Genomic DNA, 228,276 nt, shown 5'->3' with positions numbered 1-228,276 from the left:
GCCGGTCCCGTGGTGTGGGTAACTTAGGGTTACCTGTGGCGACTTCGTCCACCCCTGTGAGAAACGTTCTCCATGACACTAGTCCTAGGTTTGTCAGCTCCCCGGCGCGCATTAAACCCGCTCTCACTGAGCTTTGACCCTTGATGGAGATGGGAGGGAGCAGCCGAAAGTGGCTCATTGATGTAGGAGCGCCACGTCGGAGGCTTCTGGCTCGCCAGAAAGGGATGGAGAGGCAAGGGAAAGTTTAAGTGACGCCTCTCAGCCTCGCCCTTTCTTAACTCCCTGGATTCTGAAACTGTCCTAGTAAGTAGCCATTTCAGGAGTAGAGATGGTCTTTGCGCTAACCTGAAACGTGTTTTTAAAACGTACTCAGATGCATCAGGTAATTCTTAACCTTGGAAATATCAAGCTAGTTCTCAGTCGGAGGCTTTTCTCATGTATTCATCAAACTGCGTTTCTGAGCGGTACAGCTAAAGTAGGCGACGCCTCCCACCCCACATCCACTTCATTGTCTCGATGCTATCTTCTCTGAAACTGTCGTGCTAATCGGCCAGCTGTGCCTACTAAAATAATTAAATGGTGCATAGACCTTTTGTCTTCACTGTATTCCCTAGTTTGGGTTAGTTCTTGGCACTCAGAACTTAGTGTGGTGTATTTGAAACATTACAAAGTACCACTGTCTGGATGAAGGAGTCACTAAAGAGGAAAATGCAGATATCGAAGCAAGTTATGAAGGAATTCACATGCCCCACCAAAGCCTGGATATTCTACTCCAAGCAGAGATTTGAACATGTTAGTGATGATCAGTCTGTTCTGGCTGCAGCTATGGCTTCATGAATGGATAAGATAAAGACTACCAAGTTTGGAGATAGTGGGGTGCTGTCTTACATGCTGGAAGGTGCCAGATTGGAAGGAATCTTTAGACTAAAATACAAGGGTGCACTGCTGACAGGAGCCCTGTGTTATGTGACTGTTCTTGGGGAAATCCCAAAGAGACAAATGATAAAATCCTAGGAAACAGTCCAGCCTCATCCAGCTTTAGGGACACAGTGAGTCAGTTTACAGGGGTTACTTAGAGGAGGGAGCATGGGTGCAAAGACAGCTGTTCATCAAAAAGCCCATTCCGTCATGGATGACACCCTCCAAAAGCCACATCCTGGGAGCTCCCTGTACAACTAGCTGGCATCACCGCCGCCTGAGTTTCCCTAGCAATTATTTAATGCATATATATATATATATAATAAATGTAATATATTCCTGAGGACTGGATCTTGTGAGTCCTGTAAGTTTCTGAGCCTTTTAAGTCTTGTTTTCTCCCAGAGTCTTATGAGCCTCTTTCCAGGAGAGAATGCTTCAATTCAGAAGAAATAACTACACACCACCCATTAACATAGGTTTTCTTTTTTTTTTTTTTTTTTTTTTGGTTTTGGTTTTTCGAGACAGGGTTTCTCTGTGGTTTTGGAGCCTGTCCTGGAACTAGCTCTTGTAGACCAGGCTGGTCTCGAACTCACAGAGATCCACCTGCCTCTGCCTCCCAAGTGCTGGGATTAAAGGCATGCACCACCACCGCCCGGCTAACATAGGTTTTCATCTAGGCCAGGGTGTTAAAAGATTTTGACTAGGATGGACCTTCAAGCAAAAAGACAAGCAAGGCTGGCTATAGTATAGTTTCATGGTGGGTTCTTGTAGGAAGTGGATGAAATTACCTGGCGCGAGTGAGAAGGAAAACACAGAACACGCAACAAACCCGCTTAGGAGTTTACTAGAGGGGCTTGTACAGGCCTGGAGAAGTCAGTGTGCAGAGAGGAGAGAGGAGAGAGAGAGAGAGAGAGAGAGAGAGAGAGAGAGAAGAGAAGAGAAGAGGAGAGAGGGGAGAGAGGAGAGAGAAAGTTGGCCCGTCCAGTAAAAGCTGCCTAGTGCATGCGCACAGGGGTTGACTTGGCTATGTCATACGCAAGCACGCAAGGGCTTATAGCTGGGTCATACATGGATGATGCAACCACGCATGCACACAAGGACTTAGCTGAGTCAAATGTGGATGATGTAATCCACCCAGCATGTGGGTCACACGCAGCCCTTTAACATCCCCGAAGCCTTTAGGCACTTCTGCCTGAGGGCTCGTCTGCACATGCATGGCCACTAGAACCCAGAAGTATCATTACAGTGGAGGCCTCACAATTTCATTTAAACTCTAAAGCAGGTTATCATAATGGAAGTTGTGGACGGTGGCTATTTAAACTATTTGGAAAACAAAACAAAAAGCTTTTTCATTTAATACTTCAATAAAAAATGGATTGGTTGACCAGACCTTATAACCCTATGAAGTCTATTGCTGAAATGACAAATCTGGGCAGTCATATAATCCAAAAGCTCGTTAGAAGTCACCACGTAATATGAGGAAAAAGGCCTGAGAACTTGCTTGTAAATTTCTCTAGTTTTCAGGTGATTGTATTTAAAACTGCCTGCAGATTCCTCTCCCTTTTAGTGTTCTGCCCTAGACACATCAAGTTTTGTCCTAGAAATACCCACTACACCATTGGTGCTGAAATTGAACATTTTTTGTGTGTTGGTTGGTGAAAAAAAATGGCCTGTTAGTTGTTGTAGCAGCAGATGCGTGTATAATCTTTTTGAAGCTTGAGTGGTTTCATCTTGTTTAGAAGTAGAGAACAGAGTTGGCTGCACAAGTGTGGGCTTCTGAAGTGGGGTAGGGTGGCAAGACTACCGACTACTGACAGTTCGGGTCCTCGCCCCCGTAGATATGCAGTAAGCTGGGCCTATTTTATATATGTTCTTATTGTTTTATCACCTTTTTACTGTTGGTTCACAAAGGGACATCTATGGTGACTGGAATAAGAATCATAGATTTGAACGCACGACTTGAAATGATTAAAAGGATTAGGAGGTGTGGCCTTGTTGTAGTAGGCATGGCCTTGTTGAAGGAAGTGTCACTTGGGAGCAGGTTTGAGATTTCAAAAGCCCATGATAGGCCTAGGCATGGGCTCCCTCTCTCTCTGTCTCTCTGTCTCTCTCTCTCTCCCTCCCTCCCTCTCTCTAGCTACAGCTGAGGATGTAGCTCTCAGCTTCTAGTCCAGCACCTGCCAATATGATACCATGATGATAATGAACTAACCTCTGAAACTGTAAGCAAGTTCCTAAGTGCTTTCTTTCATAAGAGCTGCCTTGGTCATGGTTTCTCTACACAGCAAGAGAACAGTGACTAAAACATTTTTTCTGGATTTTTTGTTTTGTTTTTTGAGATAGGATTTCTCTGTGAAACAGACCTGGCTGTCCTGGAACTCACTCTGTAGTCCAGGCTGTCCTCGAACTCTCAGACATCCATCTGCCTCTGCTTCCCAAGTGCTGGAATTAAAGGCATACAACACCACTGCCCAGCTTTTCCTGAATTCTTAACTGTCCCTCTAATTTCTTTGTAAATCACTATCTCTGAGATTTTTTTCCTTTTCTATACTTGTGTTATCATTTCTGTTAAAACAAAAAAAGGGGGCAGTAATTCCCTCATAAACAATTTTAGAATAATTATATATACATATTTATATGTATTTTTATGGTGCTGACAACTAAACCCAGGGCCTTATGCATGTACTCTGCTACTAAGTTATATCACAGCCCCAGCGGGAATGATCTTAAATCAGTACTGTCTTCCTTGGACAGATGAGCATAGAAACCATGGCCAGCTCAGGACTACTTTGAGTCAGGGAAATCATCCCATGTTCTGGAGTTCACTATTCTTTAGAAATCGTAGAATCTGCCCCTTTCCTTTTGATTTGCAAATCTGAAGACTTGTTTTGCTTTCTTTTGGTTTGGTTTTTGGTTTTTCTTAGGATTTCTCTGGAAACCCTGGTTCATCCTAGAACTACCTCTGTAGCCCAGGCAGGCCTCGAACTCACAGAAATCTGCCTGCTTCTGCCTACTGAGTGCTGGGGATTAAAGGTGTGTGCCAAGACATTTTTGATCATCCCTCTCTTCTGTTTTGTCATTTTCCTATGCTCTTGAGGAAATTTTTTTGTGTGTGGTTGGGCGGGACAGAAACTTTCATCTATAGATTTGGGAAACACACACACACACAAAGAGGGCTGGAGAGATGGCTCAGCGGTTAAGAGCATTGCCTGCTCTTTCAAAGGTCCTGAGTTCAATTCCCAGCAACCATATGGTGGCTCACAACCATCTGTAATGAGGTCTGGTGCCCTCTTCTGGCCTGCAGACATACACACAGACAGTATATAACATAATAAAATAAATAAATATTTTTAAAAATTTAAAAAAAGAAAAGAAAGAAAGACAAAGCATGAGAGATATGGACTCAGGTATAAAAGAAAGTCTCCATTCCCTGTCCTTACTCTAACTCTTACTTCCTTTTCTGTTCTGTTCAGTTTACACTCTGTAAACTTTCACGATTTGGGCTTCAGAGTCATATTCTGGGACTATAACTTCATTAAGCCTTGCATTTTTGATCATTTACACATAGTAGTAAGTGCCTCAGATCCATCCCCACGAAAGAGATGGAGAAGCACAGAGCCAAGTTGGGGTGGGGTGGGGTAGAAAGGACAGATAAACCTAGCTTATAATTTTACCTAGCATATTTTCTCTTGCTGGGCTGTTACCTGAGAGCTCTTTCCCATCCCCAGCCCTGTTTTTTATTGTATAATAGTCTTTTAAAATGAGAGAAAAAAAATTGTTTTGTAAAAGACTTAGTTGCTCATGTGTGCATGCAGACACACACACACACACACACACACACACACACACACTCCCAGAGGCCAGAAGAGGGCATTGGATCCCCAGGAGCTGGAGTTACAGGTAGTTGTGAGCTGACCAACAGGGGTACAGAAAGCCAAGCTAACTGTGGAGCCCTATCTCCAGCCCTTATTTGTTTTTGAGGCAGGGTCTAATATAGCCCAGGCTGATCTTGAATGGAGTAAGCCATAATGCCCACAAGAAGCTCTTATGAAATAGGTGTCCCAGTGAAGGGCAGGAAAGCAAAGCAGTTACTAAAAAAGTGAGAATCAAAAATAATAAAGGCGGGGAGGGGAAAAAAATAATAAAGGCATGAGTGTATCAGTAATAGAAAATGAACAATATATTTTAATATGTAATATTAAAATAACATTGTACTGTTTTCAATTTTTTTCAACCTATGACAAAATTAAAGCCTAGACCCTTTGTTTCATACATTTTTTTAGAAAAATCAATAAAAACTACTAACCTGTTTCTAAGGATAGCTTTATATAAAAATAATGAAGCTATCTGGATTTAATAGACTTATTAGTATTATCACTATTAGGCACTTATACAAGTTCTCAGGTTCTGAGGTAGTTCAGTAAGCAGTAGTCCCATGTCTCTCAGTATGTACTTCAATGAATTTTAACTAACAAATATAAATAAAATAAGCGTTTTTATGCTTGAGACCACCTGTTGGTGGCACTAGTCAAAAAATAAAATCTACCTGGAGGGAAAAGAACTACAGTACAAAATATGAGAAAGAAAGGGGTCATTCAGTCCTGTTCTGGCACTAGAGGTCTAAATTACATCCTCAGCTTAGCCTCTGTAATCACAGTCCCCTTGCTTTTTTGGATTTGAAAAGGGCACTACGCACAAACGTGGTGCACAGGCATACATGTAGACAAAATACCCATAGAAACAAAATAAAAATAATAATATTTTTTAAATTTATTTATTAATTATTATAAATATTATAAATATATAATTATTTATATTATATTATATATTTATATATAATTATATATTATAAATATATAATTATATAAATATTATAAATATAAATATTAATTTATTATTTATTTATTAAGAATTTCTGCCTCCTCCCAATAATATTTTTTTTAAAAAAAAAAAGAAAAGGGAATTCATTTACTTGTTCTGTAACAGAGTCTTGCTCTGCCTGGCCTGGAATTCATTATATAGATCAGGATAACCTTGAACTTGTGACAGTTCTCTCACCTCTGCCTCACAAGTGCTGGGATAGAGGCAGAAAATGCGAAGCCTGGCTTGTTCTCTCACTTTTTCAATGAAAATTTAGAAATGAGTATCTTTCCATCCCTACAGGTCTCTTTCCACCCTGAGAATGGAAGAGTGCATGAACTCAAACCAAGCACTGAAAAAAAGTTTCAAGAAAACCACCAGTTTTTATAGAACTCCATTATCTTTACAATACAGGATGGATGGATGTTCTCTGTGATCAAAATGTACAGCATGCTATCTTTAGGAAATAAGAGGTCAGTCCTGGAATTTGATTAAGCACTGGAGGCTCAGTGTCACTACAAACATACTTGGTTGCATGAGGGTTTTTTGGAGCACAAATTCAGCAACTGAGATGAACTATAGAGCAGATTTGTGTTTATTCCCATCTGTAAGAAAGAGCAGATGTCGACGAATACAGCAGACTAACCCAGGATGTGGGTGTAGGAGTCAGAATACTTGGATTATCCTGGCTTTGCCCTTTACTAGTTGTGTGACCCAGAGCAACTTAATTTCATGTTTGTTTCCTCAGTTTCTCCACCTGCAAAACAAAGATAATAAAGTGAATGAAGAATTGAAAAGGAGCTGGGCAGTGGTGGTGCACGCCTTTAATCCCAGCACTAGGAAGGCAGGGGCAGGCGGATCTCTGTGAGTTCAAGGCCAGCCTGGTCTACAAGAGCTAGTTCTAGGACAGCCAAGGCTACACTGAGAAATTGTCTCAAAAAAAACCCAAAAACAAACAAAGAAACAAAGAACAATTAGAATTCATACTACAGAAGTCAAGGAGAATATGAGGGGTGAATGTAATTTAAATGTATGTTTAGTTAGCATTCCTTATATGTAGTGATTTATATGTAATGATTTAGCGAGTCTTGACTCTGATTCAGAGTGAATGTCCAATGTGACACAGTGATGTAGGCGTAGGATACCTGTGGCCCACAGGCTATATATATGTTGAACATATCTGAATCCATCAGGCAACTAAGGTCTTCATTTTGAACCTCCTGGAGCTACACCTAGCAGATTGCCGCATCCCACTCAATATGAACCATAGAGGAATTTGTTCCTAAAGACATCTCAGCAGAGAGATAGCAGTGAAAGTTGGGAAAGAAGGTGAATACAGATTCAGTCACTCACTCGACAACACAAACAGTGCCGTTCACTGCTGGCTCTTCACCTGCCTTGTCACATTTCTTTTCTCTCCACATCACCCCAGGGAATTCAGCTCTGGCTTTCTGCTTAGGTTTCTCCACTAAACACAAGAGCCTGAAAGTTAATACCTCATTTCTAGTATGCCCTTAGGGATTTCCCACCCTTCTAGGTGAAGTTATTAAAGTATTTACTCAACATAAACTAATCTGTTTCTTTCTCTTTTTTTAACGTGCATTGGAGTTTTGCCTGTATGTATGTCTGTTTGAGGGTATCAGAGCTTGGAGTTACAGACAGTTGTGAGCTGCCATGTTGGTGCTGGGAATTGAACCCTGGTCCTTTGGATGAGCAGTCAGTGCTCTTAACTCCTGAGTCATCTCTCCAGCCTAACTAATATGTTTCTTAGAAAAACTCATCTTCTGAGAACATTTTCTTCATTTAAATTTAAAGTGGGCAGTAGGTAGTAAACAGATTCCACCTTAGAGCCACCAAGGGCCTGGCAGCAGTAGTTGGAGAAATTAGGAACATGGGGGGAAAGGAGTGGGGACTTTATATAGACTGGGATAGATTCAGCATTATAACCCTGTCAGAGTTTTGCTATTGTTCACAGGCATCAAAAGGAATTGGAAGAAGAAAGGCCTTATGTATGAAAATGTAAAAATAGACTGGTATTTCTTGTCCTTAATCAATTAGCCTAAACAATAAAGCCAACAATACTAACACCGCAACACTAATAGTTATTTGGAATTTTTTCTTTTGTCTTTTCTGTTGTTACTTAGGAATTTACTATATAGACCAGGCTGGCCTGGAAATCTCAGTGATGTGCCTATCTTTGCCTCCTGAGAGCTGGGATTAAAGGTGGCTGCATAAATCTTGTTGGTTTTTTTTTTTTTCAAAGATTTATTTATTTATACAGTTTCCTGCCTGTAGGCCTGAAGAGGGCACCAGATCTCATTATAGGTGGTTGTGAGCCACCACGTGGTTGCTGGGAATTGAACTCAGGACCTCTGGAAGAGCAATCAGTGCTCTTAACCACTAAGTTCTCTCCAGCCCCCAAGTCTCGTTTTTTTTGTTTTTGTTTTTTTTTTTTTTGATAGAATATAGCAGACTTGCATGAAGTAGAGACTAGTCTCAAACTCAAGAATGATCTTAAATACCTGATTCTCCTGCCTCAGCCTCCCAAGTGCTGGGGTTACACACATGACCTGTTTGTTTTTGTGCACCAAACCCAGGACCTCTCACCTGTTGAGCGTGCACACTCCTACTCTTCCATTGACTATCCCCTCAACAACCCCACCCCGCCCTCTGTCTCTTTAAAGCAGTGATCAGCACTTAAACTTGTGGATGTCTACATGACTCAAACTCACGACAGTTTTTACTATGTCTGCAAATTTAAACCAAGAATTTAACTCCCTGATATATTTTAACTACTACGATGCTTTTTAAGCGGGGATAATGTTGGAGGTAACTAAGTGCACAGTAGCTTCATGCTAGGGTTGCCTAAGTCTGAAAGAAAAACGGAATACAGGCTGGCAAGATCAACTTAATGGGTAAACATATTTGCTACAAAGCCTTACAGCCTATGTTTGATCCCATTGCGGAAAGAGAGAAGGAACTCCCACAAGTTGTCCTCTGACCTCCACACATTCATAGATACATTTGAAATATGGTAACATTTGAAAAAAGAAAGAAAATGGAGTATGTCACTTCTATGGTTTCTGGAAGGATTTGCTCTTACCTGCGGTCATGTGTTTTACATTTTAAGTATGAAGACAGCTGAAGAGCTTCCTCAACCTGCAGACTGTTTTCTGGGCTTCTTCTGGCTGACTCCCTACTCTCTGGATTCGGAACAGTGCCTGGGAGGCGATGATGCGCAAGGAGGGCTCAGGGTCTTGTAACAGTTCTCTCAGGTCTACATGGAAGAAAACAAGACTGGAGGGTTCTAGAAACGAATACGGTCTAGATATCAGGTAGCCAACAAACCACAGTAGCTGAGATAAAAAGGCAACTTTTCCTGAAGCTGTCTGAAAGTCTATCCATTGGTGAATTGATTCCAATTTTGACCTGTAAAACCCACTGTTTTCTGAATTGCTAAGTATTTCGTTCTTTTTGCAATAGCTATATTTTAAGTAGTCTGCCTAAAATAAAATTATCTGGGCTTGCCAAGTTCTATCTAATGTTAACCTCTTAACTTCCTGCCTTACTCTTAAAAGTTAACTCTTAAATCATTATTCCCTTGTAGTATTTTTCTTCTTTCTTTCCTTTCTTTATTTTTTTGAGACAGTTTCTCAGTAGCTTTGGAGCCTGTCCTGGAACTAGCTCTTGTAGACCAGGCTGGCCTCGAACTCACAGAGATTCACCTACCTCTGCCTCCCAAGTGCTGGGATTAAAGGCGTGCGCCACCACCGCCCGGCGATTTTTCAATTTTTAATGGCTTGTTTTGTTTTTGAGACAGGTTCTCCCTATATTGCCCAGGCTGAACTTGAATGGCCATTCTTCTTCCTAAGCCTACCATGTAGTTGAGATATCAGACACAACCTGCCATGCCCAGTTTAAAGTTTTAGCTTTTATATTTTCCTATGACAAAAGAAGTACAAGTTTGCTGGGCAATGGTGGTGCACACCTTTAATCCCAGCACTTGGAAGGCAGAGGCAGGCGGATCTCTGGGAGTTCAAGGCCAGCCTGGTTTATAGAGCTAGTTCCAGGACAGGCTCCAAAGCCACAGAGAAACCCTGTCTCGAAAAACCAAAAAAAAAAAAAAAAGTACAAGTTTGTTATATAGAACACTTAGATAAGACATGTAAGCACCAGAAGAACTCAAGTGGGTATGATTCTTTTTTGTTTGTTTGTTTGTTTGTCATTATTGTTGTTTTTTGAGACAGGGTTTCTCTGTAGCTTTGGAGCCTGTCCTGGAACTAGCTCTTATAGACCAGGCTGGTCTTGAACTCACAGAGATCCTCCTGCCTCTGCCTCCCGAGTGCTGGGATTAAAGGCGTATGCCACCACTGCTCAAGTGGGTATGATTCTACAACCTATGGATAATTGCTTTTATTTAGAAAGTATGTCTTTTAATCCCAGCACTCGGGAGACAGCTCTGAGTTCGATGCCTGGTTTACTGATCAAGTTCCAGGACAGCCAGAGCTACACAGAGAAACCTTGTCTAGAAACAAAGAGTGTGTCTTCATGATCTTTTTTTCTGTACACTGTTTTGCTTTAATACTGTTGTTCAAATGGAACATTGTGATCCAAAAACTTTTTTTGTTTTAAGACAGGGTCTTGGTATGACCTTGAACTCATGAGCCTCCTGCCTCTACCTCCTGAGTTTAGGGGTATTGCTTGTCTTATGAAATAATATCTCATTATTATCTGAGTTACTCTTTGTGGAAATATAACTTTTGTTCCCCAAGTGTTTTAGGTAAGAAATAAAAGTCAGTCATACAGTATCCCACTCCATACTATAATTTACATGGCTTTCTTTTCTTCTTCTTTTTCATTATGTAGCCCAGTCTGGCCTCAAACTCACACTCTTTCTCCCCAGTCTCCCAAGTACTGGGATTACAGGTCTACACCACCAAGGTTGGCTGATTTTTGTTGCTGCTGTTGCTGTTTTAGAATGGTAGAAGTTAGTGAGAAGTAGGTGATGGATCAGGGGATAGAGAAATGGCTCTGTGGTTAAGAGTACTTGCTGCTCCTGCAAAGGACTTGGATTCAGTTCCCAGCACCCACATGATTTATAACCTTGTACAACTCCAATTCCAGGGCATCTTTATGCCCTCTTCTGACAGCGGCAAGCACCAGGTATGCACATGACACACACACATATATTAAACACTCTTACACATAAACTAAATAGTAGGAAAATCAGCATTGTCTTCCTTATATAAGTTTTATTCCCTACCTGTTTCAATAATTACTGTGTTTTGAAAAGTAGCAAATTGGGTCCTGCAGGATGACTTAGTGGAAGCTGGGCGATGGTGGCACACGCTTTTAATTACACCAATCAGGCAGTGGCAAGCAGATCTCTGTGAGTTTGAGGCTAGCCTGGTCTACAGAGTAAGTTCCAGGGCAGCTAGGACTACACATAGAAACTCTATCTCAGAAAAAAAAAGAAGAAGGAGGAGGAGGAGGAGGAGAAAGGAAGGAAGGAAAGAAGGAAGGAAGGAAGGAAGGAAGGAAGAAAGGAAATGTAGTGTGTGGGTAAAGGCACTTGCCACCAAGCCTGACGAGCTGAGGTCTATCCCCATGACCTCATGGCTGAGGAAAAGAGTTACTCCTGCAATTTATCCTCTTACCTCCATACACGTACTATGTAAATAAAAATGTTTTAATTAAAAAAGCAAATTGTTTAGATTTTTAATTTGGTTATGAAAGTAGTGATTTTGGATTAAGGATGTGCATTTTCATTTCTTTACCTTTCCCAACTACCTTTCCCTCCAGTGCTAGGGATTGAACCCTAATGCCAAGCTACATCTGCACATATTACACAAACATCCTACCAGTAAGCTATGTCTCCTACACAACTATTCTTAAATGGGCGTGAGAGCTCTTTGAGCTCAGTCTGAAGAGCTCTACAGTTACAGAAAGTTTCACCCACTGACCGTTCTAAAAACAGTTCTGATGGTTGCCTTAGATGGCTATAAAGCATCCCCGTGCGAAGTCCTACACTTTATAGCACAGCTGCTTAGACAGTGGGGCAGTCTCCGAGGTTCATGTGAGACATCTCCATAATTTGTTAAGACAGATTTCTAGAAAGATAAGGTTTTACTTTCTGACAAAATTTAGGATTCCCCCTTAGACAGTCAATAAAGCTGTTTCCAGACAGATAGGATCATATCCTTCCTAAGGGGTCTTAGATTTAGATGAGACCAAAATTTAATTGAATTATAGTCACTTGTGCTTTTACTGCTGCATAAGCCAAGAGTTTTGGATGCCAGACTCAGCTGTGCTACAGAGGCTGCCCGTAGTCACAGAACCAGATACCTTCCAAAACAGTGAACTCAACATCCAAGTATGTCATTACTTACCATTCTCTATCCAGTCAGTACCCTTCATCTTGAGCTCGCTGGGATCCACATACTTTGATAAGATCCCTAAACACAAGATGGTAAATCTTATTTTTATTATTTAATAATCTAAGCAGATAGCAGAATTAGCTTTTTGTTAATAAGGCATATTCAAAACAATAAACTCCAGCCAGGCATTCTGGCTCACACCTGTAATCCCAGCACTTGGGAAGCTCAGGCATGAGAACTGCCATGAGTTCAGGGTCAGAGTGCAGAGAATAAGAGACTATTGGGTGTCAGCCCTGAGACATCTGTCTCCCAGCCCTGGGCTCAGGTAACACTGTAGAAGAGGGGGCTGAAGGGATGCATGAGTGGAAGGAACAGGTGTGTTGTAGAATATCTTCTAGGCATTACACTCACGAGCTCATAGCAGCTGTCATGGCCTGCACAGGACTGGGCCCAGTGACGTTCTGGCACCAAGGACTTAGGAGTCCCTACATACCCTGAGGATTTCTAGGCAGTTACAAAGATTCCTGGGGAAAGGGGTTTGTATACCTCCCTGAGGACCTACGGTCAGGTAATGGTTGCTGGGAGGGGCAATGTGAAGGAAGAAACATTTTCCTCAGGGGTAGTCACTTGTAAGTTACCCAGGCTCCTGTAAATAACCCTTTACCCATGCTCCTATGGTAACCCTAAATAAATTCATTGAGTCACGAAAATACAAGACATGAAAGTAGGAGAGAGACTATTTGGGAAGAAGGGGATCAATGGGAATGGGTGAGGGATAAGGGGGTTATGGGGTGAATATGATTGCAATACATTCTATTTAAAGAAAAGACAGGACACTGGACACAACATAGGAAGGGATAAGGTAGCTATACAAATGAAAGGGTTTTCTTTTACCTATAAACAAGACAGCTGTTCTTCTGATGGGAAGTTTTGGATCCCTGGAATACATTAGGGTTTGGTCTAGGATGTTTATTTTCCCCTTGCTTTTTTCTCCCTAAGTTGATGGGAAGAGTATATAACAAAGTAGCAGGTGAGTAGGCAGTTCCTGAATTGCTACAGTAACCGTCACAGTGACTGCTTTGCCATGATAGAAGCCCCAGTAGTTAACTCCTCAGAATACCCACTGCGCACACCTGCCCATGACACCTTTAAAGTCACCCTGGCTTCTCTGCACCTCTGGCTTCTCCCCTCTAAATGCCACCTTGAGCTTTAACTTCCCTACCGGCTCTTCCTGCTAATCAACCCAGCTCTAAGTACTTGCAGGCGTCTTTTCCTGGCACATATTAGTTTCCACTTGGAGTTTCTATTTTAGTTTCTTAAAAGTTCAGTATGGGATCCAGGTGGTTCTACTACAATCAGTTTCTAGAAAACTGTGCATGGCCCTTCTAAAGCTACCCTGAATCATACAGGCTCTGCTGGGTTTGTAAAAAGAAGATGGCATCTGGGTCTCAGGGCTAGTGACATGCTGCCCTCTTCTTATTTTATGTTTTTTTTTTAAACTATTTTTTTTCATTTTACATACCAATTCCAGTTCCCACTTCCTCCCCTCCTCCCATTCCCTCTAGCTTCCCCCTCCCATTCCCCATCCACCCCTCAGAGAGGGTGAGGCACATTGCTTTGGGGAAGGTCCAAGGCCCTCACTACTACATCTAGGCTGAGCAAGGTGCTGCCTCTTCTTATAAGGCCACATACTACAGCAGTCCATACTTAGGGACTAATGCTCTAATGCAAAATAAGACAATCCACTATATCAAGCAAAGGGCTAGAGAAGTGAAGACAATGCATAATTATTTCAATTCATCTCATGTGGACATTTGTTGTTGTTACTTTAACAAAGTCTCATTATATAGGTCTGGCTACCCTGGAACAGCTTGGCTTGAACTTACAGAAATCCATCTGCCTCCACATTCTGAGTGCCGGGATTAAGGTGTGCACCACCAAGCCTAGCCCAAGTAAAAGTTGTTTACTATATACTATCAGTCTGACCTTATAGCTTCTGATGCAATTAGTGGGGCTCTCTAGTTTATCTGTCACTTTGTTATTACTATTATGAAACAAGGTCTTCCTCTATAGCTCAGCGTGCCCTCAAACTCACTCAGACAGCCTCCTGAGTGCACTATTACAGGTGTGTGCCCCCACACCAACCTTTTGCACATGTGAAGCAATGTGTCAGTAGTGAATTTGTTGGCTGGTGAAATGGCCCAGTGGGTAAAGTGCTTGCTGTGCAAGCCTGAGGACTCAAATTTGATCCCTGGAACCCAAATAACAAAAGCCAGGTGTGTAATTGCAGCATCCCTCCAGTGAGATGGGAGACAGAGAGGGAGACTCACAGCAGCAGGAATGAAAGCCCCTCCCTCACAGGTGGAAGGCAAGGACTGACTCCTGGAAGTTGTCCACTGACCTCCACTTGCACACTGTGGCACACTCAATGTGTGTGCACATACACATAAAAACGTGTGTTTGTGACTAATCAGAACTATAGAAAAGAGATCTACCTCTTGAACATGGAGCGTAACTACTGCTGTGAAGGGACAGCGTGGGAAATGTTTCCCGCATGTCATGTGTCTCCACTAAAAGCTAGCAGAGGAAACAGGGTCACTACTTCTCACATACAAAGAATTTGCAGACCCTTCTAACTTCATTCGGTTTGATGTATAAGGGATCTTTGCAGTACACTTCCCGGGGCAGCTTCCATTTCAGGAACTGGGCACATAGAGTCAGGACTCGTCTACTCTCCTGTGGGGGCAAGAATATAACAGGTCAGCATTTTCAGACAGTTTTTATCTGAGGTAAACTTTCTTTAGGAAAACTGACACCAAAGTCTAATGTAAAAAGCCAGTAATTTCAGAATTACTCTGAGTGAGGTGAGGAAAGGGAACGAACTGGTGGTATTTTGCTTTCCTCCTGAAGACCCTAAAGGACTCATAAGCCTGCAGGGTGCCAACAAGGATGTGGAAACCACTGGTCTCTGTAGAGTGAGAACTAGCAGATGTGGTATGCAGGTAAGATACACATTACGTAGCCCAGGCTCTAGACAGGATTCGTTGCGCAAGTGGGATTCTTCTCTAGCTGTCGTGCTCGGTCCACTAGATATTTGGGCCATAAATATCCTCTTAAGATGGTGCGTGTCTTTAATCACAACACTTAGGAGATAGGGCAAGTGGGCAGATCTCTGAGTTAGAGGCCAGCCTGGTCTACACAGCCAGTTCCAGGCCATCTAGGGTTACACATGACACTTTGTCTCCAAACAAAAGCAACAACAAAAACCAAACCCTTTGAGGGTTGATAAGAATTAGTTCGGCTTCTTTGTGTAGCAATTTGTAGATAGGCAGTATCTAACCCAAATACCCACGCTAGGGTTTTACGCCCTTCAGAAATTCTCACATGCATACACTAAAGTGCTGGTTGCAGAATTATAACCATGAAAACCAAACACTGTCTAAGTGTCTGGAATAGGAGAATGGGGTAAATTTTACATTAAATGATGTAATTCCACATAACACTGAAAAGAAATCATCTACACGCTTATAATAAAATATCATAAATACAGTGCTAAGCAAATATGTTGAGAGGTTTATGGAAATACACAACATAAAGTTTAAAACATGAAAAATAAACTCAGTGTGGTGGTGCACAACTATAATCCCAGCACTTGGAAGGCAAAGGCCAAGAGGACAGCAAGTTCAAGGCCAGGCTGGCCTACATGGTGATACTGTCTTAAACACACACACACACACAATCACATTCACACAGATGAGCCAGACATTGATGGCACACACCTATAGTCCCAGCACTTAGGAAACAGGCAGAACAATCAGATCCATCCAGGATCAAGCCTTGACTACAAAGTGAGTTTAAGATCAGCTTGAGCTACTACAGACCGTATCCCAAAACAAAAAAAAAACACAAAAGAGAGGTAAGGGAAAGGAAGGGAAGAAATTCCTTCCTTCAGAAATAACTAAAGTTTGGATGACAGGTCTTGGGGGCTTCAGCTGGGAACAGGTGCATGATTTACTTGTTACATTTCTTTGGTTCTGTCCTAACCCAGTCTAACACTCACCTCTTTGCTCAGACTCTTCTCTGAAGAACTTGACTTAGCTAGAAGTTATTCAAGTTTGCAGGAAAGTAAACTCAGAGCCTTGGTGGCTCTAGGCCTTTTCTGATTACCAAAAGATGGCAGATTGGGGGGAGGTATCAATGTACCACCTGCATGTGAGCCCCAAAGATATGCTTCCCCATCAGCTGGTTGACAACGTCTGAGCTATACGTACAGACATCTGAAGTGTTTCTAATCTAAGGCTACAGAGCTATAGACCTTTTCACACAAGGTATGAGGGCCCACATAGATATTATTTCCTGTTTCTAAGCTTTTCTTCTCTCCCCTCCCCCAAGACAGGGTCTCAGTATGTAGCCCTGGCTGTCCTGGAACTTGGTCAATAGACCAGGCTGGCCTCAAACTCACAGAGATCTGCCTGCCTCGGCTCCCAAGTACTGGAACTAAAGGTGTCCACCACCACCTCTGACTTTCATTTCTGTATGGGAAAACACAAAGACAGAGCTCCAGAATGCTTTCCGAATCCTTGTGGTCTAAATTTTCCTCTCTGGAATGACAGAACCGGTGATCATAGTTAGCATGATGGACTGAGTAAGCTTATACTGTGTGTGTGTGTTACTGTACTGAGGGTTGAATCCAGGATCTCACATGGGATAGGCAAGCACTCTACCACTTAGCTACATTTCCAGCCCTTTCACTCCATTTTTATTTAAAAATTTTAATTACATCTATCATCTATCTATCTATCTATCTGTCTGTCTGTCTGTCTGTCTGTCTGTCTCCCTGTCTCCCTGTCTCCCTGTCTCCATGTGTGTTTGTAGGAATCAGTTCCTCTCTTTCCAGTCGGCCTTGGCAGCAAGTACCTTTACCTACTGAGCCATCTTGTCAGTCTTACTCTTTTAGGTTATCCATACTGGCCTTGAACTTGAAAGCCTCCAGCCTCGGGCCTCCCAAGTAGCTGCGATTACAAATATATGCCATTATTCCCAGTCTGAACAGACACAGTTAATGCTAGGTGGCTTAAATGAAAAACCACAATTCTTACAGCAAAACCCTTGGAAGGCTTAGGAGAAATAAAGTCTCCAGTTGGTCCAGAAAGGTTACTCTCTAACTTAACTCCAACACATTCCATGTCTCCAGATCATGGGGTAGTCATTGAAAGAAAAGAACACGTTTGTCGTTAACACAGAGTTTGTTGAGTTGAGCATTATATTTCGTGCTCTGTGCTAGGCTACAAGGTGATAATACACAGTTTCTCCCCCACAAATACCTTATTTTGCTACACAGAAATTAAGAGTTTGATTTCCCATAATTTGCTCAGGAAAATGACTGAAATGTAGTTTTGTGCCAGAGGACGTAAGGAATAAGAATGTGACTGCAGTTCTGTGTCCTCGAGGAGATAAACACTATTTGCAGAGTTAGATCTGAACTCAGTTATTCGCGGCTGAAAAGAGACCGGCATTACCTTAGCTATTTCATCATTGTCATCCTGAGAAAACAGCAGTAGTGGGACCAAGCTTTCCAGGACGTGGTTCTCCACACACTTCTTATCTGTGCATTTCACAGCCTTTACGGAGGCTCCAAAGAGAGTCATGGAGAAGCGATGGATGCCATGCCTCACCTAAGAATGGAGGATTCCAAGGAAACAGCTCACTGAACATGCTCATACTAGTTTATAGGAACTGTGGGGAGTCTGGCACATCAGTCTCAACATGGAGCTATCTAGCTGCATGGAAATATATACAGGGAGATAGCAAGACCTGTGGTTGATACTCTTGTTTCTGAACTGTACAAGCAACAAATAGGTAGTTCCACCTGCTGCTGAAAATGCTTGTATTCAATCCTGGTATTAATCACTCACACACTTTTTTGCTAAAATTCAAAACCCTAACGAGCATATACTAAGGATGCAGGTCAATGTGCTTTATGTGTTTCTTTTAGAAAAATCTTTGTGATTTGGGACAAGGATATAAGTACAGTCCATCATTTTGACCCATTTCTTTCTCTTTTTCTCTTGTGACCCATTTCTTACTATTCCTCAGCCTACACAACTTTTCCCCCACCCACAGAGCAAGGTAAAGCCTTGGTAAATCTGTATGTCTCAAATTTTAGGCTGTTTTGTTTTGTTTTGAAACAGGGTTTCTCTGTGTAGCCCTGGTCATCCTGGACCAGGCTGGCCTTGAACTCTGAGATTTGCCTGCTTCTGCCTCCCGAGTACGGGTATTAAAGGCATGTGCCAACACCACCCTGCTGTATCTCAAGATTTTTTAAGTTTGAAAAACTAATAACATCAGTCCAAAAAGAGGGACATCACAGATTATCTGGAAGGGTCTTGAATAAGAAGATCTAAAGGGCCTCTATAAATGAGAAAAATTCCATTATGAGGGTAAAATAAAATGACCTTATTATAGTCTCAAAATCTACCAGCTGGTAGGTGCCCACCCACTAGGGAAGAATCTTTTCTCTCATTGTCTTACATCACCAAATAAGGAGAACAGGATCTTCATCATGGAAGCCAAGGTGATAGAGTCTAGAGTCTTGACAAGCTGCATGAGTATCTGGATGGCCAACAAAACGATCCTCTCATCGGACTCGTGTAAGCTATCTAAGATGCACGGTACCACACTTTTGATGTCTTCTCTCTGTGTGTCCAAAAGCAGCCATGACCTCTTCTCCCATAGCACATTATCTCATTCTAAATGGAAGGATCCCACACTGACTTAAGTAACCTGGTGCTTGTGGTGGTTTTCTGGTAACTCTGATGGTAGAGAGGGCATAAGAACTATCTCCTTACTATTGGCATGCCTGGTATATAGAGGGGAAGAAGCTGCTGTGAATTGCTTCATAAACAGAGGGGTCCAGGTGGGGAAGGGCCAGGGGTATACCCTCAGCTTTACTTTAAAGAAAAGCTTTTCCAACACAGGAAAAAGTGGAATGAACAGCTCAGGCCACAGTGAGCTTTCCAGCATGGAAGTTATTCAAACATAGGCTCGAAAAACTACTTGGTAGGATCAGCAGGGTTTGACTGGGGATCCTTAAAATCCCTCCCCATTCTAAACTCCTACAAGGAAGCAATCTCAGGATTTTAAAACATGTGTTTTAAAAAATATATATTCTTCCCAAGGGAGTCAACAAAGTCTAGCACATTGCTTTGAGGCAGGACCAGAGGAGTGGATGGGAGGTAGGATGGGGGTGAGATGAGGAAGGTGGAGGAAGCGGGAAGAGAGCAGGGAGTAGGAACAGGGATTGGTATGTAAAATGAGAAAAGATAATTTTTTAGATAAATAAATTATATATATGTATGTATATATATATATATATATATATATATATACACACACACATACAATGCAGTAAACAAATGATCATGCATCCAATTAGCCACAGTTAGCATATACTAGTATTTGTCATTTTTGTTCCATATATGTATGTATTTTTATATAAAATAAATACATCTCAGGTGGCAAAATTAAAGCCTCAGGGTTACTTCTGACTGAGGCATAGTTCTATTTCTTTCTTTTTTTGTTTTTTGTTTGTTTTTGTTTTTTTGAGACAGGGTTTCTTTGTGTAGACTTGGCTGTCCTAGAACTAGTTCTCTAGACCAGGCCTAGCCTCCAACTCACAGAGATCCTCTTGCCTCTACTTCCCGAGTGCTTTGATTAAAGTCATATGCCACCACAGCCCAGCAGAAGCATAGTTTTCTAATGAGACATGCAGAAGACTTTCATTAGGAATGACAGTGATCTTTGTCTTGATGAGAAATATCCTGGAGTATCCAAGTACTCCACAAGACAGTATGGTGTACGGCATCAAGCAGGCAGTTGAATATTTTCTACTGTGTTGTAACAATAAGTGCACCTCCCCCACAAAATGCAAATTTTGAAGTATTATATTTGTGACTTGGAATTTTAATGTTATTTAATTTTAATAGTTTCCACATAACTTCTAGGTATAAAATTAGAACGCTATAGATGGATGTACAGTGAGAAAGGTCTTCCCCCATTCATTCCTGCCCCAGCACTTCCAGTTCCTCCTTCCTGAGTTTCTTGGGTATCTTTGGGGTTGTTCTATTTCTGTTTCTATTTATTATTATGTATCTATTATCTATTTATCAATGGTCAAAGTCCTTTTACCATCTCTCGGTGTCTGACAAGGTTGCGTAGTCCCCTCAGCGCAATTATCTTGAAGAGCTTATTCTCATCATACAGCCAGCTTTTCAGGCGGACAGTGGAGTATAACCTGGGCAATCTCCTGGCCACTGGACTCTTTAGGAGCTGAAAGAAATGACCTTGGAGCTCTTTTTCCTTGACGGGAGCTACCTTCCCACCAACTTCAATGTATACATCATTTTCCTTTGAAATCACCAGCTACTGCACGCAGTACAGAGTTACGCTGGGAGCAGGAACACAGGAATGCTGACAAACGGTGAGAGAGAGGATTTCCAAAGGCTCGAATCTAAAGAAAGCATCTGTGGCATACACAGAATGGACCCCAGCCTGTCCCTGAGTTGAATACAGTTTAGGAAAGAGGTTCTACTGCTTTCTGGGCTTCCTGAATCTAGTACCTACAGGACTCTTACCTCCACAAAAAAGCCCGCAGATGTGAGCTTGTGTTTATCATTCCCTCGGTTAATCAAAGGGACCAACAAGTACATGGTCTTACACGCAAAGAGGTGGCTTCTTTCCAGCAGGGCACTGTAAAAGAGACCAACAGAGAACTCAGACATGCCCACCCAGACGGCATTTCCCAGGGTCAGCCCTCCAAAGCTTTTAGCCCTGCTTTAGGTATTCAGGAAGCTTGCCAGGGCCAAGACTTTTAAAATTTTGTCCTGGTTAATTTATAGATACTATAGCTAGGCCTGATGGTGCACACCTTTAATCTCAACACTTGGGAGGCAGAGGAAGGAGAACTGCTGTGAGTCTGAGGCCAGCCTGGTCTAGAGAGAGGAAGAGTTCCAGGCCAGGGACACAGTGAGACTCTGCTTCAAAAAAATTTACAGCTATTGTATATTAGGTTACGGTTTTAGTTACTGTGTTTTGTTTTTTTTTTTTTTAAAGAGAAAACACAACAATTCTGCTTTCTGGAGAGAATGAATACATTAGAATAGGGAAGTCTTACTTGGCAAGCAGGAATACTCCCTGAAGATGGCATTCTCCCCTCAGAAGGGTCCATCCATCATTCTTTTCCATGATGCTGAATTCCTGCCAGCACAATGTTCTGAGGAGGAGAGTCTTTGTAGCTTGTATGGCGAAGCTAAGTTGAGCAAAAACAAGCATGGATGGAGAGAATAGGCCTGCTAGTTACTGGGATGGGCCAGTGGCTGTACTGTAATCTATCCCTTTCTAGAGTTCTTAAAGATGCTTCATGCTCTAATATCCGGAAAGGCCTTCCATATACATTCTCAGCATAAAGAAATTTAACTTGATTTTCTTTCTCAAGGAGTTTGGCAGGAGATCTATGATTCAGAACTGATTTGGGAGGCTAAATGGATATCCATTGCATTAAAAAAAGATTAATTTTCTGAGTATGAGTTAGCCTGCATTTCTGTGCACCACGTGCAGTGCCCATGGAGGTCAGAAGAGAGGGTGTTTGATCCTCTAGAACTAGATCTAGAGGATCCTCTAGATCCTCTAGAGTTACAGACGGTTATAAGCTGTCATGTAGAAATGAACCTGGATCCTCTACAAGACCAGCAAGTGCCCTTAACCTCTAAACCATCTCTCCAGCCTAATCCATTGATTTAAAAAAAAAAATTGAGGTAAAATTTAAGGCTAGGTATTTGGCTCAGTTGGTAGAACATCTGACTAGCATGCTCTAAGCTCTGGTTTGATCACCATCACTTCAGAAACCAGACATGGTGGGACAAGCCTGAACCTCCAGCATTTAGGATCTAGGAATCAGTAGTTCGAGGTCAACCTAAACTACAAAGTGAGTTTGAGGCTGACTTGCAGGACACGAGACTGAGATTCAAAAAGAGAAAGGAAAAAGATGCAATTTACACTTCCCCGTAAAATTTACCAGCGCAACTTACAAAGTACTTCTTGAGAAGCTCTTCCAGACACAGCTTCAAGAGCATGGTAGAGCTGGAAAGGTTCCTGGAGATAACCCGCTCCAATCTCCTCAGTTACAGAAGAGGAAACCAAGGCACAGAACCGTGCATTGGTCCAGGGTGGCAGCTCATTAAACAGATTCATGAGAACTACACATGGGACAAACCGACACTTAGCCTGGCCCTAAAGTCCCATGGGATGGTATTTCCTCCCTAAAGATCTGTGTGTCAGCAGCGCTAGAAATGTCTACCAAGACCTTACTGAGGAACTGAAAAAACCTCTCCAAGCAATATCCCAGAAATAAGGAATTGTTTTACTGGATCAATCCAGTTTGGGAGGCTGGTTTACTGGTTTTGTCTCTACTTGCTCTGTCAAGGAAGGGACAGCACAATATCACATATTATCTGCCAGGCACCTAGATAGTGAAACACTGGTACCAAGAAAACTAAAAGCAGCAAATAAAAGCCAGAGGGATCCTCAGCATTTTACTGTAAGGATTGTGGACCAGTGTTCATGCACGGTTAGGACCACATCTATCCTTGTATCTACTCCAGTGCCCAGAACTCTAAGTGTTCAGATCAATGAAATCACAATGAGCAATACCACAAAGGTGTGACCTCCGTTGGTATTTCCTGTCCTGCGTACAGGCCACTTGGGATGCTGACATCAGACATGGTGAGGCCGACACTGTGGTGAATCTGGATGAGCAGAGTCATCAAAAGCTGAGGAAAGAGTCGAAATGCAGCTTCTCGCAGCTTGTTTCCCATAAGCACCTCATAAAGGGCATCTGTTGCCTGTGGTAGAAAAGGCATGGGGAAGAACTGAGAGCCTATTGGTTGTACCGCTCTGTGTCATGACTAGTCCACAGACAGAACGGCAATGGTAATTGTATAAAAGGGAGAACAGGAGTAAAGGGACCATTGGAAGTGAGCTGGGGCATGCTCAGAGTGGAGTACATACTCAGCAAGTGGTAGACTTGCTTCAATCCCTAGCACCACACACATATTATACATAGTCACGCATACACACACACACACACAGAGGGGGGAGTATGTGTGTGTGTGTGTCCAGTGAGCAGACCTGACATCCAAAAATAATAACTGGAAGCTATTTAGTACACTTTATTAGATACAACTAAAAACAATAAAACAAAACCACAATATAATCTGTCATATTAGATAACAAATAACAATTCAGAAAAATATCTATTTTTGTGTTAACGTGTAAATAAAATGCTCTCATCCTTCAGTAAGACAAATGTAAAGTCCTGCTGCTCGAGGTGCGCCCACTGCAATGCTGCATCATGGGGAGCTGGTTGAAAATGAGAGTGTGGAGTCCCTCCCATACCACCTATATCACAATCTGCTTTGTGTGTCTGAAATATACATGTATTTGCCCTAACCTCTAAAACTACACTAACATAACATTTTAGATTTTTTTTGAGACAGGGTTTCTCTGTGTAACAGTCCTGGCTGTCCTGGAACTCACTCTGTAGACCAGGCTGGCCTCGAATTTATAGAGATCCGCCTGCCTCTGCCTCCTGAGTGCTGGGATTAAAGGCATGTAACATCACAGCCCACTTACATTTTTTAATTTTTAAAAAGCACACATTTATAAGAAAAGATAATAAAAGACAATAGCAAATTAGAAATACTGAAAGAAATTTGGAAGCTTAAAATACTATGATAGTAGCTTGGACTAGACAAAGAGGAACCTAAAAGTAGGAGGGGTGGGGATGAGGAGAGAAGCAGAGCCTCTAGAAGACAAGGTGGGAAAGGAATCCCAGCACTTTGGGGAGCCAAAGTAGGCTCAAAGTCATCCTTCATTATATCACTAGTTCAAGGTCAGCCTGGACCTACCTGAGATACTGTCTCAAAAACTAAAAGCATATGTACCAATAGGAAGCAGTCTCTGCATGGCCAAGGCCAGAGGTCTGCAGCAGCCCTCTGTACTGTCTGGATAGTCTGGCAGTGAGCATAAGGCTGCTTTAAAAGTGCTGTTTTCAAAGGAAAACTGGGTGGGAAAACATCAAATACACATGCACAGGTATTTCTAGAAATTTCATTAGGGAGATGAAACAAATTATGAGCTAAGAATGGTTTTCTTTCTCTATTTCTTCCTTCCTTTCTTTTTTGTCTGTAAAAGCGTTAGGTTTTGTTCTTTTTCCTTTTGAAAAAATTGTTGCCTAGACTCTTGAGCTCAAATGATGGTCGTACCTCAGCCTTCTGAGTAGCTGGGATGACAGGCACACAACATTGTCTTGGGTTTAGTTTTTTTTTTTTAAATCCAAAGATTGTGTGGCAAAGACTTAAGTCCTAAAATATATATTGCTTACAAGACCCAAAATATTCTTTAGATAGAAAGCTTTCTAAACCTTAATTAAAGGGTTTTCTACCTTATATATTATTATATTTGTAAACTTTTTCATAAGTTTGGGTTACTTTAGGTAGTTTTTAAGGCCAGAAGTAGGAATGGTCACACTGTATCACACTGTCACACGCTCCAGCTCTCTCCAGGTCAGAGTCAATGAAAGATTTCATGGATTTATAGATGAGTACTAGAAACAAACTAAAAGAGAACAAAAAGATGGCCCTCTGGATGAGGGAGTCCTCCTCGGGGAGCATTCTGAGCTGACACAGGGGCAGAGCAATGGCTTACAGCAACAGCCACATAGGCCATCTTCTCGTGGGTGGTCACATCATGGCATTTCTGCAGCTTTCTCATGAGCCTCCAGAGGACCCAGGTAGTTTTAGACAGTTCTATGTTCAGAGTTCTCCACAATTCAGCCAGGTGCCTAGAAATCCCAGAATAGCAAGCATCATGAGAAGGGCTTATCCCAGGCCTCCCAGGATGGCAACTTTCTTAGAGTCATTTTGGAATTCAGTCTTCCTGTGAGAGGCGTTCCTCTGCTCGGTTCTTCAGGTATCAATACATACTGCCTGACAGTGTAGCAGTAGCTGAGCTTTCACTGCCTGCCTTGACCTACAGCCATTCCTAAACTAGTCTAAAGCATATCAGAACCTCTGCTTTTGTATCACACGATGTGGTGGTCTGAAAGAAAATGGCCCCCAAAGGGAGTGGCTCTATTAGGAGGTGTGGCCCTGTTGGAGGAAGTGTGTCACTGTGGGGTGGGCTTTGTGGCCTCTTTTCTCAAGTTTCACTTAATGTGCCATCAGTCAACTTCCTGTTGATTACAAGATGTAGGCAGCAGCACCATGTCTGCCTGCACTCTGCCATGCTCCCCTTCATGATCACATGATCACACGATGGACTGAACCTCTGAAACTGAAAATGAGCCACCATCAATTAAATGTTTTCTTTATAAGAGTTGCCGTGGTCATGGTGTCTCTTCACAGCAATAAAATCTTAATTAAGACACACAGTCATACAAATGCCAGGCGGTGGTGGCGTACATCTTTAATCCCAGCACTTGGGAGGCAGAGGCAGGCGGATCTCTTGTGAGTTCAAGGCCGGCCTAGGCTACAGATAGTTCCAGGACAGACTCCAAAGCTACACAGAGAAATCTTGTCTCAAAAAACCAAACCAAAACAAAAGACCCACAGTCACACGCTAGCTACTTCTTACCATTCACCTTTGCCAAATGAACCATAGACTGATTACCTTAGAAGTCCACACCATTTTCTGAAGTCAGAGGCCTTTTCCCCAGCTCTCTCTTGCCTATCACCTCCCCTCAAGAGAAGATCCAGCGGCATCTCTTTTGCTAAGTTTCCTGATGCTTCTCAGCAGAGTTCCTATAACATTTACATTTCTTCTTGAGACAGGTTTCCTCAGTATCCCACACTGGTCAGTGCTCTGTGCGTGCTCCTCTGAAGGAAGGGATCATATCTGGAGGTCTCAGAGCTTGGCACAATGCCAGGTCCACAGAACACATTCAAAGACATATTATCCCATGTAGTCTATGGTCCTCGTGTGTGAAGAGAAGGCAACACCTAAAAATTAACCTCTGATCCTACTTATATCTTAAAATAATATGTAGCAGTTTCTCAAAAATACTATAAATTTGACATTACAGCTAAGGCCAGCCTAAGAAAAATATTAAATCAAAACAAAACTCCCATCTTCCCAAATCACTCTGAACACTGAGACTCTCAGACACGATCCCAACAATCATTGTCTGCCTTAGTAATGCTGCCTTTTGTTATTCTTATTTCTAGACAGCTTTCACTCTGTAGCTAAGACTGTCCTGAAAGGAACTAGGTAGACTAGTCTGGCCTCCAACTTTTGGTAATCCTCCTGACTCAGCCTCCTGAGTGCTGGGACTACAGGTATGAGCCATCACACCAGCCTCTAATTTAGTAATTCAAATCTGAGAATAAAAAAAGCAAGAGGATCCCAAGCAAGCCTGAAGAGAAGGAGGCTTGAAAGGCACATGGTACTCTGTAAAAGGTTCACGGCAGAGAGCGGAATCAGGTGACGGGGTGAACAAGCGCCAGGAAGGATGTTAGCCATTCCTTGGTTTGCTGTGATTCTGAGGCAATGCCTGAGAGACTCTAACTGGAATGCTCAATTTGCTGCGTACTCTAAGTGTGCTTGGGATTGGAAAGCACACAGTCAGTGACTCTCAGATTTTGGTAGAAAGCAAATCATCTACAGAGTTTGTTTAAACGCTGTGTTGATGACATGGTGCAGCAGGCAAAAGCACCGCAGCCAAGCATGACCAACAAAGTTTGAACTCCAGGACCCACATAGCGGATGAAGACTAACTCCCACACACTATAGTCTAACCTCCACTTTAGCCATGACTAGTTTCCATCCACCTGAGCACACACACTCACACACACAATAATAAAACGTGTGTGTGTGTGTGTGTGTGTGTGTGAGAGAGAGAGAGAGAGAGAGAGAGAGAGAGAGAGAGAGAGAGAGCATGTGTGGTAGTACACACCTTTAATCCAGTGCTGAGGAGATAGAGGCAGGTGGATTTCTGAGAGTTAAAGGCTAGCCTGACCTACATAGTAAGATTTGGAACAACCAATGCTTTAAAATGAGACCCTGTCTTATAAAACTAAAATAAATAAATGAAATAAAAATATACAAGAAGTTCAGGAGATGTGAGGCAGAAAGCCCAAGAAATCAGGGCAGCTTTTCAGTGGTTCTCAACCTGTGGGTCACAACTCTTTGGGGATTTGACCCTTTCACAGGTGTTGCCTAAGACCATAGGAAAACACAGATATTTACATTATGAGTCATAGCAGTAGCAAAATTAAAGTTATGAAGTATCAATGAAAATAATTTTATGTTTGGGGGGTTACCACAACATGAGGAATTATATTCAAGAGCATTAGGAAGGTTAAGAATCACTACTTTTGGAGATGGGACCCAGCTGGCAGAAAGTAGGTCACAAGCCGGATGGTGATATTGTTTGCCTTTAATTCCGGCACTCAGGAGGCGGAGGCAGGCAGATCTCTGGGAGTTCAAGGCCAGCCTGGTCCACAAATAGAGTTCCAGGACAGTGAATGCTACACAGAGAAACCCTGTCTCAAAAAGAACAAAAAAAGAAAAGGAAAACAAAGAAAGTAGGTCACTAGTGGAAGGGCTCTGAAGTTATGTCCACCCTGATTCTGGCCTTGCTCTGTTTCCTGGTTCTCCACAGTGTGAACAACTGCTCCACTTACCTTTTTTGTTACCACACACTGAGCCACTCTGCCGTGTGTTTTAACAAAGCGATAAGAAATGCTATGAATAAAGCTACCAACTTTGCAATCAGTATGCCAGTCCACCAAAGGGAAGAGATGGAAGGAGCTCTAAGAAAACACAGGACGCACCTCGAGAGACTTTCAAGCACCTCAGGCCTATGATTCCTTATGCATGTTTGAGCACCATCTCTGCCACTTCCAACTAGAATCTTGACTAACCTATAGGTGGGGGCTTGGAAGAGACCTGGCTTCATGGGAGGATCTGATGCATTAGTTCTCACAATGCTTACTTACTGTTCTAGAAGACTGGAGGAGGCATCCCTTGAAACACATACTATCTTCCTTGTGAACAGAAAGAAACAGCTTGACTGCTCTTGTGACGTGCCGGGACAGAATTCCAGATAAGTCAGGACACTGTCACACATATGCTCTGAGATGTTTTTTCCTGGACCCTTGGTAATGAGTTGAGTTTCCCAAAGCATGTCACCTACCACACAGCCTGGCGGCAGTGCAAAGCAATTCCTCTCAGTAGATGATGCGATCAACCTGGCCTCTCAAGCCCCAATCCTAGCTTAGCCCACGTGCCTTCTGCCTTACTGCTCCTCTTCCCATTTGCGGGGCCTGTCCAGACATGCTTCTGCTTTTCAGTCCCTCTCTTCTCTGCCTCTGAGGACACGTGGGCCTTACCTTTTCTTGTGTGCCTGCCCTGCCTTCTATAGCACTGCACAACCTGTAACCCATCTGCACCAGAGACACAGGCAAAAGGTGCATCTCAAGTCATTCGCATCTTCAATGACATTTTTTTCTTTTCTTTTCTCTTTCTTTCTTTCTTTCTTTCTTTCTTTCTTTCTTTCTTGGATAGGGTCTTACTATGTAGCCCAGGCTGGCCTGGAACCTGCTATGTAGGTCAGCTGGTCTGGTCTTGAACTCACAGAGATCTGCCTGTGACGGTACCATGAAGTTCTTCAGTGGCTCCTGCTGAGGTATAAAGTCCACTATCTTACCCAATATATCGCTGTTTTCTGACTTTTGATCATTTAAAACCTGTTTTAGTGTGGTATACCTGTGCTGCTATCAAGACAACACAATATTAGAACTTTAGTTCATCTATACAGAAAGGGCCTTTAATCTGAGCACTTCCAACTGCTCACCTGTCCAGTCTTCCTGAGAGACATTTCATATAAAACTTTAGTACATTTAAGCCATGGGACGGATCAATGACTTAAGAGCAATTGATTAGAGAAATATACAAAAGAATCTTTAAAAGTCCATATTACCTTCCATGTTAATGTATTTATTTTCTCCAGATGGGCAAGAGTCCTACCATTTGACCTAGTGGTAGAAGGTCTGGTTCAGCGTGGAGAACCCAGTACTACATCAAGACATCTGACCTAGTGGTAGAGGGTCTGGTTCAGTGTGGAGAACCCAGTACTACACCAAGACATCTGACCTAGTGGTAGAGGGTCTGGTTCAGCATGAAGAACCCAGCACTACATTAAGACATTAGTGAGGGTCATTCATACAAAGGAGCAGTTTTCAAACAGGTTAGAGCAGAAAACGATTTTTTTTTAAAAATAAAGCAGTTGCTCTGAATCACAATATAGGAATCAGATTTTCAAAGGGAATGCTGCTCCAGATTAAGGGGTTGGGGGGTCTCTCCTCAAGTGTCACTGACTTCCACATATGTACCTCCTAGACTCTAAGACTTAGAGCTACCACTGTGAAAAAACTCAGCTAAAACAAACAAACAAACAAACAAACCAAAAAACCCATTTCTTCTCTGTAGGACCTTATTCTTTCCTATGTATATACTTAGATTTTCTCTTATATGGTACATGTATTTATTTGGGGCAAAGCCATTCTTAAATGCATTATGCACGTGAGATACTAACATTATGGATTTCACCCCTAAATAACTTTAGTACCTGTCTATCTGTATCTATTTATTTAGACAGGGTCTTACTATATAGGCCACACTGGCCTTGAACTCTCCATCCTCCTGTCTCAGCCTCCCAAGTTCTGGGATTACCAGCATGCTTTAATGTCTATCCACTCACCACTAGGTTGTCCTTCTGCATAAACAGTATCACTTTACACATAGGCAAATCATATTAACTCAAGAATCTAATAGAGCCAGGTGTGGTGGCACATGCCTATAAACCTAGCACTTATATGAGTTTTAGATCGGCCTTGTCTACATAATGAACTCCAGGCTAGCCAGGTCTACACAGTAAAACACTATCTCAACCCTCACCACCTTCTAAAAAATGCAATTTTCAATTACAGCTTTTGTTTTGATCCAAGATCCAGTTAAAGTCTTATACTGTCCTGGGTCGTACTGCTTCGTTGCTCTATCACCAATTGGTTTGTTTCTCTCTCTTTTTTTTTCGTTGTTTTAACTTTTTTAAAGAATCTAGTCCATTTGTCTTTTAGAACATATTTCTTAGGAACCAATCTGTATCTTACCTTCTCTACAGGAGTCTTATTAGGAACCACATTTCACTGTACTCAGAGATGGTTGTGGACCCAATTTAACACAGAAGCTGCACAAGGTTCTATTACCTGTCATATGGCACTGGATGACATAAGAGATGGCTGAGCACTGTATCTGTATACTTGGGTCTGGAGATAAACAAACTCACAGTATTTACGATATTTTGCCGGACACTAGGCAAGGTGATTACTGATAGCCGGGCACAGATAACACCTATTATTTCTGGTACCTGAAGAGGAAAAAGACATCACTAAGACCTTGATCCTGTAGGACAGTTGAGAGTCTTTATAGCCATTCTAAGAGGTCCTGGGGAGATAGAAGACAAAATATTTTTGATTTTGTAAAGCTTAGGATGCTAAGGGTTTGATTCACTGCTAAAGCACTGCCCTAGAATATATGAGGGAGGACTGGGATTTCCGCAGTCGGAAATAATAATACAACTTTCCAATCATCTTCTAGCAGTGGTAGCTCACGCCTTTAATTCTAGCTAGCACTTGGGAAGCATAGGCAGGTGAATCTCTGTGAGTTTGAGGCCAGCCTGGTCTACACAGTGAATACAGGGACAGCCAGGGCTATGTAGAGAGACCCTGTCTTTAAAAAAATGTATATATGAGGGGGCTGGAGAGATGGCTCAGAGGTTAAGAGCATTGCCTGCTCTTCCAAAGGTCCTGAGTTCAATTCCCAGCAACCACATGGTGGCTCACAACCATCTGTAATGGAGTCTGGTGCCCTCTTCTGGCCTACAGACATAATATTGTATACATAATAAATAAATAAATATTTAAAAAATAAAAATAAAAAATGTATATATGAATGTATGTATACAAAAATATTTGGAAGTTGCAGGGTGCTTGCCTAGCCTAGATGAGGACCTGGATTTGATATCTGATTCTCAACAGTGAGGTGTGAGGGTGGAAAGAATAAAAAGAAAGAAGTGCTGGAGTGCTGGGTGTGGCTTGGGGGTAGAATGCTTATTTGACACACACAAGATGCTTGCTTCAATCCAGCACCACAGAAAGAAAAAGGAAAAATGGGCAAGAAAAGAAAGAAGGAAGGAAATAAAAGATTTGTGAGCTGACACAGATGTCACCTGTATCCTTGAGAAATGGAGAAGTGGGTTTTGTTTCTCATGTGTTTTTTCTGATTTTTGATCAATGATTACATAGTGATTTTATAACAGAAATGTCAAGTTATAGCAAGGGAGCCAGCCCTTTCCCACTGTCCTCTCTGCTCTTTCAGAAAGCAGAAGCCAAGGCTTTGGTCCAGTTCTCCCGTTGCTTGACTACTGACCATGACATAAAATGGCTATTATTACCACCAGGTGCCAGAAGCTGGTTGAAGTGTGGGCAGAGGAGGCAATTCTAGCCATAGAAACAAGAGGAAGAGCAGGGTGGTGGTGGCATGCTCCTTTCATCTCTGCACTGTGGAGGCAGAGGCAGGCAGATCTCTGAATTCGAGGCCAGCATGGTCTAGTCTACATAATGAGTTCTAGAACAATGAGGGCTATACAGAGAGACACCCTGTCTTGGGGAAAAACAAACAAACAAACAAACAAAAATAAAGAAAGAGATATGAAGGAGAATCTACTGGGGGTTTGAGGAAAAGTTTTTCTGTCTTCAATAAAGGGACAAAAAGGAAGGCATCGTCTCTCTGGATTGTCTTTATCTGTCTTCTCATGAAGTCTCAGCTAAGCCGGCCACATCGACAGGAAAGGCAAAAGGATGGGACCCTTGATCTTGGCTGTCACTGCAAGTCAGTGAGCCCAGCATAGAAAATATATAGTGTCCAGATTTCCTATACATATTTAAGACTGTATATTTATTGTAATCATTTAATACAGTAAATCACTTCTTTATAGTAAAAATATGTCAGATAAACATTTAAACAAATATATCATCAAGACATAAGGTAATCAATTGTTTGGAAAAGCTTCTCACAGTTGGCCTTTCTGGCCACTAAAGGCTCCTGAACCGTCCAAGAGCCATCTGACTTCTCTGATGTGTTCCTTCTGTATCTTTGGAATTTTCTTTTTTATGATTCTTTTATTTTTATGTGCATTGGTGTTGTCTGTGTGAAGGTGTCAGATCCCTTGGAACTGGAGTTACAGACAGTTATGAGCTGTCATGTGGGGTACAGGGAATTGAACCCTGTACTCTTAATCACTGAGCCATCTCTCTAGACCCCACTATTTTTGCTATTTTTATAGGTTAAATAAAATGGGTTCTTATTCTTTTTTTTTTATGGATTTTCGAGACAGGATTTCTCTGTGGGTTCTTATTCTTTAAAAATGCCCCTTCTGCCGGGCGATGGTGGCGCACGCCTTTAATCCCAGCACTCGGGAGGCAGAGGCAGGCGGATCTCTGTGAGTTCGAGACCAGCCTGGTCTACAGAGCTAGTTCCAGGACAGGCTCCAAAGCCACAGAGAAAACCTGTCTCGAAAAAACGAAAAAAAAAAAATGCCCTTTCTTTCTGAGATTGTTGCGGTGTTGTAGGTTGAACGCGGGAACGCGGGACTCTGTGCATGGATGAGCACCCTTCACAGAGCACCTTCATTCCAGAAACACACAATGAGCACTTAAAATGCCAGTGGCTCCTACACTTAGCTATTTCTGTACTCTTTCTGTGTCTAATTAATATAGTCAATTAATTAAATATTTTTAGAGGAAAGAGTTTTGCCTCAAAGCCTAGCCTAGCTAGAAACTCACTATGTAGCACAAGCCAGCCTTAACCCTTTGATATTCTTGTCTCAGCCTTCCAGGTGCTGGGATTATTCGTATGCAAGACCACACCCAGTTTTATCCTTTTTATGAAAAGGAATTATTATTGTTTTGTACATGTAAAGTTAAGTGCACGCATGCCATGGTGTGTATATTGGAGGTCAGAGGACAACTCTGTCTCCTTTTCCCACCATGGATCTGGGGATTGAACTCAGGTCATCAGGCTTGTGCAGCCGTCACTGACTCATAGAGCCATTTTATTGGCCCCCAGTGCTGTCCTTTTGCATTTTAGATGATAAAAATAAATTATTTCTTTCCTTTGTCTTTTTTTTTTCCAGAGACAGGGTTTCTCTGTGTAACTTTGTTGCCTGTCCTGGAACTTGCCCTGTAGACCAGCCTGTCCTCAAATGCACAGAGATCACTTGCCTCTGCCTGGCTGGATTAAAGGCATGCACCACCCACTTCTCAGCTTCCGTGGGCTTTAAATATATTTAGGCGAGTTCTCTCTCTCTCTCTCTCTCTCTCTCTCTCTCTCTCTCTCTCTCTCTCAGGTTCTCTTGGTGCTGGGGAAATCTGGTCTCCTTTCAGAGTCACTTTTGGCTGTCTGCTGCTTTAACTTGTTACCTTTGGTTCATCTGGGCCAGAATCTGCGCTGAATTCCGAACTCATATTCATCAATTACATCTCCCAGAGAAATCCTGTTCTTTGGGGGAACACACCAGAGAGCGAGAGAGAGATGTTCGGGTGTGTGTCAGCACACATCCATATGTGCGCCTCTGGGGGCCAGAGTTTGATGTCAAAGGTGTCTTTCTTACTCCCCACCTTTTTTTTTTTTTGAGACACAATCTCTTCAATCAACTGGAGCTCACCATTTCAACTGGACTTGCTGGGCACTGAGCTCTGGGAATTTGCCTAGCTCTGTTCCCTGTGCTAGAGTTACAGACGCTCAGGACCATGCCAGGCTTTCACATGGGTCCAAGGGATCTGAACACAGATCCTCATGCTTGTGAAACAACACTTCACATGGAGCTAGCTCCCCAGCCCTTCACCTGAAGTTTGGTATGGGGACTGGTGAGTCCATGCTTACGTACTTGTGAACAGCAGAGCAAGGCTTTGGTCCTGTCCCCACTAGTGCCTAGTTCAGGTTAGCACAAATGGCCAGACCTTTTCAGCCACAGGAGGGACAGGGCCTGCTTCTATTTCAAACCCAGGGGGAACAGGGCTTGCTTCTATTTCAAACCTAGGAAATGGCTCTGTGCTTTTTACCTTCTCAAATCGGTCCTCTGCATGCTTCATCAAAGTTATCAGCAACTCTCCTGCTGTCTGCTGGGTACAGGGACGGGACAGGCTTTTCAGGCTGTCCAACGTAGTAATTACGAACTGTCTGAGTTCTTGTGAATCAAGGAAAACTTCAAAGACCTGCAACAATTTAGGAAAAATGAGTTCTCAAGATACCTGGTACGGGCTGGGAATACAACTCAGTGTTTGCCTGTGATGTGTGAGGCCCAGCACTCCGGCACTGTGGGAGAGAGAGCTGTGCTATCTAGTGCTGGCTTATTTACTGGGTAGCTATGCCCTGCTGTCAACTTGACTGCATTCGGGATTAACGAAAACCCAAGCAGTTTAGTACACCTGTGAGGGATTTTTTTCTTAAATCATTTGAGATGGGAAGACCCACCTTTAATCTGGGCCACACCTGCTGGCAGTCTATATAAAGGACAAGGAAGGAGGGAACTGGCTCTCACCCTCTTAGCAAGTCCATCCCTTCACTGGCATTAGAGACTACTTCTCTGGGATTCCAGCATCTACAGAAGATCAGCTGAGATATCCATCCTCAAAAACTGAACACTTTACTGGATTCTTGGACTTTCTGTTGGCAGACAGCCATTGTTGGACTAGCTGGACCACTGCCTGTAAGCCATTCTAATAACTCATATACATATATACTTTCTATAAGTTCTACCCCTCTAGAGAACCCTAATATATTTACCAAAATGGAAAACTGGAAGCACAAAAAGTCCAAAGCTAAAGTCTATTCACAGCCTTTTACTGCTCTGGCTCCACATGACTGAACAGATACACTCCACTGGGTGCTTACTGTGCAACAGGCAGTATGCCAAGCGTTTGCATTGTTCAGCTCTTAGGGCAATGGAGTCGTCCCAGCATGTACAGACTCCCACCGGATAGATGAAGAAACTGATACCTGCACTGGATTACCTGGTACTTTAGACCCTACATGAGTAAAATTTTTAAGTATCCCTTTATGTGTGTTTGTATTCATGTATATATGCATACACGTATGTGTATGTATGGATGCATGGGAGCAGTGTCATGTGTAAGCCAGAGGTCTGTCTCAGTGTTTCCCTCTGTCAATCTGTCAATTATTTTCTGAGGCAGGGTCTCTTACTAAATCTGGTAGCCACTGATTCTGCTAGACTTGCTGCCCATCAGATCCTAGGGATCCTCCTGGCTCTCTCTCCTCAGGCTAGGACTATAGGAATATACTGCTACACTCAGCTTTTTTCTTTTTCTTTTCTTTTTTTTTTGGGGGGGGGGGTTGAGACAGGGTTTCTCTGTAGCTTTGGGGCCTGTCCTGGAACTAGCTCTTGTAGATGAGGCTGGCCTCGAACTCACAGAGATCCACCTGCCTCTGCCTCCTGAGTGCTGGGATTAAATGTGTGTGCCACCACTGCCCAGCCAGGCTTTTCCCTTTTTAAATATGGCTATTGGGGCTAGTGCTCATGTCTTCATGCTTGCACTGAAAGCCCTTTTCTGAGCCATCCATCTCCCCAGCCTATAGGTTTCCTTTGTCTCTAACATACCTAGCAGAAGCATGTGTCTTTGCTGAGTAATGAACAGTTACACTTAAAAGCACATAGCTTGTTGGTTCAACCGGCCTCTCTTGAAGTTCCTGTACATGAAAGGTTTAACACAAGCAAGTAGCTGGCGTTCAGTGAGAGTTCCCTAGACTGAGGTGAAATCACTGACCTCTTCAGCAAGTTGAAATAAACCACTAAACTGAGACAGACAACCAGGCAATAAGACTTGGTAGTATAAGCCTTTATCTCAGCATGTGGGTGGCAGACAAAAGCAAACTGCTGTGAGTTCTAGGACAGTGTGGTCTATGCAGTGAGTACCAGTTCAGTCAGTGATACACAGTGAGACCCTGTCTTAAAAAAGAGAACGAGGGATCTGTTGTGTGAGTTCATGAACATGGTACCTTTTCTGAAAATCCTGGATGCTTACAGAGCACATTCCCGGGAAATCTCCTCTGGTTGGTTTTATAAGAAAACAAAAACAAAAACCCAGAACTTTCCAGTGTCATTTTTACCATCTCACATTTCCACGAACAAACAAGATGTCTGGCTTCTCCCCACCCTGCAGCACTTCGGGCTGCCTTCCTGGATGCTTCTGAGCTCTCTAATTACCTGGATAATTTTGAAGGGACAAGAGTAGAACTGTTTGACACTGTAGTGCCCCAGCAGCTCCCTGCACCTTTTCAAAATTTCTCTCAAGCTCTTGCCATTGTTTTTGTCCTGCGTGGCATCTAGGAAGAGAATGCGTCGTTATTATGCTCACTCTGCTTCTTTTTTGCTCATTCCTAAGTCTTTCTGATGGCCAATGTGAAGTCAATCCCTGGTTTTCCCTTGAGTGATCAATCTAATCCGCAGACAGGTCCTGTCCTCTTCCTTATAAAGCAATATATACAAACAGCCAAAGGGAAATGAAAAGGTGTTTTGTCAGAACAGAGATTTGGGCTGGATGATGGTGGTGCATGCCTTTAATCCCAGAACTTGGGAGGCAGAGGCAGGCAGGTCTCCGTGGGTTCGGGACCAGCCTGGTCTACAGAGCTAGTTCCAGGACAGCCAGGACTGTTACACAGAGGAACCCTGTCTCAAAAAACAAAAACAAACAAACAAACAGAGCAAAGATTTGGAGTGGTTTTCTGAGTAGAAAAAAGGGAAGGCTCCGGCACTACCCCACTGGAGAGGAGTGGGATGGCATCTTCCTGGGACTTGCTGACCAGTGAGTTGCCTACTCCCCTTGTACTGCCTTGCCTCTTCAATGTGCTTTATTTTTGTTGTGGTTTGGTCCTTTTGAGACAAGGTCTCTTTACATGGCCCTAGCTGTCCTGGAATTCACTATGTGTAGGCAGAGGCTGCTTATTCATTTTCTGGCCGCCCAGACCCAAAATAATCACACAGAAACTATATTAATTACAATACTATTTGATCAATAGCTTAAGCATATTTATAGCTAGCTCTTACATCTTAAATTAACCCATTTCTATTATTCTATGTATTACCATGAGGCTCATGGTTTACCTGCAAAGTTCCAGAGCATCTGTGCCCTTCGGCAGCTACATGGAGTTTCCCTAACTCCACCTTCTCTCTCTCTCTCTCTCTCTCTCTCTCTCTATATATATATATATATATATATATATATATATATATATATATTCCTTCCATTCCAACCTGGCTATATTCTGCCCTGCTATAGGCCAAAGCAGCTTCTTTTATTAATCAATGGTAATAAAACATATTCAAAGCATACAGAGAGGATTGCACATCAACTACATAGATTAGGCTGCTCTTAAAGCCAAAGAGATCCACCTTCCTCTGCCTCCTGAGTTCTTGAATGCTGGAATTAAAGGTCTGTGTCAGCACATTTGGCTTGTTTCTCATGCTTTAATGTGATTTCATATTGCTGGACAGGGCATTGTCAATATTTGTTGAGTCAATAATTCAATTATTAAGTCTCAGGCTGTCCAGATATCCAGAAATAAATTCAAACTGGACTACAGGAGGACTTACATCCATTAGAGAAAAGCCACTATTCCTAGCAGGGCCTAATAGTACACACCTTTGATCCCAGCACTCAGGAGGAAGAGGCAGGTGGATCTCTGAGTGTGAAGCCAGTTTGGTCTACATAGTGAGTTCCAGGACAGTCAGACAGCCAGAGCTACATAGTGATGAGACTCTGCATCAAACAAATAAACAAACAAAAAGAAACAATTTTTTAAAAGTCAGTGTTACTTAGGAATTTGTGAAGCCAGTTTCCAGCTGCTAAAAGAAATAATTTCCTATACCTCTGGCAGAAAAGGCATATGGCTACCCATTGACATGGACCTGTGGCAGCATATCAAAGTCCATACTGGCTCTCCAGGTTTCCTCAATCCATGTTCACAAGTACTTTTTACATATTTCAAAGTCCCTCCTCTCGGATACCAGTTTGCTCTTCTGATAAGGACAAGGCTTTCTTCCCCAGACCCCTCTGTCTCTTGCTATCTCTTCTCACTTGCTATCCTCTTGTCCCATGCTATTGCCAATATTTTCATATCTATCTATCTATCTATCTATCTATCTATCTATCTATCTATCTCTTGCTATCCTCTTGTTCTCTTGCTGTTCTCCCTCTCTTGCAGATAACCCTTGTCATATCCAGTCTGTTTCTCTTTCTCTCTCTCTCTCTCTCTCTCTCTCTCTCTCTCTCTCTCTCTGCTTCGGACTCCTCTAGATGCCTCTGGACATTCCCCCTCCCTAATAATGGGGAAGTCACATCGGCAGTTTCTTTGCTATGCCCGCTTGCATACATCTGGTGCCAAAACCCTTACATACAATGATCAATTGCACTTCCTTACTTATGTCTTTGTAAACAGTGCTCACACTCAGAGCTGCCTTACATGGGTGGCTGCTTTGGAAGCAGAGCTTCCTCAGTCGCTAAGGCGGTTCCCTCTGGTGCCTTTTCTACCTGTTCACCTGCTTGGTTGCTGTCTTCACATAGCTTCAGAAAGCCTTCTCTGAACTCATCAACACATTTGACTCTTACTCATGTTTCTGTACATTTCCTTTATATTACACCTAATGGTGTTTCTTTGTTGACTCCTTGGGATACCCCTAGACTGATATAAAGATTAGGGACCTTTATACTCTAGTTACTATTTGTCTTAGTGTTTCTATTGCTGTACTAACACCATGACCAAAGCAACTTCAGAAGGAAAGGGTTTATTTGCCTTACACATCCACATCACAGTCCATCACTGAAGGAACTCAAGCAAGGCAGGAACCTGGAGACAGGAGGGGATGCAGAGGCCGTGGAGGATGCTGCTTACAAGGCTTGCTCCTCACAGCTTGCTCAGTCAGCTTACAGAATCTAGGGCCAACAGCTTGGGGATGGGACCACCCACCATGGGCTGGGTGCTCCCACATCAATCACTAATTAAAGAAACACCCTACAGGTTTGCCTACAGTCCAGTATTGTGGAGGCAATTTCTCAATTGATGTTCCCTCCTTTCTGATAACCCTAGCTTGTGTCAAGTTGACATAACCAGTGAGCACACTACTGAATCCCAATTCAATTCTAAATGAACAGTTATGGGAGGAAGACCAGATGATGACAAGTAGTTCCCACTTCTGACCAAACCAATCACTCCAATTTGTTTCTATGACCAAGGTCTAGTTACTCCACAGCCATGCAGATGGTGGACATGTGAGTGGGGTCCAAGACAGAGTTATGGCTCCAGTGTTGAAGTCAGTGTCTTAGTCACTGTCGTGTTGCTGTGAAGAGACTTCATGACCAAGGCGACACTTATAAAGAAAAGCATTTAATTGTGGACTTGTCCAGAGTTTCAGGAGTTTAGTCCATTATCATTGTGTCAGGAAGCATGGAGGCAGGCAGGCATGGTGCTGGAGAAGTAGCTAAGATCGATATGCTGAGAGAGACTGGATGTGGAATGGGTATGAAATTTCAAAGCCCAACCCCAGTGACACACTTCCTCCAACAAGGTCACACCTACTCCAACAAGGCCACACTTCCTAATCCTTCTCAAACAGTGCCACTGCCTGTTGACTAAGTATGACTGTTTGAAAGAAAATGGCCCAAAAAGGGATTGGCACTATTAGGAGTTGTGGTCTTAATGAAGAAAGTGTGTCACTGTAGAGGTGGGCTTTGAAATCTCATAAATGCTCAAGCCATGCCCAGTAAGACAGTTCACTTTCTGCTGCCTTTGGATCAAGATATAAGGATTCTCAGCTCCAGCACTATGCCTGCATGTTAATAGACTAAACCTCTGAACTGTAAGAGAACCATCCCAATTAAATATTTTCCTTTACAAGAGTTGCCATGGTCATGGTGTCGCTTCACAGCAATAGAAACCCTAAAACACTAAGTATTCAAATATACGAGCCTATAGGGGCCATTCCTATTCACACCAGCACAATCAGCATTGCCTCATCTCTGCCTATGCACTATGGACCTTTCTCTCTATGAATTGCTAAAGAAAATATTTCTAGAACATGGGAGGGAGGGTAGGAGGAGAGCTGGCGCCTATGGCTGTGCTAAACGTTAGATTACACCTTCATTCCACAGTGTCTTACATTTCAGTTTCATAATGATATGGAGCAGGTAATGTGTTCCCTCTGCAGCCTCCTCAGCCACCTCTTTCACTGGGTCCCCACACAGCAGTGCCATCAGAGCCACCAGATGTCCGAGCTTTTGGAACTGCAGGGGAAACTAAGTGAGAAGGAAAGAAAATGTCATCAGAATATGGGGGCATTTCACCTTCAATTGGAGTTGTTGAGGAGTCCGCAACTCCAAAGAGGCTAAAGGGTCCCAGGCCCTTGGATCTCTGGGGGTTACTGTTTTACATATTTGCTATGATTCCTCCAGCCAAAGGGCAACCTAATCTATGAACATGTTCTAAAATGAGGAGGTTTTGGCAATAATGATGTTCATTCCAACACTAATTTTTTAAATAATTAATTAGATAATTAATCTTTCAAGAAAAGGTTTCTCTGTGTAGCCCTGACAATTCTAAAACTCATCCAGCATTGTTTTTAAGGATTGCATTTTGAAAATATTTGCCTAGTAATGGAAAAGGAAATTATGGCATAATCATTCTTATGAACATAACCACTAGAAATCAAGTGTCTGGCCTGGAGGCTTGGGTTAGTAGTATAACTCATGCCTATCCTTTCTAGGGACCCAATAACATACAAGAACAAACCCCATCATGAAAACCTGTTAAACAAGAAATTTATGACACACTAAGCAAAGAAAAATCTATCAAAGTGAGTACATCACTAATTCTTAAATATATTGATTAAAGTCAAATGCTGGTGGTACATGCTTTTAATCCCAGCACGTGAGAGGTAGATCTCTGTGAGTTTGATGCCAGCCTAGCCTACAGAGCCAGTGAGTTCCAGGACAGTCAGAGCTACACACAGAGAAATATTGTTGCGAGATATTTGACTACACTGTGTAAATGCTGGCACAGCATCTATATACATTTTTTAAAAATAAAAAATATTAAGCCAGTGCTGTAGAATACTCCTGTACACTGTGTGAATATATGTTGCTATGATTGGTTTAATAAAAAGCTGACTGGCTGATAGCCAGACAGGAAATATAGGTGGGACAATCAAATTGAGGATAATGGGATAAAGAAGGGCAGAGTCAGAGCTGACACAGAGGGAGTCAGCCCAGACACAGAGGGAGCAGATGAGTATGTCATGCTAATAAAGGTATTGCCACATGACAGAGCATAAATAAGGAATATGGGTTAACTTAAAAGAACTAGTTAGTAATAAGCCTGAGCTATTGACCAAGCATTTATAATTTATATTAAGTCTCAGAGTCATTTATTTGGGAAGCAGCTGCTGATTATTTGGGAGCAGGCAGTCAGGACAGAAAACTCTGCCTACAAGCCAGGTATGGTGGTGCAAGTCTTTAACACCAGCAGTAGGGAAGCAAAGGCAGGTGGATCTCTGTGAGTTTGAGGCCAGCTTGGTCTATAAAGTGAGTTCCAGGATAGCTAGGGCTACATAGTGAGAATCTGTCTCAATACATAAATAAACAAACAAATAAAACAAACCAAAACTAAAAACTACTTTTAAAAATTATTTGTTTTCATTTTAGTGTGAGAGAGAGGGGAAGAGAGAAGGAGAGGCAGAGAGAGAGAGAGGGAAAGAGATGCATCTTTGGGCTCATCTGCCTCAACATAAGTGTGGAGGTCAGAGGATAACTCTGTGGAGTTAGTTCTTCCTTTCCACCTTTATGTAAGTCATAGGGCTTGAATTCAAGTTACCAGGCTTTCTAGTTCTAAAAAACTTTTTTTTCTTTCTTTGGTTTTTTGAGGCAGAATTTCTCTATGTAACAGCTCTAGCAGTCCTGGAATTTACTTTGTAGACCAGGCTGGCTTCAAACTCACACATCTGCCTGCCTCTGCAGCTGAGGATGCTACTGGACTTCTGCGATCTTCCTGCCTTTCCCTCCCAAGTGCTGGATGGCATTGTTTGACTGGCAAGGGTTTTTTGTTTTTTTAATGTGGAGGCATCTGAACTGAACACTGCAGTGAGTGTACATGGAGAATTGAGGCTGAGCATTCCAAGTAGCTGAAGCAGCAAGATGGGCTTTAGGTAGTTAGAGATCTAGAAGAGACTAGTGAGGTTGTAGGGGCTGCAGAGACAGGTAGGAGCCAGTACATCAAGATCCTGAATTTTAACAGCAAAGAGAGTCACTGGGTTAATGAGGAGAAGGAGGACAAAGACGAAAAGAAGGGAAAGAGGAGAAGGAAAAGTAAAAGAGGAGGAGAGGGACAAAGAGAAGGATGAGAGCAAAGAGGAGGAGGATGGGGGCAAAGAGGAGGAGGATGGGGGCAAGGAAGATGACCTGCTCAGAGCAAGAGACACTGATTTGCAGAAGGAAAAAGGAATAGACACAGGAGAGGTGATCACAGTTTGGGGGGATTCTTTTTAGAAGCTACAGCAGAGGATTGACAACAACTAAGAAGTACAGGACTGAAAGAGAGAAATACGAGGACTTAAACATGGGATCCTTGGGAAAATAAACAGGCACAGGGGAAAAGAAAGTAAACTGTATCATTCCAAAGGAAACTCCAATTCACCAGACTTCAAAAGGCAGTCCAAAAATCCAGAAATAGGCTCCGCTTGACTACAGGAGTAGTCTGTACTGGAGTTAGGAAAAGCTAGCAGTCCTCAGGAACCTTGTGAAGCTGGTTCCCCCTCCGGCTGAAATGAGGACATGACAGTTCTAAGGTAGGGCTGAGAATTTTATTGTCCATATGAGGGAGAGAACAGCCAGAGGCATCAGGAAGAGTCCAGAGGGAATCAGGCCATGGTGTGGGGGGGGAGGGGGGGAAAGGAGTGGGTAATAAGAGGGAAAGAAGCGCGAGGGGACCAAGAGAAGAGCCAAGAGGAACCAGCAGAATGAATGGCCAAAATGACAGGGTTATTCTATAGGAAGGAGAAACTTGGGTAAAGGAAGTGAAGCCCCTGGGGTGGAAAGAGTTAGGGTGGGGGCAGGGTGAGAAGCGCTGAGAGGAGCCAGGGTACTGAGTGAGCCTAGAGGCCAAGCAGACACTTGGGTATCCTAATAGGCACCACAGTAGCCATTTGCTTCTTTGGAACCTGACACCCTCTACCAAAAGGAGTCATTTCCCTTACCTCTGGTAGAAGGGACCTATGGCTATCTGTGTGTTGTGACTATCAGCACATCAAAGCTCATGCTGGCCTTCTTCAGTATCGCAAATACCTGTTTGACACATTTCAAAGTTCTAGCCTGTACTGGTTAGTTTAGTCACCTTGACACAAGCTAAAATTAGCTGAAAGGAGAGAATAGCAATTGATAAAATGCCTCCAAAATGCAATGATTTCAGCCACATAAGGCTGATACTTCCGGGTTCTAGGGGTCATGCATGTGCAGACAAGCCCTCAGGTAGAAGTGCCTAATGGCCCCAGGGATGTTAAAGGGCCCCTTGTGATCCACTTATGACTCAGCTAAGCCCTTGCCTGTATGTGTGAGCCCTGTCATCTGCGTATGATGTACCACAATAACCCCCTGTGCGCATGCGCTAGACAGCTTTTAAAAGCTGGACGGGCCATCTTCCTGTCTCTGTCTCTCTCTCTCTCTCTCTCTCTCTCTCTGCGCACTGACTTCCCCAGGCCTGTACATGCCCCTCCTAAACGGGTTTGTTGCATGTTCCATGTTTCCTTCTCACTCACACCAGGTAATTTCACATAGGATCTAGCTGTAGGGACAGGAGAGGTGGCTCAGTGATTAAGAGCAATGATTGCTTTTCAAGAGGACCCCGGTTTAATTCTCAGCACCCACATAGCAGCTCACAACTGTCTCTAATTCTAGGATCCAACACCTCAGACAGACATAGATGCAGGCAAAACACCAATGCACACACACAAAAGAAATATTTTTAAAAAGACTCAGCTGTAGGGCAATTTTGTAGTGATTAATGGGGGATGACTCAGTCCACTGTGGGTGGGGCCACCCCAAGGTGGTGGTCCTGGGTTCTATAAGAAAGCAGGCCGAACAAGCCACAGGCAGCAAGCCCTCCTACCAGCTACTCATTTTTCTTATAATCCTGCTAGTCTTGCTATGTTTTTTTCTATGCTCCACTCTTGATTCTCTGTTTTCTCTATTCCCCTATTCCCTGCTAATATTTCCTGTCTTGCAAATGGTTAGTGTTTGGTTAAAAGCATCACCTCAGCACCCTAACACCCCTTTATACAAAGAGTCTGGAATGTTTAGTTGGGGGTTTCACCCCAGCCCCTTGGCATCCATATATACATGGAGTCTGTCTGAAATGTTGGGTGGAAAGTTCCATGTCCAAGCTCCCAGGCCCTGGGAGCGGCTGCAGTACAGACTCCACCTTCAAGAAAGCCCTCCAAGCCGGGTGATGGTGGCGCATGCCTTTAATCCCAGCACTCGGAAGGCAGAGGCAGGCAGATCTGTGAGTTCGAGACCAGCCTGGTCTACAGAGCTAGTTCCAGGACAGGCTCCAAAGCCACAGAGAAACCCTGTCTCGGAAAAAAAAAAAAAGCCATCCAAACGGTGACCCCTTCCCAGGGAGGGGCAAGACCACTCACTCCCACAGGCTAATTAAAATGCCTCCCAGCGAATGAACATGTGGTCTTCCCATTTTCCATGGTTTCTCAGGTTCTCCTTCCTCCAACCCCATGTTTTCCCGGGGGGGGGGGGGGGGACACCCAGCAGCGTTGGTGTCCATTAAACCTGGGTTTCCTCTAATTCAGTCTGATTTGGTCTAATTTGGATTATTGCGTTGGCAGAGAGGCTTGTTGGTCGAAAAAAACTTAACAGTCAGGCCCAGTCTGCTGGAAATGTCCAGTCTACTTTTTTCTCTCTCCGCTCTGGACTCTTCCAGATGCCTCTGGCACTCTGTTGTTCATATCTACACTAAAACATTCTCCTTAACCATACCATGCTGGTGACAGCACAGTGGCTGGAGGCTGAGGCACCTACTAAGTAGGACGACAACAGGATATCATATGGCTCCAACAGTCAACACACAGCCATGCACAAGCAGCTGGGGACAGCATGGCCAGTCAAGACGGATGGGCTTTTACTTCATTATAATGGCTTCCATATTATTAGCGTTGCAGTTTGGGCCTTTCCTATCTCTGAGACACATCTGAAAACTCCAGGTAAGTACAGAAAAGAGGAGCAGACCCTATTTAGGAATTAATCTCTGACCTAGCCCATGTACAATCCTCTTAATCATTATGTTTCCCCAGGAAAAATGCAGTCCCAAACACTGGTGGGTATGACTGACTCTGGGGACACCCTTGAGTTCATACTTTCTCTTACTGATAAACCTCCTCCCAGTTCCTTACTTTGTCTCTGAATTGTGGAGGCCCAATGAGGCCAAAGGTAAGAGAGGTTGGGACTTGTTTTTAGTTCATTCAAAGTTATTGTGCTTCTAACAAAGGCCCAACACAGTTTTTAATCAGAATTCTGCTCTCTCAAGGCTATTGTCAAGGCTAGTTGCCTGACCTCAAGCTTCTGAAATAGGGAAGTAGTTGGTTCCTACCTAAAACAAAAGTCTAAGGATTCAATTAGATTCTAGTTCCCTTTATGGAAATAACTTGGGATTCTACCCAGGGAGTGATTTGCTATAGAGTGTTTGGTCTAGGGCATGAGTGATGAATATACCCTGTGACTTTCAATTTGTATGTTAATGCAGTCTTTCTTTTTACTCTTACCTTTTGGGGTAAGGGGTATATTAACCAGTTGGAAATTGGAAATAACTCAGTATCTTCTTATCTCTCCCTGTGAGTTAAGAGTGCCTAAAGGCCAGTTTGGATGCTCACCTTACTAGACCTGGAAGGAGGTGGGAGGTCCTTGGACTTCCCACAAGGCAGGGAACCCGGACTGCTCTTCTCTTTGGGCTGATAAGGGAGGGGGACTTGATTGGGGGAGGGGGAGGGTTATGGGAGGCGGTGGAGGGGAGGAGGCAGAAATCTTTAATAAATAAATGAAATAAAAATAAAAATTAAAAAAAAAAGAGTGCCTAAAGGCCTGCAGACTTGCGGGCTCCAGAAGTAATTAGCATTTCCCCCTGTAAACATTTACAGACCCTCTGCATTTCCTTATCTCTTCCTATCAGTTAGGGATGTCTCCAGACCTGACATTCCAGCATCCCACCCTCCCCGTTGCCTTTATGCTATATAATGCTCCTGAGAAAAAATGAAGTTGGCAGCTTGATCAGAACTCAGAGTTGCTGTCTGTTTCTCGTGTCTCTTGCCCCTTCATTTCTCCCCTCCAGGGTTCGTACTCCTGATTCATATCCGGCTGGTCGGGGCAGAAATTAAACGCGGGCGAATTTTCAGTATTCACTGAAAAATTCCCTCCCAATACTATCCTACATGTTTCTGCGTTTTATTATTTTCATTCATGTCTTTGTATTTACTATATTTCTAAATTCCCAATCCTCCACTCTGGAGGAAGGTGTTTTTGTCGAGGGTGGCCCCAACACAGAATTCTTCCTCTGATGGCGACAAGAAGGTGGAGATACTAGGCACAGTCTCTGTCCGGTCGCTCTGTCTCTTAGATTCCCTCCCCGGCCTCAGCACAGGCAACAACAGTACAACTCTCTTAGAAAACCTGAGATTTGCATTGGTTAGTCTGAACTGACCTGCTGGGCTTCATTGTTTTTCTTTCTTTCATTTGTTCTTTTTTTAACAAGATCTTTTTAGATGTATCCCTTGCTGTCCTAGAATTAGATATAGAGACCAGACTGACCTCAAACTTCCAGAGAGTCACCTGCCTCTGCCTCCCAAGTGCTGGGACTAGATGCAAGCACCACCATACTTGGCTTGACTTCATTTCTTCAAAGACAAACTGCACATAGCTCATGTTAGTGTGGGCCCTTTAGATATTTTCAGGTTGTATCTATTTCTTCATCTATTCAGGAACGTTTTCTGCATCGTGTTTCAGCTGGCGTGCTTAATAACAGGGGTGCAAAGATTAACAAACAGTATGTGGCCTCAAACTCAGCACACTTTAGGGTCGGGGCAGACATGTAAATAATACCGAGTACTGGGAAACTATACCTGCACCAGAGGAATACAGAGCCCAAGCTGAGCTACCGGAGGAGAAAACAATAAAGGGTGCCTGCCTGCTTCTTCCTCAGTCACTCAAGGTTACTCACCTTCAGGTTGAGATAAGAGGATAAGCATTTGAGGACTTGGGCCATGATGGCTGTAGCCCGGTCTCGCTCATGGTCTTCGTCTGACTGTAACCAGGGGTCCATGTGCTATAAAAAATAAGGAAGGTCAAATGGTCTGTCAGGAATACATGAAGTAAAACTTGTACTCTGTTAGAAAAAAACATGTGAGGGGCTGGAGAGATGACTCTGAGGTTAAGAGCGCTGACTGCTCTTCCAAAGGACCCAGATTCAATTCCCAGCACTCACATGGCAGCTCACAACTGTCTGTAACTCCAGTTCCAGGGTACCTGGCACCCTCATACAGACATACATGCAGGGAAACACTAATGTTTTTTAAAATAAAAATAAATAAATTTTTAAAAAGAAAGAACATGTGAAGTAAAAAACTCTACATTACTTCAATATCTAAAAAACACTCCTAGGGGCTGGAGAGACGGCTCAGAGGTTAAGAGCACTGCCTGCTCTTCCAAAGGTCCTGAGTTCAATTCCCAGCAACCACATGGTGGCTCACAACCATCTGTAATGAGGTCTGGTGCCCTCTTCTGGCCTGCAGGCATACACGCAAAACAGAATATTGTATACATAATAAATAAATAAATAAACATTTTAAAAAAATAAATAAAAAACACTCCTAATGTGTTGCAGAATAGAATATTTGTTTCACTATGTAAAGATGTGTTGCTGTTTTACTTTGCCCGCCTAAGGCACCTGATTGGTCAAAAAAAAAAAAAAAGCTGAACAGCCAATAACTAGGCAGAGGAAAGATAGGTGGGGCTGGCTTTTCTTAAAAGGGGGAGCCAGCCAGTTAGGCAGGGGCCAGCCAGCCAGGTTAGAAGGAAGCAGAAAAGCAGGAAGGACGATACGAAGATGAGATAAATGAGCCTTAGGGCAGCACACAGATAAATAGAAATTGGTTAATTTAAGTTTTTCTTTAAAGGTAGCTAGAAACAAGCTTAAGTTAAGACCAAATATTCATAATTAAAAAGTCTCTGTGCCATGATTTGGAGGCTGGCAGTTCAAGAAGCCTACTACACTAATGATAAAGCAGATTACATTGAAGTGATGGGTTGACAAGCAAGACATAAAACCTTGGCTCCTTCAAAGCTTGATTTCTAGATTTATCTCTGTTCATTTCAGTACTTTACTCTTTTGTCTGTTTTCAGCCCTTTCTGCATTGGAAAATTTTTTTTAATGATATGCTCTTAAAGAACTAAAGATGAGGGTGAGGGTGGGGCTGGAGAGATGGCCCAGTGGTTAAGAGCACTGGCTGATCTTCCAGAGGGCCCAGGTTCGCTATGGCGTGACACGGCAGTGTGCAGGCACACATGGTACTGGAGAAGGAGATGAGAGTCCTACATCTTGAGGCCACAGGAAGTGAACTGAGACCCTGGGTGTGGCTCGAGTATATTGGTACCTCAATGCCCAACTCCACAGTGACACACTTCCTCCAGCAAGGTCACAGTCACTCCAACTACTAGCGCCATTCTCTTTGGGGGCCATTTTCTTTCAAACCACAGCACCTGACATTTCATTTACCTTAAAAATGTTGTCAAAATTTTCCAGATGTGGGTCTTTTACCACCAGACTCTGCAGCATCACAGAGAAGGCCTGGAACGTCTGTCTGTAGAGACACTAACAAGGTGCAGAATCAGCAAGGCCCCTCCCAGCAAAGCTTCCCAAGCACCAAGCTCATCTGAGGCTGCTCATCACTTCAAGGCTTTAGTAAAAGCCCGATCCAGAGCAAAAGCACATGTAGGCAGTTTATGGTATGAGGGAAAGGGAAATAAAACATTTCAAATGAGCATCTTAAAATTCCTGGAATCGGGGTAATGGACTACATTTGGGGGAATGAGCAGAGGTCATCAAAATACCTTGAAAGCTGACTTGTGACTCTAATGCTGCGAAATAGGGGAGCTATCTGAACCAGTACCCTTCCATAACTCCTCCTCTCCTGCTTTGATTCTTTTCAGACCATTTGTACTCTTCACTGTTGGGACCTGCAACCATTTGACCCCAAGATATCTTGGGGTACAACTGGCCATGGTCTTCAGTCTCCAGTGGTTGCTATCTCTTGTTAATTTAGTTTTTATTGTTGGTGATGTTAATTTGTGCGTTTTTTCCTTCTTTGGGATTTGCTGCTATGAGATCATCAATTGTCTGTGTTTTTTTTGTTTGTTTGTTTGTTTTTATTGTTTTTTTTTAATTGTCTGTGTTTTTGTTGATGTAGCCAACTTCCCTTTGTTGAAGTTTTCCTTCTAGTATTTTGTGTAGGGCTGGGTTTGTGGCTAGATATTGGTTAAATCTGGTTTTGTCATGGAATATCTTTTGTCCTTCTATGGTGATTGAAAGTTTTGCTGGATATAGTAGTCTGGGCTGGCATCCATGTTCTCTTAATATCTGCATAACACTTGACCATGACCTTCTGACTTTCATTGTCTCCAATGAAAAGCCAGGTGTAATTCTGATAGGTCTGCCTTTATATGTTGATTGGCCTATTTCCTTTGCAGCTCTTAATATTCTTTCTTTACTTTGTATGTTTAGTGTTTTGATTATTATGTGGCAAGGGGACTTTTTTTTTTTTGATCCAGTCTATTTGGTGTTCTGTAAGCTTCTTTTATCTTCATAGGCATATCTTTTTTTAGATTGGGAAACTTTTCTTCTATGATTTTGTTAAATATATTTTCTGTGTTTTTGAGTTGAACTTCTCCTTCTTCTATACCTATTATTCTTAGGTTTGGCCTTTTCATGGTGACCCACATTTTGTACTAAGCTTTTGTTAGATTTAATGTTTTATTTGACTGACGAGTCTATTTCCTCTATTGTATCTTCAGCGCTTGAGATTCTCTCTTCCGTCTCTTGTATTCTGCTGTTCATGCTTGCATTTGTGGTTCCTGATCATTTTCTCATGATTTTTATTTTTAAAATTCCCTCGGCTTGTGTTTTCTTTATTGTCTCTATTTCAGTTTTCAAGACTTGAATAGTTTCTTTCATATGTTTGACTTCTTTTTCTTGGTTTTCTTTAAGGGATTTGCTGTTGTCTTCCAATTTTTTGTTTGTCTTTTCCTCCATTTCTTTGAGGGAATTTCTCATTTCCTCTTTAAGAGTTTCATTCTCCTGAAGTTATTTTTTAGGTCATTTTCTTCTGCTTCATCTATATTTGGTTGTTCAAGTCTTTTTTTTTTTTTTTTTTTCGAGACAGGGTTTCTCTGTAGCTTTGGTGCCTGTCCCGGAACTAGCCCTTGTAGACCCAGGCTGGCCTCGAACTCACAGAGATCTGCCTGCCTCTGCCTCCCGAGTGCTGGGATTAAAGGCGTGCGCCACTACTGCCTGGCTTGGTTGTTCAAGTCTTGCTATTGTAGCTTCTTTAGGTTTTACTGGTGTTGTGTTGCTCTTTGTGGTATTGTGTGTGTTCTTACCCTTTCTACTCATCTTTTCCTCTAATAGGTGTATTTGGGGCTGTCGGTGATTCTGTTGATTAATCTTCTAAGTGTCAGTGAATCCAAGGCTCAGATTGTTGTTCCTCGTGGTACAGTCTGTGCCACAGTTCTAGTTACCCCTTTGGTCACTCCATGTTTCTGGAGGTCTCTTAGTGCTCCCGGGATTTACTCCACTCCCTTGGAGTTTGCTGTCTCAGACCTGTTCTAGCCTAGGTTGTCAGTTTTGCCCTGTTTCTGTAAATCCTAGTCTGGATCTGCTCCTGCAGAGGTCCCTGGCTTGGAGTTGGTCCTGCAAAGGCTCCGGTCTACTCCCTCAGAGTTCCCAGGCTTGGGTGTGCCCAGGCCCACAGAGGATCTGGCTCAGGCTTACTCCCTCCGAGGTCCCAGATTCAGGCTTAGACCCAGAGAGGTTTCTAATTTCTGCCTATTGCCTTTGATGACAAACGCCAAGACCCATAGAGGTCCTGGCTCAAGCCTACTCCCTCTGAGGTCCCAGACTCACACCTGGACCATCAGAGATATCTGGTTCCTGCCTACTCCCTCAGTGGTCCCAGATTCATGCCCAGACCCCCAGGGGACCTGGCTCAGGCCTAGTTCCTCAGAAGTCCTAGGCTCAGGCCCAGACCCACAGGGGTCCTGGCTTAGGTCTACTCCCTTGAAGGTCCCAGATTCACGTCCCTACCCTCCAGGTGTCTCTGGCTCTGGCTCACTTGCTCAGGGGTTGCTCCCCTGTACCTGTTCTTGTGGAGTTCCCTGTCTCAGGTCTGCTCTGGCCCAGGTGGCTGGCTCAGTTCCAGTCTGCCAATGTCCCTGAAGGGGATCCGCTCCTACTCCCGCTCCCATGGAGCTTGCTTCTTCAGGTCCACTCTGGCTCAGGTCCTTCTGCTTTATTTTAAATCCAGGAGAAAGAAAGGAGCAAAGGCAAACGAAGGGGCACAATGTAGACAAAAGGGAGAGGAGGCTAGCGATCTGATTATGTTCACCAGTCTCGGCAGCACTGATTTAATTGTTTTCAAACCAGCAATTGCTCTCAAAAGGTAACGAGCAGCTGACCTGGGGAAGAGAGGGCATCTTAAGGAAAAAAGTGAGTTACCTCTGGGTGGCTGGTCTGGCTTGACACCGTGTGCGGCAGCTGGGTAAGGGTGCCTATGGCAGGCAGAGAGAATATACTTTTGATGGTAAGACCAAGCAAGTCTTCTCGGTCTTCAGAGCCAAACAACAGGTATATATCTTGGTAACTAGGGAGACAGTTTGGAAAGAATCTGATGTTAAACTGATACCTCGGCTCTAAAAGTAATCAAGAGGAAAGGCAAACTGGCTGGTGTAACATTCTGATGGATCTCACAAAAGCTTGGAGGAAGAGTGTATCACCCAGCCCTACCCTGGTCCCTGGTACACAATCCTTCCAGGCTCTTCTCCAGCTTAGCCATAAAGGGAACCCCACAGCACTCTAAGGCAGCAACTCACAATTTCCCCAAGTGTGCTCTGCTGAATGTAAAATGAGAGAGTTAAGGCTTTAACTACAGGCTGTCTCAGAGATGTTAACTAGCGTAGTTGCCAAGGTACAAGTCTCCAAGAGATGCAAACATCAGGACCTTAGACCTTACATAAAGCATATATAAGAATCACTTTCCATTGAAGATACTTGGGACGGAACTAAACACCCAAGGTCTCTGAGATGTGGGTGGCAGCATCTATGACGTTCTAGTTTGTTTTCAATTGTGATAAAACACTGACCAAAAGCAACTTGGGGAAGAAAAAATTATTTCATCTCACAGGTTACAGCCCATCATCTAGGGAAGCTAAGACAGGGATGTAAGCAGGAACCTGGAGTCAAAAACTGAGGCCGAGATCAGGGAGAAATGCTGTGTACTGGCTTGCAACCAGCACAGTCTGCTACTTCTCTCACCTACCCAAAAATGGCACCTCTCACAATGAGCTGGGCCTGCCTTTATCAATTATCAATTAAGAAAACACCTCATAGATAGGGTTACAGGGTTCCTTCTTCCCACGTGTGTCAAGCTGACAACTGCTTGTCAAGTTAAGATTTTTATTGCTGTGAAGAGACACCATGGCAACTCTTATAAAGAAAATATTTAATTGGGGTGGTTCCTCCACAGCTTCAGTGGTTCAGTCATTATCACCACGACAGGAGCAGGGTGACATACGGCAGATGGGAGCTGAGAGGGTTACACCTTGTGGGCAACAGGAAGTCAGCTGAAAGCCACACTGCGGGAAGCTTGAATAAAAGAGGTCTCAGAGCCCACCCTCACAGTGACACAATTCCTCCAACAGGCTATACCTCCTAATACTGCCCCTCCCTTTGGGGGGCATTTTCTTTCAAACCACCACAACAATCAGGATTATCCATCACACATGATACTAAAGTTTTCACAAAAGAATATGGAGTTAGATTTCCTGTATTGTGATAATTTGAATATAATTGGCCCCCATAAGCTCCTAGGGAATGGCACTTTTAGGAGGTGCAGCCTTGTTGGAGGAATTGTGTCACTGTGGGGGTGGGCTTTGAGGTCTCCTATGCTCAAGATACCCAGTGTGTCAGTTCCCTTCCTGTTGCCTGTGAGTCAACATGTAAGAACTCTCAGCTCCTTCTCCAGCACCATGTCTGCCTGCTGCCTTGCTCTCTGCCATGACAATAACGGACTGGACCTCTGAAATGTAAGTGAGCCATCACAGTTGAATGTTTTCCTGAAGAAGAGTTGCAGTGATCATGGTGTCTCTTCACAGCAATAAAATCCCTAAGATACCCATATAAATAGTTTTCAGAAGTTAGATATATGGGGCATTTAAAAATTTTCAGGTGTTTATTTAGTGCTGGAGCAGTCAGGGATAAGCAATGGCTACAGCTCCTGTGTGGAAGCCAGAGAACAACCTGTGGGAGCCGGATCTCTCCTGCTACTATGTGGGTTCCAAGGACCAACATCAGGTCATGATCCTTGGTGGCAAGTACCTGTACTCTCTGAGCCATCTTGCCAGCCCTAAATATGGAACACTTTAATAAGCTCTAGCAGTGTATGCCCCTGACTGAGAAACCAGGATGCATGTCTGAGGGGCATGTGGGCATCACCTGAAGTCAGTGATGGTGACAAAGAGCTCCTGGCGCACCATGCTGGATAGACAGTCCAGAGGCTCCTCTTGGAGCAGCACCTGCAGTGAGAAGGAAAGTACTTCATCCATCTGAGAACATAGCAGCTCACAAGGCCAGTCACCAGAGATGTGAATGGTACGTCCAAATAGCAGGAGGCTGGACAGGAGGACTGCCAGGACAGCAGCAGGATGGTGGAAGAGCTAATTTCTTCTCAGGAACCAGGCTCCGACTGTCCCTTGGCCTCTTACTACATGTTTGCGCTGACTCATGTTAGTGAGCCTCCCTGTGCCTCAGTTTCCTCACTTATAGAATGGTACAACACTACTACTTATGTCACGGGTTGTTAAGTGATAGCCCTGATAATTGTGTCAGTTGTTCATTGCCGTTATTACCAGTGATCATTTCTAGTTTAGGTATTCTAACTCCTCCACTAAACCAGGATCTCCAGGGTCAGGGTCATGCTGGCTGGTTTTACCTGTCAACTTGGCACAGCCTAGAACATCTGAGAGGGAATCTCCACAGAGGGATTGCTTTGATCAGCAAGGCTTTCGGGTGTGTCTGTGAGGGATCCTCTGGGCTGTTAATTAACCCTGTGGGGCAGTATCAGGTCTCAAGCTGTGAGTCCTGGGCTATGTAAGAGTGAAGAGGGTTGGTGAAAAGCAGACAAGCAGGCAACATGGTGCATCCACCCATTTTCTGTTCCTTCCTTCCTTCCTTCCTTCCTTCCTTCCTTCCTTCCTTCCCTGCTTCCTTCCTTCCTTCTTTCCGTTTTCTGTTTTTTAGTTTTTCAAGACAGGGTTTCTCTAGTCGCCCTGGCTGTCCTGGAACTTGCTCTGTAGACCAGGCTGGCCTCTAACCCATAAAGATCTCCTGCTTCTGCCTCTGCTGGGATTAAAATGTGCACCACCACCACCCAGTTCACTCTCTTTTCTTGACTGAGGATGTGATGTCTGACAGCTTGAGTTCCTGCCCTCACTTCCCTCCATCATGGACTGTAACCTAGGACCCCTTCCTCCCCAAGTTGCTTGAGATGAAGTTCTTTATCACAGTCACAGAAAGGAAACTAGAAACAGAGCTAATGCCCTGACGGTTTGTCCTAAAGAAGGAACAACTTTCCAGCTTACAAACTGGCAGGAGAGCTGTGCTGGAAGCCCTGCAGGCGATGGGCAGGAGACTCCTCCAGAACCATGTCCGCTTATAAAGCCCTTCTATTCTGTTCATCTGTGACAATTCCCGTACCCACAGTAACTTGTGTCTCCAGATTCTTGTCTTTCCAGCCCTGTGGACCCCCATTTATGGCCTCCAGGAAACATGCTTATCTATCCTTTACCTAATATTTCTTAACCAAGTACTCACTGGCTGCCCCAGCATCAACTGTGTACCTGCAACAGGAAGCTTCTCAATACCTTTCCCCACCGCCTTTCTACCCCACTACCACCCCAGCCTGGAAACACAAAGCAGGCTGACTTTGAGAGAGACCTCCTATGTGGTCTTACAGAAACAGGAGAAGTAGCAGAGTCAGAGGGCCCCCAGCTCTGCCATCAGCCGTCCAGAGGCCCCTGGTCTGGTATTCAGTTTCCCCATGCTTTGTTCCCTTGGCTATAGAGGATCTGGAGTGGCTCTAGGAAGCTCGCCCAAGGAACTACTGTGGGCGCAACCTGACTGTGAATGTGGAGAAACCTCGCGGGATTGTTCACCATTTCATAGGAACTGCCCTGGCCCATAGGAACGAGCATTTCAGGGCCACATTTCTGTTGTGTCTTTTGGTCCCACAGGCGGCAGTTCAATTATTCAGGAGAAACATCAAGGTCAATTATATTCCTTCAGGAACCTGGAATTGGGACATCTTAGACATTTTTTTCTGGAAAGTCATCAACTTACATATTTTATGTGGGATGTCCTTCTGTATATGTATTGTTTTTATTTGTTAATGAACAAATCTGCTTTGGCCTAAAGCAGAGCAGATTATAGCCAGGCTGGAAGAGATATATATAGAGAGTAGACAGAGTCAAAGAGATGCCATGTAGCTGCCAAAGGAGACAGATGCCAGAACCTTGCCCAGTAAGCCACAACCTTGGGTGAAACATAGATTAATAGAAATGGGTTAAATGAAAATGTAAGAGCTAGCTAGAAATATGCCTGAGTCACTGACCAAACAGTGTTGTAATTAATATAGCTTCTGTGTGATTATTCAGGAAACATAATCTGAACAATGAGGAAATGAACAAGCGTTGTGAGAAGGCTGCTAGTTCATTTCCCTATCGTCTGGCAGCTCAGACACAAAACAATCAGAAACCATATTATTTACAACACTGTTTGGCCAATAGCTTAAGTGTATTTCTAGCTAACTCATATCTTAAATTAACCCATCTCCATTAATCTGCGTATTGCCACAAGGCAGTGGCTTACCAGGTAAAGTTCCCAACATCTGTCTCTGGAGGGACTACACAGCTTCTCTCTTAAAGAAGCCATGGAGCCACTGCCAGAGACAGACATGCTGAAATCTTGCCGGTAGACCACAAGCCTCATGGTGAAATATAAAATACTGGAAATGGGTTAAATTAATATGTAAGAGTTAGCCAATAAGAATCTAGAGCTAATAGGCTAAGCAGTGATTTAATTAATACAATTTCTGTGTGGTTATTTTGGGTCTGAGCTGCAAAGCGGCCGAAACAAACAAGTGACCTCCTTTAACAACCAAGCAGTCTCCTACAGAATAGAGCCCAATGTGGGGCTAAACCCATTTCAAGTCTGGGTGATTGTATTAGAAGGAAGCTAACTGAGAGCATGTCTGCTGCTCAGCACCCCTGCCTGGGAAAGGGGCTGGATTGGGTCTGCTAGGTGTGCATAGGCAGGAATGCATGGTGGATTCCTGCCACAATACATGGAGACATTTCCAGGCAGTGCAGCATATTGTATGGCAGATTTAGCTTTTATTCAGACAAAAGGTTTATGTGCTGCATGGTGCTTTCCAAAGTTGAGGAGGAGAGCATGGCTCCCACCCAGCAGTCCCAGAGCTGGCGGCAAATGTACTTCCACCATGTTGGATAGGGTGGAACAATCAGGCAGGGCTGTGGAGTTGGTCCTAGCCATGCCCACTTAGCTTTTTTTTTTTAAGTGCTCCTGGTCAGAAAACGATTACAGATGCATAATAAAAAAATATTCAGATGAAAAAGACCTCTGAATTGGTAATACTATTGGATAAATGTATATAGGTTTGGGAGAGAGAAGAAAAAGAGTATAGACAGTTATAAAAAGAAATAGTTTTAAAAATAAACAAAGTCTTTAAAGAGACAGTAAAAGCAAAATAAAAGAGTACAGACAGTCATAGATTAAAGAAGGAAAGAAAAATAAGCCACAAAAAGATGGGAAATACACAGTCTGGATTATGTATATTATTGAAACCTCGGAGCCACATGAGAACTTGATCCTCTGGAACTTGTTAAGCCCTCCCTTAGACTCTACCTCAGCATCTTTTTGTTGCTTATTTTTTATTTCATGTGTCTGAGTATTTTGCCTACATGTGTCTGTAGACCATATACATGCAGTACCAGAAGAGGCCAGAGGAGGGCATCAGATCCCCTGGGACTGGAGTTACAGGTGGTTGTGAGCTGCCTGAGGTAGGTACTGAAAACTGAATGAACTCTGGTCTTCTGGAAGACAGCAAGTGCTCTTAACCACTGAGTCATCTCTTCAGACCCTCAACATTCCTTTTGTTTTGTTCTGTTTCTGTTGTTTTTATAAACTTCAGTGAGCCAGAGTTAATTTTGTTGCTCACCTCCAGAAAAAATATTAACCAGTCTTAATAAAAATAACAGTTTGGGGGAGGTAATGATCAAAATAAGTGTATAAAACGCTCAAAAACTATTTTTGGGGGATATTTCTTTTTTTATTTATTAAAGATTTCTGTCTCTTCCCCGCCACCGCCTCCCATTTCCCTCTCCCTCCCCCAATCAAGTCCCCCTCCCTCCTCAGCCCGAAGACCAATCAGGGTTCCCTGCCCTGTGGGAAGTTCAAGGAACCCCCACCTCCATCCAGATCTAGTAAGTTGAGCATCCAAACTGCCTAGGCTCCTACAAAGCCAGTACGTGCAGTAGGATCAGAAACCCATTGCCATTGTTCTTGAGTTCTCAGTAGTCCTCATTGTCCGCTATGTTCAGAGAGTCCGGTTTTATCCCAAGCTTTTTCAGACCCAGGCCAGCTTCAATGGAAGAATGGATGAAGAAAGTATGGAATATATACATATTAGAGTACTACTCAGCAGTAAAAAACAAGGGCTTCTTGAATTTTGCATGCAAATGGATGGAAATAGAAAACACTATCCTGAGTGAGGTAAGCCAGACCCAAAAAGAGGAGCATGGGATGTACTCACTCATATTTGGTTTCTAGCCATAAACAAAGGACATTGAGCCTATAATTAGTGATCCTAGAGAAGCTAAATAAGGAGAACCCAAAAAAAAAACATATAGGCATCCTCCTGAATATTAACCTTCATCAGGCGATGAAAGGAGACAGAGACAGAGACCCACATTGGAGCACCGGACATAATTCTCAAGGTCCAAATCAGGAGCAGAAGGAGAGAGAGCACGAGCAAGGAACTCAGGACCGCAAGGGGTGCACCCACACACTGAGACAATGGGGATCTTCTATTGGGAACTCACCAAGGTCAAAAACTATTTTTAAAATGAGGAGGATAAAAGGAATCACCCCTGGGTCTGCATGATGGGGTCAAAAGATTTGTTGAGCTCTGGTGAGAAACTAAACAAGAAATAGTACTGTGGTAACAAAGGAAGACATTCTCTGGGTCTGACATGAGGAAGGGAGGAACAGATGTGAAGAAATAAGTGCCTTGAATCTGCCAGATGTGGTGGGAAACCAAGGCAGTTGGATCTCTGTGAGTTCCAGATCAGCCTGGTCAACATAGGAACAAACGAACAAAGTTATGCTAGAACTGAGTCTTTGCCAGTTGATCCTCAGATTATACTTATCATGGAAATATTGCAAAAAAATGAAATAGTATCATTTAAAAAAGAAAAATTTAAAAAATGAGTTCATCTCAAAGATCTTAAAGTCAGGCAGAGATTTAGGCATCTAAGGGACTAACTGATTTGGCAAGTAGGCAGGGTTGTGAAGGACCTGGATACAGAAGGATGGAGACCTTTGGAGATAGCCAAAGAGAAAGAAGAGGCACCTGGAGTACCAGAATTCAGTTATGGCGGGTCTTTTATTTATTTATTTATTTACTTACTTACTTACTTATTTATTTATTTATTTTGGTTTTGAGAGACACAGTTCCTCTGTAGCTTTGGAGCTACAGAGAACTCACTTTGTAAACCAGGGTAGCTTCAAACTCACAGAGATTCACCTGCTGTCTCTTTCTTCCAGGTGTTGAGATTAAAGGCGTGTGCCACCACTGCCCAGCTTTTTTTTGTTTGTTTGTTTGTTTATACAACACGTCTCTTTGATTAATTTGTGGGCATGTATGAGAGTCAGCAAAGTATACATCCCCTCATGCTCCTGAGTAAGCCATTATTTAAACAACTTTTCATTTACCCACTTATCTGGGTCATTTCTGGGGTTTTGTTCTTCCATGAAATGTTGTGAAATAATCCTTCTGTACACTGTGAAGATGTGTTGCTCCCATTGTTAATAAAAGCTGATTAGCCAATGACTAGAAAGAATTGTTGGGGCAGGGAGAATACTGGGGAGAAGGGCGGAGTCAAAGGAGACACCATGAGATGTAGCAGAACCAGCAGGCTGGAAAATACGTATATAAAGTACTCGAGTCTTGGGGCAGCACATAGAGTAATAGAAATGGGTAAGTTGTATGAGCTAGTTAAAAACAAGCCTAAGCTAAAGGTCAAGCATTTATAATTAATATTAAGTCTCTGTGTGGTTATTTGGGGAGCTACTGGTGGAGCATTGCTGACCAGTGGTATAGGTGGAAGACTAAACCTACATTAAAGAGTGTCCATAACATTTGTGTGCACATCTTCACAGAAGTACTGATTATGTGGTAGGTATATTTGCCATTTTTAGGAAACTACCCAACTGTTCTCCACATTGGTTCACCATTTTACCTTCTTACCAACAGTGGGCTAAAACTTTGGTTCCTCTGTAACTTCACCAGTACCTGAAGGCATAAGTCACAAACAATGCCACACCAGTTTGGAATTATGATTAATAGGGTGGTATTTATTTAAAGGGGAAAAAACTTACAGATCACCGTCCCAGCCCTCTGCACAACCAGGAAGGGAGTCTAGTCGCTGGCGGAGCAGGAAGTGAAGAGAGAGAGGAGAGGGAAGTGGCCGTTTTTTTAAAGGGAGAGAGACCACGCCCCAATGGGCTGGTATCTCAGCAGCTATAGGTTGGAGGAGCGGGAGGACCTCCCGCAACAAGTACCTGGTATTGTCTTCTTTTATTCTGGCCAGTTTATTGGTATTCAGTTGACTCTTACTGTGTTTTCACCTTATTTTTCTCTAAACAGAGTGATGGAACACCCTTCATGGCTTATATAGAAACCTTCTTTGTAAAACTGTCATAGAGACTTGTTTGCCTTCCTTTGCACATTTTGCTTTGGTTTCATTGGCTTTTTGCTTAATGCAAGAACCATGCATTAGTGTGCATCAAGAAAGGTGAATTAATGCCTTTAGCTGTTGTATTTGGCATGTTAATTTTATGTCAACATGTCACAAAGTAGTTATTTTGAAAGAGAGAACCTCAACTGAGAAAAATTCCCCCACTAGATTGGCCCATGGGATATTTTCTTGATTAATAATTGATGTGGGAGGGCCTAATTTCCTATGGGTGGTGTCATTCCTAGGCTGGTTATCCTATCAAAGCAGGCTGAGCAAACCACAAAGAACAAGCCATAAGCAGCACTCTCCCATGATCTTGGCATGACTTTCCTCAGTAATGGACAGTTATCTGGAGGTATAAATGAAATAAGCCCTTTCCTCCCTAAGTTGCATTTTGTCATAGTGTTCTCTGACACCAATAGAAACCCTGAGTTATACAGCCATGCATTAATGTGGGTCAAGAAAAGTTATCAATGCCCTCAAGTTCTTTCTCTGCAACAACTCCAGCCTTTTCCTCCTCCTAAGTTGTCACAAAACTGCTTCTTCTGCTGTGCACCTGTCCTCTTGGTGTTGGAAGAATACTCTTTTAACCTTTGTACACACGGCTGCTGTAACTAAGGAAATTCAACTACCCATGTGATTTTCTCATAGATACTAGCTATCTTAAACGTTTGTAGACAAAGCCCCTTCTTAGCCCCTATTTTGATAGACACCAGATATGGGCCAGTTAGTATAGGCTGGATCTGCTTGCAGAGAATGGATTTGTGATGTGGGATTCCCTCTGTATGCTTTGAATATGTTTTATTAACACTGGTTAATTAAAGAAGCTGTTTCAGTCAATGGCTTAGTAGGAAATCTGAACAGAGATACAGAGAGAAAGTAGGCAGAGTTGAGGAGATGCCATGTAACTGCCAAAAGAGAAAGACACCATTCACCAGTCAGAACCTTACCGGTAGGCCATACCCTTGTGACACTACACAGATTAATAGAAATGGCTTAATTTAAGATGTAAGAGTTAGCTAGAAATATGCCTGAGCTATTGGCCAAACAGTATTGTAATTAATATAATTTCTGTATTATTATTCAGGTATGGGCAATCAGGAAATGAATGAGCAGCCACTGCCTACAAATAGCACACCAACATGGGACAACTACATTCACATAAAAACTGAGAGAGCTTAGGAATAAATTCTAGACATGAAAAAAACAGTTAAGTACAGCTTCTTGGTAGCCACATTTTTTTTTCAGATAGACTCTGCTTGCTAGCAGGAAGCAGAGGCACGGCTTCTTTAAGAGAAGTCTTCCTGACTAAGTGTTAGCAGCAAAAAATTGCATGGTTTCTTTAAGATCCAGCTTCCTAGTTCATGCTAGCAGAACAAACTCTGGCTCTTTGGGGAGTTCCTGCACTTAAATGGGGTCTGTGAGCAGCCTGTTACAAATTGCTTAATGGCAAACATAGACCTGCTGTGTCCCTGGAGCTGGGATGGTGTGCATGGCTCGCAGAGGTGGTGAACTTACCTCCGCCATGTTGTACAGGGTGGAACAAACAGGTAGGGCCACAGAATTGGTTATAGCCATGCCCGCTTAGCATTTAAAAAAAAAAAGCACTCCTGGTCAGAAATGCTTACAAATACACAATAAAGACAGATTCAGATGAATCTGAATTACCACAGAAATCTCTGCCAAACCCACAGTACTTACACTTAGGACATGCACTATTTCTGCCACGTGGCGGTGAACAAATGATTCTGTAGTTTCATCATAATTTAAAGTTTGGCTCAGAGCAGACAAAGATCTTAGAAACTTCAACTTTTCAGGTTCACCCTGAATTTGTGGGGAAATGATAAAAAATACAATTATACATTATCTTATTTGATAAATGTACAATGTTTTTACAAAGTTTTTTGGATGTTTTTAAGCACATGGCATTTTATTCAATCCAGGATCAGTCTCTTAACTATAAGGAATGCACAAAGTACAGGAGGACCCAATGCACTTCTTTATCCACAAAATTTGCTGGGGACCACAGCACACCCTCTGTTGCAGCACCAAATGCTCTAGGCTCTTCCCCACCTTCAGGCTTTACCACACTGTCCACCTACCCTCTATCATGTTACCAGATTAAGATTCCCAAAAATGACCCTGAATCTGATACCTCCAGTTCTTCTAATGCCATTAAAGAGTCACCATTTTGCTGTGGGATAATGCTTTTGCATACTGTAAAGATTTGTCACTTGTATTGGTTTAATAAAATGCAGATTGGCTGGTAGCCAGGCAGGAAGCATAAGCAGGGCAACCAGGCTAAGGGAATTCTGGGAAAAGGCTAGATGCAATCACCACCCAGATACAGAGAAAGCGAGATGAGAATGCTGCACTGAGAAATGGTACCAAGCCATGTGGCTAAACACAGACAAGAATTTGAGGTTAATTTAAGTTATAAGAGCTAGTTAATAATAAGCCTGCACTAATAGGCCAAACAGTTTATAACTAACAAAAGTCTCTGTGTGTTTCTTTGGGACTGAATGACTATGGAACCAGATGGGACAGAAACTTCTGTCTACACCATTTCAAGTTCTTAAGGCTTCCTTTAAAAATGCAAGTTCTGATTTGGATAATATCTTTTCATATTGACATTGTTTTTCTGATCAGAGAAGTAATAACTACTTATTATAGAAATTCTGAAATAAAGCACAAAGAGGAAAGTACAGACGAACATTTCTTCCAGTCTTTCCCCTAGGAACAGATGGTATAAACTCACACAATTCCCTAGAGAGCAAGGAGTCATTTTATGGCATCCACTTGCCCTGAGTGCTGGAATTACAAGAGTGCTCCATCCTGGATTTCTTGCTCTCATTTTTTTTGTTTTTTTCTTTTTTGACCCTATACATTTTTTTTCTCAAATGTTAATTGATCAGGTAACTCCTAATCTACAGTTGTTCAATAGCACCCAAGGAGATCAAGGCCCTTCCCAATCTGATCTAGTTGACCTCATCAAATCATGTCTTGCCTTGACCTGAGGCAGTCACAGCTATGGTCAATTAACTTCCTTGATGTGTTTTCTTGCTTCCGGGGTTGTATGCCTCCTGCCTTCTCTACATTTCTTGCTAGAACTGCATGGATTTGAAGAGTTGGACTGTCCTTTTAGTCATGAAGCAGAGTTGTCAGCCCTTCTTAGGTGCAGACACAGCTGTCACAGCATCTGAGGTAATCTCATACAATTACTGGAATGGGCTTTCTTTTGTCTTAATTCACTGAAGCAATCCAAATTCTTTATTAGACAAAGAAAATTTTTACAAAACCTTGTGATAGTAAACACAAAGAATAGCTCCAAATTTTAAAAATAAAAAATTTCACATCAAAAGTGAAGACCAACCAGCTGACTTCTGGTGCTTTGCTGTTATTGCATTAGCATTATACATAAAATGCTATACTAAGTCCCTTCCTACTGCTTCTGTGCATCTCTCTATCATCTTACAGTCACCCTATGACTCTCTACAATTTCTTTCTGTGCATCTCTCTATCATCTTACAGTCACCCTATGACTCTCTACAATTTCTTTCTGTGCATCTCTCTATCATCTTACAGTCACCCTATGACTCTCTACAATTTCTTTCTGTGCATCTCTCTATCATCTTACAGTCACCCTATGACTCTCTACAATTCCTTTCTGTGCATCTCTCTATCATCTTACAGTCACCCTATGACTCTCTACAATTCCTTTCTGTCAACTAGTTGCTAACTCGGTCTTTTGGCCCAGGGATGATTTTATTTAATTAGTGCAAACACAAACTTAGAGTTCACTGTGTGACCAAATATTCCACACACTAGGCCAAGCAAATTACTCCACATTAGGATGGGAGATATTAAGTTCAGTGGTAATGGAGAAAGTAAAGTGTCTGCCCCAGCATCCACATAAAAAGCTAGTAGTGTCTGCCAGACTAGCCTAATCAGAGAGCCTCCAATCCCAGGGAGAGACCCTATCCCAGTAAAAACACCTGAAGAAAAGCCTCTGGACTCTACATGCATGTGCACTCAACATGCATCCCCAGTACACACACCCGCACACAAAGACACAGAGGTAAAAAAAAGTGGGTAAAACTTTATTGTCAATTTGACTGGTAAAGATTAAAAGCAAACCAAATTATACTGATTTTGGACAGTTGTAAGTAACTAGCATCTGATACTCGTCTGTGCCCATATAAATGTACTTCACTTTTTGGTTGTGAACCTAGCCTTTAACAGCTGAGCAGTCTCTCTAGCCTACAAATAGGCCTTATATTAGTGGTTTTCAACCTTCCTAATGCTGTGACCCTTTAATGTAGTTCATATTGTGATGACCCCCAACCATAAGATTATTCTATTGTTAACTTTATATTTGTAGTGAATTGTAATGTAAATATCTGATATGCAGAATATTTAACATTCAATCTTCAGAGGGGTCGTGACCCACAGGGTGAGAACCACTGCTTTATATGCTGGGTAAACAAGTTAGCAGAATCTATTGAAAGCACTTACAAGCCAGGCATGATGGTGCACACCTTTAATCCCAGCACGCGGGAGACTTAGGTGATGTGGGATTCCCCTCTTTATGCTGTAAATTTTTATTGGTTAATAAAGAATCTGTCTTGGGCCTGGAAGTGCAGAATAGAGGTAGGCAGGGAAAACTAAACTGAATGCTGGGAGAAAGAAGGCAGAGTCAAGGAGAAGCCATGTAGCCCCGCTGGAGACAGATGCCAGAACTTTACCTAGTAAGCCACAGCCACGTAGTGATACACAGATTAATGGAGATGGGCCAGTTTAGGATTTAAGAGTTAGCCAGAAATATGCTTAGCTATTGGCCAAACAGTATTGCAAATAATATGGTTTCTGTGTGACTATTTTGGGACTGAGAAGACGGAAACTAACTAGTGGCCTCCTACAACACTGACATAGACAGATATCTGTGAGTTTGAGGCCAGTCTTGTCTACAAAGCTAGTTCCACAACAGCCAAGGCTGTTTTACAGAGAAACCCATCTCAAAAAAAACCAAATACACACACACACACACACACACACACACACACACACACACACACAGTTTGTTTTTAAGTTAAAGAGAAAAATTCTTGGGAAGCAGAAGCAAGCAGATCTGTAGTCTATCCAGCGAGTATCCAGTGAGTTCCAGGACAGCCAGAACTAGGCAGAGACCCTAGTAGTCTTACTCTAGTTTTCAAGGTCAAGCAATGTCTGCCCCTGCTGAGGTCTTTACCTGTCTTGTACCACTGTCCCTATTTATCACCACGGGTTAAATGTGTGAGGCTTGAGTTCCTCAAGCATGCTGTGTTCTTTTTGACTTCTACCATAACTCCATTTCCCCAATTCTAACTCTTCCTTTTTCCTTTTATCCTTCAGCTCTGAGCTCAAAGGAAACATTCTCGGAGCCTTCCCTCCCCTCACACCAGGTAAGTTTTCTTACACTCTCACAGGGTGCATGACTGGCTCTCCTCAAAGATGGAACACTGTATACCCAGGAAACTGGCCAGAGCAGATCTATAGCTACTCACCTAGAACATGTGTGACTGTTTTCCCTCTAATTATATTCATTTGTAGGGACAGAATATGGTAATAGTGGTTATCTCAAGGGAGTGGGGTTAGAAAAGATTAACCTTTAACTTTTAGCAAGCCTTAATCTTTATTTTATTTATTATAAATATAAATAATATATAAATTCAATAATTTGTAAATAAAAATTACATTTTATAATCAATAAAGTATTTATGTATATAATAATGAGTTATGTTCAGAATTTTTTTTTATTATAAAGAATACATTGGATTGCTCATCAAGACTGCCATGCGTACCTTTAGCTCACCACGTAAAACCTCCTGGATGGACTGGACCAGTATCTCAACACTGGCCTCATTGAAGGGTGCCTGGAAAGTCAGGGATCCAAGGCTATCTGGAGGGGGCGCCTGAGTGAGTTCAGAGATGTCAGAGATGTTCAGATCTAATACAAAAGAAAGATGCTGGTGAACCCTCTGGTGTAAAGTGGTGGTGCTTAGTGGTGCCATGCCCTGGCTGGGGCACACAGCTTCTCCTGCCTGCTTGGCCAAGACCCCCCCCCCAACTCTCACTTTTTTTTTTTTTTTTTGGTTTTTCGAGACAGGGTTTCTCTGTGGTTTTGGAGCCTGTCCTGGAACTAGCTCTTGTAGACCAGGATGGTCTCGAACTCACAGAGATCTGCCTGCCTCTGCCTCCCGAGTGCTGGGATTAAAGGCGTGCGCCACCACCGCCCGGTCTAACTCTCACTTTTTTTCTCAGCTGAAAAACCTGTGTTCTTAGAGCCTTGGAGTCATAAGGATCTTTAAGCCTGGGCAGTAACAAAACGGTGAATATGATAACCTTAAAATTAACTCTGAATGCCTTTGCCGACTGTTGACTGGTGCTCCTAGAATTTTCTCCAAAAGTCTGAATTTGAATAAATATTTGAAGTTTTTCAGACCAGTATGTTCTTAGGTCACAATGATCCCACATGTTTTATCAGGAAGATAACTTCTAAAAATCTTTGTATCTTAATTCAAAGCACCAAATGGGTAAAAACATTAAATGTTTACAATGAACTTTCAACTTGAAACTGGGTGGGGGTGGGGGGGTCTGCAGGGGAACATGCCTGCCTCTGACTTTTCCAACAACTGTACCAAAAAAGAGAAAAACAAACAACACAAATATCAAGAGAAGCTGCTGTCTCTCAAATATACTGATGAGGAGCTACAGAAGTGTGCAGGCTGTGAGAACAGCTCCCAGAACTACATCAGGTTGCAGCCAGAATGCCTTCAAAGCAGTGAGGTCTTAAAGGAATTTCCAATCTATCTAAAGAAAAATGACGTACACACTCCATTTGAGGCTTGAGTTTGTGCGTGGTGATAGATATTGATCTATTTGCATTCTGCTACATGTCAACATCCAGTTATACAAGAACCATTTGTTAAAGATTTTTTTTCCATTTTATATTTTTAACTTATTTGTCAAAAATTGGGTGTTCATAAGTGTATGGGTTAATATCAGTATCTTCGATTCAATTCCATTGGTCTCCAGTCTGTTGATATACCAAGTTGTTCTATAATAGAGTTTGAAGTCAGGAATGATGATGCCTCCAGATGTTCCTTTACTATATAGGGTTGTTTTGGCTATTCTGCGGTTTTTCTTTCCAGATGAAATTTAGTATTGTTCTTTCCAGGCCCGTGAAGAATTGTGCTAGGATTTTTTTTTTTTTTTTGATTTTTCGAGACAGGGTTTCTCCGTAGCTTTTTGGTTCCTGTCCTGGAACTAGCTCTTGTAGACCAGGCTGGCCTTGAACTTACAGAGATCCGCCAGCCTCTGCCTCCTGAGAGCTGGGATTAAAGGCGTGCGCCACCACCACCCGGCGTGCTAAGATTTTGATGGGTATTGCATTGAATCTGTGGATTGCTTTTGGCAACATTGCCATTTTTACTATGTGAATTCTACTTACCCAAGAGCAAGGGAGATCTTTCGATTTTCTTGTGTCTTCTTCAATTTCTTTCTTCAAAAATTTAAAGTTCTTATCATGCAGGTCTTTTACTTGTTTGGTTAGAGTTACCCCAAGATATTTTATGTTTCTTGTGGTTATTGTAAAGGGTGATGATTTTCTGATTTCTTTCTCAGCCCATTTATCATCTCTATATAGGAGGGCTACTGATTTTTTTTGAGTTAATCTTGTGTCCCGCCCCATTACTGAAGGTGTTTATCAGTTGTAGGAGTTCTCCCCATTAGATCTGTGGTTGGCTTGTTAGCTTGCTGTATATTGCCTTTATTATGTTTAGGAATGTTCCTTGTATCCCTGATCTCTCCAAGACCTTTATCATGAAGGGGTATTGGATTTTGTCAAAGACTTTTTGGCATCTAATGAAATGATCATGTGGGTTTTTTTTCTTTTTGTTTATAAGGTGGATTACATTGATGGACTTTCATATGCTGAACCATCCCTGCATCTCTGGGATGAAGCCTAATTGATCATGAAGACGGAAGCTGTTTGTTCGTTCCCGGCCACCCAAACCTGAAATAATACTCAGAATCTATATTATTTGCAATACTGTTTGGCCAATATCTTAAGCATATTGCTAGCTAGCTCTTACATCTAGAATTAACCCATTTCCATTATTTTATATTTTACCAAGAGGCTTGTGGCCTCCCAGCAAGGTTCCAGCTGGCAGCTCACATCTTTCCCCTCTGGTGGCTACATGGCATCTCCTTGACTCTGCCCTCTTTCTCCCAGCATTCAGCTTAGTCCCCCCACCAGCTCTACTCTGCCCTATCACAGGCCAAGACAGCTTCTTTATTCATTAACCAATCAAAGCAACACACATACAGAACTTCCCATACCAGATCATGGTAGATGATGTTTTTGAAATGTTCTTGGATTCATTTTGCCAGAATTTTACTGAGTATTTTTGCATCAATGTTCATGAGTGAGATTGGTCTGTAATTCTCTTTCCTAGTTATGTCTTTGTGTGGTTTGGGTATCAGGGTAACTGTAGCCTCATAAAAAAGTTTGGCAGTGTTCCTTTTGCTTCTATTGTGTGGAACAATTTGAGAAATATTGGTATTAGCTTTTTGAAATTCTAGTAGAATTCTGCACTCCAACCATCTGGCCCTGGGCTACTGGGTTTTTTTTTGTTTTGTTTTGTTTTGTTTTGTTTTGTTTTTTGTCAGGAGACTTTTGAAGACTGTTTCTATTTCCTTATGGGTTATAGGGTCGATTTAATTTAATTTATTTATCTGGTCTTGATTTAATTTTGGCATGTGATACTCATCCAGAAAATTGTGGATTTCCTTTAAATTTTTCAAAATTTTGTGGAGTACAGGCTTTTGAAGTATGACCTGATGATTCTCTGGATTTCTTCAGTGTCTGTTGTTATGTCCCCTTTTTCACTTCTGATTTTGTTAATTTGGATATTCTTTCTCTGTCTTTTGGTTAGTTTGGATAAACATTTTTCAATCTTGTTGATTTTCTCAAAGAACAACTCTGTGTCTCATTGATCCTTTGTGTTGTTCTCTTTGTTCCTATTTTATTGATTTTGGCCCTCAATTTGATTATTTCCTGCCATACACTGCTCCTGGGTGAGTATGCTACTTTTTGTTCTAGAGTTTTCAGGTGTTCTGTTAATTTGCTAGTATGGGATTTCTCCAGCTTCTTTATGTAAGCATTTAGTGCTATAAAGTTTCCTCTTTGCACGGCTTTCATTGTGCCCCACAAGTTTGGGTATGTTGTGCAGTCATTTTCATCGAATTTTAGGAAGTCTTTAGTTTATTTATTTCTTCCTTGACCCAGTTGTGCATTGCTCTATTCATGAGTTTGTGGGCTTTCTGCAATTAGTGTTGTTGTTGAATTCTAACTTTAAACCGTAGTGATCTGATACGATACATGGAATTATTCCAATTTTTTGTGTCTGTCGAGGTTTGCTTTGTTACCAAATGTGGTCAGCTTTTGAGAAGGTCCCATTAGGTGTAGATGAGCGTGATAGAGTCGTCCCACACTCGCTTAGAATTGAGTAGAATAAAAGGTTATTTAGGGGTGGATTTACAGATCAGTCTTCTGTGTATGAGCGGAGAACAGGAACCAAATCCAGCAGGAGAGAGAGAGACAGGCCTTCTGCATTTATAGTACAAGAGACCACCTGAGCTGGTATCTTAAAGGCTATTGACTGAAGAAGTTCCCACAGCAATGAGGTGCTGAGAAAAAGGTATATTCTTTTGTGTTTGGGTGAAATATTCTATAAATATCTGTCAAGTCCATTTGAATCATAACATATGTTAGTTCTTTTCTTTTTCTGTTAAGTTTCTGCCTGGCAGACCTGGTCTAGTGGTGAGAGTGGGGTGTTGAAGTCTCCCACTATTATTGTTTGGGGTTTAATGTGTGATTTAAGCCTTAGTAATGTTTCTTTTACAAATGTGAGTGTCCTTGTATTTGGGGCATGGATGTTCAGAATTGAGACTTCCTCTTAATGGATTTTTCCTGTTGCAAATATGAAATGACCTCCTTCACCTCTTTTGATTTTTAGTTTGAAGTCTATTTTGTTAGCTATTAGGATAGCTATACCAGTTTGTTTCTTAGGTCCATTTGCTTGGAAATTTTTTTCCCAACCCTTTACTCTCAGCTGATGTCCTAGCTTTGAGGTTGAGGTATGTTTCTTGTACACAGAAGAAGGATGGATCCTGTTTTTGTATACAATCTGTTGGTCTGTGTCTTTTTATAAGTGAAATGAGTCCATTTATATAAAGGGATCCTAATGACCAGGGGTTACTAGTTTCTATTATTTTTGTTTTTGTTGTTGTGGAGGTATTGTATGTGTGCTTCTCTACTTTGGGATTTGCTTCGGTGAGATCATCTATGGTCTGTGATTTTCTTGGGTTGGAGTTTTCCTCCTAGTACTTTCTGTAGGGCTGGATTTGTGGATAGTTATTGTTTAAATCTGATTTGTCACAGAAAATCTTGTTTTCTCCATCTATGGTGATCGAAAGCTTTGTTGGGTACAGTAGTTTGGGCTGGCATCTGTGGTCTCTTAGTGTCTGCATAACATCTGTCCAGGACCTTCTAGCTTTCATTGTTTTTATTAAGAAGTCGGGCATAATTCTGATAGGTCTACCTTTATATGTTACTTGGCCTTTTCCTTTGCAGTTCTTAATATTCTTTCTTTATTCTGTATGTTTAGTGTTTTGATTATTATGTGGTGAGGGGACTTTTTTTTTCTTGGTCCAGTCTATTTTGTGTCCTATACTTTCATAGGTTGGGAAAGTTTTCTATTATGATTTTGTTGAATATATTTTCTGTACCTTTGAGTTGGACTTCTCCTTCCTCTATCCCTATTATTCTTAGGTTTGGCCTTTCATGGTGTCCCAGATTTCTTAGATATTTTGTGTTAATAATTTGTTAGAAAGCTGGGCGGTGGTGGCACATGCCTTTAATCCCAGCACTCGGGAGGCAGAGGCAGGCGGATCTCTGTGAGTTCGAGACCAGCCTGGTCTACAAGAGCTAGTTCCAGGAGAAACCCTGTCTTGAAAATCAAAAAAAAGAAAGAAAAAAAAAGATTTTGTTGGATTCAACATTTTCTTTGACTGATGAATCTATTTCCTCTATCATATCTTCAATACCTGAGAGTCTCTCTTCCATTTCTTGTATTCTGTAGCTTATGCTTATGTTTGTGGTTCCTCATTATTTACCCAAATTTTCCATTTCCAGATTTATCTCGGTTTGTGTTTTCTTTATTATTGCCTCTATTTTAGTTTGCATGTCTTGAACGATTTCTTTTACCTGTTCGATTGCTTTTACTTGTGTGTGTTTTTGTTTTGTTTTGTGTTTTTGAGACAGGGTTTTGCAGTGTAGCACTGGAGTCTGTCCTGGAACTTGCCCTATAGACCAGGCTGGCCTTGTACTCAAAGGGATACACCTGCCTCTCAAGTGCTGGGATTAAAGGTACGTGCCACTGCTGAACAACCTTCTTGGTTTTCTTTAAGAGATTTGTTGATTTCTTCCAATTTTTTTGTTTGTCTTTTTCTCCACTTTTTTAAGGGAATTTTTCATTTCCTGTTTAGGGGCCTCAATCATCTGCAGAAAGTTATTTTTTTTTTTTTTTTTTTTTTGGTTTTTCGAGACAGGGTTTCTCTGTGGTTTTGGAGCCTGTCCTGGAACTAGCTCTTGTAGACCAGGCTGGTCTTGAACTCACAGAGATCCACCTGCCTCTGCCTCCCGAGTGCTGGGATTAAAGGCGTGTGCCACCACTGCCCGGCCATAAAGTTATTTTTAAGGTCCTTTTCTTCTGCTTCATCTGTGTTGGGATGTTCATTAGTTTCTGGTGGTGCCAGATTGTTCTTTATGTTGTTGAGTGGACTCCAATCAGTATAGGTGGAACCTGTGCTCTGGCGGGGGAGTGGGGGAGTAGAGGGGTGGGGAGTGTCGTCCCTTACCTCCAATAGGTGTAGTTGGGGGACCAGGTTATGCAGCTCCCCTTCTCTTTGTTCACATAGTGTGTATACACATTCAACAACAAATTTAAGGCAGTAAAAAAGGTTACCAAGGCAATTTCTCAGGGCCATGGTGCATTCCTTAAAGGACACCTGCGAAACAAACTCGTCAGCTACTGATTAGTAGGCAGCTGCAAAAGGGAGTCTAGGCTGTAGCGTTATCTTGAGAAGGTTGCTACGAGGCGTTATAGAAGACAAAGGCTAAACTACTGAGTGGTCTAAAGAAGAAATAAAGAAGTCGTGTACTATTCTACATTCCTTACGTGTATTAAGCTTTATAGACTAACACTAGGTGACTAACAAGACGTAAAGGTGTCCTGTCTCCCCACCCCTTGCAGCCCTAACAGGACAGCAGAGTGCCAAGGGGTCCTGAGTAACCATGGAAACCCACAGGGGGCAGATCGTAAAGCAATCAGCACTTTCCTCAAGGCTGGCATTGAAAGCGTCCCAAATCTAAAAATAGATATATCCTGCAAGCTGCCTCAGAGCACAAGGAGGGAATTTACAGGCTAGAAGCTAGTAACTTTTTATTCAAGGGCCAGGCCATTTTCGGCAGTCCTGGCCTTCTGTGAAGCCTTTCCAATGGTAATTGCCATAAAGCTGTTTCCCTCCAGACCTAGTTAACTGGTTAATTGCTTTTCCCTGTTACTCACATACATTTCAGGACTTAAACATAAACAGTTATCTGAGTCTAGGATTATGTACTACAAACTGAGGTTAGAAGGTTTTGCAGAGCATCAATGCTTAGGGAGTCTTGCCAGTTCCACAGGTTTGTGTGTTATCAATTGGTCCTGGCAAAAGAAGCTAGTGATTTAGGTTCATACATCTGCGCCTCTGTCCTTGAGTATTATCTGTGGAAAGTCTAACTTGCAATCCATGCACAGAGACACTCAGTCTGGCTAACTGTACTTGATGGCCTTGCCAGCTTGCTAATGATGGAAAATAGGCTTCTAAGTCTCTCACCTTTTCGTGGAACAAAGAAAGGCTAAGTTATAAAGGCGTATCTTATCCACCAGAAGCACGCAGCAGAGGGAAGGCGTCCTTCTGTTAATTTATAGGAACAACAGTGTCCAATAGATGAAGAGCACACTGTCAAGAGCCGTGGGAAGAATCCCATGGCCAAGAGAATTACAGGTGCAGACAGTATTGATAGGCAATGGACCCATAAACCTTACTTATGAGTTTATCGTCAATCAGATAAATTGTTCATCTGGCGGGTCGCCCTCATAAATATCTGCTGTCATCTACTGCATATCTTAGGGACCCCAGCACAGAAGTTTGTCCTAAGCTATCTGAACCTGACCTCTTGTCAGCAAACAAGTTTAATGATAAAATAAATCTCTTTATAGATGGCAGGACCATGGCAGTTGGTTCCAGGTACTGTTGTAGACTCAGCATCTCATACTGTACTCAAGTCCTGTTTGCTGAGTATATGAGGATAAGTATTTTGCAGGCCAATCTATGTCCCACCATTAACATAAAGATAGCCCCACCCCTGGCCCCTACCCCTGCTGTCGGCCACACTGGTCTTTCCTTTCTTGGAATCTCTCTAGCATTCACGGTGTGCTGCAGTGTGCAGCAGCTCTCAGGACCAAGTTTAGCTTCCTGTATGTCCAGACTAGTGCTAAGTAAGCCAATCTTTTTTGGGTTTTTTTTTTTTGTTGTTGTTTTGGTTTTGGTTTTTTGGTTTTTCGAGACAGGGAAGTAAGCCAGTCTTATTTCAAGATTTTAACATCATGAACCAAATTAATCATCAAAATCTAACCAAGGAGGGGCTGGAGAGATGACTCAGTGGTTAAGAGCATTGCCTGCTCTTCCAAAAGTCCTGAGTTCAATTCCCAGCAACCACATGGTGGCTCACAACCATCTGTAATGAGGTCTGGTGCCCTCTTCTGGCCTGCAGGCATACATACAGGCAGAACATTGTATACATAATAAATAAATATTAAAAAAAAATCTAACCAAGGATTGGTCACCCAGCAATTATTCAATCACTATCTTTTGGCTGGACTTTTTAAGATTTATTTATTTTTATTTTATGTGTGTGCATGCTTTGAATGCATGTATATCTGTGCACCATATGCATGCAATACCCACAAAGGTCAGAAGAGGGCTTGGATCTCCTGCAACTAGAGGAACAGATGGTGTTAGCTACCATGTGGTTTCTATGACTTGAACCCGGTGTTCTTCAAGAGCAACAAGTGCTGTTGGCTGCACTTTAAAAGAGAGGTCTAGGGTATAGCTTGGTGGTAGAGGTTTGCCTAGCAAGAATCAAGTCTTGGGTTCAGCTCCTTGTATGGAAAACAAGGCAAATCTTTCTCCCCACACACTTAAAAAAAACAAAACAAAACTATATCCTTCCCTTCACCTGCAAAATCATCATTAGCTGTGTCTTTCTGGCTGTCCTCTAAGTTGTTCAGCTGCAGGTCTACACTTCCTGAGTCACTGTCAGAAGCACAAGGGATCACCACTTCTTCTGTGCCACTGGCCCTAGGAATCAAAGAGGGATTCAAATATTAGTTTCTCAGAAGCGCTTCTGTCAGCATTCTGTTGAATTCCCGCCCATGGGCCCCCTTCTCAGAAAACCATCTACTGAGCAGCAGTCTAGACTGAGCAGCCTCTCCCCAGCCTAGCCAGCTACTTTTCTTTCACGGGATTTGCTCATATGCTGTATGTCTATTAGGCATCTTGTCCACAACGCATCCCAGCCCCCAGAATGATGACACAGACAGACGGATAAATAAAAACAGACTGCAGTAGGACAAGCCCTCCACAGCAGGCCCCAATCTCCCTTACCCTTGTTCCATTTGTCTTTTTTATTCTGTAGCCAATAATACATTCAGTACAGCATCCAGTTATTGATTTATTCTTGCTGGGGTAAGAACTTGGGCTTCATACATCCTAAGCTCTACCCCAGGGCTATACTGCACCCTAATTAATTGATTAGTTTGTTAATTTATATATTTTTACAATGCTAGCAATTGAGCCAGAGCCTAGTATATTCTAGGTAGGTACTCTACCAATGAGCTACACCCCATACTTCTAATTCAGTTATTTACAATATTCGATATTTAATTATTTCTCCTTCTAAAATAAGGCTCCCTGCAGACAGGCTGCTAGGGATATAGTCCATCCGACTAGAACAGTGGCTTGCATATGGGAAGTATAGTCTTAGTGAATGACTACACAGAATGACATCTGACGGGAAAATTCCCACAGAGCTGCAGGATTTGACCCCAAGGTATTTTAGTTTCTGATCTGCTTTTTTGAGAATGTTACCTCCTGTCTCCTGTCCCTTCTGCTTGAAGTCTTATCTGAGAGTTTTCCTAGGGGATCAAAGCCTATGAAAACTTAGCTTATGAAAAACACAGAAAACCATGGTATTCTTTGTTTTTTTTTAAATATTTATTTATTTATTATGTATACAATATTCTGTCTGTGTATATGCCTGCAGGCCAGAAGAGGGCACCAGACTTCATTATAGATGGTTGTGAGCCACCATGTGGTTGCTGGGAATTGAACTCAGGACCTTTGGAAGAGCAGGCAATGCTCTTAACCACTGAGCCATCTCTCCAGCCCAAACCATGGTATTCTTAACTGATAAGTTGCATTTGGCATTGTCCCTCTGGAGGGTTTAGATTAAAGACTTTGGAATACGAAGTTGATTTGCTAAAGTGTGTGAACTGCTAGCAATAAAAGGGCCTTTGCTCAGCAAAAGCGGTTCATTGGTGGAGAGGAATCCACCCTGGTGCTGGAAAAGGCTAAACTCATCCTTGAGATGCCTCTCCACTCCTTTCCATGGACCGGGGAACACCCACGCCCCACACACAACAAACATCTACCAAAAGATAAACAGTTAATTAATGAAAAAGAAAGTTGCCTGCAGGTGTGCTGGCTCATGCCTGTAATCCCAGTTCTCTGGAGAATGATACAGGAGGATTGCCATGAGTTCCAGGCTGGCTTGGGCTATGAAGTGAGACCCCTTCATCTCAAACAAAATAGAACAAAAAAAGACAATACAAGGAAGTTGCTAAACAGTGATATGTGATTCAGTTTTTATTAAAATAACGTTTTTGTAAAAGTGATGTGTATGTGCCCATATGCATGCCTATATACAATAAACATATGTACAAATATTGTAAAATGGAGACAAACATGGACTTAAATATCTATAGAGTGGCATTTTTGAGAAAAAGTTTTCATTTTTAAGCTATTTATATTGCTTAAAATTTTAATATTGGCATGAATCTTAATGTAGACCAAAGGATCCAGGCAGTGTTGGCACACGCATTTAATCGCAGCACTAAGGAGGCAGAGGTAGGTGGATCTCTGTGAGTTCAAGGCCAGTCTGGTCTACAGTGAGTTCCAGGACAACCAGGGATGTTACACAGAGAAACTTTGTCTCAAAAAACAAAAACAAGTTGCTGTTGACAAAGACATGGAGCAAATAAATAAATAAAATAAATAAATGAAAAGTAAAATAATAAAAAAAATCCCATAAATTGCACTTGGAAGTATAATTTGGTACAACTACTTTAGCAGCAAGTAAACATTATGCAGTAAAGTTGAAACTGTATACACACAGAGACACACACTCTATGACTCATTATTTTACATTTAGGGATGTATTCTGGTAAAACTTACACATGTGTTCAGGAAAATACATACGAATTTTCACAGAAGTGGTCATTATGGAAAACAAACAAAACAAAAACCCTTGAGACAGTTGATGGTTCATCACTAGAACAGAGAAACCGTGGCATGATCATCCAGGGAAGGACTTACTATATAAGCAATGAAATGACTGTGGCGTGATCATCCAGGGAAGGACTTACTATATAAGCAATGAAATGACTGTGGTGTGATCATCCAGGGAAGGACTTACTATATAAGCAATGAAATGACTGTGGCGTGATCATCCAGGGAAGGACTTACTATATAAGCAATGAAACGTGCTAGTCCAGCTGTCCACAGCAACGAGCACCAAGCTCAAAGGGCCAAACAAGGTGGCTGACATCTGTAATCTCAACACTTGAGAACCTAAGACAGGACCTTGAGGCCAGCCTGGGTTATATAGAAAAACTCCATCTCTAAAAAGGAAGGAGGAGGAGGAGGAGGAGGAGGAGGAGGAGGAGGAGGAGGAAGAGGAGGAGGAGGAAGAGGAGGAGGAAGAGGAGGAAGAAAAGGAGGAGGAGGAGGAGGAGGAGGAGGAAGAGGAAGAGGAGGAGGAAGAGGAGGAGGAGAAGAAAAGTCATTTGAAAAAAAATCATACAAAACTAATATGCTTTTTAAATTTATATTTCTTTATTTTGTATATGTGGTGTATGTGTGGGTGACTGTGTGCTATGGTGTGTTTGTGTGTGTGGGGGGGATCCTGAGACAAATTGGGGGAGTTACTTCTCTCTCTCCAACATGTGGGTTGCAGGGATCAAACTCAGGTGATCAGCACCGGTGGTCAGTGCCTTTAAGCACTGAGCCATTTTGCTGGACTTAAAATACTTCTTGACAGTAAAACTCTGCTGCAGAAATTTGTCTGTGCTGTGGTCTGACGTTCAGTGGGGTGAGGCATCGGTTAGAGAGGCTGGGCTCACATTCAGCCGGCTGGAGTGGATCATGGAGTTCCCTGGTGGACCGGGACAAGAAAAAGGCCCCAGAGGATGAGGCGGAAAGGAAGGGTGTCCGGTCTTTCTGAGCTGGGAAGCGAAGGGTGACAGTGTGCTTCCCAGGCGTTTGTGATTATCTCGGGTTTTTATCTTTAATATTTGTCCCCGAGGTTTTTTTTATAATAAACGGTAATAGAAATTGCTTTAGTTATAGTAAACCACGCAAAGGCGGAGTGATTCCACCACACTAACCATTGCAACTGCAGAGGCCCTTTCCCCAATCTCCCAGCTCCCTCTAGCCCGCTTTCCTGCGTACTTGGGTTTTCCGTTGCTGTCTTCCCGGGCACAAATCCGCTACCCTCTCAGGCCAATTCTGCTCAGAGGCACAAGGCACCAGGGCTAAGCTAGTCCGGCTGCCTTACACATTTGCTCGTAGCGTACTGAGCCTGTGCTGCTTTGGTGTCGCGCCTACTCCACCTGCTGGTTGAACATCGTCACTACATCTGACTACCTTTGCACAACTCAATCCTTGGTGTCAGAGCCAGTAAGACACTTGGGAATTTTTTTTTTTTTTTTTTTTGGTTTTTCGAGACAGGGTTTCTCTGTGGTTTTGGAGTCTGTCCTGGAACTAGCTCTTGTAGACCAGGCTGGTCTCGAACTCACAGAGATCCGCCTGTCTCTGCCTCCCAAGTGCTGGGATTAAAGGCGTGCGCCACCACCGCCCGGCGACACTTGGGAATTTTAAAACAGAGAACTAGGCTATTAAATGAATAAATAAATAATTTAATTAAATATAAGTAAGTATTTTTTTAAAAAGAGAGAGAAAAAGAAGGGAGGAAAGGACAATATTAAGATCTTTCCCAGGGCTGGAAGGATGGCTCAGAAGTTAAAAGCGTTGCCTGATCTTCCAAAGGTCCTGAGTTCAATTCCCAGCAACCACATGGTGGCTCACAACCATTTGTAATGGGGTCTGGTGCTCTCTTCTGGCCTGCAGACATACACACAGACAGAATATTGTATACATAATAAATAAATAAATATTTTTTAAAAAAAGATCTTTCCCATGTTAAAAATTGGACAAACCTCAATGCAGGGAATTAGGACCCTGTTTATTGTTACCATGGATGGGATGCAAAGAGAAAAGACAAATGAAGGGATAAACAACTTATCTGGGATAGTCATAATTATTATCAATTTGGCAATTCATATTTTATCCTCAAAAATGGTTTGAAAACTGTACCAAATATGAGAAATTGATTGATAAGAGAAAAAATGTAGAAAAATATACTAGTGATAAGATACAAGCCTTAGAAAGGGTTATTACTGGGGCTGGAGAGATGGCTCAGAGGGTGGGAGTACAGGCTGTTCTTCCAGAGGTCCTGAGTTTAATTCCCAGCAACCACCTGGTGGCTCACAACCATCTGAAATGAAATCTGGTGTCCTTTTCTGGTGTGGAAGCATACATGCAGACAGAAACGCTGTATATATAATAAATAAATCTTTTAAAAAAATTAAAAGCCTCAGAATTTCATAAGAAACACCATGTTGATAGCAAAGGTTTAAAGAAAGACTTTTCTTTCTTTGGCAAGAAGCCAAGGAAATCCTAAGAAATATCCTACTTGTTCTCTGCATAAGTAAACTCCATTTCCAACAGGAAGTACTCCTAAGGTACTCAAAGAAATGAAATTTGGTAAATGGATATGTTCCATTTTGCAGAGTTTGGAAAAATTAAGTATTTGCAACATACCATAGATACATATTTACGATTTCAATGGGCAACTGCTTTGAGTTCCGAAAGGCTGTCTGTAATTACACATTTATTAGAAGTTATGGCCGTCACGGGGATACCTGTACAAATTAAGACTCACAATGCTCCAGCATATGTCTCTAGAAAAATGAAACAGTTTTTTGCATATTAAAACATAAAGCATATTACAGGTATACCACACAATCCCACAGGACAAGCAGTTACAGAAAAATCTAATAACACTTTAAAAGAAATGCTTAACAAACAGAAAGAGGTAATAAAGACCTCTTACAAACTTTAATTTTTTTAAATGTTAATGAAAACAGAACAACAGCTGCAGAGAGACATTGAATAATAGAAAAAAAAATCCACTGAATTAAATCACCCTGTTTACTTTAAAGATGTGCTGACCTCAAAATGGAAACCAGAGTATGTGTTACATTTGGGAAGAGGTTTTGCTTTTGTTTCCACAGGAGAAGGAAAGCTATGGATACCATCAAAATTGATAAATATTTGATCTGAACATGAGAGACATCTTGATTAGGAGAGGCAATACTTTATTCAACAATGTGGCAATTCAACTTGACAAAAAGGAAAACTCCCCAAAATTAAGGTTGGACAGGGTTTTGTTTTTTGTCTTTCCAGGAGAATAAAAGCTTCCAACTATGAAATCTAAAGACCTGTGGACAAATGAAGCATCTGAAGAAGAAGGGAGAATCACCTGGAAAAAAAAATCTCAAGGAAAGGAGTGAATTGTCCTTACAGTACAGCACACTTCCAACAGGGTAAAATGTCACAAATCTTTCAGAGTGTTTGCTTTTGCTGTTCTCTACAGACATGTTAGGCAAATGGTCTTTATGTAGACCCAATCCAATGAAAAACTAAAGCTGGCTTTGAAATTGGAGTGTGGCTCTCTCTCTTTCTTTAAACCCAAGCTTGTTTGTTAAAAAAAAAAAAAAAAAAAAATCCAAAGTCTGTCTCATGTCAGAAGAGCTACCTGGTATGGGACAGAAGAAAACCAAAATCTAGGGACTATCATACTGACACTGATCTCATACCCCGTAGACTTATTTTGACCCTTTAAAACTTTTCATAAGGTTTAAATATTATCTCAAAATTTAAACTTTCTGTTTAAATAGCCAGGCAGTGGTAGCACATGCCTTTAATCCCAGCACGCAGGAGGTAGAGACAAGCAGATCTCTGTGAGTTCGAGGCCAGCTTCGTCTACAAGAGCTAGTTCCAGGCACCAAAGCTACAGAGAAACCTTGTCTTGAAAAAAACTAACTAAATAAATAATAAACAACTTTCTGTTTGATATTAACGGTCATATAGAGTACTAACTAATTCTAACTTTAGGCTTCCTGTACCTGAGTTCAGGCTTGAGTCACCAAGGCTGGTCTAATCCCTCAACCAGCCGTATCAAGTAACCTTGGCCTGGAAAGTAAGCATAGGCCCTACAGGCACTGCCCAAGATCACTTTCTGGGATGATGAAAACATCTGTCAAATTGCCCAGCACAACATCTACTAGCTACCCTGGTTGAGTTAGTGAGCATTTGAAACATCGCTAGTACAACTGAGGAGTTGAATTTTAAATTTTCCTTAATTTGATGAAGTTCAAAGTGAAATAACTGCGTGGGGCTAATGACTACTGCATGGAGGAGTGGCACTTACAGGACACAGAACCAACTCTCGTCCGCATGGCTGAATAACACTTGGGGCAATACCGAACATAAGAAGAATCCGCTACTGTGCCACTCTCGACGTGCTCACAATAGTTCAAGCAGCCTGTAGCCGGAAGGTGATAGTAACACTGCACACCACTGCACACATCTCAGAGTAAGGACAAAGTAAATGAAATCAAGTATGTAGAATGCTCTTTCCCCTACCCTCCCATACCTCTCGTACCCACTAAATAAACTCCATACCCAAGCTCTCTCCACGTGGTGCATCTGTCTGTCTTTCACCGGCAGCGGGCCACTCCCAGCGGCAGTGGGACCTGCCAGGGTCATCAGCACCGTGGTAACTCTTTCACCAACTGTACTGTAAATGCTCAGTAACTGGAGCTACATTCTAGTTTGGCCTTCCATTTTGAGTCTGTTAAATTTGCAGATCAGGGCATCCCTCAATCCTCACCAGAGAAGTTTCTTGGAGTAGATGGCAATCAACACAGAAACCCACTACTGACCGACATGCGGACTTGGGAAATCTCAGCCCTAAATGGGATGTCTATCTCTTACTCCTCACCTCAAGGCTCAGGGATGTGGAAGAAGAGCAGAAAGATTGTAAGAACCAGAGGTGGTGAATGGCTCCAGAGAGACAGCATTTTCCAAACACAACAGGGGAAGATGCAATAAGAGCTCACGGAGATCACGGAGTATGCACGAGATCTGCAGAAGCTCAAGCTATCCAAAGCCCCAGGACAGAGAAGGGGAAGTGGGCAAAAGACCCCCTAGCCAAAAAGCTATTCATAATTGATAGCTAAGGGAGAAGGAAAAGTCAGTTGTGTTTCCCAATGGACATATCAACCACTCTCCAGGGCAGGACTCCATGCTTAGCTTGTTTTTGATTTTTTTTTCTAAAAGAAAGGGAGAGAAATAGAGCATGAAGTTGAGTGGGTAGGGAGCTGGGGGAAGGGAATGAAGATGATCAAAATGTAGTGTATGAAATTCTCAAGGAATAAAATTTTTTTTAAAACGTTCCCCCAGAGTTACTGTATGGCTCACTATCTTGAAAAATGGGGAAAAATCCACTCATAAGCCAGTTATTAACCATCTAAGTAATCCTTCTACCATACTTTGCAAAAGGGCTCAAAATCACGTCACTGTATTCCTCGCCTCCCTTCTCACGGCTTTAAAATTGGCCGGGCTGCCGGGGAGACTCGTGATTGACAGCGCGTCCGGCCAGTCACTGGCACCGGCCAATCAGAGGCGGCCCCGTCTCAGGCCCAGCCCAAGTCCCCGTCCAATCGCGTTCGGGTGGCGGCCAGAGCCGGACGGTTGGGAGGCGGTCGGTTCCAAGTGCACCGCGGCGCGGGGGAGACTGCGGGTTCTCAAGCAGCAACCCTGCGAGCGGCTCGCACGCCACGACAGGACCCGCCACGCCGCGGCTGCTGCGAGCGGCCCTGCCCAGTGCGGCCGCCGAGACTGACCTTTGCCGGGAGCCCATCCCGGCAGCCGGCGTGTGCTGCGGGTCCTTGGCGTCCCCTCCGGCGCGCTCTTGGAGCCACTTTCCAGAGCGGAAGTCTGCCTGCTCGGGCTCTGGTGGGGCCTGCTCGGAGGAATGGCGCCGCCGGGTGAGGCGTTGCGCATGGCTCAACAGTGGGGCCCCGCGGCCGACACGCCTTGGGGAGCGGGGCGTCGCCCGCGGGAGGGTAGTACGGACCACTCGGGCGCCGGCCAGGCGCGGTTCCCCTCCCCTACGGGGCAGGGGCATGGGCTCGGGCGCTTTCGGGGTCGTGGGTGTGACGGAGGGCTGCGAGCTGTGGTGAAATGCCGGCGACCCGAAGGGTTGGTGCCGGGGGAGGAGGGGGGTGTCCAACGCGTGGCTACGGGTCCCCGCGAGGCCCAGCGCGAACCGCGGTAGCGCGGACCCCGGGCCTGGCCTCCTTCATTCATTGGAGTGGTACCCGCGGCCTACAACCTGTCTGGGAGCCGCACTTGGCATCCTGAAAGCCTTTTCACCACGTCACTGCACTGTCTTTGGGCTCTAGGTTCTTTCTCCCTGACAGGGACAGGCGACTCACCTAGCCTAAAGCCTAGGCTATGAAGTGATACTAGAGGTGCAGACCTGTAACCGGCCACATAGTCACTGTGAGAGCAGGTGCCAGGGACTTAACCCCTCTGCACCCCAGTTTCTCATCTGGTACCTGCTTCGTAAGAGCTTTGTGAGATGGTATGCTGTGCTTGCTTTTAACAGTGCGGGGTAGGTGGGAATGGACGCAGTAGCTTGGATCTTAGTATCGTCTTTTTCAGAATCACCATTTGGGTGTATCTGGCTATTCCCCCTGGCTGAGGAGTAGTTGGAATCCCGGAACACAGTGAACAAAACTTGCCATTTCACTCTTCGATTTGGTAGTCAAGTGGTTAAAGTCAGAATTTGTATCAAAACTGTGTCCAGTTTGAGTCTCAGTTATGCGTCTTTGGGCAGGGTCTAGGGAGCTGGGGAGCTGGGTTCAGGCCCCAGCACTGAGAGAAAAACAAGTTCATGATACACAGAGGATCCTCCATATATTGCTGGATACCGCATGTGATAGAGCGCTTCGTTCTTTTCAGTTCAGCGTTGGGGCTGAGGGGGACTACACGCCAGACCTAGCGACCGAAGCCATTACCTCTGCACATACTGGCTTCTCGTTTTCTAAAGCGCCTTCACATTTAGGTTAGCAAGCCCACCAAGACTTAAATGAAACTCCTGTTCCTAGAAGAGGAATTAATTCTCTGTGAGTTATGTATTATCCTGTCAACGTTCTCAAAAAGAAGGAAAAAAGTAGGGGACTGTCAAGGTGTAGGGGGGCCAAGGTTCTTGTCATCGAGCCCGGTTGATAAGGGACCCGAGGAGCTGGAGCTTCAGACGGAACTACGTGTAGAAGGAGAGAACTGACTCCCAAGTTTTCCTCTGACCTCCCCCCACCCCCAGTTTAATTTTTTTAAGTGAAATGTGAACTCTGTAGTGTTGACTGGGTTGAGTCCAACCAAGACCGGCCACGTGTAAGCTACTGTAATTCTCCGTTTTCTTCCTTGGAAAGCAATGCCTTTAAAGGATTCTAATTCAAATTAAACTTGAGCTATAGGCAAAGTATTTACGGCCATCGATGTTAGTCTTGTAATTGCCTTTTAATGCTTTTAACTCTGGTGACAGGCAGTTCACTCTTTCATGTTTCATGACAGCCTATTCACAAGGTTCCCTCAATTTTTATTTTTAATGAAAGAAAGATGCCATTCCTACAATTTCTTCCTGTCCCCTGGCGGATCACAGATAGGACTGTGTTTTCTTTCCATTTATTTGTTAAATATTTACTCAGTGCATACCATACCTGGCAGTCTGTAAGACTTGGAAATACTGAAATAAACATGAGAAATAGTTTTTAGCCGCCTCCTGCTCTAGGGGCCTAGAGCTTACAGTTTAGCAGAGAAATCAGCCCTTATATTCTCATTCTTCTTATTATTTTGTCATGAGACAGGATTTCTCCAAGTAGTCCTGATTGTCCTGGAACTTGCTTTGTAAACCAGGCTGGCCTCAAACTCAGAGATCCACCTGTCTCTGTGCATCCTGGGTGCTGGGACTAAAGACGTGCACTTTTGCTGAGTGGCTACACCAGCAAGCACAGTCATGGAAGCAGCAGCTGATACTGTACACAGTGCTCTTTACAGGCCAGTCATTATTCTAGAACCTTTCTCCCTTAACTCCTAACAAGCCCAGGGGTGACACTTGTCATCTCTGTGCCTGAGAGCTGAGGCCGTGGCTGGTTCCCATGTAACCCAGAGGCTAGGTTCTTCATTGTACTGGGGCAGAACTCATCCTAAAGATACTGAAGCTGAAACCTGAAAGGACACATTAGACAAAGCTGAAATTGAGGAGAACCTAAAAAGTGTGTTGGGTAGGAACGTGGCTCCTTAAGGAACAGGCTGGAAAGAAACAGCTATTGGAGTGGCCGGGGAGGAGTTTGGTTGAGAAGGAAACACTATTTAAGGATTCAGGATCTGTTCTGTCCTAGGAAGTTTTACTTGTGAATGGTGTAGTCTTGTTCTTCAGATTCCTGGAGCTTGTAGGAAAGACTGTCTTGGTAGTCGAAGATGTAGGTCATCATTCCCACAGGGTTGGGCTCCCAGACCTTAGTGCATCATTGTTGGGACTGGGACCCAGGGTAATGTGGCATGTACTTAATAGCCGTTTCCCTCAAAGGTTCAAGCGCTGTCTTCCTGTTGGCCCTGACAATCATAGCCAGCACCCAGGCTCTGACACCTACCCACTACCTCACCAAGCATGATGTGGAGAGACTGAAAGCCTCATTGGAGCGCCCTTTCACAAATCTGGAGTCTGCCTTCTATTCCATCGTGGGACTCAACAGCCTTGGGGCACAAGTGCCAGATGTCAAGGTAATGCTGCCTTTCTTCTGTTCAATGTTTTAGGAGAGCCTAATCTTTCTTCCTTTCTTTCTTTAAATGAGTGCTTTATCTGCTTATATGCCTGCTTGCCAAAAGAGGGCATCAGGTCCCATTATAGAAGGTTGTGAGCCATCATGCAGTTGCTGGGGATTGAATTCAGGTCCTCTGAAGAGCAGCCAGTGCCCTGAACCAGTGAACCATCTCTCCAGCCCCCAGCTGGGTGTTTCTAAGGGAAAGGAGGAAAGTGAGTCAGAGCCTCTGGAATCTACCAGAACTCTATCTGTGAAACTGTTCAATACAGCTTGTATTTGGTTTGTGTGCTTCTTAGCCACTGAGCCATCTCCCCAGCCCCATAACATGTGCTTGTAAAGTGCTAGGTGCTAACAACTCCTAAAGGAGCTCAAGGTGGAGGACTCACCTGCATTATTCAGTGACGGTCATTGTGTCAGGCAATTTGGACATATTCTACTTTTTTTGAGCAGAATACAGTGCAGTGGAAGTGTTTTCTGGATTTAGGAACTATTGTTGTTTTACTTTTTACTCTTTGAAGGCCCACCACCCAGTTCCCAAATAAATACACAGAGACTTATTCTTACTTATGAATGCCCAGCCTTAGCTTGGCTTGTTTTTAGCCAGCTTTTCTTACATTATCCCATCTACTTTTTGCCTCTGGGCTTTTACCTTTCTCTATCCTATATGCCTTTCTTCCCTTCTTACTCCATGGCTGGTTCTGTGGCTAGGGACTGGCCCCTGGGGTCATCCGTGCCTTCTCCTCTTCCCCTTCTTCCCTCTTCTCTTGAGCCTAGATTTCTCCTCCTATTTATTCTCTCTGCCTGACAGCTCCGCCTATCATCTTTCCTGCCAAGTTATTGGCTATTCAGCTCTTTATTAGACCAATCAGGTGTTTTAAGCAAGCAGAGTAACACAGCTTTACAGAGTTAACCAAAAGCCACATAAAAGAATGCCACACCTCTTTGTATCATTAAACAAATGTTCCACAGACGAAACACTTGGAGCGCATCTTGAACTAATATTCCACAACAAGGAACAGCTAAGGGGTGTGTGGCCATTACAAAATCATGGGTAGTTAGGCTCAGGCATTTTCCCTGAATATTTCTTGTTTTCTATGACTTCATAAGAAATTACCATAGATTTAGGATTTGGAAACCACCCATTTATGTAGTAAAATGGCTCATTGAGTAAAAGGTACCTGCTGCCAGAGCTGGTGACCTGAGCGAGCTCAGCTCTCAGAACTCACATGGTAGAGGGAGAAAACCAATTCCTACAGGTTGTTTATGACAAAGATCAAGCTCAGTTTGTTAAGCGTGGCAACATGAAGCTTCGCTAGCTGAGCCATCTCACTGACCGTAGTACTACTATTCATTATAGTAAGCATCCTTGATTGTCAGGATGCTTTGATGTGCTTCTGCTTCTTCTTCGGGATTATTGGTTCATGAGGGTGGAGAGAGCAGAAGCAGGGAGTAGAGTTTGGACGGCTGTGGATGTGACAGAGACAGCCCCGATGAGTTAGGTGAATCTGCCCAGCTTTATTCCTGAGTATAGGGAATATATAGAATTGGGAAGCCTAGGGACAAACCCTAATTTGCATCAAGTGACACGCTCCTATCATAAAGCTTCATATGTGGCAGCAGGGTCCTATAGCATAGGGTCACGCTAGAGATAAATCAGGCATCCAGGCTTAGAGACAGCTTTCAGATAAGATCAGTCCTTTGGACCCAGGGACAATCTCCACATAAAGGCAGGTAGAGAGCAGGAAGTCTCACTGTAGGGAGGGAGTCTCCGTGTCATCTAACTTTGGAGAAAACTGCCAGGCTGTGATAGACTGCAAACTCTGACCAGCAAGGCCTCCCAACACTTTGAGATACTTTGCTACATCACAAATACTGAAAGTATTATATGATAAGGTGTTGCCACACAAATGCTCATCATTTATGCTGTTGGCTTGCTTTTTGCTTTCTTTCAAGAGTCAGTGACAACTAGTGGAGGTTTTGTATTGTAAAGTGTAACAAATGAAGTTGGACTAATGTCAGATTTTAGTCAGATTGGCATGCCAAGGGCAGAAACATTGTGAATCATCAGATTTGTGTTTGAGGCTTGTAGAGGAGTGAGGCGCTCACAGTGCCTTCTGAGCTGTGGCATGATTTGGAGCTCCACATGAAATTTAGGTTGAATGTTGAGACCGTTGGGGTTTTACCAAAGGGCACAGAAGCTGAGGTGAGGATGTGTATGGAATGTGGAGAACAGCTACAGTTAGAGCCAAGTAGTCCCTAGAAGAGCGAGCTGAAGCCTCAGCCCTGAGCTGGAGAGAGCAGCACTCATGGAAGGTCCAGAGCGTGTTTTATTATTCCCCACTCCTGCTGCTGTTAAAGCTGTGCTGCCCACATCATGAAGCCCCTGAACATTCTTGCCCTTGATTTGTCCTTGTAAGCATCGAGGAAGACTAGTGCTGAATATACTCCATTTTAGCAGCCTCTTCCGGTAGGGATATAGCCAGGCTATCTGGATTTGAAGGCCATTTCTCCCAATTAGGAACAACCTCAATTGAGCTGCTTACTTCTCTATGAACTTAAGACAGTAAAAATGTCCATGCAGGGGGTCCTTTAAATCCCCTAGAGGCACTGTGACTCTCATTTGAAGTGCTGGGGAAGAAGGTGCCTTAGCACTGTGGGGACCTGGTGCTGTCTTTTCATGGTTAAAGCACCAGAGGGCAGCAGAGCACTTCTTAGAGTCTTTGCTGTGTGTGGAAAGCAGTTCCCTTCATGGAGTAACCTGTTTCCTTTTCTTTTTTACTTTTTTTTTTTTGCCCCCTCCCCTCTCTCCCCTCCCGGTTTCCTTTTCAAACCCCAGTTTATACACCGTGGAGTACTTGGTTTCTTCCACCCCCACCCCCAGCTCTTTTGTTTGTTCAGTTTGATTTTGGTTTTCTGAGACAGGGTTTCTCTGTAGCCATGGAGCCTGTCCTGGAACTTGCTGTAGACCTGGCTGGCCTTGAACTCACAGAGATCCTCCTGCCTCTGCCTCCTGTAAGCTGGGATTAAAGGTGAGCGCCACCACCGCCCTGCCTTCCCTCTGGTTCTTTCATGCTGCACTCAAGTTGATGCTCCTTTGTTTGAAGGATCTTAAGCTTTTTCCTAACATTTTTTTTAAAACATTGTTTTTGTTTGTTTGTTTTTGTTCTGAGTGAGGTAGCCCTGCAGTGACACATGACACAATGTAGCCTAGCGGCTTGGTTTCATGGCTCACCTACTCCTCCTCCCTATTTCATTTCCCAGAGGTTCCTTCTGTGGTTTTGTTGTTGTTGTTGTTGTTGTTGGTTTTTTGTTTTTTTGTTTTCTTTTTTTTTTTTTCTTTTTTTTTGAAACAAGGTTTCTCTGTGTAACAGCCCTGGCTATCCTGGAACTAGCTCTATAGCCTAGTCTAGCCTTGAACTCACAAAGATCCTCCTGCCTCTGCCTCCCAAGAGCTGGGATTAAAGGCATGTGCCACCACTGCCTGGCTTTTCTGTGATTTTAGGGGTCAAATTTCCAGGTCTTGTGCATGCTAGGTAAATATTGTATATCTGAGCAACACCCCCCAGTACCAAATGACACACCTACTTTTGACTGGATCGGCTAAAAATTTTGAATAGCTGAGGGGTGGGGGGGGGTTGTTATTTTTTGAGACAGGGTTTCTCTACATAGCCCTGACTATCCTAGAATTTACTGTGTAGACCAAACTGGCCTCAAACTCACAGCCTATTCCTGCCTTCCAATTACTTGGATTAATGGCATGTGCCACCATTATTTTTATAATATCTCATTTAGAATAAATGTTTATCTGTGTAACTTTTCTCCCTTGTAGTTCAGCAGAACAGAAGTGACTAGAATTTTGTTTTGTGCTCACTTGCTGTGTTAAGCGCAGTGTTCTCAGGCAACCAGCACTGAGTACCTGTAGCCAGTGCTTTGGGAAGCACAGGGCAAAGTGGGGGCTGTGATCTATCATGGGATGAGTATAAACAATGGCTCTATGAGACAGGTGCATCTGAGTAGAGGCAAAGGGAAGATCTCATTTAGCAGACAGAAGACAAGAAAAAGGTGCAAGGCAGAAATCGCCAAGAGCAGGGAAACAGTTCAGCTGGAAAGTGCAGGAGAAGAGAATAAGATTATGGGGCCTGAGGTGGGCCGTCCTGATGAAGCTGCCACAGCAAGGGGTGGGGATGCCACTCAGACATTGTATGCTATGTTAGCAACTTTGGATCTTTTCTGGGAGTGATGGGAACCATGGAAGCCTTTAATAGTAATGTAACATGGGTACTTTGTATTTCATAGAGTTTAGCCTTACTGTGTATGGAATAGATCGCATGCCTTGAGGCAGGTAAAAAAGGACTATAACAGTCAGGGGAGGGTTGACAAGGACCTGCCCTAGGGCAGAGACAAGCCAGGGGTCGGTTGAAGATAGGAAAAGAAGTAGACTGGGTAGCTATGGAGGGAAGAGACTAGCCAACAGCAGTTCCCCAAGGTCTGGTCTGGGTGGTGGGATACATGGGGATGCTGTGCTTGAGCCAGGAAGGCGGGTGAAAAAGAGAAGGCCTTAAGTCACTTTAGATTGGTTGTCTCACTTGGCTTTGGAGACATGGCACTGAAAACACCTGGTGTCAGGACACTCTGACTCTGCCCTTTGACAGGCCACTTATCTACTTACATCCCAGTTACTTTTTCTGCTAACAGAGAGAATTATGGTGTATGTGAAGGGCCTGTGCTCATCAGAAGGAAGAGCTCTGTGACACCCAGCACATACAGGTCACGGGTCACTTGTTAAATGGTGTCCCCCATCTCAGGCCTGCTGTTCCCTGTGTGAAGAAGTCAGCAGTTTGGGGCAATAGTGTCCTGTGAAAAATAACTGTTGAAAAACAATTATATCTCAAATAATCCACACTGTAAACCTCCATAGATGGTTTAGAATTTTATTTATTCCCATAAGCACTTTTACTTTTTCTTGTTATTGCATTATGTCACCACTTACCTCTGACTTTCCCTGTTTAGAAAGCATGTACCTTCATCAAGTCTAACCTTGACCCCAGCAACGTGGATTCCCTCTTCTATGCTGCCCAGTCGAGCCAGGTCCTCTCAGGCTGTGAGGTGAGCCCAGGTTCCTATACTGCCTTTTATTTGTTTGTTTATTTATATGTAATAAGGTGCATTTTTAGAGGGAACATAATGTCAGATTGTTAATATAATTTTTAAAATTTGGGAGTTGTTGGTGTAGGTTGGAACATGATTTTTATTCCTGTAAGAAAATGTTTTTCCCTTTAAGGGTTCGCTATAGTGGCTTTTAGATTGCTTTTTCTTACAGTTCTCATCTCCTCCGGGAGACCTTGAGATTTTCATGACTTGCTCAGCCTGCTCTCTTATAAACCTTAGGGCCACCTGCCCCAGAGGTGACACCACCTACAATAGTCTGGGCCCTTCCACATCAATTTTTAATCAAAAAAATGTTCTGCAGACTTGCCTACAGGCCAGTTTTATTGAGGCATTTTCTCAGTTGAGGTTCTGTCTGCCCAAGTAACTCTAGCTTGTGTTAAGCTGACAAAAACCCACCCAGAACAGAGGTAGTGTTAACTCTGTGAACATTTAATTCAGGGTGCGTGGTGGTCATGGCTCTGACAGCCACACCTGTGCTATTGTCAGTATGCCTCTCACAAAGTGCCAGAACCTGCGCTAGCTGTGTCTGCGTTCCTTCCTCAGATATCTGTTTCAAATGAGACCAAAGATCTGCTTCTGGCAGCAGTCAGTGAAGACTCCTCTGTTGCCCAGATCTACCATGCAGTTGCAGCGCTCAGTGGCTTTGGCCTTCCCTTGGCATCCCATGAAGCCCTTGGTGCCCTTACTGCTCGTCTCAGCAAGGAGGAGACTGTGCTGGCGTAAGTTGTCTGTTGGAACACCTGAGCGTCATTTGTGTTGGTGACTAACCTGAGAGGGTTCATTCATTGCTGCAGCACACATTTCTGGACATCTGCTGTGTGCCAGGTGCTCTGGTAGATGTGGCAGACACCATTATGTTGATGCGTGTGTGGGTGCGTGCGTGGGTTTGCATCGGAGGCCAGAGGTAATACCAGGTGTCTTCCTCAGTCACTTTCTACCTTTTTTCATTTTTGTTTTTTATTTGAGGCAGGGTCTCTATGCAGCCCTGGCTGTCCTGGAACTCCCTATGCAGCCTAGGCTGACCTTGAGCTCACAGAGATCTGCCTGCCTCTGCTTCCTGAATGCTGGAATTAAAGGCATGTGCTACCCTTCCTGGCATTCTACTTTGTTTTTTGAGACAGGCTGGCTAATGAGCGCCACAGATCCTCCTGCTAGTGCTGGGGATGCAGACACTGCTGCGTCCAGCTTCTTCATGGGTGCTAGGAGTCTGACCTCAGGTCCTCAGGCTTGCATGGCTCCCTATCCCTGGTGACTGGCGCTTGAATTAAGGCAGAAGGGTCTGGTCCTTGGCCTTGTGGATCTTTCACAGACAATATCTTCAAGCTCTTCAGGCAGAAGGCAAAGGCTGAGGCAGTGTAAGCCACCCATCATAGAGAGGTAGGGTCTGGAGCAAGGGTTGATTATCACAGGACAATGAAGCCAGTGAGCTACATGCAATTTCTGGTGAGGCTTGACCAGGGCTGTTGGGATGTGGTTACTAGGGGTTCTGTGAAGAACGGGGCCTTACTGGATCCCTTGGAGTTGTGAGGATCAGTGTCTATTGGGCACACGGATGCTCAGGGGATAACATAGTCTAGAAATTAGAGTCTGGTCCTCTGCAAAGGGCATAAGTGAAGAAAACCACTTTATAGAATGATTTTACCCCACGTGTGTGTGTGTGTGTGAGAGAGAGAGAGAGAGAGAGAGAGAGCGAGAGAGCGCGCACGCGCCTCCATTTAATTGTAACCTCTGATGTGGAACACCTGGAGCTCTGTCATACTGGCTAGTTTTTTTGTTTTTGATTTTTTTGTTTGTTTGTTTTTTTAAAGACAGGGTTTTTCTGTATAGCCCTGGCTGTCCTGGAATTCACTCTGTAGACCATTCTGGCCTTGAATTTACAGAGATCCGCTTGCCTCTGCCTCCAAAGTGCTGGGATTAAAAGGCTTGCACCACCACTGCTTGGCTGTACTGGCTAGTTTTATATCAACTTGACACAAGTTTTTGTCATCTGAGAGGAGGGATCTCAATTGAGAAAATACCTCCATAAGATCAGATTGTAGGAAAATTTGTAGTGTATTTTATTAGTGATAGGTAGGGGAGGGCCCAGCCCCTTGTGGGTGGTACCATCTCTGGGTTGGGTGGTCCTGGGATCTATAAGAAAGCAAGCTGAGCAAACCATGGAGAGCAAGCCAGTATGTGGTGATCCTGCCTCAGCTCCTGCCTCCAGGTTCTTGCTCTGAGTTCTTGCCTTGGCTTTCTTTGATGATGAAGTATGATGATACAGAAGTGTAACCAAATAAACTCTTTCCTCCTCAAGTCACTTTTGGCCATGGTGTTTCAGCATAGCAATTGGAACCTCACTGAGACACCTGTTAATGCTTTAACAGCAGGTTGATGGTGCCGGTTCCTCCTTTCAGAACTATGGGGTTAGGGGCTGGAAATGAAGAGCAGTGGTAAACCACTTACCTACCATACATAAGGCCTACTACCATAAAAATCAAACCAAACCAGTCCCTCGGAGTGGCTCCCAAGTACATCTGTTTGCCCTTATGATGGAGGAAGGTCATTGGCTAATAAAGGCACTGCCCTGGCCCATTTTATTGGTTAGGACATAGGTAGGTGGAGTAAACAGATCAGAACGCTGGGAGGAAGAGGAAGTGAGGTCAGAGACTCCACAGCTCTGCTCTCCGGAGCAGACGCCTCAGCAGAGACACCATGCACCGCTCCCAGCATGAAGCTCTGACCCAGGATGGACTAGGCTAGAATCTCCCCGGTAAGCACACCTTGGGGTGCTACACACAGATGATTAGGAATGGGCTAAATTAATATGTGAGAATTAGCCTAGAAGAGAATGGGCCAAGCAGTGATTAAAAGAATACAGTGTCTGTGTAATTATTTTGGGCATAAGCTAGCTGGGCAGGCGGCCGGGGGTGCTGAGAACGCAGCCCTGCTGCCCCTATTACTTCATATGGCGCCCACGTGGACAACTGCTTCCACATAAAGCCTGAGACAGCTTGGGAAGTAATTCTAGAACAAAATGAAAGCATTGTGCCTGGTTTCTTGGTAGCAGCAATTTCTCGGTTCTACTCTGCTTGCTAGAGGCAAGCAAGCGCCTCATTTAAGAGAGGCTTCCTGACTCAGCTTTAGCTGCAAAGCCTGCAGCTCATTAAGAGGTCCTGCCATGAAACACTTAAATGGTGTTGACGAAAAGCTGAACGCATGCTTTTCGATTTTCAGCCGTAGCAGGAAAAAAGCTGCGCCGTTTAAAAATGCCGGCTTTCTGGGCTGTCCTGCCAGGGCAAACTCTGACTGTTTGAGGCAGGAGGGCCGGCTACTGAGAGAGGACTTGAGTGTTGTCTGTTGTAGCTCACTTGCTGGCAGGGACCTTGAAATGCCATACAGTTGTTGCAGTAAACATGGCTACAGCCTGTATATCCGCCATGAGGCTGGAAAGCTAAGGAATGGACTGGATCTAGCTGGCAAAGCCACGCCTTTAATCCTACTGAGATCGCTTGGTAAATTAAAGATTCATGTGGTCAGAAAAAGAGAGATATACAGTAAAGAGAGATTCAAAGACAGAAAAAATTTTTGAATGGTTTAAAGTGTGTTAAAAATATATACAGACTAAAAGTTAAAGTTCTTAAAGTAAAAAAAAAACAAAAAAAAAAGGAAGAGAGTTGTTGTGTGTGGTAGCACACGCCTTTAATCCCAGTGCCTAGAAGGCAGAGACAAACAGATCTCTGTGAGTTCAAGGTGTAGTAGTGTACACCTTTAATCCCGAATGCCTGGGAGGCAGAGACAGGCGGATCTCTGAGAGTTCAAAGACAGCCTGGTTTACAGAGTTACTTCAGGTCAAAGATACAGAGAACCTGTCTCAAAAAGCAAAGAGTTAAAAGTAAAAATAAACAAAATAGAGGTTAAAACAAAGCTGCACAAAGATGGAAAATACACAGAGAATCTTGATACTGTATGCTATTATGCTCTCTTTGAATTGTTTGAATGCTGAGGAAGAAGCAAGAGCTGCTAAAAGATATTTATTTATAAATGCTGCTGAACTAATCCAACATAGATATTTTGAAAATGCCTTGACTTTGAAATTTGGATCTAAGGACATGATGCTTTGGAAAGGAGTTTCTTATTTTGTTTTCACAGAGGATGAGACGCTGTTCATTTCTTCTATTCCGATTTGGTATGATGGACCACGCCCTCCTGAAGGGTTGGTGTGAACGCCTTCAAAAAATTGCTTCACTCAACTGCCAACTGAGATGAAACTAGCACACAGGTTATACCATAAAAGACCTAATTAACGACGCCCCCATTCAGCAGGAAGCAGTTTGGAGAGAAATAACTGCGCCCATGTTCCCAAATAGGGTTTATAAACGTCCTTTTACATTTAAAGGGGGATATGATATAGGTATGAATAATTTGCATTAGTATAGATTTTGCTTTATTGATAGAGATTTAAGGTCAATTTTGTTATATGTATAAGTGTTTCTGATTTTGATTAAGGTATTGTGATTGTGTAGTTCATTTAAATATGTACTGTATAATTAAGAAATATAGGTTGTTAATGGATAATCATTGATAATAGTAAAGCTTGTAGTCATGTTAATTAGATTTTCTAGATATATAAAGATATATTTTAGATAGACATTCTTCATATCTTTCAAAGATTATAGAATATGGCATTTTAAATGTTTTAATAACTTAGGACTTTTCATGACAATGAGACACTCTGCTCCTGGCAGCACCAATCTACTTCAAGAGGAAGATGGGCATCGAAGAGGCTCGTTGTGGAGTTTGATAGCCATTTGGGCAAGAAACTGCTCTTGCCTGGACTATTGCATAAACTGGACACAGAGAACCCGCAGAGAGAGGACTACTGAACTTGCCTAAGGTGAGATGATCTTTCGGGGTTCCTGATTCATGAAAGAGTCTGCGAGACATTCTGCAGGACACAACAGATAGTGACTGAACTGACTTTGAATTTTCCTGCTTTATGGAAATGTCTGCTGGATACCATGGGCCTGAAGGCTGAAGATGGATGCCCCAACGGTACAGAGGAACTTTGGGTGACTGTCCAGGCAGCGAGATGTCTCTGTCATTTCTAGAGTTTTAAAAGTTTCTTAGTTCTTGTTTACTTAGGTAATATTATATCTTTCTGGAGTCTTTGATGGAGTTAAGAATAGTTAGTTATAGTTATAGTTTTCCTTAGTTATGATAAAGATTATTGTAACTTTTACTTGATAACTGTTTTGTTATATGTAATTTTGCTATGTTAAATCCTTTTTTTTTTGTTTAAACCGAAAAAGGGGAAATGATGGAGGAAGGTCATTGGCTAATAAAGGCACTGCCCTGGCCCATTTTATTGGTTAGGACATAGGTAGGTGGAGTAAACAGATCAGAACGCTGGGAGGAAGAGGAAGTGAGGTCAGAGACTCCACAGCTCTGCTCTCCGGAGCAGACGCCTCAGCAGAGACACCATGCACCGCTCCCAGCATGAAGCTCTGACCCAGGATGGACTAGGCTAGAATCTCCCCGGTAAGCACACCTTGGGGTGCTACACACAGATGATTAGGAATGGGCTAAATTAATATGTGAGAATTAGCCTAGAAGAGAATGGGCCAAGCAGTGATTAAAAGAATACAGTGTCTGTGTAATTATTTTGGGCATAAGCTAGCTGGGCAGGCGGCCGGGGGTGCTGAGAACGCAGCCCTGCTGCCCCTATTACTTCACCCTTACACTACGAACCTGAGTTTGGTTCAAGGAAACCACATGGTGCAAGGAGAGAACCAACTCCTACAAGTTGTCCTCCAACCTGCACATACATGCCAGGGCATGCACATGCATGTATATACCAACAAAAAGGCAGGTTCATTCCCAGAATTTTGTGAGTTGGGAAGCAACAATCAGATTGTTTCTAAACTTGAAGCTTTGTTAAGGGAGCGATCAGTCACTTGATGTTCTCATTGTTATTTCAGTCCCTGCTCATATTACAAGGTCAGTAGTGACTTGAGGGCTGAAATGTCTCTTACACGGATGCTTTTGTGCATAATTTGCCTGGTGCTTGGCTCTTAGATGTCTTTTATTTTAGACCACTTGGGTTTCATTTATTTATTTATTGCTTATGTTTTGTTTCTGTTTTTTGAGACAGGGTCTCTACATAGTCCTGGCTGTCCTGGAATTCGCTATGTAGACCAGGCTGGCATCCAGCTCATAGAGATCTGCCTGCTTCTGCCTCCAGAGTGATGGACTAAAAGTACGTACTGCCCTGTCTGACAGATTACTTGTTTTTGTCTCTATTTATAATCCCTTTTGGTGGGTTGCATCCACAGTTAGTACCATATGTTATAATGTCTCTATCATACTACTATCTTTAAAAACAAAAACAAAGCCGGGCGGTGGTGGCGCACGCCTTTAATCCCAGCACTCGGGAGGCAGAGGCAGGCGGATCTCTGTGAGTTCGAGACCAGCCTGGTCTACAAGAGCTAGTTCCAGGACAGGCTCCAAAACCACAGAGAAACCCTGTCTCGAAAAACCAAAAAAAAAAAAAAAAAAAAAAAAAAAAAAAAAAAAAACAAAAACAAAAACTTCCCATTTCCTGCCAGCTAAAGGGGGACACTCAAGAGATAAGGTAGAGGCAGGCAGATCTCTGAGTTCAGGCTAGCTAAAGTTATGTAGTGAAACCCTGTCTCAAAAGAAAAAGATTTAATTCCAGCACTTGGGAGGCAGAGGCAGGTAGATCTCTGTGAGTTCGAAGCCAACCTGGTCTACAAAAGCTAGTTCCAGGACAGGCTCCAAAGCTACAGAGAAACCCTGTCTCGGAAAACAAAAACAAAGGAAAAAGGAAGGAAGGGAGGGAGGGAGGGAAAAGAAACTTCTCACAGTAGGAAGATGCACAGGAAAGCTAGGCTGCTTTGGAATCAGACACATTTGGCTTTGAGCACTGGGTATGTTCCTCCTTGCTATGGGACTTTGAACCAGTTAATAACGTCCTTTGAGTTCCATCGTACAATGATGCTAACAATCTTTACACCATGGGGTGTGTTGTAGAGATGCTGTGTATGCAGAGCCTAGCGCTGAGCTCTCCTTGGGCATACAGCATTTTGTTCTTGGGGAATGAGGTGCTTCCTTGCTTGAACTGTACTAACTTCCTAAGCTGCTGTGCTTACATGGTTCCCGAGTCTGACACCCTGGGTGTGACCAATAAAGAATTAATGAAGACTGAACTATACTTTTGTGGGGCTGTGAGAAAGGGCACGTGCTGTGAGTTGGATAGAACTGTGTAAGTCTGTGTTGTCTGTGCAGTACTTCTGTGGCAACAAGCTTAATGCCTCCTCTCCTGCAACCTCAGATGCTCTCCCATCTGACAACAGCCTTCGTCTTGTAGGGTTATCCTGAAAGTTAGATTGGCAGGATGCTTTTAATTTTATTGAAACTGATTTGTTTGAGTCAATAAAGTCCGGTGTAAATTAGTTCTGTCTGTGTTTGGCCTTTGTGAGTAAGTGGAGTTGTTCTAGGAAGTGTCTCTTCTTAAGTTTGTCTTGAAAAGCCAGAAGTGTTGGTCTGAATGAAGGACCTGAACCAAGATCTTTAAACTCATTTCTCTGAGTCATCTGCTGTATGTGAGCAGGACAGAGTTGGCTTTCTCCGTGCTAGAGTACAGTGTTCCAGAGGGAAGGTGGTTGCTAACTGGGGATAAGTAATGAAACCAGTGATTGACTTCATTATAAACTTCAAAGAAGAGAAAAATGATGTCCTTTTTTGACTATCTTAGCAGCTGTTTTTGAGCTGGCATTTATCTTGGGCAGATGGGGAATTTTTATTTTGTTTGGAAATTCTGGTTTCATTTTCTCAAGTGCATTACAATGACGAGTGTCCTGTCAGAGTCGTTAAATGCTCACGGGGCTTATCTCCTTAAATTGTGACTCTTCTGTCTTCCAACTTGTCATCTTACTAGAATTAGCTTTCCAAGGAGGGAATGTGAAGTGTATGATCTCAACATAAGTAGACAGATCCTTGCTCTGCATTACCTGATACTGGCTTGATAGGTGGTGGTTTACACAGACTCAGGTATCTCTTAGGAATTACCCGTTCTGTGCTGAAGCAGCAGACCATTTGACCACCAGGGGGCCTCAGCTTCCCTCATTTTACCCAGAGAAGTATTTGTGCTCTCCAACCAGACTATCTGCATTAACAGAAAAAAATCTAATAAAAATAGCACATGTGTAAAATAGTCAGATTCCACCTTAAAATGTTTGGTTGTTGTTATTTAGGGGTGTGTTTGTGTGTGTGTGTGTGTGTATGTATAGGCAGGCACATGCCCTGTGGTACACATGTGGAAATGGAAATCAGAGGAAAAGGATTTTTTGAGGGTTTTTTTTTTTTTTTTTTTGGTGTGTGTGTGTGTGTTTGTGTGACTGAGTCTTTCTATATAGTCCTTGAAACACTCTGTAGACCAGGCTGGCCTCAAACTCTCAGAGATCCGCCTGCCTCTACCTCCTAAGTGCTAAGATTAAAGGTATGTGCCAACATACCCAGCAAAAGCTTTATCTTTTAAAATATACTCTTAAAATGATAAGAATATATGAGTAAAACAGAATGAAATGCTGATAAATGCCACAATATGGATGAGCCTTAAAAGCTAAAACTAAAAGATCATGTGTTAGGGACTATATCCTAGTGGTAGAATGCTCGCTTGGTATACACAAGATTCTGAAACTGATACTCACCACCTTCCCAACAAGCTGCCTGTTGTGAGAATATCCAGAACAGGTATGTCTAGAGAAGTGTGGTGCTGGAATGGGGAGCACCATGGAGAGGAGCTGCTTAGTGCTCTGGAACTTCATTTGGAACTCTAGGAAATGTTCTGCATATAAACAGAGACAGTAGTTAGACATTGTGACTATAGTAAGTACCCCTGCATTCACTTTGTTTTGAACTTTGAGCAGCACTCTTGAGAGTTTAGTGATAGGATGCTTTCAGAGCATGCATAAGGTCCTGGGTTCAGTTCCAAGCATAGAGCAGGTCTAGTGGTATACGCCTGTGATCCCAGCACTCAGGAAGTAGAGGCGGGAGGACCAGGAGTTTAAGGTTCCATCAGCAAGTTTGAAGCCAGCCTGGGCTACATAAGACCCGTCTCCAAAAATTAAAGTTGAGTAAATGATGATTCATTTTGATAGTATAAAGTCTTTGTTCATAAGAATTGTCTATTATATATGTATTCATAAGATTTTATACATAGAATACTAAATAAATGGTTAAAAGAAAATAAGTAAGACTCGTTTAAGACTAAGCCTGTCCCTTTTCTCTCCTGAGTGCCCGAGGGAATATTACTTGCGGATCTTGTGATGCTGGTAGCACAGTGGTAACTATTGAGCACATGTTAACCGAGTCTTTTCTTTATGTACTTTAGTCTAGTTTTAGGAACGTTGCTCCAATTTCTGCCCAACAAGTTACAAACATCGACCGCATGATACTTCTTTAGTCTTGAGTAAGAAAGACGATTGGCAAGCAGCCAATTTCAGCCTGCCATAATATCCTGTACAAGGTAGAGAATGCCTTTGGGCATGTTTCTGTACAGTTAATTAAATCTTAGTCTCAGTGCTCTACTCTTTCTTTACCTTGCAGAACGGTCCAGGCTCTGCAGACAGCATCCCACCTATCACAGCAGGCTGACCTGAGGAACATTGTGGAGGAGATTGAGGTATAAATCTGCTTCCCCAAACAAGTCTCTGAGCTCCTGTCTTTGACACCCTTTAAAACAGTCTTGCAAGCAGACATGACTGGTTTCTTTTAGCCAGCACTATATCTTTTACATCCATGACTGTTAAGTCTAACATGTTTGTGTTTTTTATATTTAAGCAATATGTCCTAGAGAATATTTGTTAGGCCAGTATTAGCTTGTGGAATCAATAAATCTAAAACTCAAATGCTTCTCTCTGCCACCTGTGGCTTTGTAATTGTAGGTAAGGTGTTTGATACTCTGAGCCTCAGTTTTCCTGTATGATGGTTGCAGGAGCCGGTAAGGTTAAAAAAAACCCGTGTATTAACTAGCTGCCTATGGATAAATGGGTGGGTTTTTTGTTTGAGGTGGTCTGATTATATAACCCCTATTGGTCTTAAAGTTGGCATCTTTCTGAGCTAGGATTTTAAGTGTATGCTGCCATCCCTGGCTCACTGCAGTTTTTACTATTACACAGGATATTCTGTTCCTTGGGCCACCCTCAAGAGCTGTATGACCAGTGATGATGGGCACTTCTGGCAGTGTCATTGCTGTGTGCTTCATGGGCACAGTAATGGCCTCATTCTGCTCCGCAGGAGCATTGACTGAAGAAAAGCGCTCTACTTCATAGGTGCTATCCACATGGGCAGCCATGGCTCCATCTTGTTGTAATAGGAGCGGCTAGCTTTACCCGAAATAATTACACGGAAACTGTATTCTTTTAAACACTGCCTGGCCCATTAGTTCCAGTTTCTTATTGGCTAGCTCTTACATATCGATCTAACCCATTTCTAATAATCTGTGTAGCTCCACGAGCTGGCTTACTAGGAAAGATCTTAACCTGCGTCTGTCTGGAGTGGGAGAATCATGGCGACTCCTTGACTCAGCTTCTTTCTCCCAGCATTCTGTTCTGTTTACTCCACCCCCCTAAGGGTTGGCCTATCAAATGGGCCTAGGCAGTTTCTTTATTTAATTAACCAATGAAAGCAACAGATTAGAAAGAAATCACTCCCACATCACCATCTGTGTTGTGATGCTTCCTGGCATCACTGCAGCCAGGATCACTGTTCTTCCCAAACTGGTGGCTGCTTCAGTACCCTGGCTCTTAGGCTTTGGCAGGAACGCAGGGCCTACAGGAGGCTTACTACCAGAGCTGCCAGAGACTCTGCCTGTCTGCCCTTCTGTAGAAAGTACTAAGTGGTTATGATGGTCTTTGGGTTTAGTGAGATTTCTCTGAAAGGCCAGCTCTGGGGTGACAGTACTTTTTGTATCTTGTTTCTACCATCTCTGTGTTCCAATATGCCTCCATTTTTTTATGACAGGACCTTGTTGCTCGCTTGGATGAACTAGGGGGCGTGTATCTCCAGTTTGAGGAAGGACTGGAAACCACAGCGTTGTTTGTTGCTGCCACCTACAAGCTCATGGATCATGTGGGGACTGAACCATCCATAAAGGAGGTGCCTGTCTGATGATTCTCAAGCATGTAACACAAAGGCATTGTTGAGTTTATCTTTCAAGGATGGTTGTTTCCAGAGAGGGCTGCTTCATACCTCAGGGTGTTGTTATTCACAATTTAGGTTAGGTTTTAAGAATGAGAAGTAGAAAGGTGTAGTGCCTGTACTAAGAAGCTGACAGTCCAGTCCGTGTGGTGGGCACGTAATGCATTGTCTGTCACACCTGTTGGCCTGAGGCACTTGCATGCTGTTAAGCAGGGCAAGGTCAAGTGTATCACCCTGGTTTACTCTCCTTCCTCCTGACAGCCCTTTCTGTCCGTCTCCTGTGAGCTTTCCTCTTTGCTGGCCCCCAGGAAGTACCCTGGACCTCAGAATTGCCTGTTTTCCCCTCTCCCCTTCATCCTTAGCAACAGCTAATTCAGATAATCTCAGCTGCTGGATGTAGTTCTTCGTGCTGTTTCCCTGAGAAATGTGTGTGTCTTCCAGATACTGTGAAAATGAGTTTTATTTGGGTGGGGGTGGGGTGGGGGATGTTTGTTTTAAAGAGCTTCTTATCTTGAATGGTTTTACTTAGACTATCTGTGATAATATCTTTAAGTAGAGCTTCTCTGTCTCAGGTTACTAACCTTTGGTCTAATGTACGTAAAATACAAGTTCTGATACTGAGATTTTTAGAAGAAAGGTTTGAATTTAAAGCTAAGACTCACATTTTTATGCATTATGCAAATATTATATAATACTATGTAACCAGCAAATAACATCTATCTTGGGCAGCTTGAATTAATTTTCTAATAATTTGTTCATATTCCTGCATTCTTATTGTGTCCATTCCTTCTTTCTAAGCATAGAAGCTCAAGCTATGGGGCTTCCTTTTCACTTCTGTCAGGGTGAACATGAGGAATTCAGGGTTTTCTGGTAGAAATGATTTGGGGATATCCTGCATACCTTGACACAGGTGGACTGCTGACTCTCTATATACACAACTTAAACTTTTTCTCGTTTTATTCCCAAGCTATTGCTAACCAGGTATTTGGCTAGAGTAATTTTGCTGTCACTGCTTTTGATATAACAATTCTGGTGAATAGTCACCCATTTTAACATGTCAATAGCCTACTGACGGAAAAATGTAATTGGTACAATTACAGAAAATTATGTCATGTCGACTGTGAATAACACTGTCAGGAAGAAGGCAGCTTTCTTGTTAGATGGTAGATTTTAAAGAACAAAACTGATTGAAGTAGAAGATGTTTCCTCCTGAGCAAACAGCCTCCAGAATTGTAATCATGCCTTTTAGGGCCGCTTGTTTTAAAATTGCTTTTCATTTTTCTCTTTTATGTAGCCCATGAGGTCTTAATGAAGACTTAGATTTTAGTTCTTTCTAGTACACACTTTGACCATATACTTTGCCCTTATGAATACAGAATTGGACCATTTTATTCTCAAAGAGAGGTTAGGAAGGAAGATAGTCTAGCTGAAAGGGTTATGGGAGTTGGGAAGAACAGAATTTCTGTGGCAGGGCTTTGGGACAGTTTTCCTTCCTTCCCTTCGTCCCTCCCTTCTGTGCTATAACTTGTGTTTAACCTCAGTTTCCTATTTAGAAAGCATTTATAGCTGCAGTCTGTCAAGGCTTTGTCGTGATTTGAGGTAGTGCATGCAAAGCAGCTACCATTGCCTGGTATTTAACAAACGGTTACTGTTATGTGCATTTTAGCCTCCACTTCTATAGCTCAGTAGTTAGCTGGAGTAGTTTGCATTTGTATACTAACCTGTGACTAGAGATTAACAAATAAATGAGTGAGTTTCCGTTTATAATAGAAGATTGAATTTTTAAGTTTAAATGCAGCATTTTGCTCCCTGCAGTCTGCCATTTGGATTAGTGCTGGATGTACTAACACACAAGGAATACTGCTGGGGTTGGGGGGGGGGGTGGGCTCTAATTCCTGCACAGGGGAGCTGAGCTATCTTTCCTTTGCTCTCAGGATCAGGTCATCCAGCTAATGAACACCATCTTCAGCAAGAAGAGCTTTGAGTCTCTCTCAGAAGCCTTCAGCGTGGCCTCTGCTGCTGCTGCATTGTCCCAGAATCGCTACCACATGCCAGTGGTGGTTGTGCCTGAGGGCTCTGCTTCTGACACTCAGGAACAGGCCATCCTTCGGGTATGACCTCCCTGTCCAACATTGCCATTCTCATGCTATTTCTAGTGCAAGATTTTGAGATGTGGTATAGAGCCAGTTACAGCCTCAAATGAAGCATTCGTTGCTATTGTTTGTAAACACTGATAAACTCAGATCTCTGTGGTCAGTATTCTGTCTGTATCAGTGTTCGAGTTCCATCTGCCCTATAAGTTTGATTTTGATAACCCGAGAAGGTGCCCCGTATTCAAAATTGTCTGTCTCCCTCGGTACAAATTGTGTCATTCTAACTAAGAGCAGGCTGAGAAATAACCTCATTAGCATAATACTATTGAGTTCATGGTGGAATTAAGAGAACACAGTAGGGAAAGTATTAACTCTAAAGCTAACACTTTATGTGCATGAACACTCAACACTGGAATGTTGAATTCTGTCCTTACCCTTTATTGACCATGTGGCCTTTGGCAGTCCATAACCTCTTCAATTTCTTACCTTTTCAGTTTTCTTTTTTTAACCTATAAATTAGGGATTATATTGTCTGTCTTAGACAGTTGGTGGGAGACCTAGGATTTAACATACAGGAGATTTTCAAAAAAAAATAATGGGTCCATAAAAATGACTCATTGGGTAAGAATATTTGCTATGCAAGCATGAGGACCTAAGTTCAGATTCCTAACACCCATGCAGAAAGCCAGGTATGATCATATGCACTAGTAATCACTAGCAGTGAGGAATGGCTAGGGAGACAAGTATCACTGAGGCTTGCTAGCTGAAAAATGACAAGATCTAGGTTCAGTGACAGACCTTGTCTCAAAGGAATAATGTGGCGAGCAACAGAAGAGGTCCATTGTTCTCCTAAGACTTCCAAATATGTATATGCACCTGCATATACACGCCTACACATGCAGACACGCACGCAGACACAAACAGTAAATAAGTCACACCCTAACTTTTTCCCCAACATATTTTTTTCTTATAATTTTGGTGGAGTTTTTTGTTTTAGGATGTTATAGTAGAGTTGATAGAACAAGGATTTAAAAACAATAAACATTAAATTGAGGATGGTGTATTTGCCAGGCTTAGGAAGGAGTGTTCCCTAGTCCAGAGTAGCCCGAGTTACATAGAGAGACATTGTCTATTAAGTAAAAAAGAAATGCAGCTGTAAAAGCTAGTGGTGTGGTGTAATCTTGGGAAGCTCCAGCAGAAGGATACAAGTTCAAAGCTTGCTTGGGTCGTGAAGTGATGATTCAGGAACAAACTGGGCAGTGCAGAGTCTAGGGATGTGACTTGGTGGTAGAGGTCTTGCCTAGCACACACAAGGCCCTGTATCGTGAAAACAAATAAGTAGAACCAGCCACACTCATGCTCATGCACAGTCTCCTGTTTCCTCCTCTGAGATGGCTGGGCAGAGTTCATCCCCAGCTGCAGCATTCTGTAATCTGTCCTGTCTCTGGTAGGCAGCAGACCAAAGTCAGTGCACATCCCTGAAGAAAGGTGCTTGTTCTGCAGAGCTGGTTTCCTGTAGATAAAGTGCCCCAGAGACCAAATTTCTACTTTCTCGGTCTTTGTTCTATTCACTTGTGGTTTGTTTTGTTTGACTTTCTAGTTGCAAGTCAGCAATGTTTTGTCTCAGCCTCTGACTCAAGCTACGGTTAAGCTGGAGCATGCTAAGTCAGTGGCTTCCAGAGCTACTACTATCCTGCCTAAGATGCCCTTCATACTTGCAGGGTAAGTCTGGGAAAGGAAGATCTGTGCAGGGCACCAAGCTCTGTGCTTTGGACAGTTAACTTTCAACCAGTGTAATTGATTCATAGGGGTTAGGCCACCTGGTCTACAAAGAGTTCCGGGACAGCCAGGGTTGTTACACAGAGAAACCCTGTCTCGAAAAAACAAACAAACAAGCAAAACAGTTTCATGAGGGTCATAAACCACATTTGCCTAATGTGATAAATCCTAGAGGAGAGCCGGGCGGTGGTGGCGCACGCCTTTAATCCCAGCACTCGGGAGGCAGAGGCAGGCGGATCTCTGTGAGTTCAAGGCCAGCCTGGTCTACAAGAGCTAGTTCCCGGACAGGAACCAAAAGCTACGGAGAAACCCTGTCTCAGAAAATCAAAAAAAAAAAAAAAAAAAAAATCCTAGAGGAGAGCATTTGAAAGAGATTTCTAAACCAGGCCATTTTGCCCTAATAATAGTTCTGTCCTTGTCTCTCTAGTGAACTCTGTCTTGTCAAATATATTCCTACTTTTAAATTTAATATTTTTGTCTGATAGATGAATACTTCATTTTAGAAAAATCAGAAAACATAAATCCTCTACCATAATTTTACTAGCTAGAGATAACCACCTCCACACTTTATAGTTCTTTTTGTCAGTCTTTTGGCTATGAATATAAGTATTTTATTGCTTAAATTCTTAGATTTATCTTATTCTATGTATGTGTGCTTTGTTTATATATGTATATGTGTACTACATGCTAACCTGATATCCACAGAGGTCAGAAGAGGGCATCAGATCACCTAGAACTAGAGTTACAGATGGTTTTGAGCCATCATGTGAGTGTTGGGGATTGAACCCAGGTCCTCCGCAAGAACAACAAGGGCTCTTAACCACCAAGTCATCTCTTCAGCCCCATGGGTACATTTTAAAAACTGAATGAGAGTCTGTAACTGTGTGTCATGAATAATTGCCCCACGGGATTAAATATTTGTCTCCAATAATTTTAGTGGCTATTTTTGATATGTGTATTTCTCAAAAGTTAAGACTTGGTTTCTATATAAAACCTTATTTAGTATCAATGAATTACTGCCATATGGAGGTTGGGATGGGATATTGGTGAGAACATATTTTTTCTTTTTTTTTTTTTTTTTTTTTTGATTTTTCGAGACAGGGTTTCTCCGTAGCTTTTGGTTCCTGTCCTGAAACTAGCTCTTGTAGACCAGGCTGGCCTCGAACTCCCAGAGATCCGCCTGGAGAACATATTTTTTCCACAACGGTAAAGGTTTCCCCACTAGACCTCGAATGGTCAAGTGAACTTTTCTCTAGGGCAGACTGGTGTGAGTGGTTTTGTTGAGCAGCGTACCAGAGGCTGAGTGGTAGAGCACTGTGCGGCTTGCCCTGGGCCCTGGATTCTACCCCACCACTGGGAAATGATTGACAGCAGAGAGCAGTTGAAATCAGACTGGCAGTGGTGCCAGTAGCACATTATCATACAGGAAGGCACTACAGGGCTGGCCTTTGCGGACCTGGGAGGGGAAGCAAAGAACACTGTACATTAGGAGATGGGCTATCCTGGGTGGTTTTTACCTTTTCCACACTCATTAGGAGATGGGCTATCCTGGGTGGTTTTTACCTTTTCCACACTCATTAGGAGATGGGTTATCCTGGGTGGTTTTTACCCTTTTCACATTCTTTTGTGGCGGAGCTGGAGACTGCTGAGTGGTACAGGGAGGCAACAAGGAGGGGAGTGGCCCTGGACTGTGACAGGGAGATACTTCGTAGCCAATGTGATATATTCAGGACTTCTCTTGAGCTCTTGTTAACCTTCCTGTCATTCCCAACAGGGATGTTTTTGAGCTAAACTTCAAGAATGTTAAACTTGCCAGTGGCTACTATGACTTCTCTGTCAGAGTTGAAGGTGACAGCCGCTACATTGCGAACACTGCAGAGGTAGGTGCTTCTCATGTCATCCTGCTGCCATATTAATATATCTAAGATGACCAAGGCATATGGTGTACTGACTTCCTTTGTGCCCAGGCTAAGGTGGCCTTGACCTTTTGATCCTCCTGCCTCTGCCCTGGGATTTTAAGCAAGGGCTGCACACTCTTTAGATTTCTTCCTTTTATTCCATCTCTATTTATGTATTGGAAATCTACTGTAAGAATAACGAACTGCCCTCTCCCCTTCGTTTATTTGTACAGTGGAGCTTGTGTAATGAGCTTCTGGGTGTTACAGATGCTATGATCTCACTTAGACCTCCTGTCATCCTGATTTTGCCTTTGAAGATATCCTCAGCTAGACACCTTTGGCATTCTTTTTAAATAGGAAGAATAGGCAGCAAGAATGTTTGACCTTTTCAAAAGCAGGACCTCCTTACCTGGTAGACTTGTTTGAAGTTTGGCAGAAGCCGGGCGGTGGTGGCGCACGCCTTTAATCCCAGCACTCGGGAGGCAGAGGCAGGCGGATCTCTGTGAGTTCGAGACCAGCCTGGTCTACAAGAGCTAGTTCCAGGACAGGCTCCAAAACCACAGAGAAACCCTGTCTCGAAAAACCAAAAAAAAAAAAAAAAAAATGAAGTTTGGCAGAATGGAAGATGTTTCCTGAAACTCCAGTCACTGCCTCATGTGTGACCTTTGGGGCATGAGACAGCCAATCTGATCCACTCACAGTTTGGGTAGAAATTAATTTACTGTGTAACTTGAACCTTTAAATTCCAGATTATTTTCTTATTGGTTTCCTTTAAGAAACCTTACTTGCCGCATTCTGCATTACAGAGGAGCTCCTGCTTTCCTCGCAGCCTCGCCTTTCTCCTCCTTTCCAGTTGCATTGCTCAGCTCACACCTCTGTCTCTTTCCCTGCCTTCATTTTCCTTTCTCCTTCCGAGAGTCCTTTGTTATATGTTGCCAGTTGCTCTGTAGTCTCACCAACGTTGGTGTCATTTATTTTTATGATGTGTTTTTCTTTGATTTGATGTGAAGTTGAGCGCTGTTCTCATGGTCATTGGACAGCTAGGTTTTATGAATCATACATCTGTTGCAGGTTGTCTATTAGTCTTCTCCCCTTACTGGCTGTCAGGTGTAGTGTAAGTTCTAAACGGTAAACCTTAGTTGTGAGCTTCAGTTTTTTTCTCAGAATTATTTTATGGCCTCTTAATGCACACAAATTTTAAAGCTTTTTCTAGATTACAGGGTTGGATTTTTTTTTTAGTATATGTTTGGTGCATGCATATGTGTAGACTGTGTGCTATTGTGCTACATGTGTGTGTATATTTAAAAATCACAAATCCACATTTTAGATGTCTTTCTCTATCACTGTCTATCTGTCATTCAGGACAGGGTCTCACTGAATCTGGAGCTTGCCATTTTGTCTTGGCTGACTGACTGACTGGCTGTCTACTGAATTTCCCAGGGTCTACCTGTCTCTGCATTTGCGTGTATACACACACACACAAAAACACACACACACACACACACAGTGCTGGTGTTACAGATACATACTTCCATACCATCTTTTATATGGGGACTGTGACACTTCACAGTGAGCCATTTCCCTAGCCCTGCTCTTTTTATATCTTTTAAGAGGCTGACAAAATGGTGAGTTGTGGAAGGAGATAGCCAGTTCTCACAAATTGTCCTGTGACCTCCATACATGTGCCATGGCATGCACATCCATACTTATACACACAAAAATAAATAAAGTACCTCAAGGTTAAAAAAAAAAGTAAAAATAAAAAGTCCTCTACTATTTTCTTCTAGCAGTTTTCAGAGCATTTTTCTCCTTACAGCTTCAATATCCTTTAATTTTGTTCCTGCTCTAGTATGTATCTTAGACCACTTAGAAAAAGAAATGTTTTTTCCTTCTAGGCTGCTTAGAATAGACTGCAGTGCAGTAATCCCCAAAGGTGAGCCTTAGTGCTCTCTCGCTCTCTCACTCTCTCTCCCTCTCTCTCTCTCTCTCTCTCTCTCTCCTCCTCCTCTCCCCCCCCCTCTGTACATGTGTGTGACTTTATTAAGATGTAATTTATGATCCGATGAAATGTACTCATTGAAAGTATGTAGTTAGATACTCTTGATATATTTAGGGCTATTTAACTATAACCATCACTCCTGTCTAGTCTAGAACACTGCCATTATCCTAAACTCGGACTTCCATCATTAGCAGCCGCTCTCCCATCTCTCCTGCCCCAGCCCCTGCATCCACACATGACTTCCTCTGTGGTCGGCCTCTTCAGGATGCTCGTGTGGTTGCAGTCACACAATATGTTAACTTCTGCCTCTGAATTTTTCTTTACTTAATGGAGTATTTTTAGAATTATCTATGATTTAGCATGTTTAAGTCCTTTTTTTTTTAAAGATTATTTATTATGTATACAAGATTCCTTCCATGTACACCTGCACACCAGAAGAGGGCACCAGATCTCAATACAGATGGCTGTGAGCCACCATGTGGTTGCTGGGAATTGAACTCAGGACCTCTGGAAGAGCAGCCAGTGCTCTTAACCTCTGAGCCATCTCTCCAGCCCATGTTTAAGTACTTTATTCATTTCTGTGTCTGACAAACATGTTGTTTATTTATATTTGATATTTGTACCTATGCTGTGTGTGCGTGCGTATGTGTATGTTAGGGATCGTTGAGCTCAGGGCCTTGCATATTCTAAGCATCGGTGCTTTGCTTTTTGGCTTTTACAAATAATATTGCTATAAACATGCGTGTGTAAGTTTTTGTTTGAACATTTGCTTTCAGTTTGCTTAGGAATGGAACAGCTAGGTCACATGGTAACTCCGTGTCATATCCCTACCACCTTTAGGTGAAGGTTGTATTTCTCTGCATCCTTGCCATCATTTTTTTGTACTGTCTTTTTTCTTTTTTTGGTTTTTTGAGACAAGGTTTCTCTGTGTAGCTCTAGCTGTCCTGGAACCCACTTTATAGACCAGGCCGATCTCAAACTCACAGCTCATAGGGATCCACCTGCCTCTGCCTCCTGAGTCCTGGGATTAAAGGCGTGCACCACCACTGCTGACTGTATTTGTATATTTTCTTGGAAGAAATAAGATCCTTTGCTTATTTATTTAAGGCAATAACAAAAACCTTTATGCCAGATGTGCTAACATGCTGCTCAGGAGGTGGAGACCAGAGGATCATGACGTTGAATCTAGCCTGGGCTATATAATGGGCTATGTCTTTAAGATTTATTTTATGTCCTATGAGTAAGTATTTTGCCTGCATGTATGTAAGTGCGCCAAATGTGTCTGGTGCCCACAGTCTGGAAGAAGGCATTGGATCCCCCAGAAACTAGAACTAGGGATGGTTGTCAGTGGTGTGTAGGTGCTAGTAATCAACCCAGGTACTCTGGCAAGAGCTAGTGCTCTTAACTGCCAAGCCATCTCTCCAGCCCCCACCTCCACTTCACCCCATATAGCTCTCATTTCCATTTGTTTCTCTTTTAAGTGTTTGGCTTAGAAGAGTTCTTTATATATCTTTATTTGTGTCCTATTTTGTCATTTGTGATTTAGATACTATTTAAGAAATGATTTCCTAAGTTAAGATCATAGAAATGATTCTTAATAAGAAGTTTATAGGGACTGGAGAGATGACTAAGAGGTTAAAAGCACTGGCTGTTCTTTTAGCGGTCCTGAGTTCAATCCCCAGCAACCACATGCATGGAGGGAATGTTGTATACATAATAAATAGATAAATCTTTTAAAAAGTTTATAATTCTAAAAGCTTTTAAACTGAGGTCTCTGATCTATTTTGAGATGTTTTTGTGTATGCCTGACCATTTTCCTTTGGGTGTGAATACCCAGTTGTCCTAGTACCGTTAGTGGCAGACTATTCTTTGCCCATTGAATTTTTTTGACTTTGTCAGAACTCAATTGAACATAAATTTAAGTGTTAATTTTTGGACCCAAAATTCAATCCTATTGATCTATTTTTGTTCGTATGCCGTACTACCTTGTGGGTTATTATAACTATTATAACAGCTTGACTTCTTATAATGTGAAGTCTGGTGTTTGTCAAAATGTTTTTATAGTTGTTGGGAAAACTGAGCACAAAATAGCAAAATTGTCTAATAGTTCACGCAGCAATCATCAACCCATCAGCACTTACTGAGACCGTTTGTTGTCCTCCCCCTTCCCAGGGATGGCATAAGCAGGAAATAATTTCTCTCACACTTCATCATGGTGTGTGTCCATTGGTATGTGTGTACATGTGCCTCTTTTGCTATATGTGCAGCTTTACTGTGTAATTGCAGTAATAGTCACATTTAGAACCTTAGAGCAGGTCAGCAAGTCCTGTTTGTTCCTCCTTAGAGATGCCAGTATTGGTCAAAGTACATTAGTGGTGGTTTTGTGTAGAAGCTTGCAATAGTACTCATTGAAATTAGACTGGCTGTCAGGCAAAGCATGGGTTTTGGAAGCTTTCATTAGCATTAATTGCCTCTAATGCACCATCATTTTTGACAGTAATAAGCCAAACGGGGAGTTGCTACTCTCAGCAGGAAGACCACATTTCCTGGTGTTGAAACATTTTGGAGGATATATGTGGTATACAATGCAAACAACAACAACAAAAGTGGTTTGCTCTTGTGTGAAGCGGGCCCCGCTGCATTTAAGTGGCACAGAGCCCCTTTCCCATTTGAGGCTGACCAACAGAGACCCTGAGTAGGAGTGACATGAAATGCTTTTCTTTGACTATTTCCAGAGTTCCATTTGTAGTGAGACATATAGTCTTTAATTCCAGCACTCTGGAAGTAGAGGCAGGTGGAACTCTTCAGTTCAAGGTCAGCCTGGTCTACAAGCAAGTTCAGGACAGCCAGGGCTAGACAGAGAAACCTGTGTTGGAAAACAAAACCACAAACAAAAGACTATATATGTCGCATGTTGTCCAGATTATCCTAGTATTTTAAAAACAGGAATATATACATGTGAGTATGTGTTTTTTTCAAAGTACAGAAAAATTATAATGAATATGTGTCTTCCCCCATCCTCTCAATTCAGTTCTTAGAGAAGACTGTCATCCGTAGTTTCTTGGGTGCTAAGAAAAAGTAAAAGATGAGGCTGGAGAGATGTCTCAGGGGTTAGAGTACCTGCTTCTCTTCCAAAGGACCTGAGTTCAGGTCCCAGCACCCACATCAGTCCGCAGCTGCTTGTGTCTGTCCTCGGCATACACCTGTACTCATGTGTGCATACCCACTCTCAGACTCATACACATCATTTAAAATAATAAAAACAAATCTTTTCATTTGGTTGGTTGGGTTTTGTTTTTGTTTTTATTTTTATTTTTTGTTTTTTCAAGACAGGGTTTCTCTGTGTAGCCCTGGCTATCCTGGAACTCACTCTGTAGACCAGGCTGGCCTTGAACTCATAGATTCGCCTGCCTCTGCCTCCTGAGTGCTGGGATTAAAGGTGTGTACCACCACCCAGCAAAATAGCTCTTCTTTTAAAAAGTAATAGGGGGTGAAAAAAAAAACAGCTAACCGTGTTCTTTCTTATGGGTAGTAGAGGGATCATTTGATAAACAGGTATATTATTTGCTGGGAGATGGTGACACATGCCTATAATCAGTCCTAGCACTCCAGAGGCAGAAACAGGCGGATCTCTGAGTTCGAAGCCAACCTAGTCTACGGAGTTCTGAAACAGCCAAGGCTACACAGAGAAACCCTATCTTGGAGAAATTGCCCAGAACCTCTCTGGACCTGACTTTGTATAGGAAAGCTGGCTCTGATTCTGAACCTGTGAGTGGTGAGGTCTGTGAGGCCTTTAGTTCTTCCCATGGCTTGCCTTATTCCATTGGATGGCCTGCATCTCTTTCCTCTGCTGCCATAACCACCAAGCCTAGCTCATTGCCAGGGAGTGATGCCAAGTATAAGTCTGCCAGTTGCATATCCACGAGTAGAGGTGATGTCCCACGGCTTCTGATAAATCTTTCACATTCAAAAGTTTTCTTAGGCAAAATAGAAAACTTATTTAGCCAGATAATTGAGGCTGCTGTCACAAAACAGTTTTTATTGAAGCAGGAAAGAAGACTGCTGAAAATGATTACTTTAATTTTTCCTTTTTTACCCTTGATTTGCGGCTGTCAAGCCTTGATGTAGCATTTTGAAAAATGTCAAGGCTCTCCTTTCATTATTTGCACAGGCCGCTCTCTATTGCTTGATCTTGACACTTAGATGAAACCGTTGAATTTGCCTAGAATTTCTGAGTTACACTCAAAGCCTATCATGTTTGGAAGGCTCACGGATCCGTTTGCACATAAATGTGCCTTGGGTTTGCATAATTTACACATTCAAATTTAGATTTTTTATTCTTAAAGGTTTCTTTATTATGTATACAGTGTTCTGCCTGCATGTATGCCTACAGGCCAGAAGAGGGCACCAGATCTCATTACAGATGGTTGTGAGCCACCATGTGGTTGCTGGGAATTGAACTCAGGACCTCTGGAAGAACAGGCAGTGTTCTTAACCTCTGAGCCATCTCTCCAGTCCCTCAGATTTAGATTTTTAACTGGAAAATCCCCAATGAATAGACTATTTTCTGGCATTAACTAGCTCCTCTTTTTGGAAATTTTTATAAAGGAAGAGCCAGGATGGTCTGACTTGTACTTAGAACAGACTCCAGATCTCTCTGACTTCATGCAACCAAGGGTTCTTTTTTGTAGGTGTCTTTAGTGAGTTAGTTGGATGCCCTGTTTCATTTCATCCTTACTCAGGAAGCCTGCCTAAAGGAGCAAGCCTGTGTCTGGACATTGTATTCGTGATTCTAATTTCACTTCTGCTCACGTTTCATTGATCAAAGCAAATCATGTGCCCTTCTGAGACTCCAAAGGTGACAAAGGCCATAGCGCACTGACACGTGTACAGCAGAGAGTGGAAGTACTTGATGAACAGCATAGAGAGCCACCATGGCATCTTATATCTTCATAGAAAGGGATGATAGTAAGGAACCTTGGCATGTGGATTGTGAGTGCCTGAGCAGGAGTGCATGACCTCTTCAGTCTACTTCCTCGTCTGACAGCACTGCCTTCCTGTTGTGCAGATTGACATGGCTGTACAAAGCCAGTGCCTTTCGTTGAGTAAATACTAAGTAAATCTCTTCTGTTGTTAGTACTTAGTGGCATGAATTATTTAAACATTACTATGTAAGAAATTCTCCCTCATTTATTTGTTTGTTTGGTTGGTTGGTTGATTTTTCCAAGACAGGGTTTCTCTGTGTAACCCTGGCTATACTGGAACTCGCTCAATAGACCAGGCTGGCCTCGAACTCACAGAGATCCACCTGCCTTTGCCTCCTGAGTACTGGAATTAAAGGTGTTCACTACCACTCAGCCCCATATTTATTTCAAAGGACTTTTTACTTCCTTTTTTTTGTTGTTGTTGTTGTTTTGTTTTTTTGTTTTTTTGTTTTTTTTTTTTTTTTTTCGAGACAGGGTTTCTCTGCGGCTTTGGAGCATGTCCTGGAACTAGCTCTTATAGACCAGGCTGGCCTCGAACTCACAGAGATCCGCCTGCCTCTACCTCCCAAGTACTTCTTACTCCTTTTTAAATACATACCAAAGCCAGAGAAGTGAGAAAGGAACAATAGCCAAGACCTTACCTGTTAGGGCTCAGGACGGGAGTGGTGTGAAATGCCTTTTGACCTGGCAGGTCGCTTTTACTATGTTCTTAAAGACTCCTGTCCTAGAATTCTTTTCCTGCTTTTATTCACTTTTAAGAAAAGACTGTTTTAAAGCAGTGGTATAACTCAGTTGGTGGAGCACTTGCCATTTTTACACAAAACCCTAGCTTCAATCCACATGAAATCAGATGTGGTGGCACACCCTTCTACGTCAGACATTCAGGAGGTGGAAGCAAAAGGTTCACAAGTGCAAGGTTTTCTTTGGTCACACAGTTCAAGGCCAGCCCAGGCCACCTGAGGTCATGTCAGAAAGAAAGGAAGGAAGAAGAGAGTGTTGGTTTGTGGGTGTGTTTCAGTGGTGGTCCTTACCTACCAATGCAGATACATACAGGCACACATGCGCACGCATAGACTTTTGGTATACAGTAGCTCTCTCGTGTCCACCCGCTGACTTGATGAATGTCTTCTGTTTTGCTGCAGCTTAGAGTCAAGATCTCCACTGAAGTTGGCATCACAAATGTCGATCTTTCCACTGTGGATAAAGATCAGAGCATTGCCCCCAAAACTACCCGGTAAGTGGGGTGCCACCTACATACTGGGGACCCCTAGGCTTCAGAGCTGGAAAGAACAAACTAGGCACTGTGCCCCTCCAGGTGGTATTTCCTAGGTGGCAGTGACCCTATCCTATCCCAAGAGAATGCAGTTGCAGTAGTGTGGTGTACTCTAGGGATTCTGGTGGGTGTGTAAGCAGACGTGGGGATTGTTTGTACTACGTTTAGTCCGTGAGCCAACTACACTTGTTACCTCAGGCTCTTGATGGAGGAAGGTCATTGGCTAATAAAGGAACTGCCTTGGCCCATTTTATTGGTTAGAACATAGGTGGGAGGAGTAAACAGAACAGAATGCTGGGAGGAAGAGGAAGTGAGCTCAGACTCCACAGCTCTCCTCTTGGGAGCAGACGCCTCAGAGAGATGCCATGCTCCGCTCTCCCGGGCAGACGCACGCGATGAAGCAAGCCGCCAGGTTAGACATGCTGAACCTTTCCCGGTAATACCGGTGCTCACAGATTATTAGAGATGGGTTGATCGGGATGTGAGAATTAGCCTGTAAGGGCTAGAGCTAAAGGGCCAAGCAGTGTTTAAATGAATACAATTTGTGTGTTGTTATTTCGGGGCATAAGCTAGCCAGGCTGCCGGGGTGCTAGGGATGCAGCCCCGCCACTCCTCTAACCCTTGAGTCCACTCTGTCATTCACGTTATTTAGTTCAGATAACCTTTCTTTCTAGTAAGGAGACATACTTAAAAAAGGAAACAGTAGATTAATTTGTATTTTACTGCCGTCTAATTCAGAGTCCTGAATTAGCTTTTGGTATGGCCTCATGGAAATTGTGGGCTGTGGGAAAAATTAAAAGTCTAGACCTTGGAAAGCCTTCAACCTCTCTCCTGCTTCCCTTCCGTACCCACAAAAAGCACCACTAATGACCACAGCACTTGCTCCTGTTGAACCAAAGCACAGCTTGGTGTCCTTATTTTTTTATTATTATTAAATGTAACCTCCTAGGTAACCATTAATATTTTTTAATATTGAACATTTCATAAATTTCTGTGTCATCTTTGCACAAGGGTCGTGCTAATCTTATCTCTGTATAGTGACCAGTGTTTAGTACATGTGCTCAAGTGAGCATCAGCCATTGCCATTTGATTAGAGATAGCCAGGATGCCTGGTGAAGGCCATTTGTCAGCATCAGATATGTCCCTCTTCTGTCACTATCTCGGGTGTAGTTCAGATCCCAGCTTTACTCGGATGGAGTGGCTCTAGAAGCAGATAGCTGAACCCTGGAGCTGTTTTGAAGGCAGTGAATGCTTTAAGCCAGACTCACTCCTTGTAAGTCATGTAGATCTGGACTTCCTGTCCCTGACATGGTTGTTGCTGTAGTGACAGTGGAGATATGAACACTATTTGAGAATGCACTAAAATAAGATGTCTGTAAGAGTAGTTGCAAAGTTATTTCTCGTAGAGTTGGTTTTGATGAGTAAATATAAACCAAAAGTATAAAACAAAGCCAGGTGTGAGCTTTGTAAACCATTTGGCTTGTTGGTCCCTTGGCGGTCTTTCTCTTCAGTCCCAGGAGATAGCCATGGAAAAAACAGCTTTTCTCATCAAGTCTGCCTTTTGAGAAAATGTCTTTTTAAAACCCAATTTCGTAGCAGAAAAATAAATTGAAACAGTCCAGGAAACAAAGCATAAAATAGAGAAAGCCCAACATTCCCTTCTTTCCTTTGCTCCCACACTCCCTGCTCATCAACCTCGCTGTTGCTGGCATCAATCTATGACTGTCCCTCTGCATCCTGCTAGTCCTGCAGCGGTGCACACAGGCTCCCTGCACCTGAGCTGGGCCAGTTAAGAGCATGGGTTATTGAAGTAAAGGCCTGGAGGTAGACATTCTCACAGGGCATTGTTCCTAGACCCTGATTAAAGTTTTCTCTGCTGTTCTCAGTCCTGGCCTGTGCCTGAGATTGTAGCTTAGTGGTCTGGTCAAGCTTTCTGGTCTACCTTGTGAGTTCTATCTCCCACCAGAGAGAGAAAGAGAGAGACAGAGAGACAGAAATGCCTCTTCAGTCTGACTTTATTGCTCCACTTTGCCTCTAGGGCACAGATATTTCTGTACATTCCATGGAAGTGGTAAAATAGGACAGGGACAGTTGGGCACTAATACCTGTTCTTAGACAGGGAAATCCTATCAGAAGTCTAACTATATGATATCTCTTTCAGGGTGATGTACCCAGCCAAAGCCAAGGGTCCATTCATCGCGGACAGCCATCAGAACTTCGCCCTGTTCTTCCAGTTGGTAGATGTGAACACTGGTGCAGAGCTCACCCCTCACCAGGTCAGGAAGAGCCCTGTTCTTCTGTCCAGAAATCTAATGTACACCAGAGCAGTGAGACTCTGACACAGATGCAAGCAAACATCAGATTCCTGCTTTCAGAGCCTGACTTGTCTTGTGTGACACACTACTCCCTTTGTAGTGATTGTGACCCATTAGCTGAGCTCAATAGCTTAGACCTGTAATCATAGCTAGCTCTTGGGATAGCTGAGGCAGGAAGATAAATAAGTTCAAGGCTTTCCTAGGCTATCAGGTGATTCAAGACAAGCCTGGCAGATTCGTGAGACCATTTTAAAATACAAGGCAGAGGAGGGCTGGGGTTGAGCTTAGTGGCAGAGCACTTCCCGAAAGAGGGGGGGAGGGGAGCTGGAGAGTACTTTTGCTCCTGTGGAGAACCAGGATTTGGCTCCCTGCACTTATACACATGACTGCTTACAGTTATCTGCAACTCCAGTTCCAGAAGCTCTAGCACCCCCTTCAGGTCGCCACAGGCACACAGGCAGTTGACTGTCATACTCACGGACAAAACACTTAAATATATAAAATGAAGTAAATACATTTAGAAGATGTATTCAAGGCAGATTAACACTTGAGAGGACTTTTAAAAAAAAACATTTCTTATAGTTTATTTAACTTTTATTTTATGTGCATTAGTATGAAGGTGTCAGATCCCCTGGAACTGGATCTTTAGACAGTTGTGAGCTGTCATGTGGGTGCTGGGAATTGAACCCATGTCCTCTGGAAGAGCAGTTAGTGCTCTTAACCACTGAGCCATCTCTCCAGCCCTGAGAGGACTGTTTTTTTTTTTAAATTCTTTTTGAAACAATTTGGGGAGGTGGCAGGGTTGTTTTGTTTGTTTCCAAGACAGGATTTCTCTGTATAGCCCTGACTGTCCTGGAACTCAGAGATATGCCTACCTTTGCTTCCCGAATGTGGTAGGATCAAACAATGGCATACACCACTGTCTGGCTTGAAACAACTTTGAAAGAAATGGAAAACCTAGTCAAAAAAAACTAAAATGTTTTTTGTTCTTACCAAAGTTAGATTTTCTATTTTGGAACTCTAAAAAATAGCCTTTCAAGTTTGTATCTATTTTATATTATGAAAACAGAAGGCATTATATATTTTAATTTAAATTTTTTTAAAATTTTATATGAAAGAGTATTTTGCCTTCAGGTGTGTATGTACATCACATGTAACTGGTGCCAGTAGAGGCCAGGCGAGATCATCAGAGTCCCTAAAACAGTGATCGCAGACAAATGTAAGCCCCTGTGTGGTTTAACCATTGAGCCATCTCTTCATATTGTTTAGGTTCATATAATTTTACTTGTAATCCCAGAACGTAGCCCTTCCTCCCCTTTTGTACATGTCTATGTGTAGGTGTTTGTATGTATGTTCACATGTGTATGAGTACATGTGGGGGTTCAAGATTGGTCCTCTATTAATGTCTGTCCTCTGAGGCAGGGTCTCTTGCAAGCCTGGAGCTTGCTGTTTGAGCTGCTCTGCCAGCTGGCTCATTCTAGGGATTTCCTGTTAGGGTTAAAGGTGGATCATCATGCCCATCTGGCTCTTATGTGGGTTCCGGGGATCTCACTTCCAGTTTTCTTGCTTGCATATCAATGCTTTGCCCATCTTTACAGCCCCATTCCCCACTTTTAAATACTTGCTTTTCTCCCCTACCCTGTTCAGCTCTGCTGCATCCATCTAGCAGTAGAGGAGGTTCTTCTGCTACAGTATATGTTAGCATCAACTGAAGCCCTGTTAAAAAACCATTTACCTTTAGCTGAGCAGTAGTAGTGCATGCCTTTAATCCTAGCACTTGAGAGGCAGAAGCAGGTGGATCTCTGTGAGTTTAAGGCCTGCCTGGTTCCAAAACATCCAGTGCTACATAGATAAACCCTGTCTTGAAAAACCAAAAACAGTAACAACCACAAAGGGAGGAGGGTTCTTTTAATGATAACAATTTCATAATGCTTAGAATTTGAACTTGGGACTTAAAGGAGCTTTTAAGAGGGACAGCAAGATGGCTCAGTGGGTAAGGGCTCTTGCTACACAAGCCTGTCAACTTAAGATCCCTCCCGGAACCCACGTAAATCTGGAAGATAAACAACTACACGAGGTTGACCTCTGACCTCCAAACGCATAGTGCCATGCATTCCCATGTAAATATTATTCTCTCACACGCAACAATAAAGATTTTTTTAAAGAAGCTTAAAAGATTTTTAAACCATTTCCCCAGAAATCACCTTGTCCTCCCCCAACTTCCCATCTCTTGACCCTCAGTCCACAAGAGCTGCTCTTGACTCTGTCACATATATGGTTAGGTATTGTACAAAGAGAATTTTAGGTAAATATTTTGAATGCTGAAAAGCATTGTCAAAATGGGCTTTTGTTCAGTGCATTGCACTGATATGCTATCAAGAACCAGTGAACCACTGAAGTGGGTTTCTCTGCAGACCCTGTTTCTTCGGGCTGTAGGTGCTGTACCTGTGCCCCTAGGACCACAGTCTTAGCTGTTGTTTCCACCCTTCTTTACCCCCAGACTCCAGGCAGTTTAGCCAGGGCCTGTGCCCATACTGGCTTTTAAGAACTTTAGCTTCTCATGCCAGGTAGTGGTGGCACAGCCTTTAATCCCAAGACTTGGAAGACAGGCAGGCAGATCTCTGAGTTCTGGGACAACCAGAGCTGTTACACAGAGAAGCGCTGTCTTGAGAAAAACCTAAGAAAGAAAAAAAGAATTTCAACCCGTCGGAATTTCCTAGTTCTTTCCTTGAGTACATTTGCCAACCACATAGCACCAGGAAGAAATGAAGAGAAGAAATCAGGAGAACAAATTGGGAGGGCTTGGAGGTAGGGCAAGAAAATAGAAGGAAATGAGGCTTCGTCTGGATTGTCCCAGGTTCTTTGTGTAATTTGCGCTTAAGTGGCCTCTCCCATAGGGGTGACATCTTGAAGATGAGTATGGCAGTAGGGGTGCCCCACTCCACCCTGATCAGACAAGACTAATCTGTAGTCAGGATGCTCTGCATTGCGGCCTCCCTTCTTCAGTAATTTGATATGTGGGATCACAAATGAGACCTCTGCTTTGTGTGCAGGTCCAGCTCTAGCTGTGTCCCTATGGCAACTCATTTAATGCTCTTGCCTTAAACCTGTGAATGTAGACAACCTCTTGTCTTGTTGAGTTCTTTGACTTGATGCCCTTGAAAGGAAAGCCTCACGTGGATGTTAAATTTTGTTGCAGTTCTAACACACGCTGGCAGAAGATCTTGGTTTCTTGTGCCATAACTGATGAGACCCAGACCCACTGTACTAAGGCTCCGTAGCTACAGTTGCTTGGTTGCTGGGTGGCTCTTACTCACCAGGCACTGCACTACACACAAGTGCACCCCAGGAAGTTAATATTTGTGCCTTAAAGATAGAGAAGTCAGGATACAAGAAGGTTAAGCAGCATTCAGCTACTAAGTGAGCCAGGTCACTCTGTATTCAGGACCAGGCTGTGTGATACCAGGCTACTCTGTTCCCATTAGAACTCTGCCTTGTTATCTGTTGACAGCAGAGTGTTCATAGCCGCTGGAAACCCTTCATCTCCCTTCTCTTCACCCCCTGGTGAAGAAGTTAATTGGGCAGCAAAGTGGCCAGAAGAAACTGCAGCAGCAGAGGGCAAACATCACGAACTGGGCATCCAGCCTCCCAGTCACTAAGCATTGACTGGACTCCTAAGTTCAGTTCCTCTCCTTGTTCAAGCAAAAAGTTGTCTCTGGGGTAGGAACTAGGGTGGGGTGATTGCTCCTTCCCCTCTCATGAGTAGATCAGAGCTCTCACTATAACAAAGGAGTAGCACTCTATTCCCGTGTTGGGCCCACGGGGAGTTCTGAGATGGTCAGGTGGAAGGTGGCTTTCTTGTTCTCTCCAGACATTTGTTCGACTTCATAACCAGAAGACTGGCCAGGAAGTAGTGTTTGTTGCTGAGCCGGATAACAAGAATGTGTATAAGTTTGAACTGGACACCTCTGAAAGAAAGATCGAGTTTGACTCTGCCTCTGGTACCTACACACTCTACTTAATCATTGGAGATGCCACTTTGAAGAACCCGATTCTCTGGAATGTGGTATGTGCCTGCTAGGTGTGCAGGTGAGGGCTGCTGTGCTGCACCTCACACTGCAGCCTTGCTGTGAGGTCTTACATTCTTCTGTACAGAGGTCACACTCCGTGGCTTAGCACAGACTGGATGCATAATAAGTATTGATCAAATGAATGAAATATACGCAGTCTAAGACTTCTATAATCTATCAGAGGTTTTCTCCCTACTTCAAGGCACTGTGGGGAATACATAGATGAAGAAATAGGTCTTGGCCTTTGAGATCTATTATAGCCTTGGAAGAAGAGGGCAGTGAGTGGTGAAATGTAGTTATGCAGAATGCTAATAAATAATGTCTAGCAATTATATGATTATATTACAGGTTACATGACTCTTCCAGGCTTTGCTGTTTTGATAGTTCAAATGATATAAACATATCAAAAGGCAGCTTTGGAACAAGGAATGGAGGCATCACAGGGCTTCCTGGAGTAGCGTCTTGGAACACATGCTGAGGAACAGTCTCCCAAGAAGCTTGGTGTGCTCTCAGGGACGTGTAGGCTTCGGTTTTTCTGAGCCTTGAATTTGAAGTGATGGGGTGGGAAAATGGTAGAGGGTAGATACAGCAGTCAGATAGGGCTGGTCTTCATGCAGGATGAAGGGGTAGCCACCTTTTTGTCTGCTCTTTTTAAGATTTCTTTTCTTCTCCAGACTTGAAGATACTTTTGTACAAGAATGTATTTTCATTTTTTTATGTGGTTAAATCACACGTCCTGGCACACCTGACAGTTTGTGATTACAGCTGTCGCCACCGGTACACAAGCTGGGGTTTTCATATTGAGCAGCTCTTGGGGCTTTCCCACTATTCTGGTGGGAAATCTGAATCCGTGCTCTAAAAGGCACTTTCAGCAAATGCTAGGTTTGTTCTTGATATTGTCACTGACTCCATTTGTCAGCTGATGGATGAGAAGTGTCTGAACTACAGAGAGCCTTTTCAGTCATGGCTTCCGCCTCTTCTCACACTGTGCCTCTGAAAGCTCTTCTTGTTTTTCAGGCTGATGTGGTCATCAAGTTCCCTGATGAAGAAGCTCCCTCCACTGTCCTGTCCCAGAACCTTTTTACTCCAAAGCAGGAAATTCAGGTATATTCCAAAGGTGTTATCCACTCAGCCCAGAGTCGAGGTGGACCCAAGGAAAGAGCAGCAAATTTCTGGGCTGTGGCTCTAGCCCTTTGGCCTATTTGCATGATACTTTATGGTGTAAATTTTGCATCTCTGGAAGTTGGGTGCGGAGGCAAGTTATCAGTCCCACCTTCCGGCTGAAAGTATAGCAGAGATGAAATCAGATCCCAGATCACCCTGGGCAACCTGAGACATGACTAGGTATAGGTCTCATCCTCTCTACTGACTAATACCTGAAAACTCATGAGTGAGCAGGGCTTTAATACCCTGGGCAGGTCCTTGTCTGTCTCAGACCACTTGTGTTCCACAAAATAAGCAAATTCTACCCATCCCATCCCATGGGATGTTGTGAGGACCAAAATGGATAAGAGAAGAAAGGCATTTAAGTGTCTCTGAAACCCTTCATCGAATAAACACAAAGTTGTCAAGGAAGTGAAGTGGGTCCCTCGGTGAACTGAGATTCAGTCAGCGTAGTAGCGTGGAGCCTGCTTGAGTGAGTGTGACGTGTGAAACACAGGCTCCTTACTCTCATTGCACTGCTAAAATAATGAACAGTGGCCATTTGTTGTGGCCCATACCTGTATCCCAACCCTGGCGAGGTGGAGGCAAGAGGGTCATGAATTCCAACCACTAAAATGAAGGACAGGTGCTCAAGGAGCAGGGTAGAAAGGTTCTTTCTAAATCCTTATGTTCTCTGCTGTTGTTTAGGAATGCAAAATAGAGGCACATAGCAGCATTATGTGTGACATTGAAGGAGGGTGGGTGATCTGTGGGATAGACCAGGTGGCAGCGACCACTATAGACAGCATTGGCAACCCCTTAACAGCAGTGTCTGCAAAAGAGGAGCCAGGATGAAAATTTAGGGTCTGGAGCCTGAAGCAGAGCTGCCTTCTCACGGAGCTGTGTTGGCTGGTCACTGGCAAGTGGAAAAGAGGCTGCAGTTAGACACTGGAGGACGGATACTTGAAAAGCTAGGAGTGTTATAGCTCATTTGTTCCTCACGGGATCGTCCCAAGCCTAGCAGAGTGATGGATGCTGTCTCTACTCCCATTTCTACCTAGAAACTGAGGCAAAGAGTGACTCGCCTATAGTCTCAAGGCCAGACATCTCTTTGGGCCTAAATAGATCACTGCTACTTGTGCTAGCTCGTGCTGTTGAGGTGAGCTGCTCAGAATTCCCTGTCTGCTTGCTCAGGAAAAGATGAACAAATCTCAGAGGCATGCTAGCCAGCTTTCTGGTTTAACTCTAGGAGTTAGCAGAGCTGGAGAGGAAGTCTGTTCAGACCTTCTGTAGAGCCAAGGCTGGGAAATAAGAGTGAGTTAAGGGTAGACCCACCTGTAATGAGGCCCTGTGAAATTTTAAGGAGTGGGGGGTTACTCTTAATTGACCAAGTAACATGGCCTAGGAACTGAGAAACATTGTGAATCCCAGAGTCCTCCTCGGGTGTAACATCAAAGCCATCCCTAGACCTGATTCTCCTTTTTGACACAAGCCAGGTGGCCCTTGACTGTCTGCATTGTCCAGCGCCTAAAAGGCAGTGATTCTTTGAGGTAGAAAGGCTGATCGTATTCTGTTTGGAACCAAAATAGTGTCCTAGGAAGAGAGACCTCTGGGATCAAAGCCACCTTTGAGGAAAGGCATAAAACCAACCCAAGGCTTAGCCTCTAGGAGGTGTTTCCTCTGCACGATGCTGGGCATTTGGTTGCTGGTACACGGGCAGCCCCTTCTGAGGAGGGAGGGCCCATTCTGAAACTTCCTGGTGTGGTCTTCTCTTTTCAGCACCTGTTCCGAGAGCCTGAGAAGAGGCCCCCCACAGTGGTGTCCAATACGTTCACAGCCCTCATTCTCTCGCCCTTGCTCCTACTCTTTGCACTGGTGAGTCACCATAATTAGCATGGGCAGTGTGTCTGGCTCTGGGAAGAGAGATGTAGCCATTCTAAATGAGTCTTTGTGCTCTGGCCTAAGCAAGCTCTGGAGGGGTCCAGTCAGAAAGTTTTAGAATAACCATAGTGCCCCAAATAAACCCATCCATTAAAGGGAGCATGAGAAAAGTCCTACCAGCTGCTGACAGTGACAGAAGTGTAGTCTGAGATCCTCTTGGGGAATGTTGATGAGAGCAACACCGAGCTTAGTGTTGATCGCTCCAAGAATGGAGAGCACACTGTACATTCCAGATTTCCTGGGAGCATGAAACTGGAAGGAATTGAAAGTCCACTTAGAAGCAGTGTTAATTAGTCTGCCCACACAATGGAACGGTGTGCCAGTTAGCAGAATGATAGATCTGTACACTGATGCCAACAGTGTTACAGAAAGAGGTGGGCAAGGAGTGGGTTAAGTACGTTTAGTATAATCCTCTTTGTGAAAAAGTTTTTAAAACTATATTAATATTAGTTACCTTGAGGAGGAGACTTGGAGTTTGTAGCCGAAGGCAATTCCTAATTTTAATAGGGGTGTGTGTGTGTGTACGTGTACATACAAACATACACATATAGATACATGTATGTTTGATTTTGGTTTATGTGAGACAGGGTTTCTCTGTTTAGCCCTGTCTGTCCTGGAACTCGCTCTGTAGACCAGACTGATCTGGAACTCAGAGAGAGATTCCCCCTGCCTCTGTCTCCTGGGTGTTGGGATTAAAGGTGTGCACCATTACACCTGTTTTATATATTTTTTTGTAGGGGGAGGGAAGACTGTCTTGGAACTGGCTATGTAGACTATGGTAGCCTTGAACTCACAGAGATCACCAACCTCTGCTTCCAGAGTGCTAGGATTAAATACATATACCACCATGCCAGACTCAGTTTATATATTTTAACCAATTAAATTTTTTCCTTTTTTTTCTCTGAAAATCACAAACATAGACACCTAACCTTAAAGTTCAAAGAATTTGGCCAAACAAAAAACAAAATTTAGGTATTATTTTTTACAGGCTACCTATGTTTTAAATTAACTGGTTAATTTTCAAAAAAGGGGAGTGACCACAGACTTTCATAAATAGGCTTGGGATGTGGGTGTCCTTGTATTGGGGTGATGGAGTTTCAGAAAGCACGGAGTCCATTATGAGGACATGTTCCTGTTGCCCATAGCTTATGGTACCAACCTCTAGAGAACTTAGTGGAAGTATTGGTCGTCACTTCCTCATCAATGTAGCTTCTGACCTTTTGGTTCCATGGTTTTGCCTTTTTTAAAATAGAAGAGTTTGCCAACATTGAAAATGATGCTCAGGTTGGAGTTACCCAATCATAGTTGAGAGCAGCTACTCCACTGAGGACTCAGAATGGGGTGTTTGTTGCCTGGGAAAATCCCTGTCTTTCTAGTGTGTGTGAACTTTGAAGCTCTGCTGCTTGTCATTGGATTGGTGCCGGCATAGTATAGAACTATTCCATGTCTAATATATATCTATCATGTTCTAATCTTCATTTATTTCTCCATCATTCAGTGGATCCGGATTGGTGCCAATATCTCCAACTTCACTTTTGCTCCTAGCACAATTATCTTTCACCTGGGACACGCTGGTAAGTGCCACAGGCTGCTAATTCCATTTAACCTCCTCTGACATTTTGCCTGCCACGAAAAAGCCCTATTAAGTAGGTCCACAACCTATTAACTATAATGACTTAATAGCATAACATTTCCCTCTTCCTCTTGGCCTTTTAGGACAGTTAATATGATGATAAACCTGTTTGGCCCATCAGCTTAGAGCAGCTGCCACTCTGTTGGGCCTCATTGTCCTGGAGGGGCTGTGGCAAACCATTTGCCCTCACTTAATAGCCCTGTTCGTTCCCAGATTACTCACTTAGCGTGTCTTTACACTGAGACATCCTCCTGAATGAAGAGCTAAACAACCTTAACATAACAGGCAGTAAATTCCCAGATCAGCAAGCGTTTCCAAGCCTTTGCATCTCACTGGAAAGTTCAGTGTTTTAATTCCTTTGCCTCTCCAAGAAGTCACCGTCTCTGCATCCGTAGAACATGGCTACTTCAGTGCTCCATGGGATCTCTTGACATCCAGGAAAATGTGCACCTGAATTTTTCTGAGGACAGGGAGACTGTAACTTTGATCAGATTCTCAAAGTGGTCCATGACCTTAAAAATACTTAAGCATCCCTGTGGTAGTTTGTCTGTCATCCTGAGCAGATCTGGCAGGGTGACCTTTCTCCCCCACTAAGTTACTGTTCTTGAATGACAGCTCTCCTGGGTCAGACTAGGAGTAAGACCTGAATAGAAATGTATTTAGGGCCATGACTTTTTGTGCCAGTGTGCTTTTGTATGTATTTCCTCGTTTTGATTCTCATTATTCAACCCTGATGGGAATGACTGGGACAGGAACTATGGTCCATATGATGGTAAGAGATTATGGTCTCTGAGAACTACGAGCTAGTAAGGCCATAGCCTGTACAAAACCCAGGACTCTCGGTGCCTGGTTCTCACTGAGCCTTCCCAAGACTCTTTGCTCACATCCTAGCTACAGTGGCAAATCATTCTTGGTATGATTCTGATGAAAAGTAAATGACTCATTGGTTTATGTCCTGAATATTTTTATTAACAATTTGAAACATAAAATAATCTCAAATGTTATAAAGGCATAGCCCAACATGAAGGGAACAAAAAGTAGACAGGAATGGGCCTGTAGCTCAGAGAGAGGTAAGGTAGCTGATGTCAGATTTTTACCTCTAGATTTCTTAGTAAATAAGGCTGAAAAACAAGGATATTGAGTCATCTACTTTCTGCTGCTGAGATAAAAGGGTTAAACATAAAAACTGCCTAGAAATGCTGACCTTAATGACACAACAGCCCCGTTCTTCTCTCTTCCCCGTTGTCACTGCTTTGTGTAATTGGTTGTCATGACACTTTTTGTAGCGATGCTGGGGCTCATGTATGTCTACTGGACTCAGCTCAACATGTTCCAGACCCTGAAGTACCTGGCTGTCCTGGGCACTGTGACATTTCTGGCTGGCAATCGAATGCTGGCCCAGCAGGCAGTCAAGAGGTAAGGCTGGGGACGGACCAAGCTCCAGGGTGGGATAAGAGCTGTTTATATAGGCACTGACAGCCTAGCTCTGAGACCACAAAGCTATGTGGCAGAATGATTGGCATCCTTAGGGGCAAGTCTGACACCTTCATCCAGCCTGTTAGAAAAGCCATAATCAGGTCTTTTAAAGAAGAAAGTAACCTTAGTGACCAGTCGTAGATGTTAAAGTCACAGCATCCTACATGAGAGAAAAGGGGGAGTAACTGCATGTAAAGTATGTTAGATATGTGGTGAAAAGCTGTTAACTTGCTGGCTGCGTGAGAATCCTTCTTACCCTACCCTCCTCCTGTGCCCCCAGAGTGGCACCTCTGGGACTCTGGGTGGTACCAGAGCTCTTCCTCCCACCCATAGGTTTGTGTTCTTCCCCTCAACAGTGGTGTAGGCTTGGCGGCAGCTCACACTGCTACCCAGGAATCAGACAGCCTGAAAGGCAAACAAATGCTCAGACCTTGACATGGTGGCAGCTTGACTTTGAGAACAGAATTGGAGGCAAATTTAAATGTCACATAGGTGTTTCTCATTGATTTGACTTTATTAGAACCTGACTGATTTCAGTCACGCAAAGGCCAATAAGAAAAGGTCAGAATTGCTTTCACCTTTGAAAGAAATCATTTTCAAACGCACCGTGCTTTCTCCTCTCTGGGACTTAATGCTGGCAGAATGGAACTCAGTAGCATGCCCTTAAACAGGCTGCCAGTTAGATCTGTGCTTCAAGAGGGGTGTTATCAAGGAGACCACTGATGACTGGGCAGGGTGGGATCTCATTGTAAGCTTTGGAGTACGTCACTGTGAGCTCCTGTGCAAACATTCCTGACTGGGTCCCATCAGAGCTGCCCTCGGTGACCCCGGCTGCTTCACTCTCTGCCACTGTGCTTTGCATCTAGAAAAGGCTAGGGCTGGGTTGTGTTTCCCAAGCAGAACACTGTTCCCTTCAACAGCCAGTCTGGGCCCCCAAAGAGCAGAAAGCTGGGCTCTGCTAACTTCTTTCTTCTCTGAAAATTGTCCACAAGACCAGCAAAGTCATGGGGAGAGCAGTGTGAGGAAACCATTCCCCGTAGAGTCCATGCAGCAGGAGTTCCTGCTGTGAATCCCAACTTGTATGTGCTTGCTGGGAAGAACCATGACTTTCATTAGCGGCCCAGTGGCTCCCCGACCTCTCAGCCTCCTTACAAGTTTGACAATGTGTGCTGCCTGGGAAGAGGACCAGCCTTGACAGGGGCTCTGGTCGGGTTTACCATGTGTGTCCTCAGCTTGTTTCTCTCTCGCTGTCCTTTCTTGATTCTCAAACCCTCTTTCCTTTGGCAGGATCGCTGCAGAGCAGAGCAGTAGATTGGCAAAATATAGGACACTACGGTAAAGATGAAGGGTGGCTCATCCCAGGAGCAGGCTCCCTTTCCCATCTTGCCCACGTCCTGCATGCTAGTTATTGTCCCGTTTTCAGCCCACTCATTCCCCCCACCATTCCCTACACCAGGCTGAATTCTGAGGCCTTTTTACAACTTCCTGGATGAGGTGACTGAACCAGGGCGATTTCCCCAGGGATTCTAGTAGATATGCAATAACCCTGTGTTAATAATAACAAGAGGCAAGGATGAGACAAGTCTAATTCAGGCTTCTTCTTCCACCCAGACTTTATGGATTCACTAAACAATGGTCCCATGGCAACTCCTGGCACATCTTGTCACTACTTATAGGCCTTCCCATAAACACTAATCTCTACTTGGCCAAACGACGTGATTTGGTGAGATTCAGTTTTGAGTGATAACCATGGATCAAAGCCAATAGCAGAATCATGCCTGGACCTGAGTGTGGCACATAGCTGTCCTCTTTCTGAGGACTCTCGTCGAAGGCCCGGAGCAAAGGTGGGGTGATGGATCTGCTCCTGTAGATGAGGAGCCTTGTGTCTGGGATGTCACGACTGCTCATCCCCCTCATGGAGCATGACTGTCACCCAATAGCACCATCTCCCTCGCCTGAAGGTGGGCTGGGTTGGGCCTGTGTGACATAGTTGGCTGACCTCTGCCTTAAATCACAGGTAGGACAGAGGTATTTTAATTTTCACATCATGTCTCCTTTTATCCCTTACCTTGGAAATAGCTTTTCCTGCCAAAGAGAGGAAGCAGATCCCAGCACACCAAAGTTTTAATCCTCTGAAAATAGGAAAAGTCGATAAAAACAGAGGGTTTAAAGCTTTCTCAATGCAGTGTGAGTATAAGCTGGGTCACCTTGTCTGCAACACAGAGAGAAAGTGGCATTTTTAGGGGGTTGGGATTTTTTGTTGTTGTTATTTTTTGTTCCCTTTCCCCCCCAGGTTTAAGCAAGATGTAGTACTAGACATGGTAGCTTACATCTGTAATCCCAGGATTTGGAAGGCAGAGGCTAGAGGATCAGGAGTTTAATATCTCCTGGGCTATACGAGACGCTGTGACTAAAAAAATAATGAATAAACAAAAATAAGCATGTAGTCATGCAACTACTGCCTCAGTAAGATAGACCCATTGCAGTCCAAGAGGCTCCCTGTACCTGTGAGGGCTGTCCCTCCCACCACCCTTGTGTCCTGGCCTTCCCCATTCAGTTTTGCCCTAAATTTTAGTTGCTCTGAGGTGTTTGCCTTCAGAACTAGTCGTCTGCAACTTGTTGAGTTCTTTCATTCTTTACTCTGACTTTGAAAACTCTGACCCTCCTGTGGCACGAGTCTGACTGTTAGAGCCTTTGAGACTTGTGGGTGCTAGGACCAAGTGTACAGGCTTACCTCCCACCCCCATGGCTTAGTGCTGCCGGCTGGGGTCACATGTTGATTTGAGTGGGTATAATGGATGATCTCGTTCCTGGCCAAGCTCTAGGGTTGTTAATTGTGCCACCTCATTTCATACCTTTGCTGTCCTTCCAGCGTGGACATTGCCAGGCACACACCCTAATGTTAGGAATTTCCGAGCATTGGTAAAGAATTAGTGGCATACACTCTGGTCCTTAGGACCCAACACTGTGCCTGTGTACCCTCCTGGGAACTGCTTTAGCAATTGGTTTGCAGTCTGCCATTCTGTGAGACAGACATAATCTCTCCAGTCCCCACCATGACCCCACTGCCCACCGAGGACAGTGTCCTCTCCTGCTTGCCGTGCGCTTGCTGCTGTCACCTCCTGGTTGCATTCTGCTTGGATTATCAATTTCTCGTGCTTCCACAGCTCTGAGTCAGGGGAAGGTGGGAAGAAAGTGGCAGAGAGATTCTCATATCATCTGAGAAGTGCACATCCCAGCACTCAGGAGGCTGAGGATTATAAGTTGGGGACCAACCTGAGCTACATAACAAGGCCCTACCTCAAAAACAAAACAAACAAACAAACCAAAAATACCCCACCATAACAAACCAACCAACCAGCCTATGTACCAAATAGAAAAAGAAAAGAGAGAGAGAGAGAGAGAGAAATAAACGAAAAGAAAGGAAAGCAGTGGTTTTTGTGAACCAAGTACCATTTTTCATACTCATTCTGTATTGGGTTAGCTGCTGAGTCTGTACGGCAGGATTAAACTTGTCTCTCTTTCTGATTGAATTCTCCTGTCTTTCGGCCTGTACTATGAGGGTGTGCCTGGAATTACCTCATCTCTACTTTCTCATGCCTTCCTTAGTTGTCAGATTTGCTTCATGGTTTTCAAGCCCCAGAGGCATCAGTTATTTTTTGAAATGAAATGGGGCCTATATAAATGGAACCAGTAGATACACGGCCGTCCCCCTGTCAGGAACATCTTCCAGTGGGAGAGGAACTTGATCTCCCTGTTGTCCCACTTAGGAACCGTATCCATCAGTTGAAACCATCAGTGACTGTGTCTGTCTTCCTTTTCTTCCAGAACAGCACACTAGTTCCAGAAGGTTGAAGACCTGACCTGAAGTGGTTGTTGAACAAGGAGTGAAGACGATTCATAGTGCGAAGAGAGCAGTGAGGGGAACAAACAAAATGAAAAAGTCTGTTATTTAAAAAGAGAGAAAGAAGTCTAGCTGTGGCTACACTTTCACTTGTTTTCCACTTTCTGTTTTACAGAGCAGATGTGTTTGGGCCCAGATTGTCTGTCCCTTTGTCATGATGCCTGGCAAGATGCTGTGAATGTCCCAGGCTACCCAGATGTCACACAGAAAGGTTGAAATCTGTAATTCATCTACTTTGGAATAAAGAGAATGGTGATAGGACTGATGTCTGGTTGAGAGTTTATCCCATTCACGGATCCTAGAGTGTGCAATGTGAGGGTGTAACTGGGGCTGGGCTGTTAGTGTCTCAGCAGTCTTTGATTGGTCCTGCTCATCTTTCTTAGCAGTCCTGAGAGTGCCTAGAAAAGCCTGTGTCCTTTCTGCTCTGGCAATGAGCACTTTGTAGGAGCCATACTTGTATTTACAGATCCTTTGTGTTCAACCACAAGGACCTGCTCTAGACTTTTGCCTTGAATGTTTAGATTTGGCATGTAGAGTTGGAATTGGCTCCAAAAAGAAAGCTGACTGCCTCCATCCGGGCCTTCTGTGACAAAATACCATGTAGTAGGTTGGTAAATCAGAAACAGTGAAATAGATCATTTATAAGCAGTAATATAGATGATGTATAAACAGTAAAATAAGTGGATCGATAAATAATATATAACTAGTAAGATAGATAAATAGCTCTTACAGTCCTGGAAACTGTAACTCGAAGGCACTGGGACATTTGGTATTCAGTAAGAGAGCCTGTTCCCTCTAGATGATGCTGGTGCTGTCTCAGTGTTCCCAGTGACAGAAGGGACGAAATAACAACAAGTTGATAACTAGTTCTCCCAGGCCCTTGAATAAAGGTATTAATCCATGCACTTGTGCGAGTTGCCCCACCGATTCATGCAGCTCATTGGGGATTTCTTTCAACATAATTTTAGAGGGACTCCAATTGAAACCCTAGCCCTGACAACTTGGGTAAAAATCCATTACCCCAGCACTCCTGCAGTGAGACCTGGACACTGATGGAGCGATATGTAAGAACAAATATATAGGGGGCTGGAGAGATGGCTCAGGCGTTAAGAGTACTGTCTGTTCTTTCAGAGCACCTAAGTTCAATCCCAGCACCCACATGGCAGTTCACAACTGTCTATAACTCCTGTTCCAGGGATTGTGACACCCTCACACAGACATACATGCAGGCAAAATACCAATGTGCATAAAATACAGATTATTAAAAAGATAAAAGAACAGGCCGGGAGATGGTGGCACACGCCTTCAATCCCAGCACTGGGGAGGCAGAGGCAGGAGGATCTCTGTGAGTTCGAGACCAGCCTGGTCTACAGAGCTAGTTCCAGGACAGGCTCCAAAGCCACAGAGAAACCCTGTCTCGAAAAATAAAAAAAAAAATAAAATAAAAGAACAAATGTATATGACTAGAATTGGACCTGTTGCCCTTTTTTTGTTTTTCGGGTTTTTTTTTGTTTGTTTGTTTTTGTTTTTGTTTTTCGAGACGGGATTTTGGAGCCTGTTCTGGAACTAGCTATTGTAGACCAGGCTGGCCTCGAATTCACAGAGATCCACCTGCCTCTGAATTAAAGGCGTGCACCACCACCGCCTGGCTAAAATTTGGCCTGTTGTCTGTAATGCTTCTGAAAGGCGGTATGCTGCATGATGGTACCCATTTGTAATCCACTCAGGCTGAAGCAGGCTGAGTATGAGATCAGGTCTAGACAGCTATATCTCAGAATCTTTATTAAATTTGGGATGTAGGAGTTGCTTTCTTGGCTAACTGGATTTTGCTGTGATAAGGAAATTGGGGTTTGGTAGGGGAAGGGGAAGGAGAGCCTGGAACTCTAGGATAGTTCTAACAGGAATTCTGCAGTTGGAGGTCTTACCTCTCCCAAAGGCTGCAACCCAGAGACTTTTAAGTGTTTTGTTTTACTCATGGTAGTTAATAGATAATAGTTAATAGATGCTAACATTTAAAACTTGAGACTTTGGGATAGGAAAATGGCTCAGTGCATCAAGTGTCTGTAGTTTAAGCCTGAGGACCTGAGTTTGACCCCAGTACCTATGGCTAAACGGTGAGTATGCTTGTAGTCTCAACAGTGGAGAAGCAAAGACAGGTAAATCCCCAGAGCTCCTACCATAGTCAGTGAGCCCAGGCCAGCAAGAAGAGTTCTCAAAAACAAGGTAGATGATGCCTAAAGTTGATCCCTGACCCCCATGTACACACGTTCACAGACACACACACACACACACACACACACACACGAAGCTGGCCTCTGGTCCCCAAGCACACACATTCACAGACACACACACCCCCGAAGCTGGTCCCCAAGCACACACATTCACAGACACACACCCGAAACTGACCCCTGGTCCCCATCTACACACACTCACAGACACACACACCTGAAGCTGACCCCTGGTCCCCATGCACACACATTCATACTCATACAAATTGTTTTCTGAGAGATTCAGATTTTAAAACTTGGATTTGAAGCAGGGCGGTGGTGGCGCACGCCTTTAATCCCAGCACTCGGGAGGCAGAGGCAGGCGGATCTCTGAGTTCGAGGCCAGCCTGGTCTACAAGAGCTAGTTCCAGGACAGGAACCAAAAGCTATGGAGAAACCCTGTCTCGGGGGAAAAAAACAAAACAAAACTGGATTTGGGGTAGCCAGAGAAAAGGCTGTGATGATGCTGCTCTTGCAGAGGACTCCTAAATTCTGTTTCCAGCACCCACATGGGGCAGCTCACAACCACTTTAACTCCTAGCTGGATGAGTGGGCATGGCTGTCCACTGAGCCCCTGAGGTCCGCCTAGTTCCTTCTCCCCAGCAATGGGATTGTGAGAATCTGGCTGTTTCTTTGGCACCGGGTTCTAACTGGACTCATGCTGCTTTCACAGCCAGCACACTTTATCCTCTCCCTACCTGAATTAGGACTGAAATGTTTCTTTGTTAAGACAAGGTCCAAGCTGGGCTGTGATGGCCCATGCCTTTAATCCCAGCACTCAGGAGACAGAAACAGGTAGATTTGCAAGTTTGAGACCACCCTGAGTCTACAGAGCAAGTTCCAGGGACAGTCAGGGCTACACAGAGACCCTACCTCAAAAAACCAAGCGAGAGTGAGAAGGTCCCACTGTGTTGCCCAAGCTGACCTGGAGCTCATGACCCTCCTGCCTCTGCCTCCCAAGTACTGGATTATAAAATGAACCACCAGGCACAGCTTGTGACTGTATTTTTTACTTTCTGATGGTTACCCAGGTTTCAGTCTGGTGTGTCCCCACCATAAATCAAGAGCCCCTGTGTCCTGATGATGACGTCCTCGACCCTGTTACAGAAGCCCAGTGAGCAGTTTGTTCCAAGTCCACCTGTACCTGATAGTTTAAGTCACTTGATGTCCCAGCTCCCAGTTCTGAGGAAACTGAAGTCTTACAGCCACAAAGAGCATGCCCCTTCCCACAGCATCAGTCCTTGGCTTTGCTGCCTCCTGGGTATGTGTCCTGGTACGAGTCGTAGAGTTGGTGGGCAGCCTGTCAGTAAGCGGGGCTCTGCCCCCTCCAAAGGGCAGCTGTAGGGAGCAATGGAGGAAGCCTCCCTGGGACCTCCAAGTTAATACAAACACGAAAAGGACAAGTCCTCCATTGATTAGAAAACATCTTTAGTGCAATAAAAATAGCCCTCGGGCTGGAGAGATGGCTCAGCGGTTAAGACCATTGCCTGCTCTTCCAAAGGTCCTGAGTTCAATTCCCGGCAACCACATGGTGGCTCACAACCATCTGTAAAGAGGTCTGGTGCCCTCTTCTGGCCTGCAGACATGCACACAGACAGAATATTGTATACATAATAAATAAATAAATAAAAAATAAAAATAGCCCTCAGTCTTAAGTAGGGCCCCTCGGGAATGGGGAGCTCCCAGCTCCTCTATGGAGAGAAGCTGTCTTAAGCAGCCATCTGCTAATGGAGATAAGGGCCGGGGTTGCTACAGTGGCTTTGCCCTCTGTAATTGCATTCACCTCAAAACCCACAAGTAGCCTTTGTTCTCAGCGGTCATTATTTCATTTGAAAAACTAATTGAAAGTTGATAGAGTCTCGAGTTTTTGCGTGGCAGAGAAAGAGATGAGCAGGTGGGGCCAGGAAGGAGGAAGGAGAGGGTATGGGTCTCCCATCCAGCTCACCTCCTCCTTTGTCCCAGACTTTGGCAGGTTTCCTGCTCCAGGCTGGGGGCTGGCGGGGGTGGGGTGAGGGTGGGATTGGGGGTGGAGCAGGTGGTCTTTCATAGCCCTGATGCTGGGAGATGGGAGACCTGGCTGCAGGCTTGCCAGGACTGAAGTCAAGGGCTTCCCTTTCTGCTGGTAGTGAACTGGGCTGGCTGGGGAAACCAAGAGGTGGGAGTTCCATCCAATTTTGAATGCTGCGGTTATTTTTACACTTTTAATCATTCTGGACATCCCATCATCCAGGCTTCCCAGTTTGTTTTTATTTGTTTCTGTTTTTCTTTTTTAAGACGGGGTCTGTCTATGTAACCCTGGCTGTCTATAGACCAGGCTAGCCTTATGCTCACAGAGATCCTCCTGCCTCTGCCTCCTGAGTGGTAGGATTAAAAGCGTTCACTACCACCACCTTGCTATGGTTTTCAGTTTTTAAGGTTTACTTACAATAAAATGCCTTTTTTTTTTTTTTTGAGACAATGTGTGTATCCAGAATGACCGGGAATTTACTGTGTAGCCAAGGACAGTCACCTGTTTTCTGAGACATTGTCTCTTACTGGGTCTTAGGACTCACAGACTAGACTAAACTGATTGGCCAGTGAGCCTCAGGGATGTCTTCCTTGACCCCTCCCTCACTGGGACCACAGGCATGTGCTCCCGTGTCACCTGGTTTTTATGCGGGTGTCAGGAACCGAACTCAAGTCGTCATGCTTGCTTGCACAGCAAGAACTTCACCATCTGAGCCTGCTCTCCAGCTCCAGCTATAGTCTTACGCTTTGTGAAGCTAAACCTGGGAGAGGCAACCACATAAACCATATTTGAAAAATCAGATGGACAATAAGAAAATTGAAGCGCAGATCAGGATAGGGAATTTTATTGTATTTACAGAGGAAGGAGAAAGTCAAAACTGAAATGAAAGTAACTGAGTCCAGTTGTTTGGGGTGTGGGTGGCCCAAGCCTCTGCTGAAAGCTTCATCCTTGGGAATTCCTGCTGTAGAAAGAAAGAGACACTCAATCTAGACTCTGGTAAGCAGGGGCAGAGCTTCTGGGTTCCCAGAGGTGGGAGGCAGTGGTCAGAAAGATGCTCATGGCTGCGGAAATGTAAATCCCACTCTTAAACCCTGCCCTGCTAACCAGCTGCCACTGAGACCCTGGGCTAGTCACTTCCCTTCTGACCCTAAGACAGGACCAGCTTCTTCCCAGACAAACATGTGCCACACCCTTCAAACCTTTCTGTTGGTCACAAGTTGAATGAACAACCTCACAAGAACAAGTGGGAATCCTCACTGCTACCCCTGATCTGAGCACAGCTGATCCCCAGCCTAGGCCTTCACACGCAGTATCTGCTGACCGGCTGCTACAAAAGTGAGAAAATGGCTCAACCAGCTTGGCAACTTCCTGTCAGGGAGGATAGCAGAGGTGGGTGGGTCTCATAGTTTAGGCAGACCTGGAATTTACCGAGTAGCCCAGGCTGGCCTTGAACTTGCTGTTTTAAAGATTTATTTACTTAGGTATGGATTTTATGTTTCTGGGTGTTTAATTTGCATGTATGTCTGCAAACCAGAAAAAAGCATCAGATCCCATGGGACTACAGTTACAGATGGTTGTGATGTGGGTGTTAGAAATTTAACTCAGGACTTCTGGAAGACTGCCTCCAGTCTGGTTCCCCACCCCCGACCCTCATCATCTGCCTGACAGTGAAGCTGGTGAGCTTTCTGGTTCCGAGTGCCTAATCAGGTCAGAAGGAAGGCGTGGGGCGCATGGCCAGCTCTGATGGAGCTGAGTTTGTTTTAAGGCTGCTGTGGGAGCACCCGATAGAACTGCACCATGAAGCACCGTGTGCTCAGTTTACAGTCAGGCTGTCGAATGCAGCGTTTCTTTCTGGATCGGCTAGTCTCTTCCACCCTGCCTCCTCCACTTAACTTCGGTTTTCCTCTTCTGTAAAAGGGGAAACTTCTCCATCTATCCTGACTCCCAGTGGAAATGTGAGGGCCACTGAGATGGGGAATGACCATCATGGCCAGCTCTGCCTCTACCCCTCATGACAGCGTTCTGCCTGCTCTGGTCAGCCACTGGGCATGACAAAGCTGGCCTGTCTTGGGCATTATAGGTTCATGGGCTTCACATGGGATCCGAGGTGTACCCTTCATACCGCCACAATGCAGTCCATTGGGACACCCGTTAAAACTCAGGGTCTGAGACCCAAACCAGAAGCACTGATGACATTTCAAGACACGCCAAGCCTGACCTCTTGGTCTGCACTGGACACTGCAGTGGCCATCCCTCACACACATCCCTCCCTGTCCCTGAGGCCTGCGGTGGAGAGGGGGTACTTTAGGCCCCACACCTGCGAAAAGGTGATTCTTTGCTTTTCTTAGAAACCCAGAAGGAAGGACGTCTCTAAAGTCCCTACAGAAATTATCTGCCTCCTCCCTGCCCCCCACCCCCGGTCACCTGTGACGTACAGCCCCCCTTCTCCCTGCCCCCATCACCTGTGCTTCTGCAACAGGGCTACCAAGAGGCTCTCCAGCGCCACCTGCCTGTGGTCCACCCACATGCTGTCCACCTGCCGGCCAGGCCGTATTCTGGTTCCTTCCTGGTTCCTCTCCCTGTGGGTTGGGGAAGGAGAAGCAATGAGATTGTCAATGGGTAGACTGTCCAGTCGGGGGTGTAGCCCTTTGCTATTCCGGCATCTGATTGTGGATTCTTAGGAAACCCACTTGCATTCAGCAACACCTGGGGAGCAGCGTGCACGGCAGTGAAATATGGAGCACACGTATGTGTACCGCTGCAAAACCCTCCCCACGGATTGCTAATCTTATAGATAGCACATTAAACAAGTGGTCCAATGTAATGTCCACCAGTAACAGGACAACCCGTTGTGTGGCAGCTTCTGATACTGTGGCCACAGCGGGTACTGATTATGAAGGTACCCTGGACAGGTTCACAGTGAAGGACCGTCTAGCAAGCAATGACATCTACCAGTCAAAGTTGCCCAAGTCAAAAACATCAGGCGTCTTCCAGATTAAACTCAAAGATATGCAAAGGGCTGGAGAGATGGCCCAGCAAGTAAGAGCCCTTGTTGTAGAGGACCCAGGTTTGATTCCCAGCATCTGCATGGTGCCTTACAGCCATCTGTAACTCCAGATTCAGGGGAGCCAAGGCCCACTTTGGACCTCAGAGGGTACCCTGGCATGCATGTGGTGCACAGACATACATGAGAAATGATACACATAAAATAAGGCTACGATGAAAACGGAAATACGGTGGTGACTGAATGGAGCTGGATCCCACGCTGGGTCTAGAGTCAGAGAAGAAATAATTATAAAGAATTATAATTCAACTGATGAAATTTGACTATGTGTCGTGAGTGACATGGCCCTGAGGACAGGAGGGGGTGTGGTTTGTTAAATGTTAGGAGACACAAGCGCCATGGGGGAAAAGGTATTGAGAACTGTAATGTGCAAGCCTGCAATCAGGAGGCTCAGAAGCAAGTCATCCTCAGATACGTATCGAGTTCAAGACCAGCCTAAGCTATACAACACCCTGTGTCAAAAGAAATAAGAAACTTAAAAATGGCTCAGTGAAAATGAGACCATCATCATGGGAAACGTGCATGTGTCTAGGTGTGTATGTGTATGTTACTGGTCTAAGGAAAAATGATGAAACGTTAGGCACTGTTGACTCTAAGAGTACTACTGTAGCTTTAAATTTTGTACTTATTTATTTTTATGTGTATGGGCTTTTTGTTGTTGTTTGCCTACATGTATGCCTAGTGCCTTTGGAGGCCAGGATGCCCTGGGACTGGAGTCGAAGACAGGTGTCAGCCTCCATGTGGGTGCTAGGAATTGAACTCAGACCCTCTGCAAAAGCAAGACATGCTAATTCCATCCCCATAACATTTTTGTATATTTGAAGGTTTTCCAAAACAAAAACTACAAATTCATACTGTTTGGATCTTTGCCTGGCCACGTTCTGTGCATCCTTTAGAGATGACACATGGGGTCTGTCTGGGAGGTAATGACAGTTGGCCTCACAGGTCTGAGAAGAGACTTATAGAGGCTGCTCTGGCACAGGTTCCTGTGTCCCCAGCTGAGTCCTCATGTATGCACAGGTCCCCGTGCCTCGTCTTTGTTTCTGGCCTGGAGTCCTGATCAGATAGGAACAATGACCATCAGCATTGTCACTGCTGAAGCCAAGGACAGGGAGAGGCACACAGAAGGTAAGCGGAGGTTCGACTTGTGTGAAATTCAGTCTGTGGGTTGCCACCTCTTTGGGGGTCTCATACCAGATATTTACATTACCATTCAGAACAGTATCAAAATTAGGGTTATGAGGTAGCAACAAAATCATTGTATGGTTGAGGGTCTGTATTAAACATGAGGAGCTGTATTAAAGGGTTGCGGCAGTAGGAAGCTTGAGGACCACCGATATATACTGTGTCAGGGAAGAAACAAAGCTTGGCTCCCACCTCCTGCCTCAGGCCTTCCCAGCTCTCGTGCGAGGTGACTAGGAAGGAACTACTAGAATGTCTGCTTACCCCTGCTGCCTGCTCATGATGTCCTGGAGCAGTTTGCGGGCAGACAGCTGGCCCAGAACTTTCCTGTAGCTGTTGGTGAAGATGGCGTCTGCATATCGCCTCATCCTGTGCAAAAGGGTCAGAGGTCAGGATGGGGCCCAGGGAAAGGACAGTGCGAGCTACACTGTATCTCAGCACAGGCCTCCCTCTGTTCTGTGTTCCCCTCACGCCCACAGAGACTCCAAGCCTGGCTGCGTGTCTTCCCGAGCTCCATGACTGGTCCCTGCCTGAGGTGAGCAGTGGGCACGGTGAGGCACAGCTGGTGGCTCCAGTTGGCATCCGCTATTATGGGGAGGTCCTGGAGGTGCAAGCTTCCTGGCTGCTTACCTGAAGGGCAGTGAGGTGGGCAGTGAGCAGTGGGAGCCACTGGTGAGGGTGAGGATCACAAAGAACACCCAGAGTGGCATCCTTCACCTCTGGGTGGAACCTGCACAAGAGACCAGGAAGGCACACTCAGACATAGTCACAGGGTCCCCAGGGCACCACTCCATGACATGCCCTGGTCCTCGTCCTTTGGCTGTGGGACTTTGGAAGTCAGTCAGACATACTTAGATTTAAATCCAACACTGTCTGTCCTCAGCTCTGGCCTCCCTACCTGCAATGAAGTCACAGCAGCCACCTCATGAGGCTGAGTAGAAAATCCGTTAACATAGGGAAACCGCCTCTCCTGGAAGGTGCGAGGGAACACACACACACTCAGGAGAGACACAGGAGAGAGCATCACCCTCTGGCTGGCAGACAGCAGGGGGCAGAGGACGCCATGCCAGCTCAGCTCCTAGTTCTGCTCTCACTACCTGAGCTCCCTGTTACAGGTGCCTTAGCCTGTCTGAGCCTCAGTTTCCCCAGCCACAAAATGGAGATAATAACCATAAGTATCAGGACAGGTGAGAAGAAACACCGCAAGGAACTCCCTAGAAACTCTTGCTGTGGTCACCTAACACTTATTCAGAAGGTAGATTCACGCCATTTCAGTGTGGAGTTGGAGCAAAGACAGAAACTTCCTGTCCTGGAAGCTGACATTTTGAAGGTGGGGTATGAGACAGTGTCTAGAAATGGAGCCAGGGCTTGTCTGCACTTCACTGTATTGCACAGGCTGACTTTAACTCATAATTCTCCTGCCTCAGCTTCCTGAGAGCTGGAATTACAGCCATGTGCCTCCGCACCTGGCGGAATTGTTAGGTTATCCCTAGCTCTGAAAGGGAAGGACGGAGCATCAAAGTGAGTGTGCCAGAATCTTCTCACAGACTTCATAATTGCCCTTCGCTGGGGCCTGTGAACACCAAGTTCTGGGGCCTGTGAACACCAAGAGGATGTTCCTGTCCGCTCTGGCCTGCCCTGGTGGTCTTCTCCAGGATGTCTGCTCTGGAGGATCTGATTGGTCCCTGAAAGGCGGTACCCCTCCGTTCCCGTGATTCCTCTCTCTCCCATGTTCCACTGAGGGCTGACTTCTGCAGGCAGGACCAGCACTAACCAAGTCCAGAATGCCTGCCTAGGTTCACTTCTCTTCAGACAACAGGCCCCTTCTGCAGATTCTGGCCTTCTCTGGTCAAGAATGCCTTGGGTTCCAGAAAGCACCCGTAGGAACTGTTCACTGTGGTCCCGGGTCCCTCACCCCACACCAGGCCTCTCAGGTACATTTTCATGTGACTGTCTTGTTTCTTGTATCTGCACTCTCTGTCTTCCTCATGTATCACACTGCGGCTTTCCTTTCCCAGCTGGGCTGGGCCTCTCTGGAAGTGGACTTTCCAAACAGGGAACTCTTTGGGCATAGGAAAGGTGCCTTGACTATAAGCACTGTATTTCCTGTCTCTCTATGACACATTGGCTTTTCACCTCCTTCATGTCTCATCTCCAGACCCCTAGTTTCAGTCTCTCTCTCTCTTTCTCTCTCTCTCTCTCTCTCTCTGTTTTTCAAGACAGGGTTTCTTTGTATAGCTATGGCTGTCCTGGAACAAACTCTGTAGACCAGGCTGGCTTCGAACTCACAGAAATCTGTTTGCCTCTGCCTCCCGAGTGCTGGGATTAGAGGTGTGCATCACTGTGCCTGGCTGGCCCCTGATCTCTTTACTCCCATGATCAGAAACCCTCTGGCATGAGGTCCAGGCCCTGCTCTTAACCGAAGCTCTCTTCTGCCTCCTTCCCTCCTGCCCTGCTCCCTAGAGTTCAAAAGGAAATCCCATCCCCCACCCCCACCCCACTGTCCCCACCTCCGCCTACAGGCCTGTCCTGCCTAGTTTCAGAGCTGGACTGTCAGCCTCGGTTCACAGCCAACACCAGAGTCAAGGAGGAGGAAGGGATTTCTCAGATGATTCCCCATCAAATTATCTTCAGAGTGGGCCCTTACTTCCCAGGCCGTCGGACTTCCTCCTGCTCACATGCAATTCCCTAGCCACAGTTCTCCCTATTCATGAGGCTTAGTTCAGGGTTTATCACCTGCACCTGGGAGAGGGGTCAAAAAAAAAAAAAAAAAGGATAGCTTTTGTTCCTTGTCATGGGGCCTCCCAGAACTCCAAAGAGGAACAAATAGGAACACTTGCTTGACTGGCACCTCCCTCTGCCAAGGAGTTGAAGTAAACTTATTAGAGAGCAGACTTTGGGGAACAGTTCTCACAAGTCCAGCAACACCCCCATTCATTCATAAGAAGGCTCGGTCGCTGCACAGCCTGGTCAAGCAGAAGCAGCAACACTTGCCTTTTGTCCCAGGGATAGGCCCAGACTCTACAGCAACCCCAGCTAGGCAAACCTATTGCATGAGGTTGCCCAACCCCAGTAGATAAAGATGGGAACAACAAGAATAATTTGGACTGAGGGGTGGTGGCGCACGCCTTTAGTCCCAGCACTCAGGAGGCAGAGGCAGATGGATCTCTGTGAGTCTGAGACCAGCCAGATCTACAGAGCAAGTTCCACAACAGCCAGGTTTACACAGAGAAACCCTGTCTCAAACAAACAGACAAACAAACAAAAAACAAACAAACAGAAACAACCAGAGAAATAGTTTTCAACTATTCTCCTGTGTGACAGAGTGGCCCAAACCCAGCTGAGTCTGGCAAGGTTTAAGGTACTCTAGATCTTGGGCATGATTAGTTATGGGATTGGACATAGCTGAGGTCTTGGGTGTTGGGAGAAGAGGGCATCAATTCTCATCAGTTGACACCTTTTGACAGCCTCCTGTCACAAGCACCACAAGAATTCTACAGACACAAGGAGGGAGGGGGAACTGTGGTCGGTATGTAAAATGAATTTTAAAAACTTACAATTAAAACAAATAAATAATAATAAGAAGAAGAAGAATTCTACAGACACACATCCATGCAAATGACAGGTTAGGTCTCAGATGTCCACACAAACAAGGGTCTGTAAAACCCCTGAGGGACTCTTCCAGCTTTGTTAAATGTTCTCCTTTGCAACTGAGAACTGCCAAGTGTCGAGATTCTCAATTCTGAAGTCATTTAACCAAAAACACCTCAAGTGCAAGAAAGTCTGAGGCTGAACATTTCTGTGGTGTGGGAGACAGAACCCAGGGCTTTGTACGTTCTAGACAAAGACTGGACCACACCCCACACGAAATCTTAAGTGTTCAATGAGGAAGCAAGTGCTAAAGAAGGATTTGAGGCAGTTTATGGTGGAAAACAATAATAACGATAAGTACTTCAGCTCTATTTTCAAGCGAGGTGTAGGAATCAGGATGCGGTCATAAAAGCCTCTAAAACCCAATAATTGTGACTGAAAATTAGAGCAAGGAGCATGGCTGCAATTGAGGGAGAAAGCAAAATGTTATCAGTTTCCAGGCAGTTACTGAGTTGGTTCTCAGTGATCCATGAGCCACATCGATCTCTACAGCAACTGGGCTGCTTTCGGATACACGGCTGAGTCTTGTCACTGACAGGAGAATCCATCCAGCTCATGTCTCAACCCAGAGGCCTACCCCACACCCTGAAAGGAGCCCCCGAGGCCGCCCTCCCCTCTCACCAATTCCTGTGACACTTCTGCCTGCCTCTTCCCCATGACCCAAGTGTCATGCCTTCCCCACAGTGCCTACATGGCATCAGCCACCAAAAGCACATTCCAGAGTCTCTACTGAGCGGTCACTGCACTCAGAATGGGAACTTCATGTCCTCACCAATCCGTGGACCTGGAGGCTGGCCATGGGCCACTTGACTTGGTTTCCATTAGTTGGTGAAATGTCAGATTTTCTGGTCCCTTCCCAGCCCTTCCCCAGGACCGCTCCCTCTCACCTCCAATACGACAGGTGTCCGGCTCTGTCTGAGGACTGCTCGGGTCCCACTGACCTCAGGCATCTGCTTCAGCCACAGCCGCGCGCTCACATTTATACCTTAATTTCCCTGAGCGTCGTCCGCGTCAGAGAGTCGATTACGCACGAGTCATCTAATGCGCCGTTTTTAGCACGACACGGATGATCTCTAATGGGGAAAAGTGGTGTTTGTGCCCCCACAAATTAAGGTCCATACCAAACTTTCCCTCTGTCTATGAGGGGGTGAACGGAATCGAATGTTGAATGACTATTCTGAGAAAAATAGTGAATAATACTAAGATTCTAGTAATTATAATATTTATAGCACTGTCATGGCTTTGTCCATCCTCCCAAAACTGTGCCTCTTCAAGTTCATATCATTCTGTTTTGTCCACACGTAACTTTATTTCACTTTGGAGCAGTCTTACCAATAAGTGTTTTATTTCTCCCTGAGGAACATTGTTCGCCGTCTCCCCCGTCATCCAGTTCTCAGAATCTCCCTGTGTTTGGTCTATACCAGCTGCTGCTGTCCACCAGCAGGTTTTGACTGCCGAGCCCCAAGCAAGACAGCCCAACATGGCAGCTGTCACAGCGAAGTGTGAAGTGTCACACAGAGAGAGAAGAGGTGGAGGCCTTGGGAGAACTGAGATGTTCCCAGCACACACACGTCTGAGCAGAAGCCCTGGCTTCCTGTGCAGCTCTGTGAACTAGTCAGAGAGATCGCCACACAGAGTCGGAGATCTCCATGCCTGTAAGTCACAACCTCTGTGACCGTTCCGAGCTCCTTCTACCCTCCAGGCCTCAGGTCTACGCCAGTGAGTGACAGCTGTAAACTGTTTAAAAGTTTAAAAGTAAACTTTTAAAAAGTTTCTTTTCTTTGGAAACCTATCTAACCTATGAAACAGTTTCTTAAGTGGGCCTAAATGAGTACTGGGGTGTGTGTACCTGCAGGGCCAACTTCTTAGGAAGCCGAGGCAGGAGAATTGCTTGAGTGATATTTTGCAACCTTGCTTCCTAGCCTTCACTGAGCCGAGAGATGTTCCTCACAAACATGAGATGTTCCTCACACAGGTGAAGGCTAAGGGGCACGTCACCCTAGTGGCCATGTCTGTACGAAGTGGTCAGGTCAGGACATAGCTTAAAGAATTAAAAATGAGATGATAAGTTTAAAATAAGTACCAAAAGACAGAATGAAACCAATAAATGAACTGATAGGTTCTAGCAACAGGCAGGTGGTTGGGACAGTTGGTGCTGTTGGGATCCTCAGAGCAAAGGGCTCTTGGGCAGGTAGGAGAATGAGATTATTACAGTAAATATAAGAAGAACCCTGGACAGCTGGACCTCCTGAGTGGCGAGTCCCTGGGCTGGGTACAGATTCAAGACTCATAGAGCTGACTGCGGAAGCTGAGAGAATTGGAGTTTGACTCCAGAGGAAGTCGTATGCCAGCCGTGCTAGGCCCCACATATGCCTGACCTCTGTTCCCTCCTGTGGATCCGGGAGCTGGGCTCACCTCCTGAGTAAAGAGTGTATAAGGTACAGGCGTGGCACGGAGCGAGCTCTGCGGTTAGCATCGGAAGAAGAGGCAGCAGAGGCACTGTGAGCCAGTCAGAACCGGTCAGGTGTCAGTGCTCAGACTTCCAAATGTAGAGCCCACACCAAACTGAGGGCCTCTCAGGGCCCCTTGGCCCTCCCTCGGCTCCTAACACTGAGACTATTACAGTGATCACTTTGCTCTCTTTTTTCTTGCCACGCTGGAAATCCAACCCAGGGCTCCGTGGAAGCCAAGCAGGCGCTCTTCCACTGAGCTGCTGGCCCAGTTCAGTTATTACCGAGCTTCAGTCCTTTAGGGATATCATAAGTATAAACAGCTGTGCCTCCATTGCCACAGCCCTGTCTCAGAACGTCCCTTACTTCAAATCACACACCCCTTCCACCCATTTGCCTCTCCCTCCCACGGGCCTAGGCAAAAAGCAGAACCCAGCTGATTTTATCTTTATTCTTCCTTTCTGGGAATTCCTATGTATTGAATATGATATGATATATGATAGGTATTCCCCAGTATCACTAAGATGAACACGTGGGGATCCATGCATCAATAGTTTGGTCTGTTTTTCTTCTGCTGTCTGGCTGTATGACAGCTTGCTTATCTACTCACCACGAGGGACATTTAAATTAATTAGTTAGAGCCTGTATATTAAGAATCACTCTACAGGCCGGGCTGTGGTGGCACATGCTTTTAATCCCAGCATTTAGGAGGCAGACACAGGTGGATCTCAGTGAGTTTGAGACCAGAGGTCTACAGAGTTTCAGGACAGGCAGGGTTACACAGAGAAATGCTGTCTCGAAAAACAAAAACAAGCAAACAGGAGCTGGAGAGATGGATCAGAGGTTAAGAGCATTGCCTGCTCTTCCAAAGGTCCTGAGTTCAATTCCCAGCAACAACATGGTGGCTAACAACCATCTGTAATGGGGTCTGGTGCCCTCTTCTGGCCTGCAGGCATACACACAGACAGAATATTGTATACATAATAAATAAATAAATATTTAAAAAAAAACAAGCAAACAAAAAAACAAACAAAAAAAATCACTCTACAGAGCTGGAGAGAGATGGCTTAGTAACCAAGAGCACTCATTGCTCTTTCAGAGGACTCTTGTTTGATGCCCAGCACTCCCTTTAGGGACTCACAACCCTCTGTAACCCCAGTCCCAGGGCATCCAGCGCCCTCTTCTGGCCTCCACAGGCACTGCATGCAAAGGGTGCTCAGACATACATACAGGCAAAACACCCACACACACACACAAAATTTAGAAAAAAAACAAAAACAAAACTAAGCCATGGTGACACACATTTTAATCCCAGCACTTAGGAGGCATAGGCAGGTGGATCAAGGCCAGCCTGGTCTACAAAGTGAGTTCCAGGACAACCAGAGCTAAACAGTAAAACCCTGTCTTGAAAAACCAAAACAAACAAAAAAAGAAAGAAAGAAAAGAAAAGAAAAAAATTAAATTGTATTTTAATAACACAGTTCTATGAAACTCTGTAAGATTTACTGAGAATGAATGCATTCATCGCTCCTGGAAATCTCTAGGAGCAGAACTGCTGGGTTGTGTGACAAGAGAATATTTTGAATATTGAAAAACCTTCCAAGGATGAAGTAGCTCGGAGAGTGAGGGCGCTTGCTGTACGAGACCCTGTGTTCTGTCCCCGGAACCTACGGTAGAAGGAGAGAACCAGTCCCCAAAAATCGTCCTCTGACCTCAGAGGTTCACTGTGACACATGCCTGCTGGCGTGCACACACACATACGTGCGCACAAATCATACACACAGAAAAGGGAGTGGAAGAAGAGGAAGAGGAGGAGGGTGCAAGGAGGAGAGGGACTGCCTGACTCTCCCTCCAGGGCCAGGAGCACTGTCTGGCCAGTTCTTAAGGGAGCATCTCTTTCCTTTTCTTACAAATTCCCATCATGCAGCAAAGTGGCAGCGCTCCAGCACAAAGGCAGGAGGATTTCTGGGAGTTCGAGGCAAGCCTGGTCTATAGCACAAGTTCCAGGACACTCTCCAAAGCTACACAGAGAAACCTTGTCTCGAAAAACCAAACCAAACCAAACCAAACCGAACAAATTCCCATCAAACAACTAATTAGGCCCCTTTAGAGCCTACAGCGCTCTCTGAATTAGCTGTCCCGAGGGCCAGGATCTCATTTCTGCCGTTATGGGAATGTGTGGGTCTCTGTCCTCTGTTCTGCATTTGAGCCTTGAGAAGTATGGAGACCCAGCACTTCACCGGTGACTTCAGAGGCCCTGGGAAGCAGGACCTTCAATTCCAAACACACAAATGTACTCAAGAGTTGGGGGAACGGGCAGGTCACTTTAAACTGGAAGCACTTCATCAGACATAACAGGGAACAAACCTAAATCAGGCATCCTGGCTTGGGTGGCCGGTGGATTTAGAGGAAATAACGCTCTGCCCCATGCATGAATCTGGGTAAGGCCCTCAACCTGTCTGCATCCCAGTTACTACACTAGCACGGTGGGGATCATGGCATCTAACTCCCCAGTGAAGAAGCAGAGACAAGCCTAGGCAGATCCACTGAGCCCTGAGCTCAGAAACCAGGCAGCACGGTTAGGGAAGCTGGGAGCCATCTTGTTGACAAGCTTTATTTGCTCCCTAGGCCACTAAGAGGACAGAGAGAGAAAGCCAGAAAGAATCCTGAGAATGAAAATCCAGCCTCCACCTCCGATTCTCATCACTCTGCTCTGGTTGGCCTGGCTCGGGGCTGGCTCTTTTCGGAGGTGTGTTTTTAACCCTGCCTTAATTAGTGATCGCGGCTGTGTCCAGGGTCCCGGGGCTTGAGCTGGAAAAAAAAAAGAAAAAAGAAAGCACCCCCAGAGAAAGGCAGGTTCTAAAAGGACCCCAAAGGCTGGGGCGGTGCGACTGGGCTGAGAGGGCAACAGGCAGCACATTTGTGTCGCCGAGTAGCCGATTTCCAGTGTGGGAGAGTCAGCCATTCAAAGGGAGGCTGCCCAAAGCAGGGTATGGGAGACCGGCAGGAGAGCCGTCAACAAAGGGGGTCTATCCGCGGGCCTCAGACCCAGCTTTGTAAACGCTGCTTTCAAGTCCTCCCAGAAGGATGAGAGCATTTCCAGGCCTATGTGCAGGAGGCCCAGACCCTAGACTTCCCGATTCCATTACCCTCCCTCCTGCCCTTCCTGGTCTGTTTATGGAGTCAGCAGCAGCAAGTGTCACTTCTTGTGGGAGCCAGGCGGTCGGCCTTCCCCGGTGGCCCTGAACAAAGTCTCTTGACTTCTCTGAGCCTTAGTTTCTTTTTCTGTAAACTAGGCTGGCTGGTCCTCTCTCCTGGGCTGTGTGGCTCTTCCTGATCAGCCTCGCTGCTGACTAGGTGGAACTCTGTGCAGTTCTCTCCTAAGAAATGCCTGCATCCAAGGAGGCAAATTCTCAACGAAGAGAAGTCAAGCCTTGTCTAGTGTCGTTGGCCTCTGCCTCTTAGGAGCTGGAGGCAGAAGGGTCACAGAATCAAGAACCACCTGGGGGCTACATACAGAGTTCAAGGTCAGCCTTGAAATAAAAATAAAAAGCTTAAATTTAGCCTGGCGGTGGTGGCTCACAGCACTCAGGAGGAAGCAGAGGCAGGTGGATCTCTGTGAGTTTGAGGCCAGACTGGTTTACAGAGCGAGTTCCAGGACAGGCTCCAAAGCTGCACAGAGAAACCCTGTCTCTACAAAAACAATAACAGAGAAGAAAAAAAGGTTTAAATTTAAAGGGGGAGGGTTTGAGGCTGAAGATGTAGCTCAGCGATATGGCAATAAGTTGAAAGACTTGAGTCTCCATAATGGAATAAGCTGGGGGAGACGTTGGGAAGGCATGTGTAAGACCTCTAGGTTACTTGGAAGTGCTGCCCCCTTAAGTAGCCGTTCCAGCATTCCCCTTGCTTGCAAAATCTCCACCTGTGGCCATTGAACTGTGAACTACGGATGCTATAGCGTGTGTGAATAGCATTAATACAGGCATCATGCCACGGGATGCTCTTCCCACTTCAGGCTGCCTCACCCTGTCGAAGGCCTTGGACCGATCCGTCCAAGAAACGTTTTCCCTGCCTGGTCTCCCTAGAATTGAATGCCTTTATACAGGGGCGGGGGTGGGGCGGGGGGAATGCTTTCTTCCTTTAATCCCTTCCAGATGCTGAGGACAAAAGCTGATTCATCATTGATAGCAGGTGTCTCATCAGAGTATGGTCCGAATAGCAGGTGTATCGGTTAGGAGGAGGGTTTGGTAAAAGAGCAGACTCTCAGGCTCACCATAGGTCGCTAAAATTTTTATTCCAGGTTGCTAAGACGCCAGGCACACGGGACGGTCTTAAACCGGGCGGTTCCGCCTGGGAAGGCGGGTCATAGCCGCAGGCAGCCAGGAGATGGCGCTGTTCCCCAGTCTTTGGTGGTGTCAGGCTTTGTTTCCAGTGCCGGAGGCCCCTTGTTCCCTATGAAAGGCTTTGTTTCCTGTGAAAGCTAAGCAGGCTCTGGTCAGATCTGCCATGCCACCCTTCACTCTGTCACCCAAGCCCTCTAATCTTTCTCTTCATAATTCATACCTAGTTTCTTAGCTGTGTTTCCACTTACGGTAGCCCTGCCTTTCAGGACCCAAGTATATCAATCTCAGCTCTCAGCACTCCTCAGGATCTAGGAGCGGGCTTCTCTTGGGATCCCCTCTACTCACTGAAGTCCCAGGGTTAGCACGTCTTAGTGACAACGGATCCTACAGACACAAAGAGGAAGTTATTATTTTCCCATCACAAGCAAAACCCAAAGCCCCGTCTGAGTCGCCAGTTTCCAGTTTCCAGTTTCCCATGACATAAAAATCCTCAGGGCTACAATAAAGCCTCATTTCCCCTCTGTGGTTCCACTTCAGTTAAGGGACTCAGTAGCCCAGCACCAACCACCGGAAGCAGGGTGGCAGAGTTCCCCTTCAGAGCCTCAATCTCCCAGCTCACCTTTCACCTTTCACCCACTCCCAGTCATTTAGTCAGGGATCAGCCCCGCCACCACACTTCCACTCCCAACCAGGAGTTAGCTACTAATCTCCAAACACCCGAATTCATGGCTAGGACCCGGCTTGCTGCTCTAGTCCTACCCCCCTTCCCCCCCCCCCCCCCCCCCCCCCCCCGCCAGTCTCACATGGGCAGTAAGTGGGGCTTGAGTCAGAGCGGGTGTCTGTCTCTCATGCTAGAACAGCGGTACCTTACACCCTGATCCAGCTAGAGCACCCCAAGGCTGATTTTTCTCCAGCCCCACAAATTGCGGATTTCATATGAAGTAGTGCCAGTGTATGTGTGGGGGGGTGTCTCTGTAGATCCTGCCAGGGGGACTGCTCCACGAGATAAGTGAGACTTCCACATGCTTCCTGACAGGGCCGCTGTGATGGAAGATGGTCACAGTGGGAGTGGAGAGATGGCTGCTCAGCAGGGAAAGGTGCTTGTCACCACCAAACCTGATGGCCCGAGTTTGATCTCCGACCCGCAAGGTGAGAGGAAAGAACTGACCACAGGCCACAAGTTTCCTCTGACTTAAATAAATGTCATAAGAAGTTTTTTAAATTTTTTTAAAATTTATTTATTTATTATGTATACAATATTCTGTCTGTGTGTATACCTGCAGGCCAGAAGAGGGCACCAAACCTCATTACAGAGGGTTGTGAGCCACCACATGGTTGCTGGGAATTGAACTCAGGACCTTTGGAAGAACAGGCAACGCTCTTAACTTCTGAGCCATCTCTCCAGCCCCCATAAGAAGTATTAAAAGAGTGACATTTCAGGGGCTTGTTAAGACAAAAACACCAATGTATATAAAATATTTTTTTTTTTAAGAAAAAGGAGTGACATTTCTGATTAACATCAGAACGCATTTGATGGAGCGATTTCACGGAATCTAGAGCCCATTGACCCAGGTCTGACCCAGTTACCGCTTCCCTCAGTTTGGGGACGGTCTCTCGTGTAGACAAGCAGTCCAGAATGCTAGTCAGTGTGAAGTCAGCCCGGGTTGATTTACATTCATCTTCCCCTCCTGCTTTCGCCCACGCATTGATAATCTTCCCGTCAGACAATGCCCGCCAGTGCTAAGCACCATGCTTGGAGTTCAGGAACCCAGAAATAAGACACGAGCTGGTGTTTGTGGAGCACTCATCTATGCTGCGGGGCGCCCTGGGCTTGCCCTGGTGGAGATCCCACTCTAGACAGGAGGCAAGCAGAAAATTACATCCAGTGTGGTGTGCATGGTCTATGACAAAGGTGTGTTCTGCGCTAGTGGAGCAGAGTGGCTGAGGTTCACTTTGTCAGCCAGCACAGAGGCCGTGGGAAGGACATGGCATCGAGAGCAGGACTCAAAGTAAGAAATTCAGGGCAGCATGCATGAAGGCCGGGGCATGGCACTTCCTGTGGCTGAAGGGAGGGTCCTCAGATCTTTTGTGAACGGGGTGTGCTTGTGTGTGTGTGTGTGTGTGTGTGTGTGTGTGTGTGTAGAGGTTCCTGTGTATTGCATATATGCACATGTGTGCAGAGGTTTCTGTGTATTACAGATATGCATGTGTGTGTAGAGGTTCCTGTATGTTACAGATGTGTACATGTGTATAATGTTCCAGTGTGTTGCAGGTGCATGTGCATGTGTGTGCAGAGGTTCCTGCATATTACTGATGTGCACATGTGTGTAGATGTTCCTGTGTGTTACTGATGTGCACGTGTGTGTAGATGCTCCTGTGTGTTACTGATGTGCACGTGTGTGTAGATGCTCCTGTGTGTTACAGATGTACATCCATGTGTGTGTAGAGATTCTTGTATGTTGCAGATGCATGTGCATGTGTGTGCAGAGGCTCTTCTGTGTTGCAGATGCATGTGTGTGCAGATGTTCCTGTGTTACAGATGCATATCCATGTGTGTGCAGATGTTCCTGTGTTACAGATGCATATCCATGTGTGTGCAGAGGTTGCTGTATTACAGATGTACATCCATGTGTGTGCAGAGGTTCTTGTGTGTTGCAGATGTATGTGCACATGTGTGCACAGGCAAAAGCCAGAGGTCAGCCTCAGGCATTTTCCTCAATCACTACTACACTTTTACTTTTTAAAATATAGGCCAAAAAAATTATAGAGGGGCCTGGTGGTGCACGCCGGTGGTGCATGCCTTAGTCCCAGCACTCGGGAGGTAGAAGCAGGTGGATCTTTGTGAGTTTCAGGTCAGCCTGGTCCAATAGTGAGTTCCTGGACAGCAAGGGCTGAGCCAGCTCTCCAGGCTAACTACTTGATTTTCCAAGATACTCGAGCTCACTAATCCCACTAAACTGGCTGGTCGCCAAGCCCCAGGGGTCCTTCTATCTCTGTCTCTGCAGCTCGGGAATTTTGGGCATGCTGCTTGCCGGACTTTTACATAGGTTCTGGGCGTCTGAGCTCTGGTCCTCAAACTTACACAGCCAATTACCAGTTAAGCCCCATGCCCTGAAGTCCTCTGGGTGCTTCTGGTATTGACTGATTCCTAATGCAACTGTTTGGGGTAGGACCTAGGATTCTAGGGCATTAATTAAGACTCTAACTTATTTTGATATGAACCTGGGTCCGTGGCTTCACCAGTAGGAACTGCAGATGATTTAGGCCAAGCTTTGCAGGGTATCAAATGCCACACTAAGGAATTTAGTACTTTTGTGCTCTCCATGGAGAGGGGCTATTGGAGGCTTTCAAGGCCTGGAAGGATGGTTTGGGAAGGAGAACATTGCCTGCAGCCTGAATGAAGAGAATCCAGTTAGGAAGCCGAGGTGAGTGAACCCAGGGCCTGAGCCAGTGCGATGGTCGGAGGCTCTGGAAGATACCACGGCTTAGGACAGCCAGGTGAGGGAAGCTGGAATGAGTCTCTGTGGTAACTGGAGGGAGGGTCAGAATGCTTGCATGCTTGTGGGATGGGATCAGGGTAAGAGGTGAACAGCAAGCTCCAGTTTGCCCACGTCATGCTTGGAATGTCTTAAGGCCTCCAAGAAGACCTGGGTAGCAGGAGGTCAAATCTGGCCCAGAGCTCAGACCTCCCTTCCTTCTTTGAAGGGCACCAGAGTTGGGGGAGACCTTGGAGAATTTACATCTGCCTTCAAGGTGGGTGAGGCTGAAGGGGAAAAGGAATCCAGGCCGGTGAGATGCTCAGCAGGAAAAGGCCCTTGCCATGCAAGCCTGGCCGCCTGAGTCTGATCCCTGTAACCACCCTGCAGAGTTGTCCCCTGACACCTGCCCAAACACTAATAATAAAGTCAAAAGAAGACCCTAGGAGGAAAGCGAACTGTTTTCCATCAGCCTTGTCTGGTCTTTGTAGATGAGGTAACAGGGACCCAGATGAACAAGCAACGCATGACCAAGCCCTCAGCCCATGGAGATGAAAGTGAGATCCTAAACCCAAGCCTGTTTGCCTCTAGCTCTCAGATTCTCTCCTCTGCCCAGTCTCCCAGAGGCAAATCCCATCCCCCAGTTCACAACCTAACAGTTCCAAAACCTGGTGTGTGTGTGGGGGGGGGGGGAGTGGGAGGAATGAGAGGGTAGAGGAGAGGAAGCAAAGAGAGGTGGTGTGGTCAGCTTGGTGGCAGAACCCTATAGAGCATGCATGCGGTCCTGGGTTCCATCCCCAGCGCTGGGGAAAATAAAATAAATAAATAAAAATTGTGAGAGAAAGCCAGTGGAGACAGACACCTTCAGTGACCAAGTGTCGTGTTCGTCACCTCCCCCACCAGACTGTATGGAAGCTAATCCCAGACTTCCTAACATTTTACTGATAAATATTTCAGTCAGTATGTGTCTCAAAAAAAGATAAGGGTTCTTTTTTTTTTTTTTTTTTTTTTTTTTTTTTTTTTTTTTTTGGTTTTTCGAGGCAGGGTTTCTATGTGGTTTTGGAGCCTGTCCTGGAACTAGCTCTTGTAGACCAGGCTGGTCTCGAACTCACAGAGATCCGCCTGCCTCTGCCTCCCAAGTGCTGGGATTAAAGGCGTGCGCCACCACCGCCCAGCTAAGGGTTCTTTCTTTAACATAGTAACAATCCTATTATCACCCTTAAAAAACTCTAACCATGATTCCTATTAAAGAAACCTATTGAGGGCAGTTTGACAAGACCTCAGAGTGGAAGCTAGGCTGTCTGTGCTCTGGCCAGCGCTGTCACAAATCCAGATAAGGAAGTCAAATTCTCCCGGGATAATCACAGCCGAGGGGAGGAGGAGATTGGAAAGGCAGGGGATTTTAGAAGCTTGTCAGGCCCTGGGAAGAAAATAAAATGTGATTTAAAAAGATGGGGGGGGGGGCTGTAGAAACGTTTGCACAGAATGAAAGAGAAGAGTCTCGCAGACTTCTCCCTTCCTTACCCAAGGGTCTTTAGTCAGAAATGAAAAATGGGAACCAGATCCAAAGCGAAACCAATCAAACAAAAAGAACAAACAAGGAGTCGCAACAAAAGGCAACCAAATGCAACGAGACAGATTGACGGGCTCACTTCCCTCCCAGGCCATACACAGTTGCGTGTCATAGGTAAGGGCAGTTAGTTAAACCACGCTCCTTGGAGGTCTGCGCATTCCTATTAACTGATCTGTGAGGACTCTGTCCCCCAGTAGGGGTGGCAGGAGAGCCAGTTTCCAAGTTCAGATGGTCTATGAACTTACTCTTCAACCTTGGGCAAGTTAGATCCTATCTCCGAACTGATCTGTAGACTCCCAGTTTGCTGTGCCAATCAGCTACCTAATAAAATGCTACATGGCTCCTGGGGTTCAGAAAGTGTTCCTGGGATTTAGTTCAATGTTCCGTTGCATCTGCAGAACGCGCCAACGAGCGAGATGAAAGATGCCATGGAGATGCTCTGTGCTTTTTAGGCTGGCTCGTGCTTCGGAAACATCCAGGGCTGTACTCTGCTGACCCTGGAAAGAGAATGACAGGCAGCTCCTTGGGGAGCTCCTGGGAAGTGGTTAGGAAGGCATGATGCTTGAAAATCGCTCACAGCCATCCGCGGATGGAGTGGGTTGCCCAAAGCCCAGGAAACAAATTGTACAAATCAGCTAGAATGACTGTCCAGTGTCCCCTGTCACACACACACAGCATGGCAGGGAAAGGATTTGATGGGTGGTTGCTAGGGATTGGGGACTGGGATGGAGCTAGAGAAGAAGGGGCTGGCAGAAGAAGCCGGATATTGCTGTTTCTGGATCCTGGGAAGGGGGCCTGTAGAATTGCATTTGACCAGAGCCTTAAGAACTGTACTGGAGGGGAGCCAGACAGAGTGGGCGAGAAACAGAACAGGCTCTGTCCCCGGCGGAAGAGAAGCCCTTTCCAGAGGCCTGCCTCCCACAGGCTGCAGCATCTGGAGAGAGGAGACGTGCTGGCCCGCAGCTCCAGCTGTTCCCACTTCTGCTTCCAGTTCCTCCAATGGGCCCTGCTGTCTCCATCACCAGGTCTCCACCCATCCAGTCTTCTTCAGGAAGGCAGCCTCGACTCAGACCTCGGTGCACACTGCTATTCTCCCTGCACGCCTGTTTCCAGCAAACCACTGTATTTCTGACCCTTAAAGACAAAGCGAAACAAAGCTGTGCTGGCCACCAGAGTAGCTCTTTCTGTATTTGCCTCTTCTTTAAAAAAAATGAAAATTTTAATTTTTTAATTTCTGATTTTTTAAATAACTTAGTTTTATTTTATACACATTGGCATTTTGCCTGCATGTGTGCCTGTGAGAGGGTGTCAGATCTTGGAGTTACAGACAGTTGGCAGCTGCCATGTGGGTGCTGGGAATTGAACTGTGGATGCCTGGAAGAGCAGTCCGTGCTCTTAACTGCTGAGCCATCTCTCCAGTCCCACTATTGTTTTTTTTTTTTTTTTTTGAGTTTTATGTAGCCCAGGCTGGCTTTAAACTTGCTTTGAAGCCAAAGATGACCTCGAACTTCTGATATTCACAGCTCTGCCCACACCCATCCCAGCATTAGAATTACTGTGCTCCACTCTGCTGGGTTTATGTGGTGAGGGGATGGACCCAGGACTTTGTTGATGTTAAGTTTTGTTTTAAGTTCAGGTATCATCGACCTGGAGTTTGTAGTAATCCTCCCGCCTCAGGCGCTAGTACTGAGGCTCAAGTCTGCATCTACTCAGAAAGCTGTGCGCGTCGGATGGGGTTGGCTTTTGGACCTGTCGGCCCTCACATCCATTTCTGCGGGAAATCAGAATCCCACTGAGGTCAACAATGGCTCTTGAAGACAAACAATGCCCATCACTTCCAAGTCCTTTCCAGCCAGCTCTGGCCCTTCTGTAGTTGGACTCACAATGAACAACTATCTTCTCTCTGGTCCATGCTAGTCATCTCTGTGGTGAGCCAGCTGAATGAAAGCATTCTAGTAGGAACAGCTGGGCACCAGCCGGTCTTCCCATCCACTTGTCTATACAAGGTTAGACCTCAGCTTTGGAAGCCGCCCTGAAAGCCGTTGGCCTCCAGGCACCCACCCGATAACTCTTGTTATGTTTGGACGTGGCACTTGGTGACAGAGGAGACCCACGGAGAGAGGTAGATGTGTGGAGGGCGAGCAGAGGCTGGAGCATACCTCTCCCACATCCCAGGACAGTGGCACTGGGTGGAGAGGGGTAGATGTGTGGAGGGCGAGCAGAGGCTGGAGCATACCTCTCCCACATCCCAGGACAGTGGCACTGGGTAGAGAGGGGTAGATGTGTGGAGGGCGAGCAGAGGCTGGAGCATACCTCTCCCACATCCCAGGACAGTGGCACTGGGTGGAGAGGGGTAGATGTGTGGAGGGCGAGCAGAGGCTGGAACATACCTCTCCCACAGCCCAGGACAGAGCCATTAGCACAGTGGTTTTTCAGATGTGGCCCCAGCTGGCACTCTGGGCACTTACTGGGAACTGTGTCAAAGCTCTGCACGTATCCCACCTACTGGAGCAGGAAATGATGACTGAGCTCGCCTCCGGCACTTCAGATGCCTGCCCGGGTTTCTGACCCTCTACTCTCTGCTCATTCCCCTAGCTTTAATTCAGGTATCGGCCCCACAGAGGCCACCCTGACGCTTTCTCTCCCGTGAACGTTCCTCTCACTGCCTCCCACCTGCCGACAACTGGTATTTGCTCTAATTTAAATTGTTTTCAGAATAGAAAATAAGCTTATCAGAGGTTATTGCATTACCATGACAACCTGGCAGCTGGCAACCCAGAAGCAGGCAGTACAAGTAGCTTGGGGTCTCGGGGCACTAAAGTAATTGCGGATCTTTTCCTAGGAGGTTGTCGTATGTAGTCGTAGTCTCGTTGTTTCTCCTTTCTCTCCCTCCTCTTTTCTCCATTTCCTGCCTGGCCCTTTAGCCCTCTGTCACCTCACTGTGAGCAACACATGTTCTAATCACTCTGTGTCCTCCCGGAGGCTGCTGTGTGCAACCTCTCCTTTGAAAATAACAGTATCATTGTTCGGGGGCTGATGGGAACAGGGATAGTAACTGAAGTTGGTTCTCTCTCTGTCTCTCTCTCTCTTTTGAGACAGGGTTTCTCTGTAGCTTTGAAGCCTATCCTGGAACTAGCTCTGGTAGAACAGGCTGGCCTCGAACTCACAGAGATCTGCCTTCCTCTGTCTCCCCAAGTACAGGGATTAAAGGCGTGTGCCACCACTGCCTGGCACAAATGTAGTTTTTTCCTCACTTAAACGTTATATGCAAATTGTCTTGGACTGGAGAGACTAGCAACACTTAATGCTTCTGGAAGACCCAAGTTCAGTTCTCAGCCCCCTTGTCAGGTAACTCGCAACTGCTTGTAACTCCAGCCCCAAGGGATTTCACATCCTCTTCTGGTCTCCATAGACGCCTTGCATACACACACAAATATGAATTAAGATTTTAAATGTTGGGCTGGAGAGATGGCTCAGTGGTTAAGAGCATTGCCTGCTCTTCCAAAGGTCCTGAGTTCAATTCCCAGCAACCACATGGTGGCTCACAACCATCTGTAAAGAGGTCTGGTGCCCTCTTCTGGCCTTCAGGCATACAGACAGACAGAATATTGTATACATAATAAATAAATTTAAAAAAAAAAAAAGATTTTAAATGTTTACACCTTTTTCTTAGAGTGATTAACATATATCTTCCAGGAACAGATATGAATTCAACATAAAACCCAAAGGTCCCAAACGACATACATTAAATATGTCATATGCCTGTAATCTCAACACTTGGGAAGTAGAGACAGAAAGGTTAGGTGTTCAAGGCTAACTTCAGCTGGCCTGGGCTCCATGAGACCTTATATCTACAAAACAGAATAGAACAAACAAAACAAACAAATGGATTAAATGTTGGCTGGGTGCAATGGCATCTGTAACCCCAGCACAGGGGACAACATTGGAGCAGGAGGACCAGACTAGCCTATGTGGCCAGATTCCCTCTGAACCAACCAACCAACCCAGGAAGCCTCTTCTAGGCTGTAGGCGCTGGGTCTCCTACCTGGAGAGACCCTTCCGTTTTTTGCACATCCTCGCTAGACACCTGTGTGCACTGTGCTGGTGCTCCTTTACCTCCCGGGCCTCCTTTCCTTTAATTTGCCCTAAGGATCCTTCTCCAGCATTCCAAACTATCTCCTGCTTTCTGGTTTGTTTTGTCTTGTTTAGACAGAATCTCAGTATGTGGTCCAGACTGGTATCAAACTCAAAATCTCCCTTCCTCAATTGGCATTGTAAACAGGCGTCACACGTCTGCCCCGTGTGTTTAAAAAGCCACGTAGTCCACAGCAAAGATGCCCCTCATTTGTCTAACAGTCCCCTGTGGGTGACTATTGAGCTGCTTCCAGTCTTTTGTTATTGCTATTTTGTTGTTTTTTTGAGACAGGGTTTCTCTGTGTAGTCCTGGCTGTCCTGGAACTCACTCTGTGATCAGGATGGCCTTGAACTCACAGAGATCTGCCTGTTTCTGCCTCTCAAATTCTGGGATTAAAGGTGTGCATCACCATGCCTGGCTGTTATTACTATTTTTGTTCCATTTTTTATAGCTGGTGAATTTATGACTCAGAGAAAGATGTGCCTTGTGAACATTTTCAGAGAAAACGTAGGCATCCTCCTGCATTGCTTAGCTACAAAATATAAAAATAAGGGAGGACTTACTGATCCCAAATTTAAAAAAAAAAATCCATTCCGAGATCTGACTTTTCTTCCTAACAGCATCTTATCTGACTCTATTTAGTTCTTACCTTGAAAACATGAGTACCAAGTTCATCTCCAGAACCCACATAAGATAAGCCATCCAGGGGGCTGGAGAGATGGCTCAGCGGTTAAGAGCATTGCCTGCTCTTCCAAAGGTCCTGAGTTCAATTCCCAGCAACCACATGGTGGCTCACAACCATCTGTAATGAGGTCTGGGGTCCTCTTCTGGCCTGCAGGCATACACAGACAGAATATTATATACTAAATAAATAAATCTTTAAAAAAAAGATAAGCCATCCGCTTGTAATCCAGGTGAAGGAGAGATAGAGGCGGGTGGGTCCCTGGGGCTTGCTGGACAGTCAGCCTATCCTAATTGGCAAGGCCCAGGTCCCACTGAGAGACCTGCCTTATAAAACACTAGGTAGGGTTTTTTTTTTGTTTTTTTTTTTTTTTTGGTTTTTCGAGACAGGGTTTCTCTGTGGTTTTGGAGCCTGTCCTGGAACTAGCTCTGTAGACCAGGTTGGTCTTGAACTCACAGAGATCCGCCTGCCTCTGCCTCCTGAGTGCTGGGATTAAAGGCGTGCGCCACCACCGCCCGGCACTAGGTAGGTTTTTGAGTTTCGGTATTGTCCCCGCTCTTTAGACCCTTCCTGTCCAGGGAGCACCCATCTCTTTAATAAGTATCTGGGGCTGTGGGTGGCTCGGTGGGTAACTCGCTTGCTGTGCAAACATAGGGACCTGAGTTTGAATCCCCAGTGCCCATTTAAAGCTGGATGCTGTGTTCAACCCTAGTGTTCCTCCGGAGAAAAGGGAGGCAGAGGCTGTGGACCACCTAGCCCAGTTGACTCAGCAGCCAACAAAAGATCTGTCTCAAACATGGTGGAAATCAAGGCCTGACATCTGAAGCTGATTTCCGACCTCCACATGGGCTTGCCAGAATTCACACACATGTGAATGTACACACAGACACTAAAGCTAAAATGAGTAAAGAGGTAAATGAGGTAAAATAAAATAAGCTGCTTCTATTCCTATCGCTTAAAAACCAACAAAACAGAAGGTTTCTGAAAAAGCCCACCAGTGGTTGACCTCTGACCTCCACATGTGCAGACACATACACATAAAATCCTGTTAGCACCACTCTGTGTGTGATACATAAATAATCTTCTGTGGAGGAAATTTAAATCTGTCTTCCTTCCTAGATGATAATCTGTTAAGGGGGGGGGACCACGTTTCCGTCACCATGGCTTCCCTAGCAAGTGCTGGCCACCGAGGTAGGTGCTCTGGGCTGAAGAGGTGGCTCAGAGGACCCGGGTTCAGTTCCCTGCATCCACATGGTGGCCCACAACCACGTGTCACTGTCTGTAACTTCAGTTCCAGGGGACCCAATGCCTTTTTCTGACCTCTGAGGACATCAGGCACACGTGTGTGGTGCACGTACATACACGCAGGCAAAACACCCATACACATAAAATAAAATAAAAAATAAGTATGCACTCAACAAATCTCTATTGAATAAATAAATTGCAGGTTTGTTTGTGGTTTAGTCAAGGAGATCAAAGGCCTTTGTGTCCTGGCTACAACACTGATTATTTATTATATCAGTGTTCTGCCTGCATGCGTGTCTACAGGTCCAGAAGAGGGCGCCAGATCTCATCATAAGTGGTTGTGAGCCACCATGTAGTTGCTGGGAATTGAACTCAGGACCTCTGGAAAAGCAGCCAGTGCCCTTAACCTCTGAGCCATCTCTCCAGCCCCACAACACTGACTAATGTTGTGTTAATTAGACTCACTGTGACAGATGCCAGAAAGAAACAGTCTAAAAGAGAATTGATTTTGGCCCACAGCTTCAGAGGTTTTGATCCATAGTTGCTTGGCTCCATTGTTGTGGGCTGGCATCACCGCAGAAAGGCTGTGGTACACAGCTGCTCACTGGGCAGGCAGGAAAGTGTGGGGAGGTACAGGAAGCCACTAGGGACAAAAATTTATCTCCCAGGCCTACACACATCAGACCTATTCCTATCAGGCTTGTCCCACCATGCCTCTCCCAGGGATCTACTTTCTTCAAGTAGGTTCCACCTCCTGATCCCTCCCCGACCCTGGCTCAATAGCATCATCAAACTATGAATCCATTAATGGACGGAGAGTCCTCAAGATTTAATCAGTTCTCCAGAGCCCAGCTCTGAACTCAAATACATTGGGAAACAAGCCTTCAACACACGGGCCCCTTTTGTTTTAAGGTTATTTGTGTGTTTGAGTGTATCTGCACCACATGCATCCCTGGTGCTTACAGAGATCTGAAGAGGAAGTCAGATCCCTTGCAACTGGAATTATAGACAGTTATGAGCCGCTATATGGGTTCTGGGAACTGAACCGGGGTTCTCTGTAAGAGTAACAAGTGCAATTATAACTACTGAGCCATCTCTCCAGCCCCAAACCCACCCACGAGCACCTTTTGAGGAGCCACCTCATATTCAGAATGCAACAACTTACGGCTAAATTCACCATTCAACTTCTCTGCCTCAGTTTCCTCAGCGTTGGTGGGAGGTTCACGTGAGCTATAGATCCATCATGAGGTGGTCAGCAGTGAGGGCTCAACATTCTTCTCAGCCAGAACTTGGGGTTCTGCTTCTCTCAGTGGTTGGTGCTGCCTGGAGAGTCCCATGTGGGGATGAAGAAAGCTTCAAGGCCAAGGTAATGTGAGCGGGCCCTGGAGGAAGAGTGGAGTCCAGGGAGTGTGGTGAGAGGCCGGCTCCCTTCATTGAGTTCATTAACTGCTCAGCAGAGACGATGGTACCCAGCTTCATCTCTCTCTGGGAGATGGTCCTGCTGCAGAAGTCCCTCAAGAGGAAAGCACTATGTAGCTGAAAGGTACCGTTGTTATTTAACTGGAAAAGTGCTTTTGCAGGACAAGTGAGCCAACCCCTGCCAAATGTGAGCTTGCTTGCGCTGTGTGTAATTGAATATTTAGTGTGGATTTAACCCAGGGAGCCAGCAGTGCTGTCAGATCCAAGGTTAATGGGGCACTTAATAAATGCAGAAGTAATTAATGCCAGCCAGATGCTGGTGTGGGGCCCATGAGACTCATGCAGCTTCCATGATAGAAGTGCTTCAGAGAGTCAAAGTTCTGGATCAGGGGGAGAACTGGGGGTGGGGGGGTGGGTAGGGAGCCTTGGCCTGGATCTGCCTTTCTACCGTGTGCTCTGCTGAGAGATTGACATTCGCCTCTCCTGGAAAGCCTCCCATGGCTTCCAAATGTGTCTGATGTTTCTCCTGGATTCTGCAAACACTTCTTGCACAAGACTCAGAATACTCTAGTGTAGCATGAATCAAATTGGTCTTGATAATAAAGACCTGGAATCAGATACTGGGGTAAAGGGTGAAAGATCAGAGAAGTAATGGAACCAGTCACTAGAGAGACCTTACCTCTACTGAATCCTTAGACCAAAGGGGGCAAGATCCTGTCTCCACGAATCCTCAGACTGAATTGGGTATCCCATCTTGACAAGTCCTTAGACTGCTGTGTGCTCCCGTCTCCTCCTGCCTTATATTCCTCTCTCTGCACAACCATGTCCCTTCCTGTCTCCATCTCCCTAGTGCTGGGATTAAAGGCATGTGACTCCCAAGAACTGGGATTAAAGGTGTGAGCCACCACTACCTGGCTCTGATTCTCTTTTAGACTGAATCCATCTTGTGTAGCCCAGGATGGCTTTGAACTCACAGAGATCTGTCTGTCTCTGCCTCCTGAGTGCTGGTATTAAAGGTGTGCACAACCACTACCTGGCCTCTATGGCTAACTAGTGACTAGCTCCACGCTCTGATCTTCAGGCAAGCTTTATTTGTTAAAGCACAAACAAAATATCACCACACTCTCTTGTTCTGGTGATGAACAATAGAGGAAGATACCTAAAATTGATCCCTGACCTCCATATGCACACACATGCATCAACTACATACAAAACCACATGCAGAGACACAGGAAACAAAACAGTTAACTTAGTGCAATGCTCGCCCTGCCCCGTGTTGAGTCATGTTAGACAGCACAGACATTATGGTTAGAGACAAGCCTGCCGCAGAGCTGTGCTGTGTGGGTTCTAGGGAGTGTACTCAGGTTGCCAGACATGCACAGCAGCACCCTGACGAAATAAGCTATCTCCACGGCCCTCTTTGTTTGTTTGAGACAAGGTATCTATTTTGTCCTGGCTATCCTAAAACTTGCTATGTAGACCAACTTGGCTTGGAACTCACAGAGACCCTCCTGCCTCTGTCTCCTGAGTGCTGGAATTAAAGGCATGCGCCACCACCGCTCAGCTTCTATTTACTTACTTATTTTTTTTTAAAGACATTGTCTCATTATGTAGCCTGGACTGGGGCTCACTATATAGTTCAAGCTAGCCCCCAACACATGATAATCTTCCTGCCTCGGGATCCAAGTGCTGAGATTACAGGTATGAGCCACCATGTCCAACTGATTAATTTTATAATGGTCCTGTCTCCACGACTCGGTAAAGCTCATTTTTGGTTATGACAGTGAATACAGCAACAGAGTGGTGGATCGTGGGCTCCACGGCATCCATGGAGTAAGAAGCTCTGGGCCACCCGCCCAGCAAGAACAAGGGGAGAGGCCCTCGGTTGCTGAGGAGTCCCTGTCCCAGCTGGTTCCCCTCACTGAGTTTCTCCCCTCACAGTCTCCATCCCAGACCTTTGGAAGGAGGGGCGGGGACTTAGGGAGTTCTACTGTCTTGAACACCATCAATAAAGTTGCTGCTCCTCCCTGCCCCCCAAAAAGATTCTGTCTCCGAATAAAATCACATTCTGTAGTGAAGGCTGGTTCCAACATATCTTTGGGTGGAGGATTTATAACTCAATTCATCAAATGTCTTCCTTACTGGGCATGGTGGCTCACACCTTTAATCCCAGTACTATGGAGTCAAAGGCAGACATATCTCTGTGAGTTCAAAGACAACCTGTCTAGGTAGAGACTTCCGGTCTAGCTAGGGTGACATAGTGAGACCCTGTCTTAAAAACAAAACACGCCCCCAAACAAAACCACTGTCCTTTTCCAGGCTTCATACTGACCCCTTTAGGGCAAATCCTGTATTAAATACATGTTCCCTTCAGACCTCAGTTCCATTTCTGTATCAGCTACTTTTCTTTCTATATATATATATATATATATATACGACTTTCTCTCTGCTCATCTTCTGATTCCCTGAAATTGGAGTTATAGATTTTGTACCACCCTGTGGGCATTGGGAACCAAACCCAGATCCTCTGCAAGAGCAGCAAGTGCTCTTAACCACTGAGCCATCTCTCCAGCCCCTATTACTTGCTTATTGCTGTGGAAATACTTTGACAAAAGCAACTTAGGAAGTTTGTATTGGCTCGTGGTTCAAGATTATAATTTATCATTAGCAGGAAGTCACAGGAGCCGGAGTCCGGAGCTGCATGCTTGGGGTTCCATCCTCAGTGTTGGAAAAGAAAAAGAAAAAAAAAAACAGAAATCCGTCTACACAATTGATTTGGGGGCTGGGACTGGCTCAATGGGTAAGAGTGCTTGCTGAGCAAGCATGAAGACCTGAGTTCAAATCTCAAGTACCTAGTACCAAGGTGGAGCGGAGACAGGGTTACTGGGGCTGCCCTATCTCAAGGGAATAATGTGGGGCTGTAAGAGCAGGAAACCTGATACATGCCTCCGGTCTCAGCATGCATATGTACATATGTGTGTATATGCCACACCCATACCCACCCACCCACACCAACACCTACACACCCCACACACAGTTAAAAGATTTCGGGGTCAGGGCCGCAGTCAGCTGCCCTGGGACTGGAGGATGCTCTGGAGATAGTTTATCCATTTGGCTGACATGCTGAGTGATGTTGACAGGAGGCTTGGTAACTGCCCATGTGAACCTCACTATGTGGGATTTCCCATGAGCGAGCAAGAGAAAGACAAAGAGGAAGTCCCAGTGTTTTTCTGACTTAATCTTGGAACTCAAGCTCTGTATTTCCCCAATATCCTGTGGATCACACTCCGCAGCCCCATTCAGTGTAGACTATAAAAGGCAAGGCTATCAGGCACCGATAACATCACTGCCCCCACCGCGCCAACCCCCGCTGACCTGTCTCACTTATTCCAATGCTGTTATTTGCCTTTCGAACACTTACGACATTATGGATTCCATACCCATTACTTAATTTCACTCTTTCACTTGATTTCATAGGAGCAGAGATGTTCAGTGGCTGCTTTTAAATTTATTATTTCTTTTTGTCTGGATTATAGCACGTGGATCTGTTTGTCCTCTTATATTGTTGGTTTCTAGCTCAGACTTAGAGCTGAGTTCTAAACAGTGTGGAGAGAGTCTGTAATCAGGCAGGAGGACAGTCGGGGTCACACTGTGAGCCCCTGTCTCAAATCAAACAAAAAAATTCATTAAGGCTTCACTCTTCAGTGTGAATTTAGGGAACAGGAGGAGGAAGAGGAGGGCGGGGAAGTCGTAGTCCCTGTAAATCCAGCAGAGCGGAACCTGCTGGTGCTTCGGTAGCACTGCTCCCGGGTCACAAGGAAACACTTCCGGTGCAGCGGAGCGGCGTTACTGGAGGTAAGAATTCAGGTGCCGGTGGCCTGGCTGGACTTCCCGGCGGGCGGGATCAGGGCGGAGCCGCGAGTCGCAGCGGCTCCCCGGGCCGCGGAGGGACGTTCCTTGCATTGGACCGTCTGCCTCCCGGGGAGCCGGGGTCCCTCGCCTGGGCCAGAGCTCGGGTTCTGCAAGGCCAGGGCCCAGCCTGCCCTCCGCCAGGTGGAGCCCGGGCATGGCATCTCGCGTGTGCCCAGTGATGCTGTGTAACCTTGGGCATCTCGCGGTTTCCCTTCTCGGTTTCCTCCTCCGCAGAGGGGCCATAGGCCTGTGCAGAGGCCGGAGAGAGCATACCTGTGAAAGTGCTTAGGTGCACAGGACGTGCTTGAGAGAAAGCTGTTAGAGAAAGGGAAGGTGTTGCGGTGGCCTCCCACGTATCCGCGGTTTCAGTTCCCTGGAACCTGAAAATAGTAAGCGGAAGACCACAGAAACAAGCAGCCCGGGGCTTTTAAACTGTGTGGTTTTGAGTAGCGTGCTGAAGAACTCTGGTAGATAGCCTCAGCGTGTTTGAACCTCACATTCAATCCCCCAGTACTTCTCTGCGCCCCCCCCCCCCCAAAGAGAGTAGCGTGACGAAATTTGCACCCCTTCCTGCTCGGGATGTACGTCATCTTGCTCAGCGGATCCTTGTTATTGTGCTACCCGCTCATTAAGTCATTTAGAACAGCTGACTGCTCAAGGAACCCTATGTAATCAGCACCAGGAGAGTAATGCTAGCCTTTGCGTTTTGCCAAAGTGAAGCCAAAAAGTGCTACTCTTAGGTAAAAATGTGCTTGAAATAAACAAAATAAAATAAATCCTTAGGCTAAAGTTGCTAAAAACTTTGGTAAGGGCAAATCTTTTGTTGCTGTTAGTTTTTATTTGCTTTTCGACACAGGGTTTCTCAGTAGTTCTGGCTGTCCTGGAACTCACTCTGTAGACCAGGCTGGCCTTGAACTCAGAGATCCACTTGCCTCAGCCTCCCAAGTGCTGGGGGTCAAAGGTGTGCGCCACCACTGCCCTACAAGAACAAGTCCTGTATCTGAAATTATGAGGGAGAAACATTGGTGCTGACTGTGGTGTTGTACTATCTACTCCCAACATTTGAGACTTGAGGTAGGATAGTGAGTTTGAAGTCAACCTGGGCCCTAATGCCAGACCTTGTGTAAAAACAAGCAAATTAGGGCTGGAGAGAGGTCTCAGTGGGTAAGAGCTTTTGCCGCTCTTCCAGAGGCCTGGACTTCAGTTTCCTGCCCTTACGGCAGGCAGCTGCCAACCAGCTCCATAGTGTCCAGTGCTTCTGGACGCTTGAGGTTTTGCACAATACAGGCAGACACAGGCAGCTACTCCTAATTAAAAATAGGTCTTTAAAATATTCCAAATCAGGGCTGGTGTGTAGCTTAGTTGGGGGCGTGCTGACCCAGCAAGCAGGAAGCCTTGAGTTTTATCCATGGCACAGGAAGACCTGTGTGGTGGAGCTTCTGTACTTCCGATCTTGGCTGCAGAGCACGTTTGAGGGCTACATAAAAACGTCTCTGAAATCTAAATAAATAAGTGTTAGTTTTGCTTTTGTCCCTCTGTTGCCAAGGTTACAGCCGCAGTGCCCAGTTAGTGTTTACTTAGGGTAGCGAGGCCGTCGCATCTGTGAGTAGACAACATGGACAAGAATGTTGTGCGTCAGCCGGCCATGCCCTGAAACAAGAACACAGAGCCATTGGCCTGCGAGTAAGGATTGGCTACATCGGTTTAGGAGCGGTTTGTTCTGAAAAGCTCACCATAGAGGCTGTAGCTGCCAACGAAGCTCCTGCCACATACCCCGTGGAAGCAGAAGAACACACTGAAAGCCATTGCGACATGCCAACAAGCGAGGAATTGGAAGACGTTGCTTTTCTGTGATGGAAGATGACAATGAAACAGCTAACAATGTGGTTTCAAATTCTACATGCCTCAAAGAATAAGATTATGGATTCTAATCCTTGGATGGAGCAAAACATTGAAGTCATCCACGTGATCACTTAAGGACGGTGGCCCCTGCAAACATTATGATGAATTAATGGGCAACTTCTAATTGATATGCCGTGAAGCATATTTGTTTATTTTTAGACAGGGTTCACTGCCTGGCTCAGAATTCACTATGTAGACCAGATTGGTTTTGAACTCACAGAAATCTGCCTGTCTCCCTAGTGTTGGGACAGAAGGCATGTGCCACCATGTCTGGCAATTGCAATGTCTTTCTGAAATGTTTTTATTAAGTGAGGTTTTTAGGGTCAAAGTCTGGGCTCTGTCAGTGCCGACAAGGTAGACTTGGCCACTGGTCTTCAATTTATGAGACAACTAACAGCGAAAAGCAATAAGAGGAGATTATTCGGTGCTCACACATTGGGAAAAGGAACAAGTAAAAGAATCCTCTGACTTCCAAGCCCCTCCCTGAAGTACTGACATGATGCTAAGGTTTAGATAGCGGGGCTGAGGTGCGCATAGCTAAGCAACCTTGGCCAGGAGTTGGTCCCTTCTGTCCCTGGTCCGCCACTGTCCTTGTCCAGTCTGCCCTGCAAGGTGGTCTGATACTTTGTAAAAACTGTGAAACCTCTTTCTGGACAAGTTTCTCTTGGTGATGGCACCTAGCTTCATCCTCTTCTCCCAGTGTGAGATTCTCCCTTTCACCGGGTGTGCTGGCATGTGTCTTTAATCCTAGCACTAGGGAAGTAGAGTCAGGTGAGCTCTCTGCATTCATGGAGGTCTACATGGCGAACTCCAGGCTAGCCATGGCTGCATAGAGAGACTCTGTCACAAACAAACGGATTATCTCCTTTCCCAGCTAGGGTGGATACAGGGCTTATTAAAAAAAAAAAAATGCTGGGCGGTGCTGGCGCACGCCTTTAATCTCAGCACTCAGGAGGCAGAAGCAGGTGGATCTTTTGAGTTCAATTTCAGCCTACAGAGCGAGTTCCAGGATAGCCAGGGCTGCACATGAAACCTTGTCTGGAAAACCACAAAAGAAAAGAAAAAGGTTCTCAGCTGTCACGAATCCCCACCCACCTTTACCCTCTGCTCCTGACACCCAGCTGTTTCCATCCCTAATCCTGCACCACACACCCACCTCACCACCATGCTTACGTCACTATAACCTGAGTGTGAGCCTTGGCACTCACGTGGGAGGAGGAGAGAACTGCTTCCTGTTGGCCTCTGACCACCGCAGGTGGTTCTCCCCACGCTAATGATGTTAGATTTATTTATTATTTTTATGTGCATCGGTGTTTTACCTGCATGTGTGTCATGTGAGGGTAGCATAGATCCTGGAGTTATAGGCAGTTGTGAGCTGCCATGTGGGTGCTGAGAATTGGACCCGGGTCCTCTGGAAGAGCAGTCAGTGCTCTTAAATGCTGAGCCATCTCTCCAGCCCCTGTAATTCACTTCTTAAAGATACCTAGAGACAAAGGCCAGATTCAACGACTTTTGTTGCAATTTATTCTCATTGTTACTTTCTTGCTGGTCTCATCTGTAACCTTTATCATAGGTGTGTGTGTAGAGAAGAAAATAATATATTTAAGGTTCAGTACTGTGCGTGGTATCAGGCATCCACTGGATAAGGAAGAGCAACTCTGGGATCTCATACTTTTAAACGACAGTAAGTGGAGCAGTAATTACATTTTGCAAGATGTCTGCACATCAGTTTCAGTCCACCAACCACCAACTGTGACTCCCTTAGGAGGCAGCCTAGCTTTCCCGCAGACAAAATTCTTGCCTAACTTTGAGCAGTTTTGGGGAATTTGTCACAATGGCTATAAGGAAGTGTCTGCTGACACTTTTCTATTCCCCTCCCCCTTTTTAGCTGACTTCTCAGAACAGCTTTGGAAAACCCCCTGCTTAGGAGGCAGGAATCCCTGCCCAGAGTCTGTCCAGCACTGGGGAACAGTTGGGAGATGCTGACACCTCTGGCAGTTTTGGAATCTATGTTTTCAGAGTTAGTACTTAAGTCTTGCAATCTCTCCACATGACTGTTGTTATTTATTTTGAAATGTTGGTGGTTTAAAAGTATTTTCGAGGCTGAAGATGTAGTGCGGATGAAAGTGCCTGCCTAACGTGCACGATGGGCTATCTGGGTTCCATCCTCAGCACCGCATAAATGACGACCGGTGGTCCATACCTGTAATCCCCGTGCTGGGGAGGTAGAGAGGGCCAGAGGTTCAGGATCGCCCTTTGACACCTAGCGAGTGCAAGGCCAGCCCAGGATACCTGAGACTGGCTCAAAAAAATATTTAAAAGCAATTGGGGGGTGGGGCAGGAGAGATGACTCAGTGGTTAAGAGCACTGGCTGCTCTTCCAGAAGTTCTGGGTTCAATTCCTGGCAACCACATGGTATCTCACAACCTTTTATAATAGAATCTGATGTCCTCTTCTGTCATGCAGGCATTCATACAAATATAGCACTCATATGCAAAAATAAATAAACTTTAAAAAATATCCCCCCCCCAAAAAAAAACAATTTTAGGTTTACGGCTATTTTGAGACGCTGTTGAGTTTTCAATAGAACATTTGCCCTAATCAATGAACCAGTATCAGTGCATAATCATTAACTGGAATCAGAACTTGGTTCAGATTTCCAGTTTCTTTCTAAAGCCCTTGCTCTGTATCCTGGCCAGAATAGCACAGTGCACCCAGCCAGCCTGTCTCTGGAGACAACGCTTATTGGCCATGGCAGATTCTCAGAACGTCCCTGTTCTAGGTGACCCTGACCGTTTTGGGGATCACTCATTGGTTATTCTGCAGAATAACCTCCCGGTTGAAATGTGCCTCTTTTTCTTGTGAGCAGACTGGGTCACAGGCTTCAAGAAGGACGACCCTCACAGGAACCTGCTGTGGTGTGTGAGTGTTGTTGATATTGTCTAGGGTCTCTTGGTTTCAGTGGTCACATAACTCTAAAGTTACTCCCGGTTCCGCTTTGATACTGTGCTTGTAGAAGAAAGTCATTGTGGGCAGCACTCATTGGGATTGTGGAAGCATACGCCACATACTCACACGCGCGCGCGCACACACACTCATACACACACACTCACGTACACACACACACACACACACACGTACACAGGCAGAGTGACTGCAATTCATATGAAAATACCTGCAATTCATATGAAAGATGTATCTGTTCTCTGCCATTGACTTAGCCAGTTGTTTCTTTGTATCAATATTTCTTCTATATCTTGGGTTTCTTGTTCTTGGTTCCCGACTTTGGCAGTTGAATCTGACTCTTGACCCTGGCAATGTTTGGTTCTGCTTTTTTGTTTTTAAAGTACTTGCATGCTTTCTGCCCCAGGCTCGTCCTGTTTATTCCTGCGTAGAAATCGTCCACTTCCTTAAGGAGTCCTGGTCCTGGTTTCTTTCATGGAAAAATGGTCCAGAAACCGGATCTGGACTCAGGTGTGCTCATTGCTACTGGGGCATTCTTGTTTTCACATTCTCTCAGCAGCCAGAGTGTGTGTGTGTGTGTGTGTGTGTGTGTACATGGCTATAAGTATTTCTATATATGTCTGTGTCAAGCTAAGTGCCCTGTTCTGATGTCTCTAATCCTCATTTAGTATCCTGTGGATAACTGTAGCTTCCTTCTCTAACCTGGAATCTCCTCCCCACTGCTGCACACCCAGTGTCCCTGTGGTAGTTTGGCCCCATAATCTCAGGGAGTGGCACTATTAGGAGGTGTGACTTTGTTGGAGGAAGTGTGTCACTGTGGGGGCAGGCTTTGAGGTTTCCTGTGCTCACAATATCACCCAGTGTCTCAGTCAACTTCCTGTTGCCTACAAGATGTAAGACTCTCAGCTATCTCTCCAGCACCATGTCCACCTGCATTCCGCCATGTCCCATCATGATGATAATGGTTGAACCTCTGAGACTATAAGCAAGTCATCCCAAGTAGACGTTTTCCTTGTAAGTGTTTCCGTGGCTGTGGTGTCTCCCCACAGTAATAGAAACCCTAACTACGACATTCCCCCATCACTTATAATCAATCCTGGCGTGTGTGCAGTGGCTTCACAACTGGACCGTGTGGAGAACAGTTTTTGTTTGTATCTTTTTGGTTTTTTTTTTTTTTAAAGATTTATTTGTTTATTGTGTATACCACATTCTGCCTCCATGTATGTGCACATGCCAGAAGAGGGCGCCAGATCTCATTACAGACTGTTGTGAGCCACCATGTAGTTGCCGGGAATTGAACTCAGGACCTCTGGAAGAACAGCCAGTGCTCTTAACCACTGAGCCATCTCTCCAGCCCCCCCCCTTTTTAAATTATTTATTTATTCTGTATACAATGTTTTGTCTGCATGTATGCCTGCCCTCCAGAAGAGGACACCAGGTCTCATAGATGGTTGTGAGCCACCATGTGGTTGCTGGGAATTGAACTTAGGACCTCTGGAAGAGCAACCAGTGCTCTTCACCTCTGAGTTATCTCTCCAGCCCCAGCCCCCTCTTTTTGGTTTTTGATACAGGGTTTCTCTGTGTAGCCCTGGCTCTCCTGGAACTCCCTCTGTGGACCAGACGGGCCTTGAGCTCAGAGATCGGCCTGCCTCTGCCTCCCAAGTGCTGGGATGAAAGACGTGTGCCACCATGCCCAGCCCAGGAAGCTGCTTTCGGCCGCTAGTTGAGGTGCATATGCGCTCCTTCAGCCTTTAGTTCTGGAGACCCCGCTCATTTCGGGGTCGCTCATGTCAGGACCTTAGTTCCATCACCTCTTCAGTGTGTATAAGATGCATTCAGAGTCAGAGTGGCACCCAGTGTTCCGTTCTGAACCTTTGCATCATTTGTGTACATTAAAGTCTACTCTGTCATGTGACCTTTTTTTAGTGGGTTTTGACCTTTGGTGCTTAGCATTTTCTGTTTACAGTATTAAGTGGAGCAGTTTCTCCTCTGATTGAACTTCATTCATAATTCGCCTAGTTGTTTCTCTCTCTAGAGTATGTCGTAACTTCAGTGGTTCCCGCCTGTCACGAGCATTTCTTGTGAGCCTGTTAATATTATTATAACTATTTCTACTCCTGTTCCCTAGTCTGATCTCTATACAGCAGCCAGAGGCAGTGTGTGATTTCTCTGTCAAGCACCTTATAATGACTTCACTTCCACCCAGAGTGAGAGCCAAAGCCCTTTTAATGGTCCACATGGCCATGCCCAGCTTGCTTGCTCTCCTGCTCACCTTGGAGCCCATTCCTGTCTTGGAAACTTTGCCCTGACTATTCCTCCATTCTTGAATATTGTAGTAGGTGGTTAAATAGCACTCTTTGCTTTCCTTTTTTGGGGGGTGCATGTGTACTGTGAATTGAGTCCAGGGGCTTGCATATGCCGCTGAACTACATCCCCAGCCCTTTGCTTTCTTGCCTTGGCAAAAATGTCACTTTCTCAGTTCTTCCCTGACCACTCCATATAAGATAACATGCCTTTCCTTCTCCTTTGGGTTTTCTACTTTTCAGCTCTGACATTCCTCTGAACGTGTCTAATCGGACTCTCCAGAGTAGAAGCTCCGTGACACACCGGAATGGCATCTGTCCACAGTGCTCCTTTGTAAGGGCCTGCCTTTGCTCTCTAGCCAGTGAGAGTCGTTTATGCAAGGCTGCAGCCACTCTGTTGATACAGTTGTTTCTTTCTCTCACGATGGCATTACCGAAGCTCCCCCCTGCTTGATCACAGTGTGTGTGTGCCTGGCATGCTGTCCTTTCAGTGAAGCCCCACGGTGTTCATGCTCCATCACCAGCTCCTTTCCTGCTGGACACGGATGTGGCTTCCTGCCTTCCAGTGGTGGGAATGGTGCTGCCAAGACTGCTTTTGTACCTGGAGGCCTTTTCTTTTTAATTGTTTCCTTAATCTAAATTCTAGGAAGTAAGTTATTCAGACAAAGGAGATTATCGGTTTTATGATCTTGTTATATGTTAGCCTAGTAGCCGTTTAAGAAAAAAAAGCTTAAGTATATTATGGCTTTGGGCACATTTGTTGATGGCTCAAAACGACATCAACTCTGTAAGAAGTCAGGAGATCAGGACAGTGTACTAAATGTCCGTAGTCATTCTGTGCACCTCCAGCTTCCTGACGCCTGGCCCTGCCTATCACAGGACCCCTAGTCCACACAATAACAATACACTTGGTAGGCTTCTCACAGTCTTGAGCATGAAGCGTGGTCGAGGGCACTAAGTTTATGAGATGCCAGTGGAGAGGTATGGCTTTCTCCAGCCTTGGACTAGGGCCAGTGCCCTGGAGAGCCTGTCAGATCCTCCAGGAGCATGCTGGGCTGCCTTGGAATTCACTTCAGGGCCAGCTTAGGAGTTGCTCCAAGCAGTCTGCCTGCCGTCTGAGCCTTGCACCTTACACATGACCAAAGATGGTATCCCTGAGCTCTGTACCCCACCTGAGTCACCACAGTTGGAACCAGACAACATTGGACTCTTTCCAGAAGTCTTGGGGGAGGAGGGTCTGACGGCTCTGAGGATGGGGGCAGGGACAGTGAGTGAGGGGGTGGCTCAGGCTTCGGAAGGCTTCTAGAATAGACTGAATTGATGTGAGAATTGACTGTTTTGCTGGCCAAGCTCATGACCTTCCAGAGTGACCAGGTTAAAAGGGAAACAACAATACTTTGTGTAAAACTCACTTTGTTTACGTAGTGGGCCCTTTATAATCCTTCAGTTGTTTTTCATGTTGGAAAAATCATTTCAAGTAGAGGAACCACAAGGCCTAGATGAAAGAAGGACATATGGACAGCCTGTGGTGGCAGGGCTAGACTCTGGACAGCCTGTGGTGGCAGGGCTAGTCTCTGGACAGCCTGTGGTGGCAGGGCTAGTCTCTGGACAGCCTGTGGTGGCAGGGCTAGACTCTGGACAGCCTGTGGTGGCAGGGCTAGTCTCTGGACAGCCTGTGGTGGCAGGGCTAGTCTCTGGATAGGCTGTGGTGGCAGGGCTAGTCTCTGGATAGGCTGTGGTGGCAGGGCTAGTCTCTGGACAGCCTGTGGTGACAGGGCTAGACTCTGGACAGCCTGTGGTGGCAGGGCTAGTCTCTGGATAGGCTGTGGTGGCAGGGCTAGTCTATAGAACCATATAATGTTTTTCAGCTAGTTACATTTAAAGCATAAGAAGCAGGTAAGCCAGGCATGATGGTATAGGCCTAAAATCTCAGTCCTCAGGGATTGAAGGCAGCAAGATCAGCAAGACCAGCCTGGCTACATGAGAACCTGTGTTCAAAAAAGAGAAATGAAATAAGTAAACAGAAAAACAGGTTTTATATTAAAATATACCATAGAGTTAACCTTTTTGGAGATGGTGTCATGTAGCCTTTGAACTTGTGACTCTCCTGCATCCACCTCCAAAGTCCTGGAATTACAGACGTGTGCCTGTAATTGTGGCTCAAAATTTATCATTTCTAAGAATAAATTCAGTGTCATTGGACGTGTTATGTCTCTATTACCCCTGCTTCTGGACCTTCTTTACCCTCTTAGACTAAAGCTCTGGTTTCCACAGCTGCTGTGCTAGCTTACACTCCCGTTAGCAGCTGTGGTGTAGGACAGAGAATGACCCTCATAGGCTCCTGTGTTGGAAAGCATAGTCCCCAACTGTGGAACCGTTTGAGAAGGACTTGGAGGTGTGTCACTGTGAGGTGGGCTTTGAGGTTTCAAAAGTCCACACTACACACAGTCTTGCTGCCTGCGGCTCAGGATATAAAAAGCTCTCAGCTGCTGCACCAGCACCATGCCCATCTTCTTGCTGCCATGATGATCATGGACTAACCCTCTGAAAATGTAAACAAGCCCCTAATTAAATGCTTTCTTTGCTAAGAATCGCCTTAGTCATGGTGTCTCCCACAGCAGTAGAACAGTGACTAAGCCAGCAGTGCAGTTTCTCCACATTCTCACTGATGCTTCGTGCCCACTTGCCCTATTGATATATATATATATTTAAATATTTATTTATTTATTATGTATACAATATTCTGTCTGTGTGTATGCCTGCAGGCAGGAGAGGGCACCAGACCTCATTACGGATGGTTGTGAACCACCATGTTGTTGCTGGGAATTGAACTCAGGACCTTTGGAAGAGCAGACAATGCTCTTAACCTCTGAGCCATCTCTCCAGCCCCTTGATATATTTTTTTAACATTTTAAAATCCCCCTACCGTGTGTGTGTGTGTGTGTGTGTGTGTGTGGGAGAGAGAGAGAGAGAGAGAGAGAGAGAGAGAGAGAGAGAGAACAACTTGAGAGCCGAGCTGATTCTGGACTTCCACCATGTCAATCCTAGATCAAGCTTAGCCTTCAGGCTTGGCATCAGATGTCTTTACCTGCTGATACCTGCTAAGCCACCTCACCAACACCACCAACCCTAGAAAACTCATCTTCCAGCTGAGTACTTGGATTACAGCCGTGAACTGCCTGACTTCCCATGCTCTCCTTTGTTCATTGTTTCTACACGTAGTTTTAGGGGACAGAGGCACACTTGCTGCGGCATGTATGTGATGGCCAAAAGACAACGTTTGGGAGTCTGTTCTCTCCTTCAAATACAAGTTCTTCCGGATCCGCCTCATGGCTTCTGTTGTACTGTTGCCCTGTGGAAGTTCTTTGTCCGAAGCTAGACCTTTGCTGTGTGTGTGAGTCACACGTGTCCTCCTCCATTCTCTGGCCTGTCTTTCTCTCTCTGAGAAATGTCCTCTAAACAAAGGGTTTTGATTTTTATGTGGAGTCTAATTGACCTCTTTCTTTTGTTGCTTGTGCCTTTGATGTCACATCTGAGAAAACATTGCCAAATCCAGTATTGTAGAGATTTCCCCTCAGATTTCTCTAACAGTTTTATAGTTTGCGTTCATATTTTTAGATCTTGGGTCAATGTGAACTAATCTTTGTGTAGGGTACAAGGGTCCCGTTCAGCTTCTTTTGTTGCTTTTGCGTGTGGACGCTCAGTTTCCTAGCACCGTTTAGAAGCCGCCCTCTCTTAGGAGTACGTGCTTATTTGGAGCTCTCTATTCCATTGGCCTGTACGTCTGTTCTCACGTCAGTAGCTCTCCCTTTTGGCCATCTTAGCTTTCTAGTAAGTTTTGACGTCATAAAATAAGTAATTTTAGTAATTTAACAATATGTTTCAGCATATAATCAACATAAAGCATTGCTAATGAGATATTTTACATTTTTTCATAAGAAGTCTTGGAGTTAGGTCTGGTTTTATCTGTCACTGCAGTTCAGTCCAGCTGCATTCGGGGGGGCCACGTGCAGCCCATGAGCACCATACTGGGTCTCTCAGAGTCAGCTGGAAATCACACCGTATGGCCCAGCTCTCTCTGAAAGCACAAAGGCCGTCATTCAGGTGCCCCTGATGCCACAGTACACTGGTCTCTTTATTGTTAGGGTGGCAAAAGGGTGCCACTTGTAGGTACCATGATGAAGAAGAAGCTAAGGAGGAGGGCAGCACAGAGGCATGATGGGAGGCCTTGCACTCAGGCTTGGAGGTCGAGGAGGGCGCTGAGCAGCAGTCATGGTGGGAGGCTGTCCTGGGCAGATGGGAACTTCATGGGTGGCTCAGGATTGGAAAGACTCAGGTGCTCCTGGAGAACCACAGGCAGTTCTTCCAGCTTTACCAAGGGATTAAGAAGGGGCGAGAGCCAGGCGGTGTGGCACACACCTTTAGTCCTACCACTCAGAGACGCAAGCAGATATCTGACTTTGAGGCCAGCCTGCTCTACAGAGAGAGTCCCAGGACAGTCAGAGCCACTATATAAAGAAACCCGATCTGGAAAGAAAGAAAAATGAATGAAATAGGCTGGTGAGAAGAGAGGTAGGCTAAGGCCTGACTGCCCCCCCTTCTGCCTATCCACCAACCTCCTTTTTTTTTTAAGTTTTTTTTTTTTTTTTTTATTTAATGCTGGGTGGTAGTGGTACACGCCTATAATCACAGCATTTGGGGAGCAAGAGGTAGGTGGATCTCTGTGAGCTCGAGGCCAGCCTGGTCTACAGAGTGAGTTCCAGGACAGCCAGGGAGGGCTGTTACACAAAGAAACCCTGTCTCGGAAAATAATAATAAGATTTATTTATTATGTATATGGTGTTCTGCCTGCATGTATGCCGGAAAGGGACATCAGATCTCATTATAGATGGTTGTGAGCCACCATGTGGTTGCTGGGAGCTGAACTCAGGACCGCTGGAAGAACAGAGCTATCTCTCTAGCCATCTCTCCAGCCACCCACCAACTTTCTTGTGTGGGCTAGGTTTTCATGCATCTTCTTGGCCTCTCCATTCAAACTTCTAGTTTAGAGCTGGGCGTGGTGGTGCACATCTCTGCATGCCAGCATGTGGGAGACTGAGAGGCAGGAGGGTTTCTTGAGTTAGAGCAGACTGTATTCCTCTCTCAAAATAACAGCAGCCAGGCTGGGTGATGGCACACACCCTTAGTCCCAGCACTTGGGAGGCAAAAGTAGGTAGCTCTCTCTGAGTGCAAGGCCAACCTGGTCTAGATAGTGAGGTCCGGGACAGCCAGGACTACATAAAGAGACTATGTCTCAGAAAATAAAAACAAATAAACAAAAAGTAAATAACTAAGTAAAATAACAGCATCAAAAAGTAATTTAGATCTTGTCACCTCCGCTTTACTTTTTACCGCTTTACTTTTTACTTGGTCAAATCAAGAAAGTCTGGGTCTTCTAAGGTTTGCTCGTGCTCCCAGCCCATCTCACCAGCTTCCAGTTTCCCTCCTGACCGCTCGGTGTGTGGGTCCCCTTTCCCATCCAGGGGTCTCCACATTTCCTTTTCTATCTATGCACAGTGTGCATCCCTCAAATGACAAGTGTGGCCGCTCCAGTCTGTTGCTGAAGCCCTGCCACATTTGCAGAGGCCTCCCCTCCTACCCCATACAAGAGCACAAGGTCCCTTTCTTAAATGTCTCCGGAACAGTTTTCTCTCTCCATACAGCTTGTCTCCATGGTCACTGCCTCCATTTGAAGCAGAGCTCTGAATACAGACATTTGTCTGTATTTCTTTCTTCAGTCTTTGGTATCCTTAAGTGCTGTGTGACTAGGTGAACAAATAAATAAACAAAATCAGATGGGTGTACCTCAGTTGGTAGAGTGCTTACTCCACTTTCATGGGTCCCTGGGTTCCAACCCCAGCACTAAGTAAACTGGGAATAAGGATGAAAGCCTGTCATTCCAGCACTTGGAAGGTGGAGGAGGCAGGAGAATCAGGAATTCATGCTCATCCTGGGTTAATAGCAAGCTCCAGGCCAGCCCACGATGAATGAGACACTGTCTCAAAAGCAAAACAAACTGGGTGGTGGTGGCACACACTTTCAATCCCAGCACTCAGGAGACAGAGGCAGGTGGATCTCTGTGAGTTCGAGGCCAGGCTGGTCTACAGAGTGAGTTCCAGGACAGGTTCCACAGCTATAGAGAAACCTTGTCTTGAAATATTTAAGAGAGAGAGAGAGAGAGAGAGAGAGAGAGAGAGAGAGAATGAAACAAAAAGGAAAGAGAAAAAGAAAACACAGAAATGTGTGAGTCTTTAGTAAATGCATTGCTTGGGGGGTTTTGCATTTGCTTATTAATTTTATTAGCTTTATATTTGGAAAACATCAAAAATTTTAAAAATTGAAAAATGTGCATATATTCTCTAATTGGATTCAAGAATTGTTTACACTACGCTAAGTTGCTTCATATTTTGTTCATTCATGTAGGTGTGGTATGGGAGGGCATTTAAAGATCACACATAGAAACCTGACATTCAGCGGGGTAGCGGTGGCACACCTTTAATCTCAGCACTCGGGAGGCAGGGGCAGGTGGATCTCCATGAATTTGAGACCAAGATGATCTTCAAAACAAGTTCCAGGACAGCCAGAGCTGTTACACAGAAAAACCCTATCTTGAAAAGCAAAAAACAAAGAAAGGAAAGAAGGAAGAAAAAAAGAAACCAGACTGTGGGGTTTGAAAGAAATGGCCCCCAAAGGGAGTGGCACTATTAGGAGGTGTGGCCTTAGAAGAAGTGTGTCACTGTGGAGGTGAGCTTTGAGGTCTCATTACAGCCTAGTGTCTCAGACTGCTTCCTGTTGCCTATGAGTCAGGTTGTAAGAACTCTCAGCTTCTTCTCTAGCACCATGTCTGCCTGCATGCTGCCCTTGCTTCCCACCATGACGGTAATTGACTAAATCTCTGAACTGTAAGCTGGTATGGGAAGTCCTTCTGTATTTGTGTTACTTTTATTGGTTAATGAATAAAGCTGTTTCAGCCCGTGGCTTAGCAGAATAGAACAAGGCAGGAACTCCAAGCAGATAGAGGAGGAAAGAAGGCGGAGTCAGGGAGAAGCCATGTAGCCGCCATAGGAGACAGATGCCTCTGCTGGAGCTTACTGAAACTTTGCTGGTAGGCCATGACTTCGTGGTGATGCACAGATTAATGGAGGTGGGTTAGTTTAGGATATAAGAGTTAGCTAGAAATATGCTTAAGCTATTGGTCAAACATTATTGCAAATAATATAGTTTCTGTGTGGTTATTTCGGGGCTGAGTGGTCGGGAACGAACAGCCTCTGACTACAGTAAGCAGGCCACCACAGTTGAATGTTTTCCTGTATAAGAGTCGCCATAGCCGGGCGATGGTGGCGCACACCTTTAATCCCAGCACTCGGGAGGCAGAGGCAGGCAGATCTCTGTGAGATCCAGGACAGGCTCCAAAGCCACAGAGAAACCCTGTCTCGGAAAAAAACAAAAAAACAAAACAAAAAAAAAAAACGCCATGGTCATGGTGTCTCATCCCAACAACAGAAACCCTACCTAAGACACTGACATTCATTCTTTTCCTTTAGAATTTGGTTCTGGAGAAGTGTGACTCTCAAGAGGCCCCTGGCAGTGGTGACGTGGGTCATGGCCTCTGACCTGGACTTCTCGCCTCCTGAGGTGCCCGAGCCCACCTTCCTGGAGAACCTACTGCGGTACGGGCTCTTCCTGGGAGCCATCTTCCAACTCATCTGTGTCTTGGCCATCATCGTACCCATTCCCAAGTCCCACGACACGGTGAGTCCTTCCCTAGGATCTCATCTTTCTGAATGTCAGACTAGATTCTTGTACCAGCAGACATCACCACAACATAAGATCAGCGGGGACTATGCTGGCCCTTATCAAGTTATTATGGTCTCTGGGATTGGGATTAAACTTTTTTTTTTTTTTTTTGAGACAGGGTTTCTCTGTAGCTTTGAAGCCTATCCTGGAACTAGCTTTTGTAGACCAAGCTGGCCTTGAACTCACAGAGATCTGCCTGCCTCTGCCTCCCGAGTGTTGGGATTAAAGGTATGCACCACCACTACCCGGCTCAGGTCTTTTTTGTATTGATTTATTTTTTTGACTCAGGTCTTATTGTATAACCTAGGACTGGCCCCAAACTCAGTATCTCCGAGTCCTGAACGCTAGGTTTCTGTTTCTTTATTTTGTTTTGATATAGATTCTAGCTGTCTTTAGGTTTAAGGCAAATCTCAGCCTCCTGGGATTACAAGTGTGAGCCATCACCCTTGGCTTCTGTTAAGACTCTTGTTAGCTCCTGTCAGATGGCTAAAAAAAGGTGCCCTCTCCTTCAGGGAGCGTCTTGTCTTTGGGAGGGATGTAGAGATAAAGCAGTTTTTAGTGATGTTTGCCTGTAGACCCAGCTCTTCAGAGACCAAGGCAAGAGAGTTGTGAATTCAAGGCCAGTCTGGGCTGTGTAGTAAGATCCTGTCTCCCAACGTTGGGAATGAAAAGCAATAAATTTGCTTTTATGAGCCTGGCAGTGGTGATGCATACCTTTAATCTCAGCACTCTGGAGGCAGAAGCAGGCAGATCTCTGTGAGTTCAAGGCCAGCCTAGAGAGTGGTTCCAGGATAGTCAAGACTATACAAAGAAGCCTCTGTCTCAGAAAAAAAAATTTTTTTTTCTTCTATTAGAAGCACAAGGTCCAGTATAAGTGAATAACTAGAAGGACCAAATCCCATACCCTGGGCCAGGGCCGGGCTGTCCCTGCTGCTGAGGCAGAATGGTGGAGTAGGGAAGGTGGGAGGACAGCATTCAGGGCAGGGGAAGTACCTGCGAGGAGCCTGCACACTGAAGCACTGAGCTAATCCAGGGGACCCAGAGATGTGGCTGGAACCCAGGGGACTGGGTGAGAGGTGCAGCCAGAGGTGTGTGCAGGGCCCAGCGGGTCTGGAGACAGATGGTGACGTGGTCCCATTGGCTTTGGGTTTGACTCTTACGCCATGAATGTCTTTACTCTACAACACTGTAGCGGCGTAAACGAATGCAGACAGAGTGTAAAAATATATATATAGCTTTAATGTAGAAATAGACTTACAGAACCACCGTTCCCGCGGAGACCAGGAAAGCAGAAGCAAACGCTTGGAGCTTGCTCGCCAAATTTATAGGCAGACATTAGCCCGAGGCGAACACGCCCCCTAAGGGGCGGGACTTATCCCTACATCTCCCCTTTTTGTCTAAATAAGACAGAACTAAACCAAATACAACTACATACAATAACAACAAATAATAAATATAACAAACAATATTGAGAACAAAAGCTTTGCTAAACATTCTATCTCAAGGAGTCCAAATAATGTAAAGAGTAACTACAATTAGATAATCTTCAACTCAGTCAAAGATCTGAGAAGGGAATAAACACTACTCAACAAACGAGATATATCCAAAATGTGCAACAATTGACAGAGACAACTGACTACCTGGGCAATCACCCAAAGTCTCATTTGCAACGTTGAGTCAACCAATTTTGGCTAAGGCCTAACATTACTGACATACCATTATTAAAGGCAAGGAACTTTTCAAAACTATCTTACCCTGTCTTGGCAGGATATGACAGTCCTGTTTTATCCATTGATGCATGCTCTGTATCTGTGTCAGTGGTTGAGGTATGGGCATTTCTTTGCCCAAAGGCCAGTTCTGCCAAATAGAAAGGCTCCAGGTGGAGTGTTTTTGGTGCTCAACATTCTCTCGGGAATAGAGCGGTGTTGCCAGGAGCAATTGTGTCTCACTATCACGAAACTCTGAGTTAGATTAAAGGCCATATTCTACAGCTCTTTGAAGAGGTTGAAGATTATCTATCTATACTGAGTATAATCTCTATATATCTAAAGAACCTGATTAGTCTAATTATAAATGACAAACTTAGATGACAATTAGTCTATATAATTCTCAATATCTATCTAACTTAAAGACTAAGACAATAAACGACTGTGAAACAAATGAGGACAATGACCTCCAAATATAAACAATGTACAAATATACATTGCAGTAGGTAAATATATATCAATACACAAATATTATATAAGTATCTTAATCAGAGGTAGAAATGTACACTGCAATATGGTAAATATATACAATATATATATATCAATACAATATATGTCAATACATAAAAATGTTTTAAACAGAGGTAGAAACATGCATGTGTACAATAGTCAATCTATACCAATATATTTGTCTATTATCCCATCATCCCTCTTTTTTTTTTTTTCCAAAATGATCCCTGAGCTTATAAAATTCCTCCCCCAACCCTCAATCATATACTAATTATAATCAACCCCTAAATGATGTCCCTAAACCCAAGGGCAAACTTTACTGGGAGAGGGGACGTCGTTCTCTAGAATTACTTCCAGCTGTCATAGGGGCGACGTTCTTTCTGGGGGATCCTGTGAAAGTAAAATGATGGTTAAATTTCAAGATAATGTCTTTTAAAATTGCAAATAGTCTCTGAGTATTTTCGTGCAGGTCTGGCCAAAATGTTGTATAAGATGTGCACCATTTCAGCTAACCAAGTTGGAACTGTCTTGTGCAGCTGGTACCCAAAGCAGGTCTTGTAGTAGCGCTATCAGTATCATGACGTCATATCAACCAGGTGGAGTTGTTGTTATGGGGCCCCATCTTCTTCCTGGAAACTTCAAATGTCACTTCAGGAAAAACTCATTGTTCATTATGAAAAACTTAAACATTAATCATATAGACATATATAGACATATATATATATATTCAATGAAAGACATGATAGATATATTCAATGAAAAGTATGATAGATATGAAGAAAAGCAAAGATGTTTTCTAAACTCATATTTCTTTCTGTCCCATATCATGGCTCTTGACATGAGACAGAAACTCCAGAAACTCTGGGTTTTTCTCTTACTAACAGGCTTGGAATTGGAGAGGGACTGAGCCAGAGTCCAACTTCAAAACCAGCTTTATAAATTTAGAAATATGGTTTAATATTACTTACACAACCCATTCAGTTGTCTTGATATTTCCTATTGGGCAGGTATTTTTCCATCTGTCAGTATCCAAACATCCAGGGTCCCTTGAATTTCTCAAAGATGAGTGTTTTCCTGTGGAGATAAGAACAGAACCCTGCCCCCATTTTATATGTTTTTCTTACCACCTGTATGAATATCATCGTTGTGGATGAGTTGTCATTTCTCCTTTCCAAGAGGTTTCTCCTCTTCAAATCGAAACTTTATTAATTTTGATGGTATCCACAATTTTTCTTCTCCTGTGGAAACAAGAGCAAAACCCCTTCCCCAACGTAGCACATCTCCTGGCTTCCACTGAGAGGTCAGCACATCTTTGAAATAAATCGGTTGATTTAGTTCAGCAGACTTTTCCATTATCCAATGTCTTTCTGCTGCTGTCGTTCCTTTCTCATTAGCGTTAAGAAAATTCAAGGTTAATAAAGCATTATGTAATCTATTTCTGGGGGTATTTTCAGTCCCTTTCTGTTTGTTCAGCATATCCTTTATAGTACGATTTGATCTTTCTATAACTGCCTGACCTGTAGGATTATTTGGTATACCTGTAATGTGTTTTATATTATAATAATCAAAAAAGCGTTTCATTTTCTTAGATACATATGCTGGACCATTATCTGTCTTTATTTGCGCAGGTATACCCATGATGGCCATAACTTCCAATAAATGTGTGATTACTGAATCAGCCTTTTCTGAGCTCAGGGCAGTAGCCCATTGAAAACCTGAATACGTGTCTATGGTGTGGTGTACATATTTTAATTTGCCAAATTCTGCAAAGTGGAACACATCCATCTGCCAGATTTCATTCCTTTGGGTGCCCTTTGGATTAGCCCCTGCAGGCAGTGGCGTTTGGTTATAGAAAGAGCAAGTAGGGCATTTCTTTACAATCTCCTTAGCTTGTTGCCATGTAATTGAAAACTCTTTCTTCAAACCTTTGCTATTAACATGATGTTTTTTATGAAATTCAGAGGCTTGTAGCACACTACCAATCAATAATTGATCAATTTCTGCATTACCTTGTGCTAGAGGACCTGGCAGACCCGTATGGGATCGGATGTGTGTTATGTACATAGGGCAAAGCCTGTTCCTGATCAAATCTTGAACCTGGAGGAACAATGAGGTTAGTTCAGTATCATCAGGTATAAATTCAGCAGTTTCAATATGTAAAATAACTCTTTCTGCATATTGTGAATCTGTAACTATATTAATAGGTTCTTTAAAATCCCTTAGCACCATAAGAATGGCATATAATTCCGCCTTCTGGACAGAAGTATATGGACTTTGTTCCACCTTATCCAAGTCTTCTGATTTGTAACCTGCCTTCCCTGATTTATTGGCATCAGTATAGAATGTACGGGCTCCAGTTATTGGAGCATCACGGACGATTCGAGGAAGAATCCAAGAAGTTCTCTTTATGAAGTTAAGCCTCTTGCTTTTTGGATAGTTGTTATTAATGTCTCCCAAAAAATTAGCACAAGCTCTTTGCCATGGTTCATTATCTTCCCATAATTTCTTTAGTTCATCAGCAGTGAAAGGCACTATAATTTCTGCTGGGTCTATGCCTGCTAGTTGACGAAGTCTCAGCTTGCCTTTTATAATTAACTCAGAGACTTTTTCCACATAAGTTTTCAGTTTCTTACTTGGTTTATGTGGTAAAAAGATCCATTCCAAAATAATATCATCTCTCTGCATTAAAATTCCTGTAGGAGAAATTTTTGATGGTAGTATGACGAGAATACAATCGAGCTCTGGATTCACCCTGTCCACATGTGCCTGTTGTAATTTTTCCTCAATCATTGTCAGTTCCTTTTCTGCTTCAGCTGTTAATTCTCTGGGACTGTTTAAATCCTTATCACCATCCAAGGTTTTGTTCAAATGAATTATTAGATCAGGTGTTATTCCAATAGCTGGTCGTAGACTGGAAATGTCTCCTAACAGTCTTTGAAAGTCATTAAGAGTCCGTAGGCGATCTCTCCTAATTTGTGCTTTTTGTGTCTTAATTTTTTGCAAACCTATTTTATAACCTAAATAATTAACAGAATCTCCCTTCTGAATCTTTTCAGGAGCTATTTGCAATCCCCATTTAGGTAAAAGTATCTTTATTTCTTCAAACAGTCTGTTCAAGTTATCCATGTTTGAATCGGATAACAAGATGTCGTCCATGTAATGGTATACTATAGATTTGGGAAATTTCTTGCGTATTATTTGCAATGGTTGGTTCACAAAATATTGGCACAGGGAGGGGCTATTTAACATACCCTGGGGGAGAACGGTCCAGTGGTACCTCCTCGAAGGTTGAGAATTGTTGTAAGTAGGCACTGTGAAGGCAAATTTTTCTCTATCTTCTTTTTGCAAAGGTATAGTGAAAAAACAATCCTTTAAATCAATAACTATGAGAGGCCATCCTTTTGGTAATAAAGAGGGCAAAGGAATTCCAGATTGCAGAGGGCCCATAGGTTGAATAACCTTGTTGATGGCCCTGAGATCTGTCACCATTCTCCATTTACCTGATTTTTTCTTAACCACAAATACAGGAGAATTCCAAGGGCTGGTAGATTCTTCTATATGTCCAGCATCTAATTGTTCTTGTACCAGCTGTTCTAAAGCCTGTAACTTTTCCTCAGCTAAAGGCCATTGCTTTGTCCATATTGGTTTCTCAGTCAACCATTTTAGAGGCAAGGCTGTTGGTATCTCTGAAGGGACATCAATTGCTTGTTCTTTTACAGCCCGAATGGCCGGTTTTCTCAGTTTGTAATATCTTTTAATATTATTCTCAGAAATATAGGCTCTAGATTTAGCAGGAATGTTAATTTCGGTATTCCATTGTTGTAATAGGTCACGACCCCATAAATTCATTGCGATATTGGCTACATATGGCTTTAATTTTCCTATTTGTCCCTCTGGCCCTATACATTCAACCCATCTCGTGCTCTGCCTTACTCGAGATAGGGTTCCAATTCCCAGGAGCTGAACATTTACATTTTGAAGAGGCCAACACGGATGCCAAGATTCTGGGGTAATGATACTTACATCAGCACCTGTGTCCAGCAGGCCAGTAATAAAAATGCCATTTACACACACTCTCAGTTTAGGTCTTTGATCATTTATAGAAGTTTGCCAAAACACACGTAACTTATCTTTCTGATCATTATTGCTTGTAACAGTAGGCATGGGGCTTCCTAATTGTCCTGATGAGGCACGTTCTCTGCAGAAACTGGATATGACTGAACCATGTTTGCCATGGGGGCCTGTGAGGCCCCCCCTCTCACGTTTCCCGACTGTATCAGGTTGCCTTGTCTATCTCTTGTAGACCTGCATTCATTCGTCCAATGTCTGCCCTTTCCACATCTTCTACATAAACCTGAAGGCTGAGTCCTCCTATTTCTGTTATTTCTAGAAGATGCATTATTATTATTATTTCTGAAAGATGCATTATTATTATTATTATTATTTCTGAAAATCCGTTGTCTACAATTCCTTTTCATATGACCCATTTTTCCACAATTAAAACATTTGGTATTCTGGTGTCTCCTTTTACCATTGGAAATTGCTTCTTCTACCCATGCTTCAGTTCCATAATCAAATGTATCAACATTGAGTGTATGCAAGACCCATTCTTCCAACGGCGCTGATCTGAGCTTTAAAGGACCCAAAATCCTTTTGCATTCCACATTTGCATTTTCATAAGCCAAAGACTCAATCATTATACGTCTTGCTTCTGGGTCAGATATTCCTATTTGTACAGCCTTAGTTAATCTTTGTAAAAAGTCACTAAAGGGTTCTCTCTGACCCTGTTTAACTCTGACAAATGATTCCATTCTCTGTCCTGGGTCTTGTACCCTGTCCCAAGCCCTTAAGGCTGCTGTAGTACACATGGAGAGTGTGTTTTCATCCAAATTAGCTTGTTCCTGAGGATCGGAAAAGGGCCCTTCACCTAGAATTTGATCTAGGGAAATGTCAATTCCCTTCGCTTTTTCCTGCTGTTCTAAGAGTCTAGCCTCTTGCCTGAATAAGCATTTCCATTTCAATTGCGGTCCACTCTCGAGTACCGCAGAGCTCAGCTGGAGCCAGTCCGAGGGGGTTGCTCTGCTTGTCGTGGCCCAAGATTTTAGCATCTCTTTAACAAAAGAGGCTTGCATCCCAAAAGTCATGACAGCCTGTTTTATTTCCTTGAGATCATTCATACGGACAGGCTCCCATGTATCCTCCTTGATGACCCTAGGGTTTTTGGAACCAATCACCTTCTCTGTTGTTATTACTGGAAAGGCAGGTAGAGCTGTAGGTAGAGCTTTGTGGAAATTGTCCCGGAGAGACTTACCCACAGATGTAGTTAAAATTTGCCTTTCTACCCTTTGCTCTTCTTCATCAGAATTTAGAAATTCCTCAATCTTTTCAATTCTATTCACCATTGCCTTCTGCAATGTCTGAATCTCCTGTCCAGAATTATGTTCCAAAGCCTTCATTGAGGATTCTAATGTATGAAGTTTGTCTGTTAGAGATAACATCTCATCTTTGGACATAATTTTTATGGCATAAACCGTGCCTTCTTGTATTGACAATCTTTCCGTCAATCTGTCATAAGCTTTAGACAAAATCCGATTGTCACATTCAGCAGTTTTGATTCTCTCAGTTAATGTTTCATTTCCAACAGAAAGGGACTGAATCTTATGGTCCAGATCAGCTGTTCCCTCTTTCATACTAATGAATTTCTCCTTAACATCAGCCTGAAGAACTTCAACCTGATTCTTGAGAAGATTGTTATCAGCCTGGAGAACTTCAAACTGATTCTTGATAAGATTGTTATCAGCCTGGAGAACTTCAAACTGATTCTTGAGAAGATTGTTGTCATTCTCAATTGTTTTTAAGCGTTCAATCTCTACCTTAAGAATCCTGGATTCGTCTCGTAAAGACTTTATCATATTTCTATTATCAAACCATTTGGTGCCAATGAAAACTACGAATCCCAGAAGGATCCATATATGTGGGGTGATAGACACCTCTTGTAAAATCTCCCACATGGTACAATTAAAAAAATCATTAAATTCTTGAACAGTAATGTGTTCAGACATTTTATTTATAAAAGAAAATTTTTTTACCTGAAATGATCGGTTCCTGCCACTGGTGGTCTCTGTATTTTTGGAGCCTGTCCTAGAACTAGCTCTTGTAGACCAGGCTGGCCTTGAACTCACAGAGATCCGCCTGTCTCTGCCTCCCAAGTGCTGGGATTAAAGGCGTGCGCCACCATCGCCCGGCCAAGTCACTTTGTAACAGACCAAATCTGACACTGTGGCAGCTTTTGTTGCAAAACCACAAGTACTTGAGCTTCTGCTAATTCAGGCAGTGGGGTTCCGCTGCAAAACTTAGCCAAGGCAGGCAGAATGGGCCTGTGTCGCCGAGTGTGTCTCGGACTCGGCACTGGGGCCGGAGTCACGAACTGAAAAACAGCACCCGGGAGGGTGCTGTGTTAGGTAGCGGGCTACCCGCTTGAGTCGGGGGCAAAATAGCCCGACGTTGGACGCCAAAATGTAGCGGCGTAAACGAATGCAGACAGAGTGTAAAAATATATATATAGCTTTAATGTAGAAATAGACTTACAGAACCACCGTTCCCGCGGAGACCAGGAAAGCAGAAGCAAACGCTTGGAGCTTGCTCGCCAAATTTATAGGCAGACATTAGCCCGAGGCGAACACGCCCCCTAAGGGGCGGGACTTATCCCTACACAACACCTTCTTCCCCTCGTTCTTATACAACACCCCCATTTTTTCGGACATTGATTAGTTGGAGAAAGCAAGTTTTTATCGTCTGTGATCTATACACTCGAGGATTTGCATGATCGATTCTCTCTGTGTGATCACTGTTCCTATGGGAAGTTCCATATAAGCACCTAAAGCCATTCATTCAGTTATTTGGTATACCCGTCATAACTGGTGCTTATAGAGTCGTGGTTGGTGTCAGTAGGATCATGGCATCTGGCCCCTATGTACTGAGATCATCATGAGTTCCGATGGTCTACCTGAGCCTGAACTCTGTCCTAAATGGCTCTAGCATCCACTGCAGCTCAGTGAGCTGCCTGTGTGGATGCTAGGAACTGAACCCTGGTCCTCCTGGAAGAACACTGAGTACTCCTAACACTGCACCATCTCACCAGCTGTGGTGGTTTGAAAGAAAATGGCCATGGCACATTAAGAGGTGAGGTGTGACCTTGTTGGAGAAAGTGTGTTACTGTGGGGGTGGGCTTTGAAGTCTTTTTGCTCAAGTGTCCCTCAGTGTGACTCTGAGTTGACTTCCTCTTGCCTACAAGATGACTCTCAGCTATTCCTCCAGCACCATATCTGCCTGCATGCAGCCATGCTCCCCTCCATGATGATAATGGACTGAACCTCTGAACTGTAAGCCAGCCCTACCCGCCCCCTAATTTATAAGAGTTGCCGTGGTCATGGTGTCTCTTCACAGCAATAAACACCCTAATAGGACAGCAGCCCTCTATTTGATGTTTTAACTAGGCTTATTTTTTTTAATTTTTTGTTTTACTTTATATGTATGAACATTTTGCCTGCATATGTATAGATGAACATGTGCATGCCTGTGTTCCCCTGGAGCTCACAGTGGACTGTCCTGGGAATTGAACCCAGTCCTCTGCAGTAGCAACAAGTACTCTTATCTACTGAGCCATCTCTCCAGCCCCATTTTAATTTCTAAATTCTATTTATTTATTTATTTACTTACTTACTTACTTATTTATTTGTTGTGGGGGGTTGTGGGTGTGAGCTTGTGTGGAGGTCAAAGGACAACTTTTGGGAGTTGGTTCTCTTCTTCCACCTTGTGGGTTCCAGGGACAGAACTGATTTGTCGGTCTTGGTAACCTTTATGCTATGAGTCATCCCACTGACCTGGCTTTTGTTTCCGTGTTTTGTTACTTGAGACAGCATCTTCCTTTGAATCTCAGTCTGTCCTTGAACCTACTCTTCTCCTGCCTCAGCCCCCCAGGCACTGTGATGTGCACCAAGTGTGTGCCAGCACACCCGGCCGCACTAAGTTTTTTAGGAAAGAAGTTGCGTCAGATAGAATAGCTCCCACTCGTAATTACAGCACTCGGGGAGCTAAAGCAGAAGGATTCTGTAAATTTGAGGGCAGTCTAGACTCTAGGAAATTGTAGGCCAGTTTGGGCTACACAGTGAGACCCTGTCTCAATGGAAAGAGAATTGGAGTTCATCCAGCTGTTTAGGATTCAAACTGAAGGCTGCTGTTTTTACTTGGGAGGCTCCAATTATATCTTAAAGCATTCTTTACATTTATTTATTTTATGTGTATGTATATGTGAGTGTGTGTGGAGGTCAGAGAACACCTTTAGGAGTTGAGTTTTTCCTTCCACCATGAGACATATGAGAGTGAGGTGAGAAGGGAGCTGAGGCGGAGCACACCTGTAGGCCCGCACTTGTAAGTTTGGGGCTAGCTTAGCTACTGTGGTGGTAGTTGAAATGTAATTGCCCCATAATCTCAGGGAGTGGCACTATTGGGAGGTGTGACTTTGTTGGAGTGGATATGGCTTTGTTGGAGGAAGTCTGTCACTGTGGGTGTGGGCATTGAGGTTTCCTATGCTCAGGATACCTCCCAGTGTCTCAGTCAACTTCCTGTTGCCTGCAAACCAAGATGTAGGACTCTCAGCTCTAGCACCACATCTGTCCACATGCTGCATGCTCCCTGTCATGGTCATAGTGGACTGAACCTCTGAAACTAAGCGAGCCACCTCAGTTAAATGTTTCCCTTAGAACTGTTGTCATGGTCATAGTGTCTCTTCCCAGCAGCAGAAAACCCTAAGGCAGCCACACAGTACCTGCAGGACCAGTCTGGGCTGCATAGACACTGGAGCTGGGGGATACAGAAATGGCTCAGCGGATAAAGGACCTGAGTGTGGGTCCTCAGTGCTCACCTGGCTGAGTGCACATGGCTGCAGCGCTGGGGTCGGTGGGACAGACAGAGTACTATGGCTTGTTGGCCACCAACCTAGCTGAAGAATAGCAAGCCCTAGGTTTGGTGTCTTCCTCTAGTCTCTGTACACGCTCATGGACACATGCACCACACGCAACATGAGCACATACTCAGGCGCACATACAGCAACAAGACAAGGACAGAGCGTTGAGAGGTCCAGCGTGGACGGGCTCGTGGCTTCTGGGGGTTGTGTCTGTCGTGTACTCTGGTATTTTGTGCATGTCACCGCTAGACTTTCTACCCTTTAACAACACAACCCTGGCCCTAGTCCTCAGACAGGGCATGCTGTTGGGAATGATAGTGACACACTTTTATTGTCTTTAGAGCTGCTGCTGAGGCTCCAGGGGAGGGAGGAGATGCTGGGTGTTGTGTTTGGAGAGATACTAGGGGAAGCCATGTTCCGCTCATTGTTCTTAACCCTTTGAAGTGAGCCCCGGTCAGCCCCAAGGCTCTCAGGGAAGGGCCACAGCAAGTTAAGGTCCTTTGAGGCAAGGACTTGACAAAGGGCTCAGAAATAAGTCTTCCCCAAATCAGCTGAAAGTTGCTCTCTGACCTCCGCACATGTTCACTGTGGCACACCCCATAGTAAATCAGTAGATGAAACTTTAAAAATTCAAGTGCCTCCTCCTAACTCCCCCAGCAAGCAGGAAGACTTAATTTACCTCATCTTTAAAAATGTTAATACAGTGTAGCAAATCTTTTTTTGTTTGGTTTTGTTTTGTTTTGTTTATTTGTATGTAGTTCAGAAGGTTGGGAACACAGGGGAGATACCTTCCTAACTGAAGTTTACTGTATTAGTTTTATTTTACTGAAACAAGAGTTCACACTGTTGCCCAGGCTAGCCCGAAATTAAGAGTAGTAGCCTTTCTGCCTCAGTTTCCCAAGTGTTTGTTGCCATGCAGGGCTGTTTAGCTGTCTTTGTGAGCATGTGTAAGTGTGGAGGTCAGAGAACAACTCGCGGGGGTCTGTTCTCTACCTGTGGACTCTGGGGATCACACTCGAGTCGGCAGGCTTGGTGCCCAATCCTTTTGCCTGCTGAGCCCTCTCACTGGCCTGGAACTCACTGTGTAGACCAGACTGTCTGAAAACTCACAGAGATCTGTTCATCTCTAGCTCCCAAGTGCTGGGATTGAATGGGTGTACCACTATATTTGCCCCTTTTTACCTTAAAAAAAAAAAAAAAAAAACTTGCTAGAGGACTGGAGAGACTGCTCAGTGGCTCAGTAAAGAGTACTTACTACTCCGCAGAGCACCTAAGCTTGGTTCCCAGCACCCATATGGGGCAACTCACAATACTTGTAACTCCTGCTCCGCAGGGTCCAGCGCCCTCTTCTGGCCTTTGCAGGCATCCACATAAACACATATGTACAAAAATACAAGAAATAAATCTTAAACAACAACAAAACCCTGAGGCTGGAGAGATGGCTTAGCTATTAAAAGTGACTGTTGCTCTTACAGAGGACCTGGGTTTAGTTTCCGGCACTCATGTGGGGTCTTGTGGTGGTTGACAATCATCTATAACTCCAGTTCCAGGAGATCCAAAAACCTTCTGGCCTGACCTCCCATGGTATATATACAGACATGGAGACAAATCATTCATACACATAAAATAAAATAAATACATTTTTAAGGCGGGTGTTGGTGCACAGTTTAAATCCCAGAACTCAAGGCAGAGGCAGGTGATCTCTTTGAGTTCGAGGCCAGGTCTACAAGGCTAGTTCCAGAACAACCAAGGCTATACAAGAAACCCTGTCTTGAAAAACAAAAATCAGTAAATAAATGGATGCACCCAAAAGCCCATGACAGCGTAGGGTGGCCTGACCAGTCCTGCAGCCACGCAGTCTCAGATCAATGCTTCAAGTCAGTCAACCCCAACACCTACTCCATCTACAAGCTGCTGGACCTCGAGGAGGAGCTGGTCCTGCAGAACCAGATCTGGGAGCACATCATTGCCACCAAAGACGAAAACCTGAAACATAGCTGTAATCAAAGAAATCTTGAAAATCCAGTATTTTTGGTGCTTAAGAGACCAGAGGCCTTGAGCCAGACTCATGGCAATGAGTATTTGCATGTAGAACTGTATGGGCAAATACATACACACATGCACACGCAGGCACACACAGAGTGATGCACTGCGGTTTCCATTGCAACGGATGAATTATGGGTAGAGGAGCAGGAAGGATGGAGCAGTGCATGCTCGGCAGAGAGAGGCTGAACCATGTTGATGTCTAGGCCTCTGAGGCTGGAGGCTGTGTTGGTGACTGTGGTCCATGCTACCGCCAGGGGACATGTCTGGGTTCATGGTCCTGCTGCAGCAGGAGGCATTGTGGTCTATGCTGCCACATTAGGCCGTGTTAATGTGCCGGAAGATGTGATGTCCACAGCCCATGTTACCAGCAAAGGCCATGCAGATGTCCATGGTCTGGACTGTGTCAGGGATCAGCTTGACAAAAATACCACTCGCCAGTGTAGGGGCATTGGGATTTAGAAATATTAGTAAAGAATACAAAGATAGGGGGCTGGCGAGATGGCTCAGCGGTAAAGAGCATTGCCTGCTCTTCCAAAGGTCCTGAGTTCAATTCCCAGCAAGCACATGGTGGCTCACAACCATCTGTAATGAGATCTGGTGCCCTCTTCTAGCCTGCAGGCATATATGCAGACAGAATATTGTATACTTAATAAATAAATATTTAAAAAAAATACAAAGATAATAAGACAGAAAAATATGGAATAGTACCAGGAGGGAATTCCAGTGAATACTGAAATCAGCCCATGTTTAATTTCCAATTGCTTAAAATACCCCTGACCTCAAAATGTAGGAGTAAGACAAAAAACTGCGGTCACGGGCTACATCCATAGTTAAGCGTTCTGTCGCTAGAACAAAACAACTCACATTCTAGACCAAAACACCTGTAGACAAACCACTCCCTGGGTGGAATCCAGTGTTATCTCCTTAAGGGACCTGGAAACTTGGTTGGATCCTTAGACTTTTGTTTGAGGTAGAAACACAGAGAATCTACTTCTCTATTCCTAAAATACAAGGTCCGGCTATTAGCCACACCTGCTGACAATGACCTTGAGCGAGCAGAACCCTCCAATCTAAAACTAGGTAAGACCATTGTTTGAGGTAGAAACACAATAACCTAGAAGGAAATAGAGGTGATTTCCCACCTCTCGGACCTTTGGTCAATGTGGAAATAGGCTCACATTTTGGGGCCTCCACAGACTGCTGGCCTGAAGTCATGTTGATGTCTGTGGGCTGGGCTGCCAGTGGGAACTGTGTTGGTGTCCATGGCTTGTACTGGAGACCAGGGTGAGGTAGGTCCATGGCACCATGGTACATGCTGACACCAGAGGCCAGATGGATATCTGTGGGCCACGATCCATGTTCCTGCTGGCTGTAAAGGACAAGAACGCGTCTGCAGTGGCATCAATGATTGCAGACTCACAGTTGAGAGAGAGAGAGAGACATGGAAGAAGACTTCTGTGACAAACCCCATCCCCCAAAAAAACAGTCTAGACAGGAAGCCATTGAAGAAAACTCTTAGAAATTGTGATGGGGATGCTGAGGTGCAGCTTTCCACAGTAGATAGCTGCCAGTTGGGGAGGTGAAAAGTCACTTTTCTCTGGGGGTGGGCCAACCACTGGGAGTTTGTGCACTGGACTTTTTTTTTAATCTCTTCTTTTGGTGGAGGGAGGCCACAAGGGTGAGGGGGCAGACCTGGGAGGACTGGGGTGATCTGGGTGCATTATGTGAAATTCCCAAATAATAAATGAAAGGGTGTAGCGGCGTAAACGAATGCAGACAGAGTGTAAAAATATATATATATAGTTTTAATGTAGAAATAGACTTACAGAACCACCGTTCCCGCGGAGACCAGGAAAGCAGAAGCGAGAGCTCGGAGCTTGCTCGCCAAATTTATAGGCAGACATTAGCCCGAGGCGAACACGCCCCTTAAGGGGCGGGACTTATCCCTACAAAAGGGGGCTGGAGAGATGGCTCAGCGGTTAAGAGCATTGCCTGCTCTTCCAAAGGTCCTGAGTTCAATTCCCAGCAACCACATGGTGGCTCACAACCATCTGTAATGAGGTCTGGTGCCCTCTTCTGGCCTGCAGTCATACATACAGATAGAATATTGTATACATAATAAATAATAAATAAATATTTAAAAAAATAATAAATGAAAATATTAAGAAAAAAAATCTTTTAAAAAATTTAAAAAAAAAACCAGTAGTTCAGTGGCAATATGGTGATGATGATGAAGATGAAGTACTGTGACCCCACTTACTGCCTTAGGCCAGCACATGGCCCCTGGGATTAGGGATTCTGCTTCCGACTTTCTTCCGTATGTTGCCATGAGACAGCCTCCTCTCCCTCACCAGTTCCTAGCTACACACAAGGAAAGGAAATGGAGCTGTGTGAGAACTAGACAGCAGAGCCAGTCATGCTGAGTGTCACTGCACTGCTGGTGTGTGAGAGCAAGCAGGGAGGTGAGGGGGAGCTTTAGCTAGGGCACAAAGGAGAAAGGGAGCCTGGAAAGTAGGGGCAGCTTGGAGAGGCTCCTAGAGCCTGAGGGTACAGGGAAGTGAAGTGCTTGGTAGCCAAGGTTGCTACCGAGGTGACAGGGGCAGAAGTGGGGTAAAGAGGCCCTGAGAACAATGCTGTTCTTTGCTGTTTTGCCTAGGGCAAAACCGTCCTCTTCGTTGGCATCATATAGAAACAAGGTTTATTAGTGTCTTTTTGGGTCAGAAGATAATATTTTTGGCTTCAGATGATGGGAAAGCCTTTGAAAAGCAGAGGAATGTCTTTCCTCTTGTCAGTAAGCTGATTTCTTGCAACTGGTTTATGACTTCAGTGCTTCAATACTTAGCAGATTATTTGAAAGCTCTTTGGGGGCTAATCAGGGAAGAAAAAAAGAACACATACAAATGCTTCCCACCCCACCCCCTTCCTTTTCAGAGGAGAAACAAGAGCCTATTGGTCACACAAGCCCTCTCTGGACTTCTAAGCCAGATGGAAGCTTTTCCCATCGACAGCTCCTTAGCTACGACCTGAGAAAACATTTATTTGCTCCCGTGCAAGGCCAAGGCCACACAACCCAAGTATTTTCTTGTAGGCTGCATTCTAAAATATGAGATAGCAGGTCCTAGACTGCCTCTGCCCCGTCCAGACAACACAGCAAATACACAGCCTTTAAGCCAAGTGTGGTTGGATGGAGGGGATGGTAAAAAGGCTGGGAACTGGTGACATAAAGGCCCCAAGCCTGACAACTGGGTCTGCTCCTGTTGCCCCAACTGGCCTTGAACTTACTTCCACTTAACATGCTTAATTGAAACCTAAGGAGGAGTTGCTGGACTCTGCAAGGAAAGTAAGGTTCCAGAAAGGCCTGAACTTGACCCCACCTACCTACCCTGCTTCAAGTTTCTATGAACAGTTGCTGCTCCAAAGGTACCCTCTCCCCCCACCCCCAGATCTCACCAGGGCCTGCTTCCTCTGCTCCCTGACCCTGTAGTGTGATGACAGCTCCCAGGGTTTATCTCCTTCAGATGTTGCATCTCAAGAGGGCTGCCTCCCTGCTTGATCTAGTTCAAAGGCCTCTAGAAGGAACTGTATGCTGGCCCGCTGTGGACAGCAGTAGTCAGTGGGTGGAAGCTACAGAGCGAGAAGAGGGGAGGTCTAGTCCTATAAAAGCTGGAGTCCTGGGGAGCTTATGTAAAATATACTACCTCAGAAACTAGAGGCAAGCAGACTCAGCTTGCCAGCTCTGCCAAGCCCGGCAGCCGTCTTTAAAGGGGTTCCGGCAGAGCTGGCTGGCTGCATTTCTGGGGAGGTCAGTGTAGCTTTCCTAGGGGAAAGGCAGCAGTTTACAGGGTTGTCAGTCAGACTTGCTGGTGCATGCTTTTAATCCCTGAACCCTCCAGAAGAGGCAGGTGGGGACTGGGAGTCAAGGCAAGTCTAATCTGCATAGCAAGTTCCAGATCAGTCAAGGCTGCACAATGAGATCCTGTCTTAAAGAAAAGAAAGCTGGGCATTGGTGGCACACATCTTTAGTCCCAGCGCTTAGAGGCAAAGGCAGGCGGATCTCTGTGAGTTTGAAGCCAGCATGGTCTACAGAGTGAGTTCCAGGACAGACAGCCAGGACTACACAGAGAAACTCTGTCTCAAAAACCAAAGAAACAAAAGAGGAAGGGAAGGGAGGAGAGGGAAGGAGGGAAGGAAGAAAGAAAAGAAAGCTGGGTGGTGGTGGTGCACACCTTTAACACTTGAGAGGCAGAGGCAGGTGGATCTCTGTGAGTTCAAGGCCAGAACTCTGGTCTACAGAGCAAGCAGAGCAAGTTCGAGGACAGCAAGGGCTGTTACACAGGGAAAGCCTGTCTCAAACAACAACGAAAACAGAAAAAGAAAAGAAATAAGAAAGAAGCGGCTGGGGAGAAGAGATGGAGTAATGAGGAAGTGTGGGTGGCTGCCCCCTCTGCCTCATCTGGTCTGAGCTTGCCTCCCAGTCCTCTTTTGGATCCGCTTCTGCACAGAAGGTAGACCCAGGTGGCCCCCTATGTGAGTGGGTATTTGCTTTGTTCAGTGGTTCACGTAGCAGGTGGCGAGAGTGAAGCTGGTGGTGCCCCGGGAGGTCACAGTTTAGCTGTTGGCTGAGCTGTCATCAGCAACCAGCCAGCTCCCAGCACGTAGAAGGTAGGCAGCTTTGCTTGCTCATCTTGTCCAGGTCTGTTGTGTTAGTGAAGACTCAGCAAGCAGCTGACATGGTAATCGAGGCACAGTGGACTTGGAAGCATAGTCTTTGGAGCCGTGTGTCTCTCCAGCTCCTGCCTGTCCCAGGGAGTACTGACTTCCTTCTCAGGCCCCGTAGTGTGTAGGGAGGATGGTTGCTATCAGCATCCTGTCATCCAGGGATGACAAGTCTCATGGAGGCTCTATATGACCACGCGCTCCTCTGGGCAGCTCACCAGAATAGATAGTGAGTGTGGGGGCATTTAATGTACTGCCCACAGAGATGGCACTTCCTTCCCTGAGCTCTGGGATAATGGCCCAGAGTGCCAGAGCCCTGTGCAACGTTCTGTAGAAGGAACAGAGTTTCCCTGCCCATGAGGGCCACCATAACACACGCCCAGTCCTAGCATCCAGGGACTGGCTAACAGAGCCGGCTCTGGTTCTGCCATGTTGTTGCAGCTTGGGAGGCAGGTGTGCTTGACTTAATGACCTGTTCCTGAGAGCGCTATGTAGTGGGCGAGGTGAGAGCCTCGTCCTGCTCCCACTAGCACCAGGCTGCAAGTGTGTGCCAGCTCATGTGAGGGATGACTGGACACACAGCACCCACAGGCTAACCAGTGGGAAGGACCTGTAAAGTCCTGCCAGAGTATGTCAGAATGAGCTTCTGGGACTGATGTATGTGTGTATGTGTGCATGTGTATATATGTGTGCGTACATGTGTGTGTACTCAAGCCCCAGACATCTTGTTTCTGCCTCTCTAATGCTGAGCTAACAGCTGTGCTGCCACACCCCACTTCTTACATGGGTACCAGGGATCTGAATTGGGGTTCTTCTGCTTCTGCAGCAAGTGCTTTATTCCATGTGTTGCCCCCCCCCACCCGCCCGCCCAACTGTTTTCTAATCACAGTTCCACTGCCAACCGAGCAGCTTGGATGCTGTGTATCTGTTTGCCAGAGTTGAGCCTTATGGACAGCCTCCCCCACTCCCTGTTTCAGCTGGTGTCTTGTCCTCTTCTCAAGGCCACTGCCTTGCTCCAGCTCCCCGCCTCAGGCCTCAGTGACACTGTGGGAAGGCCAGAGCGGCAGTGTGAGGCTGACCTGCTGAGTTCTGTCCAACCTAAAAAGAGGAGAGCTCCTGGTGGGTCAGATGAGACGGTTCCCAGGCGGAGCTGAGCAGAGCTGTGTTTTTCTTCCCCTGGACTGTTGTCAAGGAAAGAATGTCAGTGTTGAGTGACATTCTGTCCTGATTTGCAGGCGCACAGCCCCATGGAGCCGCACAGTGGAGAGAGCGAGCTTTAGTGTTTCTCCCTTGACCCTGCACAGATTCTGTTCCCTGGGCCTGATAGACAGCAGCAATGTGCTGGCCTGTTGAGCTGTTCTCTCACCACCTCATAATTGATGCAGTTGTGTCCCCCAGAAGATGCCTCCAAAGACCCAGGAAACACCTGACAATGGAGGCTTCTTTTTCCCTTCATCACTTCATCACTTCAGATGAGCTGTGGTGTCCCAGACTTAAAGGTGTAGTCTGCTCTTCCCTGACTTTTCCTAGCCAGGCACATCTGAAAAGAAATTATATCACTCATGTGTTCAGTCATTCCTGTCAGCTCAGAGTGGAAACTACCCCTGTAGTGCTAGAACCTGAGCATCCAAATCACACTGAGACAGACGCTTTGCTTCCCTGTGCCTGGCCTAGAAGGTCCCAGTGTCAGAGCCTTGGCGTCCCTGCCAGTAAATGAGGCCTAGTGGCTGCCTCATCATCGTAAGTCCCAGTGAGCAAGTGAGTGGAGTATACTGACTGCTCTGCAACCCCGGTGGTGAGCGCAGGGCGTCTTACAGCGGCCACACATAAAAAGACAGTGAGTACCCAGCACCTCTGCAACAAGCGGATGCCAGGAAGCAGTGCCCATGGCCCAGAGTGAAGGGCCTGCCTGCAGGCAAGGCCAAGGCTAGAGTAGACTGCCTCTCAGAAGCCACACTGGGTCTTTTTAAAATTGGAAAACCAGCCCAATCGTGACTGTTTACATCATTTTAGAGAACGGACTAGAAGCAATGTGGAGGATGCGAGGGGAGGATGCAAAACCCGGAGTGGCCGAGACACCATGGGTCCCAATGGGCATTGAGTTGTGTGTGTGGCTGGGATGAGCAAACCCGCAACCTCTTGGGAAGTAGAGTAAACAGGCCTTGGGGACAGATGGAGGTGGGGGCATCTCCATCAGAGCGAGCAGTAAGAGCTCAGAAATGCCTTGCGAGCTAGATGAGTAGCAGTGCCAAAAGCTGAGGTGGGGGTGGGCAGGGGGCTGCTAATATGTTCAGATGTGATGGCTGCAGAGCGTGCACACCCACAGAGGCCTGCGTCAGCCACACAAAGCAAACATCACTACAGTACTCACCCTCTCTCCCGGCTCCTCCAGGACTTCTGATCACAAAGAAGGAACAGGCAGAATCTAGAACAGAGTAGTCTCATCGTTCCAGAATGGGGCACGAGGGGTTCCCAAGTGAAGAAAATAGATTTCATAGTTACCACAGAAGCAGTAAGACACACGGGCTGGCTCTGCAGCTCACCAGCCGAGAGCTCAGGCCAGCCCTGGTCCTTTCTGGGTATTGGTTCCTTTGTTTATAACCTGAGGCCCATCCTGGCATTCGTCTAAATGAATGACACAGTACCTGTCACGCTAACTACAGGCAGGGTTGGGGCCAGCGTGGTGGTGGTGTGATTGGTGCCTACGCCCAGCTTCACTGGAAGCTGCTCGTATTGGATTTTAAAATTGCCACTCCTCTGAGGTTTCATTTTGTTTGTTCTCTAACTGGTTAATTTTTTTTTTTAATTTCTTGGCCAGTTTACATAAATAATAGTGTTGGGAGACCTTGAACTCCATTGTGAGTTCTGGCTGGAGGAGGCCCAGCAGCCAGCCAGTCCTGAGACTTGGTGGGGAGGGGCAGCCTTCGCACCTGCTCTCTGGCTGAGAAGGGGGAGTTGGCCAGGTCTGGGCTGGGCCTCTGTTGTAGGATCTATCCCCTGAGCTGCAGTTCCTCTGCTTGCATGATGGAGGCTGGGTCCCTGGGGGCTGGAGTAATGCCAGAAAATAAAATAAGCCGGAACCCGGGCTCAGCGAGCTCCACACAGAGGTGTCTGGTCCCAAGAAATCCCTGAGACAGCCTTGGCGGTGTGGAATAACCCTTTCCCGTAACCCAAGGAGAAGTGGCTATATGGGTTTCTTTCCTGCACCCATCTCATTCAAGAGGAACCTCTTTTCCTTCCAGAGCAAGGATGTAGCCTTAGTCTGCTTTTTGATTTTTCTATTTTAACTTGAGATCAAAGAGGCTGGAGGCTGGAAGATATCTTAGCAGTTAAGAGCTCTTGATTCTCTTGCAGAGGGTTCAATTTTCACCTGGTGGCTCACAGCCATAGATAGCTCAGTTCCAGGAGATCCAATGTAACACGAATTCTAGTTGGTCTTAATAATAAAAATCCAGAGCCAGATATAGAGGTTAATGCTGAAGATCAGAGAAACAGAGCAGCCAGCCACTAAAGATTCCTTTTACTTCTACCAATGCTCAGATCAAAGGGGCGATCCTGTCCTCTGACTGTCTCCTCAGACTTCGTCCTCTTACTGCACACGTGAGCCTCAGACTGCAACTGTCTCCACCAAACCTCAGACTGCACTGAGCTCGTCTCTTTCTGCCTTGTATTCCTCTCTCCACCCAACCATATCACTCCTGTCCCCACCTCCCTAGTGCTGGATTAAAGGCATGGGATCCCGAGTGCTGGGATCACCTTTGTGTGAGCTCTGTTTCTCTTTTAGATAGATTTAATACTGTGTAGCCCAAGGTGGTCTTGAACTAACAGATATCCCTCTGCCCCTGTCTCCCCGAGTCCTGGGATTAAAGGTGTGTGCCACCACTCCCTTGGCCTATAGTGGCTTAGCTCTGCACTCTGATCTTCAGGCAAGCTTAGTTTGTTAATGTATAAACAAAATATACATTCCAGCAACCTTTTCTGACCTCCACAGGCACTGAGCACACACATGTACACAAACACACATACAAACAAACTCAGCTCATTGCTGCATTCACCTCACACCCCACCCCACCACCACCCGGCTTGGATTTTTAAGAATAAACACTGCATACCAAGTACAGCTTGCAGACAGACCCAGGCTGTGGCTGACATTTCCTCAGCTAGCCTGCTTCTGGTGTCCATCAAACTGCTCATGTTATCACCAAAAGAGATACCAAAGAACACCAGATGGGAGCATTCCCGATTCTTCTCTGGTACAAGTACAGTGGCCTGGGGCAGGCCTGTCCCCTCCTGGGGCTCACCTTCTTTATCTGCACAGTGAGGGCCAGACCTAGATCTGTGACTTTGAACTCTTTTTTTTTCTTTTCAGCAGCAAAACCTTTGTTTCAGCCCAGTCTTCCAAGAGATGCATCATAGGGTATGAAACAGGCAGAATGGAGCTGCCCCAGTTGCTGAGAATCTGGGGTTCCGGCCTGAGGCTGCCTCTGCCCTCCCCCAGGGCACCCCTGCCAGACTCTACAGAACACAGTGTAGTGCTAGCCCACCTGCCAGCCACTCGCTCCACTCACAGCCCAAATTCTGTGGATGCATGGGGGGGGGGGGGGGGAGTAACCACCAGGAGTGCTAGCCATGGCAGCCTCCCCACAGCCAACCCTCATTAATGCTGTCCTAGCATGGGACATCCTGACAGCCACTGGGTGTCACCAACCCTGCTGGTGCTCCCTGTGACTTCACCTCCTGTCTGTCACTGTTCTCATCTTAACACATAAGACATGGGACTGAGGAGCTCACAGGCCACTGAACTGGGAGGTAAAGGAGCCCAATGCCACCTGGTACCTTGTACTTTCAGAATCTAGTCTGGGTAATAATCCTTTCTTTGTTTCTGTGGCATGCTTCAGTTGCTCAAGGTGGATTCCTCTAAACAGAACTTTCTCTTTTAAAAATTCACCACACAGGAGGTGGAGAAGTCCGAGGCCAGAGGTGCAGAGGTACTGAAGAAGCCCAAGGCTGCTGTTCCTTCCGCCAACAAGAGGCCAAAGAAGGAGACGAAGAAGAAGCGGTAGAAGTAGAGAGGAGCCCATGGCCTTGGCCACAGGGGCAGCCCTCCTGGGAGCCAGCATCCTGTTTCCTCTCCTGGACTGTCTCTGTCCTTGGCTCAGGGTCTGAGGAAACTGAAGCTCCCTCAGAACAGTCCCCAGGCTCCAGCTGTGCGGATCCTTCACTCTGTGGTGCACAGAGACTCCAAGAGCAGACACTGCCCTGGAGCGTCCTGAAGCCAGGTTGGGCTCACAGAGCCAAATATTCACATTAATCCTCGGGTCCAGTGGTCTTCAGACCAGGGCTGTCACATCGCAGTGTGGAGCCGTTATCTAAGGCTACAAGCACACCCTCTCCCAATACTTGGGTCACTTTTTTTTGGTCACTTTTGTGTGCACAGAACTTCACATGTGTTCAGCCCACTGAATGTGGCGGCCAGGTTCTGAAGATGTTGGGGATAGAAGGACAGCAGAAGGCCTAGGCCCAGTGATGCCTACGTGGGCAGGTATTTGCTGAATGAGGCCATGTTTCCTGGGTACACACTTTGTAAGCCTTTGACATGGGCTTGTCACTGTTGGAACAACCTCTTTTCACCCATCCCAACATTCCAAGTGCCTTTGACTTTGATCTGTCTTCCCTGCATCTTTCATTCCCTGGCCAGTGAAGAACAACTCTATGAAGTCAAATCCAATAAACCATCACGCATGCCGAGCCTGCTGTGTTGTCGCTATCGTGGGAAAGGGACAGCCTGGGTTTCTCTCCTGGGAGTGAGGTGAGCGCTGTCCCCATAGAAGTGGGACAGTGTGAACAGAATGGGCAGCTCTGGTCAGAGCCCTCCAGGCCAAGCCACTCCAGGACAGGTTTTCAGAAAGGGTCCATGCTGTCTTTGTCATTGGGAACACTTGTGAGTTAGTCTCCACAGGGTCCAGGCCCCTCTTACTCTGTAGGTTCTTGCTGCCAGAGGACAACAGTGCTTGTCCTTAGGGATGTGAGAAATATGATACCATACGATATGATATGATGCGATACGATAGAATACGGTAGAAAGCCTCAAGGCTCCACGCGGTTCTGATCACATGCCCTGAATCAGCTGTCCAGGAAAACCCCTAAGACCACAAAGTCGGGTCAACTGGCTCATTTGCCTGCCAGACGCTTTCCCGAGTGTCATTAGGACTGCTAAGGGACTTAGGGTACCTGTCCATTTCAGGTGCTAGTCCAGGCCACTTGAGATGCCACAGCGGGACTGTGACCCAAGCCTGGGGTCCTTGCCATGCAATTTAACAGACATTTATCCTGCTGTGCTCTTTAGTGTTAGTAGGGCAGGTGCTATGGGGGTTCCTGCCTTGCAGAGGGCTTTGACAAGGCCTCCCGGAACCTCGGGTCTCAGGAAGTTCAGGGGCCGCCTTATGCAAACAAGCAAGCAAAGGGCTTTCTCTGAAGGTTTCTGCTTGTCAGTAACCTCTTAAACTCTTAGATTTCAAGCCACAGAAACAAGGGGCCTTTGTGGGAACCTCGGGTGCATCTGGCCAGGTGGGAGACTGACACGCAGACACGTGGAGTGAGGAGACCTCAAGTCACCGCAGGTTCTGTGGGAGCCCAACCAGGGGCCCCGTCTCAGCTGCCCAGGTTCCTGGCTGAATGCAAGGGAGCAGCTGGCCAAAGGCAGGAGTTGAGACCTGAGGGCTATGGCGGGTGTGGGGCCAGGCCGCTGTAGATCTGTCCCCTGATGGAGAGAACCTCTACCTCCCAGGAGCAATTCCACCTCAGGGTCCAACTCCTTGGGTTACCTCAGAAGCTGGCTCCAGAGACCACTGCAGGTCACACGGTACCTGTACTTCCCCCATATCCTCCGCCCCTCTGTACTGTGGCAGAGATGGCTCTTGTGAATTCTGACCATCTCTCCTGAGTCTCCTTCCCATCCCTGGTTCCCACTAATCAGAGAGACTCCACCTTCTTGTTCTATTGGGACCACTGCCAAGTAGACGAGGCCCCATGGAGCAGGCCCTACTCACTTCCCTCAGTAGTTCAAATGCTCACCTGTCTAGAAACACCCCTACAGAGTGCCCAGAAATAGTGCAATCCAACATCTAGGCATCCCATAGCACAGGGGAGCTGGCAGTAACCATCACATCACCCAAATGACAATCATTCCCAACATCTCTCCAGACCTTACATCCTACTCAGCATCTCCCTGTAGACGCCGAAGGGCACCTCAACATCAACATCATCATCTACAATGGTCTCTTCACCTGCATCCCAGGCCAGCTGGCCAGGGAGCACATGGTCTTCCACCTGGAAGAACATCTCTCCTAAAGGTGAATGAATGAATGAATGAATGAATGAATGAAAAACAAACAAACAAATGAGGCTGGAGAGGTGGCCCTGACTGCACTTGCAGAGGACCTGGGTTCAGTTCCCAGCACCTATATGGCAGCTCACAACTGCCTGTAACTCTGGCTCTAGAAGATCCAATGCCCTTCTGGCCTTTGTGGGCATCAGCACATATTCAGTGCACATACATACACACAGACAAAATACTTGTGCATGTAAAATACATTTTAAAATCTTTTTTAAAACTGAAAGCCGTTGTGCCGGGTGGTGGCGGCGCACGCCTTTAATCCCAGCACTCGGGAGGCAGAGGCAGGTGGATCTCTGTGAGTTCGAGACCAGCCTGGTCTACAAGAGCTAGTTCCAGGACAGGCTCCAAAACCACAGAGAAATCCTGTCTCGAAAAACCAAAAAACAAAAAAAACTGAAAGCCGTGCTGGGCAGTGGTGGCACCTACCTTTAATCCCAGCACTTAGGGGGCAGAAGTAGGTGGATCTCTGAGTTCAAGGCCAGCCTGGTCTACAGAGTGAGTAACAGGACAATCAGGGCTGTTATACAAAGAAACCCTACCTTAAAAACAACAAACAACAACAAAAACCCAAGTATACAATTCAGTTTTATATATACATTATATATAACCACCATGATCAAGCTGGTTAAAATATCCATTGCCTGAGTTCTCTCTGTGTGTGAGAGAGTGAGTGTGCTAGTTTTGTGAACACCTACTCTCTACCTCCTTGGCACATTTTAAGTACACACAACAGTAGGAGACCTGAGATCACCTTGCTGCAGGTGTTAGACTTGTGGAATTTGTTGCCCCGCATAACTGAAGCCTCGGGTCCTTTGGCCAATATCTTACCATCACACCATCCTCTCTGCCCCTGGCATGCACCACTATGCTGATTGTGAGTTTGACAAGAGAGGTCATCATATCCTATATCTGCCCATGTCACTTAGTTCATTATCCTCCAGTAGAACCCTTTCTGTTGTTGCAAATGGCTGAATCCTTCCTTCTTCCCTCCCTCCCTCTCGTCTCCCTCAGTCTCCTGAATACTGGGATTATAGTCATGCACCACAATGCCCAAGTTTTTGTTGTTAAAATGAGTTATATGCTATTGTTTACATTACCCCAGCACCACACAAACCCTCCCACCACACACACACACACAGGGTCTCTATGTGCAGCACTGGCTGTCCTGGAACTCATTCACTATAGATCAGGCTGGCCTCAGACTCACAGAGATCTGCCTGCCTCTGACTTCTGAGTGTTGGAATTAAAGATGTATGCCACCTGGCCTAGCCTGTTTTTAACTTTCTGAGCCTTTTTAAATGTTTAACTTACATTCCTGATGAAGGACACCAGGGTTCTAACTCTTCCATGTCCTTGCCAACACTTATCTTTCTCTGGAGCCAGCCATTCTATCAAGTGCAAGGTGACAGCTCCTGGTCTTGTTTGTACTTCCCCAAGAATGGGAGTGAGGACTTTCAACATGCCAGTTTGCCATGTGGAGACCATCTTAGGAAACATGTCTGTCTGTTCAGGTCTTTTGGCTGTTATTAGGTCAGGCAAATTGGCTTTTTTCTACCAGATTGCATGCATGCTATTTTAGACATTAGCCCTTAATTAATCGTGACTTGCAACTTTTTTCTTCCCTTCTGTAGAGTGACTTTTTGTCTTGTTTCCTTTCTCATGAATCTTTACTTTGATGAGGTTGCACCTGTTTAACTTGTCTTTGCACCAGGTGCAACCTCATCATTTCCTTTAGTGTCATTTCCAAAAAGGAAAAGAAGAGAGAAGGAAAGGCAGGTGTGGCAGTGCTCATCTTTAACTCAGGAACTGGAGGCAGGCAAAGAAATCTCTGTGAATGTGGGGCCAGCCTGATCTAACACAGAGAGGTCTAGGCCAGCCAAGGCTACATAATAAGACCCTGTATCAAACAAACCCCTGTGCCCAATGTCAAGGGTCTTTCCTCTGCCTCGAAGTGTCCCTTTGTCAGACCATATGTTTCAGTCTGCAGTCTGTTTTCATGGGCTTGAAAGACGGACTTAGTGACTTGAGTTCAGTTCCCAACACCATGTCAGACAACTGTCAACTCTAGCTGCAGGGAATCCTTTGGCCCCTGTGGGCCCCCACACTTCCACGCATAGAACCCCACACAGACACACATACATACATGTAACTAAAAGAATCTGCTTTGAGATCAGGTTTGCATATCATGTAAGATGAGGGGCCAGTTCACTGCTTTGTGTGTTGCTGTCTCTGCTCCATGGACTGAAGAGAGAGACTCATTTCTCTGCTGCGCATTTTTGGTCTCTTGTTGAAGATTAATCGACAACATGTGCTTGGGTTTATTTCTGGGCTCACATTCTGTTCTCCCACTCATGTGCTTGTTTTAATACCAGTATCATCCCATTCTGCTTATTATAACCTTGTAGGACAGTTTGAAATGGGGTGTATCTGGCTCCATTTGAGCATCTGGCTTCGTTTGCGCATCTGGCTTTATTCTTCCAGAAGACACTTCAGACTATCCAAGGTCCTTGGCACCATATGAAATTTAGGGTGATTTTTTTTTCTATTTCTGTGAAAAAAAATGAATTCTGGAAGGAATTACACTAAATCTCTAGGTCAGATAGATTAGTGTGGACATTTTAACAGTATTGCTAGTTCCTCCAGTCTATGAACATGGGAAATCTCTCTTCAAGACTTGAAGGATCCTGTGGCTTGCCTGGGGCTTGTCTCCTAAGGTCTCCTATAGTAGAAGCCTGGCACCCAGTGTGGTGGTATGGGATGTGATAGAAACCCCCTTCAACACATGGGCTTAATGGGAGCTTGCTCTGGCCTTGGGGGGCGTCACCCTCTTATGACGCCCCCCATAATGTTGTTCGCATGAACTATCATGAGAACTAGTTAGGAAAGCGCGAGTAGCCTCCCTGAAGCCTTTTCAGCTCCATTTTCCTTTAAATACGATGCCCCAAAGATATCTATGTTCTAATCCCCAAGCCTGGGTGTGTGTGTGGGGGGGCAGGAATGCAGGTATAATCAAGTGAAGGATTTGAGCAGGGAGAATTATTCTAGAATATCCAAGTGGCCTGGTTTAATCAGAGGAGCCTTTATAAGAAAAAGAGGGAGAAAGGAAGTTGAAGTCAGAGAGGGTGTGACCCAGAAGTGGAAGTTGGAGCCATGAGCAAGGAATGTGGGCAGACTGTGGAAGTCATAAGATGCGGTAGAGAATTCCCGGCACCCCATAGAGGAAGTTCCTTCACGGTGACAGCCAGCATCTTCATTTTCATCCAGAGAGAACCATTTTGGACCCGTAATCTTAAGGACTAGGAAACACTAGATTTTGGTTGCTTGTTGCTTAAAAGAAGTGAGGTGTGTTCCTTTCTTAATATTAGTTGTCAGCCTGATAGGATCTAGAGCAGTGGTTCTCAGCCTGTGGGCTGCGACCCCTTTGGTGATCAAATGACCCTTCCACAGGGGCCACGTAGCAGATATCCTACAGATCAGATACTCAGATTATGATTCATAACAGCAGCAAAATTAGAGTTATGGAGTAACAATGAAAATAATTCTATGGTTGAGGTCAGCACAATGTGAGGAACTGTATTAAAGGGTCGCAGTGTTAGGCAGGTTGAGAACCATTGCTCGAGGGTCACCTGGGAGATGTGTTTCTGGGCAATGCCTGCTGGAAATGGTCCTGTCGATGGCAGTGAGTGAGGAGGGAACACCCGCCCACTGTGGGTGGCACCATTCCCTGCTGGGGTTTGATTGGCAGCATTCAGTCATCCTTCTCTGCTTCCTGATTCTGGATGTGATATGAACAGAGGCTTCAAGCTTCCTCTGCCATGATACCTCCATCGCAATGGGCTGTACCTTTGAACGTGGGAGCCAAAATAAACTATCCTTTCCTTGAGACGCTAGACAGAGGCAGGGGCTATAAACAATATGTGCCAGGTTGTATACTTTAAGATGCTTAACTTTATGGTTTATGGTATGTGAATTTGACCTTAATAAAGTTAAGAAGTGAAAAAAAAAAAAAACTCAAACCAGGCATGGTTTGGTGTCCCAGGACTCCATCTCAGCACCTTGGAGATGGAGGCAGGAACAAAAGCCCAAGGCCATCCTTGGCCACACAGTGAGTCCAAGGCCTGCCTGGGCTTTTCTGAGCTTTTCTTCTCCCCCAGCAGAAGCCCTCCTGGAGAATTCCAGAAGGGAAGAGAACAGCAGCATGGCAAGAGTTGGGACCAGGGTCTTGAAACCTCAGCTCAATTACAGGCACCTCTATGTCCTTATCTGATGTAGGTGGGTCTTCTATCTATCTGTTGATTTCATTGGTTAATAAAGAAATTGCTCTTGCCTGGACTGTTGCATAAACTGGACACAAAGAACCCGCAGAAAGAGGACTGCTGAACTTGCCTAAAGGTGAGATGGTCTTTCGGGGTTCCTGATTCATGAAAAAGTCTGCGAGACATTGAACTGTCTTTGAAATTTCCTGCTTCCAAACAAAAACTTTACAGAGCATAGTAAAGACTTTATAAGTGAGGACAGTAAAAAAGACTGGGAAATCAGGAACAATATTATTCTAAAAGTGGTCCATCCTCAGACCAGCACCATCTTGGCTGCCGTGGAAGTTGCACATGGAGACGGTATGGGCTGATGTCAAGCTTGCTCTTGTTTTTACAGACCACTGAATACTCTAGTAGATGTTGCCATCAGTTTTTCCTTTCCTCATCCATTCAACGGCCCAAATCATGGAGGTTAAAAATAGCAAGGAAGTGCCCGCCGTGTATGCATTTTTAATAATAAAACTGAAAGTCAGGCAGTGGTGGCACATGCCTTTAATCCCAGCATTTGGGAGGCAGAGGAAAGTGGATCTCAGTGAGTTCGAGGCCAACCTTGTAGCATAATTAAGAAAAACTCTGAGACAGATATTGGGGTCACTTGCTCTTACCTCTACCTCAGTCTGAAATGGCGGGCTGCCTCCAGGAATCTCAGACTGAGACTGAAAAGCTGACTCCTGTCTTTAGTGTTTCTATTTCAGTTTTCAAGTCCTGAATGGTTTCTTTTATATTTTTCATTTCTTTTTCTTAGTTTTCTTTAAGTGATTTGCTGATATCTTCCAATTTTTTGTTTTTCTTTTCCTCATTTTCTTTAAGGGAATTTCTCATTTCATCTTTAAAAATTTCAAACATTCTCTTGAAGTTATTTTTTAGGTCATTTTCTTCTGGTTCATCCATATTGGTTGTTCAGGTCTTGCTGTTGTAGGGTCTTTAGGTTTTACTGGTGTTGTGTTGCTCTTTGTGGTGTAGCATGTGATCTTACCTTTTCTATTCATCTTTTCCTCTAATAGGTGTGGTTGGGGCTGTCTGAGATTCTGTTGAATAATCTTCTAGGAGCCAGTGAATCCAAAGCTCAGATGGTTGTTCCTCATGGTACAGTGAGTGTCACAGTTCTAGTTACCCCGTTGGTTACTCAGCGCTCCTGTGCTTTGCTCTGCTCCCTTGCAGTTTGCTGTCTCAGGCCTACTTTGGCCTCGGTTGCCAGCTTTGCCCTGTTTCTATAAATCCTGGTCTGGATTCCCTCCTGCAGAAGTTCTTGGCTTGGAGTTGAACCTGTTCCTGCTGACTCTGGATCTGGTTGCTGGCTCAATCCTGGTCTGCCAGTGTCCCGGGACTGGGTTGGCTTCTGGGACTCTCCTCCTGTTTTATATTTCTCTCTAGGGCTGAGATTAAAGGTGTGTACCACTAGGATTATAGACATGTAAGGCTGACCAGTGGGGCTGTTTTACTCTCTGATCTTCAGGCAAGTTTTATTTATTGAAGTACAAATGAAATATTACACAGCCTGGTCTACAAAGAGAGTATCAGGACAGTTAGGACTGTTACACAGAAAAACCCTGTCTCAAAAAACCAAAGAGAGAGAGAGAGAGAGAGAGAGAGAGAGAGAGAGAGAGGAAAGAGACCATCTCAAAAACTAAAGTGGAGGCCAGACGGTGGTGGCATATGCCTTTAATCCTATCACTCAGGAGGCAGAGGCAGGTGGATCTCTGTGAGTTTGAGGCCAATCTGGTCTACAAGAGCTAGTTCCAAGACAGAGAAACCCTGTCTCATAAAACCAAAAAAGACAAGCAAAACAACAAAACAAAAAAAGTGGAGACTTTCTTTTCTTCTTTTTCTTCTTTTTTTTGGTTTTTCGAGATAGTGTTTCTCTGTGTAACAGTTCTGGCTCACTGAGATCCACCTGTCTCCGACTCCCAAGTACTGAGATTAAAGGCATGTGCCACCGCCACTTGGCTCTGTTTCCTTTTTTTTTAAGATTTTGTTTTGGTTTGTTTTTAAGGCAGGGTTTCTCTGTGTAGCCCTGGCTGCCCTGGAACTCACTCTGTAGATCAGGGCTAGCTTTAAACTCAGAGATCCACTTGCCTCTGCCTCCTGAGTGCCAGAATTAAAGGCTTGTGCCACTGTCGCTAGCTAAAAAGGTTTATTTTTGTTATCCTAAGTTATGTGTTTATGCCTGTGTGCGGGTGTGTTCACATGTATACAGGTGCCGGCAGAGGCCAGAGGTGTCCAGTTCTCCTCGGAGCTGAAGTTACAGGTGGCTGTGAGCCACCTGGTGTGGGTGCTGGGAACTGAATTTGGGACCTCTGAAAGAGAAATATGTGCTTTTTACCACTGAGCCATTTCTCTAGGCCTAATCTGTGACTTTCACACACATATATGCAGGCTAGCACACCTCCAGTCTCTCAAAATTCTAGCTCATTCAATAAAGTGCTTGCCATGCAAGTACAAATAAGGACTTGAGTTTGATCCCTAACACTCAAATAAAAAAGTGGGTGTGGTGGCTTTTGGCCTCCATGTGCTCGCTCACAAACACACACACACACACACACACATGCACACACCTGTGCGCACATAAACTTGCATGCTAGGTCTGCACATATTTAAGAATTCTAGGTAAGTCCAAGAAAAAAGTTCACCATTAAGTCATCAGGGAAATACAAATTAAAACCACAATGTTCATAAGCACCCCAGACTGACTAGAGTCAAAAGACTGAACGCACCCATTACAGAGAGGTTGGCATGGCTGGCAGAAGTGGGAGGAGTAGGGTAACCTCAGAAGAGCAGTGGGGAGTTGTTCCAGGCAGCTCCACAGGCCTCTCGGTCCAGATGCTCTGTGTTCTCCCCTGGGCATCACTCAAGGGAAGTCAAAACAGCTGTCCACAAGTCTTTTTTTTTTTTTTTAAAGATTTATTTATTATGTACACAGTGTTCAGCCTCCATGCCTGCAGGCCAGAAGAGGGCACCAGATCTCATTACAGATGGTTGTGAGCCACCATGTGGTTGCTGGGAATTGAACTCAGGACCTCCGGAAGAGCAGTCAGTGCTCTTAACCTCTGAGCCATCTCTCCAGCTCTGTCCACAAGTCTTGTGCTAAATTCTAGCAGCATTGTTCATGGCGGCTTTCTTCATAAAAGCCCAAAACTGGAACTAGCCGGGGGTGGTGGTGTACACCTTTAATCCCAGCACTCAGGAAGCAGAGGTAGGCAGATCTCTGTGAGTTCGAGGCCAGCCAGGTTGCACAGTGAGACTCTGTCTCAAAAAATAAAATCTAGTAAAACAACTAGAAATAACCCCGGTGCTATCAATAACAGAATTGGCAAAGTGTGCCAGGCATGGTGGCACACATCTATGTCGTCTCGGTACTCAAGAAGCTGAGGTAGAATCGTAACTTTCAGGCCAGCCTGGCAAAACATAGTGAGACCTTGTCTCCTTGTCCCACCACCCGTTCCCCCAAAAGGAAGAAGAAAATTTCCTGAAATAGGTAAAATGTGGTATATTTAAAACCAATGTTAAAGTATCTAAAGAAATCTAAAAAGTATGTTGGTGAATGTAGCAGGCCAAGCAGACACATGCAACACACACTTTCTGTTTCTCGTCCAATGGGATGAGAAAATAGACACAGATTCGCTGCATGCCTCTGGGAGGAGGGCTGAGTACAAAGGCTTTCTGGAGGGAACCAGATATTCTAGGGTGCATAAGCCTGGCAGCCTAAGCTCAGTCCTCGGAACCCACAGAGGAAGGGAGAACCAACTCGACAGAATTGTCCTGTGCCCGTCAGTGTGTGCCGCAGCATGCATGCGCTTGCGTTCACACACACGCATCCTACACTTACACAACAGTAGTGAATCCACTTTAAGGTTCTCTGTGTTGATATGCTGTCACCAGAATGGACTGAATGCCGAGAAAGAGCTGGCCTCCCCACTCCATGTAAGCTGCACTAAACAAATCTCCACATGAAGGGCCGGATTATCAAGTCAAACGCTTTGCTGTCTGCCTCCTCCGCAGATCTCTTCAGCTGGTTTGCTTGCTTCTGCCTCGCAGATGAAGACACTGAGGCTCAGTTTACATTAAGTAACTTGCCTTGAGGAACTTGCTAGAACAGTGAGATCAGAGCTCAGGTGATGGTGACTTCACTATTCTGGGCCGTCCTGTCTCCTCCCTGAGGGTTTACTGTGTTGGCAGCTGACTGGAGACAAATTCATCAGCCCCTGAAGTCATCGGTGTCAGGATTGTGCCGGGACCCAGAAAGCCTGGGGAATGGAGGCCAAGGTTATTCTCACATCTGCCTAGTTTGGGGTAGGGAGCTGAGAGTGTAGCTTTGTCTATTTTTGATGAAACTCAAGATCTCTAGTATGCTAGACAAGCACTCCTTTCTGAGTTATAACCCTAATCTTAAATTTTTCTATTATTTATTTATTTATTTATTTATTTATTTATTTATTTATAGTGTATGGGTACTGTGGGATAATTCTCTTGTACACTGTAAAGATTTGTCACTTGTATTAATTTAATAAAATGCTGATTGGCCAGTAGCCAGGCAGGAAGTATAGGTGGGAAGACCAGACTAGGAGAATTCTGGGAAGAGGAAAGGCAGAGAGATACCTTCACCAGCCAGACACAGAGGAAGCAAGATTAGAATGCCTTACTGAGAAAAGGTACCAAGCCAAATGACTAGACATAGACAAGAATTAAGGGTTAATTTAAGTTGTGAGAGGGAGTGAATAATAAGCTCAAACAACTTATAATTAATATAAGCCTCTGTGTGTTTCTTTGAGACTGAACAGCTGCAGGACCAGGTGGGACAGAAACTTCTGTCACAGTATGAGTGTTTTGCCTATATGTGTGCATGTGTACCACACGGATGCAGTGCCCTCAAAGGCCAGAAAAGGGCATTAAATTCCCTGGCACAGATGGCTGTGTATTTTGGATGCTGGGAATCAAACCTTGGTCCTCTGGAAGAACTGCCAGTGCTCTTGACCCCTGAGTCACCTCTCCAGCCCTTTTGCTACCTTTTTGAGACAGCGTCTCATTCTGTAGCCTAGAATGGCTCCAAGCTCATGAAGTGAGCTATCTCCTGAGTACATGGATTACTGGGATAAACCATCACATCTGGTTCCCAAAAGTATACTTTTTAACTTTTGCATGTAGCTGAAGATGACCTTGAACGTTCTGCTCCTCTTGCCTCTGCTACCCACATTCATTGATCAGCCTTGGCAGCCCATCCTTTTTAAAGGAGAAGGCATGGACAGCCCATAACCTGGAGCATCATTGCCCTATAGTTCAAGCTCTTTACAGCTGTTTCGGTTTGTTTGCTGACCTTGAGCCCATCAATCTGCCTGCTGGGCCTGACCTTGTGTGCCACCATACCTGTATCTCCATCTGCTTTTAGAAGGCAAGGCCTGGTTGTCTGTGAAGCACGGAGCTGGCCCATCAACCTCCCAGCTATTGCATGTTAGCCATCTTACCTGAGAGACCCCACTCCAGACTTACCACCTCCCTTCTTGTCAATGCGGAGCAATAATGTCCAACTCCAACAGTAAGCAAGCTGTTCCATGTTAAAGGAACACACACGATAGCTGGATTCTGACTGGATTAGCTCCCGGAGCAACTAAAGCAGTCACTCTATAGTTTTGTGGTCTAGGGTAGTCTGGAACTCTCCTTCTTCCTGCCTCAGTTCCTCCAAGTGTTGGGATTCCAGGCATGTACCACCATGGAGGACTTCTAAACTATTCGGGCTTTTTTTTGTTTTGTTTTGTTTTTCGAGACAGGGTTTCTCTGTGGTTTTGGAGACTGTCCTGGAACTAGCTCTTGTAGACCAGGCTGGTCTCAAACTCACAGAGATCCGCCTGCCTCTGCCTCCCGAGTGCTGGGATTAAAGGCATGCGCCACCACCGCCCCGCCTATTTGGGCTTTTATTTTGTTTGTTTTGTTTAGTTTTTTTGGGGGGGTAGGTGGGTTTTTTCTTTTCTTTTTTTGAGATGGAATTTCTTTCTTTCTTTCTTTCTTTCTTTCTTTCTTTCTTTCTTTCAAAGTAGCTGGAGGGACAGCCATGGGTGCTGGGAACCGAACTCTTATATTTTTGGTTGTGAGCCTAGCCTTTAACAGCTGAGCCATCCCTCCAGACCGACAGGGTTTCTCTCTGTAGCTTTGGAACCTGTCCTGGAACTTGCTCTGTAGACAAGCCCTGCCCCTGCCTCCCGAGTGCTGGAATTAAAGGCATGCACCACCATTGCCCGGCCTCTAAACTGGTTTTAGTACACACAGTGGCTCACCTGTCACAATGGCCGTGGCCATGCTCAGCCATCCCCTGTTTAAAGAGCAGTGTCACTTCTAGTGTTGTTGGACAACACTCTCCTGTGATTTGAGAGGACTCAGATGAAGCCTTGGTTCTCTCAGAAAGCTGGTCTCTTGCGGGGGGGGGGGTACTATACACATGTCCAGTGTCCCCAGCTGCTGTCCACCGCGGAGAGGCACCATCTGGGAATCCCCTTCTGCCCTTAGAAGTCCCAGGATGGGTTTCATGATCTGTGTTTTCCCAGGAACTGGCAAAGGATACTGCGAGTGAGTCATTCTTTTCTTGGCGAGCTTTACTCCAAAAGCTTGGGGTGCGGGGTGTGACAAGATGACCAATAACCTCTTGAGGGCCTCCCTGCCCCCACAGGCTGGAGGCTGTGAATTCCTGGAACCAAGCAGTAGCTGAAATTCTAGAGAGTGTTGGGGCTAGCACAGCTCTGAATGATGACCTCATGGATGTTGCCTTAGTGGGAAAGGGCCATCTAACCAGGGGCCACGCCTTACAGACCTCTGCTGGAGGGAGGTCTAATGCCCTTTTGTCTTTCTGCCACTCAGGGACCCTGAGACTTTGTACTGTAGTAACTCACTCTGCTTCCCCAGTCAGAGAATGATGGAAGCCCTTCTTAGCAAAGGAAAGAGGAGTTTGAGCACCCAGGACTGTCCGGCCACACACCAAAGCCCCTTCTCTGCCCAGACCTTGTTCTGACACTGTAGATGGTATTACCCATGGTCATGAAGTATATAAGAAAATGAAACGACAGGCTGGAAAGATGGCTCAGCGGGTAAGAGTACTGACTACTCTTCCAGAGGACCCGAGTTCAATTCCCAGCACCCACATGGCAGCTCACAACTGTCTGTAACTCCAAGCTCTGACACCCTCATAGACATACATGTAGACAAAACACCAATGCACATAAAATAAAAAAATAAATTATTCTTTAAAAAGAAAGGAAATTAACCAAACAAGCCAATAACCCTGAGGTGGGGTCATAATGCTGTTAGCTGGTGAGCAGGAAGGCGACAGTGTAGTGGCCAGGAGACCCTGCTATTCTGGCACCTGTGCCTTTGGCTGTCCTCATCTCCAGTGCTCAAGGACACCAGGGCTCTTCCACAGAGACTCTGGGCCCTGATCAAGTCCTCGTTTGTTCCCAGAGAGCCTAGCACCTAGAAGGATGAAGCCCACTTATTCTCTCCACCTTCTGCTGCCATCTGTCCAGCATCCCTAGGTCCTGCTAGTCTCCTGGGTACTTGCTGGACATGTCTTTCCTGCCCTGGTCTTCCCAGAGACTGTTCCTGGGAGTCACAGGCATTTTTTAACAGGTTCCTCCAGAGGCCGGTGAGACAGGAGAGCTCCCTGGATGTGTCTGGCTTTCTCACACTACGCGCGCCTTTCTGAGCCTTGTTCCTCCCTAGCGGAATGGAGGTAATAGCACCTTTCTCTAAGGGTAAATACCCATGAAGCGCTTGGCACCTGCTGCGGTGTGTTCAGTATTAATTGTTCTCAGCATCCCCGGAGGCAGCTAGAAAGTTTGACCTTTAGAATCTGGTCCAAACCCGACTGATTCCTCCCTTACCTGAAGAGGAAGTTCCTAACACTCCCACCTCCCCTCCCCCAGCAATCAGCAGCTTCCCCACTCACCCTGAAGCCTGGGGATCAGTCTCCATCGCTCTCTCTGACCGCCACACTCCTGATTCACCAGCAAGCACCCGGGGTCCTTCCTCGGTGTAGACTCCGATCACTTGCTCGCCTTTCACCTCCTCTGCCCCTGATGAGCCACTGTCACCCACTCCTGAATGACTCCCCACCGTATGTATCTGCTGGCCTCCCCTGCCTCTCTCCACCCCTCCATCTGGCTGCCAATTGGGACCTTCCAGAAACAGACCCTGGAACATTGGGCCACAGACTGCCTCTTCAGCTACTGTCCCCAGGGATTCCACACTTCGCCCCTTTCCACAGTCCAGGCCCTCCGAGGTTCTGCTAAGGGCTCCAGGTTCACCTCTCACTGGTCTCCATCTGCCACCACCAGGGGGATCAGCTCAAATCCACCTGTGCATGGCCTCTCCCTGAAGGCCTCTCCTTGGGTCATCAAATGGGCCCTTCTCAGCCTTCAAGCTTTCCAGAATTGCTCTCTTCTGTGTGTTCCCCCTGACCTCCTGTCAGCTGAGCTCTCTCCCTCTTCCCCACCCACCATCTCAAACACCAACTTGTGAACTCCCCAGCCTTGTGTTTAACCAGTGCCCCCAGGCTGAACCCTGAATCTGCTCCCAAGGCCTTGGCTAGAGCTGGAAGTGCTTCAGCCTTGCTGAGTTTCTGCTGTCTGGAAGACAGAGGGGCCAGGCTAGTACAGGCCCTGACCCTGGTCCTAGGTGGAGCTGCCCAGGCTAGCCCTCTCCTGCTTTCCTCTGGAGGCAAGATTCCTCCCTGTTGAGACAGGGAGCTCCACAAGGTTTGAGGAGCTGGTTGAGTCAAACAGCCTTGCCCTAAGGCCCAGCAGGTGCAGCTGCCTCAGCTTCATGGGGAGGCTGGGGTGAGCCAGCTCAAGGGCCAGGCAGCTAGTTTAACTATTGGATGATTAAATAATGTCTAATTTTTGAAGTTGTAATGGAAAGTTCAGCACAGACCACAACATGGCTCAAATATGGGGTGTGGAGAGGACCCTCCCTGATGGTTCGGGGGCACTCCCCAACTCAGGCAACTGGACAGAGGTTTATGTCGGACCTGTGGTCCTACTTGGCTGTAGAAGGATCTGGGCTTAGTCTAGCCTCCTCAGGAATTCCCTCCCTGAGGCTCCTCCCTGAGCTGGCAGGGGCTGTGGAGAAGGTGAGGCTTGACACAGGGTGTGACCCAGGATAGAGTAAGCTGGCTGAGTTCCCACTCTGGGAGCTAGAGCTGATAACATAGCCTCAGGCCAGGGCTGAGCTTGCCTGGCACGGCTCCTGCCATCCAGAGGAATCTAGGGTCAGATTCTTGTTACAACAAGTCAGATGTGGTCTGAGCAGTCTGGGGCCCTAAGCTAACCAGGGCCCAACCTCTACCCTGTACTCCTGGCAAGCCGGGACAACACATAGGTCGACATTACTCATTCCTCGAGAAACAGGGATGGGGTCCATAGGGCTGGGATCCAGAGAGAGCTCAGAAGCGATCAGGAGCTAACCGGGGAGTAGAGGCCGGTGGAGAGGAAGCAGGGGGAAGCTCAAAGGTGAGGGAACAAGCTGACCAGGCCCCGTGTGGCATCTTAAATGTGGGCTTGTTTGATGCCATACAGGGACCCACTGGAGAAAATGGGCTTTGGGAGGGGACCTGGGGTGGTGTCTGGTTGAGTGTTCTGAAAGAGACCAGGGTGGCTGAAGAAGCAGAGGGCATCTTAAGCATGCCAAACCCGGGTTCCAGAAATGATGGGGTAGTCTTTCCTCGCTGGGACCAGTGTGAGGGAAGCGTTGGAGGCTGACCACACAGCTGCCTGTCCCGCGGAGCTTCAGAGGGGCAGTACCCCTGAGCGAGGGTGAGGTGTGAGAAGTGAAATCTGGGGCCCGGAAAGACAACTCAGCAGTTAAGAACACTCACTGCCCTCAAATAAAATTTTAAAGCTCATCAGATGCATGACCTTGCAAGCATGATTTGGTTCCTAGCACCCACATGGTAGCTCACAGGCATCCATAACTCCAATCCCAGGGCTCCTACATGATGCCCCCTTCTGGCTTCCCCAGGCACTGGGCACACACGTGGTACACCGACATACATGCAAACAAAACACACGCATCAAATAAATAAATCTAAAATTTTCTTTAAAATGAAATCTGAAGGTTCATTTTCATAGGTACCTTGGACCAGCTCAGATCAAGCTATAAATGAACAGAAAACACTAGAGCCTGCTAATGCCTGCTTATCCAGCTGCCTACCCCCACCTAAATTCTAGGACGCCCTCTCGTGCCCGGCCCCAAACTAGAACTAGTCTTAATGTTTGCTTGCAAGGTCATGCATCTGATGAGCTTTAAAATAAACTGGATGTAAAGCAGAGACAAACCCACGCACAGATTCTATCGAGAAAAAGACAACCGGAAGCTATGGAGGGGGAGACGGGACCTTGAGGACTCTGGATTGCGCCCCTGCCCATTCAATAGGAGAAAAGCGAGAAAGGGTCATAGGTCAGGGTTTATAACCCGTTCTCTGCATTCAGTCTGCAGCTTGCCTGCTGTTCTAAAGTCATAAAATAAGCTGTCTCCTTCTCTCTCTGCTCTGAGACTAATGCTCTTATTATGAAGTGAGGATCACAGACTCTAGGGGCTGATTCTTCTTGAATGGAATCCTCTCTTCTGTTTCTTCTTCCTGGTCTCTCTTCTAGCATACTCTTTGCTTTTCTCCCCTTCTGGGACCATCCAAAACTACTAATCTCTACCTTCCCTCAGGAGAAGCGGACTAAGATCCCATGAATCCACCATGCAGGAGCTTCCCCAGGCCAACATTAGTCCCAACCCCCCAACCTGGGGACGCCAAGGATTCCACTACTCAGAACAGGATCCTTCCCAGGGGGGCTCATGGACAACGCCAGGGTGTCCAGGGACACACAGGGAAGGGGTCGAACATCGCAGAAGAAAACTGAGTGCTCTCAAAACATTTCCTTATGAAGCTCCTCTCAGATGACCGCTCTGCCCCCAGACAGCAACTGAGGATATTGTATTTGTCCCTTCTATTTTCTCCATGCCCACAGTTTGAAAAATACATGAATGGGGTTATGTCATCAAGACTACAATATTTTAAATCCAGGTATCTAGACTATGCCTTTTATCCCAGGACTTGGCTGCTTGGGAGATTGTCATGAGTTCTAGGCTAGCCTGAGAAACATGAGGCCCTGACTCAACCAATCATCACCACAAAGGCCAGCGAGATGGCTCAGTGGGTAGATGCACTTGCCACAAGCCCAACAACCTGAGCTCAGTAGTACAAGATAACTGACACTATAAGGTGTCTTCTGTTTTGTTTATTTTGAAACAGGGTCTCTCTGTGTAGCCCTGACTGGTCTGGGACTCCTTGTGTGGACCAAGCTGGGCTCAAACTCACAGCGATCTGTCTGTCTCTGCTTCCAGAGTGCTGGGATTAAAGGTGTGCACCACCACGTTCTGTCAGCAAGCTGTCCTCTGAACTCCACACATGCATACACACAGACGCACACCCACAAGCGGGCAGGCACACACACACACACACACTCACAGAAAATAAATAAATGCAATAATAATAATAAATAAAATAACAACTACTTATCCTCCACAAGCAAATGCGAGAAGCAAAGTCAAGCAGGATTAACCCAGTCTCCAAAGCTGCTTTTAAACACACTGTTCAGCCTCCTGCTGGTCCCCACTTCGGGGACCCCATATCAGAGTCTTGTGTGAGCCCCTTTATGGTTCTTCATGGAAGAACTTTGTCGCGATGGGGTTAAACTGGGGTAAGCTGGGATGGGGCTAAGCTGGGGTGAGTTAGAGTAGGGAAGAATGGTCTTCCTTTCCTGGTCCACCAGTTACTGGATTAGTCATTGGTCACCCTGACTTTGGTCACCTGATTTAAGGAAGTATTGGCCAGGTGTGTCCACTGTCCAGTTAGCTGCCCTCCCTGTTCCTTTGCTCACTGTCCCCGTTGGTACACATAAGGAGCAGGAATTGGCTCCTCTCCTTCACGGAGGACAGGTCGCATTTTTCTGTTGAGCACTCAGGCAGACAGACTGCATTCCATCTCCTGGGGGAAAGTAGAGAGAATCTGCGGAGGTGCAGACAGACCTGAGGGAGGGCTATCGGGGCAGCGGGGAGTGGCGGCTAGTCCTTCAGGTGTGAAAGGCTCCCAGCAGGAGTCTTCTGCCGTGTTTGAGCCCAGATTAGGGACGCTTGAGTCTAGCAGGCCTTTCCCGTCCGTCACCAGTCACCGTCTCCAGTTAAATTACCGCTCTGAGCCTCTTTTCTCCTTTGTCCCGGGGAAAGACAGTTATCTCCACTTCCCTAGCGAAGAACAAAGGACTGTTCTGAGGCTGCGCTCAGGCGCTATCAGTGAGGGCATTGTCTTTGTAATTATCCCCTTCACACAACCAGAATCCCCCCCCCATCCCGCTCCTCCACTGCCCCCCCTCCATCCCGAGGGCTCCTTCGCACAGCAGGTTTCTAAGCTGCTCTCACTGGAGGAAAATCTCTGCTCTTGTTGCAGACTTCCGGCCTGCCCTCTGCCCTCCTGTCAGGCCTGGGGGGTGGGGAGGGATCAAGGGCCTGACTTCTTTCAAGTTTCTTCACAGGCAATCTAGAGGAAGGAGGCCTGGGATGGAGGTCCCCACCCCTCTGCTCTGGGTGGCCTTGGGAACCTGTCTGACCCTCTCTGGGCCAGAAGGGAGCGAGTCGATGAGCAGCTGAATTTATTGGCACTTGGCCTTCTTGTGGGACTGATGAGACTGGATAGCTCCCTACTTTCCCACGAGCAAATTTAATCTTTTTCCCCCTCCAGTGCTGGGGACCCTCCTGCATGCTATACGAGCATGCTTCCACTGAGTTGTATCCCTGGTCATTTGCTGCTTTTAACTCTGAGACAGGATGTCACTAAGCTGCCCCGGCTGGTGTTATCATCGTAATCCAGGCAGGGACTGACTTCTGAGTCTTGAGCCTCAGCTTCCTTGGGTAGCAGATTGACAGATGAGACTCCTGTCTGCTCTTGATTCCGTGCTTTCTTCTCTCTTCCCTGGTCAGTGGGTAGGTGGAGGAATGACCACACTTCCGGGTGGCCAGCCTCTGAAGAGATGTCACTCATGCCTCTGCCTATTTTCTGACTCAAAGAAAGTTGAGCTGTGTTAGGTGTTAGCTGTCCAAGACACTTGACCTCATTCCTACGACACAGATCCGTGGTCGTGCTCACAGACCACGCATTCACACACAGCTCACTGTGTTCTGGCCCCCGGGGCCAGCCATCACCTGCCTGCTCAAGCTTGGTTCCTGATCCTGTTGATGTTGATGCTGGTTCCCCCTGCTCCTGCTAAAGAAGTCAACCCCCATGTACCCTTTAAACTGTCTTGGGTCCTTGAGGATGAAGAGTCATAGGAAACTCTGTACCAGACTACCCGTGTGGCACCATTGAACACCTGCTGGCCTGATCTATATTTCTGCTTTCATGACCTGAACCATGTCTATAGAGCAACAGGCCAGGCGGAGGCCAGGAGGCATGGTTTTTACGTGTGCCCAGGTCACATCAGGAATAGGAAGCAGTGCGGCCTGGAATCCTCTTTCTGCAAAAGTTGGGACTGTGTAACCTCTAATGATGGGGAATGGAGATGGGCTGTTAGCAGACCAGACTTAGTCACTTCTAAATATGTAATCTGGTATGGTCCCCGCCTCTTCCTCAACCTGACAAGCCCTGCAGGACAGGTGACCTAGACCAGATAAAAATTACTTTCACTAATCAGGGAAAACGGGACACACGATGGTCATCAGGCCTACGCTGGAGTATAATATACTATAGATGTGGGGGACATGCCCTGTCCACCCTTGTAATTTGACTTAAGATAGAGCCCATAAAACCAGCAATAATAGGCCCCAATAAGGCACTGGACCCAAATCCTACTCCCCCACCCACAAAGAGACTGGTGTCCCAGCACTCGCTCTAACCACACTTTCACTAAAACATGGGCCCCAGATGCCTTAGCTATCACCAAGCCTTCGGTGCCAGAACAGCATCCCCTCCTAGAGCTTCTGACCAAGACTTATACGGTTCTAAACTCCTCACGGCCGACCCTAATCAACTCCTCTTGGCTCTGTTATGGTGCAACTCCCCCTTATTATGAGGGAATTGCTGTCCAGGGCCTTATTCAAGAAGCAGCTAAGTCTGATGAATGTAGCTGGCATCACCACACTCTCTAACCCTGGAACAAGTACCAGGACAGGGGCTTTGCATAGGTAAAGTTCCCGCTGCGGAGGCTTTTTTTTGCAATTCACCTTATCTCCCACAGCCACTGCAGAGCACCTAATTCCCCCACAATGATACCTGGTGGGCACGCTCCTGGGGTTAACTCCTTGTGCACATACTTCAGGTCTAAAGGAGTCTAACGGATACTGTGTCCTCATCAGACTGGTACCCGGCTCCTTTATCACGACTACCAAGGTTTCCTGGATAGAATGGAGCAGGATGCTGGTCTAACCAGAATAAACAGGGAGCCTGTAAGCACCCTTAAACTCAGTCTCTCTCTCTCTCTCTCTCTCTCTCTCTTTTTTTTATTTTCGAGACAGGGTTTCTCCGTAGCTTTTTGGTTCCTGTCCTGGGACTAGCTCTTGTAGACCAGGCTGGCCTCGAACTCACAGAGATCCGCCTGCCTCTGCCTCCCGAGTGCTGGGATTAAAGGCGTGCGCCACCACCGCCTGGCCCACTCAGTATCTCTTGAGGGCAAGCCTCGCAGGGCTGGGGACAGGAACTACCTCTCTTCTGTCCCAAAGTGAACATTACTCTGCTTTGAGAGAAGCTATAGATGTTGACACAGAACGCCTAGAGACCTCAGTCTCCCACTTGCAGGACTCCCTCTCCTCACTGGCTGAAATAGAAGGGGACTGGATCTAATCCTTTTACAACAGGGAGGATTGTGTGCAGTTCTGGGAGAAGAATGCTGTTTCTGTATAGACCATTCAGGATGTGTAAGGGATACCATGGCCAAGGTGCAGGGGGGACTTACAAAGAGAAAGAGAGAAAGGAAAGCCAACCGAGGATGGTTTGAATCCTGGTTTAATAGTTCTCCCTGGTTGACTACTCTCATCTCCACTCTGACAAGACTCCTGGTAA

At 45.1% G+C, this 228,276-nt stretch overlaps 4 protein-coding genes and 1 non-coding gene across 6 annotated transcripts; 2 read left to right on the top strand and 3 right to left on the bottom strand.

Moving 5' to 3' along the window:
• Positions 1 to 6,230: 6,230 nt before the first annotated feature.
• On the bottom strand, positions 6,231 to 83,587 carry Mroh8 (maestro heat like repeat family member 8). The gene is made up of 24 exons (XM_041670534.1): positions 83,266 to 83,587; positions 75,135 to 75,256; positions 66,589 to 66,734; positions 62,450 to 62,572; positions 54,150 to 54,229; positions 52,155 to 52,299; positions 49,161 to 49,256; positions 47,607 to 47,711; positions 40,501 to 40,636; positions 36,553 to 36,671; positions 34,391 to 34,543; positions 30,476 to 30,636; positions 24,918 to 25,053; positions 22,863 to 23,053; positions 21,328 to 21,462; positions 20,789 to 20,903; positions 20,343 to 20,483; positions 18,687 to 18,851; positions 17,675 to 17,830; positions 14,769 to 14,891; positions 13,050 to 13,149; positions 12,168 to 12,233; positions 8,882 to 9,055; positions 6,231 to 6,535 (listed from the first exon to the last, which is right to left on the bottom strand). Exons 1-23 carry the CDS (start codon positions 83,547 to 83,549, stop codon positions 8,904 to 8,906), a joined length of 3,150 nt encoding a protein of 1,049 aa, XP_041526468.1. The 5' UTR covers positions 83,550 to 83,587; the 3' UTR covers positions 6,231 to 6,535; positions 8,882 to 8,903.
• Rpn2 (ribophorin II) lies at positions 83,278 to 133,391 on the top strand. Of its 2 annotated transcripts, XM_041670535.1 has the most exons (18): positions 83,278 to 83,409; positions 86,016 to 86,209; positions 91,261 to 91,356; positions 91,963 to 92,138; positions 101,029 to 101,104; positions 102,445 to 102,579; positions 104,556 to 104,732; positions 106,315 to 106,436; positions 108,268 to 108,373; positions 116,518 to 116,609; positions 118,810 to 118,924; positions 122,835 to 123,029; positions 124,051 to 124,137; positions 125,956 to 126,051; positions 127,616 to 127,691; positions 129,037 to 129,166; positions 130,514 to 130,561; positions 133,055 to 133,391. In XM_041670535.1, the coding sequence occupies exons 1-18, from the start codon at positions 83,397 to 83,399 to the stop codon at positions 133,065 to 133,067; spliced, it is 1,947 nt and encodes a 648-aa protein (XP_041526469.1). In that variant the 5' UTR covers positions 83,278 to 83,396; the 3' UTR covers positions 133,068 to 133,391. The 2 variants fall into 2 exon arrangements, with proteins under 2 accessions (XP_041526469.1, XP_041526470.1); XM_041670536.1 differs by lacking the exon at positions 130,514 to 130,561.
• LOC121460576 lies at positions 117,614 to 117,721 on the bottom strand. The gene has a single exon (XR_005976068.1). It is a non-coding gene; the product is annotated as a U6 spliceosomal RNA (small nuclear RNA).
• Positions 133,392 to 138,347: 4,956 nt separating the features above from the next.
• Ghrh (growth hormone releasing hormone) lies at positions 138,348 to 142,361 on the bottom strand. Its single transcript, XM_041670099.1, has 4 exons — positions 142,282 to 142,361; positions 141,916 to 142,020; positions 139,868 to 139,984; positions 138,348 to 138,366 (listed from the first exon to the last, which is right to left on the bottom strand). The coding sequence occupies exons 1-4, from the start codon at positions 142,359 to 142,361 to the stop codon at positions 138,348 to 138,350; spliced, it is 321 nt and encodes a 106-aa protein (XP_041526033.1).
• A 26,004-nt stretch (positions 142,362 to 168,365) lies between these two features.
• Positions 168,366 to 207,233, top strand: Manbal (mannosidase beta like). Its single transcript, XM_041670618.1, has 3 exons — positions 168,366 to 168,480; positions 183,290 to 183,497; positions 206,441 to 207,233. The coding sequence occupies exons 2-3, from the start codon at positions 183,348 to 183,350 to the stop codon at positions 206,546 to 206,548; spliced, it is 258 nt and encodes an 85-aa protein (XP_041526552.1). The 5' UTR covers positions 168,366 to 168,480; positions 183,290 to 183,347; the 3' UTR covers positions 206,549 to 207,233.
• Positions 207,234 to 228,276: the final 21,043 nt, after the last annotated feature.

This window comes from Microtus oregoni, unplaced genomic scaffold, assembly GCF_018167655.1.
Source record: "Microtus oregoni isolate MIOR12 unplaced genomic scaffold, Mior012 000020F_ref0000438, whole genome shotgun sequence".
Classification (NCBI taxonomy): domain Eukaryota; kingdom Metazoa; phylum Chordata; class Mammalia; order Rodentia; family Cricetidae; genus Microtus; species Microtus oregoni.
Note: the sequence above shows the minus strand (reverse complement) of the source record. Positions and strands in the feature narration are given on the sequence as shown.

Bases quoted from the DNA above. Each gene is read 5' to 3' on its own strand.
- Manbal (XM_041670618.1), top strand. From the start codon at position 183,348: ATGGCCTCTGACCTGGACTTCTCGCCTCCTGAGGTGCCCGAGCCCACC. The intron at 183,498-206,440 runs GTGAGTCCTTCC...TTCACCACACAG, and splicing joins TTCCCAAGTCCCACGACACG to GAGGTGGAGAAGTCCGAGGC.
- Rpn2 (XM_041670535.1), top strand. The intron at 86,210-91,260 runs GTAATGCTGCCT...TTCCCTGTTTAG, and splicing joins CACAAGTGCCAGATGTCAAG to AAAGCATGTACCTTCATCAA. The intron at 129,167-130,513 runs GTAAGGCTGGGG...TTCCTTTGGCAG, and splicing joins GCCCAGCAGGCAGTCAAGAG to GATCGCTGCAGAGCAGAGCA.
- Ghrh (XM_041670099.1), bottom strand. From the start codon at position 142,361: ATGCCACTCTGGGTGTTCTTTGTGATCCTCACCCTCACCAGTGGCTCC. The intron at 142,021-142,281 runs GTAAGCAGCCAG...CCTTTTGCACAG, and splicing joins CCCACCTCACTGCCCTTCAG to GATGAGGCGATATGCAGACG. The intron at 139,985-141,915 runs GTAAGCAGACAT...CCCAACCCACAG, and splicing joins ATCATGAGCAGGCAGCAGGG to GGAGAGGAACCAGGAAGGAA.
- Mroh8 (XM_041670534.1), bottom strand. From the start codon at position 83,549: ATGCCCCTGCCCCGTAGGGGAGGGGAACCGCGCCTGGCCGGCGCCCGA. The intron at 62,573-66,588 runs GTACGCATGGCA...CCACAAATTCAG, and splicing joins TTTTACGTGGTGAGCTAAAG to GGTGAACCTGAAAAGTTGAA. The intron at 34,544-36,552 runs GTAATTAGAGAG...AAATTGTTGCAG, and splicing joins GTCCCTTCAAAATTATCCAG to GTCTTTGAAGTTTTCCTTGA.